Here is a 288,358-nt window from a genome sequence, read left to right on the forward strand (position 1 = left end):
TATTAAAGACTAAAAAATATTTTTTTTTTAGCAGTCGTAATATCATAATAAACACAACAAAAAATAAAGTTGCAATTTTAGGAAATTTAAGTTGTAGGTATAAGTTAGAATTTATGATAATAAAATGGAAATATTATGAGAATAAAGACATAGTATTAAGAGGAAATAAATTACATGAAGAAAGTTGGATATTTTGTCAAATAATAATAATAATAAGCTGAGACGCAGGTTGTTTTTCCTGAAATATAACATGTTGTAAACAAATATAACACATGTTTCAGCATCTCTACATGGAAAATGTAAAAGTGGCCCCCACATCATTTGCTTTTTCAGTATGCGGCCTTCGGTGGAAAGAGTTTCGACACCCCGGTCTAGAGATTTCTTAATTTTTACAGCAGATACCCTTTGTAGAGCTATTTTTACTACTCAGTATTGCTGCTTTTCCATTGCACCTTGGCATTTGCATCCATACAGTACATACAGTTCCTTGCCCATTGCTCCCTTTCAGCAGCACTGATACAATTTTCATTGTCTCCCTCACACATATCGTCAATACTAATTAGAGATCCTCTCATATTTTATTCATTTATATGTTTGCCGACCTTCCGATGGGCTCTTGCACCTGCCTGGAAGAAACAAAGCTGTCCATCACAGGTTGTTAGTCGGGTTTACTCCATGAGCACACATTTGCATTGTGTGCCACATCATTTTAGAGAGACCGATCTACAGTATGGGAACACAATTGGGGTGGGGACGGAGGAGATAAATGTGCCAATAAGATCGTAGCTATTCACCGTCTTTCCCTTTAGGACAGCCTCAAATTAGCGCCGCAGCTGGAGCATTATTTGCTACTCTTTGGCAATATGCTCTTGATGTTGATGCTACTATTTATGCTCTCTCGCCTGCAGCCGCTCAGCCCTCCTGGGAAATTGAGCTGCTATATTACGAACATAATGGTCGATTGTCTCACTGCTGGCCCTGTAATAGCGGCATTCATTATTACATGCAATTGTTTAACCAATAGGCCGATGACGCTTTCACTGCCTCATTTGGGATCAGCCACAATGGAGCATTTTAACCCAAATTTCTCCCGCTGCATTCTTTAATGGCTCAGTAGAACATTACAGGATGTTTGGTGTATCATGAAATAGTGGTGTATTTGCCTGTGTCCTGTTGAATCTTTCCCCCCAAAAGCTTTGCTTTATTAAAAAGCCATCAGCGTGGGACGGCTTCATCGCACGCGTTCATCCACGAATTGCACTGTCCAACCAGTCAGAAGATCTGCTTAAATGCATGTTATATTTCATACAGAGTAGAGGTTTATTTGGGGAAATGTATGCGTGTCTCTGTGTGGAGTTTGCATGTTCTCCCCGTGCGTGCGTGCGTGCGTGGGTGGGTTTTCTCCGGGTACTGCGGTTTCTTCCCACCTTCAAAAACATGCACGTTAGGTTAATTGGAGACTGTAAATTGTCCATAGGTATGAATATGAGTGTGAATGCTTGTTTGTCTATATGTGCCCTGCCATTGGCTGGCGACCGGTCCAGGGTGTACCCCGCCTCTCGCCCGAAGTCAGCTGGGATAGGCTCTAGCGTACCCCTGCGACTCTAGTGAGGCTAAGCGGCATAGAATATATATACATACAGTATATATTTAATACAGAGTAGTGATTCAGTCTGAGTACAGTGAAACCTTGGTTAGCGTGTTTTCCGGTTCACGTCAAAAATTTAAGCCAGAACGTTGCCTCGGTTTACATGCATTTTCCGGTTAGCGTACAATATGGTGCGCGTCTTGTCGTGTTATTAATACACTGCGTGAGTCTAACTGTATTTTTGAGCACAAAACGTCCTTGCTAGCAGCTGGGAAACAGGTTGCCCGTCTACGACGTCATCATAGCCTGCTAACTAACACAGTTACACCACAAAGTCTCACAAATGTCAACACAAAACACGTTTTTTATAGTTTTACGTGCGTAAAGAAATTCTATAAACATAAAATATTCTATAAACTTGCTGCCACATCATGTCTTTGGCAACAATCACGTCTTCAATGACGGTAAAAGAAACCTTACATGTTCATTTATTCCTTTCATTCGTCATTTATTTGTATTTTTATTCATTTTGAATTATTTTCTGCACGTAAAACTGTAATTGTAAAACTATAAAAACTGGTTATTTGAATTTACATTTCCTATGGGAAAAATTGATTAGGTTTAGAGTGTTTCAGCTACAGTTGGACCTTCTGGAACAGATGAATGATGCTAACCAAGGTTCAACTGTGATTAATACAGATTGGCGACCCAATTGGTGAAATGAATGTGTTTACATTAGAGTAATGTTATTGCCTGCCTGAGAAAAGTATATAAAGTGTACGGTGAGGAGTTTTACAGCCTTAAAACGTACAATAATATATAATAACATATAACAATTGTCAAAAAATGTTGGCAAAGTTGGCAACTTGCGGATTTCACTTATTCCGGGCTACTTTGGGAAACTGTCCCCTGCGATAAGCGAGGGAACACTGTATTTGTATTTTAATTTATTTAGCCATTTTTATGCATGAAAATGCTTCATTTAGACAAAAAAAATTGCTTAAATGTGCATATTTCAGACTAATAATAGGCTGAATTCAACCATGAAACTGCATGATTTAATAATAAATATATTTTTGAAAAACCGTGAGAGTGAAGCCGCGAAATTTGAATCCCAAAGTGGCAAGGGACGGTTATAATACAGATTGGTGATTAATATTTGCTTAATTGGTGTTTTACACCAATGTGGGGGGCAATGTCTCTCGTCTCGCTGCCAAACCTTCTTGTCCTTTCTCTGTTATGTGAGGCAGCACCTTAAGATGCTAAAAACAACTCACCGAGCATGACTGGCGAATGTGTTTTTGTCATTTGCTTTGAGAAAGATCATGCCGTGCAGCACGTTTCCGCCATAATGCAAACACAACCAGGAAATAAAATGTGAGCAATCTTGTTCCTGTCAAGTTTTATAGATGTTTTTTTTTTTTTTCTAAAGTTGGAAATAAAGTGGGAGTAGACAAAACAGAACATTTGTGTGCCACAAAACAGTGAAGCCGGTGTTTTGCTCGACTGTGTGGTGCAGTCGTCAAGCTGTGCAGCCTCTGTTTGGGATGTCAGACGTGTCGTGCATCCCGCGGAGGCCCCAAAGGCCAAGAAGGGAGATGTGCTGAAGCATATAGGAACACCAGATCAAGTTGGTCATAAGAACGTACATAAGTTCATGCACGTTCTGCTGACCTGACATGCAAGGTTTTTTTTTCTTAATTGAAGATTACTGGCTGCTGCCAAACAAACGTGTGTCCGATTGTTTCTCCCCTCGCCTGATGAGATCCAGCAAATCAATACATGCGTTTGGAAAATGGAAATTGTTGCCGGTTTTGCGGCTGCTCTCAGACCCCGAGTTGCACCTTCTGGCATGGCAGCGGGCAGAGGGGGGTGCTTCGGCAAAAGCCAGATAAGAGTGTACGTTTGTTATCGGCTCCATAATGAGAAATCAAACGGATTCCTCCGCTCACCGCCAAACATATTGGGCGGTGTTTAATTGTGCTCGCCAGCTGAAACCTTCTCAGCTTTTGAGGTTTCATTAGTCATCAGAGAAATACAGCTGCTCCAATCCGCTTATCAATGTGTGTCTGGGCCACGTTTCCATGGCAACTATGTTTACTGCCCCACAGCCTTCTAAAAATGGTTCCATGGTGATAACGCGGCGCGGAGGGGAAAGCGGCGCTACGATGTGACAGCCGGCGGCAATGATTGACACATTAGCAAGCGAAAGTAAAAGGTGGTCGTGCGTGTTGTCGTCATTAAAGGAAAGTATTTTAGATAAACATTACAGGTTGTGTTAGTCAACCTGCGAGGGTGCCAATATGTTGTAAAATAAGGATGTCTCACTCTGCACACTTGTTCACCTCTCGGGGTGATGCTGCATCTGTTGAGTGCCAGTTAGATTGCAAATCAGATGCAAATGAGAAAGTTGAAGTCGTGGCAAGAAAGGCTTACAATGCAGTCCGAAAAGCACATGTTTTTTGTTCTGTAGTCTTGCTTGATTTGATTTCACACTTCCTTTTCGAAACATTCCACAGGGAATAACGGAAACTGAAATCATCAGTTGCAAGGCCAACCTGTAGACAAGTATAAAAGTGCACACAACTGCATGTAACTGTACACAAGCGTTAAAATAGGTTTTTATAAAAAACTACAGCACATGCAAGGAAAATTAAAATAAAACAACTCACCATTTGATGACAAGTAATAAATAAATAAAGTAAATAAATGGGTCTAAGAAGTAGCCAAAGTGCATTAGTTTGTTTTTTGTTTTTTTTGGTTAACCTCTTAATGAGCAAACTCTATTAACATGAAAAAAAAAATCAACAGGAGTCAGTGCCTCACTAGTTCATAGAAACCCGCTTTATGACCTTTTAAATACAATTTTTCGCATTATTAGAGACCTCTAGACAATTAATAACACCCCTATACGCCCCCCACACTCATGTTACTTAATATATTAGACATAAGTAAATAAGCCATGTAAGACAGCTTGTCGTGGGTTACTGCAGCCCATGTTTTTATTAGGGATTATTGTGCCTGTTGTGAGATAATTCAAACCTGCAATAAAAGCCTGTTGTTCCAGCAGTCAAGTCTGGTACTTGTGTGTCTCACCGAACATTACTGACACCTACTGTCCAGTGTAGAATACTACAAATCATCCACAGTGTTTTTGAATGTGTCTTCTGAATGCCTTATATTGTCTATGTATTTCACTTCATTTAGCCATTTTTATGCTTGAAAACGCCACAAAGTGGGGAGGGACGAATGTACAGTAAACTTGAACAACAAATTGTGTACTCACCATTCATTTTGAAGAAGTGTGATGCAGCGCCCGCAGCCAGGAAAGAGATGCATGCGTCCCGCTTTTGGCAGCCTGCTATGTTCCATTTGCTCTTCTCTAACTATAATCACACTTTTCTCAATACTGGTACTCTTCTCCCCCTGGGAACACAAAAAAAGTAAATGCTTAACCTTCATCAGAGATGGCTGTGCTCAAATATCATGTGACATTTCACACAGAAATGGTTTGACCTCTGAGTTTAGCGTGACTTTAGGGGTGTTTTTTTTTAAAGTCTGTTTCAATCAACCAATTTTTGTTCTAATTTTGAGGTTCCCCTGTATTGATTTACTGTAAATACTGGAATTATAGCCATGATGTTCATTTACATAAACTGCAAAGAGGATGAAATGTTTCATTGATTTATCTAAAAACTTATTTGATGTCCCAATTTTATTTATTAACTTCAAGTAGTGACTTGCAGTGCATGAGAAAGTGGAAGGGAAACGGTAGCTGTCCGATCACATGGCCATTTCTTTTAAAGCATATTGCACAACACACCAGCAACAGAACCAATGTTGTAATAGTGCTGCAGTTCAAATTTCACGGCTTCACTCTATCGTGGTTTTTCAAAAAATGTATGACTAAATCATGCTGTTTCGTGGTTGAATACGGCCGAGTGTTAGTAAAAAAAAAAGCATATTTATGCAAAAGTTACCATTTTTGTCTAAATTAAGCATTTTCAAGCACAAAACTGGTTAATGAGCTAAATTAGAAATATAAGGCATTTAAGGCGTGATGCTGTGTAGTATTCTACGTTGGCCACTAGATGTCAGTAATGTAACTGTACTGTTTGGTGAGGCACACGAGCATCAGACTGGATCGCTGGAGCAACAGCCTTTTATTGCAGGTTTGAACGATCTCACAACAGCCACGATAATAACACAGTGATCGTAATAATAATAATGTAATAATAACACGGGCCACTGTTGCAAAAACTCAACTCTGAACCCCCAACGCCACATTCGGAACACATGTATTGGAACACACACAAGCATGACTTTTATTTATGTCTCATTTACTTATTTACTTATTTATGTCTACTATACAGTATTGGGTAATAGGAGTGTAAAGGTGACTATAGGGGTGATATTTCATGTCCAGAGGGCTCTAATAATGTTAAAAACTGTATTTAGAAGTATACAGGTTTTCTATGCTCTAACTACACAAATATTTGATTTATCCATCCATCCATTTTCTATACCGCTTCTAGGGTCGAGGGGGCATGCTGGAGCCTATCCCAGTTGACTTCGGGTACACCCTGGACTGGTCGCCAGCCAATCGCAGGGCACATATAGACAAACAACCATTCACACTCACATTCATACCTATGGACAATTTAGAATCGCCAATTAACCTCACCTGCATGTTTTTGGAATGTGGGAGGAAGCCGGAGTACCCGGAGAAAACCCACAAGGAGAACATGCAAACTCCACAGAAATGCCCAAGGGAGAATCGAAGCCAGGTCTTCCCGATCTCCAGGCTGTTACTGTGTTGGCCAACGTGCTAACCACTCGACCACCGTGCGGCCCTATTTGATTTATAAATAAGGAATAAGACTTCATGAAAATTCAGGAATCACTCTACGGCAAATGTAACACGCGTGAGTTTCAAACCAACAGCTGCATTGCACCATTTTAAAGCGCACACAGAGGTAGATAACGCTGATAAAGGTGCTCAACACTCACGATACTTCAAATGCAGCTACTGCCATCTTGTGACGTTAATAAAAAGTATCAGGAGTTTCGCCCGTCAGCGTTTTTTTAGCCGGTGCTAATTAGAGATTCCAGTGATTATTTGCGTTTGTACACCAGGCACCCGGGGACTATAATAAGTTGACTAGAGTCATTAATTGGAACATCCACGGTAAATCAATTTCACTTGTCCAAAAAAAAGATCAAATACATTCCAGTGATATTTTCAGCATTTGACATGAGTCATCAACTCTGCCATCAGTAGGAACACTTCAATGTGATTGGACGAACGCTTGGGTCTGTCCAAACGCAAACATGGGAGCAATTTTACGAGACACCGTTTCTCGCTGGAGTTTGATGTCTCATGATTTAACGACAGTGCGTCAGGATAACCCACATAGCACTGGTGACAGAAGGCAAACGTAACCAGTGAAGACGTGGGGTGCGTCCAGCTAAGAGTCCTTCAGAACACATCAGCACTGATTACTAATCCTTAGCATGTAGGTGGTATCTAACTTCGCCTAACGCACCTCTCCTTTATAGACAATACTCTGTCTTCTATGGACAGGCGGTCCTCTTTACATGCGCTTCCATTTTGACAGGCTGCATGCTAATCACTTTTGTGAAGCCATGTTTGTGCAAGCACACCATCTCTTTCCTGTGTCTTGTCACAGAGATGATGAGAGGATACGGCCGGCCCTCGTTAGACGACTATCCAAACACACTGCCACATTAGGCTTGGAAAAAAAAAATCAACATACATTAATATTCAAAACAAACGTCTGAGTAGGAGATTAATTTCCCCAAATGTGTGTGTGTGTTTTTTAAGGGGACTAAGCCGTTCTTAAATGGTCTATTCACATCCTCTCAAAAAAGGGAGAAAGCTGATGTAAACGTCCATCTTGCATCATTTTTTGACGGCCACACAACTCCAGAGAGAAAGCTCAGTGAGGCGTGCACACAAGCTGGAAATAGATAAATAGCCAGCTCGAGCCAACACAAAGTAGACACTGGCCGGGGAAAACTGAGCTACAGATGCAGGCGATCACCCAGGAAACAACGGGGGAGGCGACAAAAAGGCCGACATCCCACAGGATGCAACCAAAGGCAATGTTTTAAGTGACATTTTTTGAGCTGTTATGCAAGTGTATGGAGAGGTTAACCATTGCAGAAGAAAACTACAATACAGTAAAATTATTCACCCTAATTGTTGCAATTAATACGTGTAGCTTTGAATTTGTGACACCTGACTTGAAAATATAAGACAAACAAAACTCTTTTTCAATACCCGTTTTTGTAAGGGAACATATTTTTAAAGACAAAAATCATGTTTTCAATATCAGTGAAATAACTGGTGGATAAGGCTGCGTAGGTTCTCCGTCATCTAGGTCCTGGTAGTACGCAAACGTTCAACTGAGGCAAATGAACTCTTCTTCTCGGTTGACGAGGTTTCACCTTTAATCCAAAAGGCTTCTTCAGTTCTAATTTTTGAAGTGTGGAGTCTTCCTCTCTGATGGGTGTGTCCCCTGAGGGTGGTCACAATATGTTTGTCGTTGTAGATGTTACCCGCCGTGGCTGGTGAACGACAGTCCTGCTTAACAATAGTTTGTTTGCCTACCTGGTGGAAAAACAGCACACTAGTGGCCAGACTTTCCGCGGAATGAGACAATCTTTGGGGGAGATACACAGACTTCCTCCTCTGTTTCGAGAGGGCCTTTCTAGTTTGACGCAAATGGCTTCGTTCACACCTCTTTCAAACCAGCGATCTTCTGCATCCAGAATGTAAGAAACTACTCTCCTATGTTGTGTCGCGTGTGCTTAAGGCAGGGGTCGGCAACCCGCGGCTCTTCAGACTCCTTTTGTGGCTGCCTTTGCAATGCTCGGATTTTTTTTTAACACCCGAGTGGGGAAAAATGTGCATTTTTGAAGAGAGTTAAAAATATCCGACGTTCTGTAAGACTGTGATTGCATCATGCCTGAGTTCTGACAGGTGATTGGATGAGCACGAGGAAGGGCGGGGGTGTCAGTGTTTGCCTGCCTGCATTCGTTGAGACATGACAGAGATGTCTTTTCCCCCAGCGGTAAGCTAACCATTAATATATCCTCCCAAAAAAGAAACATCTCAGAAGAAAAGAGTGTTTCATTCTGCACAGACAGATTCCTTGTCCAATGATGCTAGCTTACCTGTAAGCTTGCTATGTGGGGAGAAACAACAAATAATGTTCAAAGACATTTTCAAAACAAGCACCCATTTTCTGAAAAGTAGTCATTTGTTGCAAAGTGCACATGGGGAGCTCGAACCGGCGACCACGTACTGTAAGTCTACTGAAAGATACAGTAGTGAGGTCGAGCAGCGTTAGCCAGCGAGCTAAAAGGAACAGGCTGTCAAGTCGAGGCATCAGGTTGTGAGTTTTAACCAACGTACTATCACAAACATACTAGTTGGCATCCGTTGTGCACGCACGCCGTACGTATGTTCGTTGTATTCTGTTGTTGTAACAGGTAACTTTAAGAAAGATGAACACTTTTAAAGGTTTATAAGCTGTTATGTTTTGCAGCCCCAGACTATTTTCTTCAGTGGCTGAGGGAGCAAAATGGCTCTTCTGATAGTAAAGATTGGCAACTCCTGATACAAGGGTTCGTTCTGATGGCTGGCAGTTGGGGTTGGGATTACTGGCTGGCTGGGAATCGAACCCGCACCATCTGCATGAGAGGCAGCAGCAAACATCATTACACTCCCAGGACATTAGGCACACTGTATAGATAACACTAAATAGTGGGAGTATTTTGTTTACTTGAATTCAGAGTTGAACAGCTACAGAACTTTCGACATCAGAGGTGCAACAATTTGTGTTTAGGTAACCCTAAATTCTGTTTTGTTTTGGTATTTTGTAGTGAGCTGCTTTGACAGTCCCACTAAATAGCTCCAGAAACATTAAGTGGAGTGACTGGGCATCAGTCCAGTGGAGCAGTCGGCTAACTCCCACTGATGGAGGGAGGGCTGTGATTGACAGGTGAGTTTTAGCATAGATCCTCAGCCTGGGGAGGAACATGGTCCAAGGAGAAGAATCCTGGTGAGCATTTAGGTAGGCTCACTCAACCGTGCTTCTCTCCGAATTGATGCGCTCAAATGTCGGGGGCACGTGTCGACACATACGAGCCTCGGAATAGCTTGCTTGCGCAATGACAGAGGGATTATGATAATTGTGTTGTGGCACAAGAGAATTGACAAAAATCCCTCCCTTCTGTTCAAGAATCCACTCATTAAAGCCTTTGGATTCGTCTAGCAGGCATGTTGGCAGCCAATCGAAAGAGCTCCCGGCAGCAAGTTATTCTGCTGTATCTTTGCAAGGCCTGGGATCGGCCCCCATGAGTGGAATTAGAGTGGCGAGAGAGCGGAATAAAGACACAAGGAATCGATGGAGCAACGCAATATTCCCATGTCCCCGGTCCAGCGCACCGGAACGTCAGGATGGGAATGTACCGCGTGTCAGCTTCCAGGTGAGCTTTCCGGCCAGGAGACGGAGAATGACAACAACCAAGCCAGATGACGGCGAAGGAGCTGTCAGTGGCTTAAAGCAAGCTTCCCAAATGCCATCAATGTGCAACAAACACTGTAAATTCTTTTGAAGGATGCAAATTATTTGGAGGCATCGTCTTATAGTTATCATTTGTGCGGAAAATCCACTTTACAACAATAAACCTTTAATCCCACGCACAATAACAAAACAAAATTTGGGCGTGTGGGATGCTTTAAAATAGCTGTGCCTGTTAAGAGGCTGTAATTTTCATAGCTGTGTGAAAACTGTCGGATAAATGACAATTCTTTTCTCTTTTTTCCCAGACAGGGACGTTACTTCTCCCCTTAATGATGCACACATTTGACTTTTCCTCCTTTAATTGCGTGACCCACCTGGCCCAAAGTTTCCCCCTTATTAAACTAATGGCCATTGGTGGCATTAAAATGACACCAAAAGCCACCATTGGTTGTCATTACAGAAGCAGCTGGGAGAAAATGTGAAAAGTAGAAAAGGTTATGGTTATTTCTGCCACAGATCAGTCGCATAAATCGTGAGGATAAGCTGGCTCATCAGGACACATTATGCAAGTAAACTTTGTTTTAAAAGCAAAAATATATTGTATGTCCAAGTACAATCTTGTGCAAAAAGTCTGAGGTCAAACCATTACTCAGCAGAAATCACTGACACACATAAACAGTGGCAGTATTGAGGCTTTCATTCTCCTGATGTTCTGATGTGAAGCAGTGTTGCTCTGATTGCTCGGTTGGTAAAAGTGTTTATTCCCCTGTCGTTTGGCAGTTGCGCCAGTCAATCGGTTAGTTGTGTTAGTCCGTTGATCGGTCAATCAGTCCAATATTTTGTTTGTCGTCTGGTTGTTAAGTCGATCAATTAGTCAGGTCAGTCAGTCAATTCTTTCTTTTGCTGTTACAACATCACCCAGTTGGAGTTGGAGTCAGTTAGTGGTCAGTCGAGTCCACTGTTTTGTTCTTACTTAGTTGCTTAGTTAATTTGTCAATCAGTTGGGTTGTTCGGTCAGTTCACTTGTTTGTTTGTTGTTAGGTCAGTCAATCTACTTGCCCACTTGTCGTCTAGTTTGTTTGTTGTGAGTTAGTCAGTTGGTTAGTCAATCAGTCCACTCGTTCCTTTGTGACCTGAATGCTAGTTAGTTAAATAGTTAATTGGTTTCTTATTGGTTGGTTATTCGTAGGATAATAAGAAGTTGGTCGGTCCGTGCGCTCATTTGTTTGCACGTTGTTCATTCATTCGCTGGTCAGTTAGTTGGATGGTCGGTTGTGGTCCACTTGCTTGTTTGTTGCCTCATGGTTAGTGAATTTATCAACTAATATTTCAGTCAGTTGGTCAGTCAGGCCACTGGGTTGTTTGTTTGACAGCTCTTTAGCTTGTTAGTGAATGTATTGGTCAGTCGGTTGGTCGGTCAGTCCGTCTACTCGCTTATTTGTGGCCTGGTCTTCAGTTAGTTTATTAATTTGTTAATTTATTGGTCATCTTGTTGGTCGGTCAGTCAGTCTACTTGTTTGCATTGCGCTTTGTTAGTTGGTCAGTCAGTTTGTGAGATAATTTGTTCGTCTGTCAGTCACTCCAGTCAATCATTTGTCATCTGGCTGTCAGCCAGTCAGTTGTCAGTCTAGTTAGCAGAGAGAATGAAGGAATGTGTAGAATGAAGGAATTAAGTCCAATGGAAGTCATTAGGATTAGCCGGACGGTACTCTACAGTCTATTGTGACTCAAACAGCGACATTACGTGTTCTCCAATTCCTGTAACAAAAAATGGTAGCTTATTTTTGTTTGTCTGTCTGTTTATTCGGCTGCAGGTTACTTTCGTAAATGCAGTACATAAGACATAAAGATTAGAAGGATGGTAATATTTGGATAGGTGAAATCCATTACTCAATCTACATTTATGTCCAAATTTAATGGGGCATTGAACAGCACATGTGACACCCTGCCACAAAGTTTTATGAAATTTAGTTGTGTAGCGGACTAGCAAACAAACCAACCCACAATGGGCGACCAAAACAACACCTCTCGCTCTTAGCGGATGTAATAAATCTAAGCCGTTCGCACGGTTCATGAATATTTCATTGTAGGCATTCATAGTTTAACATGCTTTAAGACTCCTTCTGACACATCCACAAATATACGAGCCTGCACACAAAAAAATGAACCATATAAGCATGCTGCATATCAGCCACCATGCAATGCAATGTGACAATGGTGACCTCAGCATTAAAAGAGGAGAATTGTCCGCCGGCTCTTAAAGGCCAAGATGATCAGGAAGCTGGTCAGTAACCGAGCACCAGACCAATATGGCCCCGAGTGTGACACAGTGTGACGCATCGGGACTACACACACACACACACACACACACACAAGAGCGAGCCCATAGTCCTCCTTGAAAGTTAATGGAACACTTTTTTAGCACTGTATGCTTCTACAACACATGCAGAAATGAGTCACCTTGCAGCTTACTCCCACACTGTCAGGACCAAGTCACAGCATTCTATTGCATACAGTAGCCCCTTTTGCACGCCCTGGGTTAGGGGTAGGTTTTCCCCATGATGCGGTCCTGTGTGAACGGCACCGACACAGAAGGAGGGATCATATTTACCCTGCAATTTTCCAGCTTTGAAGGCAGTATCAGAGCCCTAGCGGGATGGCGCATGTGAGAAATGATATCACAATAGAATGTGTGACGTTTAACACCTCACACTGACTTTCCCTGCTGTTGTGTTGGAAGCAATTGTTGATGACCAGCAAGTATTATATTTGCCATAACAGACGCTGACGTTGATGTTGTAACGCATCTAATTATCTCACTGAAGGGAGAAACGCCAAATCTACTATTACAGTAATCCTTTGTTGATCACAGTTAATTGGGTCTAGACCTGACCAACACAAGTGAATTGCCACAAAGTGGGATTCCTTATTTATAAATTGAATATTTTCATAGTTGGCGTACAGAAAACCTGTTTACGACCTTCGAAATATGGTTTTTAACACTATTAGAGCCCTCTATACATGAACCAACACACCGATAGTTCCCTTTACACTTTTATTACACAATACAGTAGAGGTAATAAGAGTGAATACGCCATTTAAGATGTAAATAAGACTCATACTCGTGTGTGTTGCTATAAATGTGTTCCCTAGGGGAGGAGCGTGAGTGGCAGACAGGAAGTGACGTTGGGGGTTCAGAATTGAGTTTCAGCTCGCTGTGCGTTACAGTGTTTTTATTAGGGATTATTGTGCCTGTTGTGATATCATTGCAACCTGCAATAAAAGCCTGTTGTTCCAGCGATCAAGGATGGTGCTTGTGTGTTTCACCGAACATTAGAGTACCATTACTGACACCTAGTGACTAGTCAGCGTCTTTGGATGTGTCTGCTGAATGCCTCATACTTGTATTTTAGCTCATTTAGTCGATTTTATGCTTGAAAATGTTTAATTTGGGAAAAAAGTGTAAAATTGGCTTATATATACACATATGTTTTGACTAATAATAGGCCGTATTGAACCACGGAACAGCATGAGTTATTAACTAATATATTTTGTATGTCACATATTTTGAAAAACCATGATAGAGTGAAGACATGAAATTCAAACCTCGAAGTGACGAGAGACGACTGTAACCCTGGAATGCTGTGTAAAAGATAGCTCCAAAAATATGGAGCCTGGTGCACATTTTTTGGGGAATAAAGCTTTCGTGTTTGCAGTCCACAGCTTCACAAAGTTCTTTGTCCACAAAAAAGATGCTCCATAGTTGTCCTGAAGAGGGAACAAAACAGTAAGTGGGAAAGAAGCGAACTGACATGTTGCTCAGTCATCCTGATCATGAATTATTACCGATTGTCCCCGACTATCGTGACACTGAAACACAAAATAACAAAAGTATTTGGGCACTTGGAGTGTTTCAGTACTTTGTGCAAATTTCTCGAAGTTCTAATTATTATTTTACCATGTACTTCTTTCTGGAGCAGGTGTCAGAAAAAGCAAGTGAAGCGCAGGGTTAAACCTTTCATGCTGGCTGATGAGGCCTTGCGAGATGCACTGACTTCATACATTATGACACAACAAAATTGAAAGCATATTTTTAACATGCTGCATGTTTTTTCTGAAAGTGTTGGTCCAATTCCAAATGTAACTCAAATTTGAGTCTGCATTTGAGTCTCATCTGTTTTGACAAGAAGTTGCGAGCCCCTTGTCACTTGTTAACAAAACGTTTTTGTAATTTGACATTAGATTGCAGTTAACTTCTTCTTACACTCAACAGTTTCACGGTTACAGTTAAAGATGTTGAGGTTAGAAGATGACTTTTATAACACTCTCCTCATCCATCATTAAATTTAAGACTGTGTTTTATTACTGCCATGTTTGACTATTAATAAAAGGGGTTAACTTCTTTTTACATTCGCATGATTTTAAAAAAAATGTCCCTAATAATCTGTTCCAGAGTCAAACATGGCCATCATATAACTGTATTAGTTTATTTTCATTATTATTGGATCTGAATGGGAATAAGTGTTAAACTGACTAGAAATTGGAGCAGCCAGGAGCAGACAGGATTGCGTCTGAGACTTTTGCGGACATGACACAGTATAATCCCTATAAGTGGACGTTTCGCTGTAGCGACATGGAGACACCTTCCGCCCCGCGCAGCCTTGCAGAATATCTCCTCCTCCTTGTCTGTCAGTCACATCTCATCTTGTCTCGCTTGGAAGAGGCCAACCTTTGCAGCATCTCCAATCATATGCCTGGAAATCTGTTTCCAGGGTAACAGGGGTACCAAATACTCTCCATCCAACAGCCTCTCACTGGTGCACCCTTTGTTTACACTTCTGAGGGTGGGTGGGGGTGGGGGGTGGTCCACACAATTAAAGGCTGACCAACTATGAAAAAGGTTTAAATATAATATCCAGTAATGAATCCGGTATTGTCATATTAATATAGACTGTATTGTGAAATACTCCACAGTAAATTACATTTCCACACGAGGACAAAGATGCACGCAAGACCCACTTAAAATATGCATAATAGCGAAGCAATCACCCTAAAATGTGACACACACCGGATGTCCTCCCTATCAAAATGCAAATGACACATTATTCAAAAGTGACACATCTTATTATGTAACACGCGCCGCTGTATTACAGATTACCTTCCGCGTGTCTTTAAATTGGAACCCAACGCACGTCCTTCACTTGTGCGCCTGCGCGTAAAAAGACCAAAAAGCTCTCCAAGCGTCCAAAGGCGTTGCTCACCTCTTCCTCCACCGTGGCTGCTCCTCCAACCTCCTCCTATTCTTCCAAGAAGATGGAGAGTGGGATTCATTTTTTCTTTTTGAGTTTGTAGGTTTTTTAATTCACCTTCGCCGTCCCTTTTCCTTTGTGCACCGTTTGTGTGCGTGTTGGGTTTTTTTAAGAGTTGGGCTGCAACTAAAGTATGTTGTGGAATGTGCCACACAGAAGCTTGCGGGAGGATATGTCTTTTTGGGTGACCACTGATAGATGGAAGAAGTGAAAGTAAAAAAGTGAGCGCAAACAGCCAACAGCGCCCGGAATGCGTCGCTCCTTCGTGATGATTTTGGGAGCTTTGCTTGCGTATTTCATGGAGACGAACAACTTCAGGTGCGTACACATACACACACCTGCCATCATTCGGGGGTTTGAATCTCATCATTTGGATGGACTAAGTGAGGCACATCAGCTTGATATCACACCGTGCGTAATGCGCTTTAACGCACAATCCCACCCACCCACATCATAATATAATATAGGAGCAGCGTGTTTGTGTTGTGACTCATTCCCGTCGGCGTGCATGTGTTGCAGGCTTGTGGACGCCAAGGAGCACGACCCCAGGTCCTCCTCCAGCATGTCTCCATCGGACTTTCTGGACTCACTCATGGGTCGAACGTCCGGGTACGACGCGCGAATACGACCCAATTTTAAAGGTGTGAGTTCAACCGTGTATTATACTCCTTTATTTGAAAAATGCTCCCCGCCCCCCCAAAAAATATATATATAAACTGATATATTGTAAAGTGATTGGCGTCTGGAGATTGCGAAGACGTTGACCTATCGCACACTTCTGTCTTGTAATTCCATTATGCACCTCATTAGGTACGCTTGCACAATCTAATCATCTCCAATTGAGAGATGCTTAAACTGAAAACATGCTTTTAAAAAGATAATAATACCCTGTCAGCGAGGTTTTCATTTAACAATACGTTTATTATAGTGGTTGTAGTTTGCAGTGGTGTGCAATTGTTGAACTTCACACCCTATGATGTTAAAATATCGTATAGGACCTTGCAAAAAGGTAAGTCCATTTTAAGAAAAACACCGTCATATAACAACATGTTATTTACAGTGGTTTTAGTTTGCTTACAGATATGTTATGAATCCACCTGTATAGTATAACCTATCAGGTATAGTTAAAATAAATAATTGAACAATATTGTAGTAGCGCAAGAGTAAATGTTGCTTTTTCGGCATATTACAAAAACAGCAGTGCAGTTCTAAAGCGCTGTAATAACAAATACATGGTCAAATTAATATCACATTGCGCAGGTGTGCCTAATGAAGTGTCCACAACCTCCCATCCCAACATTGCTTCACCCCCGCCCCAACACACACACACAAACACACACACACACACACACCATTCCATTTTCACATGTACAAATAAATAAAAAAGAACAGGGTGTGTAAATACCACAGTCCATCCGAAGGTCTTTATAAGTGCTCGCAGCAGGCATGAGGGTGTCACCCTGACAGGTCCAAGTGATGGATGATGCCCCCGTGGCAAGGCTGCAGGCCTCCTGTGTGTTGTGGTGCTGTATGTGGGGATTCTGCAAACACACAAACAGCATCTGTCAGTGGATAACATAAGGAGAGGCCTGGCCCGCTATAAGATGGCTCAGGTGGGCCCGGATGAGGGCTGTTTTTTTCTTTTCAGGGGGTGGAGGGGTTTGCTGTTGTTGGTGTCAAGTGGAGTGGCAGGAGGTGAGCTTACTTACCATGTATTAGTCATCACCGGTTATTGGGAAGGAGAGTTAGGACCACACTGAAAGAAAAAAAAAAACATACAAGTCTAAATTATTATTTCAATTTTTATTAGGATAGAGTGGTAATTTTATGAGGAAAAAAGTCCTAATCTGAGAAAAAGTTTTTGCAGTAATCCCTCGTTTATCACAGTTAATTCCACGGTTAGTTCCAGATCCGACCATGATAGGTGAACTTCCACAAAGTAGGATTCCTTATTTATAAATGTCATATTTTCGTAGAGCGTAGAGAACCTGTTTATGATCTTCTAAATACGATTTATAACATTATCAGAGCCCTCTAGACATGAACTAACACCCCTATAGTCACCTTAACATTAGTATTACCCAACATAATAGACATAATATGACGAAATAAGGCATTTAAGACATAAATAAGACTTGTGCTCATGTGAGTTGCTGTAAGTGTGTTCCGGTGCTACAAGACCTAAGTGGGGGGGCCGGCTCTGGTGTCCAGACTTGAGTTTTGTTGTTCCGTTGATCAAGTCTGGTGCTTGTGTGTCTCACCGAACATTACAATAACATTACTGACACATGGTGACCAGTGTAGAATGCTACATATCCTAGCAATGTCTTTGAATGCGTCTTCTGAATGCCTTATATTTGTATTTTACTTCATTTAGCCATTTGTATGCTTGAAATGCAAAATGTTGGCAAAAATATGTAAGATTTGCTTAAATATGGATATTTTGGATTCATGATAGGCTGTATTCAACCACAAAACAGCATCATTTATTCATTTTTGAAATTGTAAACAATGAAATTTGAACCACAAAGTGGTGAGGGGTTACTGTGTATGACTAAGGAAAAAAAATTAATATCTTCTATTGTTTATAGAAATTCACAAGAATAAAAATGCAATATAACAAAAAACTTGTTCATAAAAATATTCATAAAATTACAGGGGAAAGCATGTAATTTTTAAAGAATATTATTACATTATTGGAATATTTTTAATATATTTATAATATTAATATTTTATATATTTTATAATATTAATATTTTAATATGAATTTGTAATGTTACATTAGAGAATTAAATAGTAATATTACTTGTAAAACTTGTAATTTTACAAGAAACAGTCATAATACGACCAACGGAAAAAACGCACATCATTTTACAAGAATAAAGTTCTCAAATTAAAAAAAAAAGACTTAATTTTATTAGAATATATTCCCGGGAAAAAATTTTTATTTTTATGAGAAAAAGTTCTTCAAAAACAATTAATTTTGTCAATTTTACAAAAATAAATACATTACAGGGATTTAAAAATTATATTTTTATGATAATAAAATCAGAATTTTGGCAGAATAAGGTTGTCATACTGTATTACAAGAAAAAGCAGTCATTTTACCAAAAAGTAATAATATTGACAAGGAATTTTTTTTTATTTTTATGAGAATTAAATCGTTATATTGCATAAATAAGGTCATAATACTACAAGAAAAAGTCTCAGTTGTTGAACATAAAGTCATAATATTATAAGCAGAATGAATAATTTTACAAAAGAACTTTTATTATTACAGGAGAAAATATCTTACATTTATAGTAAGTATAGTCAAAATATACAAAAAAAATATGAGAATCGGGGAGAACACTTCATAATATTTAGATTAAAAACTTTTATAAGAAGTTACAGTTACATTTTTGTGTTGGAAATTTTACACGAATAAAGTCACAATTTGCAAAATGAATGTCAAAAATATTACAATTCATGTCAAATTAAAACATCAAAAAAGCTAAATTTTACAACCTTTTTTTAAATTTTTTTTTTTAGTGTGACTCTAGAACTCCTTCACAAGTTTTATACCCCTTTTCTTATTTTGGTGAAATCTTTGCTGTTGTCACGTCTCCATCACATCCAATCCGGCTAATTCAGCTTTAAAAAAACAAAACAGTAAGCACTCTTGCTCATCACACCTTGACGAATGTATTGCGCTACCGCAGGATGACCTAGATTTTTCCTTTTGCTGACATTGTTGCGAGCTGTTTCCACTTTTATTTTTCTGTTAGTCAGCTGACAACAAAGCGAGGCAAATATTAATACAGAGCCCGATGCAATATTGATGAAGAAAGCAGAGGGAAAAGGGCAACGGCGAAGGCTGACAACTCCACTTTTGACACATGCAGGGTGAATGCTTGTGGCGACTTGAAATGGCAAACCCTTACATGCCTAGTGAGGAGATTGTTTTTGTGGAAAGTGATCCGATTTGAGACTGAAACTCTAAAACGTTGAGGGCAAGTGGACGAACTTTGCTTGGTATTCATAAAACAAACGAGGCCACATCTAATAAAAGATCTATATCGAAAATTCTGCCTATTGATTGGCTGTAAAAGTCTGCTATGATGCAAAATTGACTTTTTAATGATGCTCCAACAGAAATGTGTCCCTAGAGCCTGTTTATCACAACCAGGCATGAGAAAAATCAATCATCTCCCTCACTTGTTTGCTCCTCTTTGGAGAGAAGAGGCACTCAAACGTTCGCTGAAATTGTGGCTTTTCGTGACGTCATGAATGAAGAACCTTCCTCATGAACATGACGCCGCCTCTTTAATTAAAGTGAGAGGGTTGATGAAATTATAATGCATCAACTGTCCGACTAGGTGGAGCAAGTGCAGGCTAATCATGCTTTCATCCACTTGCCCAATCCCCAATATGTCTAATGGGATACATCGCTGTCATCTTCAACCACAACCAGGCATTTTAGTTATCTCAGTAAAGACAAACTTTGAGATACAGGTCTACAGTAAATCCAACGTGTACCCATGAATCAATGCAGCCCAGCAGGAAGTAAACCAGCACATCCAAACGTCATTGTCATTCCATCCCACAGGTCCCCCCGTAAACGTTACATGCAATATTTTTATCAACAGTTTTGGCTCAGTCACAGAGGCTACCATGGTGAGTCCTTTGGCATTTTGGCTGCTTTTCTGTGCAAACGTGTGAATGTGCTGTCTTGTCCCTCAACCTGCAGGTCCGCCTGTTAATGTTAGCTGCAACATATTTATCAACAGCTTTGGTTCTATAGCAGAAACTACAATGGTGAGTTGAGGGAATGACTGAATTAATCACCATCATGCTTCTTTGTTGTTGTTTTTTTTAATCATTTTATTAGAAAAGCAAATACAGCCGAATCTCTTAAGATTTTTTCAGGTTTTTTTTTTTTGCAATAATTCCTAACGCATCACACAGGAAGTTACTTGCATGTGCAAGTGTAAAAAATAAGTTAGAATGAGACGTGTGAGACACCTTCATTATTACATTTACGATGCTTTTATGGTTTTACTTGTACTTGAACACAATTAACCAATTTTTTACACTTACACTGGTGTGGAATAGTGTTTTCCCCCATGTTTTGCATGTTTGTTACGCTTAAATGTCAATGACAACACAACTGAACACAGCATGCAGTTTTTAAATGAAACTTTTTATTGTTAAGGGAGAAAAAAATCCAAACCTACATGGCCCTGTGTGAAAAAGTGATTGCCCCCCTGTTAAAACATAACTGAGACTAATTGAGATCTATCAGTCTGGAAAAGGTTATAAAGCCATTTCTAAAGTTTTGGGGCGAAATGGCGAAAACATGGAAGAGTGGTGAACCTTCCCAGGAGTGGCCGGCCAACCAAAGTGACCCCAAGAGCACAGCGACAACTCATCCAAGAGGTCACAAAAAAACCCACAACAAGATCCAAAGAACTGCAGGCCTCACTTGCCTCAGTTAAAGTCAGTGTTCATGACTCAAAACACTGGGCAAAAATTCTAAGACAAAAACCACGGTTGAACAAAAAGAACATTAAGGTTTGTCTCAATTTTGCCAGAAAACATTTTGATGATCCCCAACACCTTTGGGAAAATACTCTGTGGTCTGACAAGAAGTTTTTGGAAGGTGTGTGTCCTGTTACATCTGGCGTAAAAGTAGCGGCGCATTTCAGAAAAAGCACGTCATACCAACAGTAAAATATGGTGGTGGTAGTGTGATGGTGTTGGGCTATTTTGCTGCTTCTGGACCTGGAAGACTTCCTGTGATAAATAGAACCATGAATTCTGCTGTCGACCAAAAAATCCTGGCCATCTGTTGGTGACCTCAAGCTGAAACCAACTTGGGTTCTGCAGCAGGACAATGATCCAAAACACACCAGCAAGTCCACCTCTGAATGGTTGAAGAAAAACAAAATGAAGACTTTGGAGTGGCCTAGTCAAAGTCCTGACCTGAATCCTATTGAGATGCTGTGGCATGACCTTAAAAAGGTGCTTCATGCTGGAAAACCCTCCAATGTGGCTGAATTACAACAATTCTGCAAAGATGAGTGGGCCAAAATTCCTCCACAGCGCTGTAAGAGACTCATTGTAAGTTATTGCAAACACTTCATTGCAGTTGTTGCTGCTAAGGGGGCCCAACCAGTTATCAGGTTTAGGGGACAATCACTTAGTCACACAGGGTCATGTACTGTAGGTTTGGATTTTTTTCTCCTTAATGATAAAAACTTTTATTTAAAAACTGCATTTTGTGTTCCGTTCTGTTGTCATTCAGTAATATTTAACAACATTTAAGTGTGACAAACATGCATAAAAAAGAAGTCAGGAAGGAGGCAAACACTTTTTCACACCACTGTATACGATGGGTAAATGTTAAAATCACCAGTACAAACCTGAGCAGTTCCACTGTGCTAAGATTTTTTTTTTTTTGCCATCAAGAGAGTCTATTGGCAGATCATGTGGAGAATGTAAATGAAACATTTTGCTTTCAGCTCTCACTTTTTTATATTAATCCATGTTAATAATTCATACAGTAAATCCCAGCTGGTAAATCAGCTCTAGTCCAGCCAATAACGACAGGGGGTGGCTGAAGCTTCCGAAAGCGCTGATATGCTAAAATATCCCGCTGCTAAGGGGATAAAAATACAAAAACAAAACCCTGCAAGACTGCGCTGCAACGCAACCATCAAAGGCTTCATAATAGCTGATAATCACCACTTAGATCGTGGAATAGAGGATGTTAATTTGCGCACGGGCTGGCAATTACATGGATTTACACACGGGTGTAAACATACGGAGGCGCCAACATGCTGATGAAATGTCAAACAAAATAAGAGCTTGTCATGGCGGGTGACACATGGATTGCTCCGAGCAGCTCGCCGTATCTAATAAACACATCATTTGCTCTCCATTATGGCTCCTGCATGATTGCAGTTAATGAGAAAAGTTGGTGCGCCGCCACTTTATAATAGGCAACATATTCAATATTTGCCTAACGCTACTACATGGTGCAGATTCATTTGCATTTCTCACTCACTGTGTAATTTATCACCGGTTTACATTATAGGGCTGCTTGTGTTTGTTATTCATGTTGTGATTGAATGTTAGCATGACTTTGTTTCTTGCTTTCTTGATACCAAGAATCAAGAAAACATACTTTGTTGTAGTCTCCTGCGATGCAACACATACTACTGGTGTCTACAGACCATTTTTATGACAGTATAGAAACAACTACGTGAAATGAAACGCGGATCAACTTCAGAGTAGTCAGTGCTATACATCTTGCATGGCAGTACCACTTCACAATCCTCTGAAAATGACTTAACGCTCGGCCATTATTGTCTAAATAGCTGGCAACAACAGCAAGCACCAGGATAATTGTGTCAGGCACGGTGGCGGTAGCATCACGGTCTGGGGCTGCATGACGGCTACACCGGCATTGAGGGCGCTGCCGTTTGCTGAAGGAAACGTGAAGTCCAACACGTACGGTGACATTGTGAAGCAGAGCGCGATCCCCTCCCTCGGGAAACTGGGCTGCATGACAGTTTTCCAACATGAGCCCAAACACACCTCCAAGATGACGTGTGCTGTGCACAATTTGGACATGTTCACTGTGAGGTGTGCTCACTTGTGTTGCCGGCTATTTACACAATAACGGCTGTGTGTTGACTTACTGTTAGTGGACAGTACATACTGTATATAGTCAGTAATCCCTCATTTGTTCGTGATCAGCTGGTTCCAGACCTGACCGTGATAAGTGATTTTCCGCAAAGTAGGATTCCTCATTTATCAATGGAATATTTGTGTAGTTAGAGCCTAGAAAACCTGTTTACCGTCTTCTAAATGCGGTTTTTACACATTATTAGAGCCCTCTAGACATAAAGTAACACCCCTATAGCCACCTTACACTCATATTACCCAATATAGTACACATAATGACAGAAAATAAGCCATTTAAGACATAAGTAAGACTCTTGTTGCTATAAATACTGTATGTTCCTATGGGAGAAGAGTGGGTGGCGGTCAGGAAGTGATGTCGGGGCTTCAGAATTGTGCTTTAGCTTTGCGTGTATTACAGCCGCAACAGGAGCACGTGTTTCCAGTAGAGATTATTGTGCTTGTTGTGAGCTAATTCAAACCTGCAATAAAAGCCTGTTCTTCCGGCGATCAAATCTGGTGCTTGTGTGTCTCACTGAACATTACAGTAATTACTGACACCTCGTGACCAATTTAACATCTTTGAATGCCTTATTGTATTTTAGTTCATTTAACAATTTTTATGTTTGAAAATGCTTATTTGATGAAAAATATACATAACAGCTTAAATATGCATATGTTTTGACTAATAATAGGCAGTACTCAGCCACAAAACAGCATAATTCATATATTTTTTTCAAAAACATGATGAGTGAATCTGCAAAAATCGTTTATGCAACTTAAATGATTTTCTATAGTACTGTTCCTTGAGAAGATACTGTATATTTATGTGAGGTTACTCACTTTTATGAGATACTGTAGGTAATTGAGGTCAAACATCATACGAATAGGTACATTTTTTTTTGGTCAGTGCCATATTTGACACAAATACCTTCAACTTGCCCACAGAACAAAGCTATTGATTTTAAAGGATATCTTACCGTCGAAAGCAAAGGTAGTCAAAGTTGAACATCAGCAGAAGGTACGATGCTTCTTCAGAGGTGTATTGGGCACAGTATTAACAGATCCTTAAAATTCCATGCATCATTAGTCAATGTTGATTTTAACTGATACCTGCGTCAAAATGGCCCGTGCATCTGATCGTCACATTCAGGCATGTCTTCCCCTGTCAAAGAACCAGAACCGCATTCGATTTCAGTCGGTAGTCAATACAAATTGAGCTTCAAAACTGCAGAACTAATTCATCTTGATCAACACAATAACCCTACTGACTTGGAATAACACTAGGCATCCAAGGTTAAAAGTCATACAAATAGACGGCGAGATCAATTCCCAGCCAATTTCACCAATGAACGCATCGCGGGGACTACACATTGTTCTGTTATGTTTTCCAGTAATGTAGCAGCTTTTTTAATGCAATTTCTACACTACAAAAGAGGAGATATTGTATTAAAAAAACAATGCTTTGTGTCACCAGTGTGTGCTGTCTCACAAGCCCAATCACTGCGCCACAAAATATGCAAAGCCGCCTGTTCGTGTCTGCAGGATTACAGAGTGAATATCTTCCTGCGGCAGAAGTGGAATGACCCCCGTTTGGCGTACAGCAAATACCCCGACTCCTCCCTGGACTTGGACCCATCCATGTTGGACTCCATATGGAAGCCCGACCTCTTCTTTGCCAACGAGAAGGGCGCCAACTTCCACGATGTCACCACGGACAACAAGCTGTTGAGGATCTTCAAGAATGGGAATGTCCTCTACAGTATTAGGTGAGTGGACAAAAATACATATGTTTTTTTTGGGGTTTCTTTAAATTAGGAGCAAGATGCAGGGGATGGTGCTGTGATGGTACACTTGTGAAATAACCACATTGCCTCGAATATAAGCTGGTACCCCTAGGGGAAAAAAAAGTCTGAAGAAAGGTCGTTTTATATTTGAGGTCTAGAAATATGCAAACCAACACGCGGGGCCAAACGACTTCTCCCCATGTGAGTCCGAGCTTTTCTCCGTGTCACTCACACAGCAGTAAAAGAAATTTACGGGAATTCAAACCTGATTAAAAATGTAAATTTTTATAAAAATTAAAAAACAACAACAAGAAAACTAAATAAAACAACAGCAAAAATCGAAAAAAAACGCACATTTTATGAGCATAAAATAATTAAGAGAAAAAAGTTGTACTCTTATGAGAAAAAAGTCTTAATATTATGAGAATAAAGTCATCATGAGGGAAAAAAAAACACTTTAGAAGCATAAAGTTGAAATATAAATGAAATAGTTTGTTTTAAAGTAGGAAAATTCTGAGAAACAAGCAAAACAAAGAAGAAATTTGAAGTTTTTGGAAAATTCAGTTGGGACAAAGTTATATTATGATGAGAATAAAGTCAAAATATTATGGGAATACAGTCAAAATATTTAGAAAAAAATGTGTGGGAAGAACGTTGAAATATTTGTAAAATGAAAAAAAGGAAAAATGGGCAAGAAATATTTTTTGTCACCTATAACCAGTGGCGGTTCTCGCTATGGGCCATATGGGCATCCTCTTGGGGGCGCCGCCTCATGGGGGAAAGTTAGGAAGTCCAGTTAGGATGTGAGCAGATGGACGCCCTCTATGGATGGACGCAGGATACTCGCACCCCCACATGTCATGTATAACAGCAATGTATAACTTCATATAGTTACAAAAAATATATTTTTAAGGAGAAACTACAGTAGTTGTGTAAATTTGTGTGGGTGTGTGTGAGTGTGTGCGTCTGGGGCGGGAGGTGGGGGCGCTACAGAGCCGGTCCGCCCAGGGCATCGTTCAAGCCAGCAGAACCGTCACTGCCTATAACACAAAGCTTTAAAGATAGAAATAACTTCTTAGCTATACAGTACTGTATATAACTGCTTGGGTTGGTTTACACAATGGAAACTATAACTGGCTCCCGCATCCTTCGATTTTTCAGGATGCGGCCCTTGGTGGAAAAAGTTAGTGCATTGTCGTTTGTAGTACAGTAATACAGTACATAGAGGAACCAAAAGGTAAAGACTACTGGAGTTTTTAGTATGTAGCCTACCTATGACATTTTTTTCCCCCATAAAACTAATTAAAAGTACAGGTTTACTTTACTTAAGCTTTCAGTAAAAAGTCAATACTATCACATATCTTCCTGGACATCAGGACTTCAAGGTGGTCAGCAGACAGTTTAAATTAGATGTGATCCCATTGTGATTGTTCCTTTGACATCCTCTAATTCATGCATGTAGATTTTTAATAAAAGAGTGGAGCGCATGGTAATCTCTGGGTCTTCTTGTTCGAAGGATCAAAAGATAAAAACGGGAAGTCATGCTGGGATTTGAGTTTGCCGGACTTTGTGGACTTTCTGAAAAGAGTCCGAAGCTGGATTGGGAACTTTAATTAAAGCCAAACAGCTGAGAGTCGAGGGGAAAAAAAACAGCACATGTATGAAAATATTTCATTCCATTTCAATATAACTTACATCGGGAGCAGAATTCAATTTTCTCCGAGCCGAAAGAGTTTCAGTCTATTAGTGAGGCTGCTCGGGGGGGCTGAGTGGTGCTCAGGTGTGGACGCCAAGAGATGAAAGCTGGTTAGCCTCTATCGCCGCTCACCGTCGGGCACCTGAATGCATCGGCGAGACAATAAGTTGCAGTAATGAAAGTGTGATTGGAAGCCACTGAAGTGAATCCTTGGTGATGTATCTCAGCGGAGTGCGCGGGAGACACAAGAAGAAGAAGAGAGAGTGTGTCACACTTTACCTCAGTCTCTTTTCCAGCATGTGCACCTATTCATTTGTTGTGTGTCATAGATTGACTCTCATCCTGTCCTGCCCGATGGATCTGAAGAACTTTCCCATGGACGTCCAGACTTGTACGATGCAACTGGAGAGTTGTAAGCACAGACTTTGTCTTGCATGAACAATGTGCTGGATGATGGCATCAGAATCACGGCGAGAGACTTAAAATGAGATTTTTTTTCTCTCTCTGCAGTCGGCTATACCATGAACGACCTGATCTTCGAGTGGCTGGAGAAGGGCGCCGTGCAGGTGTCAGACGGTCTGACACTGCCTCAGTTCATCATGAGGGAGGAGAAGGAGCTGGGCTACTGCACCAAACACTACAACACCGGTAAGAGGATGCAATATGTCACACGCACACATCACATTTCCTAGCATCTGAAACCTTTATTTCTGAACAGGCAAATTCACCTGCATTGAGGTGAAATTCCATCTGGAGCGTCAGATGGGCTACTATCTGATCCAGATGTACATCCCCTCCCTCCTCATTGTCATCCTCTCATGGGTGTCTTTTTGGATCAACATGGATGCTGCTCCTGCCAGAGTGGCACTGGGTATCACCACAGTGCTCACCATGACCACACAAAGCTCCGGCTCTCGAGCTTCTCTTCCAAAGGTAAGAGGAAGCATCGGAGCGCTACGGATGCGTGCAGAAACTCTGCATCGTATTGGCACCAGCGCTGACGGAAACGGTCCTAACCGGACCTATTAGTGCCTCATTTTGGTGCTATATTATTGCAGACTCAGCCACCTGCAACAAATGCTTGAAGGCGCAAGTAACGTCTTACAAGTAAAGCAACATCCCGACAAAGGCACCTTTGTTGTCAACCTTAACACACCAACAGCAGTGCTCAGTTCTCACAAAGCACGCACATACCGCCGTAGCGCTCCAAAACGGCAACACAACAATTTGTCATTATTCACCTATCACGGTCACGGTGAGCGAGGTGCATTCACTAACAGCGGCATTCTGAACGTCGACATGACAACACAAGCAGGTTGTGTGCATTCTCTCTATTGCTGGCTTTTTTTGCTGTGATAATTATGACAATTAGTTGTGAATTTTATTTCATAGCGTTGAATTTCTGACAGTTATCATTTTATTTGTATTATTGAAGTGTTTAAATCACTATTCTGTTCAACTTGCTGGTCAGAAAATGTGTATTATTTTCCTCTTTTAGAGACCGGTTCAGACACCTTTTAAGCACAGGCCACGTTTCAAAAGAACTGATTTGGCACCGGTATCGGATAATATGTAGACAATACAGAGCCTTACGGACTGCTGCTACATACAGTAACCCTCGTTTAGCGGGGTTAATTGGTTCCAGACCCAAATGTGATAAGTGGATTTCTGTGAAGTTCCTTATTTACAAATTTAATATTTTCGTAAGAGCGTAGAAAGCCTGTTTACGATCGTCTAAATACGGTTTTTAACATAATTAGTGCACTGTAGAAATAAAGTAACACCCCTATAGTCAACTTTACACTCCTATTACCTAGTATAGTAGACAGTAGACAGTATAGTAGTCTTTGAATGCGTCTGAATGCCTTATATCCATACAGTGGTTTGTTTAGCCATTTTTATGCTTGAAAAGGCTTAATTTAAGCAACATTACATAACATTTGCTTAACTATGCATATTTTTTTACTAATAATAGGCCGTATATGAAAAACAGCATGACTTATTAAGATATTTTTTAAATCGATAATAGAGTGAAGCCGCGAAATTTGAAGCGGTGGTAGTGGAGGAGGGATTACTGTACTGCATAATAGTGTACTGACCCAAGTATATCACAATATAAGACGAGCAATATTTTTCAAGACCTGTTTTCGGAAAAATAGGTTTAAGACAAATTTAAAGACCAAAAAAAGTCAAAATGAATCTTTTCAATACCACCGCCGCCACCACCATTTTAGCATCAGAACTCCTCCTCTGTAGTCTGCTATCTTCCTAACAACCTTTGAGACACTTTTTTCCAGGTCACAGGTGTGTGGGAGTGACAGGAAGAACACCAGGACGGTAGTTTACTGTTTATTGGATTAATATAGCAAGGGAATGCTGTGCTATACTATTAAAAAACACTTTTTAACAATACTGTTAATGAATTCCATTGAATAGAATATGCCCTAAACATTTGAAAATATCTGCAAATCGTAACATGGTTCTGGCAAAAGGTAGTAGGGGAGACTGGGGACGGTTGCAACAAGCCTTATTTGTCTAATCAGTAACATGCTAGAGTGATGACACTCATACTGCACATGCTCAGTTAGACCCTCTGCTCGCCAAGAAGAAAGCGGCCATATTGCGCATCTGGTCCAGCTTCTATCAAGACAAAGTTGTTTTGGAGGTATGAAAGTAGCTTTTTTCACGAGCTGTATTTTTGTCATACTATTCTAATATTTTGTATGAATTACTCCAAACCTACCTGGTTTGAATCACTGTTTTGTTGACTCTTCAGCAACATTGCTTACATTTGTCAATGTCACTGTGGCTAGTTAGCACATGGTGTTTTGTCGTGACGGTTGCCACTGTCCCCATGCTAATATCAAAATAGACCACACTAGGCTCAATTAATATATTTTACTGCTCATGATGGGCAGAATAGGGAATCTTAATACAAAATTAATGCTAATGATAAACAAGATAATAAAAAATCTGAACAAAGGAAGGCAAAAAAAAGAATACAAGAACATCAAACCACAAAGAAAAGTGTAAAGAAAACAAAAAAAAAAAGAAAAGAGAAGAATCAGACTCTGAAGAGGAAGAAGATGTCTGTTTTTTTTCTGTGAGTTAGCAGAAATGTTCTGGGTTCTGCAGAAGTGTTCAGAAGCTGCTGGAATAGTTCACAAGACAGCAGATTTGTTGGGGAAGAGGCGAGTGTTGCAGTTTTATTTTTGAAGCATTCGTGTGCCTTTAACAAAACTTAAAAATCAAACTTTATATTCACTGGAGTTTTAAAACAATGTGAATTTTGTTCACTAAAACTGTTCACTGTTTGTTCACATGTTTAATTAATGTTTTTTGCACTCCAAATTATTCTATGTTTGGGAAGTTTTTATAGCTTCCGTAACATTTGCACATCGACTCAAAGTAGGCCTATGTTTTACACAAACTAAACTTATTAAATACTTTAATATTGTATACTGTGGTTATTTAAACAAAAAGCATACAATTTTGGTGAAGTTTAATGTTTTTTGATATGTTGCAACCGTCCCTGATTGGTGTTGCAACTGTCCCCAGGTTTGGGGTCAGTTGCAACGTCTGAATTGTTTTATTCAAATAAATATTGTGATTGATACCTTATATGTAGCCATCTTTAAATGGTATGGCTATTTAGCAGACAGATGTAGGTTTACTATGTAAAGATTTGGTGTGCCTAGTCTGAATAATCTCTGAGTAATTGAAAGTAATGTAAAAAGTGTTGCAACTGTCCCCAGTCTCCCCTATATGACCATTTTTGTGCCGTGTGACTCCTGATGTTGCTGGAAAATAGTCCACTCTACTGAATGCAGCGTAACGCCGAACATTTTGTTTAATTTCCAAATACTGGATCAACCTGAATATCATATAGTTTTGCCGAGAATAAAGTAAAAAAAAAAAAAAGACAGGTCGTCTTATATTCAGGGTCTAGACTGCAGGTGTCACACTCAACACCAGGGGGCCAGATTCGTGCCGCCGTATCGTTTGATGTGGCCTGAGAAAGCGTGGAAATTACGCCAAAAAATTACATCAAAGACAATATATTTTTACATTATTTCATTTGGATTAATTATTATGATTATTTAATTATGTTTTATTTTGTTTGTTATATATGTGTGTAGATATTTATTTATTGATTGATTTACATAAAAAATTAGGTCACAGATTTTTTTTTTTAAATAGTAAAGAATTAGTAAGAAACTGTTCTTGCGAAATGTATTTGTTTTGTCAATTTTAACAGAACATTTGCAGTGCATGCAAGTGGACTTTCTTTTTTGTTGTCAAACCCCATTCAACAGAATTATACAATAGTTAGATTCTCGAATTTCTGCTTGGCACCTTGACTTCTGATTTCAATGCAAGTAAACAGATAATGTAAGAAAATAATCAAATGTGCAATAATATCATGAGACGATTACGTGCGTATACATTTATATGATTTCACAGTTACAGGCTACACTCTGAGGGCAACTATAACTGTGTGGCCCACGGTAAAAACGAGTTTGACGCCCGTGGTCTAGACATTCACACATGCAAACCAGCAGGGGGCACAAAACCTTTTCTGCCCAAGCAAGTTGGAGCAGTGTCATCCAACAACAAAGTTGCTTGATATTCTTTTTATTGCAATCTACCAGTTATTTCACTGATAGTGAAAAACATTACTTAAAAAAATAGTTTTGTCATTCGGTTGGCTTAAAAGACATTTTTCTACAAACGTTTAGAAAAAGAGGGGTGCTATATTCGGGTTGATGCAGTAACACTGCTGAAAATGTTATCACTTGGGGAGAAACATTTAGTCTTCGTAAAGGTAAATAATGCAGACTTGTATTTGTTCTGGCGACGTTTTTGTGTTATAAACTTAACACCTACTCCTACTGTATGTACAGTATGTGTGATGCCCCCCCCACTAGAGCACCCTGACTTGTTGTTTGTCTTACCTAGTAAGAAAGCAGTGTGATTTGCATCTTATCCAGAATGTAATGAGGTCTCTAAAGACACATGCCCCAATTCCAAGTTTCATTGAAACTGGGACATTTTTGCAAAAAACTCCTCACATTCCAGAATCGTATAAATGTGTGTTATTCATAAAAATGCATTACGATAATATTGTAGTTCTTCTTGGTTTTTATGTAAAACGACCACCAGAAAGATAAAATTGGGTTCTTCAGCATAATTTGAGAACCGAAGGCTTTTGGATTGAACAACCAAGACAAAGACCAGTATTTGATTTGTCATTTGTGGATTACCTGGGTGACAGAGAGTCCACACAGTGTAATTATATACCATCCGAGTCTAAGCCAGTGACATGTTTGCCTTCGTAAGACTTTTGGCTGTGATCGTATTTATCTTTAGCTACAGCAATCTTGAGCATATGGAATTCTTCCAATTATCAGTTCACAAAAGAAGTTATTGCAGGTTTAAAAAAGAAGCTAAGGAGAATTAATCCCCAAAGTACTTGCGGCAACCTGTGCAGGTCCGACCAACTACAGTACTTCTCAAAGCCCCTTTGTACTTTTTTGGAGGTAACCGTGTGGTGTTTAGTGCTGCGAGATCACAGTGTTTTATTGTAGACTGAATTGAAAGGAACAAGCCTTTAAACTAGAGTCCTTTCAAAGACAGTCTTGTGGACATGACTAATCCATCGCTGAGTTCTAAGAAGGCCTGCAAAAAGACCGCTCCAGGTATCGTGGTAAATTGCTGCGCACATATTGAAGATACTTGAGAGTTTGATGTTGGCAATCAATCCAAGTATTTGCATGCGCGGAGACAGCCTATATCGACATGTCTCGAACATAAAAGACGCAAATAAGGTGATGAATGTTTAAAATCAGGCTTCTGAGAGGCCGCCGCTCGTGGAAACAATAAGTCGGTCCGCTCGGGTGCCCTCATAAAGCTGAGATGTTGTGTTCCACATGCTAATCGGCAGGCGCAGAAGAGCCGAGGTCATCCTCGGTGAGCAGCTTTTATCTTCCTCGCCGATGATGACAAGCTGATATCGCTATCGAACCGTGGCTCTTCTTTTGTTTGTAGCTGAGGTGGTTATTATTTCCCCAGCTTAGGTTTACGGTCATGTAAACACTGCAGTTCAGATTCATTTATTAGGAAACACATCTGATATGATTTATTTAGCAACTTGCACCATTATTTTTATGCTCAACACACAAGGTGCACTTGAGCCACAGGCTGACGGGATGAAAATGTAATGCAAATGTTACCTGTCGCCCACAGGTCTCTTACGTGAAAGCCATTGATATCTGGATGGCGGTGTGTCTGCTCTTCGTATTTGCTGCATTGCTCGAATACGCTGGGGTAAATTTCGTCTCCAGGCAACAGAAAGAGTTCCTCCGCTTGAGGCGAAGACAAAGGAAGAATCACAAGGTAGACTTTTATAGCACCTTCCTGTTTACATCAAGTTTTCAGAGGCACAGTGGTGGCGTGACAGTCACAACAATAGCTCAACTTTGGATGGCTAGCTACTAGAGATGAGCGAGTACACCACTATCTGTATCTGTATCTGTTCACCCATCCAAATGATCTGTATCTGTACTCAGCGGGCGTGGTTTAACCACAAACGGGTGGGTCTTAAATCAATACATAATTTTAAGTCTGAAATTGACATGGATTGATCAGAAGTTGCTATATTTATTGTTTATTATTCAGCTATATGTGTACTGTGTATGTGATCTGTAAGACTTTATTATTTCATTATTTTTTATTGATCTGTGTGAAGTTGGTGATTCATGCAAACATCCAGTGATGGCAAACAGGCAAATAACCTGCCAGCCTTGTTCACTATAGTTTCCTCAAAAGCACCGCGTTGAGTACTACGAGCAAAGTTTTCCAACAGACTTTATATCACCAGCCAAATTAAAAAAGCTGACGGGGGAAAAAAAAAAAAAAAGACGGGCAGTGAACGACGCAACACGGGTTGTTTACAGCTCTGTTTTGTCAAATGCACCGCGTACGAAATGAACCAAGTAACTTTAGATACAAGTTGAGCGACACAGACTCAACTGAGCTAGGAAACTGAGATACAAGACGCAATTTCATACTTTAGAAATCGAAATGCACAGTATGTGTTCAAAGAGGTCATGTTTTGTAGTAGGGATGGGTGTGATGATGAACTGATTGTTTTTACATTTCCAAATTTGGTGGAATTGATTATTGATCAATCACATCTTGAAGTTGGCTGCAGAGGCGCTGTTAAATCAGTCAACTGGTTTGCTGTCCAAAGTACAATAACATGATTTACTGTATAGCTAGGAGTTTTCCATACATTTACTCCGGGCAACAATCCTCTGCTCGATACACCGGCATTCCAACGGGAGTTCAGGATCAGTTCAGAGATTCTCCCGTCTCGTTGTGCACAGCATAAGTGAAATTTCGTCAAATGTCAACTATAATAATTTCTGTGATTCCCAGTAGAAGTTAACATCTGAGCGCCGATATGTCCACATGTGTTTTGGTCTTTTTTCAGGATGAAGACATGCGTGACGGCCGTTTTAATTTTGCTGGCTACAGTGTGAATCAGTGTCTGCCAACAAAAGACGGCTCAGCTGTTAAGAACGCCGCTCCGGCCCCGAACCCTCAGCAGTTGGTCCCAAAAGACACGGATATCATGAAGAAGAAGTTTGTGGACCGGGCTAAGAGGATAGACACAATCTCTCGAGCTGCCTTCCCTCTGGCCTTCCTCATCTTTAACGTCTTCTACTGGATCACCTACAAGATCGTCAGGCACGAGGACATCCACAAAAACTAACGAGTCACAGGGTCAATCTTCTTGTTTCTCAGACTGAGATAAGACAGTAGAGGATCAATGCCAACTGGTGTTCTTTCAGGGATCATGTCCGAGGATGTTCACAGTGTGGACGTTCTGTAGTAGTGCTGCAATCATTGTCAGAGGAATACGGGGAAAAACTCAAAAGTTTTAGTAGCATTCTGGTTACAGCGGACCAAATCTTTTTTCTAACCCATCTTGCCTTGAGGTCTGAGGAACAAAGCAACTATTTATAATCGTACGGTAGCTTAGTAAGAGCCTCTAGGACTGTAAGGAGACGTTTCTTATCAAGGGGTTTGTTTTATATTGTACTACTGTCAACAACACTTCCTTTTAACACAAGACAGAGCTGGAACTATGTAATATATACAGGAAGAACATGCATCTAACACTGAAGAATCTTTTAATGTAATGGGGACTAACTAGCCCGAAACCATTTTGAGTTTTGAAATACTGAAGCCTGGTTGTTTATGTCAAAATGGTTTGCTTGAGAAAAGCACATTTTGTGTTCTTCCCAGTTGCAGGGTTAATAATTCCCTATTAACCAGTCAACAGACTACAATGCCTCCAGCTGCACCCTTTAGGTACCATACCCATTCGGGTACCAACTTCACTGGCAAGGGGGCTAACTTAACTTTTGATACTGACAATGCAAAAAAAAAACAATCCTATTGAACTTTATTGCTTGGTGAAAACGGGATTTTTGTTGTTTCCATCGCTGGCAACCATTCACTCTGCTCGTTTGTTTTATCATACAATGCCGCATTAGTGCAACTTTCCTGACTTTGTGGATGGATTATTTTTTGTCACACTGTTTATTTCTATAGTGAAAGGTGGCAGTAATCATCGATAACAGGTGGGAGGAACAGTCACATTAATTATGACCCGTATGACACGTCTACACTGCGTGCATGTGCTCAGGAGTGAGCATACCTTTGGTTTCGTGGATTATTGTGAGCATTTCTTTATTTCCATTATGTAAGATGGCGGGTATTATTAATAAGAGGAGGGAGGCGGGGTCACATTGACGTGCTTGTGCGTGTACTCACCTTGAATTTCCATATGAATTCCATTTGGGGTCCACATATTTTGAAAGTCATGAAAAGTTGATTTCATCATATAAAACAGGGTTCCCCAAATTTAAGGATCGGGACCCGTTTTAGGGGACACTTGCTTGTCAAACGGCTTTCTGACTCTTGTCAGTTGTGTTCTTCATCATCACTCACAGCAGTGCCACATCATGAGGAGCATATGTGTTTTTTGTAAGAAGCAATCATTTTTCTAGTCTGGTTCTTGAGCTGAAAAACTTTGGGAAGCCCTGACATAACTGACAAATATTTTACATTTGAAAGAGTTTTGAGTGTGTTTAAATGTATCATAGTCCACGTAAATAAATCCTTCTCTTGTAGAATTTAAAACTTCTTTTTGCTGACCTATTTATCTTACTGGAGGAACGCTCACATTTAATTATCTTTGTGTATACTTCTCTCGCCGTTGCTGTGGACCTTTGACATGCCGCCGGTTGGTGACAGCAGATAGTCGGCAGGAAGACGAGGCTGAACCTGCCTAACATTCATGCTATAGAACCGGTAATGGACCTGAAGAACTTTCACTTTGAATGCTATTAATGAATACGTTTATTTATCAGCCTGCACATCAATAAAATTGACTGCACCGTGTTTGCTTCATTTACTCCCACCTCATATAAGGTCAACTCGTCCTTATACATTTATGAATACAGCTAGACTTTATATTGCTTTTCTTTCATATACTATAACGTTTAGTCTCCGTTATGAGAGAATCTATTCTGGCCCGATTACAGGTCAGATAAAAGTCTCATCCCAGCGAGGTGATGACACTGGCCATGGATGGCTGCGTGGCCTGGGGTAATGTGGATATTATCTGACAGTGGGTTTCCCCAATGCATGATAATGACGGACCTTCACATTGTGCTGGCTCAAGTACCACAACCAATGGGGAGAAAATCTCTGTGTGTGCCTGCATAAACACCACAGGAACAATTTGATGTAAAAGAGTCATAAATATGTTGTTATTGTGCGCTTGGCCGAAAGCCACATGTACACAACATATCACGCATAATGAGACAGCAGCTCTTTAGATGCAGATTAACATCTTATAATAAATACACAAACCGGGATTTGTGCATAACAAGCAAAATGAACCAGTTTAGTACGTAAATACGCAACGCTGCATGAGTCATCCAGCCTGAATCACGAGGATTGTAAACTAATCAATACCACTAATCTTCACATAGAACTCCCATCAATTTCAGCCCTGCTAACAGTCCATTAATAACGTTTGAAAAGGCAAATGACAGCGTATGAAAGAAAAATGACTTGCAGTTTAGAACTGCGCTCGGGATCGAAACAACTTTTCCATCGTTTAATTGAGGTGTGGGGATGGCTTTGTGAGTGCTGAGAGGCGAGAAATGAGAGTTGCCATGGCAACTGCACCCAATCAGGCCAGAGTGTGAGAAACAGCAAATCGTTCTAGGGTGCCAGTACATTATTTAAGCCAAAGGTTTTACGCGCTACATTATAAACAAAGTAATACATGCGACATGATTTACTCAATTGCAGAGAGTGCCAGGCTTTTACTTGAAGGAGGAGTCTATTTGAATAAATTATTTCATTGTATGATTTTTATTTTAATCATTTCACCCAACACATCTCTTTTTGAGCTTTACATTTTTAACAGTAATATTACATTTTTTTCCTATTTTGTATGGCGCTTTAAGATGCACTTTCAAGTACAGTAATCCCTCGTTTATCACGATTAACTGTTTCCAGATCCAATCGTTTTGCGAAGTAGAATCTCTTATTTATAAATTGAATATTTTTGCAGTTAGAGCATAGAAAACCTGTTTACGACCTTCTAAATACATTTTTTTTAACCATCATTAGTGCTCTCTACACATGATATAGTCACCTTTACACTCGTAATAACCAAAATAGTACACAGAATATCAGAAAATAAGACATTTAAGAGGCGGCTGAGTGACAGGTGGACAGGAAGTGACGTCGTGGGTTACGGCCGCAACAGCAGCCTGTGATTTTATGAGATTTTTATTAAGGATTATTGCTCCTGTTGTGAGATACCAAGATATTGCAAACCAGCAATAAAAGCCTGTTGTTCTGGCGAACGAGTCTGGTGCCTGTGTGTCTCACCAAACAGTACAGTAACATTACTGACACCTAGTGACCAGTGTACTGTAGACTACGACATAGAATTCACAGCGTCTTTGAATGCGTCTTCTGAATGCCCTATAATTTTATTTTAGTTCATTTAGCCATTTTTGTGCTTGAAAATGCTTTATTTAGGCAAAAAAATACATCAAATTTGCTTCAAAATGCACATTTTCTTTTGACAGATAATAGCATTTAACCACTAAAGCGTATGATTTCTTATTATATTTTTGAAAAACCGTGATAAGAGTGAAGCTGCGAAATTCGTGAGTGGGCATTGGGAGTGGGTAGCCGACAGGAAGTGACATCAGTGGTTCAGAATTGACTTTCAGCTCGCTGTGGGCTACCGCCGCAACAGTAGCCCATCTTTTTATGCGGGATTATTGTGCCAGTTGTGAGATAATTCAAGCCTGCAATAAATGCCTGTGGTTCTTTCTTGAATTCAATAGTGTTTCTCACTTTTCTTTATTGTTTCTTTAAATTGTTGGCACTCGCAATTTTCTTTGGCCCCATGGTGTGTTATTTAGCAGTCACGCTCAATAAAAAAAACACACAGACAATGAGGCACCAACATGGAGGGTGCTTTGTCGGGCACTTGATTCGGTGGAATGATACAGTACAGGGCAAATGGATTAGTGCACAAAAACCGAGGCACATTTTTGGAGAAAAATTCCATTGGAAACTGAAATGGGGCGTTGACTAGATTTTTTTTCCCCATTAAAATCTCTAACAAGTCATGTTACAGTATTTTGCCGCTCCCTTGTGTAATTTCCAGCTAAATATACACATTAGACAAATAGATTTGTATCTTTAACTACAATAAACGTGCATGACACATACACAAGACTACTGTAAAGGCTTACATTAGATTGTGCTAATAAAGTGTCAATGTGGAAAAAATATTATAAGTGAGGCTTGGACAAAAAAAAAGTTCATATTTGTTCAGTCCCCTCTGGGTCGAAAGCAACAAGAACCATTTTGTGAAACATTGCTTGCCAGGTCAATCTGTTAGACATCTTGTGCATCCAAGAGTCGCCTGACTTCACTTGTGGCATTTTAACAGCCAGCATCATCGGTGGAAACAACTGAAGCGTGAGGTGAAAGGACTGGTAAAAGCTTTCCTATGTGCTATCACTGCCACATCTCGCGCTTCGGGGTGAAATTAGAGAACATCTACAGAGAGCGGTGCTTCTCAGGACACATAACGTCAGGAGGGATGTGAGCGCAGCTCAGCCTCGTGTCGAAATAAAGCGATTGACACCTTGGAGGTGGGGGTGTCACGAGACACTCCGTTCACAAGACGAGACTGGCAATGGGTCTACGAGAACGAGACCAGATTTTAACATTACTTTAAAAAAACAAAACAACAACATATATATATATGACAATATATTGCAATCTACTAATTTAATTTCTACTGCGTTACACACTTTTGCACTCTGTGTGAATGTTAGCGGCCCCGCCTCCACCCACCGAGACAGAGACTGTATGACTGACCAGGTTGGGATTTGGAGATGGGATGCAACAACCGAGGGTAACCAAAACGCCATCACTGTACAAGGCAATATTTTTATTAATTCATGGAGATAACGTTCTCCACGTCTCCATGAGCGCTGCTAAATCCCCATCAAGCTGAACTTCAGACAGCTTTTGGATAAGCATTCGGTACCTACTCACATCCACTAGGGGGTTTAAAGTCCGCCTACTCCTCTCCACATCCCGTTGCCAGGCCAATCGGCACCTCTGGAGCCCCTCCAGCGAGTCTGTCTCAGGGGTCTCTTCGGGCCCAGTCATCCTCTCATCATCTCTTTCCTGCTCAGCACATTGCGGCAATGACACAAACTCATGCAGCAATGCCACTTCCTTTTCCAAAGTCACAGAAAATATCTGCTGTGGCCACTCTCCTCTTGCATCCTTGACGGGCTGGATGGTGGAGGACACTGGAAGGTAGCCTAGCAGGGAGTCCAGAAGCTGGAGCATCTGTAAGTGGCTGCAGAAGACCAACAAAGCCCGTATGTGAAGATCACTGTATCCTAGAAGACTTCTTTTAAATCATTTAATTTGACCCACATTGCCCTAATGTGGTCCAGCAGACACTAAAAACAATATGAGTGACCATAAACTCCATGTCCCACAAAGCATCTTGATTTTGTGAATTGTGCAAGTGGAGTCAATCCTGCACCCAATTTAAGGCCTTACAGGTGCTGACTGCAGCCCGGTAAGCATCAGATGTCATCTGCAAGGGAAGAGTTTCAAAAACAAAAAACTTTAAAGGCCACGTCTCCTTCAACGCTGCAAAATTGCCAGTTGGACTTTGCAGTGGAAAATGGCACGTTGACATTTTTCAACTGGCCTTAAGATTTTGATCAGGAGTTTATAGTGTATTTTTTTAAATGCTGATATGACCCAAGATAAAATGGAGTTTGACATCTTTGTGCAAAAATATTGATCAAAGTTTGTTGACTACTCTCTTGCTAAGTCTCACCTTTGCTAGATTTATATGTGCATAAGTGCTGCTTGCCTGAGTGTTCTGTTATGGCACTAGAAATGCGTCCTTCTCACCTGGAGTGGATCGTCAGTTCCCCCTGGAAAGGGCTGATGTGATGCCAGCGCAGCAGCGAGACAGCAGATGGTCCTTGAGAAGCCAACAGTCGATGCTGAGGGCTCACTTCTATCCTCTTACAGCCCACTCTCCTCTGCAGCCAGTCGTCAATATCACCGAAGCTGTGATCGGGAGAGTCTACGCGGAAAACCCAGTGATCCAACACCGCCAACAGACACAGCAGGTCTTCCTGAGCCTCATCTGTAATAAGGTAATGGTTAAAATTGAGGAGTAATATTTGTCAGGGGCGCTGAGACAATTCCAAGGGCCCTGGCAAATAGGCAATTATTAAAAAATAAACCTTTGGGTGGATTGTCTTTTTTTGCCTTTATTGTGCGAAACAATGGTTTGTGTTTGTCTCCAACTTTCATCACTATTAGAACTGTCAACTGTGTTTTATTGATGACTGGCAACGTTTAAATTGTACACTACTTTATTTACCAAGCACATCTCCCTTTAAACCAGGGGTCACCAACGTGGTGCCCCGTCTTAATTTCCTTCAGGTTTTCAGTTAATAATGTGAGAACACTAGATAGAAAAGTATTCTGAAACATAAAACGTGAGCTGTGGATACCAGCATTTTGTGAATGTTTTGGTAAAACAAGCATATTTGATCTGTTTGGGTTAAAATAAGGTATGAAAATCATTTCTACAAAAATGAGTAGCTCGTGGCCATTTTCATTTTCTAAAAGTAGCTCTCCCAAGAAAAAACGTTGGTGACCCCTGCTTTAAACAGTGTGTATACCAGTGCACAGTGTGCTATTCTGTGATCATTTGTCATTATAGAAAAGCAAATACACTAAGTCCCCAACTAACGAACACAATTGGTTCCAGACGACCGTTCTTAAGTCGAATTGTTCTTCAGTAGGGGAAAAGGTAATATTACCAATGATATAGGTACTACATGTACGTGTATACATATACAGTATATGTGTATGTATGTAAATATGAGTTTGGATGTAGTAGTAATATTAAACGAGGATAATTAATGAAAAAACAATAATAAAAATGATATAATAATACGTAATGATAAATGTTATTTACCTTTGAAGAGGAGTGGTCAAGCATACGTCGTTGTGGTGGTGGAGGAGATATTGAAAGGACAAATCGTCGTCATCGTTAGACTCTTCTAAAAGAGGTAGTGTTCTGTGGGTGGTGTAGAATTAAGCAGGCCTATTAACTCTTCATAACTTTAATCACAAGCTGTGCCGGGTTGCATCGTACAGCTGCAACTTAGCTTTTCTTCACGTCTCCTCCCCCTGGTCTTCATCGCCTGTTGGTCCCATTAGCAGTGTCCCAGAGCCCTCTACTGGTCAACCATGTGAAATATGAACTTAAATATAAATAAATATGGACTTATAAGGCAAAACACATGAAAATATAGACCAGTCGGCTTGTGTTCGTATCTCTGAATGTTCGCTAGTCGGATGTTCGTAAATTGGGGACTTAGTGTATTCTTTGACCCTTTGGTGAGCTACTCAAAATCAGCTGGTGAGATAGGAGACCCCTGTGACAGTATCACCATCACAACAGAAAAATAGTATTTTGAGGAAAAGACATAATTAGTATAATAACAACAAGTAAAGTTGTTATAAGTTGTTAAGAACGTGATATCCACTTGTGGCTTCCCCGTGGGACAAAAATGAGCTCCAAACTAACCACATTGCTTGTTTGTTCTAAAAACAAAATGTCAATGAAGTCACATTTGGAGTCCGACGACGAGAGGGTAGCTAGATTAGTCAAAGAGCAATATGTTTGGTATGGGAGTGATCAAACACGCTGGCATGGATTGGCGTAGCCTGTGTCAAGCTCAGTACGAGACACGTCATTTTGTTGGCAACCCTACGTGACACAGCAGACATGTAGGATTTGCCTCGGTTTTTGTGATCGGCTTTGAAAGGCGTTTATTGGCATACGTCGATCACGTGTTTTTTCTTTCTTTTTTGAAATCGAACGATATTGATTGGCGGCCAATCGATCGGAGCATCGTCTGTTCTTGAGAAGAAACACACGTTCCATTTTTTTTTTTTACATGTATTTACATCTCATAAGATAATAAATACATGATATATTATATTATCATATGGTACAGTAAAGTACTCCTTTGAAGAAATGCCATGTAAACTCTACTTACCTGTTTTAAGCTCGGGGTTTTTCAGCAGTCGAGCTTTGAAATCTTGGTGGATGTCTACAGTAACTTGACCACAATGCAGGACAGGTGGTGTCGAGACGCTGGCGAGGCCAAGGGAATCGTCCTGTGTCGGGGCGTAATGGAGCATGACATTGCACTTGACACAGCCAGAGTTCAGCAAAGGTGGCAGCCTGGTCACGGCAGTCACGGCGAGTCTGGCTGTGTTGAGATCATTTGGGCCGCTTGCGTCGTGCCGCTTGCTTCTTTTGGCTGCCGGCTCTGGGAAGGTGGAGGTCGAGGAGGTGGCGGGAGAGGGGCCGAGCACGGGGAGCCACAACACTTGGCTTTGGGTCTGGATGACTGCGGGCGGTGAGCTCTGGCTCGCCTCTGTCAGGACGGATAAGCTCGTACCGACCGCTGGTCTGGAACAAAAATAGCACATCACTGAGGACCACACATCATAGGGACAGTAGCACAGATGTATGTGTGTTTACAAATGCAAGTGGGTGATTAACGGCTATATTCCAGATGGTGAGAATACATCAAAAATTCAATAGACACCTGAGGCAATAGGTATTTTTTTCTCCACATGTGCTGGAACAGGTGGTGGAAGGAGGTGTCCGATCGCTGCAATCTTGCTCTCGCAAAGTATCAGGTTGGTTGAGGGAACAACGATGTTGCCATGACAACCGCCTAACTACCCAGCATGTGGCTCAAATTCACATAAGGCTGAGGGCAATAAAAAGGCTGGAATAACACTTGGGAAAACGTGTTTTTGTGTGTTGTAAATTATGTCAGACACACCAGCACTTTCATCGCTTTGTAAAGGCAGACATTGGAGCGCTTTAGTGTACCTAACATTGAGGCCAGTCAGAGTATACTGTATGAACTTACACAGAGCTCTGGGCCGCAAGTATCACTCCCACAACCAACCGGTCCTCGACAATACGATGCCACAGCTTGTCAACTTGAGGTCTGCAGGACACCGCTGGCATGACTTGGGTCTTGTCATCCAAGTCCTCGTCCTTTGACTCGTCATCACTCTCCCACAGAGCGATGAGACCTTCCTGGACAGAAAGACGATGATGACTAATGACAAGTGTGTGACAGTGCTGATAGTCATTGCAGTTTTGGAGTTTGGATGTCGACAAAAGAGAATTCAAGCACACAAGTGGCGACTTTTGCATTTAAAAGCAAGAATCAACGTATGCTGTAGTGTTGTTTCAGAGAAGAATTGGTTTCATCTTTGCCCTCGGTGCCTGAGGCAGCGTCACAAACACTGGCTGTCATCTCATTGTTTCCATTCTGACGATTTATCAACTTGAGTGACAAGTGCCAGCAAATCATATGACTTAAGGCGTAGGAAGGAGGGCGGGACTCAAACCTCACTGATTTAAGCATTACAGTATGCTGTACAGCAGTGGTTCCCAAACTTGCTTACCCCTTCAGATATTTGACCTGAAACCATGTACGACCTCCTCCTGGACACTTAAAAAACATAAACCTTTTTGTCTGAATCGGTTAATTAATTTAATAGAAATTCCTGGTCAAAATATTTGTATTTAGCAAGCTTACATTTTGATAAAGTTTCACATGAGCACTGATAAATAGATAAGTAATCATCCTACATATCTTTTATTCCAGTTTGAGTGGCATCCTTCTGTTTGAATGGGCTGAATTTTTTTGTCCACCCACGATGGCTATGGTTTATGTCTGCATATTAATTTAATACCAAATTGAAGAAGAAAGTTTAACAATCATGATGAAGCAGTATCCGAAGTACAAAAATACACATAACTAACAATAACCCCACCCACAGTGACAGATTTTCACTGGCTGCACCGCGTGAGGATGAAATCTTCAAGATTAAACACTCTTAATGCCCCCAAAAAAATCATCCAACTTACTTATTTGTTCATATATAATGCACAGGGAATGAACAACTTCATGCACTTTCTCCTTTCTGCTCCGTTCTTGCGCCGTGACGTGTTCAGCCGCACTCGTAATTATGAATGTTAGGTACTAATTGTTTTTCATTTTTATTCACGCACCCCCATGACAATTGGTGTACCCCTGGGGATGCGCGTACCCCACTTTGGGAACCTAGGCAAGACCAAAAGTGAAAATACACATTTCAGCAACCATTTTTAATACAGTCCATCTTTTCAAGAGACAGAGAGAGTGTACAATGAATTTGTAATGTAAAAATATGATATGTGGTAAATATTTATTATTTACCGCAGAACCTTGCTTGGCGTCATTAATTCCTTCCAGAAAGTCAGACTCTAACCGAAACGTACTCTAATCTCGAATCCATTTTTCCGATAATAAACAATGTACCGTAATTTCCTGTGTATAAGCCGCTATTTTTTTGTTTGAACCCTGCGGCTTATACAGTCATATAGCTAATAGCTAAAAGAACTAAAGTTCCCATGATGCTCTGAGTGCAGCTTCAGGAAGGACTGAATTGGACGAGTGAAGTGGACACTAATATGACATTTTGAAGTCTTATGCAGCGATCGTGTTTTAACAAATCTTAAGTAAGTTTGATCAAGTGTAGAATTACTACAACTTCTGTTTGGACTGCGGCAGCTGTTGAACTCAGATGGAAAAAAAGGCATCTCACGTCTCATCATCGGAGCTAACGAGTGGCACTGGTACAGTAGCATTGCAAGGTTTATAGTGTACAAGTAGCTTTCTTTACAGTGTGTCAAAAAATCCATGTCTCCATCAGGTTTTGAAAGGCTGGACTACCGCGTGATGAAGAGGACAGCTCAAGCTAAAGAGCTAATTTGCCTCGAGACGAAAGTGACATCAAGAGCAACAACGGAAGAGAGAGAAAGAGACTGACAAAGTGTGTGACAAAGGAATTTTGAGGCTGTTCAACTCTGACACTGAAGAAGATGACTTCAATGGTTGCACTTACCAGCAGGAGAATGAAGACGGCGATGAATGACTTTTCTGGTAGGCTACTGTTTAACTAGCTGTGTTACAAGCACTGTTCGCCGCTGTTTGGAAAAAATACATTTATTTAATCAAAACTTTAAAAAAATCAATCTTTCTGTGTACTACATATCCCATGTTATGATGTGGACACCTGCGGCTTATAGATTTAGTGGGTGCGGCTTATACATCGCTCTAGAGTCTGGAAATTAGAGTAAATCCAATTGATTAGTTCCAAAAATGTTAACACAAAGCACGTTTTTATCGTTTTACAATTATAGTTTTACTTGCAGAAAACAATTCAAAATACAACATGCTTAAAATGGCAAAATTGTGATATAAATTGTCGATATCTAAAAACATGGTAACCGGGGCGTACACTAACCGAGGTTCGACAGTATATGGCTTTATTTATATGCTCAACATTGAACAGATTGCTACAAAAACACTAATTATAAAATACAAAAAGAAAGACCCATCTCAATTAGACAAAAGTTCCAGTGTAATTGTGTGTATTATCTGTAAATTTCCAACTCTTTACAGTGAGACAAACAATGTCAACCAAGCATTACACAACCACAATATAAAGCCAAATGAATCAAACTAAACAAAAAAGCAGCATCCAGGTAACAGTTTTCAAAGTCCTTAGTCGCAACTGTAGCAACTTTTCTCACACACTCTCTCGTCTCTCCCTCTCGTGTTCATGTGCTGACTGTGCAATGTGTGTAACCCTCCCTCACCCTTCTGCTTAGCAAGAAACGAGCCGTCTCCTTCATTTCAAAGAAGTGCTCAAAGAAGTGAATGGTGGTGGTAGCATCATGGGCTGGGGCTGCACAAGTGCTGCTGGCACTGGGAAATAGTAATTCATTGGTGGAGTGGGGTCTACTCACTTTTGTGAGATTGCAATGAGGAAGTTGCAATTTGCAGCTAAATAAACACAACAGTATTACCTGTTCAGGCTGTGTGAGACATGGCTCTCGATGGTGGACGACGTCACTGAGTGCTCGCACCGACTGCTGTACAACTCTTTCTTTTACTCTCACTTCTCCTTGAAGCTCTTGCAGCACGCTCAGTCCACTCTGTGTAATGACAGTCACATGGCAGGGGAAGTCAAAAGGCATGGCACAGTGAAAATTTGTTAAGACGCATCATATTTTTTTTCCAAATCAAATACGACTTAATGAGAAGTCACAACAAAAAAAATAAGAGGTTAGTGATGCAACTTCAGCACGGTAATATGTTGCACATCACCTGCAGTCTGGATTCTAAAGCCTGAATCGTGAGGAGGTGGTTCTCTGGCGGAGCAGCCGTCTTCGCTGTTGCTTCCTTTTGCTCACCATGCTAAAATTGCAGTATTTTCACATTACTTGAGAAGCACACTGAATATTAGTTTTTACAGCTTTGTTTACAGCATTCTAAATGATCTTGGTCCTACTATCCTTGTTTATGTCACTTGCTATCACTTTAAGAACCTTTTCAAACTCTACAGGTGGGTCGCTAATAGCCTTTCGGAACAAAACTTGGTATGGTTTGGCTCACTACAGCACAGTTTGGAACCATGAAGTAAACAGCAGATAACCATGGAGGATATTCCGTATTTAGTGTGTTTAAGATTCGGCCTTCCTCCCTTTCCATTGCTGTTGCTGGGCGGAAGTGATGATTCTATGATGACCAATAAACATAGCGCTCGAATAAAAGGTTTCCCTTACCGAATAAGAGACCCCACATAGGTCCGTGATGATGAAACGCTCCAGTGGTTGTCCCCCTTCATCCATAAAAACTAACAGTATCTGTTCTGTGCCACATCCAAGAAAATCGTCCACATGCACGGAGCTCACTTCTGACCATTGCGCTGCTACCTGAAAAGAACAATTCAATAATGTTGAGACATGTCACCATTAAATACGAAAAAGTGTGAATGCTGCGAAGTGGAGACTATGGAGTATAGTACAGGTAAGCTCACATTATCATCTGGGTTTAATTTGTTATTTTTAGCATGAATGTACCCCCAAATGTTACAATGGTGCAGCAACAGCAATTTTGCTCAGCCATTGAACAACCAGCAGCAAAACTGGCGCTTCTGCACTCTTGGAACCCTGGCGGGCCAGGTATGAGAAATATTCAGTAGTATTACAAATACCACCTAGTCAGCCAGGGTTTTATAAAGAGTACCGGTTAGTACCTATTTTTGCCAATGGAAAAGTAGGTACAATGAAGGATGAAAAAGGGGATTCTGCTGTGTTTCTTCATTCAATCAATACTGCACATGTGACCATTTTGTAATCTATATCTCGACAACATTATGTTCAATAAGAAAGAGATAAGACTACTAAGAAGTTACCTTGCTATAAGGAAGGACTATATGAATGATTTGTACACAGCATATTATACAAACCGCCAGGCTTCGTGCAAACATGCACCCTCATGGCTGTGAAACTGGTCAATGATGCTAATTGGAACATTCACCTTGAACCTCTCATTATACATACCTGCAATGTGTCCTTCCTGACGGCGCACACATGCCCATGGCAAAAAGACACAACAAAGATGAGTCCATTCCTTCCCGTGTCGACCGCCTGAATATCTTCAGGTTGCTGGAATGGGAGCTGGCATGTGTCTTTCACCATGCCATCCTCCAGGTAAAGAAGCTGGTGATTGGAGGTGGCTGCAACCGCAGTGCAATGTAATGCAGTGTAATCTCCTGCTTGGTGAGCTGACAGCACATAGATGCACTTAGTGATGCTGATGTAAGGGTGAGGTAGAATCATGGCGCCATTGAAGGAGCGGCCAGTCTCCAGCAAGTAGCCAATGGTCTGCTTAGTGGGGGACTGTCCCAGTATGAACGCTTGTCCTCCATGAAGTGGAAGCTCACCAACAAGACAGTGGGACAGCTGGAGGGCCACCCGCTTGACCCCTCCTGCGTCCGCCCTGGATGTATGAAACACAGCATCAGCGTGTGTCCACAGCACGGTTGGACCCTTGAGGATGCAAACATCTCCATTCAGGTGGTGAGGCAGCTGGAACTCGATGCAAGGCTCCAGTCTGTTTGACCCACTCACTGTGAACAAACTGTACAGGAAAACGTCTGCTTTCTTGTTCTTTTTAGCCACAAGGACACACGGAGTTGCTGTCCTCCGTTGAACATCTACGACGTAGTTACACTTCAATGAGGAGTCCACACGAGAAGCGTCTTTGTGACTAATGACAAAAGCTCCCTCATCTGCCTTTACAAACACGTCTTGTTGGAAAGAAAAGCTGCGGAATGTCAGCTCGCTTTTCTTGTTGTCACTTGCGGTGGTAGCGTAATTAAATGTGATTATCTTACCACAGAATGACAGACGATTAGAAGTTGACGTAGCACCCCTCATTGTGAGTAGTCTAGAGTCCTTACAATTAGGGAAATAACTATATATTAGCTGCTTTAACATCAACAATATTATAGACTTTTAAGGGAGTTTTACCGAAATGTGTTGTTTTGACACTCGAATGCGCGCGCCAACACGGAAGTAGGAGCGTGACGTTGTTAAAATGCATTGTGGGAGTTGACAATGTAAACAGCGGTGTCTTGACAGGCTTAAGCTAACAGGTTTAGCTTACAACGCCTATCTTAAACGCACAGGCCAGGGGAAAGTTCGATTCACAGCCGTTTTGTTTTTATATTAAAAACAAATGCCACACCCCTTTCTTCTCGGAACAACATAGCGAAGAGGAGTGGCCAAAGACTGGAACCAAAATGGCTTCGACGGGGCGTCAGTTTCCTACATGGCAGTGATTCGCCTAAACAGCAGCTAGCGGGCTAACGATCAGAGGGGAAGGAGACGCCGTGACAGTTGAATATGGCTGGACTTGAGCAGCAGCAAGGAGAGCAGGTATTTATTATTATTATTATTATTGTTACAGTTAATTATAGTTACTGTTGTGCTTTGCTTTTAAACTTATGTAAACTCTTGTGACAGGGCATTGAGGCGAAAATTGAGGAGACGAGAGAGAGGTTCAAGAACGAATTCCTCCAAGGTAGAGAGTGATTGTGGTTTAAGACCTCACCTGGCACTTTTGCACGGCGTTATACTTATTCATACACGTAAATGTTCTATTGTACGCACCGATATACAAACTTGAGTACCCACTTGGTTTTGTCATGTTGATAACATCATGACCTAATGCTTAAGGTTAGATAAGCCCCAACAGATAACCAGCTAATGGTGGCTGTGCATTGCCCTTACATATTACATTAACAACTTAATGACAACAAATAATTCTGTGCAGATCACTCATATTCTGTGCAGATCACTCATATTGTATACTTTAAAAGTGTCTTAACATGGCATGTTTATTTGTATTGTCTCTCCCAGATTCAGCAGACAAATATGACTCAAGAGATGTGGACAGACTGCACAAGGACAATTCCATGGTGGAAGGCTACCTGATGTGGCGGCTTTACGTTGTGGACGATGCCTTGAAAATGATAGATGAGAGTTTTCAATGGAGAAAGGAATATGGCGTGAATGGTGAGGGGTCACATAAAAAAATATAGCATCATGGATTGATCTCTGCACACAAATGTTTTTTTATGTCAGCACGGCAGCCTATGCAAGTGCTCAATAGCAAGTGCTTCCTGTCAATCGGGCTGTTGACATCGCCTTACTTAGTGGTTGGCCGATCAGCGCCTCATCCTCATACCAGCGCCTTTCTCAATGCCTCTCAGGGTTGAGCCCATACAGAGTGCTATTGTGTGATAAATGCCATGAATTGGCTGACAACAATACTCACTGTTTAAATATCCTAAGCATTTTCTTTACTCTGGCTGGCTAGTCTGTGATTCAGAAAATGCAATTTATCAGACAGTTGTTTTAAGGAAATGCGATTAGAGATCTGTGTCACCGAAGATGGAGGTTGTTCCTTTTTTCGCGTTGTTTTACCATGAAATCTAGCTCTATTGCAAGCCTGGGTAACATTCTCACAATGAAGGCAACTTGTCAGACTGGTTTTTAGGTTGGTTTTTTTGTGGTTAAATTAGGCTCCTAAAGAGTATGTTATGATCACAAGAGAATGACATTTCATGGTGCACACTTTTTATGCAATCCTCATTTGTGGAGCAATTATCTACATATCTTGTTTTTCCCCTCAGACGTCACTGAGAGCAGCATTCCCAAGTGGATGTTTGAGACCGGCGCGGTCTACCTCCATGGATACGACAAAGAGGGCAACAAGCTCTGTATGCACATTTTCTATGTTGCTTATGCTAGCCTCTTTCACACAGCAATGATGCCAAATAGCCACCTGAGAAGCATTTATCTCCATGTGCCTTTTAAGTTAAATGGAACAGTGCAAGCTTTGATACAGTAACCCACATTTTTGTTGGACCTGTTTGTTGGGAAACAATTGGTTTCAACAAAACAGGGTGGGAGAAATGTGTATTGAGTGTGAAGCGATACTCTACACCAGGTGTGTGCAAAATGCGTCCCAGGCTTGTTTTTTTTTCCATTGACCCGCGTCACAATCTAAAAATATAATTTAACAAGAAAACAAAATTCAGCAGTAATTTTACAAGAATAAAGTCAAAATATTTACAGAAAAAAATGTAATTAATGAGAAAAAGTCATCATTTTACGAGAATAATGTAATATAATGACAAATAAAGTTAGCATAAAGTTGAAATATTAAAGAATGAAGATGTTATTTTTTTTAACTCGTAAGATTAGTTTGGTTTAATTTTATTTGAACATGCATGCAGGTTACAATGGAAAACATCTCATGAATCATTTTACAGTTCCACATGTCTAAAAGGAGTGGGAAGAAGCAAAGCTTATTTAATCCTACCCCCCATTTGTTCCACATCTTTACTGTACATATTATTCACGTCCCGTATTGCATACAATATTATTCCACAAGATTATGAGAACCCAAACTAAGTTGTAATGTTTGGAAAATTAGGTTGCGGAAAAAGTTATAATGTTAGAATAAATTTAAAATATTATGGGAATAAAGTCATAATTACAAGGAGAACATTTGCAAGAACACAGATGAAATACTTGGAAAATGTAAAAGAAAACAACACGATTGGGGTAGAAAAAAATAGCATACATTTTTTAAATATGGTATAATATTATGGGAAAGAAGTTCAAATATCAAAACGAAATTTACAATTATTTAAAATGAAAGTTGAAATATATGGACCACTTGGCAGCAAAAATGGGCGGGGGAGCAAAGACTGAAGTTTGTACTATAATACACTTTTTCACCTATATCACAAAGATTAAATGCAGTTTATCCTTGAAATGTATATAAGTTCTTATCATATCTACATGTGTTGTAGCCCTTGCATCCTTTCATTTTTCAGTATGTGGCCCTCTGTGGAAAAAGTTTGGACACCCCTGCCCTACACACAAGCGGTGTCCTTCCCTGTTACGCCTCAAATACTGGCAAATTACCGGGTCAACGTTGTCCACCCCATTCTCTATCTGCGCCTTGCATACAGAACAACGAGGCAGAAAAAAGCTATCTTTTGTAGGAAGTGTGAAAGGGGCTACTCTTCATCCTTTCTCTGACCAATCAGGTCAAGTAATTGTATTACATGCAAATAATTTGTCTCCTTTCACTGTTTACAGTCTGGTTTAAAGTGAAGCTACACGTCAAGGATTCGAAAACCATCATAGACAAGAAGAAGTATGTGGCTTTCTGGCTGGAACGATACGTCAAGAAGGAACCTGGGATGCCCCTGACGGTTGTGTTTGACATGTCAGAGTCTGGCCTCAGCAATATAGTAAGTCAAAACATGTTTCTTGCAAAGTCTCAAGTTATCGTCTTATTTCTGTGGGCTCTCAGGGACTGATGCTCTTCAGTGGTTTTACTCTTTGGAGATTAAAATAACCTTTAAATCCCGCTGGTCTTTTCGAGGGGTTTGTCTAATCCGTGGACTCTCAGTGTCACAGACGTGAGCTCCCTCTTGCAGCTCTGGAGAAAACCAACGGGTTAAACACATAAACCAACGTGAGGAAGACGCATACAAAAAAGAAAAAACACAACCATGCAACATGCATATAAAGCGAGGAGGTTAGAAAATCCGAGCCTGCGCGCTATTCAGTATGATCTCGTTAGGGCTTGTGGAGCGCGTCGCCTGCATAGCAATGAGGATTCCTGCCAATTACAGAGCCCAGTCAGGGCGTAGGGCCTGCCTCTATTGATAAAGTGCATGATGATTGCAGTCAACATGAAACGCTGTGCTGAACAGCCATCACAGACACTTTGATAGTTGATTAATTATTACATTGTGCATTCTTTACAATATCAGAAGATGGCGACACTCATGTAATAAGTGACCAATTTTCCCTCATATAGTGAGGGAGGGGGGACACTTCATTACTTAACTGTGAAGAGTAGAAGGTATTTATTTGAAGTGAGCCGCCATTTGTGGAAGTATAATGAAAATGTTATGATAGGGCTACACCGAAAAGATAACTTGGAGGTAGCAGTTAAAACAAACAAAACAGCCATAAAGTTATAATATGATGGAAAACATGTAATCTTATGAGAATAAATTCATAATATTAATACATATATACACTATATATTGTAAAATCAACTTTTTATTTTAATATTACATTGTGACATCACAGCTTTATTCTCACAGTATCATTTTTAGTCAAATACTATTTGTGGAACAGTAGCTGGCAATGTCAATATTTAGGAAAAATAACAATTTACCAGAGTGTTCAGTGCTTGGCATTGGATTATGTACACTTGCTGCACAATGTGATGAGATTCAAGAGATATGTGCTGCTCACATTGTCTCAATAATTCTGAAATCCTATTTCATCTTTGTACAGTATGCGCACATTTTTGTGGATCACATTACATCTCGCAGGTGTAATATAGTGGAGGGAGGGTGTATAAATATGTAATAGTTCTATATTTTTATTGCCAACCATCCATCATTAGCTTGCACAGTGTCCAGCAAAAATACAGTGATGTTGAAAAGTGTCATTTTGTTGCAGGACATGGACTTTGTCAAGTATGTTGTAAATTGCTTCAAAGTATATTATCCTAAGTTGCTATGTAAGTAAAAGCTCGGACACTTACACATTTGTTGCTTTAACATTGAAGTCAAATTCACAATACCTCGTGTGTGCTTTCAGCCAAGATGATCATCGTGGAGATGCCGTGGATCATGAACGGTGGGAGAGAGTCGGCCCCATTCTCTGTGTCTTTTCCCAAGTCCCATCTTAATGTACAGTGCTTGGTTCTCTCTCATGTAGCGGCATGGAAGATCGTGAAGTCCTGGTTGGGGCCGGAGGCCATCAGCAAGCTCAAGTTCGCATCCAGATCGGAAATCCAGTCATTTATCGACGCAGAGTACCTGCCCCCTCACATGGGTGGAATGGTACGTTGTTGTCATCTTACTGCTACTAGGCCGAGTTCCGCCACAATTGTTGGCAAAATGCACACTTTATGTGCACGCGTCTAGCTTTATTATTTTTACAAAGGTACATCTCTTGAATTGCATCTCAGTAGATTGTGTGGCTGCACCTCATGATGTGGTCCATAAATGAATGAATGTGATAAGATTCATTAGATGCTCAAGTCTGGCCATTGTCGTGCATTGATACAAGCTCCCTGGGTCCATTTTAGGATCCGTTCAGGTACAGCTACCCTCCTCTCCCCGACGACGACTTCCAGACGCCCATCAGCGACAACGGACCCATCGTCAGCGAGGACGAGATTGAGAGCAAGGAGGGCGAGCTAGAGAGCAAAGATGGCCTCGAGTCCAGCTTCAACTCAACCGAGGTTGCCGTCAAGCCCAAAAAGGTAAAGGTTCTTCTGTTTTGTTTCCAGAATGTGTAACAGCCTGGTTCGGCCCCAGCTCTATATGATTGTTGGTCTCACAGGGAATGATTACAAGGAGGCTCAACTTTCTGCTGTCACATATTCAATGTTCACCTCAGCATGACTACTCTTTGGAGATGACTGTGAATTAAGAGGCAGAGTAATGTTCGGATTTGGAAGCTGGTAGGTGACTTCTAACATGGTTGGCTTCCTTGCATCATCTCACACGCATCCTTGTTTGAGCCAGTCACGTGTATGATGGAAGATGTCCTCTTAGGGTTGGATGGTCTAGCTTGAAAACTTTGACAACCGCTGCCACCTACTCACTGGTCGCACCGTACTCTTGTTGCACTCTTGACTGCAGACCGTTTCTCACATTCTACTCCCGCCACACATAAAGATCTAACCGCCAGCGTTGGAATCGAATCAATTTAGTTTCTTTTGCAGCTTGCTGTGTGCAAAATAAGCCTGCATGGAATCGATGCCCTGCAGCATGTTCATCACCATCAAACAGCCGTTTGATGATCTATTTGCTATGGGGTTAATGTGACGCTGTGTCGACTTGGGCTTGACCCACATTTGTATGAGGCTGCATCTAAACAGAACTACGGGACACTGAAACCTCAGCTACCTACCAATCCGCAGCAAACTAAACAAACAAGACCTGTCGTTTTGAATACATACCACATTGGTCATGCACAGCAGACAAATGACAAAAGACAAAAAACAGAGAGCAATGCAAATCAGCAAGTCATTAGCCTCTTGTAAAATCAAAGTATGTTTTGTATGTAGGCTTTAAAAGATGAACATGAGGTTGCCTTCATGGCTTACGCTAAAAAGAGCTATAGTTTTCTAGCAGCTCAAAAGTCTTAGGAAGAGGTTCCATCTGTGTTAAAGTTCATTTTAGTAGGCTGTTGCAGGTACTAGAATAACTGGACAGTTCTGTGCACCATGGCATGGATAGGCTCAAGTAAACCTTGATCCAGGTGTAGTCAGCTTTGAAAACGGTGTGACGTCATACCAGGCCATCAAGATATATTGCTGATATACTGAACTTCACCATTCATCTCAGTGGAAATAAGAAATCGGGTACGCTTTTGTTGAGTTGAAAATGTTTGAGCTTGACAAAATGCAGTGCATTGATTGGTTTCAACCAAGCCATACAGTTCAGACCAGCAAGGCAGTGGGTCTATTTGCCATTGGTGCTTTTTGCAGCCTCCACAAGCCTACCAAAAGTGTAGCACCTCCAGCCAAGGGACACTGACAAGTGGGATGTTTTAGGAAGGATGTTTTAGAAATGCTTGCCATACCAAACATGAACGAACCATGCAGTACTGCTTGGTGGAAACTGGGCTTGTTTGTGTGCACCTTTTCCTTGGGTCACCATTGTTGTACCGTCCACTGATTGGTGGAGACTCACTCCAGAATGAGTGATTGATATTATGACTGACAGGATTCTAAGCAGGAATATCAGCATTCTCCCGTCCTCAATTTGTCATTACACACTAGGGTTTAGCATCATGAGCATACCACGGTAAGCTGAACTGTACTTGTTGGAAATGTGTCATAAGGAGAAAGCACTTCATTCAATCCTCTCGCCTGTGCTGTGGATGTCTTATGTTCTCCTATATACTGTACCAGCCTGCCTGAAGGAGCTCTCGCCTCCACCTTCCATTTCTTCAAGACAAGGTCTTGGTTCCTTGGTGACTCAATGGCACTCATGGAAGCTAATTGCCTCTCTTTCTGTTTTGAAAAAAGGGCTGGAGGTGGTGAGGCAGTGTAGGATCACTGCACCCACACACGGCGCTCATTCTCTGGAAGATTTCTGCAGGTGTGCTCGGTGTGAGCGCACCTCCCTGATTCCCTACAATTGACGGCGTCTTGGATGTCACATTTCAATTTGACCCTCTACATTTTAGCGAGGACCCTATAACCCATCCATCCATTTTCTTTACCGCTCCTATGACATTTCTGTTTTTAATTGATGAATGCTAATGGATCGTTAGCATGCTTTTTTTTTTTATTTGGTTTTTGCACCAAAAGACATTACTTTCAACCAGTACTGTAGATCCTCTCAAACATTTCATTTATAAGTTTTCAACCTCAACCTTCCCCTGCAAGTATGAAATGAATTACTGTTTTAAAACAGTAGACCAAGTCATCACAGTGCAGCACTAAATCTAACCCACATCCCTCTGAGGCAACGCACTAACGCCCTCTGTGCCTCATCTCCAACACTATTATATACGTAGTACCAGTCTGACGAGCGCTTATCCTGGAGTGACTCCTGCCTTGTGTCTTATCAAAATGTACTGTAGCAGTGAGATGATTCACTTTACCAGCATTTCAGCCTACATCCTGCAAGCATTTCAAGCACTCCTATCTAGCACATCATCTCCTCTTTTAATGGTTCTTTTAATTTATATCCATTTTATGTGCCTTTCAATGAATCAATTTACTAAAATAAAATTTATTAAACATTTAATTTCATGTTTTAAAAGAACTGTAATCATTTGTATTGTATTTACAAATATAGAAGTGCCTTAGATTAGGGTTTTGCCAAAATAGGTCAGAAAACATATTTTTCAAGGTTGTCAGATACATTTTTATTTTATTGATCATGACAAAATGCTTTTTTGATTCATGTTCATTGTAAAATCAAATAATTTGTGTTTTTTTGTTATGAGTTATGTCAATGTTCTAAGAATGTAAACACTTGGGCGACTCCTTAGATGATCCTAATACTTCATTTGAATCATCTGTTTCACTTTCTATCATGTGATACATTCATCCACTCATTTCACTTCCTGTTTTGTGTCAAGTTTGCACTTTACAATGATGACTAATAAATGGAGATGTTGTAGCAGCTGATTATCTCAATTTCTTCATTCTGCCACGTGCATAACAGCAGTAAACTTCATCTGGCAATAATGACACACTTCCGCTGTGAGTCACTCACTTTCCCATCACATGCAGGGTCGGATTACCTTTGCTTCCCCATCCCAACCAACCACGTGAACACAAAACACAGCCAACCCACCCACCCCCACCTGCCTTTTCTGTCACTGCAAGCATGTTCAGAATCAACATCCTGTCTCGGTCTTGTGGTTTGCCTCAGGATGATTTAGGTCAAAGTGTATGAGATTTCAAGTCAGTAGGTTCATCTTCGTTCTGCGTTCTCAAATTGACATGCTGATTGTTGAACAGTGCTTCCCCTGATTGGGAACAAGGGTCAGGGGGGGGCCTCCAGGGGATTTTTTTTTTTTTTTGAAGGACATGAAATAATAATACTGGCACTGTTATTACTCTTCATTACCTGATAAGACAGCACGTATTGAACATTGCTATATGGCAAGGTTTTTGACTCTCTAATTAAGTATACTCATGTCCTTTCAGGTGAATTTCATCGAGGACCATTTGAGGACAGAGGACAACGAGAAAGCAGAGAGCCGAACCAAAGGGGTCAGGAAACCTTTGACCACGTTTAAAGGTGTCCTGTTGGACATCAGGTAACATCTATTAGCTTGTATTTAAAGCATGTACAGTGCATTCTCAAATCAAATTTAAATTCTCAAATCAAAAATAAGGGCCTCTGCTCTTATCGACAACAATTAATTGCCGGTGTGCCATCCCCTTTAACTAATAACCAGCACTCTTCAACGTCTGTTGGGCTGCTAGTTGGCTGTAGGTAGCTTTTACTATGACTACCGCGCTGTAGACAGCTCAACCACAACACACACCACCTGCAGGCAGAGCAGATATGGCGTCTGCAAAGCTGTCATTCACAGTGGAGTTTCAAGAGAACTTGTAAAAGTTGTGTGAAAAATTGAATCAAAAAATGCAAAAAAAAAAATTGCGGTTTATTTACAAATATATTAATAGGTAATATTACAGTCCCTCACTACATCGCACGTCAAACATCGCTCCCTCGGTGTATCGCTGTTTTTCAAAAATTAATAAATGATCACTGTTTTGTGGTTGACTATGGCCTATTATTTGTCAAAAAATATTGAAAGACAAGTTAATTGTAGCATTGTGGTCACGAGGTGTCAGTAATGTTACATTGATGAGACATAGATGGCATTATCTTAACAATGCATGGAGTCAGCCATGGCATGTCTGACATGATAGAGTGGGGGAAAAAAAAGTTCTCCTTAAAGGGATAGTTGGGATTTTTTGACATGAAGTTTGTATGACATCCCCATCCCCAGTGTACTACACCAACAGTGACTTACCACTCCAATTGGTCCCACGAGTCCAGTTCTGGTCGGAGAGCCTTGCTGAGGAACATAGTTCTGCTTAGTTGCTGGGTCATTTAAGTAAAGAGTTTGCATTCTCAGAACAATATGCGTTCAAAAGAGTAATACATACAGTGTATTTATATTCCTCAGCACGGTTCTCCGACCTGAACTGGACTCACGGGACCAATTGGGGGGATAAGTCACTGTTGCTGGACTACACTGCTGATGGGTCATACAAACTTCATGTCAAAAAATCCGAACTATCCCTTTAAGTTTTTGGCTTGTTACTTTGTCCTTCTTCCACACTTTGAACCCCTTTCTTAAGTTTAGAGTAAATAAATTGGAGGCTAAATAGTTATGTCCACAGTCCAAGTCATAGACAGGTTTTCTATGATCTATTTATTCATATTAAATTCATATTAAATTCATATTAAATATTGGCTTTGCGCAAATTCACTTATCACCGTTGGGTCTGGAATCAATTAACCGCGATAAACGAGGGACGACTGTATTACGAAACTACATGTTTACCATCAAATGCCTTACTTTTAATGAGGCCTGGCACTCTCTGCAGTTGACAAACTCTCCCACCCGCTATATGAGGGAATTAATTTTATTGCTTTTATTGTTTCACTAAGTCTACAAAATGGTTAAAGAATGTATCGCATGCTCGTGCTGATAAAATCACATTCCAAGAGCCTGACGCACTCAAAACGAACATGTTCAGAGACGTCTATTCCCAACACCTCATCAAGACCGACTTTCTACCAAAAATAACTGCGCCTCGCTGCCTCTCGGTAGCCAGCTCCTACACTTCCTGCCACTTAAAGCAAGACATCCTCTGGATGAATGTGCGCAGGAGAGCAGCATGCCAAATCTCCAAAACAAGTGTTGCGCATATCGACCAAGATGTTCTTTTTACATTTTGTCGCCGAGCCCGACTGACACGTTTGTACCTTTTTAAACAGCTTAATTGATCAGTCCGCACGTGGGCGAGAATTAAGGGGCGCCAAAGGGCGATCAATTGTTCATTGAGTCGAAAGGAGTTGCCGTTGTTAATTATTAACAGAAGTCATCGATCGCTCGCTGTAGGCACACCGCCCCACCCTCGCTCCAGTCCAACCTCCCAAGCTAAAGTAGTGTGCCTACAAGACAAGACAACTGACAGTGGTTGTTATTTGGAGCGTGTTTGTTGGAAGAGACATGTGAAAGTCTGCAGGCAAGAAGAGCTTTTCTTCCTGTCACTCACACACACCAGTCACAGAGACCCATTCAAAAAATAAAATTTGAGCAAGTTACCAAACGAGAGGAGGCGTTATGATGCTGATTTTAAGATCTTGATCAATGAAGCAAAGTCATCAAGAAAGATAGTATTTATTTTGTCTTTGGTTTTGTGTAGAAAAAAAAGGTGTGCTTTAACTCTCAGGGTTGTCTTTATTTTTTACTTACTGCAGGTGTCCCATTACTTTTGTTGACAAAAGCCGTGTATTTCAAAAGTGCAATAACCCCCCCATTGATGTGTGTTTGTCAGCGCATAGCCACATATGAGGACTCTTGACAGCTCAAGGCTGCACATTATGCCAGTAAACACACTGAAATGAGCCTTAAACGCAACTATGTTTCTGAGCGGTGTTAGTTTTTAATTCAAGGCCAGGGGCTGCCCAGGAGAGAGGAGCACGGGGATGGCGGGGTGCTTTGATCGCCTGTTTCGCCGAAGCTTTGCTCAGCTCAGAGGCCCTCTCTTGAGCTCCAGCTAGCGCGTTACTGTGGGCAAATAACGCTCCACCAAGACATGAAAAAGAAGAAAATACATACAGCAAGGCTTAAAAAGCTTCAAATGATAATGCATTTGCTTGCTTTTATTTTCCCTGTAGAATACAGCAAGTGTTTTATAGCCATATGTGCCTGTTTATGAGATAATGAGAACGGGGGCGTTTTGTCACAGATTTTCCCAGATGAGCTCTTTCCTGTCTCCATCTGATAATAGTTTCTAACTTCTGTAAGAGCCTCTTCAGTAGCTGATGAAAAAGTAAGCCTGAAGAAGAGTTCAGAATGACCTGACATAAAATTCCTGAAAATTTCCGATAGGAAAAATATCAGAAACTGCTTTCAGTATGATGAAGTACAATTCTACACCACTGGAAACTACAGCCTACAAAATAATAAACATACAGTACAACATTTACGCTTAAACACTATGAAAGCCATTTTTACCCTGGAAAATCACGGAATTAGAAATAATCCAAGGTCAAATCAGTACGTTTACATGCACTAAAGAAACTAATTATTGCATGAATTCGATTGAAACCAGCTTTTTAAAACGTACAGTCATGGAAAAAATGATTAGATCACCCTTGTTTCTTCATTTTCTTGATCCATTTTAATGCCTGATACAACTGAATGTACCTTTTTGTAGCAATGACAACAACAATGGCTCAAGCGTTTATTTTTTTTGGCAGTACAATGCTATAGCTATTCATGTAAGAACTGAAGTAATTATGGTTATTATCAAGAAAACCATGGAAGTTGCTCGATATCAGCTCTTAAATTCAACTCTTATGAGCTATATTTGTTATCATCATTATATTTGTCCACACAAATGTACGTTTTATTTGTAGCAGGAATTAAAATGGATCAATAAACCGAAGAAACAAGGGGGGTCTAATCATTTTTTCCATGACTGTATGAGTAACGAGCCAGCCAGTGTGAAACAGGCGGTTTACATATGAAACAGGTTTAGATATGTAAACAGCTTTCTTAGATGGTGTTTGACTTTTTAAGGATCAGATTGGCATACCTAGATTATGCGATTGGAAACCAGTTCCCACTTGCATGTATACGCTACTGTCGATGGATCATTGGAGCCAGCGCTGTGCGCTCGTGCCAATCCCCACGGCGGGATATAGCCTGGAAGCGGTCAGTAATGTTAGATTGATGAAACAATAGCCACCGCAGGAAGTACTGGGGAATAATGTGACCCCCAATGCTAACGTCTGAGTCTATGTTATGTTGCATTTATGTCTCAAATGGCTTATTTTCTGTTTTATGTCTACAATATTGGGTAATGCGAGTGTAAATTTTATGTCTATAACACTCGTATTTAGACGGTCGTAAACAGGTTTTCTGTGCTCTATGAAAATATTCAATTTATAAATAAGGGATTCTACTTCGCGGAAATTCACGTATCACGGTCCGGCCTGGAACCAGTTAACTGCGATAAACACGGGACAACTGTATTTACGTTGTATTGTTTTACCTGTATACCTTTCAGTTGTGAACCAGTTAGTTGAGTTTCACTTGTACCGACACCGCATTCTTCACATGCACACACCCACATTCACTGAGTGTTGTTGTGGTAACATCAGTGCGTGAATGACAGTGTGCTGGTAATACGGCAATGTTGACTTAGCATGGCGGTGCTGAAAGGAGCTCTGCTTTATCATATGTCAACTTATCTTGAGTTCACCTCTCCTGAACCATCTCCCAGCAGAGCTTACAGGCAGCAAAGGGGTTAAAGATTTCCTATGCAGTCCAAGATACTGCTTCACAATTTGAATAATTATTATTTTTTGTACCCTCTGAAGCCCTGCAGAGGAGCTGAGTTTTGGTTCTGGAGACACTGAGAAGAAAAGCCTCGTTATCCTGAGCAATGTGACCAAAAACCCCCTGGCCTTTAAGGTGAGTGCATGCCACTTGCAGATTATTCATGTTAGAAATAAATTAACTTATTTAAAGCAAATATTTATAGCAGACATTCACAAGAAGCAAAAAGTCGTGGTTCTAATGGAGGTTCCTCTACACTACAGGTCCGGACCACGGCGCCTGAGAAGTATAGAGTGAAGCCCAGCAGTAGCACATGTGAACCCGGCGGCTCGATCGATATAGTGGTGTCCTTGCATGGAGGTACTTGTTTTATTTAGTTCACTGGAGAATGCTCGACATGATCGAATCAGTTGCCCTTCTAAAGTGGCTGGCATTTACGTTCCGTGAACACAAGTTCTGCTTAAGTGAGGACATCTTCACCCTACTCCCTCCTTACCTCAAGGCTTCATCAGACTTTAGTGTTGTTTTGATTGACAGGCACACCGTGGCTTACTGTTTTTTTCTTAAAGGTGTCATTTTTTGCAGGTTCTCAGGCGTCCCCCCAGGATCGGTTCTTGGTGATGGCTGCTGAGATGGACAATGCAGGATCTCAAGAACTGGCGCAATTTTGGAAAGAATTACCAAAGGCTAAGATTATGGAGCACAGGTGCAGCATATACCTTGTCTGTGGTCACACGTCTACGATTCACATCCGGGTAAGCTCATGAGAAGGTCTTCCTCCGGGTAGGTTGCGCTGCCATGTTGTGGAGAGCGCTAAACCAGCAGTGAGCTCTCTGAAGGACGGTGCAGCCGAGACTGGAAGCAGCAAGGACATAAACACAGCGGTAATTTTAAAGCACTTACCTCATGTTATGTTGCATTTATGCTGACTAGTCACAACATTAGGTATACCAATCGTGGGTAAACGCAATAGGAAATAATGAACATTTATTCTGTTACCATCGTACAAATGCAAAAAGAACTAACTGTTAATTGTAGAAGAATAAAAGTTATCCTTAACTTTAAGATGACACAGAGATGGAAATTGCTGCTTATGCCTGCGTGGTGAGCTGCGTCACATAAAGACTGCACACTGCTAACTTTCCAAGGTATATTTCATTTGTTTTTTTTTTATTATTGTCACAATTGTCACATTAAGATCAGTCTCAGGTCCTACGGTTATTATCACACTGTCCTCTTTGCCATCACTGGTAGACTTATGTGGTGGCGATACAAAAATTCCCCCAAAAGACAACGAAAAAGCAGGTTACCCCTTGAGATGTTAAGTGGACGTCCGATATATGCGGACGTCTGGCGTTGTGACTTGAAGCTTATTTTGTCTAAAAATATTGGTCAAATTGTGTGACTTAGAGGTTCCATTCCTCTATAAAGAGTCCTCACAATATGATGCCAGCTGCAACCACAATAATAAACACGTTATTAAATGAATGTCAATCAAACCTGAGCATTGTTATTATCTTACAAAAGGGCAGAATATTTGATACAACTCCTGTATTGAGTCTCATTGGATTGTGCCCCTGTGTACCTAATGTTGTGATGGCCACTTCTTTTTCTATAAGTCTGACAGACATTGCAATTGCAAATTTGTATTTTCATAGCACGTTCCAAAGATAGGCCCCAAGGCTCAAGATGACCACTTAGTAAGTGAATGCCTTTTTCCCCATTCAGGGAGCTAAAAGGTTTCTTACAGCAGATTTTCTTCTCCCCACTGGCGTTCAGCCTTTAGCTTAGCGTGTGGGCAAGTGAGGCGATGTGACTGATTCCCCCCGCTCCAAATGTCTTTTTAAATATCTCCCTAATTGATTTTAGAGATCAATCTCAGGGCAGACTGGAAGCTGGATAAACTCAGTTAAAATTGACCTCCATACTGTACATGTTATGTCTTGTTTGTGTACGCAATTTGACCTGTTTCATTTGTGGAATTTGGATGAAATACACAAACTGGGGGGAAAAACCCAAACTGGCCTCTCCAGTCCAGGTTGCCTTACTTTTCCAATCTTTATGCTAAGCTCAATGCTAGCCAGCTTTACTAACTAACATGACTTTTTATACGTTAAGGAGTGTGACGCTACCAGTGCAACCTCTGAAATTGTTTTTGAAATAGAAATCTGTTCCGGGGTCAAACTGTGGCATCATTAAACCTCCATTAGCTCTAGACAAGGTTTGAAAAAAAAAAAAGTTAAGCCATTTTTAATAAAACAAAAATAAAGTAAAACTACTCACGCTGACAGGTACTCTGTAATGTACGACACAGTATTAGGGCCACATTGGAAGGAAAAAAAATCTGAGATTGAGAGAATAAAGTCGTAAATTTATGAGAAAAAAAGGCATAATATGACGTTTGCCCAAGGCCAAAGGTCGTATAAGTCCCCCCTTTTCATAGCTATCTGTGGCAATGCCTGTTTTGACAGAGTATTAAAATAATCTGAGATTGAGAATAAAGAGACACTTTGAGAAAAAACTCCTAATATTACGAGAATAAAGACGTAAATTTATGAGAAAAAAAATTAAATTTATGTCACAGGCATTACCGGAGACAGCTATGACAAGGGGGTGACACTTATGTGACCTTCGGCCTTGATCATGTGGTGGGGGCAGGGAAAGGAAGGCGGAAGTGAGAAGGGCTAGACACTACTCTGTTTTGCTGCCACGTTATAAATAAAAGCTCGCCTGAAGCGAGAGGAGTGTCCTTCCTTTCTGAAGAACTATGCTCTATTTTCCCTCTGACACGTATGACTCGTAATGTTACAACTTTATTCTTGTACATTTACGACTTTGTGCTCGTAAATTTAAGCCTTTTTTATTGTAAATTTATGACTTTATTTTTCTAATATTATGACTTTTTTTCTCGTAAATGTACAACTTTTTTCTCAAAAATGTATGACTTTTTTTCTCATAGATTTATGACTTTTTTTCTTGTAAATGTACGACTTCATTCTCAAAATCATTTTTTTTTTTCCAATATGGCCCTAATGCTCCGTCGTAGTAATGTATGGAGCCCCCTAGGGGACATGGGGGAAAATACTTTTGATGGGTTAAAACAAAATAAAAAATTTGTGAGGTTTTTGCGAGATCTCGACAGGGAGTCATGCTCGAAGTGCTTCCACCATCATTTCTCAGATTCAGTGGCCGTTATCAGCTGTTAATGGTGACACTTTGATCAGGAATGACATTAGATACTATAACGTTTAGGAGGTCCAAAGTTCAACCTGTGATTAAAATGCAGCTGCGTCAACATCAGCTAGTTGCGGATGTTTGCGTTGAATCTTCAAATTAAGAGCAGCACATTCCTTGAGTTTCTGACGTGACAATTTTTTACGTTTAGGACAAGCAGCGCACACAAGTGAAAGAGTCCCGGATGTTAGTATTTTATTTTTGAAAAGCGAGACGAACATCCATCACGGATCTTGAAACGTGTTCCTGTAGTTACAATATGACGTTATACCTCCACAATTGTGCAGTAAGGGATGTGCAAATGCTGAAGATGGAAATTAAATGATGCATTTCCAGACGATTTTTCGCTATGTGGAGGCAAGCTGTTACCGGAAGTGTGTCCTGTAGCTTCACATAGTTTAAGAAGTTTTGTATGTAATGTACTGAATCAGCGAATTTTAATATTTGTGATTTTAAAAATAATTGATTTGTATGTTCTTTATACGCGCCATTTTGGATTATCCTCACTGATCTTTTTTGTAGTACATTTAGCGAGTGAAGATTGCTTTTATAGTTATTACCCCATATCTCCACACGATAAGTTAGATATGGTAATACCAGAAAACAGTAAAGAGTGATGTTTGATCAAGAAAAAAAATTGCTTTATTCAATATTGTAGTATTTCGTGCCACCTTATGTTGTATATTTTTGATGTGAGATTTCCAGCTCATTTTTTCATCTGTTATGATCCTCAGAAATTTATTTTTGTTCACCCTTTTAATGTCCACTCTGTCTATTTGTATTTGGTCGTACATGTCCTTTCTGCTATCCATGATTATGGTCCCGACAGTGCATCTCTTGTTCATGGACCAAGTTTTTAATTCATTTATGAGAGCACATACGTAACCACGAGACGGCAGAAATCGGTACGGCGTAAACTGAAGACAACCTATAATTGGAAGTAATGTGCCGCTGTGCCTCAGGCATGTCATTTTGTTTTATTCTTTTTAGCTGTCACACAAGTGTAAAAAGAAGTTCAGCTCTGGTAATATTACTGGAAAACGTGTACTTATAAGGAGTGACAAAGCGTGTAGTGATGCTGCAGTCTTAAGTCCTTAAAGTGTCACAAAAAGCCAAAGTTTGAAGTTAATCCTTTGTAGCTCGCTTGGAGGTATACGTTTAGAGGCTATATTTTTCCAGACTTCGGAAACCTCATGGGTGTTATAGACTTTAGAGGTTCTATTGTGTTCTTTATTCTTCATGTGCCTGAGCGCCATCCTTCCTCGAGCTTAAGTCCAGGTTTTCCTAAATCCACTAATTGAGTTTCTGTCCCGGCAGCTCATGCGATTGATGGCCAGCAACTCCAGGCTGGAGCAAAACGTCAACACGTGTCTGTGGGTCCAGAAGGTTCTTGTTGGCTTGGTTTTGAGTCTAGTCATGCTGAACCTGTACTGCATCCATTTGCTGGCTACGTCGCAGCAGCCATCTTGACCTGACGCCCTGCAAAGAAGAAGAGTCTGCCACCTGAGGGGACATTGCCCCTCCCTTTGTCTCTCTGTTGCCATGGCGAGAGGAGTAGCTCCAAATTATGGGGGTATGACACTTTTAACAGCCTCACAGCATTTTTTTATGCTGAGCATTATTATAAAAAAATATTTATTGCAAAATAATGTGTAGGAGAGGTTTATTTTTGTGAGCATATCGTACAATATTTTATAAGATATTCTACTGCAGATATTAAAATAAAATTGTCAGAAAAACAAATTTTGTTCAGGCGCTCTCTTGAAGAAGAAGCACATTCAGCCGCCTGTGTCTAATTGAAAACACGGTTATGTTGGAGCCGAAGCTCTCCACACCGAGAGCGAGGAGCCACAGGAGATCTCTGTGTCTCCATTTCTTTTAATTAGCTAACACCGGCCCACTAAATATACACAAGTAATTAGTACACACGCACACACACACACACACACACTTCCTTGTAGCCTATTGACTATCCACGATATCTATAACAAGATCCAAGCAATCAGGACACGAGGAGCGATCACAGTTTGGTTTATAAGCATGTAGTGCGGTGTTGTGCTATCCAAACACGCTCCAGTGATGATTGCAATGATTCAGGCAATAATGACAAACTGATGCAATGTTGATTACAAGGTTGTTGGGGGACCTGTGTTGTCTAACCTACTTTAGTCTAACCTACTTTAGTTTCAACTCTTCAGATGGTTCTTTTGTTTCACGGCATTCTTCCAACTTTTCTGCACGTAACACCTGCTTCGGGTGCGTTTTAGACCATTTGGGTGGTAAATATCTTCGAAAGTTAGTAGAGGTTGGTTCTCTAGAGAGTAAGTGTGCGCTAAGTGCACATTGCGTGCAACACCAACGAGATGAAGGTGGAGCGGAGCGGGAGTGACACCGTCATTTTTCCCCAGACGCATTTATCACCACATGATATGTTCCTACATCACTAATTCTACACTTTGTCATTCTCCGGGCAGCTCTAGGAGCCACAAGCTACTCAATTAAATTGATTTTACATCACATCAAAACATGCTTCAATGTTAGGTTGACCTCCAGCCCACATGCAGTCTGTGAAGACGTGCTCATTTAGTCCAAACTGGGAAAGGGGATCAATACAAAATGAATGAGTGCAGTGCTGGAGTGGATGAAATGTTGTTTTTGAAGAAAGATGAAGTACTTTATACCCCCCCCCATTTTTAGAGGTCTCTAAAAATGTTAAAAGCCGTATTTTGAAGGTTTTTTATGCTCTTAACTACGCAAATGTTGGTTTTATAAAGAAGGAATCCTACTTTGCGAAGATTCACTTATCACTGTTGGGTTTGGAACCAATTACAGTAACCGCAATAAGTGAGGAATTACTCTGTAAAGACTATATTCTAATGTAGTAAAAATTGTGTACCTCTTATAAACATAAAAATGCTGGCTTTTACAGGCGGTGTGAAAAGTGGTGTTAGCCCTGTTTTCCCCAAGGCACCATACCCTGTCCCATGCTTCCTTAGAAGGGTCACTAAAAAACTACCTGAAGGCTGTAATTGAACCGGTATTTATCCGCTTGTGCCGTTTATACAGAATAGCGACCTGAAAGAAGGCAGAAACATCCTGACTTTTTACTGGCAGTGTGAAAGGTAGGTTTGGCTTTGGTATTCCTCAAGGCACCCTACCCGGTCCCCTGAAGTATCACTCACAAAACTGCCTCAGAGCTGTAACAGTAGAGCTGACATTTGTTTGCTTGTGCTTTTTATACAGAACCCAGTGAAGTGGGATATTGCAGCAAGTGCGTGCTCTTTCACACAGTGACACAGCATCAAGGCACAATATTTGGGGGGTGACTTGTTCCAACCATTCTGTGTCTGTGCCATTTATGAAAAACAGTGAGGGCTTTTATAGGCAGTGTAAAAGCGGCTATCGAGAGCTGTTTCTAATAGTCTGATGACCTTGTTTAGTGACATGTATATAATAAAAACAATAGTAGCTATTGTTGCGACCACTGTGTAGTCATTGAAGACCTTAAAAACACAAAACAGCAGTAATGTTGCAACCAGTTCATTTTATATTTGGTGGGGATAAAAATTAAATAAAATATATCCAATCAGTCTGTTGTATTTCACAAATTTTGATGCCATAGTTTTACTTTTTTTTTTGTTGTTGTTGTTTTTTTAAACCCCTGTCCTGTCATAGTTTTACATGAAAATACAGCTTTTGGATTAAAGTACAGTACTTAACTCATTCAATCCCAGCCATTTTTTAAAAGACAACCCCTTCAGTACCGGCCATTTTACATGATTTTAACTGATCTTTCAGGGTACACAGAATATTGTGTTCTATGGCTATATAAACATGGAACCTACCAAAAGACTTTGTTTCTACCTTTTTCCATTCTTTAGTAATCAGCAGTAGAACATAGTTTCAGGAAAATATCAGTACCCGACTAAAAAGGGAGAAAACCAGCTTTTTGTAAAAAGATACATTTCAAGCATAACTTTCACTTTGACACTTTTTTTGTTTTGCTTTTGTGACAGCTCAAATATCTAAGCAACTACTTGTATACCATAACATAAACAACACAAAAAGGGTTGTTTACATCAAAATAACAATTTATTTACAAATATAACACCATGAACTACTTACAATTTTCACATTTGGAACTGAACTGTGTGCACGCGTTTGGCTGCATGCATTAAAATTTCCCTACAATGCGTAACCTTCTACACCAGGGTTCTTCAATTAAAACTGAGTAAGGTCTGTTTATGAGGTTGTTTTTCACAGCGAAGGTCCAAACCTTTATTGTGCCTTAAATTGCGTCCAACAGACGATCTGATATAAATATCAAATGTAATGAAACCCGGCACATCACCCTACAAGTAATTACGCCCGCAAATTGCCGCTGCGATCGGTCTGCGAGAATGATTATATGTAATTATGTTTCCCATTCAATTGATCAAGGGTCCGGACCCAGGACCGCCATTTGGTGACGGCTGTTTACACGCTACACTCCTCCACGTTCTTCCACTTCCTCCTTTCTGTCATGTATGTTTTTTCCATTCCCATTCAGATGCGGCGCTCTTATCAAATGCACTTCTGCCACCTTCTGGCTGCTTCGATCGCTTAAAACTGCTCAAAGGGTGACATCCATTAGTGTGCAGTCGCGTCATCACCTCTTTTTGCTTCTCGTGCAAAAAAAAACAAAACGTAAAAGACGTATAACTATGTCTTTGGGAGTGGGCGTTTGGGTTTATACAGATGCATAAATACGTCTTTGGTATTGAATGAGTTAAAGGTTGCTGTCGAACTCTCTTGCTTAACAATTTAGGTGCGCGGGTCACCTTCCTCATTCCGTTCTCTTTGAGGTGAACCTGAGTGACTTCTATCTATCCCAGGATGCACTACTTTACGTTGTCAAGTTTGGTCAGAAAAAGAATATACAGCAAAAGAGAAAGAATATTGAATATGTTAAGGAGGGAATCAACAAGGTGAAATGAAAGCAGTGGAGAAACTAAGCGTGTGCCAACTCATGAATACACAATTTTTGGCTGAGGACCGACGTTGACCTTCACCAGACTTTCCCTGCTTTGACTTTGACTAGAAAACACACTTCTCTTTTCCAGTTTGCTCTTGAGAATCAAGTTAGTCTGCAGAGGCTCCGCTCAGTGAAATCAGCTTCAAATATTATGTAAGCACTCCCTCTGTTGGCAGAGTAGAGGACTGCACCTCTCTCTGGTGTGACAGGTGGAGAAGATAGTGTTTGAGTTCTGTGGGAAGGTGAAGGTCAAAAATCCTAACCAGTCTCTCCTTGCCTAAAGTCCTCCTGATGTGCAGGCGGCACAGCTGCATCAGCGGGGGCACTCCTAAGGGTGGGCGGATCCATGACAAACATTATTATTATTATTGTTATTATTAGCCAAGATGAGACTTCATGGGGCTACGAGGTGACTTTTTAAGAAGTACCTCCACTTTGCTTGAGCAGCCTCTCTACCACACTGTTGGGGGGCGCCAGGTCCAGAGGCTGTTTGCCCTCCAGGTTCCGCAGGGAGGCGTCCGCCCCGTGGCTGAGCAGGACCGACACCATGTCTGGACTGGACAGACGAGCAGCGATGTGCAGGGGTGAGTCACCTGAACCACGACTGTTTGCACTAGCACCTAAAATGGAGTCAGACCACAACATTAGGTACACGTGTACAATGAGATCTGACATGACAGCTGTATCAGAATCATGTCGTTACAAATATAATGTTCATTTTTTGATTGACATGCTCCTTTAACACAACGTTATGGTGGTTTTCAGTGTTGTTGAATTGCACTGCATTATCCTGAGAGCTGCCTCTTAATATTTTGGTATGGTAAAGACAGGATGCGGACAACAGGGACATCACAGTCATTGTTGAGTGTATTTATATGTTTATTGTTGTTTTTTCATTTATTTGTTTTAGGAAATTCATTGATGGAATTGATTCATTTTTAATTACACACATTTACTGATTTACTTTTTTAATTTTTTTTTTTTTTTTTTTTTATTTACCGGTCGATCTACGTTCCTACCCTCACCTCTGGTCATGCACCATACGTAGTGACCGAAAGGACAAGATCACGGGTACAAGAGGCCGAAATGAGTTTCATCCGTAGGGTGGCTGGGCTCTCCCTTAGAGATAAGGCCAGAAGCACTGTCATCCGGGAGAAACCCCGTATTGAGAGGAGCCAGATGAGGTGGCTCGGGCATCTGGTAAGGATGCCTCCCGGACGCCTCCCTGGGGAGTTATTTCCATATTATGACTTTTTTGTCATCATTTCTGATAGTATTCCAACTTTCTCATGAAATGAAAGCTTTTCTCCTGCAGTATTGCAGCTTTTATTCCTGTAATGTCACGATTGATTTATTTTAACATTTCAACTTTTTACTTTAAGGATTACCATTTAATTTTGTAATAGTTTAGTTAAATTTATATTCAATTTCAACTTTTTCCTCATAAAATTGTGATTTTTTTTTTCATGTTTTTTCTTGTAACACTAATGATTTTTTTTTTTACATTAAAACAACTTTATTCTGCTAATAGTACTGTTTTATTTGCACGTAATTAAAACAGAAAATCATAAAATGATGCCTTTTTCTTGCAGCATTAAAACCTTTTTATTTGGAGATGATGTTTCACTGCGGGCTGTGCTTAATTTTATTTTTACAGAATGCTACAGATCGTACATGGCCCCTGTGCCAGCATTTGGACACCCATCCTCTCTTTGATGAGTTATTAGTGAAAAAGGATTCTTGCCAAGATGAAGCAGTTTCTTCACAGTAGTCAGCTGCTGATTGGAGCACGCCACATGGAGGGGGGCGCCTGAGTCGTCGACGTTATGATCCAGGTCAGCGCCGTGCTCGGCGAGGGACTGGATGCATTCCGGGTAACCTTGAACCAGCACAACAAGGTACTTGCATTATGTCGCCCTCTACGTGTTGGAATGGTTTAAAGATTAGCCATGTGCAGGAACGTGACCTCCGACCTTTGCCTGCAGCCATGTGCATCGGGGAGCTGCACCGGGTGCTCCCCAACGTGCTCGCTCCATGCTGAAGGAGCAGCGATACGCAGGTCACATGACCCCGGGCGCAAGCTTCCGACAGTGCCGTTTGTCCGTTTAACGTCACACTGTTGACCTGACAAGTTGATGATTGTTATTACATTTCCAATACATTCACTCATATTACCAAAATGTGTGTTAATGAGTGACGGAGTAGTGGAGGATCTCCATGTGTTGGGTTAACTTCTTACCAACGTGCAGCACACAACACAACAGGACACGTTGCAATGAATGACAATATCTTACTAACATCAGCACCATTTTGCAGCAGAAGCTTAGCGCAGGCTGCATGGCCCCGCATACACGCGCCGTGGAGGGGGGTGACGTGGTCCAGTGTGCTCAAGTTCACACGTGCACCCTGCAATCGACACACGACGTACATGAAACATGCATGCTGCATAGGAAGCAGACGCAACATGACAGGCACAGTTCCTGGTACCTTTTAAGGCACCTTTCGGCGGGCTGCAGCACAAAGTTGCATTTGTAGAGGAAAAAGTCATGAAAAGTTTTCAATATTTGTACTTTTATCTGGCAAATATAATGACTTAATTCTGGTAATATTACGATATAAATATTTCTAAATTACTTTTTTCCTCCTATTTAAGTACAGTATGTCTTGTAATATTACAGTTTTATCCAGTAAAACTAAAACTTACTTCTTAAACAATGGCAACTATTTCCTCCACGTTTGGACTATTTTCTTGCAATATTACAACTTTATCCACAAAATATTATGCCTTTATACTTGTAGTAAATTCAATTAGGTCTTTTTTTTCCCTCATTCTAATACATTTTCTTGCATTACTGCAAATTTATTGTTGCAAAATGTCTTTTTTTGGTCATAGCATAACTTTTTATTATTATTCCTTATTAAGTCTTCTTTTTTTTTGTAAAAGTGCTGTTTTTGCCATATTACAACTGTTTTTGTGTCAGTAATTATTTTTGTTTCTCATTAAATTAAGACATTTTTTCTAGAATTGTTTGACTTTTTTCTTTCATTATCACAACTTTATTTTCTTGTAACATTTATGTAATTTACTTGAATTTACATATTTTTTTCCATAAAATTAGGACATTTTTATTACAGCACAGTTAATACTATTGTAAAATATAGAATTGTCCTTGCACTATTATATTATCTTCTTGTAATAATATGATAAGCATGTAATATTCTCAAAATGCCATTATTATTTTTTTTTTGTTGCAATATTTCATTCTCATAATATTCATTTTAATTATAATTAAATATATATATATATATCAGATTTTTGCTGGGAATATTCCAAACTTTTTTTTATATATATATTTCCCAAATTGAGTGTGTAAAAATGAGTAACTCTAACCCTAACCTTCTGAACCTAACCCAACCCTAACCCCTGTAAACAAGTTTTTTCCATAACTACTGTAATTTGATTGCAGTATTACAACTTTCTCATAATATTCTGCTTGTTTTTTCTATGCATGCACTGTTAGCTCTCTGGCAATGTCAAACCACTGAGCCAGTCTCTTTGATAGAGTTTTTGCCTTGGATCTCTGTTTTGTGCAAACTACAGCTACATTGTCGCTACTGTAAGTTGGTGACCTCAGTTGACCTTTAACAACCTCAGAGACATCTTAGGTTGTAGTGCTGCATGCATGCATGCGATTGTTGGTCATGTGTCGACGGTTCAAGCGAAGTGTTAGATACCTGAGCAATGAGCCTCTGCAGGTTAAGGACGCGTCCGTTAAATGCAGCATCGTGAATCGGAGCCCAGTCTGCTTCGACGTCTGTGTGGACAATACACAACCATTCAAATATGCAGCATCTTATTGTGTGTATGTGTGTGTGTATGTGTGTGTCACTCACCACTCATCAGAGGATTGGAGAAGAAAGCAGCAGCTCCACTTTGACTGCCCGGCGGTGTCTCTCCACGTCCGCCTGACATAATTTGTCCTTGCCACTAAACTTGTTTTTCTGCTCTTTTCCTGTCTCTCTTCTGTATTCCAGTGTCAAAGTGGAAGCATGCCTGAAATACATCTGGTCTTCATTTTGTTCTCTCTCTGTGTGTGTGTGTGTGTGTTTGTGGCAGCTCGCTCAGCACTGTGATGTCATTTCCTCTTTAGAGCAGCAATTTGCCCTCCAGGAAGCAAGCTGCCTCAATGTTGTGGGTGTGTCTTAGCCAACGCAGCCTTGCTAAACAGGTTGGAATTTTTGACATTTGACACCAAAGATGTGTTTAGAAAACTTTAGTGGCCTTTAAAAGAAAACAAAAAGTTGAAACATACAAGCAGAGTGAAAACTAACATTCTACACACTCATTCTTGAAATGGAGCTCCAAGTGCAGTAGCCTTTTATGTTTTATCATTTATTTGTACTATTTTACAATTGGTGGGTTTTGTATTGTTTTTACAAAGGACTATTAAGGTCACATTGAAATAATAAATAGTCATTTTACTGGCATTCAGATGAAATATTAAAAAATACATTAGTAATTTTAATTGGAATTTAGGAAAAATATTACAAGAATAAATGAGTCATTTTACAAGAATAATGTTGCAATTATAGAATGAAATAAGTTGTAATTTACTCAAATAAAGCTCAGATATTCCGAGAATAAAGTGCTGTGTTGTTTTTGAGAAAAAGGTTGTAATGACAGCAGCACCAGAATATTACAGCAATAAAGCTGGCAATTTAGGAAAATAGTATTGTAATTTTACAGTATATGTATATATATAAAATAGCAGAATATTACAAAAACAAAGTTGTCATTTTAGGAAAAAAAAGAAATGATCATGCAAGGAAAAAGTCATAGTTCAGGAGGACAAAATGCACAATTCATAGATGAAGTAATTTCAGGAAAATAAAGTTGTTATATTAAGAGAAGAACAGCTGTTGATATATGACAACAATGTCGGATTGTCACAAGATAAAGGACTAAAGATAAAGGACAGGATAACGATAAAGGATCATTTGATGACAAAAACATAGGACAAGAAAGTTGAAAGTTTAACAGAATAAGGTTAGAATTTTAAGAGAACATTTTAGGATATAAAAAATAATCACTGTACCAGAAAATAATGTTTGAGAATAAAGTTGCGTGAAAATTAATATTATAAGAAAATAAGCTACATTTATTTAACGTTTCAAGAAAAAGTTTGTTGTTTATATTTTATTATTTGAAACATTTATAATATTTTTTTAATATGTATTATTGTTCCGAAATTCTGAAATTTAATGACAACTAGTGGACACTTGTCTATAAAGACAATGACATAACAGAGGGCCTGGTGTGGAGCCTTGTGGAACACCAGTGTTAACCAATGAACCCAGATCTGAAATAAGGGGTCTTTGGTCTCCAGCTCCTTGGAACGCCGTTAAATTAAATACAAAGTAAATCAAATTAAAGTCACCTGTGATGATGCCTCTACCAGCTCCCTGCTGTATTTTGGAGTATTCCATGTAGCCGGAGCTCTTTATCGTAAACAGACAAGTGAGAGAGGAGTGTTCCAAACAATCGAAGCATAAAATCAACAGCATGGTGCATCGCTCAGCAACTCTAAACACAGACTGAAGTTCACCATTGCTCTTATCAAGGGCTGGTCACATGACAGCGAGACGAATAAGCTGCATATATGATCCCATTGTCCACAAATGTCACTATATTTATACTCAATTAGAAATATAACAACAATGCACGTACTCATGTCTTCAGGCCAAACAGTCTTTGGGGTCATTTTTGGGTATTTGACTGGGACGTCAATAATGAAAATACTGCAAATGAATCAATTGTAGTGAAGCATATTTGTGTAATTGCTTTTCAATACTGTATTGCAGTATAGTGATTATTTTTATATCACATGGGGTCGGCTAAATTACACTCTGCAACCGTAGGTGGCATCAATTGCACTGCTGCATTTATAGCTTACGAAAAGGGGGGCAAATAAAGGTCAAAATGCAGGTCTGACTATTCTATTATGGAAAGGGTCCCGTTCAATAATATCCTACAAAACTTGTGACTGTATAGACACAGTGAATAACTTCAATAACCAACTTAAATAATCAACAACCAATTTAATAATACATAATTTAATCGATTTGTTTAATGTATATTTTAATATTTATTAAATATTTTATATATTAGTTTAAAGGCCATTAAATAAATCAAAAGGGAATTAAATACAGAAATCAGCATTGTAATAATTAAGAAATAGGTTGAATAAAATTATGTCATATTGAATATCATAATTAAAATATGTTATATAAAATGTATGATTTAGCATGTGATTTATTTTTAAATTCAAATATTTTACAAATAAGAAGAATGAACTAAAATGCCATTAAATAAATTAAAACGGACATTAAAAAAAATATATATATATATATAAATCAGTAATGAAAGTAATAATAAAAAAAATCAAATTGCTTCAGATGTTTTATTTTTTTCAAAATTTGTTTACAATTACTACTATGACTACTTTTACGACTATTATTACAACTAATTATAATAATGGCAATAATAAAATAAAAAGCCATAAAATAGCCATTTAATAGCCATTAAATAGATGTTGGTCATGAACAAAATTAACAAATAATTTTGATAGTATTATTTCAGATTGTATTATAATTATTTTCATTGTTATATTTATTACGTAATGCACACATGAATATACCATTTTGCATTCCAATCATTCCATTCCATTCCATTCCATTCCATTTTCCTCCGCTTATCCGGGTCCGGGTCGCGGGGGCAGCAGTCTCAGTAGGGAAGCCCAGACTTCCCGGTCCCCGACCACCTCCTCCAGCTCCACCGGGAGGACACCGAGGCGTTCCCAGGCCAGCTGTGAGACATAATCCCTCCAGCGTGTCCTAGGTCTTCCCCGGGGCCCCCATTCCAATCATTACATGTACATTTTAATGGTCTGTTTAATTGGCTTGCAATGTTTTTATATTTAAAATATTAATGTCAAAAAAGTCTCAATCATAATGAATTAAGAATAATAATAATTATATGATCAATTTGAATGAATGAATCTTTCTGAGCCTGATCATCTTCGTAAAAGAATATTTTCGATCCTGCTCTTAGACTGTGGTGTACCTAATATTATGTCCAGTGCATGGTCCAGATACTGTAGATGGAAAAAGTCAAGTCACAGCCCCCCCCCCCCCATCATCTACAGTGCTATTGCAGTGCAACTACTGTTGCTGGGGATTAAATAGAAGCACATGATGGGCCCATGTGATTTCTCAGGGAATTGGGCTAAGCACGCTCACTTATTTCCTGCCCCTTTTTTCCCGTCCTTTCTTCCTTCTGTTCGGAGCGAGCAGCCCGGCTGGGTGTGTGGTGTGCACAGTGCGTCATGGCATCCCCTCGTTTGGAGACCTTCTGCTGCTCGAACCGGGACTCGGCGACCGACTTGGTGGTGACTTTCCAGCCGGTTCTGTTCGGAGCGCTGACGGTGGGCAGCGCAGCCCTGAGCCTGGTCTTCACCGTCCTGCAGATCCTGCCCAAGAGGAAAGGCTACAGGAGACTGGGACAGTACCCTCTGCCCAGACCTGCATCCTCCTCACGGATACTGTTCATCATCACCCTGTGTGATATCATGGGATGTGCAGGTAGGGCTTCTGTGCGTTTACATTGCTCTGCAATGTCATGTAGTTTTTAACCCTTTAGTGGCTTCTACTTTGGACTCTTTAACTACTTTTGGAGAATGATCTGAAGTGGACATTACATTAGGTACACCTGCACAATCCAATACAAAAGCTGTATGATAACATCTGCTCAGTTTATTAATTTAACGATATGCTTGAAGTCTGCAGTTGTACTGCTGCATCATGCATCATTTTGACAACCTTACTGAGCTCACTTCGAATTGCAACCTCTGTTATAACCGAGATACGACAAACCACACCATAAATGTCAGCTTTACAGATACCACGTCTGTCTGCTCTGGTGGCCGAGTGGTTAGCATGTTGGCCACACAGTCAGGAGATCGGGAAGATCTGGGTTTGAATCTCCGTTGGGCATCTCTGTGTGGCGTTTGCATGTTCTCCCTGTGCGTGGGTTTTGTCCACATTCCAAAATTGAACATTCCAAATTGAACATTCCATAATTCTCCATAATTGGAGACTCTAAATTTGTCCACAGGTATGAATGTGAGTGTGAAAGGTTGTGTGTCTCTATGTGCCCTGCGATTGGCTGGCGACCGGTCCAGGGTGTACCCCGCCTCTCGCCCGAAGTCAGCTGGGATAGGCTCCAGCATACCCCCGCTCAGCATAGCCCCGCTAATTAGGATAAGCGGCATAGAAAATGGATGGATGGACGTCTGCTCTGCAGAAAGTGTGGGTTATGAATCACAACAAATTGTGGAAATCAGATGTGGTAGCCAATGTTATTATTATGTTATTATCACTTATTTGAGGTGCGGTGTTTATTTATTAACGTAGATGACAGACCACACAATGGCAAAGGTAGCATTGTAGGGAAATTTTAACACACGCGCACACACACACACGTACACACACATTGTTCAGTTCCAAATGTGAAAATTGTAAGTAGTTCATGGTGTTATATTTGTAAATGCATTGTTATTTTGATGTAAAATAACCCTTTTTTGTGTTGTTTATGTTGTGGTATAGTTGTTTAGACATTTGACTTGCCACAAAAGCATAAAGAATTTGTGTCCAAGTGAAAGTTATGCTTGAAATGTATCTTTTCACAAAAAGATACCCTTTTGTAGTCAGGAACTGATATTTTCCAGAAACTTACCTATGTTCTGCTGCTAATCACTAAAGAACCGAAAAAGGTAGAAACAAACTGTTTTTTTATTATGAAAGACAGGAGTCTAATCTTTCTTTTGGCAGGTTCCATGTTTATATACCGGTAGCCATAAAACACATTATTCTGTGTGCCTTGAAAGATCAGTGAAAATCGTCTAAAATGGCCGGTAGTGAACGGGTTGGGTTGTCTTGAAAAATGGCTGGGATTGAATGAGTTAAAAAAGATAATATATAAATAGATATATATATGATTTTTCATTATTTGTGAGGAAATATGCTCATTATACAGCATGTCTTGCATTATTGCATGAAGTAACTTCTACTTGAACTATGATGTAACACTACAGGCTGCAGAAGGCCATGACCCAGCACACTTAACCTTCGTTAGGCTGATTAACTTTTGTTTGAAATTCATCTGTCTGGTTAACAACCAATAACCTTCTATGTGTTCCTCCTCTAGGCATCATTTTGAGGTCATCTCTGTGGATTGGTCTACCCAGCACCGTGGAGCAGATCTCAGAGGCCAACAGCACCAACGTCTGGCCGGATGTCTTCTGCCTGGGCAGTGCCGTACGCGTCACAGCACGTCTGTTTGCAAAGATGTAGACTAAGCCTCGCTGCATTGACGATGTCGTTTGCACGTGCTTGCAGATGTGGATCCAGTTGTTCTACAGCGCTTCTTTCTGGTGGACCTTCTGTTATGCCGTAGATGTCTTCCTGGTGGTGAAGACGTCCGCAGGGATCAGGTGACGCAAAAACAGCCTCTATTCCAGTCTACACAAGCGAATAACCGCTGGGGTCTCTAATTAGCGCCATCGGCATTAACAGCTGTGGCTATAGGCAACCTCCTGATGATTTTTGAGCAACTTCGTAGAGCTGCATTTGAAGTACCATGACTGGTCAGCATCAAACAGCTTTGTCTACCCCTGCATGCACTATAAAATGCGTGAAACTCATGCGTGTTACACTTGCTGTATTGTTGTTTACAATGAACTCATCAGCGCTATTAATTATCAATACTCCTTACCACTATTACAACATTGGTTCTGTTGCTGATGTGTTGTGTTCATAAACGACCATGGGATTGCGATTAGAGCCTTTACAATGGTTAAAGTGGCCGCCTTTGCAAGACGTTACGATGTTGAGTTGAAATACAATACAGACACGGGTGACCAGTCCAGAGTGTATCCCGCCCTGGGATAAGCTCCGGCCCCTGCTCTGACCCAGAATTGGATTTGTTCGACATATAAATGGAGGCATATACATTTTTTTCCATTGATGTTCTTGTGAAAACATTTACAAACAAATAAAGACTAGCAGAAGTGGAATGGCACCGAGCCTCCAGTCCTGTAGGTGGCAGTAATGCTGCTGTAACCTGCATGATTTGCTTTTGTCCTGCTGGTGCCGCATCGTAACAAACCCCAATGCAAGTGGACTGTAACAGAGAATAGTGAAACAACACCCTTATCCTGATCTGCACCAAAATGTATCAAGTTGCTGCTTTTTGGCCTTTGTGCCACTCCAGTGAAGGTGATTCCAGCCTTGTAGTATACTTGGGGCTAACACGAGCACGTCTGATCTGATCAAATGTGTCCCGAGGACAAAGGCATGTGCTGGGGTCTCATGACTCGCTCTGTCCTCCTTTATGCTCAGCACCATTATCCTCTACCACATGATCACTTGGGGTCTGGCTTTGCTGCTATGTGTGGAAGGCGTGGCCATGCTCTACTACCCCTCCATCTCCAAGTAAGTCTCTTCTGCTACGCAGCGTCACTAAGGCTGTTAAGTGCTATTGTTGATAGATACAGTAAGTTCTATCGGGGGACACACACTTTTTTTATAGCAGCAGGTCCATATTTTCCTTACATTTCCACTTCCTGCATGTCACACTGTCCCCATACTTTTGTACATAAAATAACAACAGTTGTGTTGGGTATGAAGATGAAGCTTTTCGAAGGGACAGACGTATGTTTTTTTTAAATACATAATTAAAAATAATGATTTTTTTAAAGCAATACAAAATAATATACTGTTTTGTGTTTGAAAAAGGCCTATTATTAGTCGAAAATAGGCACATTTAAGCCAATTTTATGTTTTTTTTTTTCGCTAAATTAAGCATTTTATAGCATAAAAATGGCTTAATAAACTAAAATACAAATTTAAAGGACACATTTAAAGACGATGTGATATGTAGTCTACAGTGGTCACAGCAGGGACCACTGTGGGATAAATAAAGTACATACATACATACAGTCAGTAATGTTACATTGATGAGACAATAGCCAATGCAGGAACTACTGTCCAGGAACCGCAAATTAAAAAGGATCAACAACAAGGAATGTCTTACTTTCTCTTATTATGTCTGCTATATTGGTAATACACGTGTAAAGGTAACTATAGGGGTGTTCTTTCATGTCTGGAGAGCTCTAATAATGTTAAAAACCGCCATAATATTCTCCACTGGTCACTAGGTGTCAGTAATGTTACTGCAATGTTCAGTGAAACAAACACACACCAGACCGGAACAGCGGGACTCGCTTATCACCAATTCACCGTGATAAATGAGGTCACGACTGCATTGTATTAAGTTGCAATGGGGAACCTCTCCACCACGTTTTGGATTTCAAAACTAATATAAGACGTTGCAGGGTCAAAATCTTATACAAGTGTAAAAAGAAGTTAAAACAAAAATTAATAAACCAGTTATTAGGTTTGGGGGAAATCACTTTTTCCAGTTATATTTTTTTCCTTTAAAAACTGCATTTTGTGTTCAGTTGTGTTGTCACTGACTAATATTTAAATTTGTTTGATGATCTGAAACATTTAAGTGTGACAAACATCCAAAACAATAAGAAATCAGGAAGGGGGCCAACACTTTTTCACACCACTGTAGCTGTAACTAACCCCGACCCTACAAGATATCAAAGTGGCCCTTGCATCATTCCATTTTTCAGTATGTGACCCTCGGGGGAAGAAGTTTGGACACCCCTGTCCTAGCACATATGAAAACATGGATATTTTTGTGTATGTCCAGCTGTGAACAAGGTTTTCAGCATGCCATTCCTCACTACGTCACCACGTACGCGCCCATGCTGCTGGTCCTGGTGGCCAACCCCATCTTCTTCAACAGGACAACATCAGCGGGTCAGTTCCTAGAATGAAGTCTTCTCAGAAAGGCCCACATGTGGGCACAATTAAGCTACTGGATCTTATTTTCCATTCAGTGACGTCGCTGCTGAAAGGACGCCAAGGGATCTACACAGAAAACGAGAGGCGACTGGCCAGCGCCATAAAAATACGCTTCTTTAAAATTATGCTGGTGTTTATCATCTGGTAGGTTCCTTTTACATTCAATGTCATATCTTTAGTAAAGTACCTAAGCACCTAATGAAGTGTCCTGCTTGGGACTCTCACGTGAGAGGTCAAGTGTGACGTCTTCATGCTTCCATGCTTTAGATAATGTGAGAACAATCACAAGCTGCGTGTTTGATGTTCCAGTTTTGTTGCTGTGATGTTTCAGCTGGCTTCCCAACATCATCAATGAGAGCCTCCTCTTCTACCTGGAGATGCAGGTGGACGTTGGGGACAGCAGTCTGAGGAATATCCGCAACACTGCTCTCATCACGTGGTTTATCATGGTAAAATATCTTTTTGGAAACATCATATTTGCTCATATAGTGGATTACAGAGGATTTTTTTTTACTCAACTGCCGGGAGTAGCAGGCGTGTTTTCGGGGTAAAACTTCCATTTTTGTGCAAATGAATAATTCTGTTTAACTTCTTGTTATTTGTCCCACATTAAATCAATCAAACAGCAGCACTTGCTCTTGAAACTCCGCCCTAAGCTTAAGCTTTGTAGATGCCGAGTCTGTTTAGGTCATGCTAAAGATGCGTACTGCGAGAAATGATGGTGTCAGTCACAGTCAAGGTAATTACATCACACCTGCTTTTTTCACCCTAATACAGTAATCCCTCGTTTACCGCAGTTCATTGGTTCCAGACCCGACCATGATAAGGGAATTTCCTCAAAGTGGAATTCCTTAAAACAAACATTTTTGTAGTTAGCGCATAGAAAATGACCTTCTAAGGATGTTTATTAACATTATTAGAGCTCTCTACACATGAGACAACACCCCTATAGTCACCTTTCCACTTGTATTACCAATACAGGAGACATAATAAGAGAAAATAAGATAAATAACTTGCGCTGAATGTATTGCGTTGCTAGGGGAGTTGAGTGGCGGGCACCACTATTTGAGGATAGCCCCCCCACTGTTGTTTGTTTCTTCTCTATCAGGGGATCTTGAACCCCATGCAGGCCTTCCTCAACACTCTGGCCTTCCACGGCTGGACCGGCTTCGATGTTGACCTGAGCCTGCAAGGGAGGAGGGAGCTGGCCTGGGAGTCTGCTTCCACCTCGGTGGCCAATGGTGGGGGCCACAACGCCATGGTGGGCACGGCCCTGCTCTACCAGAGTCACGTCCAGGAGGCCAAGAAAAATATGAACGGCAACGGACAGCCGCAGTCGGACGCCATCAGCGTCCTCTCAGAAGGTAATTGGCCTCACGGTGGCGCCGATAACTCACCGGTGTATCAGGGCTGGTGATACAGGATGATAACAGACTGATTGAAACGTAGACTTTTTTGTTGTATTTCATTTTTCCCACACAATACCTCTCGCTGATCAAACTGCTGCTTTATTCCCTTTCACGCAGCACTCAGGCCGTATGATCCATTTGTAAAATGCTACAGTACATTCCTACTTATTCGTGGGTCGCCATTCGCTCCCCCACTCTGCTTCAAGTTGTAAACGCAGCCGTCCCTCGCTACGTCGTGCTTCGAATTTTGCGGCTTCGCTCTCACGGTTTTTCATAAATATATTAATGAATGCTGTTTTGTGGTTGGATACGGCCGATTATTACTAAAAAATATAAGTATATTTAAGCTAATTTTACATATTTTTTACCTAAATTAAGCATTTTCTTGCATAAAAATGGCTAGATGAAGTAAACTAGAAATATAAGACGTGCAGAAGATGCATTCCAAGATGTTAATGGAGTAGGGATGTCTCCAGCCACATGTTTTGGCTTCTGATCCAACGCGTTTTTTGTTTTTATAGTGTTGCCAATCCAATCCCATATCAATGTTTTTAAATAATAAGCTTTCGTTACAAACATAAATTTCCATCCATCCATTTTCTATGTCCCTTATCCTCATTATGGTCGCAGGAGTATGCTGGAGCCTATCCCAGCTGACTTGGGGCGATAGGCAGGGCACCAAACATGAATTTGTGGAATTGAATATGGTTATGAAAACAGCTCTTCAAATCATGAACAATAATGCAGGCAAAGCATGGTTGGATGTCTTCATGACACAGCATGACCAACAATACTGATTGGCTTTTGTAACAAACCTCCGTGAGTCAGGTCCCTAATCCAATAAAAGTCCATCCAATAAAAGGTCAAATAGGAAAAAATGGGCGTGCAAAATATTTTTCGGGTAGGCCTAATCATTTAGAATATATGATTTTTTTTTTTTAACAAACGCTCTTCAACGCTATAGTAATTTATTGACGGTCCCGAGTGTAAACAGCCAGCAGTTAGAGCGCCACGTCCCGTGCGAGCTCCTCGCACCATGACACAGCCGTCCGGGCGCCGTGAGGGGCGACTTCCGCTGTCGCTACGGAGCCCAATACTTAACGTCCAACGTGAAACTAACTTCAGCACGGTACACCGCCGACATGCCTGCATGGTGGTGTTGTGTTTTCTTTTTCATGCGGGTGGCGGGAGACGAGTGGCAACCAGCCTTGAAGCGCCTACCATGTTGGGTGTGGCCCACAGTTATGAACGTTACACGGAAACCGGATCGGCCGGATGTCGTGGCGGACGTCGATTTTATCCCATCTTCATATATTTATCCCAATCCTGAGGATCGAATTGGGACACTCCCAATATGTAGTATTCCACACTGGCCACTAGGTGTCAGTAATGTTACTGTAATGTTTGGTGAGACACACAAGCACCAGACTTGATCGCTGGAACAACAGGCTTTTATTGCAGGTTTGAATTATCTCACAACAGGCACAATAATTCCGAATAAAAACACGTTGTGGCCGTAACCCACGCCAAGGTAAACCTCCAACGTCACTTCCTGTCCATCCCTCACTCAGGTCACACAGGGGAACACATTTACGGTTACGCACACGAGCACAAGTTTTATTAATGTTTTAAATGGCTTATTTGCTGTTATTATGTCTGCTATATTGGGTAAGACGAGTGTAACTGACTACAGGGGTGTTATTTCATGTCTAGAGGGCTCACATAATGTTAAAAAAAACACATTTAGAAGGTCTTCATTTTGGCAAAAAATACATACATTTTTTTAACTATGCATATTTTTGGACTAATAGTAGGCCGCAGTGGAGCACAAAACAGCCACGATGATACTGTATTTTTGAAAAACCGTGACAGAGCGAAGCCGCAGAAGTCGAAGCGCGAAGTGGCGAGGGAATTCACACAACCTTTTCTAGCAGGAAGAGGCTTTGCCGAGATGTGATGTTGCGGAAGTGCATGTTTTGTAAGCACAGCACCGCATCATGTACGCCTGGAATTGTTCTTCATGTGTAAAACTATTGTGTAATATATTGAGACCAGCAAAAAATAGGCATTTTTAGGGTTTTTTTATGCCTGTGTCTATTAGGTGCCTTTTTTCACCATTTACTGGGGGGTGGAGGGAGTCCTTGGTCGTAATCCCCGCGAACTGCACGGATCTACCGTGTGCATTTTTTTTACCAGTGCTGTTGCTACCCCCTGCTGGACATAATGAGAATACAGCCAACGCTGTACAAATGAGTGTTTATATAAAATAAGGAATAATTCTATAAAAAGGCTTCATGAGGACATTTTCGTTAACGCAAAGCTGAGCTAAGCGGGTTGAACTGTTAACAAAAGTCACGTGTGTGTTTGTCTGAGCACCTGTATGGTATTTAGCAGGTCATCTCCCGGCCTACAGAGAATGACTTGGGACAGGGGGGGCGAAAGGGGAACGTTTTCATTATCACAAAAAATTATTCCTCTAATAAAAGTGAAAAATGGTGGAGGACTGTATTCAAGTTTATGAATGGTTTATTATCGGGGGACCATACCTTTTTTTTTTTTCATTTGGAAGAAGCTCGTGCCTTGGCAACAAAAATATAACAAATGAAGTTCATTGTGAATCATAGGGAATGATGTAAGAGGGCAGGATCATACCATTTTTTTAATCTGGAAGGGGTCTGTGACTTAAATTGTAAAAAGTATAAATAAATTCCTCTAACAAAAGTGAAAAACCAAATGCAGTGGCGTATTTGTGTCTTTTTGTGCTTTTTGTCCGCCCTTGTTGGCTCTGGGAAAATAAGACAAAAGGACCATACCATTTTTAAGTCTGGGGCAGGGGGGGAAACAAGTTATATTGTGTTACCCGCCTGTAACTGTGAAACCATAGGAATGTATCACTCTGTGATATTATTACACACCTGATTATTATCATTTTCTTTTGGTATTGTTTTACCAACCCAGCAGAAATTTGCATAATTGTAATTATAATTCCATTTAAACAAAACAAAACAACAACAAAAACAAGAAACTCAAATTGCATGCAGGAAATACATCACACTTAGCATGGATTTTAATAAACTATTTACTTAATTTTTATTATTTACTTAATATAAATATATTTTAAAAGTACTAATAAATAATGCAATTGAAATAGAAATAGAAATGTTTTAAAAGCATACAAAAAATAACAAAATAGTGAAAAAGATAAGTGTCTTTTTGTTTTTTTAAATAATTTCTTATTTAATGCAATATAAATATATTAAAAAGGGTACAAATAATAACATGAAAATACATCTAAAATATGTTTTTAAAATAATACTAAAGGTAATTTTATAAATTAAATACAACTGTTTTGAAAAGGGTACAAATAAGAAAATGAAAATACATCTAAAAATGTTTTAAAATAATACTAAAAATAAGTGTCTTTTTGACATTATTTCAATACGTCATATTATTATTCATATTATTTCAAGGCTTTCGTGAGCCAAATAAAATGACACAGCGGGCCGAATCTGGCCCCCATTACCTGTTGTTACCTCGTGTTTGACACCTGATTTTGAAAGCATCCCGGACGCCGTCATTCGCGTCATTCGTCCGTCCGTTTCTGTCAGTCAAAAGACTTCATTTGGAAGCAGTTTGTGGCAACATGACAAAACAAAGTCAGAGAGCAAAAGTGACAAATGGTGGCGTGACTTCCTGGATCGTGAACTAAGACACCAACCGACAAACAAGCAAACATAAAGCACTCTGACAAAATGGTACAGTCCAGTCACGCTCCATTGTTCCCTATGAATCAGGTACTCACGTACGTACCTTTTGTGCTTGGTGGCGGAACAGCAGTACAACACAGTAGATGTCCTCTCTTGCTCCTCCAGCCTTTTGTCCCAAGCTTCTTATTTCCTGTTTGCATAGCGTGCAGACATGTGATTGTTATTGCAGTGGCTCATGATGAAGACCACTATTATTATTATTATTATTGTTGTTATTATTATTTAGAATATAGAGCAGATGATCGGATCCATTCCAGTGGAGCGAAGCGTCCAATAGATGATCACGAGCCTTGCAATCGCATGCAAAGATATAATACAGTATTTAAAAAAAGCAGTAGAACATTCAATGTGAGTTTAACACTGAAATATTCTATAGACTTACAGTATTTCCCCCCATTTTTATTCAATTAAATACATGACAATATTACTAAAAAAACATCAAATAAAATATTTGAAAGTACCACAATTTTATGTATTTTTTTAATTTATCTAATATAATAAATAATAAATATAATAAATGTATCTCTCTCTCTCTATATATATACATATATATAAAATTACAAATATCTGGCGTTTCTGAGTACCACTAGATCAGAGGTGTCCAAAGTGCGGACCGAGGGCCATTTTTGGCCCCTGGCACATTACAAAAATATAATTTAGCAAGAAAACTAAAACAAAACAGCAAAAATGGAAAAATCTACAGTAACTTTACAAGACTAAAGTAAAAAAAAAAAAAAGAATAATGTTGCAATATTATGTGTAAAAAAATATTTTAATTTATAAAGTTGAAATATTAAAGAGAGACATTTCTTTAAGTTGTAAAAACAAAACAACAAATAAAGTAGCAATTTTTCAGAAATGAGGTTGCAGAAAAAGCCCAGATTACAAGAAGTTGATGAAAAACAGCATTTTACAAGTCATTTTACAAGAATGTGTCAAAAATATCAAGAGAAAAAAGTTATTTGTATTCTAACTCGGGGAAAAAGGCCCAGTTTTACGAGAATAAACTCATAATATTATGAGGAAAAAGAATGTCATTTTTCTAGCGTAGATTTGAAATATTTTTTTAAAGTATGAGAAACAAGCAAAAATAAATAAAGTTGTATTTTTGGAAAATAGGTTGGGGGGGAAAGTTATATTATTGGAATAAAGTCCAAATATTATGGGAATAAAATCATAATATTTTGAGAAGAAAATGTACAAAGATTATTTAGGAAGAAATTTGAAATATTTGGAAAATTTAAAAAACAAAACAGCAAAAAGAAAAAAAGAGCAAAGAGTTCACACTAATAACAGCTATCACATAGAATAGATAAAGCACCAGATACTGACTGGTTTTCAGACCACCCCATCTTGGAGTGGCCTTTTATTGTGGCCAGCCTAAGGCACACCTGAGCAATAATCATGCAGTCTGATCACCATCTTGATATACCACACCTGTGAGGTAGATGAATTATTTAATAGGCCTTTTGTGTACAGTATTCCCTCGTTTATCGCGGTTAATCACTCGACCGTGATAACTGAATTTCCACGAAGTAGGATTCCTTATTTAAAAATGGAATCGTTTCATAGTTAGAGCATAGAAAACCTGTTTCCAACCTTCTAAATAGAGGTTTTAACATTATTAGAGCCCTCTGGACATTAAATAACACCCCTACAGTCACATCTACAGTCGTATTACGCAATATAATAGACATAATAAGAGTAAAAGACGACATAATATAAACTCACACATGTTCTGGTTTGTGGAAAGTACAACCTGCGATGGCTATTGTCTCATCAATGTGACATTACTGATACCTGGTGATCACAGCATGTCTTTCAGTGCGTTTTCTGAATGCCTTATATTTGTATTTTAGTTCATGTAGCCAATTTTATGCTTGAAAATGCTTAATGCAGGAAAATTACTTACATTTTGATTAAATATTCATATTATTTGAGTAATAATAAGCCAAAATCAACCATGAAACAGCAGTTTTCAGGTGAAAACGGCAAGGTATTTTATCGTTTCAGCCTCTCATCCACATGTGAACGTTCCGGGTGACCCGAAATGGTATTTTTTGAAAACGGCGGTGTTATGGGCTGGCAAATCCGCCACAATTTAAAAACGGTGACGTCACCGCCCCGTGACCAGAAGTAGCTTTGACGGCAAGCCAACTTTAAATGTGAATATTTCGAGTGTCATGACTCACTGCAGCATTTTCTTGTCTTGACGTGTAATTCTACTCTGTCGTACGTCTAGAGGAGCCCTGAGAAGCTGAAGACTACGGATTTATGAGCGTCCGTTCGCCCGTCTTCTGTGGTTTGGTGTGTCACATGGTTCCGTCCACGTATCTGTTCACAGCGCCACGCGTAGGCGTGCCTTGTGTATTACATTGTTTTCACTCAGTTATCCGTTCCCGTCTGGATGCAACTATTTACTAATCCTGCGCAGCATGGACGCGACTTTTATTCAACCCGCCAAAATCCCAAGAACATTCCCATGTGGACAGGGAGTGTTTTTCACTGCTTTTTCCACGAGTTGAGTATTTCCATGCAAATAGAGGACCGTTTGTTCCCCATGTTGCATCATCATGTCGATGCACAGCAGCTTCAAATTCCCTCGCTTCCCGCCACAACATATTCCAAGAATACTGTATATACACCGTACATAAAAATGGCTAATCCTCCCATGTTTGTCTTGTTAGGTTCAGAATCTAGCACAGTTGACATCCACATATCCAGCGAGCTACCAGACTATGGCAATGTAGACGCTGATGGAGAATCCTTGGGGACGTCAGGGAGGCACTAGCCAGCATCCAATGGCACGACGCCACTTTGCTGGTAACGACCTGCAGATGTCTCGACTTGCTGTCACACAATATGGATTCCATCATCTTGTGTAAGATTAGCATCTTTTCTAGTTTGTTTTGTTTTAGCTACATGACTGCACTCCCTTCTGTCCATGGTGTCTTTTTGCACAAATTAGATGAAATAAATTTAAAAATGAAATAGCAGACCTCTTTTTTACATGGTGATAAGTCTTTTGTACAGATTTGTCACTTCAATGTTTCAGCTCATCAAACACATTTAAATATTTGTCAACAACACAACTGAACACAAAATGCAGTTTTTAAATGAAACTTTTATTATTAAAAGGGAGGGGGAAAAAAAGCACCCTAATCCTAATAACAGGTTGGGCCATCCTTAGCAGCAACAAATGCAATCAAGCGTTTGTGATGACTCGTCCCACTCATCTTTGCAGAATTGTTGTCATTCAGCCACACTGGAGGGTTTTCCAGCATGAAGCACCTTTTTAAGGTCATGCCACAGCATCTCAATAGGATCCAGGTCAGGACTTTGATTAGGCCACTCCAAAGTCTTCATTTTGTTTTTCTTCAGCCAATCAGAAGTGTGTTTTAGATCTTGCTGGTGTGTTTTGGATCATTGTCCTGCTGCAGAACCCAAGTTGGTTTCAGCTTGAGGTCACCAACAGATGGCCGGACATTCTCCTTCAGGATTTTTTGGTAGACAACAGAATTCATGGATCCATTTATCACAGGAAGTCTTCCAGGTCCTGAAGCAGCAAAACAGCCCCAGACCATCACACTACCACCACCATATTCTACTGTTGCTATGATGTTCTTTTTCTGAAATGCGGCGTTACTTTTACACCAGATGTAACGAGACACACACCCTCCGGAGAAGTTCAACTTTTGTCTTGTCAGACCACACGGTATTTTCCCAAAGGTCTTGGGGATCATCAAAATGTTTTCTGGCAAAATTGAGACGACCCTTAATGATCTTTTTGTTCAGCAGTGGTTTTGGTCTTGGAACTCTGCCATGCAGGCCGTTTTTGTCCAGTGTCTTTCTTATGGTGGAGTCATGAACACTGACCTTAACTGAGGCAAGTGAGGTCTGTAGGATGTTCTTGTGGGGTCTTTTGTGACCTGTTGGATGAGTTGTCGCTGCGCTCTTGGGGTCATTTTGGTTGGCCGGTCCCTCCTGGGAAGGTTCATATTTCATAAACATATTTCAACTTTATGCTTCTAAAAATATTTCCCTGCTCTTATTACAACTTTATTGTTGTAAAATGTCTTTTTTCTTAAAAGATTAACACTTTTATTGTAACTTTATTACAACTTGTAAAATTACTGCTCATTTTTTATCTTTAATAGAACTGTATTTTTAGAATGAATGTGCCATAAAATATGAAATCAGCTGCAGGCTTCACTTTGGACACCCCTGATTAAGGGGCACATAAATAACATTACAAAAATATACAGAAATGTGATAAAACAACAAAAAAAAGAACATAATCATAGATCGTTGTTATATAATCATTAAAATTAAGTCATTACCAGAAAAGTCATGACTTTTTGGAAATGATAACTTTTCTACTCATTCTATTTTGTGTATTACAAGAAAATGTGTAAAATGAAGGAAAGTAATTGTGTGAAAATAAATGAATAAATAAAAATAACAAAATGTCATATGAAAATTGTAATTGCAATATTACAAGAAAAAAATTAAATGAAATCCGAATAGTCATATTACTAGAAAAAAAAAAGAATATTCTCGACATTTTTCAGAATAAAATTGTAATAATATAAGGAAAACTATTATTTGAATGAATTAATTCACTCCTCATGATATTACAAATGTATTCATGTGGCACGATGGTTTATAGCGCGAGGACACTTTGACTTTCCGCTGTGAAAGAATAGGTCTAAAAAATAAAAATAAAAAATAAAAAAAATCACACAATTGAAAGCAAAGGTGTTCTGATATCAAAATAGAGTGATTTATTTGAGACACTGAATGACTTGAATGTTTTATCTTGAAACAGGTGACCACACCCTGGACCAGGGTGAGTGAGCGATAGTAATAAGTAGCTGTCACAGCGTTTCATCCACAATGGCCACCAAACCCACAGCCCAATTCTCAGTCTGACACAGACAATAATGGCTCTGAAAAAGTCAGAAGAACGATGAACCACCCACTGACATCCAATTGTGACGTGTACATTTAAAAAAAACAACAAGATAAGGAAGGGGGTCAAGAGTAATACCAATGTTGGCCCTTCGCTTCCAGCAAAATGTTAACTTTTGCTGAAGCCACTGTGAGGACAAAAAAAAAAAAAAGAGCACTTCATGTTGTAGCGCAAGTGGACTGGAAAGAAAAAAAGGGGTGACTCTCATTGGACGACTGCTGCTCCACCAAAAGTGATCAGCTGGCAGCATCAGACGCCATCTGGATTGTTCAGAAGAATGACCGGCGAGGGGGGGCGGGGGGTGGATGTGGTCATGCTAAACCTCCGTAGCTGTGATGCTCGCATTTGTGTTGATCCCACCCCCCACAGGCAACATGAAGTTAAAAAAAAAAAAGAGCGAGTGAGCGACTGATACGTTTGTGCCGTGACTGGAAAAAACATTTTGTTAAAAAGGAGGCCTCGCCACGGCCCGTCACCAAAGACGCGACAGCTCTGTGAGCCCCTACCGTGACGTCGATAAGGTGTACTGTATATAAACATATATACACAGTATATAAGTCTGTGTATTAATCTAATTTACATATCTTTACATTCTTTACATTTACATCCAAAAAAGGGCAAAAAAATCTCTGTAAACCACACTTTTTTTTACATGTTTTTTCCAATTGGTGAGAGAACTGGGCCGGTTTGGGAAGTTTTTTTTTTTTTGGTGGACTCGTGTTAAAAAGTGCAGCCACCTTTTATCGGCGTAGAGGGGGAGGTGGGCGGGGTCTTAAAACAAGCCATCCTCCATCATCGCAAGTCTCCACAGAATTCTTCCGTGATTTGCTGCCTTTTTGGCGTGTGTCTCTGTAACGCATCCGTCCTTCCAAACAGCTGGACCGCAGAGGCCCGCGGGGAGGGAGGGGGAAGGGGGAGGGAAAAACGCAGCACTTCCTCATTAGAAACCTCGTAAAGCGGCACCCACGGGGAAGTTGGAGTCAGTCCAGTCTTGTGGATGTCTTCCCTGGCTTCCTGTCGGTCTCACAGGGTGCCTTACGTCTGCCAGCTATAAGGTGCACCGCCTCCCCCCCTCATGGTGGTTCGCTCCTCTTGTCTGTGAGGGTTTTTTTTTTTCCTTTGTTGGACTCTGCCCTACCTGCCACGCCCCCTCCCGGGAGCAATGAGAGTGTGTTTGCTGATGTCTAAAGAAGGCAGTTTGCTGCACATTCCAGGATTCGCCGTTCAAAGTCTGCTATTTTCGGAGATCGAGAACACATACCTGCAGGGGGAATGGATTGGCTCAGGTTAATAAAGGCTGCACCATTTTTACCTTACCTTTTAGTGTTGGGTACTTTTTTTATTTGACATGGAAGCAGAAATTGATGGATATACACTTGGGACCAAAGCACATTCAAACCCGGGGGGCGGCTGTCAATGCACCACCATTCAGTTAACATGGAGGTGCTACGCTGTCAAGGGTATCATGAAGGTTTAGAGCTGAATATACAAGCCAGATATCTGAAAAAAATAGCTGAATGTGATGGAGTGCATGCGTACGCTCTTAGGAAGAAAAGACTTTTCTCACGATGTCACTGAGGTTGACTTCCTTCCTTCCTTCCTTCCTTCCTTCCTTCCTTCCTTCCTTCCTTCCTTCCTTCCTTCCTTCCTACGTTGACGCAATCGGCCAATAAAAACGGAATCTACCATCTCGCGGAAAAACTGACATAAAGTGAATGGAATGGACGTTGGTGTGGGGAAGTATTTCAATCATGGTGAATGTCATCACAAACACTACCCGCCCCCTCCTCAACTTCACTTCATGTCAAAAGGGCGACCTGAAACACCGGCAAAAGTTGGCCAAAAAAACACCAAAATTTAGAAACTCCTCTCTTATGTGGCGTGAATGTAAGCTAACAGGATTAGCGTAGTTTAACAGAACATGCTAGCGCAGCTGTGTGTGTGTGTGTGTGACTCAGGTTGTCTAATGCAAACGAGCATTTTACGATGCCCGCTGACGCTGTGCAAGTTCTGAGTGAAATAAGAAGGAGAGGCAAGTTGATTCTTGCTCCCGGCTAGTCTTAACCGTCAGACATTCTGAACACACACAGCACACTTCCGGCCTTCAAAATAAGAGCGCTGTTCGCCACATACTGTGTAATTGTGGAAACAAAATAAGGGTGTCAGTAACACAATTGGAATTGCATTGGTGACGACGTCTTCCTTAACCACAAGCACGGGCATTACAGTTAGCCAAGCTGCATCTGTTTATGAAATACTGGGCAAAATTAGCTAAAGATGTAGTGCATCAATAAATGTAAGGAATTTTGCATTTAATTAACTGACATTTTATGTACTCTCACAAACGTACACACTCTATGCTGGTCAAATACGTGTAAAAGTTTTAAAAAAACAAACAAAGCCGGGGGGGGTTGGTATTTGGGGAAAAAACATTTCATAGAGTCCTTGGTTGGGTCCAGAGTTAACATTTAACAAGTAGTGATTAACTTATCTTTACACTAACACATTTAACAATGTTTCATTACTATTTAGAAATGGCTGTACAGTTTATTAAATGTGTTATGATGATGACAGTTTAACACTGGAAGTGATTATTTGGAGCTAGACCCCTTCCCTTAGTTTGAATTAATCACCCCATCTAAACATTTTGGACAATTGAACACTTCCAACATTGTGGGAACAGCTTGGAGAAGATAAGATTATATAAGAGCATGTTTGAAGGAGTTTGGCGTGGAAGAACTTGGCTAAAGATTTTCCTCAAAAACTTTCAGAGGTGGTACTCTCTCAGGTCCAACATCAGTGACCTCCGACCTCACAAATGGACAAAAATCCCACTCCAGCAGCATGTACAAAGTCTTCCTAGAAGGGTGCTTCATGTAGGTGTACTGCCCAATGTAGTACTGGTATGTACTGTATATAGTAGTATGCAGTATAACTGAAGCAGATGTTGAGAATGTGCACTAGCTTACCGAGCCGTCTGATGCACTGGCCCCGACTTTGTCTCCAGTGCTGTTCCAGCACACTTCAAATATTCCACCAGTTCCCCTGTAGCTGTGCACCAAAGCCCCAGTCTGAGGGAAAAAAAACCTTGAACAATGTTGTTCTTTTTGGTCTCCTCTGTGATTGATAGTGATGTCAGAGACTTACTGTTGTGTTCCAAATGTGAACACACTTGTCAAAGGAGCCGCTGGCGAGGTGCTTGCCATCCGGGCTGAAGGCCACGCTGTAGACGGGCTCTTGGTGCTTGGTCAGCGTGTGGATGCACACCCCTCGCTCCACGTCCCACAGCCGCACTGTCGAGTCAAACGATGCGCTGGAGGAGGAGGCATGGGAAAATAATTAAGACTTAAATCCAGAGCTGCCGCGGTCCTTTTCCTGTGCAGTGCAAAATGTTGCTGAAAATGAGGAAGTCGCAACAGAGCAGTGCTGACTTTGACAGTTTTATTCCCCGTGTGAGTTACAGGCACACACGCTGGCTTGTCAGTACATTCCTGGCAGCTGGAAGAGGACGCGTAACACACATGCGTGCACATGTGGGTCGGGGTGCAGAGCCGTGGGTCAGCGACTGCTCAAACGCAGACTGCTTTATATACAAGCAGCGTACGAGCGCTAACGCACCTGGCCAGCATGATGTTGGAGTTGGGATTGCTTGTGCCGGGCCCGGTCGGGCTCCACTTGATAGTGTAGATCTCTTTACTGTGAGCCTGCAGGTCATGGACGCACGATTCCTGCTTCATACTCCAGATCTGGAACGGGGGCAAAAGCAGCAGACCTGAATAAAAAGGCCCCCTCTGGTGTCTGGGTTCTTTAAATCCCAAGCACCGCTCTCACCTTTAAGGTCATGTCGTCTGAGCAGGAGGCGAGTAGCATTCCCGACGGATCCCACTTAATGGCGTTAACTTCATTCTGCAAACGAACCGTGAGGTTCTTTAGCAGGCTCCCCAAAGGATGATATAAGAGGCGTGCTAGGGAATGACGCATTTTACCGTGTGACCCTGGAAAGTTTTCAGTGGCCGGTCGCTTCCTAGACGACATACGTGGATGCACATGTCCGTGCTGCAGGAGGCAAAGGTGGTGTTGTTCTGCCAGTCAACATCCAGCGCCGGAGCTGTGGGATGTTGGAAAGGACACCGTGCTCAATTAAAGTGCTTATTGCGTCTTTTGTAGTATATATGAGAACACACTTTACCTGAGTGGAAGGGGAACTGCTGCTTTGCTTCTCCTGTGTGCGCGTCCCAAATGATTGTCGTCTGGAAAAATCAAGTTTGGCGTGTCAAAAAACGGAGATGTAAAATAGTTCTACCACTTAAATGGATTTACACTATCGCGAGTACAACCCTTGCATTTAATCAACTCTTTTTATGACAATACAGTAGATCCCCGATATTCGAGAAAAAACAAATACGTCTACTATTTTTGACGTGCTAATCAAGCCTGGTTATGCTGCCACAGCTCGGTGTCACCGTACGTGCGTGAAATTTGCTGTGCAGTATGACGGTGATGAAAACATTGCACGAGCTGACGCTTTAAACTTTTACAAACAGTGCTTCAGATTTCCTTCCTTCATTCACTCCGTAATGGCGACTTATGGCAGCAAAAGGTTTTCTTTCATTTAAGAAATTCAGAAGTTCCTTCTCCTGAAGCATCACTTTTTTCTGGCGCTCCGTTCGTGTGGATGTGGCGCCACCAGCAGGAAATAGAAGGTAAGGTGTTAGGGAAGTGTGCATGCCTTGTGTTTGTTTGATGACCCTCTGTTCTTTAGTGCTGTGTGGCTGAGTGCTTACTAGTAAATAAGAGAGCGCTTCCTTAAAGTCAGTTGGAGTTTGCCTCTTTACATTTCCAACGCAACTCAAGCTCACCACAGTCCGCATTACTGTATACACTTGTGGTGTACTCATCTATGCTGAAATTGTATGCTTTATTTCACATTATAAGTTAGTATCGACTTCGGGCAAAATGAGATGGGGTGTCTGCAAAAAAAAGGCCTATTTTAGGAGACAAAAAGCACAAATGGGTGCATTTTTCCAAAAATGTTTTGATACATTTGTGGGGTTGTCAATGCTGAATTTCAAATATGCAGGGATCCACGTTACTATGAAAATTAAACTTGGATATATGTACTTTTGAGCAGTAAGTATACAGCAGTATAGATTCACTATCCCCTGAAAATAACAGCTACACAATCCCCAAATTGTGTCCAAAGTGTGAATATTAAGCGTAAGACCCATTGTGATCTAGCACTGCCCTTAAACCTCTTGGACGTGGAATTCACCAGAGCTGCACAGGTTCTTTATGGAACCATCCTCCACTCCTCCATGATGACATCATGGGTGGGTGCCGGTGTTGACACCTTGCACTCTTTTACCTTCCTGTCGCTTGAGGATGCCCCACAGGTGCTCAAATGGGTTCAGGGATGGAGGAGACATATTTACACATACTAATTATACTCCATCGCCTTTATCTTCACCTTTCTCAGCAAGACACTTGACGTCTTGCAGATGTGTTTGGGCTCCTTCTGTTGGGAAATGGTCATGCGGCCTAGTCTCCCAAGTGAGGGGATAATGCTCTGCTTCATAATGTCACAGTACTAGTACATGTTGGAATTCATGTTTTCCACAATGAACCACAGCTCCTCAGTGCCTGCAGCACTCATGACTATGTTGACTCATTTTCAGTGGATAGTAAACCTCTACTGCTATACAAGCCGTGCGCTGATTACTCTAAAGTATATCCTTATATCGTACGTCCCTTGAGAAGAATTACTGTAATAAAACGGTAGCTGAAATGTGCAATACTTCTGTGCATACATACAGCATGTTCATTGACAAGCGTAGTTTGCATGGTAGTTTTACGGACACCAGAAAAACGATGTTTAGGATTTCACACCTACTACAAGACAAACAGCACCAGTGAATACCTTATCTACGCCAGCACTGAGAATGGAGTTCCCCTTCTTGTTCCACTTGAGTGCAAATATGGGCCCCTTGTGCTGTCCCAAGGTGCTTGCCAGATTTCCTAATGGTTGAGAGCCATATCGCGTCATTCCCAATAACGTTCCCCCAAATTACTAGCAGAACTGAAATGGCGCAGTGATGGTGGACATACCGTCTTTTGTCCATATCCTGGCGAAGCCGTCGTACGAGCCTGTCGCCAGGAGTGTGCCGTCGCTCTGTTGGAGGGAAAAATGTTTAGACACATTGCAGATGAGGAGGACGAGGTGACCAGATGTGTATGAAGGAGCCGCAACCTACATTCCAGTCTAGTGAGGTGACGTCTTTGTTGCTGGGGACATCCTGCCCACCTTCTCGAATACAGTGACGCAGCACCAGCTGGGTGGAATTGGAGTTGTTGTTCTCGTTGAGGTTCCAGATTCTGGCGGTGGAGTCCCCCGAACTGAGCAGAATATGACAAAGTACATGAAGATAGGCTCAAAAGATTGATGGGATTGATGATGTCAACAGCCTTAGCAGCTTTATCCGCTTAGACCAAGTTCAGCTACATAGTCACACACACACACACACACACACACACACACACACACACACACACACACACACACACACACACACACACACACACACACACACACACACACACACACAGGCCTTAACACCTTACCCTGATGCCAGCAGATCACTGACGGGGTTCCAGGCACAGATGAACACTTCCGACTCATGACCTCGCAGCACTGTGGCTTTGCTGGCTGGTATCTCCACATCGACATCCATCTCCATGGATTCACAATGGTTATCTGGCAGCACAGACATGCATCATCACACAGAGCAAAAGGAATATGATGTGTTTTTACAGGAAAAAACAGAGTACTGTGAAGGCTTTAACCTTAAGAACATGCGAGGTATTTCAAGACAGTAAGGCCTCGCTCACATAAACTTCCGACTGCTGCCGACACCTTGAAATAAAATCCCCCTAAGCCATGTTGACACAAACATCCTCTCCCTGACTTTTTTTCCCCAAGCGCTACACCTGATCCACACCTCTCAAGTTTCATCAACACATCAAGCTGTGAAGCGCCTACAACAGCGCGTTATTTGGAGAGCGCAGTCTTCACCTTTTTTATTTGAAGTGGAGGGACTGTCGATGCAACACAGCATCCCCTCAAAAGACAGACAAGGAAGTATACGGCTTTTGCCTGCCTCAGTACTGAATCGAGGATATGTTTGTATTCACTGCGCATTAAAATAAAGAAGAAGAGATAATCAACCAAGCGGTACAGTGCCATGATACTGTAAGAAGTGACAGTTCTAAAGCTGTACTAAACCTGTCGAAATATAGGACTGGATATTTTGGGGTCCGGGTACAACGCAACCAAGTACAGTACTGAAAAGGAGAAAATGATAGAAACATGGCTTTGGTATGGCCTTTCAGTGTATTCAACTTACTCATGTTGTGGGTGCCGTTCTCCTCCCCGTTGACGGTGGCGTCACCGTTCTTTGGCGCGTTGGACTGGTTGCCAGAGGTGGAGGCCGCCATGGTGCATGCGGCCTGCTGCTGGGCCAACTTGTCGCGGAAGGCCTGCTGCCGCGTCTGCACCACATCGGGCATCACCGCGTCGATGAGCGACAGCGACTCGATCGGCCGGCCATCGAAGACCGTGCCGTCCTGCCGGGGGAGTTGTTCAACACTTCAGCAAGGCTATGGTCTTCTATTGCTAACATTCTGTACTATAAAAAGACTGAAAACCTTATGAATATAAATGAAAAATGAATGTGATATGTTACATAATGAAGACATCATCGGCATGTGTGCCAGCTGTCACCTCATTGATGCTAATCTCTGCCTCCACATACTGGAGCCCTTTCTGCAGGATGGAGATGAGGGCTGCAGGGGGCACTAATGTTCCATTAATGTTGGATTGGCTGATGTGGCTCTCAATGCCAAAGGTGAACGCTGAGTGAGAGAAACCTGAAACCCCAAAAAAATGTATCAGTCACATTCCTTGCGGCCCAAATTGCATAATGCGTATGACATTTGAGAGTCATTTCTACTGTGAATGTCTATGGACTTCAGCACATCTAATAGCTTTTAACTGGCTTTTGTCATATTAGGACTAAAATGGTTCCCCTCCTGCTGCTTTATTTGACCATCTTTAATTCTCATAGCTTCTTAAAATGGTTCTACTACTGTACTCTGTTTTCTACTACTTCTTATATAACAGACTAATGAGGAGCTTTTATTGTCAAGAGTTTATGACAAATTGCATTTTATATGGCCCCTGACTGTCACAGCTGTGCTCTTCACACCAAGACTAGTCAACAGTTAAGGGCACGCCTTGAAGCCGGCGGTGTCGCTGGGACACGTCTGTGGAAACCCACAAAATCAATGGAAAAAGCTCATAATAACACACAGCAGCATTGATTCCAAACATTAAGATTGAAATCTATACAGCAATCCCTCGCCACCTCGCGGCTTTGCGTTTTTTTTCAAAAATATAATAATGAATAAATCATGTTGTTTTGTGGTTGACGTAAAGTTCTCACACCTGCAGTCACAAGTAACACACCAATATGCATGCCAAGCCAGTAGGTGGCGAAGACCCCTGCACACAAAGGGGGAATAAGTCAAACATGGATCTCTACTGTGTTGCCTGTGCAACAAATACATCGCATGGTGGTGCTGTTATTAAACCCCAAAGTTTGACCCCAAAATTTGCAAAGTTCTCTCACAGATCAAGGCGCTCTGCAGAACACCCACTGTAACTTCAGGGTGTTTAAGGCAAATCACCAGAAAATGTTGTACACACGTTTAGGGGACACGCACATGTCTGTAAAATTTGAGTAAGATCAGTCAAAAAAGGAGCGCCACTAATCAGAACATCTGTGCAGGGGCATGAGTAACTAACAGTCCATAAGTCATTGACCATTTGCGTAATGATTATAAAACTTTGAGGATATATGGCTATGGTTTAATTTATTTCGAACGTTCACACAGTTTACACTGAATGCTTACAATTCGCAATTCCACATCCGAAAAGGAGTAGGAATCTTATTTAATCCTACCCTTGCAGCGATGATATCAAATGTTATTGAATATAATCATTCTAACTGCATGGTTATTTGTGGGTTTTGTCCTCCATTTTCCTTTGTTGTCATAGTAATATGATATTTACTATATATCCACATCGTTGATATCTTTGACAGCAATCACTCTTGCTTCTACTGGTCCTATACATGTATTGCATGTATGCTAGCAAGTCTTTAAAAGCACAACCCGTAGGGGGCACCACAAATGTAATTTACTCCATGGGGTGCCCTAATTTTTTCCCCTCCAGTTGTGCATGGCTTAGCTTACTTTTTATTTATTTATTTATTTATTTATTTGCATCATTCAGACAGAAACAAACAGCCAAAATGACACCAGTGTATGCATTTTCAGTTGAGTGTTGGGACCAACCTGATTCTTGGAGGTATCTGTAGACCAAGAAGTTCACTTCGTCACTGGTAATACTCATTTTAGCCCAAAGAAACAGGAGGGTCTGCTGGAAGGCTCGGCTCACTCCTGGGAAGAGAGCGAGCAAACAAAAATAGAAGCAAGATTAACATTTAGGTCTCTGCTCTCACATCAGTGCAACAATGCGCATGTTTATCTTTTTTACAGAAACGGCATGATTGTCAACGTTCTGCCAGATGAACATCGCATGCATGCAAAGTTCATCATAACAATCGCTTGATTCACGCCTGGTGACACCATGACGATTTCTAGCACAATTACAGCATCAACAGAAAATTAATCATCAATTATTACGCTGTGTTTTTCAAACGCTTAGAAACAAAATAACTTCTCAATATAAACAGGTCATTGACACAGCATGTGCGCTGTGCTGAAAGGTCGAGCCAAACTGAACTGAGGTGACATGAATACTATGGCATATAAATTATTTTTTTCATCGTTTGGCTGGTCCTGCTTGTAGCCAAGTGTGACTTATTTATCATATATACTGTATATATACACTGTATAAATCAAATGATTATGATTATCATTTTCCTATGCATTTTAAAATAGCAAAGAGTACATTTGGAATACAGGAAGTGAACAGATGTATTGCAATTGATGGGAAACGGATGGGGGGGGGGATAGGATTAGGTAAGCTTTGCTTCTTCCTACTCCTTTTTAGACATTTTGAACAGTGAATTTTACTATGTGATGTATTCCAATGTAACTCGCATGCATGTTCAAAATAAATTAAACCATTACTATGAAATATGCCCATTTTTACTGTATTTTATTGAAGGAAAGTAAGTGACAGGATTTTATATATTTGTATGTATTAACAGCACCAAATTAACTTCAAATTTAAATCAAGAGATGGCACACGTATGAAAATCTATTTACCTAACACTGGTTTCTTTAATAGCAGAATATATGAATTGGATCCAGGTTTATTATGAGCAATGAGGAGTGGCGTTCAGAGAAACCACGTCAATTATGTTGCTATCACATGTTTTGAGTGAATTTTCTGGGATTTCCGAACACACTTAAATGCAGCAAATTGTACTTCCGCATTAGGAGTTACACGGTGAGTGATAAGAATATCCACTTATTGATTTTCTTTGCATTTCTGTTGATTTAGACCACCCATACACACGTAACAAAGACGTTGATGTGATGTTCGAGGTATAAGTGAACACGTCTCGCGGTCTGCCTCGTGACAATGAGGAAGTGTTGTTCCAATTAATGGAGTAGAGGCATGTTTGTTTGGAGTTGGAGATACATATATGGTGTTGGATTGCACTGCTGTTTATGTGTTCAGGTAAGAATAAAGTTATTAAAGAGCGTCAGACACTATGTGACTCTATGGGGAGCTACACTGTGCCGCCGTCTGTTGTCATAGAAAGTCGTGGTTTGCAATGATGCGTGTGCGTTAATTACGCTAAAAAATGTAACGTAATTAAAAGGGGTGTAACAATACATGTATCTGTATCGATCCTTTCGATACACGTGTACCGAACCGTGACCCCTGTATCCAACGATAGGCAGTTTCATATTTATTTGGTCAACTTCTGACGGCGCTCTGTGCTGTAAGCTCTGGCTCTACTACTCTGGCTTAGGTTACATTGTCAAGCAAACAAGTCACAGAGCTCCGCCTCATACATTTATACCATGCTGAAAATGATGAAAAATGAGAAAAATTTGAAAAATGTTGGCAATTTCAAATAAATTCAAATAAAAATAGGCAAAGTAATTTTTTTTGTGTTGAAAAAAATATCGAACAATTAAAGTAGGGTGGCGGTTCAGGTTTTGGCTACACCTCAAGGCTACACTTCAAGGCTACAATAATTCATTTACTCAAGCTTGTTATGAAACAGTCTGGGACGCAACTTGAATGCTACAGAGCATACATTCTGTTACTGAATACTTTCTAATGCGGTTCTGCTTTTGCTGGAGACTGAGTGTCTGTAAGTAATGTGCAACTATAATTATATGCTACATATGTGCATTGACAAATAAGTGTTGTTTAATGAGGACACTATGTCTAGCTTGGAGATTGTAGCTGCTGTGTCAGCAACTGACTAAATACACTTGTATGATTTTCAGTCAGCATTTGAGAATGCAAAAATGAAGTTTTGGTGTTAAAATACATGTGAAGTGTTTCTGCTCACCGGGATACGTCCTGGTGTCATGTCATGTATTAAAAGTGTCTTATTGGAGAACATTCTGACATTTATTAAACAGGTAACGTTTCATTTTATCCATATACTTAAAAAAAGAGAGCCATTTCAACTTTTGTAGGTTTAGCTTGGTTCCTTGTTGGTGTAAACATTGCCCCCTCCCTCCGGCTTAGTCTTCCTCTGTTGTGAATTTAATGTCGTTAGGCGGGAGACATGAAGATTCATGTCATGACAACATAGACATTACATGAACATACATGTGTGCTGTGTCACGTAGGGCTGACAACACCCATACTGAGCAGACAAGGAACGCACTTTGTCCCATATTGCTGCGAGAATTCAAGATTCAAGAGTTTTATTGTCATATGCATAGTAAAACAGGCAGTTATACTATGCAATGAAATTCTTATTCTGTTCATTCTCCCAAGAAAAGAAAGAAAACACAAGAAAAGAATAAGATCAACACTAGCCTGTAAAACCTAAATGGTTTCGGTTTGACAGCCTGACACAGGCTACGCCAAATCAAAGCCAGCGTGTTTGATCACTCCCTTGGCAAACCTACTGGTGTTCAACCTCTCGCATTTTTCTTTACACGCTTTGCCTAGCTGTTTACGGCCGCAGCGAGCTAGCTAGCTAGCTAGCTAGAATTACCCGCCGAGTTGCTCGTCTTCGGACTCCAAATGTGACTTTTTACCACAATGTCATTTTGGTTTTTAAAAACAAAAAAAACAAGCAATGCGGTTAGTTTGGAGCTCATTTTTCTCTCACGGGGTAGTAGATATTACGTCCATCGGCTATGTAGGAACTTTTTGAAGTGTTTCAAGTGTTTTATGTCTTGTCCTCCAAGCACTATTTGTGTGTTGTTGTTTAATGAACACTACCCATTTGCCAGGGGCCCTTGGCATTGTCTAATGGCAAATGGCGGCCATGGACAATAGCGCTCATCATAAATAAATTTAAAAATGTACAGTTAATCCATGCGATCGGTATCGGTTGATCTCACTCATGTATGATCGGTATTCGAATCAGCAGCACAAAACCCTGATCGGAGCATCCCTAGTTGAAACATGTTTGGTTTTCCACACAGATGCAAGTGGCGCCACCTATGACTCAGTAAACCATAGAGGAGGTCTAAAAGAACCCTGAAGGGCAGCAAATGCTAGGACACTGCTTACACTAGAAAGAATAAATGAAACATTCACAACTGTCCAACTCATACATGGCCTGCAAGGTTTTTCATTTCTCAATATTTCAGCTTTTCTTGTTGGGCAAGTGGCTCTGGAATTGTTTGTACTATTAGCACACAAGCAGGTTGGTATAAAAATGGAGACAGGTGGGGAAAAAGATAACGGCATGCCCCGAATGAGTCATGAACTCTTGCTTTATTCTTTTCACTTTAAAATAGAGACATAAAAAGGGCCTAATGAGGATTCAAAGAGGAATAAATGTTGCATTAGGTATGAAGCTTGTATGGCTGTCCAACGTGCACTGCAAAACACAGCCCCTGGCCACTCTAACTCCCCTTTGGTAACATAGCAACAAGAGCGATGGAGCAAAATACAGAAAACAGTCTTGTCCCAATTACCAAAGGGTGCAGAGCTAGAGGGGGTGAACATGCTGCTCAAAAGGAATTATTCACTTTCACCTTGGTATAATCTTTGTTATGGGAGTTTACCTTTATGCACCGCAGAAGACATTTGAGGAAAAACTATTATCTCTCCATGGCAAAAGTGAAGCTATTAAAAAAGGTAGTGCTTGATTACTTAAGTCCCACCAAATGCTAAACAGAATCCAGCAGCTTTAGTAAGACGTTATTACAACACGTACTGCTTTCGTTTCTTTTTCCCACCACCAAGATTCTCATCACTTACGTGGAAAACTGAATTCAAAAGGCAAAGTCCCACTGCTCTCTTCCGCATGGAAATGAAAACACTTGAGTTTGTGAGCCTCAGCCACTGTGTCCTGATTTGACCACACAGCCCATTAGCTTACACTTGAGGGGGTTAGCCTTGTGGAGCCAGGCCACAACAACAACAGCAACAACAACAACAACATACCAAACTGCACACTTAATTCTCAGCAAGCCTGGAGGGGGTTTAAGTCCCACTAGGGGGAGGGGGAAGGGGCATCAGCATCAATCAGATGGGCGATGATGTGTTACTACAGCTACTACCTGGGCCTCCATATCTGACAAAATGCTTGAAGGTTTTTCCACACTGAAGTGGACTATGAAAGGCACTCTCGTAGGTTGTCAGTTCTGATTTGAACTAAAAAAAAAAAAAAAAAAAAAAAAACATACACATCAGTTCACAGCAGCTTTTAAAGATATTTTTAGCATCTTTAAAAGTACCACCAAGCACTTTTACACCTTTTGCATGCATGTCAAAATTTCATAGCTATTAAAAAAAAATAGCTCGATTATTAGGATTATTACTAAGATTAAGATGATTAATATTAGATTTTATAGTGCTTCACAATGAAGTGAAACCATTATTCATTCACTCCTCACTCGCACACTGGTATCACTTGTAACACTACATCTGTAGTCACAGCTGCTGACGGAAACGTGGCTGCCCATTCGCTCTTACGGCCAACCGACCACCACCAAACATTCACATTCATACACCAGTGCAGGCAGCACTGGAGGTAAGGTGGATGAAGTGTCTTGCCCAGGGACACAACAGTGACTGGGTGGAGGGAGTGAGGATCGAACCGCCAATCTTCCAACATGTGCATGCATTACTATTCAGTTAAACTTGGACGTCACAAAATTCTGTAAAAATATAAACGGCATTGGTGAATACAAAATGTGTAAGTTTCCCTTTTTTAAGTGACCGTTCAGGCACCGTTTAAGCACTGGCACCATTTCAAAAGTACCGATTTGGCACAGGTATTGGATAATATATAAACGATACCCAACCCTACCAGTGATGCATCATCACCTCATTTGTGGCAGAGAATATGCAGTGTATATTCCTCACTGCTCATTAAACAGCTGGGGCACAACCTACTGGTTATAAATGCTATCTTAATACAATGATTCGGGAACACCATTGTCTGCCGTTCTAGGCTGAAGCTCAAACCAAACAGCATCAACGTTCTGAGTGAAAGGCAAGACAAGCTACAGCATCAGCGTGGCACCAGGTACTGTTGACAACACACCAACCTTGCGTTTTGAAAATGCTTCATGTACAGAAGACGTCAAACTGATTCCCATTTCTAAACAAAATTGTATTAAATTTATGAAATGTGTATTTATTAAATTATATTATTTTCAATTTATAAATGACTGAAAACATAATATGCATGCATGGCCAGTAGTTGGCGTTGTCACTTAAAAAAAGAAACATTACACATGACTGCAAATGAAAACATAGGTTAGCAACATTAGAGCTAGGGTAATAAACATAGCATTATCAGCACATATAAAACTACAGTGTTATGTTGTACCACGGCATCGGTGGCCGGTCGTGGAGGTATGCTGGAGCCTATCCCAGCTGACTTCGGGCGAGAGAGGGGGGGTACACCCTGGACTGGTGGCCAGCCAATCGCAGGGCACATATAGACAACCATTCACACTCACATTCATACCTATGGACAATTTAGAATCGCCAATTAACCTAACATGCATGTTTTTGGAATGTGGAAGGAAACCGGCGTGCCCGGAGAAAACCCCCCCACACACACGGGGAGAACATGCAAACTCCACACAGAGATGCCCAAGGAGAGACTCGAAACCAGGTTGTCCCGATCTCCTGACTGTGTGGCCAACATGCTAACCACTCGGCCACAGTGTAGAATACTATATATCATTCACAGTATCTTTCAATGCATCTTGTGAATGCCTTATTTTTAGATTTTAGTTCATTTATCTATTTTTATGCCTGAAAATGCTGAATTTAGGCAAAAAAATATGTAAAATATGGTTCAATATGCATTTTTTTGTTTTACTAATAATAGGCCACATTCACCCACGAAACAGCATGATTTATTACCGGTAATTAACATTTTGGAAGAAACGTGATAGAGTGAATTTGAGGGACGACTGTACAACCAATCACACAGCTTTAACAGTCCACATCACCACAGCTCAAACTTATTTTTGGAGGTGAGGTGCATGCCACACTCCGCACAGACACTGAACTAAAAACTGGCAAAATGCAACAAAAAGCATACCTAGAGAGCAGCGATGCAAAAGGCGTGCAATGTTTCAATGTGTGTTTAAATGTCATCTGTTTTGGTTCTTGTGGTTATGGTGCTCCTCAGAGGCACAGAAGGAAAAAAAAATCACCATTGTGATGGCTTGTTCTGACCACTATTTAAAAACAAACTTTCCCCGATGCAGTAAATTACTTTTAATTCATGCATTGCATGTCAGTGACGTGTAAACAGATGTAAATGGGCATTCCACTCTTACTTTAATGTATGAAGTATGATTAAGGGTGTTGGTTGTGGATGTTTTTCTCACTCACTAAAATACTCTATATTGAGAGGCAGACAATACTTTTGTTATCTGATGATGAAATACAGACGCAGGATTTGCATCTATTGCATTTCAATGTAATTGTGAATACAAAAAGGTTTTGCTGTTAAAATGCAGCAGTTTGCTACATTTCCACCCAATGGGAATTTGCTCTGACGTCCATATTCAGTGAGCCCTCGTTTATTGCGGTTAATCTGTTCCAGACCGACCATGATAAGTTAAATTCCGCAAAGTAGTATATTCCTTATTTATAAATGGAATATTTTTGTAGTAAATAGGGGTGTCATGAGACTGGGTCTACGAGAACGAGATGAGAGGAGATTTTAACTTTACTTTGAACAAAAATACAATGAAAAAATACAAAAAGTATATGATAATATTTTGCAATCTAATTTAATTTGTCCTACATTACACTCTTCTGCACTCTGTGTGTATGCAACCGGCCCCGCCTCCACCCACTGAGACAATGACTTAAAAAAGAGCTCACTCCGTTCATGCCTTTGTTCCATGGAACAAACACATCAAGGTGCTGAAACCAATGCAGTGAATCCTCTTCCTGTCTATGTGGAGGGGAGAGGCGAGGAAAACAGACACGCATGCACGTGGCAATGTATTGATGCCGGCAAAATGATCAAGTTCATTTTCATTTATTGTGTGTTTAATTAATTAATTTATTATTGTCCCAGGCCTAGCCACCATGAGATTTTTTTTTCTGAACAAGAAATTACATTATCACATTTTAATCTCGCAAGATATTGCGACACAAGATGTTGTGCCACCCCTAGTAGTTAGAGCATAGATAACCTGTTTGCCATCTTCTAAATAAGGGTTTTCACATTATCAGAGCCCTCTAGACATGAAATAACACCTCCATAGTCACCTTTACTGTACTGGGTAATACATAATAATAAGACATAATAAGATCAAATAAGACATAATATAGACTCACACGTTAGCATTGGGAGAGTTGCTTGTTGTTCCAGTTTCTGGATACTAGTACACCCTGCTGAGGCTATTGCCTCATCAATGTAACGCAATGTAATATTACTGACAAATGGTGATCAGTGTAGAAAACTACACAGCACAATGTGTCTTTCATTGCGGTTTCTGAATGTCTTATATTTCTATTTTAATTCATGTAGCCATTTACATGCTTGAAAATGCTTAATTTAGGCCAAAACACATCCGATTTGCTTAAATATGTATATTTTTCACTAATAATAATAGGCTGTAGTCAACCACAAAACAGAGATAATTTTTAAAATTAATATATTTTGAAAAACATGATAGAGTTAGGCCGTGAACTTTAAAGCGTGATGTGGCGAGGGATGATTGTACTTTAAAAAACTATTTACTTATTTCAGCGTCACTCGCTTTCATTTGTCTCTTTGTTGTTGTAAACATTGTCCACGCTCCCTCTGGGTTCCTCCTCTTCTCCTGTTAACGATGTTAGAGCAGCACCATGGCCCTCCACGAAGACTGGCACATGCGTAGAAAGCTCCCTCCGATCGCTCCATCAAAGCGTATAACCAAATAACCGAATTTATGCAGTAATTGTTTTTCTTTAGTGCATGTAAACATACCAACTGTGCCAAACTGTGAAATTAGCTACACTCATCATGGGAATGCTGCTATTAAAAATACTTTTCCGCATTCTGGTACTGTTTAGTGCGCCTGTCTGCCCTACTTTTTTTTTTGGGCCTGTTGACAAACCTGTTCAACAACGACATACAGTCTCTTAAGCGCTCTCGTCTTATGCTCGCATGTAGTCACCGAGCCATCCCTTCCAGCGCAGTCGTGAACCTTTTAAAGTTGTTTGTGCGTTTGGGTTCAGTACATACCATGCAGTTCTCTAATGAAACAGTAGGGGCAGTGTGTTCTGCTGGGTGTCAACTTAACTATTATCAACTGTTATTGCGAATTGATGCGTGTTCGCAAAAGGTGGGCTGCACGTCCTTTGAACGAGTCGTGTGCACACCAGAAATTTATGTACTAAAAGCCAGCCATACACAGTCCATTAGTACGTGATGTTGATTGTGTGGCGCAGATTAACCATATAATAAAGCAAATGAGGCAAAATGGAGTGCACTACTTCAACCAGCAGAGGCACTGTCGATTCAGTCTTGAGTAGCTATGGGAAGTCCACGTACATCCATGCTTAAATACAACACTCGTGTTGTTGAAAGAGTTCTGAAGGACTCTACCATCCCATTAAAAATAACGCTAAAGAAACAACACTAAAATAAGTGTGTCAAATGCTCACCCCTAGAATTTATGATTGACTACTTAAAACGATCAGTGGGCATGTAGAATAGCTCATCATGTCTGCGAGGCACTGATGACGTTAAGAGCAGGACATCCTGTGCACGCCGCTCAAAATAAACAGATGGCATGCAGCTGCACGCCACAAAAACAAAGCTGGTGTAGACAAATATGTGGTGTTCCATGGATGAGCCCAGCGCGTTTTAAGCGCAACTGTAGATTTCCCATCCCCCACCTCCTTTTGTGAATTTTGTACAGAAAGACGAGGCATGAAGATGCAAGAAGAGGTTGAGTAAAATGAGCTATTTAAAAAGCTTGGCAATGCTCTACAGCGACTTTTTTAGCTGAGAGCCGGGAAATTCAGTTGTATGCAAAGACGTGTTTTGCACCGAGCTTCGACAATGCTGTATTTGGAACATTTGCCTAAAAATACACACCGTCAGTCCCTAAAATGTCCAAAGCTGTCCAGTCTCATAACAACAAAATGTAGACGTGCTGATCAGGACAACATGAGGTGCTACTGTTCAGAACTGTACAACTCACATAAAATCATTTGAATATAAAAGGCTTTAAACAAAAATGACATGTGGATTTGAACGTAAAAAAACAAAAACAAAGGAGAAATCATAAGTACATAAGCAGCACATGCAGGTCTGAGAAAAGAATGCTGTTGAAAACCAGCATACCAGGGACCCCATTTTCTCGTGAACAGTCACCTCCTGACAGATGTGCAAACAAGACCTGGAAACAGCAGCCATTTTCTCTTGAACTGCTCTGCTGAGTAAAACCCGCCTTTGAAGCTTCTGGTTGGGCTGCAGTCTTGAGCGGGGGAGGGGAAGCGCCAGGGAGCGTGGGGGAGGGGAAGCAGAAGCCAGAGAGAGGGAGTAATGGTGGAATGGGGGCAGGGTGATAAATAATGATCCTAAAAACAGGTAATCACAACAACAATTTGTGCACTTCATACCTCGTTTCTTTTCCTGTGATGCACTCCCGTCACGGCTTCAAATCCACACTCAAAACCCACCCGTTCAAGATTGCATACTCACTATAACTGCTTCTACATTGTCCTTCATTTGTTTGTTACATGCAGACTTTATACTTGATAGTTTTATCAGTATCTTGGAAAATGTCGTTGAGTTTCTATAAAGGGAGCTTATGAATTAAATGTATTATTATTATTATTATTATTATTATTGTCATTATTATTATATCTGAAAACATTTGATTTTATATCCAAAAGAAAACCCACTGGATGAAAAACATTTCACTATTTGAGGGCTGCAAATTCGGAACCACTCGTGTTACAAATTTCTGTTGTGCTTTTCCTTATCCATCTGTCGCTCTCTCATTGAGTCACCCAGTGCCAGCAACCAATGTAGGTCAGCAAATTACCCACCAGTTAACATTCCTTTAAGTCAAGAACGATAATGAAATCACCTGCTGATGATCAGTTGCAAAGCTACCAATCTCTCACCCTATTTTAGGGGGTTTCACAAAATGTGTCTGAGTGACACTGACACCGCAAGAAGGCCCAACAATCTGCCTGTCACACAAATTACGGTGATCCGAGATCCTGTTGATCGATCGACCTGCAGTGAAAAAACGGGGCTTAGATAAGCGCTTTCTCTTTTAATAAATAACCACATATGCCACCAATGCGTATGGGCGTATCTGTTCTCCCTGCTCAATAAATGGGGGATGGTGACAAACAACAAGGATCCCTGAAAGGATTCATCACGGAATCCTTGAGCCGCGTGGGAGCATCTTCGCAAACTCCCACTTTGCCTCTACTGGAGTTGCTTGATAATCTACAAATAAGAAAGAAACCAAACAACAACAGCCTGGTACTGTTCACATATACAACTGGGATTTGAATTCCATATATTAAAATTTTCCAGCTTTGGAGGTGGGACAGCGACCTGTGTGAAAGGCGATAGTGGTAAACTGAGGTGGGGTTGTGAAGTTTAACACCCCAGACTCACTTCTCTCGTCCTGTTGTGTTGCAAGCAATTGCTGTTGTTTGGCACACTGTTTGTCTGATGTCATCATGCATCTACTCTCCGTCACCGGAAACCTTGACAATGGAAAAGCAATAAAACAGTGCATCATCCCAAACTCAACCAGTGCCTTGGATTACGGATTGATCTGCACATTGCCACAAATTGGGAGTCTGTGGTTCGAACGACTGTATTGATTGCTTTAAAACCACTAACTAAATGTCCCCCACCTGCTGACGATTAGTGCAGTGTTTCCCACATATTAATTTATCCGTGGCGACCCACCACAGACATATTTGGACCGCCACAGAATAGATTTGGCGCGACCTGTTTGGCTTTGCTTATATACATGTAACTTTGCATCATGCATTTAGTCAATAATCAATACAAGCGAAGTATTCACCGTGGCAGGGGAGATCCAGATATCCATGGCACCTCCACAAGCCCGGGGAGTGTGTATTCCCACCACCTTGGAAGGCGAGGTGTGGAAGCGTGCAGAAAACCTCCACAAGCATGCAGCTAACTAGCGGGAGTCATAACTAGCGATAGAAAGGTGTCTCCCGCAATCTTATTCGTCTCTCCTACAGCACAAACGTCATGGACAATTATGCAAATTAGACTGATATCATCTACCCCACCCCCACAAATAGATTGCAGTCCTGTGGGAAACACTGTCATGTCACAGAAGATCATGCTATTTGCTGAAAGGACTGGCTGGGAAAAGAAGCCTGCTGAAAAGTGATAACAGAGCAAATTCAAACACGACACAGGTTCCTCTGATGAATGATATGCTTGTAAACATGGCTATAGCACGGTCTCAAAGAAAAAGCCCCAACTGGCACCATCAGGCACATCAAATTCTGTGGGGAAAAACTGGCCTCAGCAAAGGAGCGGTACCACACCACCGCAGCACTATACACGTTTTGTCTGGTGCTAGTGCTATCAAGGCTTTGAATTTCCTTTATTAAGACTCCCATCTAAACTGTTGTTTCCTATGAACAACAAACCTGTGACATTTCATAGCCAAAATTATGTTGCGTATGATAGATACATGTATCCTATAGCAAATTATTTCCTTATGTCCCATAACGGGATTACCCAGACTGTTTCAGTTCAACACCCAAATGAGAAAAATTGGTTCCTACTTGAGATCCATAAAAAAACAATCATGTACATCGAAACCCCGCAAATCTGCCATTCATCATTCACGGCCCCACAAATTTGTGGATTTTTGGTTGAAAAAAGTTTTTTTCCCCCTCCAAAATAGTCTTTGTCATTCCCCATAAATCGGTAAAAATCTTTAAAAATCTAACACTTTTAGAAAGCCCACAATTTTTTACATGTCTTTATGCTTCACTGACTATGCTCTTTGTCAAGCGTTGAGACTTCGCACTTTATTCGGCGTTCCTTGACTGCACCACAGTTGTGTGCTGTGAGAGGCAACAGTTTGTTTGGCTAAGGAAGCGCGAGCTTCGACAGTTAATTTAGCCTAAAAACTTGGATTATGTAGACGCGGCTTGGAGAAACGCCTTCGATAGGCTGCTAGCCTCAACCGCTAGCCTTGCTAAGTGAAAGGCGATATACCATGACGCCAATTCCATCTGTTCATCACTCATATGACATTATCATTCCTTTGTGGTGAGAACCTATACGTTTTATACTTTAAATGCTTTTAATAATGTGTGAGGCACTATCTCACAATGTTAAAGAATCCTTTAAAACATTTCCTGGCTCCAGACAGTGATCCGGATCACTCCCAAAATTCAAGCAGTTCTTCCATATCGCATTTCTGACAAATTCTGAAAATTTCATCCAAATCCATACAGAACTTTTCAAGTTATTTTGTACACAAACAAACAGACAAACACGAGCAAAAACATAATCTTCGCGCTGCGCTTGGAGGTAATTACAATGAACGCAGCCCACGCAAAAAGCGGGGCGCTAAACAAATAACGTGTTCTGCCTGAGAATGCCAGAGAATGCCAAAAGCCAACCCATCAACCAGCATATTAGTGTTTTCACAATTTCATTGGCTATGCAATGTGTCAGTCATCATTAAGATTCAATGTAATTGGCCTGACCTACCTACACTGTAGAGGGGCTGGTACATTTTTGCGCACAAAAGTTCAAAAGCACAAAAAGTTCGGAGTTTAAAATGTTGTCTATTGGTTCGAGTGAGGTGCCAATCAAGTTCACAGTTTGGAGATCATTTGGTAGTGTGAAGTGGCTAATGTATCCATGTTAGTAAGTAAGTCAAATGTATTTATATAGCACCTTTCACAGACAAAGTAAATCACAAAGTGCTGCACAATCATGTAAAAAATATGTTAACCAAATTTATGATCAAAATGTGGAAAATACTGTATTTACATACATGTTTGTATGTTAGTATGTCTTCATACATGTTTGTATGTCTTTATACCTGTAAGGCTTGATGTGGACCGTTTAAGTGGACTGCATTTACTGGATCATTGTCAACATAACAGGACCATTTTTGTCTGAGGGTTATTTGTAGTTGGAATACTGACGCTTCAAAAGGCGAGTCGCAGTTGGTTTCATGTTTGTGGCTGGTCTAACGTAAGCGTTTCCCAGGTGCCTGCAGTTGTAAGTATATCCAGGAATGGTGCATATCAGTCAATTGGCAGCAAAATAATCTTTCCGATGATGTTTAACGCCTTGGTGTTCAAATAGACGGCGGAGTAAAACCCAGGTTTCATCATGAAACTAGACTGTCTGGTGTTGAAACTGTTAAAAAAACAAAAATATTACTTTGTAGTTTTAAACATATTTGTTTAGTTTTTCATGTATTTCACTCATTTTGCTAGTGCATGGTCATTTATGAAAATTTTACAATTACGTGATCACGTGACATGCCTCCTCCCCCCTAAGCCCACCTCGCCACAAATAGATTGCAGTGAAAATCAAAAAGGCTTTTGATTTTTTAATTGTGTGCCTGATTGATGATCATAATTTACATTACAGCAGTTCACTGACAATCTGGCCCTGATCAAAATTGACAGTAGGGCTGAGAATCTCAGCGCACCTCGCAATACAATCAGATATGCAATACATGGCTCACGATAACGATAACATCTCGATCTGTGTTTATAGCGTTCAAACAAAAACACAACTTTAATTCATTCTGCATACCGCTTGTCTTTACACACTTAGGGCCCTCAGTAAAATAAAATAAAAATCTGTTTTATTTTTCCTAAATTTTGTTTTATTTGTTCCCAAATTCCATTTGATTTTTTTTAGAATTCCATTTTTTACCCTTTACACTTATTTTATCAGCGTAAAATGTGTGCTTTTTGGGTTAGTGAATAAAATATCCATTCAATTAAATGCAAAAATCCTTACATTTATTGATGCAATACATCATTGGCCACTTTTACCTCGTAATTGAGAAATGAAAGCAGCCTGGCTAACTTTTCTAATGAGATGTCAACCTCTGCACACATTGCTACAAAATCTTCAACCAACTGTAATGCCCATGCTTGTGATTAAGGAAGCTGTCACCAATGTAATTCCTATCATGTTACCCTTATTTTGTTTACACAGTTAGACAAGATGCGGTGAAAAAGTGCTCTTATTTTGAAAGCCGGAAAGTGTTGTGAATGTGTCTTGAGGGCTAAGACGAGCTGGGTGCAAGAATAAACGAGCCTCTTGTCTTTTTAACTCAGAACCTGCACATTGTTAGCGGGAACTGTAAAACGCTCGCTTACATTAAAGCGGTAAAACACAACACTCATCCAAGCCTGGGTCGCACACACACAGCTGCGCTAGTATGCTCTGCTAAACTAAGCTAATACCGCTAACTTCCATTCACGCTCCATAAGAGAGGACTTTACAAGTTTTTTTGCCGCCGTTTTGACATGTTTAGTTCGGGAGGGGGCGGGTTAGAGTTTGTGATGAGATCCCGCCACGATTGTGCGGTCCGCTGAGGAAATACTGAAATGTCACGATGACATCATTTCATTTACATTATTTCACTTTGAGAGATTCCGAGTTTAACAGTGAATTCCTTTTCTATTGGCCAATTCTGCGATTCCATCCACGATTCCGTGAATGCGGAAATCATAGGTCCCTTCATACTACAAATTCCTGATCTAGCTTTTTCCCATCCACACAATAAAAGCCATAATGGGTCCATACTTTAATAGATTTAAGCAATACCGATACATCTTTCAAATTTATCTTCAAGCTGGAGTCCGCCATATTCGCACCATTGTTTGGTTTAATTTCCTTCTTCTGACTTTGGCCCAATTTTACACCACTCTCACAAGGAGCACCCCGAACATGTTGTAATATCTGTGACTTTGATTGTGCACCTTTAAAAGGACTGGTGAGGGACGTGTGACATCAGCGAGCATGATGGGAGTTAGCTGTGTTAGCTCAGGCTTGGGAGTCTGCGTGTGAAGTGACCGGGCGTGTTGTGGCCGACAGCAGCTCCTGGGTGAATGTTATCACTGCATGTTGCATTACCGCGTTAATAAAGCGCATCGACGGTTGTGTCTCTCCTCCTCCTCATTATAACAGTGACTTGAGTCAGAAGGAATGATGAAAGACGCGTTGGTGAGAGCATATCAATAATGGTATCCTAAGGTTAAACATTGTAATAGTTCGCCATATCACTATATCATCACACTTCTAATTGATAGGGTGCATTTGGGGGTTTTTGGGAAATCCTGCCCTATGACCATCTAATGGAGATCATTATCACCAAGCAGTCACCGCGTATAGCGTTCTCACTCAATATCAGCCTCATTCTTTCGTCATGCATCTGATTTAGCTATCAAGACTGTAAACAATTTACAGCAGGCAATGTCTTTCTTCTTTCTTCCCCTATCTTACCTACTATCCAAATAGCCTGATATGGATGTTGCTGTGAGTGCACAGGGAAGCAGCTCAGGCAGGCCTGCATGCAATTGTGTGGGGGTGGGTGGCAAAGAATATAATGTGTGTGGAGGACACAGAGAGCGCCTCAGTGCAGCACATGTATACTGTATATAATCTTATGTCCTGGTGCTCTACCGATACAAAGACAGCAGACATTCATTCACATCCTAATATGGTAGCTCTTATTGCTGCATGTAAACATGGGCATGATAGTGGAGGACATACTGGAATTGTATATATGGCGGCTTCAAATCTAGGCCAGAGTGAGACGATGTGAGACAAGTTCTTTATGATGTGTGATGTGACAGAGGACAATCGTACATTTGCGGTACAATGCAAACATGTATAGAGAAAAGAGTGCAGCGGCTGTAATGATGCAATTCTGACAACTGACAGGATGTGAAACATTTTCAAAAGATACAGTGTATATATATATATACATACATAGTTCAAATAAATATCTTATTAAGCATGCTACACATTCAAATGCAGCCATGTCTTTTGTTAGTACATGTATAGCACCAAGTGAAAAAGAAGATGACAAATACTGTTGGGAATAGGTGGCAGTCGTCAACACAAAAGCTTCAGCCGAGCCATTTTTGAGCCATTATTTTATGTTCCAGCATCGTGAGGACTGCACAAACAAGCTGTAAACACGGTGACACACACACACACACACACACACACACACACACACACACACACACACACACACACAGAGCAGTGTGGGCAACACAAATGTTGCTATGACAACCGGAAGATCTCGCTTCTCTGTCAACAGCTGCTCATGCCACCCGAAACAGCCCCCACACTCCTCGCGCTTCCCTTCCAATCCAACTCCGGGGTCAAACAGGCGAGGCAGAGGGAACTGCAATACTCATCTTCATTCTGAGCCAGCCTTTGCCTCCTATGTGTACTGTACGAAGCAACGCCCACTACATCTCCCTTTTAGTGCATGTGACTGTACAAATGCAGCAGAACTTTCTAATTCCGACTTGCAACTCCCATCACAGGAAGACAGATTTCAGTGGAAACATACATGTGATAACCACAACCATTACAATATTAACAGGATTTATTCTATCTCACCATTTAACATTGGTACAATGATTGAATGATGTATCACAGGTGACGTTTACACAAGGAAATCTAGTGAACAGAATTTTTTTTGGTTTTACACCCACAAGGGACAATGAAAACATGACAGTAAACACTGTAAAATACATGCCACGCTATTTGTGGTGATAGCATTTATACAGCAAATAAAAGACACAACCGCTTGCTCACCTGGACAAAACTACCTAAACAAAGATTCCACAAAATTGATGGATCAGAGCCCATCGCAGTCAATCAGGCATTTATTTGCTGGTGTCTTTTACACAGAACACGGTGAAGTGGAACATTGCCGCAACTCTGTGCGCTTTCACACAGCAACATGACACCGAACAACAGAATTCAATAAGTAGATGTGCGACGAAACCAGCGTCAGAACCTCAGAAGGTGGAAAATTACGAGGACAACATTGGGATGTGATGCAGATGCTTGCATCAGCCTGGTAAATGGAGTTACATCACAGCGGCTCAACACTGCGGAGTCGACCAACAAAGTCAACAAAAAGAAATGTGACGCAACAAACAAAAAGCAACAATGGATGGCATCAAGCATTTTGTCATTTCCTGTTGGCATGCAGCTGTTCATAAAATGCAGATAAGCGGTTTGAGAAAAGGTGTGTTTTGTGTTCTTCACATTCCAATCAAGCTGTCATACAAAGGTTATTCTCTGTGAACCAATCATGGAACTGCAGCACCCCAACGAATTGGAGACAAAAAGCAATACATAGATAGATACTTTAAATAAATGTGTTACATTTTGGTACGTGTTACAACTATTGACTATGGAACTGTAAAACATTTGACCATACTAAACTGTACTGCTTGGTGAAACTGAGTTGGTGGCTTCAGTAAATAAAAAGCATGCTCCACTGGGTTGAGGTTAGGCCAGCCCACACGCTTTCATTGATGTTTCTCGCGGAGCTCATGGGCTGCTTAGCTTGAGACATTATTCACCCGTATAGTGAAGCCCCATACGTTTTGCATCATTTGCCTTAGCCAGAGCAGATAGCAAAGCCCAGTAGACTTCCATTCTGCTACTTCTATCCACCGTCACGTCATTAATAAACACCAGAAAGTCAGCCACATTGGCAGCTGGAGATGCTCATGTCATAACAGCATATGCCATGTTTGACAGATGTGGTGGTATGGTTTGGAGTGTAACACCCCCCCCCCCCGGGTAAGCATTATCAGATTTACTTCCCGTCAATGACTAATCTAGTGTTTCTATATAATGATTTGACCATTATAATAAACACAAAGTATTTACTGTGTATCAAGAAAGACTGCATGATTACAGATAATCGTTGACCTGTTCTTAAACAGCCTGTGCTTTTTTAAAATTTTATTTTATAAAAAGAAGTCAAATGTCATGCATGGCTTTGGTCTTTACTTAGATATTGTAGATTTTACTCTGAAATACTGGTGGGGTGTGATATGATATTGCCACAGGTTGAAAGAAAACTAATATGGGTGTCCCGATCAGATATCGATACAGATGGAGTATCGGGTTATATCGGCCAAATCCTTAATATTGACACTCCAATACGAGCAGTCGATACCAGACTCCGCCCCAGCACGTCATGGCCAGAGAACGCCCACATGATAACAACAACATTGTTTGCTAAAGTGTTTCGCAAAGAGTAGGAGTGATGTCGGCCATGTGGCAGTATTTTTCGTTAAACTCCAAAAAAATGTCGCAGCTGAGTGCAAAACTTGTCATGCACAATGTCAGGTTTAAACGCTTACTTGAGCACCTTGAACCTCGCTATATTTTGCCAAGATGCCACAACACTGGCTAAAACTATACCCCACATGCTTAAGAAGTAAATGGGTCAATTTTTCTCAACCTACTGTTGCAGACTCTTGTTCGCTGTTTGAGTCACATCACTTGATCAAACATTTTTTAACATTCCACGCTACAAAATAAGTAATAAAAGTGTGTATGATTTGTGCTGATATCGGATCAATATCAAACCATATTCACGGCTGCGATATCGACATCGTATTGGAAGTGGAAAAGTTGTATCGAACACGCCTAAAAACAATCATGCAACAACTGAAAACCATCCATGATACATCATTGGATTTATGGGCTTGAAGAGGGGTCTTTTTCTCTAATATTAAAATAAACATTACCGTTATGTTGTACGTATACTAGGGATGACACAAGACACTCAGTTCACACTTGAATTTCTACTACGTCACATTCTTCTGAAGTCTGTGTGTATGCTACCACCTGCCCTGCCTCCACCCACAGAGGCAAAGAGACTGTACGACTGACAAAAGGGCTCACTCTGTTCATGCCGTTGTTCTATAGAACAAACCAATGCACAAAGTGAACACTATTCCTGCCTATTTGGCTGCAAGAGACAAGGAAAAGAGACAAGCATGCACATGGCAACATATCGAGGCCGGCAAAATTATCAAGTTTTCTCTTTCTTTCTTTCATTTATTGTGTGATTGATTAATTTATTTATTATTGTCCCTGGCATTGTGCCCAAATCTTTAATCTCAAGAGACCTTGTGACACTTCAAGTTTCATAACACTCAGCATTGTTAAATAGTTTGAAGGCAAATTTAGCCAGTTGTTTCTGCGTTCGAATGACAATTATCGCCCAAAAATGTACATGATCTAATGTTGCTGTTGCACTTGTTTAAAAAAAAAAAAAAAAAAGTAATGCTGATCAGCTCCATTCTTGGTGGTGTTGTAATTGTACGTGCTTTGATGAAACAAAATGAACCGAGCGGCGAGTAGCAGCAAAAGACAGAGACATAATCATTGAGAGCCTACAGTACATTGATATTTTACTTATCAATACTACACCATTATTATTATTATACTCATCCCTTCTGTAAAGAAAAACACGCCAGAAGCAAGTGTACCCCTTTCAAAAGCAACACCTTCTAAAAGCACTTCATGTTTCAGCAGATCGACAATTTCTTATGATCTCTTATGATCGCTGTCAGTTAACAGTAAATTTTAGGGAAAATTACAGGTTTCTTGGTTTAAGTTTGCCTCAGATCATTATATTTACAGGCTTCTGCATGTGGAGTTGAATAGGTTTTCGCCCTGAGACAGTAACTAAAGATTTTTTAAAAATTGGATTGGTGTAGCTATTCTATGGCTTCTAAACAAATGCCTACAACAATGCCTAAATAATGCCGCCCAGCGTGTTAATTAATATACCATTCAAGAACATATATTTGACAACTCTGTGTTGTGTTGAGCTTCTCTTGTCGTGTTCTATTCTGGGTGTCCTTTTCCATGCAGATGCTGACCCAGCGCTGCAGCCAACTTAACAGCAGCATAATAGTCTGTCACACCCTTCAGCCAGTATGTTTACATGCACTAAAAAACAAGTTATTGCATGAATTTGGTTGAAACCAGCTTTTTAAAACGCATGTAAACACCTTAATTAGATTGTGTTAACCCTTTAGGCGCCAGAGTTCTTTTCAGTTTTGACATTACTATTCCAAAAGGATGTAGCTTGAAAATGGATAAAGGCACACTGTAAATTGCAAAAATTATCAGTATGAACCAAACTTTGTGATGGGAGTAAATTTAATCATCTAATGTGCATATTATGATGTCACCAGACACCAGAATTTGTCAGGTCCCTGTCTCCATGATACGGGCTCATTAACAGGGTCATCACAATGTCTGGTCCACTTGTGATGCTCTTCCTCATCTCTCAACCAAATCCAGCCATCATCATCGTCATTTACAGCAGGATCTTTAACACCACTGCTGCCTCAACGGCTGTTATTACTGCTATTACATAGATAGAAAGTCTGTCTATCATGCCTGTGAATATTGTCATTCACCCAGGTCGTTGTATTCTCAGGTCATATCTATTAGTAGTGTATTTTTTGCCGAGGAGTCTCCCGCGGATCGTACTGCGAATTCCGCTATTTGACATTTCTACTACTGCCCCTCCCTCCGTTACCGGCGTTTTGACAACCCACCACGTCCCCTCCTGCCTCCCCGAACACGGTTTAGCAAAGCGTCGGCTCAAGAATGCTGCGTGTGGACTGTCATGCTGAGCCGACTCGCTTCCGCACGCAAAAGGGGCTTCAAAGTCTACATTAACTGATAAACTTTGCATAGAAACGCCCACAAATGTTGCTCAGATTGAAGTTACAGTTGTCCACAATCTCCTGGTGTAAAGTATTAACTACATGAGGTACCATATTTTCAGAAATGGCTTGTTAAATTCAGCAATGTTGTTTGTAGAAATTTTGACGCTTAAGGGCTATGACTTTTATAGATTGGATTAACAGATCTAGATTATACAAGTACCATTGCAGGTACTGTATACTCTACCATCCATCAATCATCGGAGCCGGTACTCTGCACATGCACCAGTCTTTGCGTCGGAAGTGGGTCCTATTCAATTCACAACAGAGGCAGACACTACTTTCAACATGTCATCTGCAAGCTCCAGAGCCATAGTGGATCTAATGTGTACCAATGTTAAAGCGTACAGCACATGCCGCATGTACTGAGCTGTTAATTCATATCACCGTTCGTTGTTACCGATTTGCAACTAGCAGCAAAGATGCCTTGTTTTTTATGTGATGTAACAGGTACAGTAAACCGGAAAAGCCAAACATTTACCCGGACTGAAAGATGAAAGGAGCACCATCTAGTGTTACGGAAAATTATAAAAAATAGTGTAACACAGGGGCTTCACATACCGTACATGTGAAAATGGAAGAGACAGATTTATTTGAAGAACCCGTCTAACATACACAACATTCACACTGCAGGCTATGACGCCCAATTCAGATTTTTTTATGGTTTGTGGACTTGTAAATGTGAACATAGTGTGTCCGGGAGCACAAAATACGAGGTCACACGTGTCTACGGATGTAAACATGGTCCCAGTCCTGACATATTTGTGGCAATTGCAAGGATTTTGTGCAACTGAATTATATCCACCGGGTATGTTTTATTATTTTCTGAACCAAATTATTTCACGTAGGAGATTAAGAAGCAAGAGGGAAAGACTTTTGACTATGGCAGTTTGTGGGGAACTTGCAACGTTGTGTTCTGGGGAGCGTGTAAACAAGTAAACAAAATGGCAACCGGAAGGTACGTCGCCCATCTATGATGTAATCAGCGGTTGACTCAAACATGTTAACACAAAACAAATTTTTACAGTTGTAGTTTTTTTACAGTTGCATAAAACAATTCTAAATTCATATACATAAATGATGAGTGAAAGGGCTAAATGAACATTTAAAGTTCCTTTTACCTTCACTGAAGACTACTGCTCCCAAAAACACAATGTGGCAGCGAGACCCCGCGGACATCATCTTGTCCTGTTTTGTCATGAGCACTTGCAACTTTCTTTGGCTCCATTTTGTGTTATTGAGAGTGATACACACTGTTGAATTCAAGAAACAACTCATGTCAAAACAAGAAGGTGGTGGTGGTTGATTTCGCTGTCACATGTATCTTTGGGGACAGCACGTCAAGAATCACGTCTTCAATGAAGGTAAAAATAACCTTACATTTTCATGTATCCCTTTCATTCATATGTATTTATATACATTTAAATTGTTTTCTGAATGTCAAACTATAATTGCAAAACTATAAAACGTGTTTTGTGTTAACATTTTTGGCTTTCCGGAAGGGATTAATTGGATTTACATTAGGCCTGTCACAATAATCGATTAATTGAACGATAAAAAAACAAAACAAGTTGGTCATTTTGCTGGCCTCGATAAATTGACATGTGCATTCATGTTTGTTTTCCTCTCTCTTTACCACACAGTCTAGATGACAAGAGGGTTCACTCTGCACATTGGTGAAGGTAGTTTCATGTTGGAAGTTTGATATTGGGCTCCGTAGCAACAGCGGTAGTTCCCCCTCACTGTGCCCGCACTGCTCTCTCATGGTGCGAGGAGCTCGCACGGGAAGAGTTTGTAGTAATATTTCCCCAGCGGACCGTTCATTTCAATAAGGCTATTACAATTGCATCTGCAATTTCATTTAAAAGCTCTTGACATTCCAATTGCAATATTAAATACTCTTGAGAAATTAAAGTTTATTCCTTTTGATATGATGTACTCACATTATTATGCCATATAATTACTTTTAAAAAGTGTCCCAAAAATGTTGTCAATAATATCAATTATCGACGTTAATTTGTCGGACAATTATCGCCCAGCAAAATTTGTTATCATACCAGGCCTAATTTACATGATTTCTTGTGGGATAAAAATTATTCGGTTAGCATCCGTTTCGGTTAGAGTCTGAACTTCTGGAACAAATTAACGACGCTAACCAAGGTTACACTGTACAGGTCACATATGAGCAAAAAAAAAAATCATAATAGACCTGCATTGTGACCGTAGCTTTAGTGGATGTAAACATAGGGAGTGTGTGTGCTGATTTTAAAAGTGCACTGTGGCATAATCAGAGTGCAAAATTCCTGGTCAGTGTAAAAAGGACTTTGAGTTATAGACTGCGACAAAGCTCTGCTAGTAAAAACAAAAGAAATTCATATAAAAGGGGGCTGGCAAAAGTAAACGTGCAAATGTTAAAAGTCAATCTGGAATTCAGTCCTTGGAAAAAAAATTATTATTGTTATTATTTTTTGTTTTTTACAACACCTTCAATGCAACACTGTTTCCACTCCCTTGGAAGCACCCGGTGTCAAACGTTGCACAAGAAATAATTTGAGATCAGAAGTGTCAAACATAATCCACAGTTTTTAACAGTCATCTGCTGAGAATTATCCGCACTCTTGCCTCAGTCACGAGGTGCACAGCCACTAAAAAGCTTGCAAAATGACTACTCATTTGGGAAACAAAACACATAAAAATAACGTGGCAGCCGCAGTACAAGATTAACATTTACTTCAAAGATTCTGCTTTTCCCCCCCCAATAAGACTTTTACATTTACAAACTCGTAATTGAGATGTCCATTTTCTATACCGCTGAAGCCTATTCCAGCTGACGGGGAAATGTCACCGTGAACAACGACAACTAGTAACTGAGTCGGACCACAGTAAATTAACCGTTCAAAGCAAGTAACAGGGTGTAGTAACAGATCTTCAAATACTGTGCATGGGATGTTACGTACATTTGATCAGCACATCGCTCCACCATTTCCTGTGAGTGGGTACAATTTCAGTTAATACATCAACAAGCTTAATCATATTTTCATTGTGTGAATGCTGAGCGGTTTACAGAAATGCACTTGTGCAATAAAAATTGTCACATATTAGTCTGTATTTACAATAAATGACCTATCATGAAGATAGTGCTTTCACAACAGTAACCCCATTGCATCACAGTGTACTGGTCATGTTACCCAACCACAATTCCCTGCGATAGTCCCTGCAAAATTCTAAACTACTTCCTCATTTTGCATCAAAGCCTTCTCTCCATTAGCAGCTACTCCCCTGCATTGTACCACTCCATTTAACCGCTGCCTCTCCAGCCATCAACTATGCCAATTTACTTAATAGCTCGCATAACTGTCTTGGCATCCCTGCTACAAGCTCATAACTGGTTCAATTCTTACTTTGCTAATACATATTTAAGTGATTGTTTGAGTAATCATGAGTCAGCTCTCCGTTGTGAAGTCCTTCACGGGTCTGCCCTTGGGCCAGTTCTCTCCAGGACTTTTGTCAGGCGGTGCCGTTTTTTGGCATTGCGCCGATGATATAATGTGATTGTCTTAGCGGGGGTGTGGTGCTAACACCATAGCAGCTTTAATAAGCCTTGGCGTTTTACAAGGCATACACTATTTTTTAAAGACATGTTCAACAATGAGTTATTCGCTGTTGCTTGTTCACTACAATTCAAAAATTAACCCCAACACTGAAACTTATGGTGTAGGACTATTTACCACAAAGTTACATCTCATCATCAACTGCGCTCCAACTGCTTACTCTCACTTTCTTCCACTTAGATCAGTTTAACTGGCTTTACATAGTTAGCAAAGCACGTTTCAGAAATACTTCTTAGGGGCATTCCACATGCTGCAGAATACACTACAAGAGCCTGCTGATTACATGTTGTACAAAAGCACACCATGCCTTTGCCCTAGTTACATTTCAGCTTACTCAACTCATTTCTTAGTCCACAAATCTTTCCCATTCTTACAAACCTCTTCCTTGTATCGTTCTACCGCTCGCAATTGAAAATAAGCTGTGCTCGGACCTCGACTGTTGACTTGTGGATCATCACAGACTTCTTTGGACATATTCAGGGACTGTATTTAGCATAAAACTTTTAAAAAACACTGTAGTTTTGGCCGTTCCATAAGATTTTGGTGTCTGAAAACATTGGAAACGGCTCTCAAAGTGGATCCTGTGCTACAATTTCTGTGTAAACGTTGTGGGCATTCACTGGTACATTGCAAACAAAACAATAAACTCAGTGCTGTAGTGTCTATATTTATTAAGCTCCTCTAGCAAAGTTCATATAAAATACACAAGGGATGCCACGATTAGTACTGGCCGATTTCCGTAAAAAAAACATGTGATCGACATACGCCGATAAATGCCTTTCAAAGCCTATCATCGGCATATGGTGGCGACATGACAATTCATGTCATGACAACACAAACATGACATGAATGTGAATCTGTTTGACAGCTTGCCACAGGCCACACCAATCGATGCCAGCATGTTTGATCACTCTCTTGGCAAACCTCTCTTGCATCTTTCTTTACACGCTTTACCTAGCTGGGCACGGCCGCAGCTAACTAGCTAGTAGCTAATATTATCTGCCTAGCTCCCCGTCTTCGGACTCCAAATGTGACTTTTTACGTTTTTAAAACAAACAAGCAACGTGGTTAGTTGGAAGCTCCTGATCGGAGCATCGGTAAACTACACAGCTAATATGTCGAATGTACAAAATACAGTCTCCATTCACACATACGCATTGAAGGCCATACAAAAACCATTCAGTTCGACAAGACTAGAAGCTAATGCACATACTGTACTGCTAGATGTAGATGTATCTAAAAGCCACTGATGGCATACTCATACTAGGCCCATCGTACCGTGTCATGGGCACCTTCACACCTAACGTTTGGCACGTTTGCCTAGTGTGAGCGCAGTGATCAGCACCCCTGAACCATGGCACACTTTCCCTCCTGTGGCATGATTGGAAGAGGTAATCTAGGGCCCGACACGATTCCGTGCGCAATGTAGTAGAGTCATAGAATGACTGTAATGCTGTTGCTTCATGCAGGTTAATGATAACCGACAGAATTCATCATAAAAATAAAAATGCAAAGACTCAAAATGATCCAAAAGTCAAACCCACAGCACACTCGCTCACACACAACTATATTCAGGTGGGTAATAAAGATGTGGTATTTAAATAATCCAGTTGCTACTCTTGCGAGTACTTAATGACCTTCCAACATAGAAATAATTAGAACGACTCGAAATAAGACTAAAAATAATCCACAAAGTCAGGGAAAATCAGAATATGGCAGAAAATACTGAAATATTGGCAGTAAAATATCAGATTAGAAGTTATGGGACAAGCAAACATGGGCAAGCAGGGGCCAATTGCGGCCAAATGCAGCACAGCACAAATACCGTAGTGTGAATACGCTCCCCCCCAAAAATCCCTTCCTAATCTACCGTATTTCCTCATTTGTGGCTTTTTGGGGGGGGGGGGGGGGGGCTGTATTTGCCAGATAGCAAGAAAAGTCGCTGAAAACTTGTTTACACCCAGCAAGACTCCAAACATTCATCTGACGTACTGTAAAGGTGCCTCCATAGGTGCTGCTGTTTGGATTAGCAACAGAAAAGCTAACTCTTCAATGTCAGTGTTTGAACAATAACGTCTATGAATTGAGAATACAGTTGCTAACAAAGCGGATATTTGAGGGAGGCATTTATATTTGTTTGAAGTGGATGACATACGTGCAGACTAATTGGGACATCGCGTCCAATAGCAGGAAGGGAAATACAGTGTATTCCTTTTTTCTAAAAGTTGCAACCAGGGTGGAACAGTTGATCAAAAACAGAAGTTTCCAACCTTCTACATTTGTCACCACAAAGCCTGGATATCTCCATCCCACTAACCTCAACCACTTCCTACAGGGGCTTTTTATTTACATTTCTTCTACACGGAATGTACCCCAGGTAACAGACTGCTCAAAGACGATAAACAACAAGCACACTAAATCACAAATAAGTGTAAATATCTAATAATTACAGGATCAAACTGGCCAGTACTTGTATGGACGTTATTCCAGAGCAACCACAGGCTCTGCCAGTTGGCTGGAGTCTAATGCACACTGCATGTCTCTTTTGGAGGGAGACACTGCCCCCCCCGCCCCCAACCCCAACCCCATCATGGTCTATCATGAGTAAATATTGCAACAAAAATATTTGGACAGCTTGATTCAGGCGTTACAGCAGCAGAGGGTCGTCGACTGGCTGTCTCAGGGATTTCCTTGCCCTACTTTTGCACAGGATATGATTCTGTTTGGAACACGAAGACCTTTAAAATGAAATATGGATTTGCTGCTGTCTCTTAGGTGCATTGGCTCAAAGTCCATCTCATCATGTTTGAATGGCTTGACAAAATGACAAGTGGCTACAGTCAATTGGATGAATGAATAAGGACTCTTAGCATATCGTTTTATGTAATACCGTACATCACTGAAACCAAGCAATAACTATCATCTCAAGACATGTAACCCAGGTATGGGAATTTCCAGTGCAACACCAAAACAATTCCAAGTCTACCATTTCCAGTCAAGAAATGACCATAAATGAGAGGCATTAAAGACTTTCTGGGTACACACTAACATATTTAGTGAATGGGAACATTAAAGCAATTGGAAGGGGGTCATAAAATACTATTGTTCCTTTTAATGGCTGGCACTAAAACTGTTTCTTAAAATGACTGCAATTACGGGGTCACAGCAAATGCTCAACTTTGGAGGGTAAAATAGTCCACACGATGGTTAAGTAGGCCAGTGATAGGAAACCAGCATCACACCGTTTCCACGGTTCTAATGCAATGCAAACTAAGACGGTAAGTTTCGGATTCGTTGTTAAACGGCCACCAGAACCAGTGGGCCTTTGATTGGGTGAACTATTCCACCCGTTAGTGACTGCTACTGGTAAACAAAATACATTAACTATTATATTAGGGGTTAAATTAGATTGTATTTTGTCCTGTGAATCCAAACTATGGGTCTAACTTTTGGAATATTTATCACCTCAGAAGGTATTTACTGTGTATGTGCATATTGTAACTCTGGAATACCTATTAAAAGGATCAACTTTTACATGTCGGTGTATAAGAGATAAGAATTTTTGTTGTTGTTGAAATGGTACCTCTTATGTGTTTACATACTGTACCATCATATAGAAACATACAGATGTAACATTAGATATACTGTATTTAATAGTATCTGCACATACTAGATGTTTTAACTATGAAATACAGATTAAGATCTGCTCCTAATATCAAAGCCTACATAGTGATGTTTTTGTTGAAATGATATTATCAGTGTTTACATACAGCCATTAACGGGGTGTAACATTAGATATCTACACATAGTAACATGACGCGTAACATATAGTACAGTTGAATGGCCTTCCCTTCCCCCACTCGACCTAAAGTCTGCATGGCAATATAAACATGTATCTCGTTTCAAATGTAAATAGCACTACTTTAGATTAGTGGGGGCTGTGCTTCTAAGACAGTGTAGTTACACTTTGGCAAAATAACCTAAAAAAAGCTCTTATCTAACACAATTCCCATGGTTCTAATGCATTGCAAGTAGATCCACTCTTAGGTGTTGGTGTAAAAGTGGTTAAAATATAGAAGCCCACATTGTAGTGTTGTTATAGTATACATAGTATAGCATACAGTGTCATGGACCTATAGTACAGCCGGGTCGGGTCTCCTTCCCCTCCCCCACTCAACTGCTTCCTAAAGTCTGCATGGCAATATAAACATTCATCATATTCCCAATGTAAGTAAACCAAAAAAACTAGCACTAGTTTAGCGTAGTGGAGGGTTATAGCATTGTGCTTTTAAGCTAGTGTGCTGTTTGTCAACATAACCTTAAAATACTCTTAAAACTTATTTTTGTGCTAAAGAGGCTATCATAAATAAAAAATGTAAACGTCTCCATAAGAAAACACATACAATCACAGAGGTAAATATGGTTGAATAAGTCTTCAAATGAAGGGAATTAAAAGGGGACAGACAGGAATTTGAACACACGTGTGGAGTCAATGGGGCTATGAGCCGGTAGCCCCCTATCACCACCACACACACAACAAACACACGCACGTTTAGCAGCATAATAAGCATTTCTCTCTCACCATACACAACAGCAAATGTTAGTAAACGCAGGAACTTTACCTTTTTATATTATCAGAGTGAACTGGTTGTGTCCGCCGCCACCGCCTCTTCCTCTTCCACAAGGAGATCCTCCAACTTCAACAAGCTAGCGACGACTTTCCTCCCATTTTACCCAGCGTCATATTTCAAAATTCCGACCTCTGCTTTTGGTATATTCACTGGCCCTCTTTGTACAGTTGGAAGGAAGGAGACGGGGAAATTGGGAAATAATAATAATACAAGCCGAGTTAGTGCGTCGCTGACTGCGGGCTACTATGGAGGAGTTCACCGTTCACTGAGGACAGTGGAAGAGACAGCAGCAGCAAGCAGGCGCTGTGAACGCCAGTGGTGGAGAGACCTTCGACTACAACATGGAGAGGGAGAGAGAGCGCTAGAGAAGGTGGGGGAAGGGAAGTTGCTGCTGCTGACTGACCTTAAACCTGAATATTGAACACACACATATAGAGCCACGTACTGTATATATGGCTAGTTAATTAAATATGTCTGCCATTTTGGACCTCTGGTAGCCCCCTCAGCGGCCATGTTTGACTGTCTTCGTTGATTGTGCTGTTAAACAAGCCACTACACGATGTAGGTCTCCTAAATAGACGCCATAAAGAGATCGTGAGGTTTGTAACATTCATTGCTTTAAAATGTCGGCGTTTGTATTTGTTTTGAGTGTTTAAAGCTAAAGTAGCATGGCTTCATGCTATACAGTCGAGCCATTTTAGCAAGGCCTCAAGGCAGCTTCCCCTCCCCCCACTCGTGGCTCTTTTTCGCCTGCCTGGTCAACCCGCTGCTTGATGAATTCTCCTTTCGCCTTGCCCAGTCATTCACATTTGGAAAGTAAATAACAAGTTGACATCATTACGGCTCTACACTAGTGTGACACATTCCTTTGCCTACCGTAATCACCACACTCTATGCGCAACAGCTTTAGCCCTTCTTTCTCTCACATTTTCATTGTGTAGTACACTGGAGAATGCATTTTCTGGAGAAGTTGCGTGTGAATACTTAAGAATTGAAGCTGCGCTTAATAAATATCTTGTCTAAGAAAATTTTATAATGTGAATAGCTAACATACCCTAAATGAGCTGAACAGAGGCTGTAATGGATTGATTTGATTTGAGCAATGTGGAAATTTTAAGAATTCTCGTGTTGAATAGAGGGATTTGTGTTGTGGAATTACAAAAAATTGGAAATAATAGAAAATTGGTTAGCCTGAATGAGCTGGATGTTTTGGTGCGGGAATTGTTTGAATCGGTTTAGAAATGCAGATGTAGTGTGAATTGTCATGTTACGGCAAATGTGACGTTATGGGAAAACTGTTATCCAGAATGTCCCGAATGAGCATAATGGCATCTGTTAAGAAATGCGCAAGCAGTAAGAAATATGCTTAATAGGGAATTTGTGTTGACATGGCAAAACATGGCATTACCGAAAACTGGGAATTTTTTGAACATATTTTAGTTAAATTGTTAGCCCAAAGGTCCTGAATAAATTTTGACATTGGAATGGTTTGAATCATGCCTCTTTTAGTTTTCCTATCGCAAGCATATTGGAAAAAAATACTAAATGCCAACAATTCAAATTGCTTGATGTACAGTATTCCATCTTAATCAAGTAAGTACAGTAGCTGCATAGTTCAACTAGGATGGGTAATTTTAGTACCCTTGATTATTCAATACAAGTTATAAATACAAACACTCAAACCTGTTCATTTTCTCAAGTTGTGTTCTGCCCACTCTCGAAAATGCTGTGGGCTTGGCAGTGTGCCGTGCAGGACACCAGTTGCTTGATCTACTCTACAGGCAGAGATCATATTCTTTACATGCATTGTCATTTCAATCCAGAAAGTTATCACATGAAAAAAACAAAAACATTATAGTAATCCCTTGTTTACCGAGGTTAATTGGTTCCAGACCCGAAGTAGCATTCCTTATTTATAAATGGAATATTTCCGTTGTTAGAGCATGGAAAATCTGTTTACTACTTACTTTATTTCTAAATAAGTTCTTTTTTAACAGCATTAGAGCCTTCTAAACTTGAAATAACACCCCCATCGTCACCTTTACACTTGTATTACCCAATATAGTAGACATAATAACAGAAAATAAGCCGTTTAAGACATAAATAAGCCTCATGCTCTTGTGTGTTGCGGTAATTGTGTTCTGGTGGTGAGGACAGGAAGTGATGTCAGTGTTCAGAGTTGAGTTTTATCTTGGCACGCGTTACGGTCGCATTCAGCAGCCCATGTTAGAGATTATATTGTCTGTTATGAGATAATTCACACTTGCAATAAAAGCCTGATGTTCCAGCAATCAAGTCTGGTGCTTGTGTGTATCACAGAACATTACTGGTAACATTACTGACACCTACTGACCAGTGTAGAATACTACATATCATCCCCACTTCATTGAATGCGTCTTCTGAATGCCTTGTATTTGTATTTACGCTAATTTAGCCATTTTATATTTGAACATGCAGAATTAAGGCAAAAAACACGTAAAATTGCTTAAATATGTAATTTTTTTTACTAATAACAGGCCATATTCAACCACGAAACAGCATGATTTGTTAATATATTTTTGAAAAACCGTGATACTGTGAAGGTGCGAAATTTGAAGCGCGACGTGGCGAGGGACGACAGTATGTCAACTTGAGTAGGAGTGGAACACTTTACTCCTTATTGTTTGTGCTGAGCCACAGGCAGTTCTGGCACACACAAAATATGAGATGGCAGCCATGGTGACAACACAAGCTAAGACCTACAGCGACACAGCTTGGCATTCAACTGAAGAGCTTTACTGTGTGTCACACATTCTTAAACGGAAATGACACATTTTTTTTCTATGTTTATGTACATGAAAGGACTAACAAAAGACTAACAATGAATTTGTTTTGCTCTTAGTACTACCCACTGACCTCCTGTTTCCGGCATGCAAGCTCATTGATGCCTATTGAAGAGCTACACGCTGTCTTTTTAACATTAAGGTTGGTGCAAAAGTGTTAAGATGAAAGGAAAACAGAAGGGACAGGTTTGAGTACCAATAACACTGGACACAGTATGCAGTCACCAGATTTTTCCATCACACCAGTCACTTCATTAAGTACACATGCACTTTATGTTTGTTTTTTGTTTTTTTCACAATTGAAAATATTTCAGTTATTTATTAGTAGAAAGAATACCTGCAAGACAAATTTTGAAATGTAATAAAAATGTATTACATTACATTAATTACATGGAATACTATATTTGTTTTGTTGAAATATAATTACATTTGATTCAGTTACATTCAATCAGAGCTACATTACAAAAAGTCACATTGCCATGTCTCGCCCAACACACAAACAAAAGTAAATAAAAGTTTGTTTGTGGATGATTGGGATGATTTCAAATATGTTACTGTGGTGCCCCAGGACTGTTTATTGTTTTAATTCAGTGAATTGCTTGGTAAAAATGTTTTTTTAATAAATACATTTGTATTATTATATAGCCTTTCCATTTGTTTTAAATAAAATTAAACCAATTTGAACAAAATAATGCGTACTGTATATTAAATACAAGGCTCACTTTAAAATGTAAAATGTGCTTTTAAGTTTTAGGACATTCATTATAATACATATTTTTTTCTTGAGTTTAAATAAAATTACATTTGATTCAATAAAATTAAGAATTCACAAATTTTGTAGAATTATGTGTTCCACTTGTTAATTCAGAAATCAAACTCAATTACTATATATGTATTATTTACCTAGATTAAATATAAACAAACTAAATGAAATAAAGTAATGATTTTTGTATCGCAACTGATTATTTTTTTAATAATGAAAAAATATTTTAATCATCAATAAAAAAGATCTATATTCAGTATCTATATTAAATGCAATGTAATTGATTTTTCAAATCCTATTACATTAATTATGATATGTATACAGCGTTACCTCGCGGATTCACTGTTTCGCAGATTTTTTTTGTGTTTTGTGTTTTGTGTTTTTTTGTGTTTCTTTTTTTTTTTACAGTTTATGAACGCTGTTACAGGCCGACCCTGGCCCTTTAAGAAGAATTGCATTGTGGGCAGGTGAGTGTCTATCTCTTCCCTCTTGTGTCTGTCTGCACCGCCCATTATTTTCTGCGTCCTGATTGGCTGTAGACCATTGTCAATCAATCTCCTTCGTGCCGTCCTGCCATGTCTCCTGTGTCATCGCTAGCTTGCTAGCTTGTTAATGAATCTTTGGTTCGTCTGCAGCAGTATGTTTTAACAAGGATACAAAAGTGCTACAGTAGAGCGGAACGGCGCCAGGACGAAAAGGCATGGTGACAGGAGTGAAATATGCGTGGGGGACAATCATTTCTTCTGTTCATCATTCGAACGAAGGTTTGAGCTTTTGAGTGTTTAAAAAAGAGAGAAATGTCAGAAAATGTTATTACCTGTCTGAGAAAAGGGTATAAAGTGCACGGTGAGGGGTTTTACAGCCTTAAAACACATATAATAATTGTAATAAAATGAAGTTGGCTACTTCGCGGATTTCACTTATTGCGAGCTATTTTGGGACCCTATCCCTACCCTATCTAAAAGCGGGAACACTGTATATTCATTTTATTAAATCAAATTTGTTTACATCACATTAATAATAATTCCTCCAAAATAATAGGGTTTGTTGTATCATGTAGTTTCTCTAAGTTTGTCCATTTTCTGTGAGTGGCATTTGTAGTCGTATTACAATTAGAGCTGAATTACTAAAAATGACATTTGTTTCTCGCTCAACACTCAAATAATAGCACATCCCTCCATGACTGCACTGTACTGTCTGATTGTGAAATAGAGGACAATGTTTTTTACAGCTCTTATTCTGGGGCAAATGGACCTGTGGAAAACACTTCCAATGTTTGTTTAAGTAAATGAAACATTAGCTAATTGCCATGTGTCACATGAACCAATGGATGCCTCATTTTACATCATCATGATCTTGTTATAACATAAGCTTTTTGCAGCCATCAATCCTGAATTGTCAGCCTGATTGGCACGCATGACTTCTCCAAATCCCCAAATTTGTTCAAGAATTCATGCACTCCCTCCCCCCGAAGCAGCACTGTGCGCTTCTATTGGGTGGTTTACGGTAGGAGCACTTCCTGCCAGAGTAGGGCTGACCTAACAAAGAACAGGTTCAATGTGCCTCCCTTCCCCCCGCTGATGAAGGTCACATGACCTCTCTAGACAGCACTGAGTAGCAATGGTAATATGTAAGGGTGGGGGAAGGGTGCCTCTAGACAGTTATGGAGATATTAGGGCCCAGGAAGGCGTGGAGGTGGAGGTGGAGGTGGAAGTGGGGGTGGGGGAGGGGAGACAGGGAATATCCAGTATCTGTTGACATATTGGATTTAGTTCCTTCTATTTCCAGTGCAATGAGAGCAGCCTGTTCGAGATGATAGAAAATGAGGCTTGAGTGTTTATGTGGAGAGTGAGAAGAGTGAGCTTTGTGTACTCAGTGTACAACAGCTCCCCTCCCCCACTGCTGCCATCTCCACCGGCTAGACATGGTTTCTGTGGCGCACTGTTATGTCATAGCGCGCACGCTTGTCTTCCAGACAAAGCAAAGCAAAAATAGACAGATTATTTGACATGAGACGATTAAAAAAAGATGTGCGGCAGTCCACAAATGCACACTCCTTACATACAGTACACTTTTGAATTTGGAATATTTCCCTTTAGGAGGAAGCCACATTCCTCCCCGTATCACGTACAACAAACACACCATAATCAAATTCCTTTGACAGTGCGGGGGGCAGGGGAAGAAGGCGGGAAAAAGCTGACAGATGTCAGAGATTCCAGGGTCGAGGACAGGGGTCAAGGGTTGGCGACCTGGCCATACAGCGTGCTCTCTGCCTCCCCCGCCCTTTTCCTCCCATCTCCAGTACAATGGAAACCAATGACTTTACAATGTTTTCTTCTTACAGTGACTTTCAAACCACTCTGTCTGAATTACCCCAGCACTTCGATTCTATGCTCTTCTTTATTTCTGTGAAGCTAAAACCAAACAAAAAGAATTCATTTCAAATACATGCAGTGGAAACCTCGAACGTAATGCTCCTGAAGTCGTACAGTTCTGAATTATTGAGAAGAATATGCCTCTAAAGTCGTGTTTTGCTGTTTACTGTATTTGGCTGTTTTGTTTTTTTAAGATGCTGCCACAAAAGGGTGCTGTCACAGAGATCTCACACAGAGATAGACGTCCTAATTTTTTCCACATGACTGTATGCATTTGTTTGTGTAAGCTAACTCTTCTACTGCTGAACTGTTGTGCACAAAAGGGTGGAATTTTGTCAAAAAAAATGAACCCCTGTTGTGTTGTGTTGTGTTAAGATACGATAAGATAAGATAAAGTATGCCTTTATGAGTCCCACAAGGGGAAATTTTAGGTTTGGATTAGCTTGAGATTTCTCACACAGCTCAATGCGTGCTATACAAAACACCCACTTTAGGGTGTTTAGCTGAATCATGACAAATTTTGGTACGCATCTGTAGGGGACGGACAAGTGCATGTGTGTAAAATTTAGATTACACTAGGTCCCCAACTTACGAACACCCGACTAGCGAACACTCACGGATACGAACACAAGCCGACTGGTCTATATTTTATTTTATTTTGCCTTGTAGTCAGTCGCTCAATCAGTATTTATACTGCTACTGTACATGCTTGACCAGTTGAGGGCACTGTGACACTGCTAATGCAGCCTTAGAGCAAATGAGACCAACAGAGGAAGAGTTAGACGCTGGGGAGATACAGTGTAAAGCTAAATGGAAAGCTAAATTGTACAACCCGGACAGAGCGTGTGATGAAAGTTTATGAAGAGTTAATAGGCCTGCTTAATTCTACACCACCCATTGAACACTACCTCTTTTAGAAGAGTCTAACGACGACGACTTGTCCTTTTTTTCAATATCTCCTCCTCCAACTCCTCCACAACGAAGTATGCTCGGCGACTCCTCTTCAAAGGTAAATAACATTTATCATTACGTATTATTATATCACTTTTATTATTGTTTTTTTCATTAATTATCCTCGTTTAATATTACTACTGCATCCAAACTCATATTTACATACATACGCATATATGTATATATGTATACACGTACATGTAGTACCTATATCATTGGTAATATTACCTTTTCCCCTACTTAAGAACGATTCAACATAAGAACGGTGTTGTTGAAAAAAATAGAAAACTTCTTTGCAAACATCTTTGCAGGGTCATGGACGGGAACTATAAGGTAATTGCCCATAAGTCATTGACCATTTGTAACTGTCATCAAAACATGTCATCAAAAATCATTACATGCTGGCATGTTTTCCAAAGCATTTTGACTACAAAAACAACAATAAAGCTGAAATAGACTGTTCATCAGCTGATCCAAAGTTTAAGAACATAGCTCAAAAAAACATAAACCCCTTTAAAATAGAAATACAATGTTTAAAAAAGGACTCTGTAATGAATAGTTGTGCCATTCTTGTTAATCACCTGGTTTGGGCATGCTAGATGCCAGTGTTTCCAGGAGGCTACTGCAAATGTTGTTCTAAATGGTGAAGATGGCTTCACGGAAAGCATCCACCGTCTAGAACTGATGTCCATTTTTGTAAACTTCTCTTTCCATCCATCCCCAAATGTTCTCAACTGGATTTAGATCAGCGGAACACACAGCATGGTCCAAAAGAGTGACATTATTCCTCTGGAAGAAGTCCTCTGTCAGGCGGGCATTGTGAACTGCAGCGTTGTCCTGTTGGAAAAAGTCAGTCATTACCACACAGATGAGGGCCTTCAGTCATGAGGAATGCCCCTTGCAACATCTCCACATAGCCATCAGTCGTTTGACGCCCCTGCACAACCTGAAGCTCCATTATTCCATTGAAGGATCATGATGGCGCCCCTTCCACTGTGCTGTGTGGGAAAACATCTCAGGCGGGATCTCCTTGTCATGCCACTAATGTTGGAAGCCATCAGGACTGTCAAGGTTATATTTTTTCCTATCAGAGAATAAAACTTTCTTCCATCTTTCAATGCCCCACGTTTGGTGCTCTCTAGCAAGTTCTAAGCAGGAAATTCTGTGGTGTTGAAGAAGACATTTTTTGGTCTTAAAACCCTTCTTGAACAGATGCTGCCTAATGGTGAGTGGACTGCACTCGGCACCAGTAAGAACCTTCATTTGGGCTCATGATCATCCTTTGTTTTGACGGACAGCCGGATCATCTGGCTTAAAAAGAGAAACCTTTTTTGCCTTTGTCATCAAGAGATCATGACAGTGAAATACCTGACAGAAAATGACATTGAATCCACATTTTTGCCAAGATGTTGGCTCTTAAATGCTGTGGTCTTCAACTTTTGATCAGCTGATGAACAGCCTGTTTCTATTTACTGGTTGTTTGCAATAAATTGCTTACTCAAAAATGTTTTTTGTCTCACTCCCATTACTTCTTTTTTTCATGTTGTAGTTCTACTTAGAACCTCCTTAAGATCCAACAGTGCAAATTCTTGCAAACTTTCAACTTGTCTAAAAAATTTGATCAGGAGTGTATAATATTAAATGTTACTTGAACAGTGCCTGCATAGATGTTGAATGTTTTTGTGATGTGACAGTTGGACTCTGGAACAGATCATTTCTATTTCCAGTATTTTCTTTGTGGGGGAAAAAAATTCCATAGGAAATATGAACAAAATTGAGGTCAGTGGGCGTTCTGGAGCAGACTGACTGTAGAAGTTCCACTGTAAATGACATTGACATAAATCAAAGTAGGTAATTTCTTCTTAATTTCTTCCTTAAGAGATGTATGAGAGGATTACTGCCACTTTAGCACATGTAAATATGAAACGGAAGCACTGAGCACAGCTCAAGGTGAAAAATTATGTAGACTTAAATGTGACCGTCTGTCGCCTGTTCAGCACTAATGAACACATGACAACTACACTGACTGTGGATCATGTGATCTCTTAAAATGCTACTAATTCCAAGACACGTTTACAGTAGGTTCAAAGCTGTCGATGCTGCATGGTGTTTATGCAGCCTAAACATTACAGCCTGGTTTCCATGGAGACCATTGTCTGAGTCACAACCTCAATATGTTCCTGCTCTCAAATTAAATTTTTTTTTTTTTTTTTATGAATTCAATAGTTTAACCTGATTATGACATTGTGATACACGCCCAGATTTTCCTTAGTCTTTGTGTCACTGCTCATTAGCCTCCACAGAAATCAGGTTACTCTATTCCCCAGGATGGGGGCGTAAATAAAAAAACAAAAGAAAAAAGAATGGCCCACTGTGTGTGATGTTGAGTTGGGAGTCATCCTTTGGTGACACTGTATATGGAGAGGGATAGTGAGGGGGGGGATGGGTGCTGTGCACAGTGCAGTGGGTGCATGCTTTGTCAGGGCGCCATAGTGCTGTGTAATAGGCCTGCACTTAGCCAGACAACAAGTACAGCATTGTGACACGTCAGTCAAACACAATCGCCCTGTACTGACCTCAAGGGTCAAGCGATGACTGGTCCAACATGGCCACCACGCGACTGGACTGTAACAACGGCAAAGAGGGTTATGTGTATGTGTGACAAAAAAATGAGGAAGTCAGTGAGTCCCTATTTAATCACAATATAACTCATTTCAGTTGAAGAAATATGACAATAATGTAAGGGGTGTGCAAAAAAAAAAGGTGTTAAAATATACAGTGCAGTATTAAAATGCGTCCTATTTTCCATAAGAATTGTGTGCTTCAAACGACAGAAAAAAGAAATCACACCGTTACATTTCCATTGTTGGGTTTTAATGCTGGATCATCCCCTGGAAAATATATGTGTGTATGTTTAGACACAGCGCGAGAGAGAGAGAGTGCATGCGTGTGTGGCATCAATGTCCGGGGTCACAGTGCCATCTCGTGGCCTAACACGGTACTGTTTTGGTTTTGAAGCGGCCAATGTATACAGTAATATGATACACTGCTATTCAACTAAATTGTTCCGGGGCCACATTTTAGAAACCTAAGTACCTTTCGCTATTATTCTTTATTTTTTTGTATGATGACAATAATGGAAGGCTTTGTAACATCTATTTGAACTTTTACTTCCCAAAATGTGAGTTAGGTCATAAATTAAGACGAAGAAGCCCTATATTTATGCTGGTCAAAGCTCTTCCTTGTGACGGGAGTGCTGTGCTGTTTTTCAGGACCAACTGCAAAAAGGCTATTCAAAGATCCTCTATATGACAGGAGCTCTCTGGTGTTTTACGTACCTACTGAAAAAATACAAGCCACATATCTGTATGTCAGGAGAGTTCTTCTGTTTTTTTGTTTTTTTTTAGGAATTAATGCATAAAGGATGTAAGGATCTATGATGCTGTAAAAACTATAGCCAAATATTCTCTAAATGACAGGAGTTCTTTGCTGTTTTTAAGTGCCTGTTGCAGAAACACTACGTAGTCAACAATCCTCCATATGACAGGAGCGCTCTGCTGTTTTTAAGGATCTGCTGCAAACCCGCTATTCATAGATCCTCTATATCAGGAGTGCCACGGAGCGCCGAGACACTGCAGATTTTCTTTCCAGCCGGTCACTAAAGCAGGTGATTTTAATTACCTCCACCCCTCCTTCAATTTGAGCAAAGGAGCTCATCAATTAAATCACCTGTTGGAGAAACCTGCAGCATCTCGGCCCTCCATTGACACACGTGCTCTATATGATAGGAGCTTTATGCTGTTTTTAGGAATCTGCTGCCAAAATGTTGTAAAGTTTTGAACTGGACTCACAGGCCATTCTGATGTCTTTTGAGGTCTGGATTTGGCCCACGGTTCACCAGATGAATTGGTATACTGTATATGTGCAGTGTTCTTCTATATAAACACCAGGCCACCTTGTAAAATGGTGCTTCAATAATATGTGAGAAAATACAAAGAATATGTCATCATTTGACTTGATAACCACTGCGGGACACTCAACTATCAGTCGACTATCACTGTGTACATTTAAGCCACAATGTAAGTTCACCACGGGGGTGTCCAAACTTTCTCCACTGATGGCCACATATTGAAAAATGAAAGGGTACAAGGGCCATTTTTTCTATTTTGTCGTATGCTAGGAAGCTTTGTGATATAGGTGGAGGATATGAACTTCGGTCTTTGCTCTTTTTTTCCTCAATTTTTGCTGTTGTTTTGTGATTTTCAAATATATCAACTTTCTTCTTAATGAAGCTACTATTTAGCTTAGTTGGGACTCTGCTAGTCACCTCGTTATTGTTTGCTGTCGTGTGGATTTGTTGCATTTGCCGTGGATGTTTCCCGCCTGCCTGCTTGCTTATTGCATTTTGGTGAGCGGTTTGCTGGCCTCTATAGCCAGGCGTGGCCCCTCTTTTTCCCTGCATTAAAAGACTTGATTGATTGCAACTGCACAATGTCCTTGAATCCTGGGGTGGCGCGACATGATATAATAGCGGAACATGACAATTCCCATATTATTATAACTTTTTCCCCAACCTATTTTCCCAAAAATTACAACTTCATGTTGTTTGTTTCACATAATATAACTTCAAAAATTGTTTCTTTAATATTTCAACTCTATGCTACTAAAACAACATAATGTTTCCTCCATATTACGAGTTTATCTCGTAAAATTGCAACGTTTTCTCTCAATATATTGACTTTATTCTCGCAAAATTGCAGCTTTTTAAAAAATGTCTGCTGTTTTTTTCCTCCCTATTTTTCAACTATTTAAACTTTCTTCTTGTATATTTTCCTCTCATAATTATGACTTTATTGCCACAACATTTTGACTTTATACTCAGAACATTATTAACTTTTCCCATGACCTAATTTTCCAAAAATTACAACTTCATTTGTTGTTTTGTTTTTCATAGTACTGTATTTACTGTATTACGACTTTTGAAAAATAACATCTTTCTTTGACATTTCAACTTTTCTATGAAAATTACATTTTTCCTCTTATGTTATTCTCTTAAAATTACAACTTTTTTTTCTCCTTTTTGACTTTCTTGTGAAATTATTGCTGATTTTTCAATTTTGCAGTATTTTCTTTTCTAGTTTTCTTGTTAAATTCTATTTTTAGAATGTGCTGCGGGCCAATAAAAAAAGCAGCAGTGGGCTGCAAATGGCCCCCGGGCTGCAATTTGGACACCACTGGTTTAGCACTAAAGTGTGGAGTTTTTAGAAAATGTAAAAACCAGCTAAAGACGCCATCATTTCACAACACCACAGTGTTATCCTACATGGAAAAATAAGGACATTTTGGAGTTCTTTTTGCAGGAAACGTTAGCAGGAGTGGGGGGCAAAAAAAAAAAAAAAAAAGAAGAGTTGAATGGACAAAAGAGCAGCTGTCCGGGCACACAGCCTATCTAAAGAAGTGAAAATGAGACACAATATTTGGATAATTCCGGGACACATCCCGACACGGTCACGGTTCACCTGAAAACATAGCAGAGCGCAGCATTAGAAACATGAGTGACTTAAAGAAGGACAGCAAATGGACTAGATCTGTGTTTATAATGGAGTCTGACACTTTCTCAATGATGCGACTCTCTGTGGCAGCCATGTTAAACAACAGGACCGCTTGAGGGATTAACTGAACACATTTGCGGCATTTATCTCAAATATACTACTGGAACAGGATACACATTATACTGCGAAACAGCTTAAAGATTGAACACAATCAATGGAAATAGAATTCATGAGTTCAATCAATCCTAAACCTGTCATTCAAATGTAAAAATAAGTCAAATTAATGTCTCGATATTCAGTGGCAGTTTTAGATGTGGGCCATATGCCTCTATAATGTAAACAAGGAAGTGAGGATGTGAGTGCGCCATTCAGCGACACATTTGAATTGGAATTAGCATGATTGCAACATTGCGGAATCCCGGAGGCGGTGGTGATTTCTGGCATGTGCATTACCTATGAGCGCACAGGGCTACATCGATGAAGGGGCAGCATGCACCCCCGCCAGAAAAAAAGAAATTGCACAGTGAAGCCTTTTTGAGTCAGTGAAGGTCTATGTTGATCTGTGTGCGGAATTAGCACCTCCCTGTGGCTGCGTCGACTATGTGATGAGCACAGAGAATGCGGCGCCCACGGGGCGGAGGGGCACTCACAGGGCGCCATTGAAGCTACAACTGCTCATGCCTCTATTCAATTAACCCCAGAAAAAAAATCAGCAAATTTGAGGAGTTGCAAATGCCGAATTAATTGCAAATATGTGGGGACCCACTGTCTACTATCTCATTTGTGCCATATGAATTGATACAAAAGTCTAAATGCCAAAAAGTCCCCTGGTGACCTAGAAAAGCTAATAACTACTAATAAGCGCCGGATGTTTACGGACCAAAATTAAGTTTTTAATTCATTTATGGGAGCGTGTTCGTAACGAGGGCCGCACGGTGGTCTAGTGGTTAATATGTTGGCCAACACAGTAACAGTCTGGAGATCGGGAAGACCTGGGTTCGATTCTCCCTTGGACATTTCTGTGTGGAGTTTGCATGTTCTCCCTGTGCGTGTGTGGGTTTTCTCTGGGTACTCCGGTTTCCTCCCACATCCAAAAACATGCAGCTTAGGTTAATTGGCGACTCTGAATTGTCCATAGGTATGAATGTGAGTGTGAATAGTTGTTTGTCTGTATGTGCCCTGCGAAACCGAAGTCAGCTGGGATAGGCTCCAGCATGCCCCTGCGACCCTAAAGAGGAGAAGCGGTATAGTGGATGGATGGATGGTGTTCGTAACCACGAAACTCATGCCAACATGTACTGTATCCTGTAGTATTTTGTGGTTATGTATTATGCTGACATTTTATACTTTATGAGCACAAATTTTAACCCACTTGATGAGGTCTCTGCAAAAAAACTGCCTATTTTTGGAGAGAAAAACTAGAAATGAGCATGTTTTTCCAAAAAAAAGTAATGAAAAAAAATCTGTGAATTTGGGTAGTTGCGAATGCTGAATTAATTGCGAATATGTGGGGCACCACTGTCTACTATCTCATTTCTGTCATATGAATTGATACAATGGTCTAAATGCCAAAAAGACAGTCCCCTGGCGGTCTACAAATAACTACAGGGTCTCTCATAAGCAGAGAGTATGCTGGACAGATGCTGCATTTAAAGTATCACGAATGATCAGCATCCAGCAGCTTTATCTATATCTGCATGCGCTTTAAAAAGTCCTTGCTCTGTTGTGAAACACATGCATGTTACACTTGCAGTACTGTTGTTTACGATGAGCCCATCAGTGAGTGGCATTGCTTGCTTCTTACCGCTATTACAACAGTGGTTCTGTTGCTGCTGTGTTTAAGAATAACCACAACAAACTTTCTCATGCACTCTCAATCAGTATTAAACAATGAACTTGTTATATAAGATAAGGTTTATTTTCTCTTTACGGTCAAATTCCAAATTGTACAAAGCCAGAGGTGTTGGACTTTGCAGGTTCCACTGTATAATGTTTTATGGCTTGACAGAAAGGGGAAAAACCAGTCAGCCCAATAACACATAAATATGTCTTCTATGTGTCTTGGCTTTTCCCAGCTTGGCATGTGATGAAAGCTCTACAAGTGAAAACTTTGTAGTTGTCAGAAATGGATCTTTTAATTTAGTGTCAGGCGGACGATTAGCCTAAAGCGCCTTTTTCACAATCGAAATCACTCGCATGGTTGGAAGTGTTTCTTTTTTTGTTTTTGTTTTTTAGACGCAATATAATGCCAATGCTATCAAGTGCATTGTGGACACGTGCTTTGGTGGTAGTCTTTGAACCTTTCTTTCACTTATGTGCAAGCAAGCACTGGCCTGTTCTATGGAGCAAATGCATGATGGGAGATTAGATCTGTTATGTCACACATGCACACATTGTTATTGGATATAGATGTTTTACACGACTGCACATCCCCGCTATTCATTCCATGAGTTTTGGTGTGAGTCGGATTTTATACCTGAATGAACACTTAAGTCACTCACACTGTACACAGAACACATGAAGGACAGCCTTCTCCTGAATCAACATAAGGCTCAGTGGGATATTAATTCTGTTCTTCCCGGCCAAAAGCACGAGCAACCTTTCAATCCATTTTGTTATTTCTGTCGCTTTTATAGGAGCAGATCCTTTAACATGTTCAAGGCTACAATCTTTATCCTTTAAGATGGTGGCAACAGTTGAACAGTTAAGACCAAAAGTGCATCCAATATGTGTTTCTCCTCTCTCAAGAGCTGTATGATGTTCATTTTCACTTCCATGTTGATGGCTTTTCTTTTCCTTGGCGCATTTTCACCAGAAGAGCCTTCCTTACACTTGGGAGGCCTAATGAAGTGCAAAAAGCGATGTTGTCCAATCTGTGCATGAGGCATACACTGCATCTTTGCAGCTTGCAGCACGTGCTGTAACTAGTTCTCGAGCGAGTCAAGTGTGGGGACCAAAATTAAGGTTTTAATTAATTTATGGGAGCGTGTTCGTAACCACGAACCGTAACACGCAACGCCACAACCCGATGACCACGTGCAGCGACTTAGGGCGGCAAAAGGTTTTCCTCACTGTAATCCAGAAGTTCAACCTTCTTCTTCAGCATTACCTTTTTCTGGCGCCTGGGTTTCTTTCCAAAGTCCTAAGAAGGCGCAGGACGTTTCGGCGGCATCGCCGGGCATAAACACGAAAACTCACAGCAAAAACAACCACTTTGACCACTTGCAAATGAATGAGAGATGTCCCGCTTGTACGCTGGATGCTCCTTGCCTGTGGATGTGGTGCCACCAGCAGGAAGTACAAGCTACAAACGAAAGCGCTGAGCCGTTCAAACCTCATACCAACATGTACTGTATGCTGGTTATGAGATGACTCCCCTGCGGATTTGGGGAGTTGCCAATGCTGAATTAATTGGGAATAGGTGGGTGATCTGTCATATGAATTGATACAAAGGTATAAAGGTATGGCTGTCACAAATAGTGCGTTAACAGCGGTAACTCATATATTTCATTAATTACGTTAAATGTTTTAGCGTAATTAACGCACGCGCATCATGGCAAGCCACGGCTCTCTATTATGATGACAGATGGTGGCGCAGTGTAGCTCCCCACAGAGTCACACAGTGTCTGATGTTCTTTTAGAACTCTATTCTGACCTGAAGATATCAGCAATCCTCAACTCCAAACAAACACATCTCTACTCCATTCATTGTAACAACTCTGTCTCACCGCGAGGTGCGTTCACGGACACTCCAAAATAATATGGGTGGTCTAAATCAACAGAAATGCAATGAAAATCATTAAGTGGATATTGTCATCACTCACTGTGTAACTCCTAATGCGGAAGTAGAGTTTGCTGCATTTAAGTGTGCTCGGAAATCCCAGAAAATTCACTCAAAACGTGATTTCAACTTAAATGACGTGGCGTCTTTGAAAGCCACTCCTCATTGCTCATAATTCAAGTCTGATTCAAATATTCTGCTACAGTATTAAAGAAGCCAGAGTTAGGTAAATAGATTTTCAGACATGTGTGCCATCTCTTAACTTTTAAGTTGATTTGGCACTGTTAATACATACAAACATATATAATCCTGCCCCGTCATTTATCTTTCTTTCAATAAAATAGAGTAAAAGTGGGCATATTTTAGACATAATAATAGTAATAGTAATGGTTGAATTGATTTTGAACATGCATACAAGTTACATTGGAATACATCACATAGTACAATTCACTGTTCTACATGTCCAAAAAGGAGTAGGAAGAAGCAAAGCTTATTTAATCCCCTCCAAGAGATCCAGTGTGGCACAAAAAACTGACCTTGTGAAACTTGTACCTATTTGGTATTGGCACATGCAGGTTAGGGTTAAGGTTAGGGGGTCTACTCTAACGCGCCAAAAAAACCCACATTATGCTGTGTATTTACATCATATGCAAGCCAATGTATACTGTATGATCATGCAATCAAATTGTTAGCATACGTCATGTAATTGTGCTGTGATGTTTGCACTAATATGGAATATGGTTTATGCTTGGGTCAAAGGTCATCATGCCGTCTTCCTGACGGCCCATGCAGGCAATGGCGTGGAGGGTCTGGGCGGGCCCACTGTCTGGAGGAGCCCTGAGGACCGCACACAGACAGTAAGTTTCCTTCACTGTGCACACTATAAACCCCCCACAGCACACATGGCTGTAATAAGGCAACAAATTAAGCCATTATGCTGCTTTTAAGGTACACACACATCCGTGTTTAAATAGTTTAAAGACTAGCGAGATATTTCTCTCTCCAAAGTTCCACTGTTTGCTCTGGACCACCAGGGAAATGGGCGTCCCATCATGAAAGATTTCTGGGATACATTGGCTTACTGTATGTACATTTATTGGCTTTTTTTTTAATGAATGACAATCTTGGCTTTGTGGGAGATTTTGTAATATTGCAGCTTTATTCTCTTGAATGTCATTTTTGTCCTATAAAATAACTCACTTTCGTAAAATGTCATATTTGTTCTAATTACAAATTTATTCTTGTAAGCCTACCTTATTATGACCTTCCTCTCATAATATTATGACTTCATTCTCATAATATTAGAGCATTGTTTTCATCATCCAGGCCACAGTGAGCCGCTTTCTTGCAATATTACAACTTACCGTACGTCTGACTTTTTTGTTGTTAATTGCTCTTTTATTATCGTAATATCACGTTATTTTGACATCATTTTCATAACACTACAACTACTTGTAATATTACTTTCACTATATTTTGTCATAAAAGTCTGGGAAATTAAGAGATTGCAACTTTGCTAATATAATACTACAACATCATTCTATTGAATAAAAATGCCATAATTAACTTTTTGTTATAATACATCTATTTTTATAATAATAATATGAATAATTATTTTCATTATATTACGCTTTTATTCTCATTAAATTACTCCCTTTCTCGTAACACTTTTCTAGGGCTGCAGCTACTATCCTCTTAGTCGATTAAGTTTTGATGAAACGAGTAATCAGTTAGGCCCTAGATCAGGGGTCGGCGACCTTTACAATCAAAAGTTCCTTTTTGTCTCCTCTTCCAGGAAAGAAAAATAGTAATGATAAAAATAGTCATCTTTTTGTTAATTGTACCTGTTACAACAACAGAATTCAACTAACAGAAGTGCAGAGTGAATGTGCAGGCCTACTTTGTAATAATATTTGCGTAAAATTCAAACAAAATGCAGCCAACTTTAACATAAAAAGCCCTCCATTTGCCTACTGGGGCCTCCTGCCCTTGACTGTCTTTGCAGAGAGAGGCATTTGTTTCTTTTTCTGAATCATTTCCTCTTTATGTTTTTCATTCGGAGAATATATGCTCTATTTTTATGAACGATTCTTGAATGTACAGTGGTGCCTTGGTTAGCGTCATTAATCTGTTCCAGGAGGTCCACACAAACCGAAATGGGCTCTAACCAAAGCAAATTTTCCCATTGAAAATAATGTAAATCCAACACATTTTATAGACAATAATTATAGATTTACATGCTGAAAGTGAAATAAATAATTACAAATGACAACTGAATGAACAACTGAACATTTAACATCACAACAGACTCACTCGTTGCAGGCGTTTTCTGTGTAGATCCAGCAGCCTCATGCTGACAACAGGTTAGCTCCGGCTAGCTTCTACGAGCCGTTTCGATTTGCCTAAAACACAAAGATAATAGGTCTGCTTTCATTGATGACTAAGGAATTTTTTTTAAAGAATCACAAAAATCAAAGGATATTTACATTTTAAAATGAAAAAAATTATGAATCGAAGACCAAAATAGTTGACGATTAATTGGATAATTGATTAATCATCAATTAATTGTTGCAGATCTACTAATTTTGCAATATTATGACTATTCTCACAATATTCCAACTTAATTTTAGAATATTACAAATGTTGTGTTACCATTGCAACTTATCCTTACAACGTATACTCGTAATATTGGAACACTTTTTTCCCCCCAAGTAACTTGGTTGTTGTAAAATACTTCTCGTAATAATGCAGCTTTGTTTTAGTTATTTTATCACTTCATTCTGGCAATATTATGACTTTATTCTCAGAAAACACAACTCTTTCTCATTACGTAACTACATTTAATTGTGTAGAATTAAATTCTCATCATGTGGGTTTTTTTCCTCGTAACAGTATGGCTGTTTTTTCACTTTTAGTTGCGGAAACACTTGTTTGCTTGTGTTTGTGAGCATTTTCCCCATCTTTGAATGTCTTGTTGCCAAGCAAGGGGTCAAAGTGTTTATTGAGCAGGATGGCAAGCTAATTAATGATGGGGTGTGTTTCACTCCCACTATAAAAGTTCATTGAAATAATAGGGCTCGCTCAGGGAAGTTCTCCGTCGACTGACAAAAGCTGGAGTGTCTTGTAAACTTTCTAATAAACAAACAGGATTTCCAGTTTTTCCAACTTGTTCTCTCCATACCGTAGGCAATGAAACGGTGCCAGAAGTCGGGAGTCCATCTTGAGGAATTTTAATCAGGAATGGGTTTTTAATAGTTTTCCATGTGCAATTGTTTTTTCCAAGCTACTGTTAAAGTGAGAGACACATAAAAAGAGAGGAGGAGAGGGTTTCCCTGGGAAAGCCATATGTGAACTGACTTAACCTGCAAAAAACGCTAACGGCGCTTCGTCTTCTTTGTGGTGTCATCAGTAGATGGCAGTAGGGGTCACCTGTCTGACGACCTGAGCAGCACTCCACGAGAAGGCATGGCAAACACTGGGAAGTGGACACAGGAGAAACTGTGCACATATTGCAAAACAAAAAACAAACAAAAAACCCTCATCCACGCATTTGCTCTTATTGTAATATATAAGTACATATATTTTAGAAAGTCATTATATTCTGCAAACATAATTGTGCTCTTAAAGTGAATGGCAAAAAAACACAACATTTTATAATATTAGGAGTCTTTTCTTGTAACATTAAGGTTTTTGTTGTTGTTGTTAAAATGACCACTTCTTTTCTCATAATGACTTTATTGTTATTAACTCATTACTTATTTACTCTTGTAATATTCGGACTTTCCTCTTACATCTCATGTTATGTCTTTATTCTTGTAAAATAAAAGCTTTTTGCTTATAATATATACTTTTCTTGGAATATTATCATTTTTTCTTGTAATATTATTTTTTTCTCGCAATATTAGAATTTTTTCCTCATAATATTATGACTTTGAACATTTTTTCTTGTAATATTCCAACTTTGTACTCACATCACAATTTTTTTTTCTCATAATACTACACTTTTTCCTCTGATGATATCACATTATGCCTTTTTTTCTCATAATAGTACTTCTTTCTTACCTTTATTCATGCGATTCTGGCTAATAGGTCTTCACCTTCTGGCAATATTACATATCATAAATATGACTTTATACTTTGTAAATTATTCATACCGTATGATTCTATTCTCACGATATTACAACTTTTTTCTGTAATATCACTTTATTCTTGTAATATTAATTTTTTTCATATTACTTTTTTCTCACAATATTATAATGTTATTCTTGCAATATTATGCATTTTTTTCATATATGACCTTTTTTTGTAATTTTACAACTTTATTCTCATATCACTTTTTTCGTCATTAGATTGCAACTTTTTTCATACTAAGATTGGCTTCTCTTAATATTGCAATTTACTTGTAATATTACCTCTATTCTTGTAATACTGATCCCATAATAATGTGCCCTTTTTCTTTTATTATTACAACTTTATTGGTGTTATTTTATTTTATTTTTTGGTGAACAGCAACATTTTTTTGTTTTATTAAGGTTTATTTGGGTTTATTCTTGACATCTTACTTTATTCTTAATTTTCTTGCTTTTATTGTGTCCTATGTAATGTGTCACTGTGAAACAGGTGATCGTCTTGACTGTGATGTATAGTATGTAAGTACATAAGTGGCACATGCTGCTAAGAGTGTACACTGTGCATGAGTCCACCTGCCTGACGCTTCTCTCGCCTGTCAGTCATGCACCACCTTCCAATCAGAGTCCACGCTATGCAGTGACTCCACCCCTTTCCCGCCCTCCCCTCCCGGTCGTATAATTGAAGTTTCTCTTTTAGTTTCCCGGCTCATAGCCTGCTCTTCAGTATTGCGCGATACGCGGAGGGATTAAAAACACAGGCGGCCAACAGCGAGCGGATCTGGGAGCGGAGCACCACCACAATGTTCGCCGGGAGGTTGAGGGCGTGCGCGGCCCTGTGCGTGTTGTGGATTACGGCGTTGACGAGCACGCGGAGCGGCGTGTGTGCGAGGAGGCAAGAGGACTCGTTCTCCACCGCCAGTGTTTACCGAGCACGGTGCGCCTCTCGGTGCCTCAGCCTGCACATCACTCGCATCTCCGCCTTCTTCAAGCACTCGCAGGTACGCAGCAGTGCTCACTCGTGGGTCAAACAAAACACCATTTTATTCATTTGCACACTTGCATGCATGGGGGCACATGCAAACTTGTCACTTTACAGCATTTCTTAATCTGATGGGTGCTTTTAGATTAAGCCACTTTCCATCGAATTTACTTTTATTTTTGCTGGCAATGCATTTGATGGTGTCCCCTTTTTTTGGAATAGGTGTCACAAAAAATAAAATAAAAAGCCAAAACTCAGCATTATCCTAAAATACAACGCAACATGCTGGCGTCTCACGTGTCTTTTGCAGTCGGTCTTGCGAAAAGCCAAAGAAAAAGCAAAAGAATTTGTGTGGCACGATACCGTCTGGCTTAACGGCCTCCAACCTTTTGGAAGTGTTGCAAAAAGAGTGATATGATGGCATCGCACATTTTTTGAGAATAAATGTCGCAGGTATGCCAGAGAAAAAGCAACAAACCCGTGCTTTTGTAAAAGACGCTGACAGGCCATTGTTCCGTCATTTGCAATAAGTGGCGAAAAAAGCAACAAAAAAAGCATTTTTGTGACGTACGCTTTCACACAACATGCTGGAGTCTCAGATGATGGTGTTCAATCTTTTGGTATAAAGCCCCTCACCAAAAAGCAAGCAAATCCACACGTTTCTAAAATACGCTGATGGTTTCACGCGATATGCTGGCGTCTTTGTGTGACGGAGTCCTACCTTTTTCAATAAAAGTGGCAAAAAGTCAAAGAAAAAGCAAAAAAGGTGCACTCCTGTGAGGTCTGCTGGTGGTTTTGCGCGACATGCTGGAGTCGCAGATGATGGTGTCCCAAAGCCCAAACAAAAGCACATAATGGCCTCCTTTCTTTCGGAATAAATGTCACAAAAACGTGGCCTCAGCAAAAGCAAACCAATCAGAGCTTTTGTAAAATAAGCTGATGGTTTCGTCCAATATGGATGAGGGCCGCCCATTTTTTTGGAATAACTGTTCCAAAAAAGCTAAAGCAAACAAAGGGGAGCTTTTGTAAAACACAATGATGGTTTTGCGTGACATGCTGGTGTCTCGTGTGATAGTGTCCCATCTTTTGGAATACGTCCCGCAAAAACCCAAAGAATAAGCAAAAAAAAATGCACTGATGGTTTTGCGCAACATGATGGCCTCCTATCTTCTGGAACAAGCGTGGTAAAAATGGTAAAGAAAAAGCAACAATATCTGAGCCGTCGTGGAATATGCTGATGGTTTCTTGCGACATGCGGAACGTCCCATCTTTTGCAATAACTGTTGAAGTATCTTGCGTGATCGCGTCCCATCTTTTGGAATAAGTGTTGAGAAAAGCCAAAGAAAAAAAACAACAATCCACATTTTTGTAAAATACTCTTTTGTTTTTGCACGGCATGTTGGCGTTTAGCACGATGGCGCCCAGGCTTTTCATATAGTGTCTCAAAAAAGCGTGCGATTTCACGGAAATTTTAACTTTGCTCTGAAATTGCTTTACTCCTATTTTGAACTTATAGTCCTGTGCAAATGTCTTAGGTCACCATTGGTGTTTTGGACAATTATTACTCATTCTTGGAATTCTTCTAAGAGATGGCGGTAACACATAAAAATAACCAATCCTAATATTTATTTGTGTTGTTTGGATGAAAAGAAAACCTGTTGAGATCCATGTTTTTCATTGGACATCCACAACAGTACATGCAACCCTGATCAATGTCACTGCTGACTGTGTGACGACGTGTCCTGCTATTTACTGGAAAGAAGCTCATAAATGATGAGCCTCTCCTTGTCCGTTCATAGGGAGATGCTGTCACTCGTATGGCGCAAAGTAGCTGCATTGTGTGCATGAGTCAGTGTGTGGAGTCAGAAGTTGTTTTTCACCCTCCAGTGGACTCACTGTTCTCTCCCAGAAGGCCAGCAAAGAAAAGAAGCGTCCGCTGATCCTTTAGCTGTCTCTCTATCTGCTAGCTCGCCTCTTTTATACCCGTCCCCGATTTGCATTTGCAAGCCCTCGTCTCGCAAAGGAAGCCCCGGCATCATGGCGGACCTGGACGCATTTTGTAAACAGACCCAATTAATCAAGAGGTCACCCTTTGTCTCCTGTCACTTTGAAAGTGCTAATTGGACAAGTGGCACTGGTTGTAATACAGGGTAATATACACGTGAAGTGAAGAGAGTCGGAGAAACAAGCAGTGGTGCACATCCAGAGGACACTGTGTTTCTTATTAACGCGCAACTTGGCGAGAAATGTCCAGAATTTGTTCATGGCGTGTCCAAGTTTTTTTTATGGCTGCCTTGGGTTGCAAAGTTACGACATTGAATCAGCCACCAGCTGGATGAACGCTCCAATAGCTGATGAAGTATCCCCCCCACTTGCCGACTGCAAATATTCTACTGTGGATCCATTCCGCTACAGTGGTCCACCTCCATATTACTACGTGAAAATTTGAAACAAACCCAAGAAATAGAACTGTTGCATCATGAAAGTATCATTAACTGTACAGGCAATGATTTAGGCAACATTTTATCATTCTTAATTGTCACACAGTGTAATGAGATAGTTTCATGCAAATAGATGGCAGTCAAATTTGAAGTGCTGCAAAAAGCCAAAGAAAGAGCAAAAAAAAAAAAGAGTTATTTTTCATAAAATATGCTGAAGGTTTCGTGTGGCATGACGGTGTCCCAAGGAAAAAAAAAAAAGTATATATATATATATATATATATATATGTAAAATAAGCTCCTTTTTTTCTAGTTTTCTAGTTTCTAGTTTTCTTCGAATCTCCGTTGGGCATCTCTGTGTGGAGTTTGCATGTTCTCCCCGTGCGTGTGTGGGTTTTCTCCGGGTACTCCGGTTTCCTCCCGCATTCCAAAAACATGCATGTTAGGTTATTTGGCGACTCTAAATTGTCCACAGGTATGAATATGAGTGTTAATTGTCTCCGTATATGTGCTCTGCGATTGGCTGGCGACCAGTCTGCCTCCCGCCCGAAATTAGCTGGACCCCAGTGAGGACAAGCGGCATAGAAGATGGATGGATTTGGTGAACCAGTCCAGGGTGTACCCCGCTGGGATAAGTCAGCTGGGATAGGCTCCAGCATACCCGCCACGACCCGATACCAGCATAGAAAATGAAGGAATGAACGGATTTGCACAGCATAATGGCGTCTTACATGATGGCGTCCCATCATTGGGAATAAGTGTTGTAAAAAGCAAAGACATCTGCGCCTTTTCAGAAAGTAGACTGATGCTTTTGTATGACATCATGGTGTCTCATCATATGGGAGACATGTCACAAAAATCCCAGAAAAAGCAAAAAAAAGCTCTCTATATTGCATTTGTTCATAAATGAATTAATAAATGATTGATATTTCGTGGTAGACTATGATAAATACAAGTGATATGTAGCATTCTGGTCACTGCGTGGCAGTAATGATGCAAAACATTGAGACATTACCTTACACTACATTACCTTAACACAGAAATAAATTTGATGCTAACTGCCTAGCTCGCTAGCTTGCTAGCTAGCGGCCGTCTTGAGTCCCTACAGCATAGGAGTTGCACAATTGTGTAAACAATGAATAATAGGAGTGAAAAGGTGCAAAAAAGAGTAACTTGTGGTTTCGCGTTAAATGATGTGTAACAGTACCTGTCTGGCATGATCTTTTGGAATAAACGGCACAACAAATGGTTTTGTAAAAAGCACTTATGGTTTTGAGTTTCTCGTGAATAAATGTTGCAAAACAGCCAAAGAAAAAGCAAAAAAAAAAAAATCCAAAAATACTGCACTTTTGTAAAATACGCTGAAGGTTTTGCGCGATGGCATTTCTTCTTTTGGGATAAGTGTTGCCAAAGAAGAAGCAAAAAATTTGCACTTAATAAAATACATAAAATGAAATGGCTTTAAGTGACATGCTGGTGCATGATGAGTGAATGTTAGCAAGCAGCAACATTGTCCGATCTTTTGTGTGACATTAGAAGCACATTTTTCTTGACAGTGTTGGTAGAATTCTCAATTGTTCGCCTGTAGAGGCTCCACTGTATGCTCTTTGAATTGTCTTTTCATGGGTAGAAAAGGGAAGTGCAGTTTGGGACTGCGGTAGTGATGAGCAAAACCTGCTTGAGTGACTAAAAATAGAACGCCGTTGTTGATGATATGCAACTGTCTTGCGCACATTCCTTTCATGTGACAACGGTATGTGTTTGGGGGGCTGGGAGGAGGTCTGGTCAGCTGCAAAAACACATGCTCCCCCCCCACCCTCTGCCAAGAAATGCCATCAGCACACCTCGTAGGTATGCGGAGGATACAACAACGCAGGGGTCACCTTCTTGCTAAACGCTGGCGCCCAATCGCGCTAAATGCGATAAGCTCTAATGTAGTGTCGCCAGTCAGCACAAACTACAGGTGGAGCCGCTTCCCAACGGGCCGGATCTCATTACGGTAACAGGCGCGCAAGCGGCTCAGAGTTCCACGCTAATGACAAACCTCTTAATTTGGGGGTCATTGGATACAGGATAGGAACGCCTTAAATAGAGATGAAGTGCTTGGGACTTGGAGAGTCCAAGTGCTTTGTCTTAATATCACTGTTAATCTATGTAATGTGTCACTTGTTTTGCTTAAACTGAGAGCGGTGTAATTTAAAGATCTCTGAATCATCCCCCACTGCAATGACACTCACTGGATTTAACACTTGCAGATGTTCAGAAACCGTTTTTTAATGTGGCAAACTCTCAGTCTTGGTTTTAAATAAAGACTCGCTGCAGCAAGTTTGTAGACGATCGAGTGATGTCATAGCGGTTGCCAAAGCAGATTTATCTCTCCACTTTTTGGTGAGTTTGTCACCCCCGGTATAATCGACAGAGGGGGGGAACACCCGTCCATAAATATACGCTTCGGACACTTTGAAAAGTTGAGAGCGAGCTGGGAGGCACGTACAAGTTCAGTCTATCAGAAAGTGTCAGCCTTGTAGTGGATTATTTATGTAGAGACCAAAAATAAAAAACAAGGTGTGTCCTTATTACATTCAAAGCCATTAAAAATCTAACATTCTAAATTTAGTTTTATTTCTTAAAAAAAACACATAGGAACATACTATTAGTTTGTGCCTTTTATATAAAATGTGGAAATCAAACTCTGGCAGGGCTCATGTGTGGCGGAGTTTCATGGCTGAAGACAGCGGATGAATGGGGGTCTATGTCACTGGGCGCCCCCCCTTCCCTCTGTAAATGCTTTTAAAGCGTGACACTTGCGCCTGTAAATCTGAGACACCCTCAGCCACTTCAGTGGACAATGAGCCTTCGGTCCTGACTGGAGTCGTTTCTCCTAATGTCTTTCTCGTGTGGGATATGTGTGTTAGAATGGCACTCCACTGAAGACTAACTCATTTGGACACATTCATAGATACTCAACTTCTTTTTAACTCATTCAGTCCCAGCCATTTTCAGTACCGGCCATTTTCGATGATTTTGACTGATCTTTCAAGGCACACAGAATCTTGTGTTCTATGGCTATATAAACATGGAACCTACCAAAAGAAAGATCAGACTCTGAAGCAACCTTGGTATAACTTAAAGACTGAATTGATGAATATGGTCCCTTTCTCAAAAAGGCTTAAATGGACTTTAATTCAATTCTGTATGTAGCTTCTTCAGTATGACCAAGGACCAATTGATGATAGTCTTTGACTGTGTTCTGGAGCCACGGTCTGGAGCTTTTTATTTTGAGAACGGACGTTACTCGAAAAAAATTATGAAAGGATTTCAATTTAGCATATTTGGTGTGTCCAGGAGTAAACTGATATGCATGTTTTTAGCTTTAACACTGACATTACTCAATTGTGAAAGAGGAAAAATACTCAATCCCAAGCACAAATGTACATATTGTACTTTTGTTCCTGTGCTAAATACACTCCTGATCAAAATCTTAACACCTGTTGAAAAATTGGCATTTTGCACATTTGGATCTTAATGAGGGTTTAAGTAGAGCTACAATATGCAAAAGCAAGAAGGGGGAGTGAGACAAAAAGCATTTTGAAAAAGTTATTTATTGAAAACAACAATTAAACTGAAATAGGCTGTTTATCAGCTGATCAAAAGTTTAAGACCACGGGCTATAAAAGCCTAAATATGTTCAAAATTGTCATTTTCCGTCAGGCATTCTCACTGTCATGCCCTCCTGATAGCTAAAGCAAAGAAGCTTTCTCCTTTTGAATGTGGTTGGATTGTGGAGCTGCATAAGCAAGGCCTCTCGCAGCGTGCCATTGCTGCTGAGGTTGGGTGCAGTATATCAGTCATTCTAAATGTTGTGAAACATCCTGAGCATTATGGAACAAGAAAGTCAAGTGGTCGACCCAAGAAAATCACACCTGCGCTGAACCGGAGGATCCAATTGGCTGTCCATCAAGACACAGGGCGGTCTTCGACTCACATTAAGGCCCTTACTGGTGCCGAGTGCAGTGCAATAACCATCAGATGGCATCTGTGGGAAAAGGGTTTAAAAAACAAAAAAGGAATTCAAAGCCCTTGTCTCCTTCATCGTCTCCGCCATCTTCACCACTTGGAGCAATGTTCCCACTAGCCTCCTGGAAACAGTCACATCAAGCGTGCCCAAAACCCATTTTTGAAGTGATTAACAAGAACGGTGGAGCTACTCATGACTGAGTCCAACTGAGAATACTTTTTGTTCTGGTTTGGAGAGTTTTTGGTTATTTTTTGAGTGATGGTCTTAAACTTTTGATCAGCTGATAAACAGCCTATTTCAGTTTAATTGTTGTTTGCAATAAATTAGTTTTTCAACATGCTTTTTGTCTTTTGCATGTTGTAGCTCTACTTAAAAACTCATTAAGATCCAAATGTGCAAAATGCAAATTCTAGCAATTTTTCAACTGGTCTTAAGATTTTGATCAGGAGTGTATGTCAGTCTGGATCATTTTCTTAACATACCTTTTCTCAAAAATGCGTTAATATCTCTTAATTGGATTTTTTTAAGGCGTTTCCTTGATTCGACTGATTGACTTTTGATTATGTTTTTAACATTGTCGTTTCTCAAACAGTTGGGAATATATTTCAGTGAATTAGAAAGCGTTGCTCCAAAAGTTGTGAGGGAATTTCAGTGAAATTTGGAATGTAGCTTCTTTGATATGACTGATAAACTTAGGCTGAGCAGTGTGAATCTGGATATTTATATTTTGTTTTCAACATTGCCGTTACGAAAACAGAAATTTCAATGACATTTGGTATCTAGCTTCTTTGATTAACTTTGAATCATGTTCTGGATCTCGGCTAGTAGAGGCAAGAAAACAATACCATGAGATTTGTAGATTGTCTAGTTGGAAAGTAGAAGGTAGTTCAACCCCTCATGGAAGCCTGAATGTTTTGACCCTTTATTTAGCGTGCAGCATATGTGCCCTTAAGTGTGTTATTTTGGTGTTGCCTCAGGACTCCTGTGAAGACAAAAGACACACTAGACACCCATCTCTTTTGAAGTCTTTCTTGCTAAGAAAATGTAGTCCAACACCTACAAACATAAATCCTATTGAAATAACTGCCCTCCAACGTAAACTGAGATTCATTCCATCCGAACCGAAGGCCAAGGCAGGAACAAAAGACCACCGTTTTTCAAAAGGTAGAGATAAAAGAGGTTTTTGTCCGTGTTCCTCAGTTGTCTAGACAATGCAGCACGCCCCTGGCCACCTGCTCCAACTCCTCAGCAGACAAGCGCCACCGTGTACCTCTGTGATAAATGTCCTGTTTACACGACTCCGCCAGCGCTAGAAACAAAGCATTTACCACTGTCTGGGGCCCCCTCTCCTTGACCCCCAATCATAGCGGAGGATATCTGGAAAACATTCATTGGTCAGGGTCCTTGACAGTCCTCATCACTGCATAATGTTCAGACTGTGGAGGAATGTCATGGTGAGTCAGGGGGATGAAGTCCTGACCTATAATTATTCCCCGTTGGTCCCTGACATGGTGGGGTCATGCCTGGACAGCTGGGGCAACATCCTGCTGAGCTTCTCTGCTACAGGGATGCCGTCACTAAACAAAATTAGATCCTATGTGGGTCTGTAGATATGGGCATGTCAACGTTTTATTGATGGACGAGGGAAGCTGTCAGAAAAAAGCAGGATTGATGATTTAGGAAGTGGCGTAGACTCATGACAGCCTTAATAAATTACCCCAAGGCGATGCCTCCAGTGTACATGTCAAGGTCTTATTTACGGGTTGCCACCAACAGAGGATTTAGCCCCCTTGTATCGATCATTTCTCATAAGTTAGTGAGCACCACAGCGATTTAATCATCCCATACCACACAGAATGATGTACCAGCGAGGAATAATTCACTTTTTAATCAACGTTTGGCCAAACAGAATGTTTTATTACGCACAAAAAGGGCAGGAAACCTAGTGATGCACGCCCCGGCCAACTTGGCGCTCATCTTTACCACTCCTCTCCTCACCGCTTTCATTTTTCATCCTTATCTGCAGTTTTTTTGTGAAAGAGATTTCCAAAAGACATGGCCGTACAATCATGAATTCTTTTGAAGCCATTGGACCATTACCCTTGACGCCATAAGCTCAGCACTTACTGGCACTGGATGTCAAATTAAAACCCTTTAATGATAAGTTCCTTTCCAAAGGTCTCATGGGATTTTTCTTCTGGATTACATTGTGGGAAACGACTTTGAACTTGACATTGAACTTTAGCAGACTTTGTGCCTGCAGACCCCTCAAGTCTGGCTGGATTCACAGCCTCAGAACATCCACAAGTGAAGCTCGGATGCAGGCCATTAACCGAAATTATTACTTTGTGCTCCGGCTTCAATTTGCAATTTTTCATCACATTTTTATGGTCTATTCCGAGGTGTATCAAATAAGACGATAAGGTGAGGCTGGACTCAGGGATTTAATTTGAACAACGGGGATGGCTTACTGTAATATGGTAGGTGTCAGTCACGTGTTACATGTGACATTGGACCTGCAGTACATATATTCACACCTGACTCAACTTTGTTCTGTGTCACTGTCCTGCTGTCCTGTATAAACAGGGGGTCGAAGTCAACCTGGCAATTTTCCATCAGCGGTCGTATCAAAGCTGTAACAGAGGAGTGACACCACCTGCGTGTAATGGTATTCCAAAATGTTGGGAGTTGAGATGTAAAGTTTATCACCTTCCACCCTGTTGACAAGTATTTGATGCCTCATACCAGACATCCATATTTTGGAATAAGTGTTGCAAATAGGATCTTCGTAAAACATGCTAGAGCCGCAACAATTAATCCACAAATTGATTAATCCATTTTCCGATTAACCAACAACTACTTTGGCATTCGATTAATTGTTCTTTGATTTAAAAATGCATATATCCTCTGATTTCAGCCTTTCAAATGTGAATATTTTTAAATGCCCTAGTCATCCATGAAAGCAGACTTATTGTCTTTGTGTCTTGTGTGTTTTGTTTAGGCAAAACAAGATATTCACACCCAACAGTGATCGGCATTAAGGCCTCTTTTCCGATATGTTGCGGACCAAACCACTGTTAGTGTTTGGTTCATTTTGATTTAGTCTGTCTCGAGCCTAACTGGTTACTAGATTAATCCAAACAACAAGCTCCAGATTAATCGACTAAGAAAATAATCATTAGTTGCAGAAAAGTTGACGAAAATCATACAAATCCCAAGAAAAAAAGCCTCTGCTCACTTGAGGCAGCACAAAATGATGGCGTTTTGTGAGATAGCGTCCCATCTTTTGGAATAAATGTCCCAAAAGGCGGAAGAAAAAGCAACAAATATTCATTTCATTAAATACAGTGATGGTTTCGCACGACATGATGGTGTTTCTTGTGACGGCCTCCCATCTTTTAGAACACATGTTGGAAAAAAAACAAAAACACAATCTCATAAAGGCTGCTGATAGTTTGGTGCAACATGCTGAGGACTGATGCAGCTATTTTGCATAATCTCTTTGGTCCAGGCACAACAATAACTTAATCATGGAAAAAACTGGGTTAATGATATGTTCTGCTCATGCAACAGTGGGAATTAAGAAATGCATTTGCAACCTTCAGCAGTATGTTTATTATTGTTGTAGTTTGCAGCTGCACTGTTTGGTTATGTGGCTTGCAAATGTATTAGAAAGAAAGTAACAGGTTGGAGCAGCCCTCCTGTCATCATTTTTGGTCTGCCAGCACCAGAAATGCTGTACGTTTCAAGGCAGCGCTTTGAAAGCAGTGTTTTTGAAGAGATTAAACCTGCAAGTTAGGCTACCGAGAGATAAGAGGAGAGTCCGTACAAACATGCATTCATCAAGTGTCCACAAGCGTGACGTAAAGCCCTTGTTGCTCCCAATCTGCACTAATATCGATTCAACGTATATGTACAAATCCTCTTATGGGGTCTGTTTACCATCCAGCTCCGCTGCTCCCCGGGGGCTAAAAACATGTTTTTGACTCATAATTTTCCTTTTTCGTGGGCTACGTCAGCTGACCATTCAGTCCGAAGCCTTATACTCGCCAAAAGTGACAGCATCATTTCTCACAGTGATGGAAGTCAGGAAATGACCACTCGTCCCGGCCTTTTAACCCCCAGCGGTCCAGCTCTGCATATTTACACATACGCAGCGCAACATAGGGAGCAAATGTTTGCATGCTCAGAAGGTGGCACTTCCATGGCAATTAGGGGGAAATTGGCGGTATCTGCAGTCCTCGCAGGCGTGCTGACATCAGTTCCAGCCTCGGTGACCTCAGGGACGTCTGTTGAGAGATCAAACGAGCCCTCAGAAGAGCTGAGGTCACCGCGTTGTGCTGAAACTGACCAGAGGCTTGCCCTGCGGGAGCCTGGAGCGCTGACCCCACTTTCCTGCTTGAGTTACATACACTTAGAGCTCCTCTTTTGTGTGTGTGTGTGTGCGTGTGTGTGCGGCACTGGAGTCAATCACAGAAAAGGCTTCTGGCTTAAAGAATGTGTTAATTGTGACAGCAAGCGAGAAGGCAATTATTGTGAATGTATTTTAATCTTTTAATAACTCCATGCGGTGTGATGACAGGTGATATTTTTCTCCCCCCCCCCACAGAATAACGGATCCTTGGTGTGGTGCCAGAATCACAAGCAGTGCTCCAAGGTAATGTGGTTACACTTCTGTCATGAACGCAACGCATGCACGCCTCATTATCGGGGGATAATACAACATAAAGTGTAGGAGTCACGACAGGGCTCGTTGAGGCACGCCTGCAGGAATCACTCCCAGACATTTTGACGCAAAAATCTTCATCATTTAGACCCCGAAATCATTCCAACAGTTCATGCTGGGTTTTTCGGATTCTTGTTATTCGGAATGCATTGTGTTGCCTTACGTCCCCTCCCGCAGGGCTTGTTTGTGTTCCTTGCCCCCCGTCCCTAAGAAGTCTGATATAAAGCTGCTGTTGACAGCTCTCTTGAAAAGATGGTGCTGACAGGCTCCTCTGGATCTGTTGACAGGGCCCTCGGAGTTGTTAGACAGAGAATACTAAGAATGATATGCCAGCACAGCGTGGTCCAACTTATGAAATGTGAACAATGCCCACTATAGCTGTCAGAGCCTCGCATGTGCTCACAGACCGTGAAACCAGAATTCAATGCTGTTTGGCCACAAGGGCTCCAAATAAGGCGCGTTCAATGAGTACTGTTTTGTCGTTCTTCGGCTTTGAAAGCACGTGTGTATAAATAAATGTCTGCTGAGGGGCTGTGCATCGAGTATCTGTAACCGCAACAAAATCCCTGAACATCTATTTAGTAGGAAGTCATAAGAAAAGTAAGACTACGCAGCTGATGTCTGAGTTGGTGTGAATGTAGATGTTTTTAGCATTGGACATAATGGGAATTTATTACCTTGTTCCAGCATTAAACTTCACCTTCATGAGACCTCTATGAACTCTACAGAAAATATTTTAAGTTAATTAACATTTAATATTACCCTAACAGGCCCGAAGTCAGCTGGGAAAGGCTCCAACATGCCCCCGCAACCCTAAAGAGGAGAAGTGGTATAGAAAATGGATGGATGGATTATACCCTAACAGTTAATTAACTTTAGCTGTCATACAAGTAAAAATACGATCACGCCTGTTAACAGTCCATGTCAAAATGCTTACATGCTTTATCACACTTACAGTCACGGCCAAAAACATTGGCAGGCCATGCCTGTAGATGGTCAGTGACTTTTACGATCATACAGAGATCACTATCCTATGTCGCAGCATTTGTGCTTCTATGGTTGTCATCGTATTTTTCAATCACTGGTGCCGACGCATCATGAAAAAACAGAAAAAAAGCCATTGTGAGACGGAGTCGTCCCTTGTTACTTCGCGGTATGAAAATCGCTCCCTCGCTGTATTGTTTTTTTTCAAAAGTTAATTAATATATGATCACTCTTTCGTGGTTGACGATGGACTATTATTACTTATTTCTGCGTTGTCGTGTTTCATATGAACGTCTACAAAAAAATTCTAGTGGATCCTGTAAGTCCCCCTTTCCCTTGAAACAAATTTCCCTCCAACCCTCAGTGGCGTCTCTCCAAAGCATACATGCTGAGAATCGCAATAAATGACGCTAATTAACTGCAAATTCAGGAAAGGAACAGTGGCTGTGCTGCTTACTTAAACGTGGCCTCACAGCTGGTGACAGTGTTAATCACAGTCAGTGTCTTGTACCAACTTCCTGAAGAAAATGACCCCCTTTGTTAGACTCCTAAACACCCCCCCTTTTTAGAATCCCAAATGAGACTTCGTATTTGGCTTCTCATACAGCAGCTCTTTTGTACCGTGGCCACTCCACATGTACATTTGCAAACACATCTAGACATCATGAACATTACCTAGTGCAGTTGTCACACCAATAAAATCACTGCGTAAGTGGTCATTTACCAAAGAAAACCATGTTGGCTGACAGGCTCTTTAGCAATAATGTGCTTTTAGGACTTAAATCCTACTGCCACCCCCTGAGTACTTTAAAGTTAATAATGTAGACTCTGAAGAAGGCCAACCTCTTCTGCGCCGTGAAGCTTTATTCTCTCCTTTCCACTCCAATGGCCAATATCGACTCTTGGCACCCGAGGTTCCCCTCGTCATTCTGCAGTTTTGTGTTTGAAAGGGGCTTTTTTTGTGAGAGCAGCAAACCCAGAGAATGTCCCCCAAACTAAGCAATGTTGCAAACGCTCCACTAATGTTTTACCTCACTTGTGACTCTGTTGAAAGATCCCATATTTTATGATGTTTCGACAATTGTCCATTATCTAGCCTGGATGCTGGGATTCAGACAGTTTAAAAGTGTTTTTGGAGAGCCCGACTGAGAACACGCCGTTTTGTGTGTCTGAAGCTTTAATGCTATTGAATTGTGTTTGTCCACGCCTGTCACTGACGGCGTGTGTGGGTCCAATAAAGGCTATATTGTACTTTATCCACCTTTTACATACGACTGCACTTGTCCAACCTAATAGATGCCATATATCACATACAACTATCGATAATTGGAGTAACAATGAGGAGGAATAATTATTAAGGAGTGGGGCAGGAGGAACACTAACATAGCAACACTAGCATATCTATATGAGCTACAGCGCTAACATTACGCTCACATTTTAACAGCAACATCATGCTAGCTTAGCCTACTCACTGAAGAAAAGCAAAATGATCACATTTGCAGCTTGCTGATGGATAGTCGGCAGAGCTCCAGGCTTTATTTGAAGATGTGTAGCGAAGCCCGCTCTTTTCAAAATGTTTGCAACACTGTGAAGTGGTGGGGATGTGCACGTGAAGGAGGAGGTTTTTCTTTTATGAATTCATGAAAAACTTGGAACTTCAAAAGTGACCCATGAGCGCCTCTTCTTTCAAAAGTGGAGCAAACAAGTGAGGGATGTGATCGATTTTTTTAGACAAGCTTTCGGGACACTTGCTACAGTCACCCTTCACCACATTGCAGTTCGAATATCGTGTCCTCACTCTGTCACAGTTTTTCCAAAATGTATGAGTTAATAAATGATCGCTATGGCCTGTTGTTAGTAATAAAAAAAAAGCATATTTGAGCAAATTGTACGTCTTCTGGACTTAAATTAAGCCTTTCAAGCAAGAAGAAATACAGTAGAAATACAGTATCTGTGACTTGGTATGTGTGCCTTTAAGAAGCGCAGCCTGGGAAGTGTGACTTCAGCTAGCTAGAGTGGACCGTAGCTGAGTGCTAGCAGCAAGTTAGCAGTGTAGAGAGTGGCTGACAGCAACTCCTGTGTGAATGTTCACTGCATGTGTTCTCTGCTTGTTAATAAAGTGATTGAAGTGCATCGTGAGTCTCTTCTTAACCACAAACAGCGGCAGTAGAGTAGTATTCTAAACTGCTCGGTAGGTGTCAGTAACGTTACAATGATGAGACAATAGCCAACGCAGGAAGTACGCTGTCAATGCTAACGTGAGTCCATCTTATCCAATTTATGTCTAAGATGGCTTATTTTCTATTGTTATGTCTACTATATTAGGTAATACAAGTGTAAAGGTAACTTTAGGGGTGTTATTTCATGTCCACAGGGTTCTAATAATGGTAAAACCGTATTTAGAAGGTCATAAAAAGGTTTTCTGTGCTCTAACTACAAAAATATTAAATTTATTCATATTCAGTCCTACTTGAAATTCACTTATCGCGATTCGGTCTGGAACCAATTAAGCACATGTTACATAATAAGGAACTTAAACAACCAAATGCTGTCAAGCGCTCTACAAATGTTGGTTTAATGGATTTAATTGCATCCTCAGCCCTTCAGGATACAAGCCAGGTTTTCAGTCAGAGCCAGAAGTCAATATTTGTTAGCAAACAGCAGCACACTTCACGTCTACGTAAACAACTTAAGTGCCCAGTGAGGGCCTGCGTGCTATTGTGGCCCCGCTAACAATCGTGACAAACGGGACCATGCTGTACAGTGAATAGCTCCACAGCAGCTGATTAGCCTCTTCACTTCATGAAGAGCGCACAGTCAAACAGAGGGGACAAAGCCAGCTTCTCCCCTGGGGGACATGAGGTCCGCCTAGCCAGCAGTCACACAGAGTAGAGCAAATGTGAGGAAAGGTTGCCTAATAATTTAGACAAAGACACAGTGACCTCCCCGGTCCATCTGTCTGCGTTTTAGGAACTCAAAGCCTCCTGTTTCCATTCGGCTTGAGAAAGTCATCCCGGTCATCTCGCATGGAGCGTCCAGAGTCAGGCCGGCTCTCAGGGTTCCCTTTTGTCATGCTAATTAACCTGCTTGGCCTTTTTGCACAGCAGAGCGAGGTGGCATTTGGAGTCTTTATCATGCCGTCACACCGGACCATCAAGTCCATTGAGCAAGGAGACCGAAGTCTTTTCTGTGCGCTATTGTCTGACAACTGTTTAGAGACAACCAAAAACTCTGGGGTCTGCAGGGCATCGCCTCGAACATTAGACTCAAATGCCGACCACCCCTGTAGCTATACTACCAATGCAGGGTCAAGGGGGCCTGGAGCTGCTCCCAGCGGATATTTTTGACCAAAAATGCCTGAAAATTGTGTCGCTTTGGTCGTTTTTTTTCCCTCACCGTTTTAAGAGCTCACATGAAACATTACTAAAAACAGCCTTACAGTATGTAAACATTGCTATTGGACTGAGGCAACTCAACATGAAAAGCCCCTTTCGCACAGCCCAAAACTGATTTTTCCCTACTGATTCTGTGTCTGCGTGAATGGCACCAACGCGGAATGGCGAACAGGTAGTCGACCTGCTAATTTCCCAGGTTTGGAGGTAGAAACAGCTGCACAAGAGGTAGGACGACACCTGCCAGCATATTCACAATGCCATAGCAGGGCTCATGTCTCCTGGCCTGTTGTGCGGGAAGCAATTTCATACGTCACACTAGACTCTGGCACGGTCGTCATCATGCATTCAATTATCTAATGGCAGGATTCTGTGTGAAAGCACATAGTCACAGCAGTGCTCCGCTTCACTGGGTTCTGTGTGAAAGGCTAAGGCCACTAAATACGGGATCTTCTGTTATGGCTCTGTGTGAAGGAGACTAAAGTAGTCTGCATGCTGGCTCAAACTCAGGAAGGTGGGGTATAAAAGCACACGTGCAATCCCACTTCTTTCCCCAAGGAAGCCCGGGTCGTCAAAGTTGTATTTTTCTTATATAAAGAATATAGCCATAAAAAAAAAACATGTCGTATTGTTTCTCCGCTGAGACTGACCTCCGGGTTGAGTTATACAGTGTCGGCACGCAGAGAATTAAAACATCATTTGGTTATAACGTTGAGTTGTGTGGTATAATGACTTTACCGTGCCTTGCATTTTATTTACAATAACTCTGCAGAAGGGAAAGATTTGAGAAGAGAACATTGTCTGCTCTCGGCTTTCATGGATCCGTCACTTGTTCCACTTACCTTTTAAGATTCCCATGCCCGCTGAAGAATAGGAACGCGTCCTTGTGGCTCATAGAGCCGTTAGCTTAAATTTAGTATGATTCAGTACAAAATAATGTACCATGATTTGGAGAAAACTGAAATGTTTTTGTGTTACCTGCAAACTAGCATTGTTATATATTGTTATATTATTAAAATAAGGCAGAAACAATCACTTGATTATTTCTTTAAACAGTTGTTTCAGCTAGTTTGGCAGTTTAAAACAAAAATAAGTAAAAGTAAGTATTTGTAAAGTTCTTTATTTTTCTCAAGATGCCTAAAGTGTGTCCGTTGTGTAGCTTGCGGCGCTCGTGCTGCTAGAAAATGGCGTTTACGCTGTTGTACAACTTCTTACTAAAGTGTCGTGAGAAGATCTTTGAATGTCTTCGCAGGGCCTAAATTGAACAACAGCCTCTGGAATGCTACTGTGTCTCATTCAGGCTTGTCTCTAAAAGCCCACTATCCGACAACCCCCCACGTGTTCTCACGCCAAAATAAATAGGTTGAACTTTCCCATTGAGTGTTTTTTGAGAAGCTGTTTCTTCAATTATTAAGGGACAGCTTCTAAGAAAAACCGTGATCCTTGCAGCTTAAAAAGTGTTTCAAGCGCTGTTTAAGACGTTTGTGTGGTCAGCTTGTCGCTGGTGTTTGGTCGTATATCCCGCAACACGCTGCAAGGATGTGATAAAGAGGGTCCTGGCCAGTAGGCCACTGCCGCTTGCGACTGGGATTGTGAGGTGCACGACCAGACTTCAAAGCACCTTTTGGTCCAGTCCAGGCCAGACTTTGGGTGTCACCTTGCCGTGTCGGCCCATTACCACCAGACACCTTTGCAGCCTCTGGACCGGGAAGCCGACTTGACAAGCGGTGGCCCGTCAGAGACGTTTTCACTTATTGTTAATAGGACAGGGATTGATTGGTGTTTAAGGCTTAGTTGTTAGTGTGTGTGTGTGTGTGGGTGGCTGAGGAGTGTAAAAACGGGGCTGGTCAGTCCCAGCAGGAAGGAGCTGATCTGGACATGGTTGTTAAATTTCATTGGTCAAAGTGTGTGTGTGTGTGTGTGTGTGTGTGTGTGTGTGTGTGTGTGTGGGGAGGGATGGGGGGGGTCGCTTCATTGGTTGCTATCTGTGGAGCTCATTATTCACATGGTGGGTGGCAGAAAGTGGAAACCCCCCACAGCAAAAAAAACAACAAAAACGCAAAGACAAGGCCACAGGAGAGGAGGTGAAAAGGCTGCAAGGACTGGAGTTTAGACGTCTCCACCCGTTAGATCCCACATCTGAAGGCGGACCTGTCAGTCTGAGATGCCAGCATTCTGAGAAATCTTCCATGAAGGAAATTCATAAATCAAAGCAAAAACATGCTTGTGTTTTTTCTGACCCCCGATGGAGATAATCAACCTTTGGCACATGACCCGATCCCTCATATTTTCCAAGTCCAAAGGGATTTAGTTCCCTTGTAGGATTATTACAGCGAAAGCTCTGCTAAAATCCTCTTTGGACCCGTCGCCTAGACAATCTGCTGTCATCCCAGTGTTTATTCCTTTCCCGAGGACGTATATCGCCACACTTCTCAACACTTGCCATCCTTCCCAAGGTTCCCATTTGGGACACATATCCCCCCTCAACACCAAAAGGATGATCCTGCTGCTTTTTGTGTCCCGTATTATCATTACGCCACTGAATAGATGTGTTTGCCATAGGGAAGATTAGAATGCAAGGATCTTACAGCTGATGTGCTTAGCAGATGTGGGCTCATCGATTTATCCCAGCTGCAGCGCTTTCAGGATCATGGAAAACCACAACGTAAGTGTCAAAGACTCAGGAATCGACAGCTGTCTTGACCTCTGACTTGGGGTCGACTGTGAGCAGAGTGAAATACAGCCTCTCGTTCTTTGCAACTCTTCTTGAAGTCTTCATTCTCAGCTATTATAGTACAATAACATTCAACGGTCGTAACGTTTTAAACAAATGGAATGCATTGTAGCGCTCTCACAATGATCCCCAAGATGTTACAATATGAGGAGCCACTTCTGCAAGGAGCTGCTGCCGGGAACTCAGGAGGACAAGTAGGATTAGTGGATTCGAAGTGTTTCTGCGACTTGAATAAACACATGGAGATAGTGATGGAATGTGTCTGCAGTGTGGGATTAGGATGCACCCAACACCCCTCCTCCCCGCTTCTGCCTTCCCCTCATCCGGCAGCGTCTTACATGCTGTTGCTTCTGACCTCATTTCAGTTTAGATGACCAAGACAGACTGAGTGGTCACTTGTCGGTATGAATCGTTAGGGCTGCAATCTTTTCATTTCTTCTTTGGTGACACATTTTTCTAACTCGAATGATTTGGATGGCGGTTTTTACTTTTCACTTTTCATGCTGGCTTGGGATCAACACTGGAGATCTCCATTTGCTGGGTGTTGGGCCAGGAAGTACCTCAGTGCTACCTGCATGAAAGACAGTAAAGTGTACCTCTGCACAACCAATGCCCCCAGTCGAGTCCAAAACCATTGAGTATTGGGACTTACGGGATGTCCTCATTTTTTCACATGGCTGTAAATAAAATTTGTGGCGCCCCCTATGAGTTGTGCTCAAAATGCTGTCTTGCAAGAGGCAAGAGTTAGCCTACACAAGCAAATACGACATATTTCGCACACATTTTTTTCATGACTGTGAGGTTCTTCGCCTTACCAAGCCATTTTGGAAAATTGTACGATTCCAATATACTGGGGGGAAAAAAAGAAAGACTTACTGTATATGACAGATTGTATGATGCCTTTGATCTTATCAATGCTCTTCTGAATGGACAAAGATACACACTGTTGTAGCAAGTCTTTCCAGAAGAGTGGAAGATGTTCTATTTTCCTCCACGTTCATTTCCTGTCGGGGAAATGGGCATTCTGTGCATACTGTGTATCTGGTTTGCAGCCTGCCCAATCCTCAGCAGCCGCTCTGACAGTGATGCATTTATTTTGTTCTCCGTGTAGATAGAGCGAGTTCATTATCAGTGCTTTTGACAGCTGCAATAAATGGCTCTGGTGCTGGAGGAAGTGTTCCACGTTATCATTTTCATCTCTCACTCCCTTGCATCTATCATCAAAACATTTTTCCGCCTGGATCAGAGCGGGACTAGAGAGCTTCCCCCAAGCAGCGCAGACAGGGGTTTTGCCCTTCCCATGCCACGTCGCGGCCAAAGACCCACTGGCCTGTTTATCACCAATCTGACCTCATGTGATGGATACGTCCTGTCTAGTCTAATTGTCACAAAATGTAAACTGATCTTGCAGCGGGCCGATTAGCCAGGCTCTGGTTACGGCCACTGTATGTGGGCTCTTGTCGCTGATAGCAACATGAGGACCTGGAAGAGGAGGCGCCCAGGAGGTGTGTGGGTGAAACCTCAGACGAATTAAGTGAAGCGTCATTGCATTCTACGGCGGACAAAACGTCATTTGGGCCAAGCTGTGTGGGCTTTCTCGCTCATAAATAAGGCAGGGAACCTCTGATGGTGGGCTGAATGTATAATTCATGCACTGCCCCTCCTGCTCCTCCTCACTTTCTGCCAAGCTCTTCCCTCCTCAGCCTCTTTGTTGTCTGAATGTAAATTAATAATTAAAGCTCAAGCTTCAAAGAATTTCTATGATACCACCTGCTCGTCCGTTTTGCTCAACAAAACACAACGTTTTAAGGAGCCAAAACATTCCCCAGCTACAGTTGTGTTAGTGTTAGTCACTGTAAATATTGTGGAGTTACGACACCGGTAACAGCCGGGCCGTAATTCATTCGGCAATTTGGAGTAAATGCCATTAGTCATCAGAGAGGAAACTGGGAGCTGCCTCGGGATGAATGAATTTATTAAAATCCTAGTTATCTACATCTTGTATTGGTTATAAGCCATAAAGCACATCTGGTTTTGTGATGTCCAGGGTGACAAGTTTTCAACTCATTTCTATACAATGTGGATCTGAATCAGTGTACCTGAATATGTCACCTCTTTTCAAATACCTGATACAGCAAGTAACCCAAGTATTAGGCTTTGACTCGGAATGAGTGTTTGATGCAATTCCCTTTATCCATGGATCCATGATGGAGAATCAATGAATTGTTATTTTTCTAATATTATTAATGGCTTGAGAAAATCTCTGAATGTTCTGAGCTCTTGTTTCCATGCCAGTGTAGAATTGAGCAAAATAACGCTGTCTTTAGTTGTGCCATAAGTCTAAGTACGTATTTGCGGATGTGGTCGTGTTGTGCGTCTTTTGACGGTTGCGACTCAATCAACAGCGTCTCTGCTGGCTGCAGCCAAGTACTGCACCCTGTTTTGCCTCAATCAACTACGAATCACCAATCATTCCACACAATAAACAGAATTCTTAACAATCAAGTCTGATATAAGTGCTGATCGAATACTTAACTCCCACTGTTTGCCGTCTCTTTGCATTGGGTCCAACCAGACGCAGCTGATAGAACCACGGTACCAAAAAGCTTTGTTCTTGACTTTGGAATGCCCATTCTGCCCCCAACAGGTCTGCAGGGGATTAACACAGACATGCCATTACTTTTCAATCAATTGTGAAGTCAGTTCTATTCGAGTTGTTCAGCCTTGGTAGAGACCTGCACTCTATCGAGTGTCATACTAGTTATTTTTGTAAAGCTATTCTTTGATATAGAACGCACATGCGGGATGATATTGTGCAGGTGTCCCTAATAAAATGTCCACTCCTGCCCCTTGGAAAACACTCAACTAAGTGAGCTTTTGCATGTGGAGTTGCTAAGTCACATCTCAAGTCTGTTAATCATTTTTAGCCTACGTGATCCTTAACAGTGGCCACGCACACACGCACACACCTGTGCAGAGCGGAAAGTGCTGCTATCTCGTGGACCTTGGACGTAAGGCGAAGGAAATGGTGTCTAGACATTCTAACGGCGATATCGTCTGCCTGATTTACTCCCTCTCGTTTTACACTCCTTTGAAACTTTACAGCACTTGAGAGACATCCCGGAAAACCTTTTTTCTTAGTGCTTGATACGTTTCGGCCGCTTAACCTTGAGTGAGAGTCTCAGAGGGCTTCCACCGTAAAGGAAGATTTTGGATGCACAAAAACGCGGACTGACATTTCAGATTCTGTAGAGACGGCTTGAAGTGAGGCATGTGGCCTGTCGAGTGTGAAAGAGAAACCCAAAAACCACCAATGTGGCTTCTCTCAGTGAGAAATGGAACAAGTGACTGGCAGGCTGAGATTGGAGCTGCACAACTAAAACACTACTACTACCCTTGAAAAAGTCCCACATTGTACTATTTTTCAACAATTTTAAATAAGCCTCAGAGGTACCACAATTGTATGTTGTCCAAAATGTAGCCTTGTTGTTGCAATTTAGATCATTTAAAAGTGCTTTTTAGAAAGCCCTACTGGGACTCTACTGTTTTGTGCACATGACAATAAAACTCTCTTGAATCTTGTGTGCGATGCTAATGATGCCAATGAACAGTGTGTGTGTGACTCCAAGAATTGCGATTGTACACTTAATCCAGCATATACACTGTGACTCTTCACTTGTCCAACATAATACACGCCCTATATCACATACAAGTACGTAAGATTAAGGAGTGGGACAGGAGGACACAAACGTAAAACGCAGCGCAAGCATAGCCATGTGAACTACACTGCTATCATTATTGTCACCATTTTAACAGCAACATCATGCTAGGTTCGCCTGGTTGCAAGAAAAACAAAATGATCAAATTTACAGCTCCATCTGTAACAGGCTGATGGCAAAGCTCCAGGTTTCATTTTAAGATGTGTAGCAAAGCCTGTTTTATTTTTATAATAAAGTGGTCTTGCATACAAGGGATCAGTCATGTTTCGTGAGGTTCATGGCACAGGTTGCTCATTAAGAGGATAACAAGACAAGGAAAAGAATAATTCACTTGGGTTATTTTTTTGAAATACGTCTTAGTCCCATTTATGTATTTTTTTATTAGCTGAAAAACATTTATGGTCCACCTTTTGTATATGAAGTACATGCACCCTACCTTTCTTCCAGGAAAAGCTATGATACTTTGTTGTAAAAGTCTGATCACCTTCTAGTGAACTTGGGTATATAATCTTCCATCTTGGTAGTCAAATTCATTCATTCAGTCAGCAGAGCGTAAAATATATTGAATGAATTTGACTTGCTGCTGTCAAAAAAGACAAACAAAAAAATGCTGGCTTTTCCGCTTTATGGAAGGACTGCAGTGACAAGCACCATTGAGCCCACGCACACCCACACCCCTTCAGGATGAGGATGATACTGCGAGTGCCTCCCGTATGACACTGTTCTGTATTTTATCATCCAATTAGCAAGAATAGTGATGTCACACTTACATTAACGACATTACATGGGCTGCAGAGAGTCATGGTGTATAATAAATGCTTCTGCAACATTATTTGCAAACACAAACAAAAATGATCCAACTCATTGCACTCACTGAGTGCACTCAAAGGGTAGGCTGGGCTTGCACACTTTTGCGGCAGCCTCATCTTAGGTATATGCCCTGTAGTTGATCAGGGTATGTGCAAATTCAGTGTTTTTTATTTTAGAAAATGTTCAAAATGACTGGGATCATCCATTTATAATACACTTTAATGGACAAATATCAACATTTATTTGATGTTATCATTATCCGCTCTGCCTCACCTGCCTCCCCTGACCGCACATCACTGCATGGTTTTTCATTCACGTATTGTTAGCACAATGGTTTAGATTTTGTGAAAAGTACTAACAAAAGCAAAACAAATCAGAACTTAAGAAATTTAACACTGCGAACTGTTGCAAAGGTTTCCATTGACATGTTGATATTAAATGTCGCCCATACCAGAGAGCGACAGCAGTGCATGTGTCTAACATATCCTTCACATAATGTGCCTTGCTGTAGGGTAAAAAAAAAGCTGCATTCTGGCAAATGAAAAGGTCTTGGCCGTAGCTCTGAAAGATATATCACATGATATAAAAAAAACTCACTTTGCCCGCAAAAGCAACACGAGCCTGCGGTTGTCAAATGTATCTGTTTCTGGAGAGACCCTTGGAAACATTAATTTTCTCAACACAAGCTTAATGCCGATGGAAGGATGAAACTGCCGGGGGGGAAAAGATGAGTTTTAAAACTGTATTAGAGCGGACATGGCCTGAGAGGTTGATTGAAGGGCGGGCGAGTGAGGGCATGAAGGGTCTCGGTGACAGCCAAATAAAATTGAAATAGAGGGAGAAGTAAGTGGAGAAAGTGAACCTGGGAGCCTGCAGGCCATGAGCTCCAGGACAGGTCAATACATATGAGCTGTAGGAATAATTGCATGTGGACAGCGGAAGTGTAAAAACTGCAAAGGCAGCGGATAATAAATCAGTGGGATTAGAGGTGAGATGTATAACAATGAAGAGATGCAACGTACCAGCGGAGGTGACGTCAGAACTTTGTAAACATCAGCTGCGCTTGACACGGAACCACTTCCATTGAAATGGTTTTCTTGATGAATCACTTCTTGATGCAACTGAGGCACAATTAAGTGCACTGTTTGGCTGCAACCAGCAGAGGCGCTGTTGAGTCAGTCTCAACGAAAGAACATCGTGTCGTCAGCTGGGAAGTTGAGCCACAAAAACCTCAGCTATGGCACAACTTGTGCAGGCTGGAATTGCGCTGCAAAGTTCAACACTGGCATAGAAGAAGGAGTTCAGAACACTCGGAGAGATTCTCCTATCCCAGTGAAAATGGTAAAGTGCTCCTATTTAGGAAAATGTATTTTTGTAACATTTACATTTTTGCTTTTTTTCTATAACCCTTCATTCGTGATACATTGTAAGATGTTCTAAATTACAAATGACAATTTATGTGATCCTAGAGTCTGTTCATGGGCATCGAACATGAGAAAAATCAAACATCCCCCTTCATTTTTTGCTCCACTTGTGAGAGAAGACGCTCTCAAATGATCAATTTCGAAGTTCCGCAGGCTTTGCTCATCTTCAAATAAAGCCTGCCACTTCAGATGTGGGCGCTGGACGTTTGATCATTTTGCTTTTCTTCAATTAATAGGCTAATTTAGCAAGATGTTGCTGTTAAAATGTGAGCGTAATGTCACAAAGCTTTGCTTAATGTTTGTGTACTTAATGCTACCTTGTTGCATGTGATGCACGGCACACACACGTTGGACAAGTACAGAGTTGCAGTTGGGGTTCGATCTTGGTTTTTCCAAAATTAATTAATTAATTAATTAATGGTCCCTGTTTTGTGCTTGACTATGGACCATTTTTATTCAAAAAATATTGAAATACAAGTCATATGTAGTATTCTGGTCACTAGGCATCGGTCATGTTACACTGATGAGACATTACGTTACCTCAGTGGTTCTCAATTATCTTCTGTCATGCCCCCGCAGGGGACAGAAATGTCTTAGTATTTGTTCATTTATCTGTACGAGACAGACTGAACTCCAAACTGGAACCAGGAAAATGCAAAACAAATGGAGAGCTGTGAAGCATGCAAGCGTATCCAAGAGTCAATAGTGAAAAAATGTTCTCCCATTCCATGTGGAAGTGGTACATTTTTTTTTTTTACTCTGTACTTTGTCCTTCTTCCCCACTCCGTTTCAAACCCTTCAAGTTTAGAATAAATTCATTGGAGGCTAACTACTTAGCTCGGATGTTGCTATGCTTAAAGCTAGTTGCGCTATGTGGTGTAAACAAAGAATAATAATAAGTGTGACTATAGGGGTGTTAACTCATGTGAACAGGGCCCTAATAATGGTAAAAGTCATATTTAAAGGTCATAAACAGGTTTTCTATGCTCTAACTATGAAAATATTTCATTTTTTAATAATGAATTAAATTCAAATTGCAAATTCACTTACCGTGTTTGGGTATGGAACCAATCAACCGCGATAAACGAGAAACTACCGTACAGTCGTCCCTCGCTACATCACGCCCTCACTTTATCGCGGTTTTTCACAACGTAATTCATTCATAAATGCTCACTGTTTCGTGGTTGAATACGGCCTGTTATTTCTCAAAAATATGCATATTTAATTCAGCAAATTGTCTTATTCTTGGCCTGAATTAAGCATTTTCAAGCATAAAAATGGCTAAATGAACTCACAAAATTAACTGACATGCAAATAGAAGGCAGAAGAAGCATTCTAATTGTGAACGTAGTTCTGTATTCTACATTGGCCACTAGGTGTCGGTGTTTGGCGGGACAAGGGACAGACATGATTGCCAGAAAAGGCATTTATTAGGCAGCATCAAGGCTAGATTTTGGCCAACACACTTCCAGTACCTTATTGTGGGACCTCTAAGGCCTGGGTTCCCAAAGTAAGGTACACCAATTGTCAAGGGGGTACGTGTATGAAAATGAAAACTTGGCGTTTAACACAATTACGAGTGCACCTGAACACCTCGCGGTGCAAGCATAACAGAGCAGAAGGGAGACAGCATGCTGTTCATTGCCCTGTGAGCATCGTATGAACAAATATGTAAGTTTGATGATCATTTGTGCATTGAATCTTGAAGGTTTCATTTATATTGGTGTTCCAATCCCCCCACAGTCTCTGTGGGTGGGGATTCCCTCCAAAATGAGTCTTTATGGTTGGTTGTATGGATTTTTGTACTTTGCAGACTGCTTTATCATGATTGTTAAACTTTCCCCTTCAAAAAAAAATTCAAGCCATTCAAATAAAAGGATGCAAACATCAAACTGGAATAAAAGATACGGTATGTAGGTTGATTACTTATAAGCGCTCGTGTGAAACTTTATCAAAATGTGGCCATGCAAAATACACATTTTTGACCCGGAATTACTATAAAACTAATTAACCAATTAATTCTGTTCAATATTTCAAGTTAAGATAAAAAGGTTGATGTTTTTTAAGTAGGGGCGGGCGGTACATGGCTTCAGGTCAAACATCTGAAGGTACGTGACTGTAAGAAGTTTGGGAACCACTGCTCTAAGTCTTATTTAAAATGTAAAAATAATATAAAACCTCTGAATAAATAACAGTGAGTTAACTAATTAGTTTCCTCTGTTGTCGATCAAGGAAATACATGCCCATCACAAGTAGATGTGGCTTCATCAGTAGGAGTTCCATGCACAACAATTTCCCCTTCCGTGTGCCTTGTCCCTGCCTTGACAAAGTGAAGATAGGCTGTGCCACCGCCCCCATGAAATGCCCTTAAGCCCCCTCCCCTTAACCATTACCACAGCATTTTATTACAGCGTGAAATGGGGATTGGAAGACCACTGTGAAAGTTCCTGCTTAACCATGCAGAGTGTGTCACCACTGGGGAGGCAGATAAGAGGACAAAGGGGAAATCAGCCATACAACACATGCTTTTGTGAAGACTTAAATGCTCGAGCAGTGAGAAAACAACCCCAAGCTCTTGTTTACTTCCCAGATAAAATGTTTCTCTTTTTTTTTGAGAGCCAAATTTGTCCACAAATATGTTAACATCACACTGGATAATTAAACGCATTCCTCAGGCTATTCAGACAGATGGGTGATTTGCTTGAGGGACACCCATGCGGTGCCACCCAAAACCTCTACATACACCACCATGCAGTGGTCAGTCCAGGACATGAAATGATACTTTTAGTTCATTGAAGGATAGCTGACATTGGAGCTGAGGTATAATTCCTGTGTTTACTTAATGCAGTAAGTATTACGGGTGGGGAAAATAATCGATTCTTAGATGCATCGCGATGAGGACATTGGGTATTATTAATCAATTCATAAACACAACAGATATGAGAAACCACATAGCATGTTTCCATCGGAACCAGGAGGAAAAACAGCCAGCTGAAGTTGCTGCCAACCAGAGAACCATCGAGCAGGTGATAACTAATTTTCCACCCAATTCGGAAAAGTGTTTCTGCTTGAAACACTTTTATTGCGAAGGATCTGTGTCTGCATTCGGTTGTTGAGAAGCAGGGATTTTGTGAACCCATCGTAACGTTATTTCACTGACACTGCACTTGTGAATAAGGGCAGCCTAGTGTTTTTGGTTATTCATAATATACAGTACTGACGTCTACAAGTATTATTCTTATATGAGAGCCACTGGTACAGAAATCTATATTTTATATCAAAGCTGTTTTTGACTTGGCTATACAGCAAAGATATTATTTTGCCACAGATTCCATAATGGCAGATTTTTTTACGTTGGTTACTCAGAATATGCTGAAGTTTGTTCATTTTCTACATTTTATACTGCTACTGGTGCACTTTACTTTTCTTGCTGGTTCTGTGCAATAGGAAATATGTTGTTAGATGTACGCTTCCATCCATCCATTTTCTATGCCGCTTCTCCTCATTAGGGTCGCGGGGGCATGCTGGAGCCTACCCCAGCTGACTTCAGGCGACAGCCGGGGTACACCCTGGGCTGGTGGCCAGCCAATGGCAGGACACATATAGACAAACAACCATTCACACTCACATTCATACCTATGGACAATTTAGAGCTGCCAATTAACCTAACATGCATGTTTTTGGAATGTGGGAGGAAACCGGGGTACCTGGAGAAAACCCACGCATGCACGGGGAGAACATGCAAACTCCACACAGAGATGACCAAGACTGTGACTGTGTGGCCAACATGCTAACCACTAGACCACCGTGCGGCCTGATGTAAGCTTCCAGTTGTTAAAAAATAATGGAAGTAAATTAATATGTTTCATGTTTATTTTAACTGTGGATCGTTACAAATATGCTTTGTTTTAGTAGTACACAGTCAGCAAAAATAAATTATATATAGAAAAAAATTAGGCATGAAAAAATGGACTATATTGATCACAAAAAAAGATGCATGGAGATGCATCGTTAATCGTTGTAACATCGCATTGCAGGTCTCTGAATCGAATCAAATCGTGAGGTTGCCAGCGATTCCACCCCTAGTAAGTATACTTTAGTAAATCTACTAGTTAAATTGGGGCTTTGAGCACATGCTTCTGAAGACGAGCAAAGCCTGCAGCGATTAATGTTGTGGCACTTTTCCCAAACTTGCTTCTGGCATCGTTGCCATGGATTAGATTGCACATTGAACTGTGTAAACAGGAATCGGGGCACTTGATTGATGACAGCACCTTTTGTAATTATATGCAGCCTTTTCTATTTGCTTTGGCAGGACATCTCTCAGCGACGCTTGTCTCCTCTCCTTAAATGTCGGCCAGTGGGTGTGGACGGGGACAAACTCTGACAGATTGTGAAATTGAAGCACACCTTGGGGTGAAACTCATAAGCCACCCCTCACAAAATGTTTTTTTTTTTTTAATCTTTGTATAGTTTATATTCAGGTAGAAAAACCTCTTTGGCTTGTTACACCCCTTATATCCTGGAAAAAGCAAAAAACCTTAAAAGACTTTTTGAAAAATAAGCCCATCATGATAGGCCAGCTTAGGCTGATCATAACTGTAGATCATAAAACGCTGAAATAGTTCTTCTCTTTCTCTGCAGATTTGTGCAACTGTTTGGTCCAATGTCTAAGAAACCAGCATATCATGCACTACTGTGACTAAAGAATCATATTTCTGCTACAACAACGTCAAATAATGCTATTCCACAGGTCAAGCATGCAATAAGCTGTGATGTAAAACCAGCCAGCCAAACCACCACTATTTTTCTGCAGATTTGCATTGTTTGAGTCCAATGTTGAAGCAAGCAGCATATCATGCACTGTCACATTTGGAGAATTTTATTTTATCTGCTACAGTAACATCACGGTTGAGAAATAGCCTGTGTTTTATCCACTCCTTCTATATTTTGATCACATGATTTGATTTGTCCTCAGATTTCTGGCACATTGTGGATCAAAATCATTTCCAATTTTTTTAAATGGGCCCATCACGGCCAGCATAGCGTCTCGTGATCACGTGATGCCAGCATATAAATATTGATAACAAGCTGTCAGGACGGCTTCTCTATTTTTCTGCAGGTTGTAACTTATCTAATAACTTGAATAATGTATAAATCTTAATACCAAAATCAATGCACATGCATGAAGTGGGTATCTATGAAGTTGTTTGGTTTGATGCTGAACAGAAATATTATCGATTGGCCTTGGTTGAAGTCTGCGTTCAGTAATTTTGCCTCTCGTTTGGCATTTTGTCAGTCCAGAAATGAATAAATCAAGGGTATAGGATAGGTATTTGTGACTGGGAACAAATTGCTGATTCCAATTAGGCTTGTTCGGCCTTGTTTGACATTTTGCACTGAAGACTAAATGGAGAGGTAAAAAAAAAAAAAAAGGGACCAGGCTTGTGTTGCAATATCCTTAGAGCGCCGCTAATTCATGCTGCTTGGCACGCAAGCATGTCGAGGTAATGATGAATCTATTTTCACTTGTGTGGATGCGATTGTGGGGAAGCCAGAAAGAGATTCATCCTGAAGAAAAAAGCCAGAGGAATGCATTCAGTGGGTGCACACAAGACCTTTCAATGAGTAAAATGAGCCTGATCCTCAGGCTTACGTGCGTATGCTCAGTGATTTGTTGGAGGGATTTAGGGGCTTTACCATGTGTACGCCTTACCGGCAGAACGTCCTTAGGACGTCGCTGCTGCCCTTTATTGTTGCGACGTTTGCGAGATTGTGGCTACCTTCTGAACTCCTCCAAGGGGCGTCGCAGATTTAATGTCATGAGCTCACCGTTATTATAGATTGCAGATGATGATAAAACAGCAAAGGCACCCTGGGTCGGGAGCAACAACTCTTGGATGAAGCAACTTAGAAGTCATCGAAAAAGTTTGTGGTGAGACAGCAGTTTCTTCTGAAGCTCTCAAAGGTCATAACTGCCCCCCCCCCCCTTGGTCACAGCGCATGCATGACATCATCACGCCGATATATCTATATTGTGATGAGGTCGTTGGATAAAATCCCCCTCGCACCCACTATAGCTCCCAGCTGTGAAACACCCACCAGGCGACACCCACCAGGCGGGCCCGCAGAGACCAGGGTGCAGGGAAGCTGACAGGGGAGTGAAGTGGAACCGAGAGCTGGCAGGAAGGCAGGCAGGCGTGGGCTCGGCCCTGATTGCAGTATGTTCCTCCAGAAGCGAGATTTATGTTTCATCATCCGCCCGCGCTGCGCACTCCATAAAAAGCAAATAAACTTTTCACTGGCAATGGCAGGATAACGACAGAGCCGGCTAATGAGCGAATTAAAGGGTCATAAATAGAGCTCCGGCCCCCTCAATGAATTGTAAAATTTCTTACATCAACACTGGGTTTAATGTCCTCTCCGTACAGTAGGTGCCCTCATTCCACGCACTGTTCCGCACCTTACAAACATTGCATTCTTCTTGTGATTGCTTAGGCCTGGTTTGTTTCCTGTCTTTGAAAGCATTCAGCAATTACTGTTTTGTATATATTTTAGATGGTATTCCACTAGGGTTGGGTGATCGTTTTTATATATCGGTATAAATTCTTTCATTGATAAGAAAATGACTCATGCCAGTATAACTGATCATTTCAAATGGGAAAAGCAGAGTCGGTGATGTGTTTTCCCTGCGACTGCGCGCCATGGCGCACTGATGTATTGATGCATTGGCGCCTCACATGTACCAGGCATTCAGGGCCCGATGATTTCCACGGAATCGCAGACAGAGTCGCAGAATTGGCCAATAAAAACTGAACTATAGAATGGAAAAAAAGAAGTCGTAGCAAAGTACAATGGTAGCGTCTGTTACAATAGGATTGCCATGTAAAGGTTCCTTAGGTTGCAGAGGGCATGGTTTAACGGAGACATTAGTGTGTGTAATGATGATTATACTCGCTGCTGAAGTTCAAGTGAGCAAGTATACGGCTCTAACCGTTTGTAGTTTTTACGCACTAGAATGAAACAGCGTCCGCGTGGACCTTGCTCATCACCGTGTTCACCAACAAGTCTTCAATAAAGGTAAAAGTCATGTTAAATGCTCACTCATCCATTTCACTTGCCACTTATATATATTTCATGTTGTTGTTTTCTGTATGCAAAACACTCGTTTCTATAAAATGTGTTTTGTCTTCATTTTTCTGCGTGTATTATTTCTTGTGTTCGCACGTGTGGGTTTTTGTCTGACCTTTTGGAACGGATTAGTGACGAGAACAATATATTTTTGGGAGTTTTAATGCTCTGAGTTCCTGTTCCCATGCCACTGTATCATCAGTTGGTGATGACGTCAGTGTTGTCATCCATGAGGCCAAACAGTAAATAGTTTTATACAGCATGTCTCATTATCAGGAAAGACATTTCATCAGTGGCCGCATCAGGTGGGATATATACAATAGTGTTGCGTGTGAAACATCACACCTTTCACCCCTGTCATGGGTCTGATACGATCTGATAAGGCCAGTGTGAAAGGGGGCTGCTGTCTTTATGGGAGGGACTTGGCTCTCGACACCTCCCATATAAGTTCAGCTGTGGCTCAGGTAACTTAGCTCTAAGGCAGAGGTGTCCAAACTTTTTCCACCAGGGGCCACATACTGAAACATGAAAGGATGCAAGGGCCACTTTGCTATTTTGTAAAGCTATGCTAAGAAGTTATATACATTCAAGAAAAACTGCATCTCAGTGTTGTGATATCGGTGCACTATCACTATGAACGTCAGTCTTTGCTCTTTCTTTTCCTATTTTTGCTCTTTCTAAAATAAAGTCTCTCTTCTTAAATAATCTTCAGAAAATGTAATTAATAAATTACAACTTGATTTTGTTATGTTTCTCATAATATTGTAACTTTAAAAAATTTAATTTTTCTTGACTATTTCAATGTATGCTACTAAAATGACTATTTTTCTTCAGAATATTATGAGTTTATTCTCGTAAAAGTGTTTCTCGTTAGAATGCGACGTTTTTTCCGTAATATTTTGACTTTAGTTGTAACTTTTCAAAAATTACAATTACAACTTTATTAGTTCTTTGCTTGTTTTTCATATTCCGACTTTTTCTTTAATATTTCAACTTTAAGCAACTAAAATGATATTACTTTTCCTCATAATATCGCAACGTTATTCTCGCAAAATTACGACTTTCTCGTTAAATTACATCCATTTTCTATGCCGCTTATCCTCATTAGAGTTGTGGGGGTATGCTGGAGCCTATCCCAGCTGACTTCGGGTGAGAGGACTGGTGGCCAGCCAATGGCAGGGCTCATATAGACAAACAAGCATTCACACTCACATTCATACCTATGGACAATTTAGAGTCTCCAATGAAGCTAACATGCATGTTTTTGGATGTGGGAGGAAACCGGAGTACCCGGAGAAAACCCACACACACACGGAGAGAACATGCAGAGATGCCCAAGCGAAGATTTGAGCCCAGGTCTTCCCGATCTCCTGACTGTGTGGCCAACATGCTAACCACTCGGCCACTGTGCAGCCCGTTAAATTACATCTTCTTTTTTAATATTTTCACTTTAGACTTCATTGTGGTGATTTTTTGGGGGGGTTCTTGTTATAGTTTTAGAATGTGGCACAGGCCAATAAAAAAAACAAAACAGCCATGGGCTGCAAATGGTCCCCGGGCCGCAGTTTGGCCACCCCAGAGCTAAGGTTTATTGTTCTTTAACATTAAAGCAGTTTTCCTCAGTGACAAAACGTGATCTCTCGGTGGGTACAACACTGACATGTGCAACAGTTTTCTGGCGTTACCCGGCCGTGTTTCCACCACCCCTCTGCAAAATGATCACAGCATCCCGGATCAAGAATGTGTTGAAAAGTGCGCAACTATGTCGCGGTGTCACAGCGCTAAGACGAGGCATGTGCACAATGAGCGGCTTTGGCTCGGGTCGGTGCGGTTTTGGGCCTCTCCGGTTACTTCAGAGATGCAGTCTGGCACCACTGAGCGATTTCATGCCGACTCTCAGAGGCCAACACCCTCAGTACCAAAGACCCCCCCGCTCTCTCTTGCTCTCTCAGTCACATGTAGACCTCCTCCCCCTGAGGCTGCATGTGCCAGGTTCTATTGGCCGTGCACGTATGCACAGTCACTCTTATTGAATTTGATTCATTTGGGGTGAGCTGATGGATTAAACGCTTTTTTAACCAAATTGCTTCTTCTAAATTCTATCATCCTATTATGTTTGTCAAAATTGTACCTCACTCACGCCGATTTTATCCGACACTCGAGCCAAATGTTTTCAAAATGTGTTCCATGTGTTATTGTTTTTTTTTGTTTTTTTTTAAAGAAGGGAATCCCAAGAAGTTGAGAGCAAGTTGTTGTGTGAAGTAGGCGGTATAGAGGAGGAGTTTGCGACCGGTGCCAGACAGCATCAGGCCTGGACATGAAAATGAGGAGCAGGTGAAGTGGCAGCCTGCAGAGAATGAGGTGCAGACAGTGTGGGAGGGTGCTGGTGGTGGTGGGTTCATGCTGTTAAGGCATGAAGAAGGAATCTGTCAGGGGCCACATCAAGCAGAATCTAAACTGCAGGTAGATTACAAGAGACAGGGCGTGTCTGTCTGCTCATAATGCACCACACCTGAACCCGTGTTTGCTTTATGATGCAGATTGTTGAACTCTTTTCAAGGTATGCGGGGCATCTGTAGCAAAAAGAGGTGTGTGGCCTTTGTGATGAGGAAGCACTAAAGTGTGCAACTGCAGCACCTGATCTTTTGATGTAGTTGACACCTTTTTCTCCTTTTTTATTACAGTGCCTGGAGCCCTGCAAGGAATCCTGGGACCTGAAGGAAAACCAGTGCCAGGATTTATGTGAGGTATGTCCTTAGCGAGGGTATATTTGTATGAGTACACCACATCATTAAATACAGTGGAGCTCTGGAGGTCAGACTCTTCAGTTGTTTGGATTGCTCCCATTAAAAAACACATCCAGGGTCAAACTGTTGCCATCAATACTAAGTCACATTTTAACATTCTTAAGCCTCATACAAGTGTAAAAATAAGTTACCTGTTTGATGGACTGTTTATAAATAATAGTCATAAAATAGAAGGAATTTTATAAGCATTGCCCCCTCCCTGCTTGAAAAATCAAAGGATGGGAGAGGCTGTAATATATTTTCTTTGCTTATGTAAAAAGGCTAAAAAAGCATACAGTACATGTACATATTTAAAGTTATTAATATCAGCATTCAGGCATTTTCTCATTACATTATGCCATTTGCGCAATTCTGACAATTTTTTGTTTTTTGTTCTACAGTACAATGTGCCGCGGGCTAGTAAAAAACATGGGCCCTGGGCCACAATTCGGACACCCCTGCTGTTGTAGTTTTTTGTCAGGGTTGAGTATGCATCAGCTCTTGGTGTTTTGGGTGGGGTGATGTTGGGGGGCCTTGAGAGGCAGGGAGGACTTTCAATATTAGTGCAGACCTGCCAACATGTATGAATTTGTTGTACTCTGCATGCAATTTGACTGTCAAATATGCTTGTATCCGTCACTGCTCTACATTTTGTTGCATTTCGCTGGTTTTTAGTTCAGTCTGTACAGTCCAGTTAAATAAATAGATATTATCAGTTTCTCAATAGTATTCCAAATCGGGGGGGGTGGAGACTGAAAATAACTGAGAACCACTGAGGTAATGTAATGTAACGTAACGTAATGTAATGTAATGTAATGTAAGGTGATGTCTCATCAGTGTAACATTACTGACGCCTAGTGACCAGGATGCTACATATGACTTGTCTTCCAATGTTTTTGCACTAATAATAGGCCATAATTAACCACGAAACAGCGATCATTTAGTAATAATTAATTTTTGAAAAGCCGCAATAGAGCGAGGGAGCGAAGTTGGAAGCGCCAATGCGTGGCATGCACGAAAAGGCAGGTTTGCAGATGTAATTGACAAATGACTAAACACTACTACGGGGGTAAGTGAGCAGTATTCATTGCAATACAAGTGTAAAAAAAGCCACGGTAAAACATGAAACTCTCTACCTTAACTCGTAGTGTTCTTGCCTTACATCCGTCTTACCTTAACTATTGGAGGCCGCTCCCTTCTTTTGGAATGAGTGTCGCAACAAAGCCAAAGAAAAAGCACTGTCGCGAGTCAACCCTGATGACACTCAGTGACCTGAGCTCACATGAGGTACGCTTGTGACGTCTCGCGCAATATGCTGGCATCGTCCGTCTTGAAAAAGACAAGGCAAAGCCCGGAGGATGTCAGGCATGATGGAGGTGACTTCACAGGCATATTTCTACCTTAAATTGTGCTGGAGTTCCCAATTGTGCGACTTTAGAGTTTCCACTGTGATTGTGTTGTTTTGCTCTTGGGCTCCTGGGAAATGAGATTGAATTCATTTTGATGGTAAATGAAAATAAGTCTGATTTTGGTTTTGTTTTGTTTTTTTTCCCCTCCAGCCCCTCTTTCCCAAGAAGCATTACGAGTGTCTGACCAGCTGCGAGTTTCTCAAGTCAATCGAGGGCGTGAAGCAGGGCGACTGTCCCGCCCCGGAGAAGGCCAGTGGCTTTGCGGCGGCCTGCGTGGAGAGCTGCGAGGAGGATGGAGAGTGTTCGGCTGTCAAAAAGTGCTGCTCCAACGGGTGCGGCCACACCTGCCAGCTACCCAAGAACCTCTACAAAGGTAAAGGTGCACACTGATAAAATGATAAGATTCACTGCTGCCACGTCTGTAGAGGACTGGCGCATAGTTGGCAGAGATCCGTGCTTTGTTTTAAGCTGTGGAGCGAAGCCTGCTTTTTAACATACTATGCAGTAGATATCCTTCGAATGAGGAAGGAGGTTTTTCCTTTATGCTGTCATGAAAAGTCAGAACATGAAAAGCAACCGTTTGAACACCTCTTCGCTCAGACGTGACATCTTAAACCTGCATCAAGTCCACAAACTAACACCTGCTATTTCTATTTTCTTTCTTTCTTGGAACATGTGACTGGATGTAAGCTAACGCTGCACACAAAAGGATGAATGTTTGCCAAAACATGCACGCCTGCTGCGTGGCCGTGCTCGTGCTATTACATTTATCTGACAAATACACCACATGGTGGCGCTGTTGTTAAACCCCAAAGTTTGACCCTAAAAGTGGGATTGACATGACGTTTCTTACACAGCTCAATGCGCCCTACAAAACAGCCACTGTAACTTTGGGGTGTTTAGCCGAATCACTACAAAATTTGGCACACGCCTTTAGGGGACTGGCAAGCACATGTCTGTAAAATTTGAGCAAGATTGGTTAAAAAAACATGGCCGCCATCAAGCAACATCTCTTTGCAGGATTTAGCAACTAATTCCCCATAAGTCATTGACCAATAGTCTTATGAATGTAAAACTTTAAGGATATCTTTATTACATATATGCTAACATGTCTTCAAAGCGTTTTACCTGTAACCTGTAGATAGGGTGACCAGACGTCCCGTTTTCCCAGGACATGTCCTTTTTTCACATCCCATCCTGGTTAGGTCATTCTGGTTTTCCTAATTTTGCATTGGGTTGTTAACTTGAGTGGCATTAGGGCGCTCTTCTGCGTGTGATGTAATCCATGAGAGGCTGCCGTGTGGGCGGCTCTTTGAATTAGTGTGGTGACGCCTGCAGAGTTGAAGTCTCGTGTAACTGGGGATGCCATGCACAACAGCGGTTCAAAGTGCCAAGTTCTTGCGACGTTAGAGGGCACATTTTTCCTGAAAAGATTGGTTACATTCCAAAACTTCCCAAGCATTTGACCTCAGCTTCACGCGTCGCTCTGTTGTAGGGCTGCAACTAACGATCATTTTCTTAGCCGATTAGTCTGAAGCTTGTCGTTTCGATTAATTGAGTAATCCGTTTGCCCCGCTCCAGATGGACCAAATCAATAACACAAACAGCTAGTGGACTGGGCCGTAACATATCAGAAAAGAGGCAAAAATGTCATTCACTGTTTTCCAAAGTCAAAGCTGATGTGTGTGAATATCTTGTTTTGCCTAAAACACAACATAACAGGTCTGCTTTCATGGATGACAAAGGAAATGATTGAGTGAGAAGAAGTTCTTCTCCCAATCCGTGTGGAAGTGGTACGTTTTTGGCTTCTTTGTCATTCTTCCCCACTCTGTTTTTAACCCTTTCTTAAATTTTGAATACTGTAAATAAATTGGAGGCTAACAAGTTAACTCGCGGGCTTGCTAATGGTTAAATCCATGGCCGTCTCTTGTGTCCCTGCAGTGATCCCGTAGTCTGCGCATTACAGTTGAGCAATGTGGTGTATAAAAAGAATAACAGGAGTGTAAAGGTGACTTTAGGGCCGTTATTTCATGTCGACAGGGCTCTAATAATGGTAAAGATTATATTTAAAAAGCCATAAACAGCTTTTCAGGACATTCACTTTTCGCAGTGAGGTCTGGAACCAATTAACCGCGATAAACGAGGGATGACTGTATATTTACATTTTTAAATAAAAAATTAATCAAATACGAAAATAGCTGTTGGTTTGGATAATCTATTAACCATGGATTCATTGTTGCAGCTCTATTCTGTTTTTGCAAATCATTTTTGTACCTGTTTTTGAACGTTCTTCTTTTGGAATTATTCTTTGTTTACACCACATTGCTAATGCACAGGCTACGGGATCACTGCAGGGACACGAGACGGCCTCGGCTTTAGGCATAGCATGCAAGCGAGTAAACTAGTTAGCCTCCAATTTATTTATTCTAAACTTAAGAAAGGGTTTCAAACGGAGTGGGGAAGAAGGACAAAGTAAGAAACCAAAAACTTACCACTTCCTCACGGAATGGGAGGAGAACTTTTCCACTACCGTGTCAGACATGCCATGACTCTGCACTGACTCTGCAGTGTGAAGCTAATGTCATCTAATGTCACGTCTCATCAATGTTTTGTGTCATTAGCGATGCCTAGTGACCAGAATACTGCATATGACTTGTCTGTCAGTGTTTCTTCATGAATAATGGGCCATAGTCAACCACAAAACAGCGACCATTTTTAAATTAACTGATTTTTGGGAAAAAAACACGATCGCGTGAGCTAGCAATGTTCGAAGGGCCGACTGTATAACAATCCTCGATCCATACAGAGGAGGCATGCTATACATGTATTGAAGTAAACTTTGAGTATCATTTGAGTATATCATTGCTGGGTCGAGTGTCCTGGTTTTTGTTAATCAAAATATGGTCACCCCCACATAGCTGGCGCCACAAACGTCCTATTTGTGTTCACATGACTTTAGTTCTCCAGTAAAACAACTTAGTAGTGCTACTTACGTCGTCCATTGTGAGGGTGTCGAGTTGTTAAGTGAGGCAGGCGAGATGCTAACTGGACCACCGTCGTATCCGCTATCAGCACGTTGCTGTTGGTAGCTCCAGGCCAAAACAGACAGCAGCAGAGGATGAGTCCGCATCGATCTTTGAACCGCAGCTGCCACGGCCTGCTTTTAATCACACTGCAGTCACAGTGCGCCACAATCATGTCCTCACTGTGTTCAGTAATGAGAGGCAAGTGCACACAATCTGGAATGCGCGCTCGTGGTCGCAGATGGTGGAACAATCTCAAGAGAGAGACTCCATGGCAGATGTCATGCCTCCAAAAGGTGAACAGAATGTTAATGTGGAAAGATGAAAAGAGCCCTAACCTTGAAAACTCCAGTGACCCGGTCAATGAAAACCATCCAGTGTTTTCTTTTTTTCTGAGACCTTCACGAACAGCCGACTACTTGATCACTTTAGGGAGCGCGTGACAGCTTGCTGTTGCTGCTGCATTTATGCAGAATTACACAAACATTTTGGTGAAGGTTCCAGCGAAATTGCTCCTGCGGTCCTCTGTGTTAAAGGTCTAATTAGTTGCTCATGGTTTAAAGAGTATAATTGTTTCTATGTGTTCGCATAGCGTATGTTCTGGGTGCACTCGTTGCCGCGATGATCCATGATGCTGGAAGCCATTAGCAAACGCAAGCACAGTGAAATAGAGCATTTCCCCTCGTGAGATCACTCTCAGATGTGTCCAAATGTGCCTGAACATCTTGGGACCCCCGACTGGGCTTGCGATACAACAACATGCAGGCATCTCTTAAGGTGGTAATCACAAAGTAACTCACTGTATGATATCACAACAATACCACAATAAAGCAATTGCTGATCATCAGTATTGGGAAAAACACTGTTGCAACGAAAATGACTAAAATAATCACAAAAATAATTTGTTTGATGGATCCCTGTGGCCGATATTTGTTGCAAAGTCTGACACAAGTTTATTTGTCGTTTCGCAGTGTTGTCCTTTTACTCGGATGGAGACAGATGCTGGTGTATCAAATCCTGAGCGATAACGAGTATTTCAGGAAAAAAAAACCTTAGATTTACACCAAGGGTATGTACCAAATGTTGCAGTCATTCGGCTTAACACCCTAAAGTTACAGTGGGTGTTTCGTAGCACACATACAGCCGTGTGGGAAATTTCAAGTCAATCCAACTTAAGGGGACAGACCTAACAGCATTTTAATAGTATCCGAAAGCCCGGATTTTAGCATCATGACCCCTTGGTTTTAGCATGTTTTAATAAAAAATACAAAGAAAGAAAGAAGGAAAGAAAATGTAATATCAAAGCGGCCCCCGCATCCTTTCAATTGTTCTGTATGCGACCCTCGTTGGAAAAAGTTTGGACATCCTTGCTCTATTTTGATAGAAATGCAAATTGCTCTCTCTCTTATAAGCTTGCAAAATGGAGCATGAAATGTAGATGTCACAATGATTACATTTAATTAGCCTATCAGCCTTCCTTGGCCTATAGCAGGGCTTTTCCGCCACTGTCGTGATTAGCGCTGTTCTAATGACAGCGTGCAAGCTAGCGGTGAGAAATGATATTCCTGGTTTATAATTGCTGGCAGGATGAAGACATGAATGGACGCTTTCCTCTGGACGGCGCTCTGACAGCGGTTACGTCACGTTGCCTGGAGCAAGCATGCAGGCCATTGAAAAATGAACGCTGTGTGATTCTTGGAACGGGCCCGACTCGAAAGTTATCTTTGGAAGCTGCAAAAGTGAAAGAAAAGTGCATGTGATACCCTCCCACATCTTGCAGGAAGGAGAGAGGCAGCGAGCAGATGTGCGTTGGTGCGCTGGTGCGTATGTGCAAGTGCGGTTTGTGTGTCTGCACCAGGACTTGGGTGACTTTGTGGGAAGATGAGCTAAGACTGAGGGAAGGGAGGAATGCTGTGGTTACTTTGGCGCACATTGCGGTGCAGGAAATGTGACACGTCGCACACACAAACACACACAGTCATCGCGCCACAAGAGTTGTGAAACCGCAGTGCAACGACCCCCAGCTGTACACATGTAGAACATTGTTATCAGAGCGACAAAACAAAAGCACTGACTCCACATGCCTGTCTTTCTTCATCGTCCAGGATTTCACATGTTCATTCAATCGCTTTTATGAGGAGTTATAATTAGATAAAGTGCTCTGAGTCTTGATCATGTTGCTCACCAACAAGCCTTGCGGTAGCCTTGAGCGTGCCTTGGACAACAGAGGTCCAATATAACCTTCTAAAGTGCTTGACAACTTATTGACGACGTGCTCCGATCCCTATCTCATTATCAGTGAAGCCAGTGCTCCCATCTTCTACTCCCGTGCCTTAACTGCAGGAAATTCGGTCTTGGATGAGCACTGAGCAGACTCCCGCACTTAATAAACATCAGGTTAACTGTGACTGAATGTAAAGTGCAGTCATGCAAGCGAACTTCCATGCTTGCAACAACGTGGATCAGCGCAAAGCCGTGTCACAATGTGTCACAGGAGAGAGGAGAGGCTGTTGACCCAGTGAGCTCACGTCTCATTCTCAAATACCCGTGGTGCATTTCATGTATTTCTAAGTGTGTTTTGCGCAAATGAATAAAATGCCACATTAACTTCCAAACCGCTGTGGTCTTCCTTTGCTGCGCACCGTTAGGAGTCCCTCTGAAGCCCAGGAAAGAGCTGGTGTTTGCGGAGCTGTCCTCGGGTCAATTGGAGATCCGCTGGTCCTCCAAGTTCAACATATCAGTGGAGCCTGTCCTCTATGTGGTGCAGCGGCGCTGGAACTTTGGCATCCATCCCAGCGAGGATGACGCAACGGAGTGGCAGACAGTCGCACAGGTAGGAACATAAAACATGATGAATATGAAGCGGCTTTGCTTAGATGTGTCGTTACATTGAAACGGCATACATGCATTCAAAGCTGTGATGGGTAGTATTCTACTCTGGTCACTAGGTGTCAGTAATGTTACACTGATGAGACAAGTACGCTGTCCAGAAATAAACGACAAGGACTCTCAATGCTAACGTGCGAGTCTGTTGTCTTATTTCCTGTATGCCTAATATGTCATGTTTTCTGTTATTATGAAAAACTGACCCATTTCCTTCTTTATGCATGCGGGGTATAGTTTCATCCACAGTGTAGTGGCAGCTAGGTTCAATATAGCGAGGTTGGAGGTGCTCAATGAAGCGTTTCAAACCGACATGACTCACCACCGTCAGGGCTGGCTCTTTTCTGTTATAGCTTCTTTTCTGTTATAGCTAATGACATTTTGCCCTCCATATGCACGATGAGGTTCATCGTATTAAACTTCCCCAATTGTGTGCCACCGCAGAAAACTTGTGCATGACAAGTTTTGCACTCAGCTGCAACTTCTTTTTATTGCTACCCAGCTGACATGACTTTTGCTCCTTGCTACTTTGTTAGCATGCCAGCAAACACTGTTGTGATCACATGGGCTCCATCCGGTCGCTGCTGGATAGACGTGCTGGGGCGGAGTCTGTAATCATAGGGCCAGTATCGGAGATTTGAGATGCAGGCCATATAATCCGATATTGTTTTTTTTTTTGCTGGTATCGGCCCAGTATCAGTATCTGCCTACTATTGACACTTTTCCATTGGCATAAGGTACTACAAGGTACTATTTTTAGTTCCTGGCCAACAGGTGTTGAAATGTGCCAAGTCAATGTGACAGAATTCAGGTCTGTTTTCTTGGTGCCCCCAGTCTCCTCTTGAATAAAGTGAATGGATGAATAAATTGACAGTCATTGTAGAAAGTCTATTACACCTATTTTCAGTTCCTGCAGGAGTCGTAGCCAGGTGTCCCAATACTTAAGTCCATATAGTATGTCCCATAGCGTGCCACATGTTGCAGCTGTGAAAGTGCTACCCTGCGCTGAAAGACGGTTCCACACAGTTGCCCATTCCTCAAAGTCACGGCGTCTTTTTCAAGTTTTTTCTTTTTTTTTGTGAAGAGAAACACGGGGATGACTGATGTGGCAGCAAACTCAAACGGGGCCCTGACCCAGCGCGAACCCTGACCCCTGTGGTTTGCTCTCTCCCCATCTGTCCCTCAGACTGCCGAGGAGCGCGTCCAACTGGCCGACATCAGAGCCAGCAGATGGTACCAGTTCAGAGTCGCGGCGGTCAACGTGCACGGGACCCGCGGCTTCACTGCACCCAGCAAACACTTCCGCTCCACTAGAGGTGTGTAAGTCCATATGCATGCATGCGTGTGTGTGTGGCCTTACAGGCTAGAGTGTAAGTTCCTGTTTGACACCCGCTGACCTCCATTTGTTGTGCTGAAGACGCTGGAGCAGGTGGAGCTTTTGGGGGGCGTTGATTTACCTGCTCTTGCAAACATCCAGTGTTTGGTGCCGTTTGTTTGCAACACCACACTTTTAACTACTGTATTTGTTCCTTTTCTAAAATCTAGTTTGTAATGAGTTTCACTGACGCTGTCGGAGAGGTATTCAGTTTACCATATTGACTCAATTTTACTGTAATTATTCTCTATAAAATGGCTTTTTCGTTCATATTTTTGAGTGTCTGGAATGGATTAATTGGATTTCTGAACTGATTAATTGGTACTTCAAATGCAGCTACTGTCTTGTGGGGTTTAGAAAAACACCACACTACATCAGGAGGTTGCCTACAGCCACAACTGTTAATGGCAAGAGTGCTTTTGGACTCAGCGTTAATTAGATTCTCTGACAATTCTTTGGTTTTCCAACAATTGCAACTTTATTTTGTTTTGTTGTTTTGTTTCTCATAATACAACTTAATATGTTGTAAAATATGTCTTTTTCTTTAATATTTACATTCTGTGCTACTAAAATGATGTTATTTTTCCTCTTAAAATTCTGAATTTATTCCCTTAAAATTGCGACCTTCTTTTCTCGTTACAATATGACCTTTTTGCAATATGACTTTTTTCTCTTAATATTTTGACTTTATTCTCGAAACATAACTTTTTCCGCAACCTAATTTTTAAAAAATTACAACTTTATTCATTATTTTGTTTGTTTTTTACAATAGCATATGATAAAATGATAAATATTACGTTATTCTTGTAAAATTACAACATTTTTTTGTTAAATTACAACTTTTTTGTTTTAATATTTTTACTTTATTCTTCATTTTTGCTGTTGCTGTTTTTTTATTTTAAGTTTTCTTGTTAAATTATAATTTTAGAATGTGCCGGGGCCGCACCTTCGACACCCGTGTTCTACGCACTTCAGGATACGTGCCGGTCGATAGAATTGAGGTGAACATAAGCGCATTTATGGTATAGAGTGGCAACTCTAAATTTGGACCCCTCAATGGTTGTACAATTTGGAAAATAAGCCTCAAAAATCAATTTGAAACTCGCATTAAGTGTTATGTTAAATGCTACTTTAAACATTAAGTTGAAGGGCTGTCTAACAATATATAAATTTCACATCTTGTGGCCAGTAAGTTTACACCAAATTAGTCTTTACCTTGTTAGCGTGAATGTTTTCCCAATGAAGTAAACAAAGAATCACATTTGTAGCCTAGAGAACTTGAATAGGAGCAATTTGTGTTGAACAAAACCTTTCATTTCTGTGCAAGCAAATATTCAATTATGTCTTCACAGGAGGGGTTTCCCCCGCCCCTTGTCTTTACAGTCAAACATAAATGTAATATGTCTTAAATTAGTCAGGATATTACAGCTTCCAAATGAATGCAAGTGTTGTCCTTGCCTGCAGAGACGATGACGTCAACCCTTTTGGTGCTGTAGATCTTTGCTACAGATTGTGTGGCTCCCTTGTTGAATGACACTAAATAAGTTTGTTTGACATGTTGGCAGGGCTCTGCACGACACCATTTTAGATATAGATATTTTGTGTAGATTACTGTCTGCACTTTGTGGCATGTAGCTAAGTTGAACGACTATTCCTTTACGTAAGCTGCTTTGAAGGTTTGCTGTACCGCTGGGCCACGACTATGTTTCCTTTCCTTTCACGCAGACCGGCAAAAAAAAAGTCTGTAATATGCATGCAAGGCCTTTAGTTGCATATGTCACTTGCTTGCTTTTAGGGACAAAACTGTCTTTTGAATACATTTTGTAGGCATATCAATATGTTTAATGCTGCCTTTGGTAAGTAAGGCAACTCTGCAGTAAATGTGCCGATGTGAACACTTAACTTGCATTCCCATGTTCGCTGTTTTTACACACTACTTTTTCAGCATTTGGCTGGAGATGGTTACTTCTGGTGCTTTAAGTCACTACCACTTTGGGACCTCTTTTCAAATGATTACATTTTTAACCATTAATTGATAAATCCATGTCCATTAATTGATAAAAATGCAGTCAGTTGCATAGGGTGTAGATACCGGTGCCAAGCAGGTACTTTTGAAACTGTGCCGGTACTTAAAAAATGGAAAACATAGCAATTTTTCCCAAAAGCAATGCCTTTTTCTTTTAATGGAATTCTGTGACATGCAAGTTGAACAAAATTGGAATTGAAATGCTTCAACGATATGAAATTCAATATATGAAATTATATCAAAGTCATCAATATGAAATCAAATTCACAACAATTTCTTTTATCAGCGCAAAACCAGCAGCAATACAGAACAAGATTTTACACTATTTTCAGTGCACACATTCTGCACTATATGAGAAGAAATGAAAAAAAAAATGGAATGGAATGGAATTTTAATGACCGACACAAGAAATTATTAAGTCACTCACGCATATTTCACTGCTGTGACCGTGCCGTTTCGTCTGTAGCGTTTTTGTATCCTTGTTAAAACATATTGCTGCTGACGAACCCAAGATTCATTTACAAGCTAGCAAGCAAGCAAGCTAGCAATGACACAGGAGACATGGCAGGACGGCACGAAGGAGATTGATTGACAATGGTCTACAGCCAATCAGGACGCAGAAAACAATGGGCTGTGCAGACAGACGAGAGAGGGAAGAGATAGACACTCAACTTGCCACAACGCAATTGTTCTTAAAGGGCCATGGTCAACCTGTGACAGCGTTCATAAGCTGTAATAATAAAAAAAAGAAGCATAAAAGCGATTCCGCGAAAGGTGAATTGCAATAGAGTGAGGGAACACTGTGTAACAACAAAACAAAACCAAAAAAAAAATAATAATAATAATAGTAAAAATGGAAACATCTGCAGTAATTTTACAAGAATAAAGTCAAAATATGAAGAGAAAAAAGTTTGAATCTAACGAGAAAGTCGTAATTTTACGAGAATAACGTCACAATATTATTAGAAAAATAACGTCATTTTAGTAGCATGAATTGGAAATATCAAAGAGAGATGTTATGTTATGAAAGTCATAATATCATGAAAAACAAACAAAACAACAACAAACGTTCTACCTTGTAGAACATTACGTGGTGGAAAAAGTTTGAATGTTAGGAGGATAAAGTCTTAGTATGGGAATAAAGTCATAATTATGAGAAGGACATTTATAAGATGAAAGTTTAAATAGTTGAAAATTTTAAATATTCTAACAAGAAAAAAGGTCGCAATTTTACGAGAATAAACTTGTAATATTATGAGGAAAAACGATGTCATTAGGCCTTTAGGTGCAAGAAAAAATATGTTTTAAAAAAAGTGGTAATATTATGACAATCAAAGTTGTATTTTTGGGAAAATTAGATTGGGGAAAAATGTAATAATATTTTGGGAATAAAGTCATAATATTACGAGAAAAATCTACAAAGATTATTTGATGGAAAATAATTTTTTAAAAACCCAGCAAAAATGGGGAAAAAAAGAGCAAAGACCGAAGGTCATACAAATAATGCTTTTTCACCTTGATCACAAAGCTGAGATGCAGTCGTTTCTGGAAATATATAGAACTTCTTAGCATATCCACATGTGTCGCTTTACAAAATATCAAAGCGACCCTTGCATCCTTTCATTTTTCAGTATGTGGTCCTTGGTGGAAAAAGTTTGGACACCCCTGGGGTAGACGCTACAAGAGTAACTATGAAGAGTCACAAAATGAGGCACTGATATCGACTTAGTTTTTTGGTTTGTTTACTACCGTTTACGTCCGTACCGATTTGTGGTACGCATCCCTCCAATTGTGTGGAATTGCACGTTGTCTTGAAGCAACTGAAGCAAAATGGTGTGCGCTGCAGAGGCGCTGTTGATTCAGCTAATTTGTTGAGCTCGATCCAAACAGTACTCCACTGTGGAACAATTTGTCAGTTCTACACTGGCATGGAAACAGGAGTTCAGAACATTCAGATAGTGAGTCTCCCAAATAACATAAAAATAATATTTAAAAAAAAGGTACTGTACCTACGTCCACTCCTTAGACAGGCTCTTGACTTAAAACCTGTTCCACAGACAACAAACTATGTGTGTCGTCCGTGCGTGAGAGTGCTGACCCGCACTGTCAATCCTTCATCATGCATTTGCTCCCCAGAGAGTTTCTGGTTGGCTGTCTGACAGAGCGCGGCACCAGGTGGGAAAAGGATTCCGCTTCAGGGATTGAAAGTGATCCCCCAATCAGGCCAATCAGTGCCAGAACATTGATAGATTGATGGGGGCTGTCATGGATTTGATGAGTTCCGGGACATTCGGTCACAGCATCGTTATTTACATAGCGTGGCTGTATCATCTGATTGCAATTTTGCCCTGCTACACTTTGTTAGGGCAATTTGTAAAGAGGGGAAGGCTTATTTGTCTTGCGCCGCCAACGTCAGCTGGTATGCAGAGCCCGTGTGACCGCCCATGTGTGTTTTTGGACGGGGTTAAATATGTTGCAGGTGGGAGAGAATCAGAATCAGGCTTGTGATGTGAATAATTTTCTCATTATCCCACCGCTCTGGTGCCTGGCAAGTGGCCCTGCCTCTCTCTTCCTGCAGAAAGCTGACATCAGAAGCCAGCAGCAGCAGCGGCGCATTTTGTGCCAGCTTGTACTCCGCTCGCACATTATTCAGAGTGCTCGAATGGTCATGCCAAAGGCGAGCCGCGTGCATTTGTTGACCCCTGACACCTTCTTTTGGGTCCTGGTGGAACGCTGTCATAGCTGTGACATGACACCTGTCATAACATCTCACCGTGGCGTGTCAGTGGAGGACTAATCACTTTACATAGTGTCATACTGGTTCCCCTCCTCAGCTGAAGTGCAAACCCTCAAGTGGTGAAAGGCATTTTGGCCAGAAAGCTACTCCACCTTAAATTAGACTTAGAGGCCCTTCTTGTCTTAAATGTCTGCAGATGTGTGAGATTTGTCACCAGTGACAGCGTTATTTCTTTGTCTTCAGATCCATCCGCCCCTCCACGCCCAAGCAGTCTGCGTGTCACCAACGTGACGCAGGGAGATGAAGGACTGGTGACAGTTCGTCTCAATTGGACCTTGCCAGAGGAGCCCGACATCCCCATTCATCACTACAAAGTGTTCTGGAGCTGGACCGTCCCTACCAAGTCAATGGTTCCGTCCAAGAAGAGAAGGAGAAAGACCACCAACGGGGTAATGCTCCCTCCCATTTTCGTTTTCTTTCTTTCTGTCGTTTTCCGCTTTCCGACATTGTCTCAGCCTCCACTCCTCGGGATTCTCCACAGTTGCAAATATTCAGACTACATGCAAAGCCATCAATCACAAGCAGATTCTAATATTCTGTTTGTTGTTCCACAGACTGATTGAAGAACCCTTCACCCCAGTTATGCTTTGAAGGAAGACACATTAATTGTGATGCATTCCACAAAGATATAATATTGGGTCATTATTTACTTCAAGTAAAGGGGGTACCAGGCAGGCTAAAAATGCCAGAGGGTTTATTTATGTCTACTGGCAGCTATCCCTTTTGCTGCTCTGGAAAAATAAAAAAACATTATTGGTGTCAGTTCCTGCATCTGTGATGACATGTCATAATTTTATTCATACTAACAGAGTACAAATTATAAACAGATAATATTATTTTAAGACGCTGTGATTGGCATGTGCACTGTTTTGATAGCGCTAGTTAATAGAATGGAGACAGTAAAAGCAGAGGATGAATAGCTGTATGGTCATCTTCATTGATTAACTCTTAGTACATTTTGGTAAGAGATCATTTTGGGGTCTGTGCCAGAGGTCCAGTCCAAGGTGTGGCACAGGGAACACTCCACTCAGAGCATACAGTATATGGGGCCTCCCTGAAAAGTGTTCTTTCAGGAGTTTTCTGCTCAGCCCAGACTGGTTACTTGCTAGGAATTAAAAAACAATTCATTTTGCCTTTAAGATAACTGATGTTAGCTTAATGAGTCACAAAAATAGCCATCCATCACTCGATTTTCTAAACCACTTGTCCTCACTCGGGTCATGCTGGGGCCTATCCCAGCTGACTTCGGGCGAGAGGCGGGGCACACTGGTTACCAGCCAATCACAAGGCGCAGTCACACATTTGGAAAATTTGGAGTCTCTAATTCATCTAACGTGCGTATTTTTCATGGTATGAGCCGAAGTAGTTCAACAAAAACTCACACACACACACAGGGAGAACATGCAAAGTTCACACGGAGATGCCCAAACGTATATTTGAACCGGGCTCTCATGGATGTGCAGCCAAGATGCTAACCACTAGGCCACCTTGAAAAACATGTTCTTCTTATTTTTTCTCAAGCTGCTGCATCTCCCCTGAAGTCTTCTGGTCTATTCATTAGCTCTTTTTCTTCTAGCGTCCTATAAAAAAAAACCTCCGTCCTCTAAAGGCATCCTCTTCTCACGCTACAGCACATTTTCTCCAATTTTGAGCAGTGTCACTGTGGATGTTTTCATGCAGTTCAGCAAAGCCTAACTTATCGCTCATAATTTACAGCTTTGATACTGCATTGTATATGAAATCGGTCCTGAGACCAGTAAATGAGAACTATAAATCCTTGGCAATGTATAGTAGTATTTATTTTCTCTGACATCCATGCAGCCTGCAAAATGTGTGGCGAATTCTACACCTTCTGTCTACAACTACCGATCGGACTGCCAGCAACCCATTAACGAGTGAAATACATGGACAACATTGACTGCTATCACTGTAATTTGACTATAAAGTCTTCTAGATTCAATATAATGTAGTGAATCCTCAGTATCATAAATCTTATCTGTATATGCGTACAGAGCATACCTGTGAAAATCACTCAATCATTAGCAAAAAGACTACTTGTCTAGACAGTCCGCACACACCTGCGGAGAGTCTTCTCCTGAATTAGCTTTTTTAAATGAAGAGCAGATGTGGCACAGAGAGCAGAGACACCAGACACCATATTGACACATGTACTACTGCTTTCCACTTTGGCACCTTGGGGCTTTCAAAGCACCCTGCTGGCCGAAGAATGTCAAAACACGCATGGTCAATAACAAGAGCTCATCAAGGACTCACGCTGCTGATGGAATGCAAGGAGTCCAACTCGGGGGATGAAGCCCTGGGAGGCTGTGACAACATGGCTCCCTTGCTTCAAGCTCTGACAGCTATCTCCTCACCACGATACCTTCCTCAGCTCCACATGTGCTCTTCATAAGCAGGGCTTTCCCTCAGGCTTTGTTTGGCAGAGGCTAAGCTTGGTGCTGGGATGGTGACAAGCATTTTGAGAAGGAGCTTTAGTGACATTGTGCAAATGCCAACCTCTGAGATGTTTCTGTTGCTGCAGGCTCAGACATGGGTGGAGCTGGAGGCCCTGCAAGCAAACATCAGCTACACAGTGGAGCTGCAGGCTGTGACTTACTGGGGACAGGTGCGACTGAAGAGTGCCAAGGCCTTGCTGCAATTCAGCACCACCCAGAATTCCGAATCAGGTAAACACAAGCAAGTTGGATAATATTTACGCATTCCTTCAGCTGCCATTGTGTGTCCCTCCATCAAGTGACACTTGACATTTGTGTTTGTCCAGGAAAGTGGATAAACCACTCGACTTATTGTCATGCTTATATAACCAATATCTACAAAGATCAAATGCTAAATTATTCAGTACTTTGGAAGAAAGTATCACAGAGATAATGAAAGGTACTTACCTCTAAACCACTCAGACACACTGACAGTACGTCCAATCAGTGATTCTGATACAGTGATTGACATCTTTTGCTCATCCAAGGATGCACGAAGAATGACTAAAAAAAATGGGCAGTGACGGTTCACTCAGGTCCCAAAAAGTGGACACCCGTAACAATAACCAATCATGTTTTTACTTATATCATTTACTTTTACTTCAGCGTTTACCGGGGTGGTTTGGAGCTGAGTGTGAAGCTTCTGGGATGAGACTCAGCACCTCCAAACTTAAGGTCATGGTTTTCAGTCGGAAAAGGGTGGACTGCACCCTTCGGGTTGAGAGTGAGGTCTTGCCCCAGATGGAGGAGCTTAAGTATCTCGGCATATTGTTCACGAGTGAGGGAAGGTTGGAGCATGACATCGACAGGCGGATTGGCGCAGCATCTGCAGTAATGTGGTCGCTGTACCGGACTGTCGTGGTGAAGACAGAGCTGAGCTGGAAGGAAAAGCTCTCAATTTACCAGTCGATCAATGTTCCTACCCTCAGAGTAGAGCTGCTGCTCCTTCACATCGAGAGGAGCCAGTTGAGGTGGCTCGGGCATCTACTCTGGTTGCCTCCTGGACGCCTCCCTGGTGAGGTGTTCCAGGCATGCCCAGCCTGGAGGAGGACCCTGGGCATACACAGGACATGCTGAAGGGATCATGTCTCACAGCTGGCCTGGGAATGCCTTGAACTGGACAAGGCCGCTGCACCCATGACCCGAACCCGGATAAGCGGAAGAAAATGGATGGATGGATTTACTTTTAAACCACTATTGAAAATGTAGACCAACACTGGTAAAATGTGGTCAGAAGCTTAAGAAGCCAAGCAACTATACTTTGCACAAGCATCAATTTGTTACATTAAATGGCATTAAATGTAACATTACTCTAAAAGCTATACACTGAATAAGCTTGGTAACTGAAGCTCTGTGTGATAGTAACAAAAAAGCTGTTTTGCGATAGCTGGGCCATTTCGAAAGTAGCTATTAAGACAATTTTTGTTTGCATTCCGTAAGCACTAAATATAATATTACCATTAGTAGTCTGCCTTCTGCAGACACTAAGCCTCAGTGCTATGGGCATATACATTTTAAGCATAGAAGTTGGCTGTAATGCACAAGCCTCTAACCTTGGCACTGTTGGTACCCATCCAGCTACAGCACATTCATGCATAAAGAACATGTTGTAGCTGCTGGGATATTTTACAAGGAAACTCTTGTCTTTGTGTCGCCATGCTGCTGCCATGACACAGTCAGTGTTGTGTTTAAGCTGCAGAAGCAAACATTTCTCATTTCTCCTTCCTAGTAAAATCGGTGCACAAATCAAAGAAGGAGGAGATATCCCCCCCTGGACCGACATTGCCCAAGGCTAAGCGACCTTCTGGCCCTCTGGAGGTGGGCACACCTTTCTACCTGGATGGCCAGCTACAAGTTCGTGTCTACTGGAAGAACCGTGGAGGTACAACCAAATCTGTCTTGATTGATAGCTTTAATAAACTCCCATTAGCACCCTGGCCAAGCCATGAATGACGAATGCCATCGTAATGTGTTATGCTTGGCTCTCACCACCCAAACAATAGAAGAATCTTTCATAAGTCTGTTACCTGATTGTGAAAGTGGCCTAAATAAATCAATGTGTCTTTGTGTGGGTACTGTGAGCGGCGGGGAAATTGCAGTAAAACCCACACTTGGGCTGGCAGAGCACAGCCACTGTTTAGTAAAGAACAATAAACACTCCGAGCGGGAGCTGCGCAGTGGGATTTATTGACAGCTGCCTTTAATAGATCTTCGCTTCGGCAGTGAAGCGGTCTGAAGCTGATGTCACACAAAACGGGAAGGGATGCACAAGGGGGTTAAAGCATTTACTGTATAGGCATGCCTGTCCCAGCGGTGTCCATTCCCTAACTCTTCAGTTAATACCATGGTGGAAATATGGAAGCCTTGAAAGCAACGCTCGCGGGGTAACCTGTCAAGTTCCATTCGCTGGTCTATGTTCTGTTACTAATATATGTCAGGGGCCAAGCCAAACTCTACATCCCCGAGTCAAGAATGCAAAGCCTGGCTTGAGGGAAAGGCCTGGTGAGACACCAACTGCTGAATCAGAGAGAGAGGCGAGGAGATGGAATCGGCCCAAAAGCTGTTCGCGGGGTTGGCTTGGACTCAGCGTGCTGAGTGATGCTAACTGCGATCAATCATGGCCGGGGAATCACTGCGTTGGAGAACATTGTAAATCCTCTTCCAGGCTCCGTCTGCAGTGTACAGTATGTGCCGCTGCCATTCATTAGACTTGAGGGATGACCCGGTCTTTGGTTCTGGCAAGCCCAGTTTTACTACTGTAAACACAAAGATGGCCCTGGTAGTCGGGAGTCAGAGGACATCTGGTTTGTGTGACAGAGAAAATGAAGGGACAGGTTAACTGGACCATGATTAAACTCTCATTCATTGTGATCCAAAGCAGCTCCGGCCTCTGTGTTGTCTCCAGAACACCAAAGCAAACTGCACTGTATGCTTGATCAGATAATATATCGCTGTCTGCAACACGCAGACAAAAGGCAGTTGGATGGCGTCGACAGCGACAGTTCTGAGGTTCACTTCCACTCAAGATTCAGCAAATACTGCTGCTGTTCTCTACCTGATTTCCATGTCCCGTTTCTTGTTATACATGCCACCACCTCTCTCTGCCAGACACCGGTTAAGCATATCTTGTTTATTTTTCTCTCCTACTTCCTGGTAGCCTGTAATTCCTCTCTTCTGCTTCCAAAGAGCTCAGGGGCTCCAAGTGCCAGCGCTGCGTCTAAGCCTTCAAAGGGCCCCTTTTATCTCCCTGCCGCAACCCCGGCCCCCGCTGGAAGGCGAACGAAGCATTGCTCAATTATTAATCGGACAAGTTTTTGCACACATTCAAGAGACACAGTTGAATGAATAATGGATTTGGTAACATTAGAGGAGGGCCACACTGATGATGAGCTCATGAGAGGCAAGAGTGCGTTTAGGAGCGCTAATATGTCCCATTATGGCCATTCCGGCTGCACTGAGGAACTATACACTCCTATTTTTCAGCCTTTTGGGGTGCAAACTGACATTTAGCTGACTTGATAGCAAACAGCTGCAACGCCATCGCCCGCTGGACTGTGCATCTGTCCACTATTTACGCTGTTAGCTCTGCTTTAAGTCTCTACCAAGTCCCCAGGGAAATATCTGGAAAGATTTTTAGCTGCTAAACACTTCGCTCTGTTCACTAGCAAACTGCTAACTGTGTGTGTGTGTGTGTGTGTGTGTGTGTGTGTGTGTGTGTGTGTTGGTGCCAAATGGGCAGTGAAAAGTGGGCTTTTAGAGATTCTACTGAGAATGCAGCTGCAAAGAAAACAGAAGTGTGAACCAGAATAGCCTGGCAGCTGAAAAGAAAACAAAACAGCAGATTCTCTATAATTCTCTGTAGATCTATCAAACAAACTATCAACAATTAATTATCTGGGAGCAACTTTCGAAGTCAGTTAGATTAGGGCTTCTTTCAGAGTTTAAAAAAGAGCAACTCAAAAAGCGCAGGAAGCAAAATATAAGTAATCTTCATCATCTCATACTGGTAATGTATGAGATGGTAACTGGTAAATTTCATCATTTCAGCCTGCCTAATGAAATATCACATATGTTTAACGACATACTGTTAGACGAGGATAAGGAAGGATGGAGTTACTGCTTCATTTAGGGCCGGGCGATACATTTTTAAAATATTGATATTTCTTTTAAAAGGATAGTTTGGATTTTTTGACATGAAGCTGTATGACATCACCATCAGCACTGTAGTGCATCAACAGTGACTTACCACCACAATTGGTCCCGTCTGATCTGTGACGAGAAACATAGTAACACTTAGTTGCTGGGGCCGTTTAAGTAAGTGAGTTTGGATTCTCAAAACAATACTCGTTCAAAAGAGTAATACATTTGTAGCACAAAAATGCCTCTTCAAAAAAATCAGACCTCACAAATCGCTCGCCTTTCGATTTGTCTCCCGCCGTATCCCTGCGCAGTGTCGCCTGTGCATTCTTGTGTATGTGATGAAGACGCCCGCATCTTCTTCCGCTGTTGAACACACATGTAAACAAGATGGAGTCAGGAGCTTTTTGTGCTTGTGGTATTAGCTGAGGATTTGAGCATAGCTAAAGGTTGGTTATAAAGAAGATTGATGATAATATTTTACTTTTCTATATTTATTAAAAAAAGAAAATGAACTATTTTATTTTATTTTCAACATAAATATGAGTTTTGGTCTATATCGCCCAGCCCTAACTTCATTCATTCAATCTAACTTCTTGCTCTATGCCAATATTGTTATTGAGTAGTGGTGAAAACAACTTTTTCCCCACAGACAGAGACTTGTTTTTTTTTCCGGTCCGCTGCACAAAAACAGGAATGTTATAAAGAAGCGATAAAAATGCTTGCTGTTTTACATGCCAGTCCTAACCAAAAAACTGCAAAAACACCAACATGTTCTTTAACATGTATCTGTACACTTGTGCCCACCCTATGTTGCAGAGCCTGGCATGAACCGCTACCATGTGCAATGGATGCCCGAGTACTGCAACCACAATGAGACACGGGGACCAGAGAAATCCTCAACGCAGGTTAGTGCTCAGCATCTATGGAGCCTCATCAGCAGTTATGTGCTATGCAAAGCACGTGCTTCCTCTTTTGTTTGACGCCTAGCGAGGAACACAACTCCACTCAGTGAACCCGATGCCCATTTGCACTCGGCAAATCACTTGCTTTTGTTTTGAGTGTTCTGATTCAGTCTTGCGGTTAGGCGATCGGGGTGATGGCCAATAAAAGGCATTTACTAAAGCAAATTTTCCCAGAATGGGTGGCTGGTCATTGTGCCAGAATGCTGCGCTTCCACACCAGGCTTCTCTTTTAGGGAGCGTCTGGGGAGGTGGTGGTGGGGTGCTGTTTGGGCTCAGGCTGATACAGGATGGCAGAGGCCTGGCCAATCAACACATTCTTTGGAGAGTCCGAGTGCGGTTGCTAGGAAATATACATCCAGTTTATGTAGATGGCCGGGAAGGATTCCAGGCTTGTGCTTTCATGTGAGCGCAGCGCCTCATTCACTTTTAATCAAAGCTGTTTGGTATCAGAGAGAATGTACATGCCGGCTCTCAAGGGAGTGCCCATTAATGTAGAAACTCACATCCACATGCCAAGCGAAATTTCCTCAAAAAAGGGATAAGAGATTCATTTTTTTCTGCAACTGTTGCAAGTTTGAGGATGTGTTCACACGTAAGGATTTGGATGTCAAATTATGGGCTCACTTTACATAACACATCTGGTCCACTGTCTTCCTCTTTAACACCGGACCACAGGTTGTACAGTTGGGATGGATATTCTGTGAGAAACTGGATTTGTGTTTTGATGGGGGTACTAACAAGACAGTTTTAAAATGTATTTTAAAAGAGCTAGCGGTTCCTTTGTTTCATAGAGGGAGAGATGTCATATGACAACACTTGCAATGATTTTAACCAACTGTATTGCGTAAAACAGACATGAAGAACCAAGTGGTCCATCAAGCATTTCAGTTCACTTACCCGTGAACCTAATGAGGACGATCGGTATAGAAAATGGATGGCTGCATTAATGGATTTATCTATACTTTCCCCTGGTTCAGTGACTTCACATCTCATTTGTGGTATGTTTACATTACTTGGGTCCATGCAGCGTTCATATTCGACCCAAACTGCACCAGTTTGCAAGCATGCTGAGACCCACCTCTTCTTGCGGTCTCGGGCGGTGATCACCAGGGTCCAGATTAGGGTTCAGGGTTTTATGCTGCTGATTCAGATACGGCCGATACCGATCACATTGATTAACTGTAAGTTTTTCAATAAGGCTGGATACACTATGTGTTTATGTTCATTAAACAACACACAAGTAGTGTTTTGAGGAAAAGACGTAATTGGTATAATGACGAGAGAGTAAAGTTGTTAAATGACACTGGAAAAACTTAGTAGGTACCCCAAGGACGTGATATCCACTTTCCCGTGGGACAAAAACGAGTTCCGAGCTAACCGCATAGCTTGTTTGTTTTAAAAAAAATGTCACTGTGGTAAAAAGTCACATTTGGGGTCCAAAGACCAGAAGCTAAACAGATAACTCCTGTAGCTAGCTAGCGGCAGCCCAATGCAAAGTACAGCCAGTGACACATAGGCAAAGCGTGTAAACAAAGATGCAAGAATAATCGCTGGCATCGATTGGCGTAGCCTGTGTCAAGCTCAATACGAGACGCGTCATTTTGTTGGCAACCCTACGTGACCCAGCAGACATGTAGGATTTGCCGCCGCACGGCAGTCAGTTTTTGTGATCGGCTTTGAAAGGCCTTTATCTGCATACGCAATCACGTGTTTTTTTCTGGAAATTGGCCATTGATCGGTGGCCCATCGATCGGAGCATCTCTAATCCAGATCATAGCACTGACACTTGATGAAACGAACGCTCAGTACAGTGGAACCCACTTAAGTCGGTCCTGCTTGCCTGTGCCGATAACCCGTGTGTCGACTAACTCGTCATTGCTCACTTAAAGGAAAACTGCATTTTTGGGGGGGAATTTTGTCCATCATCCGCAATCTCTTTTGCCCTTTGTCTTTCTCTTTTCTGGGTGTTCTAAAGATATAAAAATAGATTAAAAAAAGAGGCCGCTAATTAATGCACGTAATCGGCCACACCCATTCCGCCTACAAAGCCCGCTATTACAACATCACCAAAAACCTCCAAGAAGGTTTTATGGTTTTATATACAGCACATGCTGTGACCATGTAGTAACAGGCAGATTCATGATAACGTGTAATACTTACAGTATTTTGCCGTACTTGGGTCATTTTAAGCATTCACATACCAACATAGAAACGCCTCCATCGAGCATTAACTTTTCCAAACTCAAAAATAAAAATACGGTAGCAGCTCCAATATGTGGTGTTAGCGTTTGGGAGTGGCCTGAGGCATTTTTGAGTGAGTGTGTGGTGAAGCTAGTCGCTCGCCGGCTACTAACATTGTTAATAACAATAATATTAACAATGTTGCTGTAGCTTGGTTAATATGCAGGTCACATTATGTAAATGGAGCATTTTTTTTGTGTTTTTTTCAGAACGCTTTATAGGCAGAATAGGTGGGCTGCAATAGTACTCGCCACAGGTGATTGGCGTTGAAAGGCATTTATCAGCATATGCCGATCACGTGATTTTTCACAGAAATCAGTTGATACTTATTGGTGGTCGATCGATCGGAGCATCCCTAGTATAAAATGTCATGAAAACTGAATCAAAAGAATCAAAATAAAAATGGCGAAAACAATGTCAGCAAATTGCCTTAGGTTAAAAAATGCTATTATTGCCCATTCTTACTTTATTATGTCTCTGGCAAAAGTCACAAGTAAATTTGCAATCAATGGTTAGTTATGGTTTCGATTTTGGACAACTGCTTACGTCGACATCAGTCAGCCAGTCCGAGAGGTGTTGACATAAACAGTTTGTTTTAACACAAACCTGTCAAATGTGAACACACCCTGGAAAAAGTGCTTTTTATTTGGCATGGTCTGTTAACACGTTTGGTCATTAAATCATCACAGTGATCAGAACAATAGCTGTTTCACCAAGTGGTTATTCAGCGAGGTTCTCTAACGTGAGCCATGTTCACGAGGGGCCTGAGCGGGGAATGTGATCCGCTTTGGCGCCGTGCATTTAATTATCTCTGAGGCTCCACGGGATCTGACCCCGGTGTCATGTCAAAGTCATCAGGACTGAATAATGTGTTTCTTGGCTCAGGAGAACTACATCAACCTCCCGGGCCTGTTGTTCTCCTGCAAGTACAAAGTCACGGTTCACATGCTCAAGTCCAAGAGACGCTCCAAGGAGGAGAGCACCACCTTCCTCACCCCATCCTGTGCTACCATCCGGAGCAAGACTCACAAACACATCCCCTGCCTCGGGGAGGGAGGCGAGTATTTAGACATTTGACCCGTGAAGGGCATGTGATTACTGTTGATATAGCAATTAAACACTGCAACATATTTAATCAGGGTAATGAAAAAAGTCCGTAAACTATCAAAACAATATCTCACCATTTTGGGATTCTTGCCACCAAAAAAGGAGTTTCTGATTGGGCCAAGAAATAGTCTGGCACGTAACACCATGCACAACTACGTGTTTGTTGAACAGATCTCAGTGGAGTGTATACCTCCTGCAAGGCCACTCTACCAAAGCATCTTCTCTAGTCATGATTAATGAAAGTTCAGCAACATGTGGATGCATATGCAAAATATATGCTAGGATAAGTCACGTCCTTGGTGGTGGCATTAGGATTTAAAGTGGGATTCCCACTTGGTGTTTTGCTTTACTGGGCTAAAATGGTCTCAATCTTATTGAATGCTTGGCAAGAAAGTGAACAAGTATTTTTATGTCTGTCTTCTAACAGCTGCAGGACTTCCCAAAGTCTTGGCAAAGCCTGAAAATCTGACAGCTACATTTTCCATCAGTGGGGGAAATATCACTGGCAGCTTCCTGTGGCGCGTTTCCCGGGTGGCGCCCCATCAGCGGATTACAGGCTTTCAAGTTACCTGGGCTGAGATCACCACTGAGAGTCGACAGAACAGCCTGCCCAACAGCATCATCTCCCAGTCCCAAATCCTGCCTCCGGTAAGTTTGCTCCACTGCTTTGTCACTTGACTGTTTTATTTCTGGAGGACATTCTGAGCTTTGGTTACCACGGTAACACTCTTCCCATTTCCCATCCCAGTACAGAATATTGGTAGGTGGTCAAATTGCAGTACTTAGGGGTTGATGTACGTCTTACAGACAATTAGGAATCCAATGTATGGGACACAACAATTATTCAAAGGGTGAGTTTCAGTCCTGTAGTCCACAAGGTGTACAAACCCCCCTATACCACTGTATATATAGTATTATGCATTTTCTTATACAATGCTGATGTTTCTGTGAACTAAAGCTCCATCTCTCATGTTTAATTTCTCAGTGTTTTTCCTCTGTGAGGGTGGTTTTAGGCGAAACACCCTGTGGCCATCTTTGCATGAATCTTATGCGCAGACAGACACCCTGGAAAGCTCTGAGACAGCGTTGTTCTCACATTCGCAATCGTTTCATCTGCTTTTGCGTCTTTTCCCCTTTCATCCTCCGTGAAAGCTCTGTAAAAAAGGCGCTTTTTGACATCATCTGCTCCATCAACAGCACGTTGCGCCTATCTGCGCCTCCCAGCCTCTGGAGCCCGACTATAAATAACGCCACCCACTGCACCCTTTATCAAGCCGGCTGCAGAGACGAGAGCGAGGCAGCCTTATGAAAGCCATTATTTGTTATTGTCTGAGTCTTGTGCAAAGATAAGTCCCCTGGTTTACAGCCCCATTTAAATGTAAAAGTTTCTCAAAGATTTCATCTGATTGCGTGTCTCTGTTCCCGCTCGGCAGGATCATAATTTGCTGGTCGTGTCCAACCTGCGGCCGTCCACTTACTACAGACTGGAGGTACAAGTAATAACAACTGGAGGGGAAGGTCCCGCAACTGTCAAGACTTTCCAGACTCCCAACATATTACCAGTCAGTCAGCACCGTAAGTATGAAGTCACTCTGGACATTGTTTTCAGTAGTGTCACTCACTGGTATTATCGGGATATTAAACAATTATCCAACATTGTCAGTCATAATCACAAGCACAGTCACAAAATGACTCACAAACACAATATGATTAAACCATTAACTGTGTAAGAGATCCTTAAAACACAATTCACCCTGTTGACAAAAAATGTCAGCTCCCTAAAAACTGCTGTAAAAATATCCTATGAATTGGTTCTGCTTCAAATGTGTCAACCTTTTAAAACTACTTCAGCATGAAATATACATATCAAATACAGCCGTCCCTCATTTACCGCGGTTAATTGGTTCCAGACTTGAATATTTTCGTAGTTATGGCATAGAAAACCTGTTTACAATCTTCTAAATATGTTTTTTAAACATTATTAGAGACCTCTAGACATGAAATAACAGTCATATAATCACCTTTACACTTGTATTACCTTATATAGTAGATATAATCAGAGAATATAAGACATATTAGTCATAAATAAAATAACAGACTCACACACATCTCAAGTATTAATACATTTTTGGTATTTAAACTCTTTAAAGGCCAGTGTATATATGCATAATACAAAAAACACTAGAGTGCTAATGTGAACACAATTCTGTTGGTTTACGAACACCATACTCAGACTACTGGTTCACAGTTCAGAGTTCATTAGGTAGCGTGAAGGGGCTAATGCATCCATGCTAACTGAATTTACAATCAACAAGGTGGAAAACACATCTGACCAAAAGCATGGTAATGTGTAGCAGCGGTTAGTGTCTCCTAATGGATGAAAAAGCCCAAACATACTCTGGCAGAACTGATGTCCTCAAACCCAGTGTGTGCAAAGCTCAAATTTTACTATCGCGCGGACTCTGCACGGGGCACTGGTGTCACACAAAACACTGCTCCGCATGTATTTTTCACGCTGAACCGTTTTTAATGTGACACCGATCGACAGCCTTCCTCTGTAAAGCGACGACCGGTGAGCGGTGACTCCCATCGTGCAGAAGTACAGTGGTTCTTGATTTCTTTTTTTTGTTTCAGATCATCGAACTAATTTAAATATTAGTCAATGACAACACAACTGAACATAAAATGCAGTTTTATGTTCTTGAAACTTTTTATTATCAGGGGAGAAAAAAAAATCCAAAGCTACATGGCCCTGTGTGAAAAAGTGATTGCCCCCTAAACCTAATAACTGGTTGGGCCCCCCTTAGCAGCAACAACTGCAATCAAGCGTTTGTGATAAGTTGCAATGAGTCTCTTACAGCGCTGGGGAGGAATTTTGTCCCACTCATCTTTGCAGAATTGTTGTCATTCAGCCACATTGGAGGGTTTTCCAGCGTGAAGCACTTTTTTAAGGTCATGCCACAGCATCTCAATAGGATTCAGGTCAGGACTTTGACTAGGCCACTCCAAAGTCTTCATTTTATTTTTCTTCAGCCATTCAAAGGTGGACTTGCTGGTGTGTTTTGGATCATTGTCCTGCTGCAGAACTCAAGTTGGTTTCAGCTTGTGGTCACAAACAGATGCCCAGACATTCTCCTTCAGGATTTTTTGGGAGACAGCAGAATTCATGGGTCCATTTATCATAACAAGTCTTCCAGGTCCTGAAGCAGCCAAACAGCCCCAGACCATCACACTACCACCACCATATTCTACTGTTGGTATGATGTTCTTTTTCTGAATTGCGGCGTTACTTTTACAGCAGATGTAATGGGGCACACATCTTCCAAAAAGTTCAACTTTTGTCTCGTCAGACCACAGAGTATTTTCTAGGGCTGCAACTAACGATTATTTTAATAAATCGATTCATTGGTCAATAATTTTTTCGATTCATTGCTGAATTGGATTTTTTTTTTAAATACATTTTTAATTTTGAACTCTTAGCAGCACTCCCTTTAAGAATGCATGAATGGACTTTTTCCCTCACAAAAATCATAGCAAAGATGGTGAGGAAGAGGAATTTCCCCAACACCGAAATTGAAGTACAGAAGTGTAAAAAATCAACTGACAAACATCACAAACACTCTACTGCAAATCAACGAGTCACTGGCACAGACTGCTAAATTGTATATCACCAATAAATAAGAAATAACAAATAAATAAACTTTAGGGGCAGACTTTGTGTTTGGCATCGTCTGCTGTGGGGGAGGGGCGGTGCTTTGTTTGGTGGTCAAATTGTGAAGCAAGTAGCAAGATGATATAGCCTGCGCTGGACAGGCATAGCCATAGCCATTTGTAGTTTGTGTTTGTTTTAATAATAAAAGGTTTCACATAAAAACTGCATTTTGTGTTCAGTTGTGTTGTCATTTACTAATATTTACATTTCTTTGTCTGTGTAGCTTCTCAGTCGTACAGGAGTTGTCCATCGAGGGAAAGGCTTCTTGAGACGTCATCTGTACTTCTGTGAAGAAGGTGTCGGACGTTTCACTCCTCATCCGAAGAGCTTCGTCAGCGAACTAATAAGTGCTGGTAGCCTAGGCCTTAAATACAGTAAGAGTGGGCGGAATTGGTGTGCCAACACCCTCCTCCTATTGGTTCCTTACACTAAGCCTGGGCGGAGTAGTGGTATAATCCTCTCCTGCTATTAACACCTCCGATAAAAGGGAAGTGTCGCTCCCTGAGTTGGGTATGAACGACTCTGATACTGGCTCGTTAGCATCTACCTGTATTGTTCTGGATCGGCCCTGGCTCTACCTCATTTGCAAGACTAAGAGCTGTGGGTTTTGGTCTCAGTAACCTGCTGAACACAGGGTCCAAATTAAACCTCAAACCACCATTCCGATTCAATGATGGGTTCTGTTGTTTGACAAAAATAGCTTCATTTACTTGTCTTTCAAACCATCTGTTTTCTTTGGCCAAAATCTTTACCTCGCTGTCCTCAAAAGAGTGATTGGTAGCTTTAAGGTGTAGATGTACTGCTGATTGAGGACCACTAGAATTGTCCCTGTGGTGTTGATAAAGCCTTTTTTGGAGCATTTGCTTAGTTTCCCCAATGTAGTGCTCTTTGCATTCCTCATCTTTACAGTGGATGGAATAGACCACATTGCTCTGTTTTTGGTTTGGAGCCTTGTCTTTAGGATGCACTAATTTTTGTCTCAGGGTATTTACTGGTTTGAAATAGGTAGGGATTTTGTGTTGCCATAAATAGGTAGGAATTTTGTGTTGCCATAACTAAGCAACTAAGGGAACTTATAGTCCCTTTTATCGGAGGTGTTAATAGCAGGAGAGGATTATACCACTACTCCGCCCAGGCTTAGTGTAAGGAACCAATAGGAGGAGGGTGTTGGCACACCAATTCCGCCCACTCTTACTGTATTTAAGGCCTAGGCTACCAGCACTTATTAGTTCGCTGACGAAGCTCTTCGGATGAGGAGCGAAACGTCCGACACCTTCTTCACAGAAGTACAGATGACGTCTCAAGAAGCCTTTCCCTCGATTTACATTTCTTTGATGATGTGAAACATTTAAGTGTGACAAACATGCAAAAAAATAAGAAATCAGGAAGGGGGCACACACTTTTTCACACCACTGTACACGATTTTTGTTGGACAGTGTGGGTATCATTACTGATGATTTTTGTTTTTTGTTTTCATAAGGGCCCAGACTCCGACAGCACCAGTCTCCTCACCAGAAACCATCAGTCGAGAGACACTGAGTCGCAAAGTCAGTCCGCCGCTCTTTCCCTCCCACCTGTCAGAGACTATCTGGAAAGAGTGTGGAACCGTGAACTGTCCCAGAACCGACCCCCTTCAATTCCCTCATGAAATAACGGTCCTCTTCTTTCAAGAGCCATAACCCCTCGGCTTTTCCTCCTGAACCTCTCTGACTCGCTGTGTCAGAATTGTGTACAGTTGATCTTTTATTGTTGTTTTATTATTTTACCACAAAGTCTACTGTTGTGCATTTGTTAGTACACATATGGAAGAAATACAGTTCCAAAATCTAGCAACATAGTAGGTTGAGATGATCACAGAGCACATCATGCAACATAAGTCACTGAAAAAACCATAAGTCTGTAAAAAAAAAAAAAAAAGAATTTACCATTTTCTGAGGAAGGTAAACGTGATCTATTTATTTTGACTGATGTCATTGTTGTCACATAGTATGTTGCATGTAGTACATTTGACAAGTATGTGCTTCAAATTGAGTGCTTGCAATGGTTTTGCATGACGACCATTCTGTTGGCATGAAAAAAAATCAAAATAAAATAAATTGTCCTATTTTTCTTGATATGTTAGCTATATTCCATTAACAGATTAACAAAGAACTATACTGGGAATACTATCTAATGTTTATTAATGAAATTATAACGTGTGGAAACGATGAATTGTACATCTTTCTTGGCTGTAGAAATGTTTGTGGTGGAACAGTCAGTGAATGTCTATATTTATTTATGTGTGTATTCCGGTTTGATTTGAATGTGCGTGGATGTGGATGTTGTGTGTGTTTTAGTCTCACTTTTTGTTTTTGGGAAGCAACGTAAATCTTGTAAAGACACTTTGTAAAAATGGAATTGTAAATACAGTCTTATGTTACATGTTATTTTTCCATGGTAGAAACTGTACAAACTCCGAAGTAATAAAATAATCCTTAACCAGATCCTCATTGCTGTTTGTTCAATCGGTAATGAATGAATGTGAGCGGTTAATAAACACACACCTCCTCGCTGCGCTGAGCTATTTGGCTGGTGCCCATGCTTATTTTGGCTGACAAACCCCCCACCACCGCGGCAGACTCCCCCCCCCCATACGGCCTATCCGCAGATGGGTCCGGGAGTTGAGGACATGCGCCCCACAAGTCCAAATAAACAGGTCATCCAACTGGACAACCCAAGTGGTGCAGTTAGCGCTGCAGAGGTCCCACCCCACCCACCTCATTTCGACAAAATGCTTCACTTCTCACAACAGCACTGAGTTTTAAAAGCAATAAATGCCTCCTACGCTCGTCCTCGTAAACCTGGAGTGTGGAAATGTTTGCAAAGAAAACTTGATTGGAATTGAGTCTTGGAGCATTAAAACCACTGCTTTGATACTTACAGTATGTATCTAACAGGCGTGAATGCAGAATGGTTGCCTTTTATAACATATACAGTATACAAGTATAATACAGTACACATCCAGGCAGTTCAAAGTGCTTTACAGACAATAAGGCAAATCAAATCATTCTATAAAACATTAAGTAATAATTGAAAGGAGTGACGATAAAATACTTTCAGTTGTTATATGCACAGCTAAATTGAGTGTTTTTAGCCTGGATTTTAATATTGTCAAAGTTGAGGCCTGTCTCACATTTTCTGGAAGACTGTTGCAGATTTTAGCAGCACAAACACAGCCCCACCGTGTTCAGTCCTGACTCTGGGCACCAGCAGGAGACCACTCCCTGAGGTTCTCAGAGCCTAGATCAGTGGTCCCCAGCCTTTTTTGACCCATGGACCGGCTTGTGTTCTCACAAATCTCCCGCAGACCGGAGGGTGTGGGGGGGTGGTTGTGGGTTGGGGTTTATAGCGTAAATTATAGCAATCAAATTGATCTTATCTCTGGAGTTTTTCCAGAGAGATGGAAAACATCAACATTACATCGTTGTTTGACATGTGCGGTAAAAGGCAGTGTGCTAGCATGAATTCACTTGAGACAAATGTGCACATTAGCACTCAATAAGTCATCAAAACTTACCTTTATGCATTCCTACATAGGATCAGCATTTAAGACCAAATATGAGGTGAAAGAAAAATGGTAAAAATACAGTAGTAGTCTATCTGTGGGGCGAGAGAAAGTTAGCGCACGCACAATGGACGTGCGTCAAGTGAGACGGATGTAACAGAGAGAATCCGGCCACTTTTCAAAATAAAACATCATGGAAATGATTTTTTCTTGCTGTGTGGCCCGGTACCAAATGGCCCACGGCCCGGGGGTTGGGGATCACTGGCCTAGATGGTTCATACGGCTTTAACGTGTCAGAGATGTACTTTAGCGCGAGATCATGAAATGGCTTGTGCCCAAGCAGTGCTGTTTTAAAGTCTTTCCTGATTCTAGTCAGGACTCGAGCAGCAGCATCCTGGATACCCTCAAGCACTGTGGATTATGTAGACACAACTTGGAGAAACGCCATCTCTAGCCTGCCGGTGCTAGCCTGACAACCAGGATAAAGGCTACACCGTGAATTCCGATTCCATCTGCTCATCAATCATCTTACATTATCATTCATTATACATTTTATACTTTAATAAATGTGTGAGGGATATTTTGGTCTTACACCTGGGTTGTGACACGAGCTAACTCTAGCAAGTAAAGACAGAAGAGTTCTGTGGATGAATCTAATCTTATAATTACAAGTCACTTTAATTGCAAATATTGATCCAAAATCAGTGGACAATGTCAACATTAAGCAGGAGGGTTTGGAGTGGGGGGCACATGTCAAAATATACATTTTTATTGATGTATAAATTACATTTGTTCATCATTCCCTGGTGGTCCTGGAACCCCGTGAAAAGTGTAATTGTGTTACTTTGTTATAGTTGTCCCTTGTTTATTGCTGTTAATTGGTTTCAGACCCAACCAACAGCAATAAGTGAATTTCTGCAACGTCAAATTCATTATGAATAAATGGAATATGTTTGTAGTTAGAGCATAGAAAACCTGTTTATTACTTTCTAAATATGTTTTTTACCATTAGTAGCGCCCTGTAAACATGAAATAACACACCTAGAGTCACCTTTACCTTCATATTTTTTTTTTTTTTTACACCAACATTATGCAACACTATAGTACAGGCGCAGGCTACAGGATCCCTGTAGGGACATAAGACACGGCCACCGCTCATAGCTTATATAGCAAGCGACCGACTTAACTAGTTAGCCTCCAATGTATTTGTTCTAAGCTTAATATAGTGTTTCAAACAAAGTGGGTAGGAAGAGCAACGTAAAAAGCCAAAAACATACCACTTCCACATGGAATGGGAGGAGCATACCCGCGACCCTAGTGAGGATAAGCGGCATAGAAGATGGATGGATGGATGGATTTTATGGAGATAATTATAGCTTTACATGCAAAAAACTATGCAAAATAACCATAAATATTACAACATACCTTTATTGAAGACTCTTGTTGATGAAGACGGCAAGCGAGGAAGCGAGAGGACGCCATCTTCTTACTTTGCGATGAGTTACTTCTTGAATTCAGTAGTGTTTCTCACCTTCTTTATCTAAGTCCTGGCACTTACAGGCTTCTTAGGCCCCATGGTGGATTACTCCAGCAGTCACACTTGATAAAAAACACCAACGTGTATGTTTGGGCACTGGATTCCGCAGAATGATACAGTGCACGGCAAACGGACTAGTTTGTTACGCCCAATAGTGCATGTTAACTAAGACAGCATATATAAAGTTTTGGTAAAAATTGTCTTTGAAAACTGAATCATACAAAAAATGGTTTGAGTGTATTGTTAAATTGTTCACAAATAAGTTTCTTGATTTTTTTTTTTGTTGCCCTAAAATGATTGGAATTGTGATGAAAAAACTGAAGAGCAAAATCACTCAATCATTCAATGATCTTGAAACATTTCAAGTAAAAATGGACCTGTGTGGTATTGAATCAATACCAACATTTGCAATATCGCACACCCCTTCGTAAACGACCACAATCTATCCCACTGGGCATCCGCAAATTGGTTATGTTACTCTTTATGCGCAGCACCATAAAGGTTACTCAACAAACAATTCAGGTTCACAATAATAAAATCAGTTCAAATTCTTTTTATGACATAAAACGTCATAACTTCATGAAAACAAAAGAAAAACACAAAATTGTTCAATTATGTTGTGATTTCAATGAAAACAAATTGAATGTGATAGAAATAGAAGTCTTACCTGAGCGCTGAGATGGGGATGTCCATGAATCCACATGTTCCCTGGTGGGAAACAATAAAGTGAAAAAGATATAAGAGTCCATAAGAGACATAAGACTTCAAGTCTTAATGCAGTTATTTCCCACAGTCAGTATGACGAATGGGAATGTGACTTGACCTATTAGATATAAGCAGCAAAAAAGACAAGTATGTTGCCCGGACAACCTGGATGGCCGCATTTCCCCTTTTGCCTGGAGCGCTTGAACACCCCTCACAAAAACAATTTGGACTCTTCAGGCCAAAGCACACTTTTCCATTTTGTGTCAGAAGACCTCGGATGAGCTCAGGGCTCACAGTCGTCGGCGGCGTTTGTGGATGCTGATGATTTATGGCCTTCGCTCTGGATGGTGGCGTCTTAGCTTACGTTTTTGTCGATACGGCAACAAACTATTTGAACTGACATCATTTTTCCAAGCGTGTTCCTGAGCCCAAGCAGTAATATCCTGTCTAGTTTTAATACAGTGCTGCCTGACAGACAGCAGAATATATATTGTTGATTTTCAGCATTTACCTGGGTTTTTTCATTGGTGAAACTCCTTTTGAGTTTATTAAACACAGTCACATAATAAAAAAAACAATAAACACAAAACTACATCAACTTCATACTCAGAAAAGATGCTTTCACCAGTCAAAAATGTAACCTTTTAGCTGCAGAATGCTTGTTTCGACCCGGTTGCTACAGCTATTGCTGCAATATTCCTGGTGTTGTTAACATAGTGCAGTACTGATTTCGCATTGTGCAGTCGCACTTCCATCTGCATAGTAAGTATTTTCTTTGCACTGAACAGACACCATGCACATCTGCATATACTGGATTGAACTCGGTGCGTATTGTGCAGTTGTCATTTACATATGCATATATAATTATTTATTTTGTAATGTACAGTCCCCACTGACATCTGCATATTTCCTAATGTGTAGCCGCCATTCACATCCGCATAAAAGCTACTTATTTTGTATTGTACAGCTCCTATTTACATCTGATTAGTATTTACTCATGTACAGTTGCCATTCACACACTGCTGATGCTAATTTTCACAGCCTGGTGTTAATATATGTATTTTATTGACATTGTATTGTGATATTCTGGATATATATTTTTCTATTTTCTGCTGTCCTCTAACAGCACCATTGTGGTTGTATAAACTACAAATGGAATAAAACAACACACTAGCTAAACTGCTATGTAGCCGGAATGCTACATGCTAAAAATGCCATTGTAACATAGACATTACAAAATAAAAGATAAATACAGTACTCACTGATACTGAAGCTTATTAGTAGACCAAATATCCCCCTTCTTTTTGTTAACAATTTCATTTTACTTAGTTGTATTTGTAGCCAAACATTTTTAATTAGCTTTGCGGCTAATGGCTTGTGCTAATAGTATAGCCAAGATATCACTGATACTTCGTTTTTTTCTCTAACTCAACATCTGATTGGTTAAAGGACCCGCCAGTCAGCTGTCGTCATCATTTAAAAAAAAAAAAGAATGAATGAGCCATCAGTCCTGCCTGACAACATAGCGCTCAAATCTAATTGGTTCTAAGAAACAGGAAGTTCGGGAGAGCTACAAATGTTGAAAATCAACTTTTGTGAGTATTTGAATCCATTTACAATGAATTTACTTAGATAAAACGCTTATTAGATTCACTGTGAATGCGTCAAGTGAAAACATGAGAGCACGTTTGGAAAAATAAGAATGAAGTTAAACAGTTTGAACATGAAATATAGTTATACTCAATTGACTGTGTCATGTCCCAACCTTTTGGTAATCAGCGTGTTTATATGACATGTAATGTAATCTGCTTTCTTTACACAACATTTCTCGTCAAGACGTGTGTATTTGAGCTCCATGGAGACGTCACTGTGCATCACTGCTCATGAACTAATAATTCAGGAATTCCCTAAAAACGAACTTTGATGTTTTAATTGGGAATGTTTAAGCATGATCCGACGAGGCCCACCACTACGTAGTATCACTCTTGTTTTGCCTTTGTTTTCGAATATTTCAGCAAAAACTGAGTTGAACAACACAAAAGCCGTCGGTAATCAATCCAAGTGACATTAATTAGACACATGTCCAAATATCATAACACCTCTGCCAAAGAGGACCTTTATTGCAGCCAAACGAAGCCTCAGAGGACGACACATTGCTACGATGAACTTAAACAGAATCCTTAGCAATCAGCTTGAAAATATCCAAACATGGCCGCCTCCTGTTGAGCCTTTCAGTTTCAATGTTCTTTATCTTCTCTAAACAGGGACAAGAGCTGAATATTATTCCACTGCCAGAAGCTTATTTTCCTGCATGGATGTGAGGGGTCATGTGGCCTGCAGTGGTTCGTGCCATGTATGAAAGGCCGGAGGCGTGTTTTTATTCATGTAGTATGTGGCCAGATGTTTGACGTCTCTTTTCATTATCGCTATCCGCAGGTAGCGACAAACGGATTTTCAGATCAAATATTCCTCTAAAGCCAATGTGCATTAGGGCGCGTGTACCACAAGAAGGATTCGTACTTGTTTTTATGTGTTTTTTGTTAGGACTGTCAGAAAAAGCGGCTTTACGGCGATAACTAATTTATTTCATGAATTAAGTAGAGATTGTTTAGTGTAATTCATGCATGCACATCATGGCTAGTCACACCTCTGTTATAACGGCGGATGGAAGCACAGTGTAGCGTCCCCACAGTCACACATGATAACTTTATTCAGACCTCAACACATCAACAGCAGTGCAATTCCATATCTGTGTCTCCAACTCACAAATACGTGTCTGGTCTATTCGGCCTCGGAACGACACTTCCTCATTCTCAGTAGATGACCGCGAGGTGCATTCAGGGACACTCGAAACATCCCGACACCGTCTTTATTACGCGTGCATGTGTGGTCTAAATAAACAGAAAACCAAATAAAAACAAAGTTGATATTCTTATCATTTACTAACGTAACTCTTACTGCGGAAGTACAATTTGATGCATTTAAGCTCGCTCGGAAATCTACACTCAAAACAAACATGCTGTCTTTGAACGCGACCCCACATTGCTCATAATAACGCAGCTAGTGTGATTCAAATGTTCTGCTACTATTAAAAAGAGGCACAAGGCAAATAGATTTTCAGACATATGTGTTATCCTTTAGCTTTATTTAAATTTTCAGCTCATTTGGAGCTGTTAAGCAAGCATTTCATGTCCGGTCTTTTGTATTTCTGTTCTTAAAATGCAGTAAAAAATGACCTACTCCACACATAGTTGTAAATGGTGATTAATCATGTTTATTCATCACCATGTTAATGTTAATGTTTAATAATTATTTATTAATCATGTTAATTAATTTGAAAACTCTGATTAATTTGAGTCAAAATCAAAGCCGGTGTGTGTGAGCGACAGGAAGAAAAGCTTTGACTTGTGGGGAGCAGTCATTTAGCGGCACTGGTTTGTTTTTATGTATGACTCTCTAGACTCCGAATATAAGACAAGCCTACTTTTTTTACTCTTAAATTCTGGTCAATAAAGTAAATCAGATACATTTACCACACTTTGTCTTTACCTCATTCAATACCAAAGACATAGTTCTACGTTTTTCTAAACCTGAACGCCCGATCCCAACGACGTATTTATACGTCTTATATGTTTGGGTTTTTTTGCACAAGAGGCAAAAAGAGGTGATGACGCAACTCCCCACTGATGGATTTCACAATTTGGCAGAATTGCATTTGATAAGAGCTCAGCAGAGATCGTGTGTACAGAAAAAACACACATGACAGGATGGAGGAAGTGAGAGAGTGAGTGTGCAAAAGGTTACGCATTGTAGGAAAATGTTAATGCATGCACACACACGCGCACATGCGTGCACACACACACACACACACACACACATAGTTCAGTTTTAAATGTGAAAATTGTAAATAGTTCATGGTGTTATGTATGTATCTTTTCACGAGAAGCTGTTTTGCTTCCTTTTCTAGTCGGGAACTGATATTTTCCAGAAGCATACCTACGTTCTCATCACTAAAGAACGGACAAAGGTAGAAGCAAACTTTTTTTTCTGATTAAAGACAGGAGTCTAATCTTTCTTTTGCGAGGTTCCATGTTTATATAGCCACAGAACACAATATTATGTGTGCCTTGAAAGATCAGTCAAAATCGCCCAAAATGGTCGGTACTGTTGGGGTTGTCTTGAAAAATAGCTGGGATTGAATGAGTTAAAGTCCCCCACAAACATGTTTAATCTGTAGGCAATGTACTTCGTGGTATGGTGTCTTTTTGAGACTTTCCTACAGTCTCTATTAGTCACATTAGTGAGAAATGATGTACTAGAAGAAAATACGGACATCTAAGTAAAGAAGAAAAAAGTTGTCGAAGCACATTAAACACACAAATAAATGAAATTATATAATATAAAAAGCTTTTCATTGTCTAATGAAACAAAGATTCAGCTAAGCATTTTATTAAAAACACGATAGTTTGAAGTTGTGTTTGACAATTGTGGCATATTTAGCCCAGAAAATATTGGTTGATCTCTGAATTGTACCTCTTTTTGAAGCGTTCAGCTTTGGAGGTTCTAATGTAATTGTTATGGATTAATTGCTAACTTGATGATATGGCAAGTACATCATTCCTATACCCATTAAGCTTAGTCTTTATGTTTTGCGGTGGTTAACTTCTTTTTACACTTGTGTGACAATCAAGAATGCTAAAAACTGTCATGCGTAAGATGCATACCTAGAACTTTCACACTATGCCTTGGTGATTCCAGGTCTTTTCAACTGTTTACATCTTAATAGTAAGAGTAGTTAACTTCTTTTTACACTTGAATGACCATTACAAATGTTAAAATGCGACTTAAAACATTGCCTGCACAGTAAATACAGGTTTTATGATGGCGGCAGTTTGAACGTGGAACAGATTAAGTCATATACCCATTAAGCTTTGTTTTTATGTTTTTCGCTGGTTAACTTCTTTTTACGCTTGTGTGACAGTTAAGAAAGAACAGTTAAATGTGACTTAAATCATTGGCTGTACATGTATTAATGATGTACAGGCTTTATGAGGGCAACAGAAGCACCCTGGAACAGATTGTATTGTGCTTCTATGCTTGACAGTGGTTAACTTCTTTTTCACCTAAGAGTGTTCCAGATTATTTCCATTCCCAATATTTCCTGGGCGTAAAGTTGTTTCCTTGAACGGATTGTGTTCAGCTTTTCTTAGGGATCTTGTCGTGTACACTTCTGATTACTTCTACTTGGTTGTCGCATGCTAATCCCGCTCTCTTTTCAAGGAGAAGGGCCAATATTTATTTATTTATTTATTTATTTATTTTAGTGCTAGCCAACCCTACACTGCTCCCTTCCACTGCTGTCACAGTCCCCCTCAAGCACACAACAAATACCATGGCCCTCAAGTGCAAAAACCTCAAAAACAGAAAAGGGCCTCCAGCCTCCTTTGAGGCATGTTGCAAGACGTCCAAGTCTGAGAAGTTCTCAGAAGTTGTAAAAGAAAGAAAGGAGGAGTTGGGAGTTTTAATGCAACAAGTCCATAATAGGTCAGTGAATGCTTTGTGTGTGATGTTAAAAGGCTTACACACTTTGCATGACATTACATTCCTATTGGGAAAGTCAGGTCGGGCATATGGCTTTCAAAATTAAACACATATTTCTGATTATTTGTTTGGCCAGCCGCTGCCTGTCCATTCAACCATCCATCCATCCTGCTTGTTTTGTAACGAAAACAGAGTGTGGTGTTTAAAAAAGGTACGCTGTTTCTGCCACACGTTTCCTCTGACCTCCCAGCAGCCATTTGTGGAGATTAGCATTGCAATGAGCCGTGCATCGCTCTTCGCCACGCTGTAGCGGACGACGACTGTAACCTCGCTCCTCACACAAGCGTAGCAGAGTCTTTAGTTAATATTTTGAGGTCATGCAAACTTAATATAACATTGGGTTGACTATGGCTTCACGAAAGAAGTTATGATTGCGTTCCATGTTATTTTCTTGATAGTTGAGGAGATTGTGATAAAATACTTTTTGCAACAGTTCACTTGTTGCATGAAAAAAAATCCTTATTTATTTAATCATTTTTTTGGGAGGGGGTTAACTATAAAACGGCAGAATATAGAATATTTGTTATAATACACATTTTATTGTTTCATATGTTATTTCAGTTGTCATTATTTATATGTGGAAAAGAATGGAAAAAAAATCAAAATGTAATAAATATATATTTGTTCAAATAAAAATCTCTTCCTCTGATGAAGGCCTTACTCTTAATAAACACTTGCTCGTCTCTGCAGTTGAGTAAATAATGTTATTTACATGATGTAATATGGTTTATATGATATATAGTAAATGATTTACATATAGTTTATAATCATATGAATTCATGTACAGTACGGCAATCCCCCTGTTTATAGCTGGGGGTGTCACACGATCTTGCAAGATTTTTTGCTCAGTAAAAAAACCTCTCGTGGGCACTAGGCCTGGGACGATAATAAATTCATCATTTAATCACGCAATAAATGAAAATGAACTTGATCATTTTGCCCGCCTCAATATATTGCCATGTGCATGCATGTCTGTTTTCCTCATCTCTCGCCTCCAAACAGGCAGAAAGAGGATTCACTCTGTGCATTGATTTCAGCACCTTGGCACGTTTGTTCCATAGAACGACGGCATGATCAGAGTGAGCCCTTTTGTCAGTCATACACTTTCTTTGTCTCGGTGGGTGGAGGCGGGGCGGGTAGCATACATTCAGAGTGTGGAAGAGTGTAACGTAGTAGAAATTAAATTAGTAGATTACAATACCGTATATTGCCGTTTTTCTTAAGAATAATGTTAAACTCTCGGCTCGGCTCGTTCTCGTAGACCCAATGTTGTGTATCGTCTCTTCTTGTGAACTGTGTCTTGTGACACGACTATTTATCGCGGTTAATTGGTTTACAGTTTCCAGCGATTTGTGAGGTTTGATTTTTTTTTTGAGGAGGCATTTTTGTGATGGAAATGTGTTACTCTTTTGAACACATATTGTTTTGAGAAGCCAAACTCTTGAGCGCAATTATGTTCCTCGTCACAGATCTCCGACAAGAACCGGAGTCACGAGACCAATTGGTGGGCGTAAGTCACTGTTGATGTAGTACACTGCTGATGGGGATGTCATACAATTTCAGGTCAAAAAATCCAAACTATCCCTGTAAAGCATTAAAAAAAAAAACTATTTACAACCTTCTAAATGTGATTTTCCACATTATCAGAGCCCTCCAGACATGAAATAACACCCCTATAGTCAACTTTACACCCACCTTACCCCACATAGTAGCCTTAATAACCGAAAATAAGCCATTCAATATGTAAATAAAACTTGTGTTGCTGTTCCGGTTCTAGGGGAGCTCAGTGGGGGGTGGACAGGAAGTGACGTAAGGGGTTCAGAGTTGAGTTTCATCACATAGAGCTCCAACAGTAGCCCGTGTTAGGGATTATTGTGCCTGTTGTGAGGTAATTCAAACCTGCAATAAAAGCCTGTTGTTCTGGCGATCAAGTCTGGTGCTTGTGTGTCTCACCCAACATTACAGTCACATTACTGACACCTAGTGACCAGTGTAGAATACTACATATCATCGCAACATCTTCGAATGCATCTTCTAAATGCCTTATATTTGTATTTTTGTTCATTTAGACGTTGTTTTGCTTGAAAAGGCTTAATTTAGGGGAAAAAATGAAAAATTTGCTTCAATATGCATTTTTTTTTACAAGTACTCAGCTGTATTCAATCACAAAACAGCATGATTTGTTAATTAATATATTTTAGAGAAACCGTGATAGAGTAATGCCATGAAATTCGAAGTGTAAAGTGGCGCGGGATTACAGTATATAATTTTGAAACCTTTTGGGGGTGGGGCGTTAATTCAGCAATAAAATAAATAAATCAAACAAAATCAAATAAATAAAAACAAAATCTCCCGGGTGGAGGTAACAATGCATGAAATGTAAGCTCTTATTTGCTGACTTCAGTGAAAAACGTGAGTCAACTATAATGATAATACCCCATTGATCTGTATACATTTGTGATTTAAAATCATTTTTGTCTTTATTTTTTTTTATCTGAAAATACTCAATACTCTATATTAACTCTATAATAACTTGGTTACAATACTCTATAATAACTTTAAATGACAACCCTGAATATAAGACAACAATGAAGTAACTACGAAAATAAAATTCAATAAAAAAGGATATCGTATTTCTTTGCTGCTTGACAGCTGTTTGATGACTCTTCGTCTTCATTGATCACCATTATCTTAAAATTAGCATCACAAATCCTCTTCCTGTCGTTTGCTAACTTGCTAAAAACCTTAGAGACACTTTGTTCCAGCGAGTCTCAGCTGCATTTCACTGGTGAGTGTGTGTGTGTGTGTGTGTGTGCGTGTGTGTGTGTGTGTGTGTGTGTGTGTGTGTGAGTGACAGGAAGAAAAGCTCTGACTTACCTGAGGAGAAGTCATTTGGTGCCACCTCTTGAAAAACCTCTAGACCCCAAATATAAGACGACTGCTCAGACTTTCTAGGAGAACAATACTCGGTCCAATACTCGGTCCAGTACAGTATAGGGGGGGTCATATGCAGGAGGCAAAGGTAGGTGTCTACTCTATTGAGTGACATTCTATTTCATTTTTTTTGATATGACACTGATCATAACCTGAATGATTTGGGTCTGTGATGTGACTCTCAGGTCATAAAGCAGTGCCAGACGTTCCCTGCAGATTACTACCACATGGACTCCATCCACTTTCAGTGTGATGAGATGGAATATATTGTCTGTGAGATTGATGAAAAATAACCGCAGTGTTATGACCCCCCCCCCCCCCACCCCCCACCAACCATCCATCCCTCCCCTCCTTCCCATTAGGGAAAGCAATGTACCTTTAATGCTGTGGTTGGGTGAGAAATCTGACCTTGCCCCGGGCGGTGGCGTGTTTCTGGTTAGGCTCTGGTGAGTGGGACCAGGCAGGAGGAGGGTGGGGGGCGGGTACAGATGAAAGGCGCTCTGTGTCGGGCCGCAAAAGATGTTCAGTCCAGGTCTAATCAAGACCAGAGAGAGTGCACGGGCCAACCTGAGAATACTCTGGGCTGACGAGCTCGGTGTGTTTTGTTGCTCAAAGACGCACTCGGTGATAAAATCAAGTGTGAAAAGCATTATGGTGTTTAAGTGGGAACACAGTTGGGAATTATGTGACATTCATTTGTGTAACTATGGTGGAACCACCACCAACTTTATTATACATACACCATACATTAAAATTAAAGGCTACAGGAGGCCACTTGGATACATTTTGTTCATTAAATATGCTAAAACCGATCCAGCGTAAGTCAATATATGCTCAACTATCTGCACATAACGTGGTGACAACGCAAATTATCGTAAAATCTAGTAAGAAATCCCATTCATAATGAATTCATTTTATTTTTAGAGTTAAAGAAAAGAGCTGTGGCTTTAAATGGCCCTGGTGCTGCACTTTGGACACTTCTGCCGTAAGGCGCTACCTTCAGAGTGCCACAAAAATAAGGTGGAACAATACACCTCTACGTACAGTTGCACATGCGAGACCACAAGTAGCTAATGAGACTTTACGCTAGTGAGCATCGGGTGATTTTAATCTGTGAATCTTTTCTTTGGCTGTGAAGCGGTTAACTTCTTTTTACACTTGCGTGGCAAGCAAGAACGTTAATACATGAGATGCATGACGTGAATCGGCGACGATATTCATCATTACATTACGTCTTCAAGTTTAAAATGTCTTACATCCTGTTGTTAACAGTGCTGAACTTATTTTTACACTTGTACGGCAGTTAAGTGTATGCACAGGAAGGTATAACTTGTATAACTTCTAAGGCCATTCTAGCCAATTTGGCAGATGATGACAGTAAGGGTGGGGGAAGCGCACTAGCAACAAGTGAATTGTGTCCACTATTCACGATACAAAGAATACATGCCCGAAAATATGCATGTAGAGGAAAATCATGAATGAATGAAACTACCTTTATTTGTGTGGACACGGCCTTGAAGGACAAGTTGTTTGTCATCTTGGTGTTGCATATGAGGACTATGATGTAATGACACGCAAGAGTCCAAGATAATATTACTTCCAGTACAAGTGTTATTTTACATAGACAGCTTGTTGGAGGTGTTGATTCTCTCTGGCGTTCCTAGTGTTGGACTGTGTTGCAGGGAAAAAAAGAGGTGTTTTGTGTTACGTGGGAGGCCCAGTGACACGCCATCCTGCTTCTATTGTGCAGGATTCTTGTAAAGGAAAAGTGGAGCAGTCATATACAATAAAAGTGGTGCTAAAAAGTGATCAAATGTATATATTTTTATTTCATGAGATCCAATACCAGAGCTGAATAAAAAAATATATAAAAATAATTCTCAATTTTCATTTAGTATGAATTTGATGTTGTCATTGTAGATGTTATGGCCATGCCGGCCATATAAGCCCCCACGCACTGCTGCAAAGCATAGTGTGTTTGTGTGGACAGTGAGAGTGGGCTTGTTACAGAGCAAATATTATTATTGCTCATACTTTCATACATTCACTTATTCTTTATACATTATTAATATTATCGTATCTTTTCTTCTTCTTGTTCTAATTTTCACTGTTTATTATTTTTGTTTATTGAAAATATTGTGGAAAAAAATCTTCGATGTATTTTGGTGTACTACTACTACTACTACGACTGCTACTACAACTAATACTAATAATATATTGACAAAATTATTATTACTATTTTTATTAGGACAAAATCTTTTTTTTTTTTTACCCACAGTGTTTTCAAGATATTTTCACGCTATTTTTTAAACCCTTTTCACACAATATTTTCAGCCTAATTACAATATTAATAGTACTACTAGTAGTATTACTATTACTATTACTACTGCTACTACTAATAATGTTTTGACTCCTTCCATTTCAGCCATCCATTTTTTATGCCACTTATCCTCACTCGGAGGAATGTTACAATTCCCGGAAGTAAGAAACGGTAAAATCTGACACTGTGTGTGCGCTCAATTAGGAAAGTCTGTGTGGACGTCGGCGAAAATGCTGCTTTTTCCTATGATATCGGGTGTATTTTCATTTGTGTACATGTTTATTAGGTTCTTCCTCTTCAATTTTGTATCGCATTTATTCGGAGTGTTGGACCACCTCGACTCATACGACGGCTTTGAATGTTAAGTCCAACTTTAAGCCTTTCAAACTCATGGATCGGCGCAAAGATAGAAGGTATTATTATCATATGCCGCATCAAATGCATAATAATTAATCGAGGGGGATCTGAAAGTGATTAATTAGGCCTGTCACAATTTGCTAGTATATATTGTTAATACACTACCAGTCAACACTTTGGACACACTTTGTCATTGAATAACATGAGGAAGTGTGAACAAACAACATTAAATTCAAATTTCACCTCAAGTGAAAGCTGCGTTAATTATTTATGGATTAAAATGATAAAATTCAAAAGGCACACTGTTTGAGAAAATACAGTAGAACGATGCCAGTGTTAGCAAACCATGCTAATGCTGTAGTTGCAGGGTTAGGTCAGTCGCCTAATCAATCACTGTCGAGTATAAAACATGTTGCATTCGCTGTGTTATGAGTTGCAGGATCTTCCTTTTAGGACCTCAGGTCAAAGGTAAGCAAGGGCTCCACTCCGTTTGTGTTTTCAAAGAAAACGTTACGAGAGAAGCCGTTATCCAAATCCCTTGTTTCCAAAGCAAACATCCGTCACCACAGGCGTACAAAGTGAGGTGATCCAGCCAGGAAAGTACCATCCATCTGGCTGCTAACTGTTTATAATCCCCCTCAGATTAGTGTTAATCCACTTAATGTGCTTTTCCTGAGGAATAAAAAGCACATCTTGACCTGTGTGACCTGCTCCTCATTAATGAAGCTAGGACGTTTCTCCAGTTATACTCGTCTCATTCCTTCCTGCAGTGGTGTGTTAAGTGTTACTCATAATTCAGCGATCACTACGTCAATTTTGGGCCTTTTGTGCTCTTTTTCATTGCAAGGCTGGTAGCGAAGCCTCAAAGGCAAAGTAAAGTTCAAAGGTCATCCTGTGCCCTGCAGGGGATGACCGGGGGTGCGAGGGCCAGCCTTAAAAAGCCGAGAGACAAGGGAAAGGAAAGGTCATGGGGTTGAGTTCACTTGGAATCCACAGTGGACTTTATCATCATCCATGTTTCCTGCCAGTTGAAGAAAGTATCCTTCGCGGGTGTATTGCACAGGAGGGACAGTGAACACATCTGCAAGTGTGAGCTCTAAAAGTTCATAAAAGAATGCACCTGCCATCCAAAAGGCTTGTAAAAAGAGGACAGCTTTCATGCGATGATGATTGCAGCATCTCATCTTCCAGTGGAGCTCATAAGAAATGTGCATGACGACTTCTCTGGAGAGTCTTTTTTTTTTTTTTTTTTTAGAAGTTCACAGATAAAAGTCGTTAACCTCAAAAACAAAACTCTATGCAGTCTCCATCTTGAGTGTGCTCTCAAAAGGAGCGCTTCTGCAGACTCCCAAAATAAAGAAGGCACAATTATGTTACAAATGTCACAGGAATACAGTATATGTACTGCATATAATAATAATAATAATAATAATCCAGTTTAGTTTAAGATTTAAACATGAACTCTCCCGAAGGAAATGATCAAAATAAATATCATAAATATTTACATTTGACATTTTTATGTCATTTTTAACTAGCAGTGTGCAACCCACTTTTGGGTCCTGACCCAGCAGTTGAGAATCACCGCCTTAGCATATATTGACCTACACTGGATTGGTTTTAGCATCTCGAATGCACAAAATGTGTCAAAGTAAGTCGTTTTATGTACTGTATGTATATGATCCCTGGTAGAAAACGTTGTCAGTAGGATGCAGTATGTGTGCAAGTAGCAGGTGTCCCCCTAATGTTGCGTCCAGTGGATATACACTGTATACCTGATCAAATTTGAAAGTGTTGTGTGTGTAAAAGAAGGCTAAGAGCTCATTTCCAGGCACCATTGATTGTAGGAGTGACGAACAGGCCAGTTGTGCCCGTGGCACTGGGAGGAATCTGGACATGTTTAAAGCACTAACTTTCATCTTTTTTCCTTTTTTTTCGTAATGCTGGTATGAAGATGAATGCCGACGCAGTGGGCATGTGGTTCCCATTAAACACAAACATGATGTCAAACACAGTGAGAGCGTGCACGGCTCTGGCGTTTGCCAGCGACAGCTCGCTGCTACACTTGATCATTTGGGAAGATTTCAGAATATTGAAAAAAAAACAAAAAAAACTATAAACTGTGAGTCACTGAACAGTTAAACTTTACACACTTAACCCCACCAGACCATAAATAGTAACCTTTGCAGATTGCAAGATCACCTGCTTTCATTTTTCATGTGAGTCATGCTGCTTGAAACATCCAAAAATGGAGGTGAGTAAGTGATGGAGGATTTACTTTCTATGTGCAATCTTTTCGCATTACTGCTATTCTCTTCTATTCGTTTTCAATGACTTCTGACACAGAGCTGAGGTCAAAATGTACGCGGTCTTACCAGTCATCTTCAAACTTTGAGGGACGATTACTCCATGTTAAAGGCACTGACACGGTCGTCTAAATAGCGGGTGTCAGTGGTCAAATGTACAGTATGTCACCAGTCAAAATGTGAATACCACTCTCCATCAGTCTTAGGGATGGCGATTGTTCCATGTCAAAGCAGGAATTTTATTCATTTTTACCCAAAACAAAAAGGCCAAAGGACAAATGTGCAATTGTACAGTATGTTATTAATTTATCAGTAATCTTTTTCAAACTTTGAGGGGCTGCTGTTCCATGTTGAACCAAGAATCCTACTCATTTTAAAGGAAAACTGCACTTTCTTTGGAATTTTGGAAAACCATCCACAATCCTTATGCGAGACATGAACATGCATCTTTGTCTTTTCTGTGCATTTTAAAGGTATAAAAACAGCTAAACAAGAGGCAGCTAAGAGTGCCTGCCTATAAAACCTTCTAAAAAAATACTATAATAAAAAAAACGCCAACAACGCTCCATTTACATAATGTGACCTGCACATTAACCAAGCTTCAGCGACATTATTATTATTTTGTTATTAACATTGTTAGGCCAAAGAACTACGTTACTGGCGTAGTGACACCACACCACACCAGCTAGCTACTAGCTGGCTAGCGACTAGCTCCACCACACACTTGCCCACAGCGCATCAGCATCGCACTCACAATGGTGTAGCGATAGGTGTAGCGTGCGCCCAGGAAGGAAGTTTCGGTCATGCTTAAAATGACCAAAATACTATTACATATTACATGTTATGATGAATATGCTACTGTATGCTAATTACTACATGGTTACAGCATGTATATAAAACCACAAAACCTTGGTGGAGATTTTTGGAGGTGTTTTAATAGAGACCTTTCTAGGCGGAATAGGTGTGTCCCATTAAGTGCATTTATTACCTGCCTCTTTTTAGCTGTTACAATACACACTACACGGTGGCCTAGTGGTTAGCATGTTGGCCACACTGGAGGAGATCGGGAAGATCTGGGTTCAAATCTTCGTTGGGCATCTCTGTGTGGAGTTTGCATGTTCTCTGCGTGGGTTTTCTCCGGGTACTCGGGCTTCCGCCCACATTCCAAAAACATGCATGTTAGGTTAATTGGTGACTCTAAATTGTCCATAAGTATAAATGTTTGTTATAAATATGTGCCCTGTGATTGGCTGGCGACCAGTCCAGGGTGTACCCCGCCTCTCGCCCAAAGTCAGCTGGGATAGGCTCCAGCATACCCGCGACCCAGTTAAGCCGCATTAAATTTCACTTTAAAAAAGGGCATGACATTTCATTTGTAAATTGAATTCATTTAAAATGTTAACATTTTTACATTTTTCAAGCTTTTTCCAACCCAAGTGATTGCTTCATGCGTGTCAAATCAAGTGCTCTATTTAGGGATGTCCGGATCCGATCTTCAGGTTTGGGATCGGCTGCCGATCAAGCGGTATTTTGAAGAGCTGCCAAAAATGTGGATCCATCCCTAGATCCATTTGTTTTGAAGTATGCCTGACACACAGTAGCAAAGTAGCTGGGATGTAAGGATTAATGTTAAGAGTGGTTAACTTATTTTTACACTTGTAACAGTAAAAAACCTTAAAACATTTCCTGAACAGTTGGGAAAGCAGCAGCCTAGACGATGTGAAGGGTTCATCCTAAGAGGTAAAAAAAAACAACAGCACGGTGGACTAGTGGTTTGCATGTTGAACGTACAGTCAGGAGGTTGAGGGTTGTTGCGTGGAGTTTGCATGGTTTCCTCCAGGTTCTCCAGATTCCGCCCACATTCCAAGAAACATGCATGTTAGGTTCTCTAAATTGTCAATAGGTATGAATGTGAGTGCGGATGGATGTTTGCCTATACATGTATGTGCCCTGCCATTGGCTGGCGACTACTCGAGGGTGTACCCCGCTTCTTGCCCAAAGTCAGATGGGATAGGCTCCAGCTTACCTGTGACCCTAAAGAGGTTAAGCGGTATAGAGCATGGATGGATGGGTGTAAACAAAGTGCCTAGTCCTTAAAATGCCTTACAAGACTCAATCATTATGAACTATCAGCTATTGCAAAACAGGTACTACAGTTTCCAGATATGTCTATATTTGATTTACCACATAAATAATGTGATAATTTGATATTTATGAAGACACTAAGCGTTTAAGAGAGATAAATCTTGTGGCTTGCTGTTAGCGCTGATGCTTCCTGGGTCGAAGTGAAGTAGTCTTAACACATGTAAATGTATTTAGCGTTCCACCTGCACAGCATGAATACACAAACACAAAGCAGAGCGGGGAACATCCCATCATAAATTCTGTGTGGCTTTTCAAAAATAAAAAGTTTTATAACATAAACGGTTCCGTTTGCGCGGAGGTGTTGAGTGGTTCGGAGATTTAAGCGAGCCTTGGGATCTCTGTGATTCCGAGCAGGCCACTGTGACCACGTAACACATGTTTATGATGCTCAAGAGGTGCAAGACATATGGTGTGCATGTCAAAAAACAACTGGGATGATTTCTTCTTTTTCCAAACTTTGGAAGGACATTAGCAGCTAATTATCTGATAGTTTTTGGTGGCAGTCTGCTTTTCATCGTGACATGAGGTCTTTGCCAAAAGTGAAATGTTATGTTTTCCTGTTTTGTTACACACAGTTGTTTATCTTATCACGAAAATCTGAGATATGCAATAACAGATACAATTTTTCCCTAGAAAAAAAGTCTGGATAAGGACAGGTCGTCTTATATTTGGGGTCTACAGATTTATACAAGCAAACCAACAGGTGGCACTTAAATGGCTTCTCCCCAAAGCATGTCAGAGCTTCTCTTCCTGTCACTCACTTGGAGAGATTCAAACGTGACAAAAAGTGCTCCAGGTGTTGTTAGCCAGTTAGTAAACAACATACGAGGCCTCATGATGCTAATTTTAGGATAATGTTGATCAATAAAGCAGAGTCATCAAACAACTGTCAAGCAGCTAGAAAATAGGATGTCCTTTTTTTGGTTGTTATAAAGACTCATTTTTGATTGATTTCACTTTGATTTTGTCTGAAAAAAACATTTTTCCATCAAAAAGAGGGTCTGACTTATATTCAGGGTCTTCTTATATTCGGGTCAGAATGGTATTACCTAAAATAAGTAATCATAAATGATCAATTTGACTTGCCAAAAACCAAAAAAGTGTTTTGGCAAGTAAAATGTTCTTGTTCTGTTGCCAGATTTTATTTTTATTTTATTTTTTTTACTTATTTTAAGAAATACCGTATTGACCTGAATGTAAGACGTCCCTGAAAATAAGACAGTCCTGCATTTCACACATCAAGCAAGCAAATTGGTAAGAAAGCCAGAAATCATATCTTGATAGTCAAAAAGAGTTATGTCAGACTTTGATTTCAGGGATGAAGTCTTGCTTGGATTTTAATCTTTGCAATGTTTTTTCAGTAGTGTGTGTAAACTGTGACTGCAGTTTGCATCATTTGCCTTTAATTGACCAATGTTTAAATACTCCACATCAGAGCATTTAACGAAACGCTGACTGTAATTTGGATTTAATCTGCAAAAACCACACCATTCCTTTCACATAGACGTAGCTCATCACGGGGAAATGACTGCTTAATTCATTTAATTAGCACTGAGCTACATACGTTTCCTCTCTAATTAAGTGACGCGCCAACATTTTCCCCCGCAAACTCATCCAAGCATTCGCAGTAAATAAAGCGACAAAGACAATGAAATCCTGCACAGATTGAAAGCAGCCCTCATAGCACTGCTGCTACAAGCCATGCCTCACATTTATGTCATCCCCTTTTTAAAATAGATCACAGTAATTTGATTAAAACGCATTGACGGCCTGGTGAGTTACTGTCAGCGTGCCAGAGGCCAAAGAGTGTTTTTGATTTCTCTCGAGAAGAATCCTTCACCTCCCCGGCGGTTCTTCCAATATGAGGCCAGCGTCTTTCATGTGCCGCCCTTAATGCATTACAGATTCCTTGTTTTTTTTTTTTTTTTTTTTTTTTTTTTTGCAGCTCCGGCAATATTTTACCATCATCGTTTTTTAGTGGCTCTTTGGATTGGCTTTCTGATGCTTTTACGTGGTGATTTATGTCTTTGGAAGACAGACTGCACAAAAACCTTGTACAAGAGAGAGAAACAGGCGACCCTGTGCATGGGAAAATGGTGCCTCATTAATGTTGCTCATGTTACACAAGACTGCAGGTGCATGAGGAAGCCGATAAGATCTTGCCAAACCATTGTATTTATTGTGAGAAGGTCGAAAAAGTAGAGTAAATGAGTAAACCTCTGTACGCTAGTATAATAGCATAGTATATTATGGCACTGTATGATAATAGAAGCCATAATGTTGTTGTTGTATTTAGAGGATCTGGAGCAAGAATCTGCGTCAATAAAAAAAAGTCATGGATTAAAACAGTGGTTAAATGTTTACTCCAGTCAAAGATCCTCTAGTCTATGTGACAGGTGCTGTTTTTAAGGTCGTACTGCAAAAATACAAGTCAAAGATCCTCTATATGATAGGAGAATTCTATAGTTTTTAAGGACCTACTGCAAAAAAAAGAGTCCAAGTTCATCTATTTGACACGAGTGCTGGAGCTTTTTTGCAGTGGACCCTTAAAAACAGTATTTAAAGATTGTCGATATAACAGCATCTACGACAAATATGCAAGTCAAAGATCCTCTACATGTAAAAAAACAAACATCGTCTATATGACGGCGCGTTCTGCTGTTTTTAACTTATTCAATCCCAGCCATTTTTCAAAAGGCAACCCCTTCAGTAACGTCTACTTTAGACAATTTTGATTGATTTTTCAAGGCACACAGAATATTGTGTTCTATGGCTATATAAACATGGAACCTACCAAAACAAAGATTAGTCTCCTGTCTTTCATTAGAAAAAAACGTTGGTTTTTACCTTTTTTCTGTTATTTAGTAATCAGCAAAAGAACATTAGTACGTTTCAGGAAAATATCAGTTCCTGACTAAAGAAGTGACAAAAACAGCATTTTGTGAAAAGATACATTTCAAGCATAACTTTCAATTTGACACAAATATTTTTTGCTTTTGTGACAGCTCAAATATCTAAACAACACAAAAAGGGGTTGTTTTTACGTCAAAATAATTATTTATTACAAATATAACACCATGAAGTATTTACAATTTTCACATTTGGAACTGAACTATGTGTGTGTGTGCGCACGTGTGTGTGTGTGTGCGGGTGCATACGTGAAAATTTCCCTACAATGCGTAACCTTCTGCACGCTACACTCCTCGCTCTCTCACTTCCTCCTTCCTGTCATTTGTGATTCTTCATGAGCTGTCATCAAGTACACTTCTGCCACCTTGTGGCTGTTGCTATAGCTTAAAAGTGCTCAGAAATATTAGTTCATTAGTGCAAAGTTGCATCATCACCTCTTTTTGCTACTCTCGCAAAAAAACGGAAACGATGCATAAATACGTTGTTGGGATCGGGCGTTCGGGTTTATAAAAACGTACAAATACGTCTTTGGTATTGAAAGAGCTAAGGATCTACAACACAAATAAGATAGTCAAAAATCCTCTGTATGATAGGAGCATGCTGCTGTTTTTAAGGACCTACTGCAAAAAAAAAGTCAAAGATCCTCTCTATGACAGAAGTGCTCCACTGTTGTTAAGGACATACTGCAAAAAAGCTAGTGGAAGATCCTCTATATGACAGGAGTGCTAAGCTGTTTTTAAGGACCTCCTGCAGAAACGCAAGTCAAAAATCTTCTATATGACAGAAGCGTACTATTGGTTTTTAAGGGCCTACTGCAAAAGAGTCAAAGCTCCTCTACAGTATATGACAGGAGTCATATACTGGGTCTCCTCTTTCTCATCCCCACAGGTCTCCTTGACTTGCCACAAAAAAGACAAAGACAAAGCAAAATCCTTTGATGCCTCAAATTCAATTAAACAAAATACATAGCATGGTGAGGCTATGAATGTATGCTCATTCATATCCATCTGTCTTACTGCTAAAGCCTGTCGTCCTTTCATGTTGTTTAGCTCATTTCCTGAGTGTAACATGATTCCAAAATTCCGAGATGTAACGATCAGCGATTGCGAACGCTTTGATGTGTCCCTTTTGTTTGGAAATGGAGATCTATTATAAATGGACATCAGACAAACAAACACATGGCTGGCTTCCCCAGGCGTCCTTGGAGGCTCTGACAAGAGACAATGCCTCAGCCATCATGAAAGGGAAGAACAAATCCAAGAGTCATGTGCTCTCACCAGATCCGCTGGCTTGGATTGGGTCGACAAAATACACATTTCCCAGCATCTGACTTGGAATTATTATGAAGCGCCACATAAATGGACACAAATCCACCATCTACTCTAATCCTGCGTTGACTTGTAAACAGTCTACCTCTCATATGACTTCACCTTGTAAACACTGGAGCACTTTTCAACCCATTATGCTTTCAAAATCTCCTTCCCTATAATCCTTAAATGTCACTCGATGGTTTTTCCTCTCCGGTACGGTTGATTTTCACGTGTTGAGTGCTGCTTTGAAAGATGATTTCATGCATGTGCGCTATCCAGACAGGCCTGGATCGCACCTCAACTCCTTGCACTTGCACTCCTTAAAAAATGAGCTGTTATGTACAGACTGCAAACACGCTAGTCCAAGTACCTCTGTGTGACAGGAGCGTTCTGCTGTCTTTAAGGACCCACTGTGAGATAGTGCTTTGAAGTTGAACACCTGACACTGACTTCTCCCAACCCCGTTGTATTGAAAAAGTTAGCCTAGCGTTTTTTTATTTATTTTTGTCAAGCTGCTGCACCTCCCCTGACGTTTTCTGGCGCCTCTGCCTCAGATAACTCCGGGCTTGCAAAAAAGCCAATTACAAAGCGAAATAATTTGATGCTGGCTGAACTGAGCACTAGCGAGATGCGATACGATCTTGAAAGATTCGCTTGACATTTTTGTGCATATTTTTCCTAAAAATTTGTGTCAGTTTCCGAATATGGAGGCTTCACTGTATAAACCGCTATGCTGGGTTCTGCAACAAACACAGGTGGCAATTACCAATTTTGCGGGATCTCTGCAGAGTTCTACTTTGACTGACTTTGACTTGTTGCAAAAAAATCCAAAAACAAAGCAACATTTTTGGATGCTGGCTGAACTGTGTTCCCTGAAGTGTGCTACAATTTTGCAAGATCTGATTATAGTCTCACATGATGATGATGATTTTATGTGTTTGTGAGACTTTTGACACATAATTTGGAGGCTTCGCTGTGTTTCTTTATAGTACCACAATTTTGCAAAAACTTGCAAAAAAGACAATGCAAGTGAGGCGATTACCCGATATAGTAGACATAATAAGAGAAAATAAGTAATTTATGACATAAATAAGACTGTTCCAGTCATAGAGAGGCTGAGTAAGGCACGGACAGGAAGTGACGTCGGGGTTCAGAGTTGAGTTTCAGCTTGGCCTGTCTTATGGCAGCTCCAGTAGCTTGTATTTTTATTAGGAATTATTGTGCCTGTGGTGAAATAATTCAAACCTGCAATAAAAACCTGTCTTTCGGCAGTCTGTTGCTTGTGTCTCTCATGAACATCTCTCGTGAATGCGTCTTCTGAATGCCTTATATAAAATGCTTAAATAAGGCAAAAAATACGTAACATTTGCTTAGATATCAATATTTTTGAAAAACCGTAATTGAGCGAAGCCGCATAATTCCAAGTGCGAAGTGGCAAGGGACGACTTCAGAGAGTCAAAAACACTCTTTAGTGTTTACCAAATGAAATGCCATTTTAACAATGTAACAACCTATTGAATTTGTCAAATAAAATGAATGCATATTGAATTGTTTTATTATTTTTATAAAATAAGACCAGTGTGACAGAGAGAGTGCTGTCATAGTATTCAGGACTGTAATCCACACATTTGTTGTGTGTTCTTACACCTGATTGGACTTTAACAAATGCATTAAATGAGGCAGATTCTGAAGGAAAATATGTTGGAATATGTCGGAATTTACATAATAACGATCACATTAGTTGAATACTTTGAATGGGGACACATTTTACTCAACACATTCACAGAAAATCTCAAGTATTTTCAAGTCATCTGACTAAAGTCTGAGTCTAGTCCCAAGTCATTGATGTGAAAGTCCAAGTCGAGTTTCAAGTCTTTGATAATATTGTCAATTCAAGTCCGAGGGCAAGTCATGTGACTCCAGTCCACACCTCTGGATCACTGTACACTTCATGACATTTTTTTCATACTACCACAATTCTGATGGATGAATTTCTTGCAAAAATTCCAGATTTCTGTCGTCATCCAAGGTACAGCTGGATAATACCTACATCCACTGTGAATAAGCATTATAAGAGTGATATCCAGACTTTTGATATCAAACAAATAACCATCAATGTTGGACAAAAATCCTAAACTTGTCCCCCTGTATGTTGCACAGGCGTCACATGAAAGCATCCAGAAGGGAATAATTACTTCACAACATGTGGAGATGAAGTATTTTACCATGTTCTGTCTCACAGTCAGTTGTTTCTCTTTATGTTGCGAGCCGTCTCCATCACCTTGAAGCATCATGCAACCTTCCCTCCATATCTACCCTCTAAAATTAGACCCCGTAAAACACTGCATCTCCTTTAATCCGCAGTGACACGGCCGTGCCCGCGTTCTCTCTCGTGTTGCAACATCAGGAATGCATTTTGTACCAATAGGGAGCATTTTTCGCTGCCTTTGTGCATTTTTCAGGAGACCCATTTGTCCTCCATATTTGTGAAACGTTGAGGATCTAATAAATCAGGACACGTTTTTTTGTGCCGATTATCATTAGCGGTGTGAAGTGTAGCCTTTGGGGAAGGTTTTTTTTCTTAAGATTTATGAGGTCAATCATAAGAAATAGTTTTATTTTCTATTTTGTGGTCACATCCTTTGGAAAAAGACAGGATCCAAGACGCAGGTTTTCATTAGAAATCAGACGCATTACTCAAGTGATTTGTTCTACGGCTGGAGAAAGCCTCAAACTACTCACCAATGAATGCTTGAGTCCTATCTGGTGCTGTATCTCGTCGAACTGCATCCAAACTGCTCGTAAAGTAGGAATTAGCATCATAACGACTGATATTTATGATGGCTACAGCTGCACAGAGTAACACTGAATTGGTGTTTAATGTTAAATAAAAAAGGCATGCGGGAAACTTGACGGTCATCCAAAATGTTAAAGCACTTTTAACAATCTATTAAAGTCATTCCAGTTATCATTAAGATTTAAAAGATTGTACCAATGGGACGTTTGCTACCACAAACATTTTGCACTGGATGTCATTCAGAATTTCACTTTCTGGTTCTGACAAGGGATGGGTGTAATCATGGATTAAAGCTTAGGAAATGTGTGTCTTGAAGCAACTGAGGCAAAATTGTGCAAAGTGCGCTACTTGGCTGCAACCGGGAGGGCACTGTTGATTCAGTCTCAACTAGTTTGCTGTCGAAAGATGTACAAGATGAAGTCCGCTACGTCCACGCTATGTTTCTCTGCTAAGGGTACAGCATGACTTCACAGCATTGAGAGGTGGGGAACGAGGTGGCCATGTACTGTCGAATCCTTGTGGCCTCAGCTAAAACACGTGGCTGGTCGTGGATGGGTGGCTTAGAATGACAATGACCCAAAACATACAGCCAAGTAAACAAAGGAGTAGTTCAAGAAGAAGCACATTTAGAACCTTGAGTTGCCTATTTAGTCTTTGGACTCTAATCCTGTAGAAAATCCGTGGAGGGAGCTGAAACGTCGAGGATTCGGCCAGTATTATCCAGACATTTTCTTCCACTTATACAGGGAAGCAGTGTCAATAGGGAAGCCCAGACTTCACGGTTCCACTGGATCGAGACTGAGTCACTCCCAGGCCAGCTATGAGACCTAATCCCTCCAGCGTGGCCTAGACCAACCCCAGGGCCTCCTCCTGGCAGGGCATGCCCGAAACACCACACCAGGGAGGCATCCGGACTAGATGCCCAAGCCAACTCAACTGGTTCCTTGCGATGTGAAAGAGCAGTTTATCTACTCTGAGCTCCTCACGGATGACCAACTTCTCTTAGGGTCTATACCAAGATCTCTTAGGGTGAGTCTAGTCACACTGCGAAACTTATTTCGGCCGCCTGTGTCAGTGATCTTGCTCTTTCTGTCACTACCGAAAGCACATGACCATAGGTGGGGGTAAGTACATAGATCCACTGGTAAATTGAGAGCATAAGAATTATGGCTATTATTTGTCAGTACTGTGACACCTCGGTTAGCATACGCCCCAGTTAGCATGTTTTTTGGCCAAAATTTTGCCTCAGTTTGCGAACATTTTCCACGTACAATATGGCACGCATCTTGTCATGTTATTAATACACTGCATGAGTCAAACTGTGTTGTTTTTTTTAAATCACAAAGCGTCCTTGTTAGCAGCCTCATGGCTTGCTAATGCATGTAAACAGGAAGCGGAAATCAGCTCCCTTGCTCATCTATGTCATCAGCGATTGACTGTAGCTGTTCAACTAACACAGTTACACCACAAGTCTCCAAAATGTTAACACAAAACACATTTTTATACTTGTACAATTCCAGTTCTACATGCATAAAACAATTTGAAATGCATATAAATGACGAATGAAAGGGACGAGTTAATTGAATACGACACAAGTTGAAAGACACAATGTGGTAGCGAGATCGATCACCTTCATGTTTTGTCTTGAGTTATTTCTTGAATTCTCTGGTGTTTCTCACCTTCTTTATCAAAATGCTGGCATTTACAACTGACTTTAGCCCCATTTTTTATTTTACAGCCGTGGAAAGCATAGACTTGAGGTGAGGAACACTATTACATTTAAGAAATAACTCATGGCAAACACAAAGGTGGTGTCCATGTTGATCTCGCTGCCACATCGTGTCTTTGGCAACAATCACGTCTTCAGGTACGGTGAAAGTAACCTGAAATGTTTATTTATCCTTTTCATTCGTCATCTATAAGCATTTTTAAACGTTTTCTGCTTGTAAAACTGTAACAATGTGTTTTGTGTTAACATTTTTGGCTTTCTGGAACGGATTAATTGGATTTACATTACATTTATATATTATCTTGAATATATCTGAAAATTGATTCAGTTTGAGTACATTTCAGTTAGAGTCAGATCTTCTGGAACGGATTAATGATGCTAACCAAGGTTCCACTGTACTTATTACCTCTAATTTATATTTTTTGTGGATTTTTATTTATATGTAAAGATAACTCTACCAAAAAAATCATGTCTTTGTAAGGGTGGAAGCTTACAAAATCAGCAGTGTATCAAATAATAATAACGCATTTGATTTTCTATAGTGCTTTTCAAGGCACCCAAAGCGCTTCACAATGAAGTGAACCCATTAGTCTTTCACACACTGGTGGTGGTCACTTCTGTAGCCACAGCCGCCCTTGGGTAGTCTGTAGTCTGCGGTTGCTAATTCACGCCTACGACCACCACCAAACATTCATACACCAGTGTGACTGGGTGGAGGGAGCGAGGATCGAACTGCCCACCTTCTGGTTTCTGGAGGACCTGTTCTACCTCCTGAACCACTGCCGTACCCAATACTGATCTCTCCCACTGTGCATCTTCAATCTATAACCTTTTCCTTCCCCAATCATCTTATATATCATTCAAAATCAAGTGGCTTTTTAGAATATTAAGATCAAACTCTCAATGCTCAGTAGGGAATTTATGCTATATTTTGCTCCGACAGTCAACTGAGGGAACAGAGCAGGGGAACAGTAGCTTCACCACATACTGTGCATACAGTCATATACATATACCGTATATATCAATGTTCATTTTACATGTACATCAACACACATAACATATGCCTTGCAACAAGCAAAGCATTTATCTTCTTTCTATTTTGGGCTCTTTCCACCAGGAATGGGCTGGCTCCGTAGCTGCAGACTTCATGAGTTCAAACATGACAAATCACTCGCGAGCGGCGAAAAAAGCCCAACGATCGAACGGCGAACACGCCAGAGAGTTTTATTATTATGATTTGATTGTTGTGCCGTCTCCAGGACTCCTCTAGCAAAACTCACACACTTGCTCAGTGATATCCATCATTCAAGTGTTTGTGGAAAGAAAGATGAGTTATCCTGTGTAGAAAAACTCACTTTTTTTTTTTTTTTTTTTTTTTTAGCAGGCCTTTATTTTCCCAGAATGGGCCGCAACCCAGATTGTCTCGGTGTTGTTTGGCAAAAGAGGAGTGGTAAAGTTTTTCTTTGCCTTTAAGCATCCCGCAAGAACACTGTGGAGCTACTCTTCACTCCTGCTAGCTGAAATTCAACACTGCTAGCGCACCAGCAACTCAAATGATCCAACTTGGGCTCTTTCATCAACTCTTCCGCTATCCTGTTCAGGCTCATGGGTGATCTGGTACACCCAGGACTGATAACCTGTCAATCAAACTGATGACACCAGAGAAAGACAACTATCCATGATTTTCTTTTGTATTTAATCTTTGCTGGTCAGAGGGTAGCTGAAGCCTATCCCAGTTGAAATTGGCAAAAGGTGGTACGCCCTAACTGACCGCCAGGTAATCACAGGGCTGACACTGGAGAAAGACAACCATCCATTCGTCCATTTTCTGTGACTTTTATGTTTTGCAGGCTCACAGGTGAGATGGAGCCTATCCCAGCTGGCTTTTAGGTGAGAGGTGGGGTATATCCTAGCCTGGTCACCTGTCAGTCACAGTGTTGACGCTATCGACAGATAACCATCCATCATCAATTTTCTATGGCATTTATCATTTGAAGGGTCACGGAGAAGGTGGAGCCTATTCCAGATGCATTTGGGCAAGAGGTGGGGCTGGAATAAGCTCCGGCTTCCCTTTTGATTTCACAATGGATAAGGTGATGAATGTACAGTATGTTCCTGGCGATCAGTTAGGGTGTAGCACCTCTTGCCCAATTTCAATTGGGATAGGCTTCAGCTTCCCTGTGATCCTGGAAAAGATAACCAGCATAGAAAATAGATAGGTGGTTGTCTTTCACTGGTGTCATTGCTGTGATCAGTCCAGGATTTACCACTGCTTGCCTAAAAGGCAGCTGGGATAGGTTTCAGCTCCCTCAACTGTGCGCATGCAAAGGATAAACACCATGGAACATGAAAAGGTGGTTGGTTGTTTCTTGGTTTAGCACTCTGAATGACATGTGATCGGTCCAGCGTCAACTAGGATAGGCTCCAGCCCCCATGAGACTATGCTAAGTATTTTTTTGCAGGCCTGCTTCAGTTGACACCTTTCAAGTGGGATTTGAAAGAACACACCACAGTACAGGTTGCGTGTTTCAAACGATGTGGCATTACACTGATTTTCTCTGCGAGGCGGCGAGGTAAAACCCGTACGAAATAGAGACATACTTCCACGTCTGCTGTCAGTCACGCCTCCGCTGCTCTTTATTTACCAAAAGAGTGAGCTGATGGGAAATTTGTCTTTTCATTTCCATGCATGTAAGCTTGTCCTTGGAAGCCAAACACACTCGGTGAGGTGGAGCAGGAATGTAGGAGGGATGGTAGCAGCGAGAGAGAACGCTGCGTTACTGTAATGAGAAGCAGACAGTTAGGAACTTTGAGCCGCCATTGTTTCCAACCCCGCAGGCTACAACGCTATGAATATGTAAATAGGGACGGGACTTCCTCCAAACATCCATCACAGTGTTCCTCTTATCTGTTCAATTAGAAGACTTTTAGATGTGGGATGTTTGACCAGCAGTTCAGACTGTGACGCCGCATGGCGATATTCCAACAATGTGGACGAATAAATGGACGAAGAAAGAGGAAAATACAGGACATTTTTCCCAGTGATGAAATCGAATTCCTTCGTCTTGAAACTTTCATTTCAGAGGGACTGTCTTTCAGGGAGTATTTCAATCTTTAAAAAGCAATAGAAGGATAAAATAAAAGTGGACTGGAAAATCATTAACGTCTTTCACGCAAAAGTTAGTTACGGCCGTCCCTCACCACATTACGGTTCGAGCATCGCTCCCTCACTCTATCGGGGTTTAAAAAAAAAAAGAATTAATTAATAAATTATCACTTTTGTGGTTGGTATGGCCCATTATTAGTCAAAAAGCATTTGTAAGCACGTCATATGTAGTATTCTGGTCACTATGTGCTAGTAATGACACAAAACACTGGTGAGACATGACATTACCCTACATTACCTTAACACTGCACGCAGTCATCCATGGCATGTCTGGCCTGATAGAGTGGAAAAAAGTTCTCCTCCCATTACGTGTGAAAGTGGTACATTTTTGGCTTCTTAATTTAAGTTAATTCCTCTCGTTTATACATTCACACACGCACTAATATACTCAGGAAACAGTTAGGCACCAAAAACAATGATTGGTTTTGTTTGGATTGTTTTTTGTACAATGTGATTGTGTTAACTGTGAATAAATGAGAGGAATTAACTTCAATTTCTTTGTAGAAACGTGCTTTATGAAAGTAAGTGCATTTGCTTGACCCATCCAATATGGCAGCGACGTTAACGTACCGCAGCAGTGGACAAACCCACTCGATGCGGCGTCTATCTATGTATATCAAGCTCGCGATGACACAGGAGACATGGCAGGACGGCATGAAGGAAATTGATTGGTTGCAGACCATTGTCAATCAATCAGGATGCAGAAAAAAATGGGCGGTGCAGACAGACGAGAGACACGCAACTTCCCACAATGCAATTTGTCTTAAAGGGCCAGGCTCGGCCTGTAACAGCGTTCATACGCTGTAATTAAAAAAAAAAAGAAGGTGAACCGCGATAGAGCGAGGGAACACCGTAAATCTAATTATTCAGCCAAAATATGAACAAAAATACATTTCACTTCATCACTTTTACCCTTATTGAAGACTCTCTATTGAAGAGGGAGGGAGGAGAGGATGGACACCAACAACTTGTCACCATCTTCACCTTCACCCATTTCACAACATTAGCTTCCTTGAGTTCTTCCTTCTTCGGCAAGATGGAACTTATTGGTGATGCGGAAAACTGACTAGTTTGTGTAGTTTGTGTTGTGCCTTAGAGCAGTGGTCCCCAACCTTTTTTGACCCACGGACCGGCTTGTGTTCCCACAAATCTCCCGCAGACCGGGTGGGGGGGTGGGTTTCGTACATTAAATCTATCTAATTTATCTTATTTATTTATTGTGTAAAACTAAGACATGAATAACATCAAATTAAAAACACAAAATGAATGCCGACCCACCATCCACCAGTTCAAGTTCCAGCCAAGTTTTTCCAGAAAGATGATTACATGGCTGTTTGATGTGTGTGGTAAAAGTCAGTACGCTAGCATGAATTCACTTGAGACAAATGTGCACATTAGCACTCAATAAGTCATCAAAACTTACCTTTATGCATTCCTACACATCGTATCAGCATTTGACACTAAATATGAGGTGAAAGAAAAATGGTAAAAATGCAGTAGTAGTCTATCTGTGCGGCGAGAGAAAGTTAGCACACGCACAATGGACATGCGTCAAGTGAGACGGATGTAACAGAGAGAATCCGGCCACTTTTCAAAATAAAACATAAAAAAATGAAATCATGGAAATTATTTTTTCTTTCTCTGCGGCCCGGTACCAAATGACCCAGGGGCTCGGTACCAAATGACCCACGGCTCGGGGGTTGGGGACCACCGCCTTAGAGGATACCTTCGTGTTGTGGCAACTAAGTACTGCGAGATTTGGTGTGAACCAAGATGGCTGAAAAAACAAGCAATGCTGGGAGTAGCCTGTCCACTTGCAATATCGTAAGAGTCAACGTACCAAAGGGTAAAATACAACCCAAAAATTTGTTTGCAGATTTTCATTGCGAACCAAATCAAAGGAAAACCGGGGTGTTTGAAAAGCGAGGTTTGACTGCATGTCTTTTAACAACATCATAATCCTCCTGTCATACAGAGAATGTTTTACTAGCGTGTAAACCCAACGGCATACATACACAGTATAAATATATCAGTCTACTTTTTAAAACCACTGCAGCATCAAGAACGCGAGTGTGTTTGACACTAACCTGTCTGCTGCTGCGAACATAAACCAGACCCGTCGGACACGAGTGCTATTCTTGGCCGTCCACGCAGGTCAGCGCTGAAAAACAAATCACGCATCAGTTGTTGGTTAATGCAGTGATTGCTTTTTGAAGTATGGATTGCGGCTTCCTGTTCATATTGTGAGAGAAAATAGTGGCTTTCTATACAAATTGCAATGTTTTTTGCTCAGCCTGAACACCTGCTGTTTCTCCCTTTCTTTTCGTTGAATTCAAAGCAGTTTTAGTGTCATGCTTTTTAACTAACAACCAAATGCGTCCAAAGGAACACATCCTTCATTTTCTGGAAGGTTTGCAGTTGTTTGTTAATGTGGTTTTATGAGTTTATATGCATTAATGAAGCTGCAAATCTGTTGTCACAGCCCTCCTGACGGTGCCGCTGAAATATTAACGTAGAGCGAAGCACGCTGATTAGAAAGTATCACAGTACGTCACTTTTTTGTGTGCATTCATTATTCAAGGGCAATAAAAGAGTAACAAAATTACGTAAAGTGACACAGGGAATGTGACGGGGCAATACATTTACCTTTAATTAGCAAAATGATGATTTTACTGACATTTTACTGACATACTTCACTGCAAACGTTGGTGCAAACGTTTCAAATAAGCCCATAAGTACACAATTACACAAAAGTGAGTGCAGTGGAACCTCGTTAAGCGTCATTAATCCATAAGGTCCACCAACCCCAGCTGAAATGTACGCTAACCGAGTCAATTTTTCCCTTAAGAAATGTTGTAAATCCAATTAAAATTTTAACACAAAACACATTTTTATAGTTTTACAATTGTAATTATATATATGCAGAAAACAATTCAAAATGCATCTAAATACATATAAATGCAGAATGAAATGGGTAAATGAATGTTTAAGGTTACTTTTGCCTTCATGACACCACCTTCCTGTTTTGCCATGAGTTATCCATCCATCCATTCATTTTCTATGCCGCTTATCCTCATTAGGGTCGTGGGGGTATGATGGAGCCTATCCCAGCTGACTTCGAGCGACAGGCGGGGTACACCCTGGACTGGTCGCCAGCCAGTCGCAGGGCACATATAGACAAACAACCATTCACACTCACATTCATACCTATGGACAATTTACAGTCGCCAATCAACCTAACATGCATGTTTTTGGAATGTGGGAGGAAACCGGAGTACCCGGGGGAAAACCCACACACGCACGGGAAGAACATGCAAACTCCACACAGAGATGCCCAAGCGGAGATTTTTTAATATTCGATAGTGTTTCTCACCTCAAGTCTCTGCTTTTCTTTTGATCACGGCTGCAAAATAACCCAAAATGGAGCCAAAGAAAGTTGCAAGCGCCAAAACACGAAGGCGGTGTACGTGGTGTGGTGATCTTGCTGCCGCATGTTTTTGTCGAACGATCACGTCTTAGGTAAAAGTAACATTCAATGTTCATTTGTGCCTTTCATTCTTCATTTATATGCATTAAAATTGTTTTATGCATGTAAAACTAGAATTGTCAAACTATAAAAATGTGTTTTGTGTTCACATTTTTGAGACTTGTGGCAAAGAACTACAAAGTCAACCGCTGATGACATCATAGATGGGCGACAGAGCTGGCTTCTGGTTCCTGTTTCCATGCATTAGCAAGCTCATAGGCTGCTAACAAGGATGTTTTGTGATAAAAATACATTAAGCACGCAGTTGGACTCACACAATGTATTAATAACACGACAAGACGCACACCATACAGTAGTCTAGGCTAACCGGAAAATGTACACAAGCCATGGCAAAAAATGTTCAACGCTGACCGAAAAACACGCTAACCGGGGCGTACGCTAACAGAAGGTCCACTGTATTTTATTACATTGTTTTACTTTATCAGGTTATATATTCAATAACTAGGACCAGTACCATAGAAATCAAGCATGGGTATACTTTAGAGTAGTTAGTGTAAGTGGCAGCTTGTATAGCATTATTGACGAATAACTTAAGGCTAACCAGGCTCATGCAGCTCACATTAGACGCCTACCAGCTTTGCAAAGTTACCTTGAGCGCTCGTCTAAGCCCGAGGCCGGAGCAGCTGACGATCATAAGATCACACTGTTATTTATTCTATACAAATGACTTGCACATGTCGAGCTCTGCCGCGCCCTTGGAGGTTAAGCCCTCATCGGAGCCCCGAAATGGGATGGAAACATGACAGTTGGCAGGGTAATAGATCGTCTTTCAGTGTTAGCTGCCGCTACATTGCTCACTACACCGCATCTTCCGTGTGTGTTGTCTCCCAGCGTGGTCCAGATGTGTTCCAGAGGTGCTAGCGGGTAATGTTTGGGCTTGTTCTTCACCTGTTTGCGATCACACCTTTAACGTCGCATTACAGTCAAAGCGGTAGGAACTCGACGGGGACGCCCTCACATGGCAAACAATTACATTCAATGTCATTGTGTGCGCTTTGAGCTCAAGGGGAGAAGGTGATGACTCGTGTTGTTTCCATATCAAAAGAGCGAGGCCTTGGTTTCAGGCTCGCTGCACATCAGTGGTGTGACTGATAAATGAGGAGAATGATTGGAGGAAATAGTCCTGTGGCGCTACAAGGCCGCTCCAGCTCAAGCTCCAGATGTCTTCTTGTTAAGTCGGCAGCGTCGGGACGCTTCGGGCTCGGTGCGAGACGTCGGCTCGGCCTGACACTATTGGCCTCCGCGACACCCAGTGTGAGAGCGAGATTAAATAACCTGCAGCAGCCGTCCACATTCATCACAAGCCTTGTAAATGTCAACGCAGGAACGCTTTGAGACATTCGCACAGGTGAAGCCAAGGAAAAATATCACACAAAGAGTCACCTGACCTGCTGGCCAAAGATCCTCTACTGTATTGCAGTGATTCCCAAACAGTCACAGTCGCATACGCTGTCAGGCTTTTGACCGGAAGCCATGTGCCCCCTACTCCTGCACACTTGAAAAACATTTTTAAAAAATTTAAATCACAATTAACTTGAAATATTGTATATAAATATATATAATATAAAAGTTTTTTGCCCATATCCGATGTGCGGATATTGTCCAACTCTCAATTTCCAATTCCGATATCAACCGATACCGATAACGATAGGTGTAACATACATAGATACTTTTTTTTGTTGTTGTTGCCGGCGCCGCCACGGTGGCTGCCTTTCAAAATATTAACAACTTATTATATACGTATTATTATTATTATGTATGTATGTATTATTATTATTTATGATGTACTATTAAAATTGAATTGTCTCATGGCTGTTTTTTAATTAGCCCTCAGCACATTCTAAAAATAGAATTTAACAAAAATAAAAACCATAAAAAACAACAGCAAAAATGGAAAAATCTGCAGTAATTTTACAAGAATAAAGTCAGAATATTAAGAGAAAAAAGTTGAAACATAACAAGACAAATTTGATGAGAATAATGTTGTAATATTATGAGGAAAAATAACGTCATTTTAGCAGCATAGCAAGTTGAAATATTAAAAGTTTTTTGGTAAAATCACACACACAACAAAAAACTAATAAAGATGTAATTTTAGGAAAATTTGGGAACATTTAGAATGTTTTGACAATAAAGTCATACTATTCTGGGAATAAAATCATAATTACGAGAGGAGAATGTTGAACTAGTTGGAAATTTAAAAAAAAAACATCAAAATGGAAAAAAACAACTGTAATTTTATAAGAATAAAGTAAAAATGTTATGAGAAAAAGTTGTATGTTAATTGGAAAAAGGTAACAATTTTACGAGCATTTAACTTGGAATAAAATCATGTAATTTTAGTAGCACAGCGTTAGGTTGCGTAAAAAGGTATAACATCATGGGAGTCAAGTCCAAATATCATGACAAGAAAGTCACAATATTATGAGAAAAAAAATTATGAGGATTATTTAAGAACAAAGTTGAAATATTTGGAAAATAAATTAAAAAAACAACAGTAGAAATGGTTTTAAAAAAAGACTTTTTCAACTATATCACAAAGCTAAGATGCATTTTTTTCTTGACATATATGTAACTTCTTCTCATATCTACATGTTTGGGTTTACAAAATATCAAAGTGGCCCATTCATCCGTTCATTTTTCAGTATGTGTCCCTCGGTGGAAAAACCCTTTTTCAAAATGAGCAATCAGGAATGTAAAAGTATCTCTCAAAAGTCACCTTGTTCTTACTCAGCAATGCATCTTAGAGGCGTGCTCGGCCTTCATATTATGTTGGAAAACCGACATACACTGAACCGCAGCTCCCCGGTGCCGGCAGCGCTCTTGCATCCCAGGAACATGACGCTAAACCACCGGGCTTGACTGTTGACATGATATACTGTAACTATCTTGTTGTGCACTTGTGTTACCAGAAATGTACACAATAATTGTTGTGTTTGTATTTATTTTCTGTGTAGAGTAAATATCCACTGCTATGCAAGCGTGAAGTTTATCACTTTTATCACACCGTGTTCTTGTTTCATCTCCCACTACCGCATGCACAAACAGCAATAGCAGCAGTGAGTTCAAAATAGACTGAGATGGCTAAATGGAAAAACATTTAGACAGTCACATAGATACATTGATACCAGATGTATACAATAGCACATTAGAGAATGTCAAGCGGCTTGAAGGTGCAGCCAAACAGATAATACCTCGCCAATGCGATCCATCCTGTCACCATGGCGACTTGGAGTGAAGACAGGATAGGTCTGAGCCTGGTGCAAACAACCAGACGAGGAGGAATGAATAGCGAGAGGAAAACAAAAAGACATGCTCACATCTTGGAGGCACATGTGCTGGCTGGACCACAAGCAAAGTTCGAGGGAGAGAGGTACATTTGTTATCGAAAAAACACAACAAAAAAACGTCTGCTTTATTCCCACAAAGCGTGCAGATGACAGTCAGAGGCCTTGACTTCATCCGAGACACCTTGTAGAGAGTTTACACTGGGACGCTAACAAGGCTACAGAGTGGATGAAGACTTGTAAAGTGGTGACAGGCTGCAAAAAGTGTGTTAACAATGTAATCCGTGGAGAAGAAAGATAAGGATGGAAGTCTCAGGACAGCACAGTTTAAACATGTCGCCCTGGTGGGAAAACGATTCAAATGAAGGAGATTTTTAGTTGACCTTAACGGTGTGTTCACACTTGCTGCGTTCGGTTCACTTCAAAGGAGAGCTGGTGCGTTTGCTGAGTTTGCTCTTTTCATCCAAACCCTGGTGTGCACCAAACAAGCGGACAGAGGCCGCTTGAGAGGCTGGTCTCGGTCTGCTTGCAAGTGAAGGCTGGTGCGGTTCTGTTCACTTGAGCTCACAGGCCAGAAACACGGGTCAGTGTTAAAATGACAACAATAAACACGCCGAAATGACAAATATGGAAGAGAAAATCAATTTTGTGAGTATGTTGAGCATTAATCTAAATGCAGTTGAGTGAGTTTGTTCCCTGACGCGATCTCTTTTCCCAGCAGCACAGACGCTTTGGTAAATCTCCATTGAAGCTGTAGTTTTAGCGGGCGGAAGCTCACAGCAAGAAAGCAAGACCGCGAATGGATGAACGGCAAAAAACGTCACTTCCTTGGGAAGCTGAGCTTCACTGGGGGTCTATGGAGCAGGGCGGCCCTCCCTTGATTTTCACTGACAGCAACCAGAGGAGTGAGAAGAGTTGGTTTTCCCCCCTTCCCACATGTGACGGTCAGAGCAGACGTGAAGTCTCTTTTTTGTCATTTTGTACATACTATATTGTAAGTAAACGACGTGTCCGCTCCTTGGTTCATTCAATCACATCACTGTTGTGGGAGGAGTCGCTTGGTAGTTAGGCCAGCCACGATGGCAGCACACAGCGTTGCTGAAATCATATTAAACGTATGTCACACCCCAATGAGCTTCCTCCGTTTCAAAGACCAGCAGCTGCCACTGATCCCTAATCACCTTAGAGAAGTGTTTGGTACTTTGGTACACAATAGTTTTGTGTTTGTTTGACCAAAGTATTATTTTGCAGTATTTTCCCATACATTGGGCATTTGGCTGTTGCTAAAACCCACACTTTCTTTCAGATTCTCACTGTGTTCCTTTGCACAGCAGCTATGCTACGGTCTTTCCAAGCAACCGATGCGGTTCACACTCGGCTGATGAGACACAGAAACCTGGTGTTTAAAAAAATGTTTCGCTCTCATGTGACACGTGAGAGCAAATATGTGTCATTCCTGGGAGTCTTCACGGTGAGCGTATATCAAAGTTCTTGTACTTGAGAGAATTTGCTACGCTACGCATTCAATTTACATGTGTTGAAAACCTCGGTGGCTCGCAGCCGGGCTACCATGAGCCGCAAAATGTGTATCATTCGCATATCAGAAGTGCGGCCTGATCGTTGCCATGTGCCTCCGAGCACAAGTTTTTGCAGTCCTTCAAGTTTCCATACTGATGCCAAACGAGCAACACATGACTTCATTTTAAGCATCTCCTAACTTGTATGACATGCAATTTATCATCACTCTTGAAAGCCCCCATGTAACTCTATTACCTATTACCGTTCTTTTACCGTATTGTGTCCTCAAAGTGTCCGCTATCCAACCCCAAAGTGTGTCATTCATACACACATGTATGTACTTACACATCATCGGGATATGGAAAATCCTTTTCGGCGCTGACCGAGCACATCTTTCAACCCCCTGGGCATCATAAATGCAGCATTTTCTTTGCACCGAAAGAAGGAACAAGTGCATACTTTACTTTGCAGTCTGTTGAAGTTTTCCTCACTATTTGTTGCAGTATACTGTACAGTGTCGTGTTTTGTATTTATTTGTGTAAGCGTCTACTCCTGAACCGCTACACACAAAACGTGAAAATTTGGCAAAATAAGCCTCCCTCGGCAGTGTGGCCCGTGCTGTTATGTTTCTGGCAAATACACCACATGGTGGCGCTATTATTAGACCGCAAAGTTTGATCCCCAAGAGTCGGATTGATTTGAAATTTTGTACACAGCAAAATCAAAACTTCATCTGTAACTTTAGGGTGTTTAGCTAAATCACAACATTTTGTGCACATGCAGGTGCACCCCCACCAGTAGGGGGGCCAGTAGGGGGCCCCCAACAGGCTGCCTCGGGCGCCAGGGCCACCACAGCCAGCAGCACCTCCAACTGCATTCATGTGTAATGTTAGCATACTAAACAAACAAATAACAAAACAAAAGAGAAAGCCATCTGAAAGCTAAATTCGTGTTATCCCCCCCCCCCCCTCCCCCACACTACAATGGACTGTTCCATGATGATGAAAGACTGGAATTTATGTGTGCCAGTCCAGTAGGCGGCGGTATGCACCTTTATGTTGGTTTGCCAATCGCCATTAAACATCGAAGATAAAGAAGTCGTGCGTTTGTGAGACGCTAAGTGTGAAGCTACATAAAATGAAGCGAACTTACCGGAGCGGATCCGAGAAGAGTAAACGGCGAGAGGACGCCAAACAACATATAGCCTCATTACCGAAGGGCTCAAGATTTTTTACGAAGTCGGTAGAAAAAAATGTAAACGAGCCGCCGCTAACTACCGCAGACTGTAAGCCGAGTTCCAGTCGGGTACCGGATGATGCCGAGTTTGGTGCCGTGAGCCCACAGTGTGTAGTTATGACTGTTGCCATGTGTTGTTTATTAATTGCTTTTGTTACACTGTAATTGTTCATCTTCACCCTCAATACATTCACACAGTCTCTTTCTGCTTCTCTCTGCAGCACATCTGGATTGTTTTTGTTCAAAAATAAATATCTGGCATTTTGACATCCACTGGTTTAAAATCTGAAACTTTATTCTCTTATTGTGTTCAGCCCGTATTCATTGCAAGGTTATCTATTGATAGATCCTTTGAGGCTGCCTTTCCTGCTTTTTTGTGTTAAAAGAACATATGAAGAGGGCCTCAAAATTGCTGAGTCCGCCACTGAGCACATGATTGCAAAATTTGAGCAAAATTGACTCCCGTAAAGCAAAACGTCTTTGCAGCGTAGCAAGTAAATAGTCCATAGGTCACTGACCAGCGTCTCATGACACTCATGAGCTACTGTAGCTGAGTTTGAGTAGCTTACCAAAAGGTCAAACAATATTTGCTTAATATTTTTATGACTGTTTAATTCAGACATTATGCCAAATTACCCCAAAATATCATGAAAATGATGACCACATTGTTTGGGTGGAGATCTGCTTTGTAAATAAAGTACTACTTCAATGTTACCAGTCATATAAATAAAACGCAAATAGCTCACCTCTCCTTTCCTTTTGTCAAAGTATCTGTAATTCTGATGCGATTTGGAGACCCCTGGTCTAATGGTTATAAAACTTTTTTGGATATCTGTATTACATGTACGCTGCTAGCGTTTTGAGGGCAATCCGTATCATTCTCGTGTGTATTATTTGAAGATGTTTCCTGTTTTTGTCTCTGTTGAATTCACTGATGAGTTCCGTGTTGTCCAACTGCCATGGCCTCTGTTACATCCTGTCTAGGTCTGGACCCCAGATGCAGAGGCGTGAGGCCGGAAAATTCTTTAATGGTAGTCACACAAAGTACAACAAATCCAACAAAGGAGAGAGCAGCAGGCACTGGCTGAGCTGTGTGTTGAGTTGGCAAAAAGCACCATGAAAACCTATCGTCATAAGTATACTACCAGAATATGCGACAACTACTAAATGTACAAAAAGTAGAAGAAGTCCAAGCGAGCGTCTCCTCCAGCCGCAGTAAGGACCTTTGAAAACAGACAACACAAAATGCAAGGAGGGGTAAACGTGACACGTAACAGCCTCAAAGCTATTTATAGAGCATCCTGTGGCGGAAACGCAAACAAAATCAGGGGGTGGTGTATCGAACTGTACCACTTGGGGGGAACATGGCTATTACGGTCGTCTCTCACCACTTGCAACTTCACCATATTTCAAAATACATTAATTAATAAATCATGCTGTTTTGTGGTTGACTATGGCCTATTGTTAGTCCAAAAATATGCATATTTAAGAAAATTTTACATTTTTTTGCCTAAATTAAGCATTTTCAGTCATAAAAATGCCTAAATTAATTAAAATACCAATATACAGGGTCAGGCAAAATGATCTGACACATTTGTAGGTTAAATAAAGTAAATAAAGTAAAGAAACAAGAAAGTGTTTTTATTTCGAAAAGTACATATAATGCCATTCTGTTTCACTATGTTTTAAAAACGAAATCAGTCAAATGGGATCCATTAGCGTCCACACACTCAGTGCAGATCCAGTAGCTGTGAAGTTGGTGACCATAACAAGATGGTGTTTGGAGCTGGTACGGGATCATGTCTACCAAGACTGAAGTGCAAACGGAACGCTCGTTGTGTTGCAGTTACAGATTCCTTTGTGTTGATAAACGTTTCCACAATGAAACCACGATGCTCACCAGTCCAATTCATGGCAGCAACTGAAAAAGAAACGAAAAACAATGGCATTATAAAGAAACAAAGCAAAATGGCATTATATGAAAAAAGTGGTATTATATGTACTTTTCGAAAATAAAAACACTTTCTTGTTTCTTTACTTTATTTGCCTTTTATTTAATCGACAAATGTAGGTTAAATAAAATGCCTGACCCTGTATAAAGCATTCAGAAGACAGTGAAAGACATTCAGCGACTTGATATGTGGTATTCCACACTAGGTCACTGGGTGTCAGACACACGAGACCTGATTGTCGGAACAACAGGCATTTATGGCGGGTTTGAATGATCTCACAATAAGCACAAATCCCTAATAAAAGCACAGGCTACTTTTGTGGCACCTAATCCACGCATAGCTGAAACGCAACTCTGAACCCCCAACGTCACTTCCTGTCCGTCCTGCACCGGAAAAAATTTACAGTAACACACACAAGCGCAAGTCTTATTTACGTCTTAAATGGCTTATTTCCTCATTATTATGTCTACTCGTTCATTCAGTCACTTTCCATGCCTCTCAGTCCTCATTAGGGTCCCAGGGGTATGCTGGTGCCTATCACAGCTGACTTTGGGCGAGAGGCGGGGTGCATTGCAGGGCGCATGTAGACAAACAACCATTCACACGCACATTCATACCATTCATACCTATGGACATGAATATGTAGAGTTGCCAATTAACCTAAACTGCATGTTTTTGGAATGTGGGAGGAAGCCGGAGAAAACCCACGCACGCACGGGGAAAGACATGCTAACTCCACACAAAGATGTCCAGTGGAGATTTGAACCCAGATCTTCCAGATCTCCTGATTTTTGGAGCAGTTTTTGTTATGGGGGCTGCAGGACAGATGCAGGAAGGAAACACCTGCGATGCCTCTCCACACGCTTTGGATGGATCATCCTGTCACTGATGGAGATCCTTAGTGCAGTGAGTGTGTGTTGGAGGGAGTGGGAGTTTTGGTCCATCATGGAGGACAGCTTAGCTGTCATCCTCCTCTTGCCCACCTCCTGCACCTGTTCCAGAGGACATCGCAGGACAGAACAGAGCTGGCCTTCTTTATCAGTTTGTTCAGCCCCTTCCTGTCAGCTGCTGTGATGCTGCTCTCCCAGCAGACCACACCATAGAAGATGGCAGAGACCACCACAGAGTCATAGAAGGTCTTCCGGAGCGCCCCCTGCACTCCAAAGGGCCTCAGCCTCCTGAGCAGATAGAGTCTTCTCCGACCTTTTTTGTAAAGTGCAGTTTTGCTGTCAGTCCAGTCCAGTTTATGGTTCAGATGAACACAGGTACTTATAAGATGTCACCATCTCAATGTCCTTTCCTCGGATGTTCCCTGGATGTTCACTGGTGGTTTCGCTGGCACCAGTTCACAAAGTCCTGAATGTGTTCTCTGTACGACCGGTCGTCCCCATCTGTGACGAGTCCAACGATGGCAGAGTCGTCAGAGAACTTCTGTTGGTGGCAGGAAGGTGACAGGTGGGAAACGTCAGCATTGTAGAGGGTGCCAACACCGTTCCCTGGGGGGCCCCTACACTGCAGATAACAGTCTCTGACACCCACTCCCAACTGTGGGCGGTTGGTGAGGTAGTCCACAACCCAGTACATGAGGTGATGGTCCACCCCTGAACGTTCCATAATAATATTACATTATGTCTACTATATCGGGTAATACATGTGTAAAGGTGACTATAGGGGTGTTATTTTCATGTTAAAAATTATATTTAGACGGTCGTAGGCAGGTTTTATATGCTCTAACTATGACACGGTTTGCTTTATAAATAAGGCATCCTACTTAGCAGAAATTCAATTATCACAGTCGGGTCAGGAACCAATTAACCGCGGTAAACAAGGGATTACTGCATAGTTAATGGGCAAAGGGATTGCATTCAACTCTCCAAATTATAGTTTTTGAAGCCGAAAAGGATGTTAACAATAGTGGTTTAAAAGAAAACAAAACCAAAAAAAATGTCTATTTTTCACAATTACAAATTAAATTGCAGAAAATATTTGTTTGACGTGAATAAAATAAGTACTGTTTATGGCTGTCACTCATCACGGTTGGTATTCACATTGTTGGTGTTACGATAGGCTACCAATTCAATGACAGCTATCACATCTGGCGTGTAATTAGGGCATGGTATCTATCAGAGAGGATATCACTGTACAGTTCCACTTGTATCCATAAACACCCACGGATCATTTCTTTGCACATTATCAGATTGTTCAACAACTCCTGAAGCATTTGAACCTTTTGGTGTACAGACGTCCCGATCATCTAAGGGTGCATTCACATTTGTCATGTTATTGTCGTGCTTCGGTGAAAACGAACCGTACCAGCACAGCAAACGCACCAGCGTTCCTTTTAACCGATCCAAACACGACAAGTGTGAACGTGGCCTTTAATGCGGTACCATGAATCCATTTACAGAACAAAGCAACTCTCCAGCTGGCCTCTCGCCACCTTTGGGGAAATCAGGCACTTTCTTTGAGTCTTTGAGTCTCTCCCCCTCCTGGAAGGATGTTTCTATGATCAGATCTGAAGTCACCTAATGTGCAATCCATCTGCTCTTGGCTCGTGTTGAGGAAATGAGCAGATTCCTAATCATCTGTACCTGAACTGACACCGGATTGATCAATCAGCAGCTTGTTTTTTGAGTTTTGGGTGAAAAAGGGTGAAAGGATATCAGCTGGCGCTTTCATTACAGTCAAATGTTATGAATCATCCAGGATCGTAAAATAAGAGTGGGATGGAAAAAATGCTTCTAGAGACACTAAAGTTTACGAGACGTCGCTCACACACTCTTTTTCCCCCAAATAGCTCCCCACCCCTCTCACATGTGATGGTGTGTGAATTTGGACGCCGTCTTTAACAGCGTGGCTATTTTTATTTTAACCTTTTGTGCTCCCTAACAGTGCCATTTCCAGCGACTTCTTCTAGGTAACTCGCTGGACTGTTCCTCAAAGGGCTATCCACACGGAAACGTTTTCAGGTCAAAGTATTTTATCGCTTTAGTCTCTCATCCACACGGAAACAGTGTTCTGGGTACCCTGAAATTGTACTGTATTTTTTTAAAATGGCTACATTCTCCTTATATTCTGTTGTCTTTATTCATTCCACTCAGTCTTAAGTCTATATGAGTCTTGTGTATTATATAGTTTTCACCCAGTGATCCGTTCAAGGCCTTCTTTTCTTCTCCACCCATCATTTTAATGAGTTGGTACAGTAAATCATTCGTCAGATTGATGACTTTCTCAGACATTAGCAAGTGCGCTGCCTTAGCTCTCGGCCACCCACACAGGATGTTGTTGCGCTAATTGCCTTATTTACTTCTGTTTTCAGACTTTATGTCATGTATTTTGATGCAGTCATCTTTGCCTTTGACAAAACTGGTCAAACTTACGACACCCCCCCGTCAGTGTTTCCTTCCTGGAGAGTGACGAAAACAGGCGCTTCAAAAGAGCATCCATGTCTCCATGTGTCTCTGTCGGGATGCTCCCATACCTTTCATAGACAGTGGAAACACGGTTAACGTAAGCGCTGGTTCGTTTTTTTTTTCGGTTAAACTGTACGCCAAAGTGTTGCCTCGGTTTGCGTACATTTTATGGTCAGCGTACAATATGTATGCTAACACACTGCAACTTTGTTCTTCATGTATTTTTTTATCACAAAGCGTCCTTGTTAGCAACTCGCTCATACATGAAAACAGGAAGCAGAAGTCAGCTCCGTTGCCCGCTTACCTTCATTGAAGACGTGATTATCGACAATGACACAGCAAGGTCAACATGGACGCAATCTTCATGTTTTAATATGAGTTATTTCTTGAATTCAATCCATTTCTCACGTTCCTTATCCACTTGCAACTTTTTTTGGCGTCATTTTAGGTTATTTTGCAGCCATGATTTAAAAAAAAAAAGAAAAAAGCAGAAACTTGACATGAGAAACACTATTGACACAAAGGTAGTGTCTGTGTTAATCTCCCTGGCAACAATCTCGTCTTCCAAAAAGAAAAAAGTAACCTTAAATGCTCATTTATCTCTTTCATTCATCATTTATTTGTATTTCTGTGCATTTCGAATTGTTGTCTGCATGTACAGTATAAGTGTAATTGTAAAACTGTTTGCGTTAACATTTTGGGCTTTCTGGAATAGATGCATTGGGCTTCCATTGATTCTTGTGGAAAAACCTGATTGAGTTAGAGTGCATTTCGGTTAGAGTCGGATCTTCTGGAACGGATTAATGACACTAACCAGTAACCAAGGTTCCACTGTATAACTAGTCTATAGTAGCGTATGTTGTTCTTTTATTCAACAAATTGTATAACCTTACCTTATTTACAGTACATGACAGCATGTCATTTCTGTCGCTACGTGGCCACGCAGTTACAATTTCACCTGCTCTCGATCGCGTGTGGCGGAGTGATAGCATTCAATAAATGACTCACCTTAATTCTGACTTTGTGGACAAATTTGGAGTCTCCCTTGTCCTTTATATTGCAAAAGCTTGTTACTAGGAGTGGATGGCAATACAGCTACGCTTGTGTGTGTGTGTGTGTGTGTGTGTGTGTGTGTGTGTGTGTGTGTGTGTGTGTGTGTGTGTGTACGCATGTTTAGAAAATGCTAAAGGAATGAAGAATGAAGGAAAAACGTCTTTTCTGATGGACATGATACGCACTCTGACCCACCCCTAGCTAGATGAGCCCACCTTGTGAATACGCCCACACTTTGTAAAACTGTGGGTTTTGTACACTAAAGTAAGTTTGATCAAATTGTTTTTCTTAAGCAAATAGGATAACCTAGCATGATGATGCTGTTAAAATGTCAGTGTAATGTTAGCACTGTGGCTCACATAGCTATGCCAGTGTTGCTAGCATTTGTGTCCTCCTGTCCCACTCCACCCACATGTTGTTGTATGCGATATATGGTATCTATTACACTGGACAACTGTAGAGTTACAGTACAGTGCAGCCTTTATGTAAAATGTGGATAAAATACACCATAGCACTTCTTGCCGCCTCAGGTGGACAGACACAGCTCATTAGCCGATAGACACACATAGCACTTTCAAACAGTCTAAATTCCACCATCAAGGCTAGATTTTGGACAACACACTTAAAACATCTGAGAATCACTGTATTTAAAATTGTTGAAAAAATATTATAATGTGGACCTTGAATATGGTAGAAGTCGCTCTCTGTGATTGCTTATTCTGTCTTGGCTGGAGGCCATTGGTTAATGTAGTAAAAAGATTAACAACCTTGGTCACGCAGTACATTCACACTAGATGGATGAGAGCATTTTATCAGAACATCTGTTCAGCCACCACAGTTGGCCAGTTGGAACTGCGGTCCGTTCGCACGACCAAATAAACTGTTTCTAGCACTGCACAGTGATTCGCTGTGGATCGTCGTCCAGCAATACCGCATAAAACAAAATCATTCTTATAAAGCTCTGCTGTCCCTGAGGCTTCATGCTGGGATTCTTATAAAGGGAATACTTAAAAAGCCCTTTAAGAGATCTGCGGCCTTCGGGTTAGGGTAACAGCTAATTGTTCCATCTGAGTTCTCGATGTAATCGTGATGAGCTCATGAATCAAGCATGTAACCTATGTATCCAGGTCCAATACATTCATAGAGCACGTGGCCTGTGATTTATGGCTGGACAGTGGCTTGAAAAAGGTGTTGGTTTCAATCAAACGCATGAGAGAACATCTGGAGAGCCTGTTAGAGGCAATTCCCAGTTTGATAGCAAGGGTGGGATAGCTCACAATCTGATGTTTGTGTGCATTTTATCTACATAATACTAATGATCCTCTGTTAAAGTGCCAGGTGAGCTTGCAAGAACCTTAAATGAGCCTATTCGATGTATCCTAATGTTTCCCAGATGTAGGGTACGCACTTGGGTCATGTTTGAAAGCAGCTCCTAATTAGAAAAATGGAAAAGGCCTCGATAAGACTCAACATCCATTCCGAAACCAGTGTGACACAAGTCATTCCCGTCCAGGATAATTGGGTGAGAGGGAAGTGTCGGCAGGGAGCGTCTGAACAAGGTACCACTGACTCCGCTCATCTTAGTAATAAGAGCACAGCGATGAAATACAACCCTGTCACTATTCATACTCCGACCCATTGATGCAACGATGACTAGCATGCGGTCTGCTTTTCATTTCACGGAATTACCTTCAGGAGGCTGGTAGACATCTCCCGAGTAGCTCTGTGGGTGTTCCCCCTCGTCCCCGCAGAGTTGTCTCATTAACACGGAGCCCAGCGGCTTTGGTGAAAGCTTCGCCGCATCTCTGTCCAGCTCAAGCGTCCAGCTTGGAAGCTGAAAATAATGACTTGCAAGCTACTTTGTGCACAGTCCCCCAGTTGCAGCGCCACTCACTGCCCAGGTTACAGCACCTCGCTCACAAATTCATTCAAGACGGAGACAAGAAACCAAGCACTGGAGTGAAACAAGTAGTACTGGTCTGATTTATGACTTTCAGCTTTTGTTTTGGATATAGCCCGCTATTTTGCTGTGAAACCCATGCCTAATTATGCACTCATCAACAGGGTGGCTATTTCCGTTAGCCCGCTTACGAGTTGAGGCGTCATGTCTCCTATCATGTGGCTCATCATATCATTTCAATTTCTTAGAGCCCATCATTGATTTCCGTGATGCAAGCTCACTGGTGCGGTTTGGGGGCGGGTTAGCCGTAGATGTGTCACCCATCAGGAGCTGTCAGCAGCTGTCAGAGGACAGGATCCAGACCCTCGGCCCCGGGGAGGCCAGGCCAGCCAGCTGTCACCTCTCAGACACATGGCTGAGACCATCCATCTGGCTGAGAGAGGCCCACCAAGGTGGTGGAAAGCCAGAATGACATGTAGACAGGAATACGCAAGTTGTATGTACACATAGACTCGTACTGTAAGCTAAGGTTAGTCAACTAACCCTAAACATTGGCCAAAGGTTGTCTCTATGACAGTACCGGTCTGTGTGGAACATCAATACTTTGCAATCGTCATTACTTTAAATTAGAATTAGAGCTACTTTTAAGGTTAGGAATAGGATGGAGTTTGGCAATTATTAATCCAAACACTTATCATAATTGTAAACCCAACTCCATCCTGTTCCTAACCTTAAAAGTAGCATATCTTTAACCCAGATCCTAATCTGACCATGTCCCAACACAAACATTTAAATGTTATTTTAACGCTAATCTTAACCCAAACCTGACCCCACTCCTAAACCAAACCCTAACTTTGTAAGGTAACCCTATCCAAACTGTAACTCAACTCTGTCCCTAACCTTAACTTTAACCCGTAACACTAACCCTAACCTCCAACACTAACCCTAAACCTATCCTCACACCAACCCTGTCCCTAACTCTATCCTTAACCCTAAATTAGCCCTGTCCTTAACCCTAACCCTAACCTAACCCTGTCCCGAAAGTTTCTAACCCAAATTCTAATCCTATTTTAACCCCTAGCCCAATTTGAACTTTAATTCTAAACCTAAACTCAACTTTAACGTTACATTGAAGTGCATGGCTGTCATATTTACGGTTCATATCGTCATGAACAGCATCTGTATAGGCACGAGACAAATGAGGTGTGACACACACAGCGTTAATTTGTTGTTTTTAAGGACCGACGGCAAAAACTCTGGTCAAAGATCCTTTATAAGGATCATCATAGAAATCTCCATTGGCAAAGACAGGAGAGTCAGCGAGCCTGTCACAAGATGCTCATGCCTCCTCCTCGGTCTTCTTGTTGTGATCCTCGAAATAAAATGCTCTATCTACCCCAGCCTGTTGAAATAAGAGGGGTCAGAGGAGATGCCAGACATATGGAGAGCATTTGGAGGTTGAAAACTCCACCACCCACACAACAGAGTACATGTTGTTTTGGTAACTTTTCACTTTCATGTACAGTAAATGGTGTCGTACCACTGTGTTTTGGCAACAGTGGATTCCCATGGAAATCCTAAAATATAATTATTGTTGTCATCCAGGAACTTTCAAGCTGACTGTTTTACAAAAAAAAAAGTAAAGCATTTATTGATTAAAATGTTAAATTCCGGCTATTTACCTGAACAGAAAAATGCTTTTCAAGGCCAAAGAAAGACACTCACTGATGATTGATACCAAACAAATGGTAGCGCTGATTACTAATGAGAAACAGGTACTGCTGCATGTGCAGCTGCATGTGGCGCCAAACAGGAAACATGACACCAAAATAAGAGCACAAAACAGGAAATGACGTGAAAACCAAAACAACAACTAAAGTTCAACATGAAATAAAGTGCTGGTTATGCGAGAGGGGTGCGAGGTGTCCTCCTTCAGTACGTCCAATCTAATATCCCACCTCAGGAACAATCACCCTAAGTCACGCGCAGCATTTTTGCAATTTTTCCATGACTTGTGTTGCATATTGGAGTATTTGTCTTACCGTATTTTACACAAACAGTGCTTATTTGTGAAATGCATCCAGTGTCACCACAGTAAAAGAAACATAACGTGTTCACTACACAGTATTAGCTTGAGGGAAGAGTTTCTGCTTATATCGGTATGTCGGTGGACAATATCAGATATCGGCTATTGGGAAGAAAGGCAATATTGAGCATCTCTACAGAAAGTACTTTTCCAATAAGCATATTTGTAACTAGAAGTCATGCAAAATCACGGTAAAAATACTGCATACATGCGCCTTTCTCGCATGTGGAAAATCGCAGATGCAACTGTTTACTAATCCGGCACAGCGTGGACGCAATTTTTTTTTCAACCCGCCCAAAAAAAAGTCACACTCAACACACACACATAATAACGTCATCAAAGCTCACCTCTATGCACACCGAGCGCCAGCATTTGGGAACAACGATGAGGTGAAATGGGAAACATACGTATTTGTGGCAACATCAAAGAAAATCCCACTTTGTCTCTGCACACACAACTACGGTGTGTTCAAGACCGCTGGGAATAAAAGCACCTGGAAACCTAATGAAACGAAATGACATATACATACAAAAACTATGGGCTTTCTAACAGCATATCTTTTTCCAAATAAAAGAATAGATTTTATTTCCAAAATGTATCATCATTTACATACAATTTGATGTGGTCATTTACGAAACTACTGTATTTTCAAAAACGTGCCTTTTTTTAATAATTGCTCCTGAACGTTTTCAGCGGTTCGGCCCTGCCCATGGGCCGGGCACCCCTGCTAATCTAAACCTCTATAAACAACTACTGTAACTAAGCAGAGTCAATTCGGTAAAAGAAAATACAAGGTCAGAGTTATCATTATATTTAGTTAGCATAAAGTAAGTAATCACGGTGTTTGATTTAACAACTGATATTGGTAGTGTACCATTTCGCAATATACAATACACAGTATCAGTATATGGAGCTCTGTTTTACTTGGTAAGAAAATGCATGGCATCGCCCATCACTAAGACACCTGCTTCAAATGAACGCCTGGTACTCTCCGCACCTGAATTCAGTATTCAAATACAGTTGCCTCTCAAGCTTAGCAGTGGAACTTGTAATTTTTGTGCGCTGTCAAAGAAAGCCCTGCATAAATTTAGAGCAACACTCTAACAAACACAGGAAGGTATTTCTCGTTGAGGTTAAGGTTGTGTTTGTTGTGAAAAACAACTGCGATCCACGAGGAATGTGATTGTACACAGAGGAAGGCAACACATACGGAGCAAGACAGCGGGAGATCAGTGACAGCACCGTTGGATGACATAACCCAGCGAGCTGCTCCCCTCTGGTGGTCTCGCCATCCACCCAAGTCCAAGTTGAAAGGAGTGAATTCTTGCTTGGATTGGCTTTAATCTTCCCACCAGACAATATACGAGTGTTTTTTTCCATCATGCCACGAGAGAATTTATTGCACGGGCCTCTGCAAGTGCATGGGCGAGGAGGGTAAGTCAGCGCGGCCCGCTGACAGGCAGCTTGTTCGAATAAAGAACTGACAAGCCTCTTATGTACGCAACTCAACTGCTGACACAAGACCATGACAACAGAAAACACAAAACAATTTGGCTCCCATTGATTCTCGGAAACGGACTGTCCATGGTGCTTAAAGAACAATTTGTAAAAGCAACAAAAATGATTGCTTCAAGCCTGAAAACCATGTTGGAATTCATGTTTTCCAACAATAAACCGCATCTCTCTAGTGCCGGCAGCACTCATGCAGAGCGCCCCCCCAGACCATGATGCGATCGCCACCATTATCATGGTGCTGGCTTGTGTTGTATGCTGTTAATACAGTAATGGTGTGTTGAGTCATTTTCAGTGGATAGGAAATCTATACTGCTGTACAAGTTGCACGCTGACTACTCTAACGTACAGTAGTGTGTTCACTTATGCCAGGGGTGTCCAAACTTTTGCCAGCGAGGGCCACATCCTGAAAAATGAAAGGGCCACCTTGATATTATACTTGTATAAAGCAACACATGTACTGTAAATACAGGATGCTAAGAAGTATACTGTATACAGTATTTACAGAAAAAGCTGCATCTCAGCTTTTTGATATAGGTAAAAAAAAAAGTGTATTATAAGTATGAACTTCGGCCTATGCTCTCTTTTCTCTCTTTTTTCCAGTTTTGCTGTTGCTGTTGTTTTTTTTTATTTTCCAAATATATTAAATAATCTTTGCACATTTTCATCTGATAATATTATGACTTTATTCTCATAGTATTAGAACTTTTTCCCTACCTAATTTCCAAAGATTTACAACTTTATTTTGTTTTGTGTGTTTCTCATAATATTATGACTTTTTTATTCATTTATTTATTTATATTTCAACTTTAAATGACTTAAATGACATTATTGTTCCTAATAATATTATGAGTTTATTCTCATAAAATTGTGACCTTTCTTGAGGCAGAATACAGATTTTTTCTTAATGTTTTGAATTTATTCTCAGAAAATTACAGCTGTTTTTTATTATTTATATTATTTCTGCTGTTGTTATTGTTTTTTAATTTTCCAAATGTGTAAACTTTTTGCTTGTAAATGTTCTTCTCGTAATTATGACCTTATTTCTATAAAATTTTGACCTTATGCCCATAATATTAGAATTTTTGCCCCTCCAACTTTATTTTGTTTTGTTTGTTTCTCCTAACGACTTTGCCTTTTCTTTAATATTTCAACTTTATGCTACTAAAATGTCGTTCTTGTCAAACTATTTCTCACTAAATGCTACTTTTTTCTTTTAATATTTTGACTTTATTCTTGTAAAAAAAAAAATACTGCTGATGCATCCAGTTTTGCTGTTATTGTCTCTTTTCCTTGTCTTATTAAATTATATTTTTAGTATATTCTGCTGGCCAATTAAAATAACACAGTTTGGACACCCCTTTCTTAAAACGAGAAGTGTGACTGTGAGACACAGCCAAGGCCACAAGCCTGAAAACCTGATTAAAGTACAACAAATAGCCTTTAAAAAGCTCAATATCTCATTTCAATAAACACAATACTTAAACATCCTAAATGATAGGCTTAAATGATAATAAAATAATAAAAGACGCTACGCTTTACAAACTGCTAGACAAACTGACTCGTTGTACTTCCTACTTCCTGTACAAACAGGAAGTGAACCAATCAGCCTACAAAATGGCATAAAACAAATTAGCTTTGGAAGGGAAAACGCAAACAAACAAATGAAGGACAGTGCCCAAGTTGAGTGACAACATTACAACATTAAAACGAGCAACAAGAAGATGTGATTGAAGAAGGTAACTGTTTCTTAAATGTTCAGTGCTAACAATGCTTACCTGCTAGCTAACGCTAGTTCAGAGTGGAGCTTTATTATACTCCAAGCATTGCTGACGCAACGCTTGTATTTTGTCCTGTTTATGTTGTGATGGTGTTCCTAGCTTAGCTGCTGTCTTGGTACATGCCAGCGATGTATCATAGTTAGTTTCACTCAATTTATAATGTAAGTTAGTACACAATGAGCTGGACATAAATATATAGTCATAAAAAATAAACAGCCAGGAAGTTGTTCTTGTGTGTTCTCCTGTTGTAATAATGAAAAAAAGACGAACATCAGTCTGCCATTTACTCCTATTATAAAACCCCAGTAATGACTTTCAACAGAGGGCCGTTATTGCCACAGAAAGGGATATTATTCCAGTATATACTTTCTCCACTATACCAATCCTTCCACATAATTACGTTGGGCGCTGTGCGTGTCGTGTCGCACGTTAGTGGGGCTCATGGAAGAACAGTATTCACTTGTTATTAATTGATTTGTCTCGGCTAACCCAAGTCTGGTCTCCCGAGGCTTCCTTAGAGCAGCAGTGCCAAGACTCTGCCCTTAAGTCTGCATAAAAATAAATGAGGAGTTAGGACCCCACGAGAGGGCAATTTAAAGGAGGCAGGATGCTAATCAAAATGGTATGAAATCGGTATGGAGGGTAGCCCATTTTTCTTGATTTGCTTCCCCTGTTTGTGCAACAAGGCCATGAAGGAGCGCCGCTATCGGAGGGGAAATGTACAGTACATGAAGACTAATTACTACATAGCTACTGTGTAGCCATGTGATGACGAGAGGCTAATAGCCATACTTACCTATCTAACAAAAGTAACATCACATTTCAGCAGCCATTTTTCCTCAAGGGGCAACAGACACAACAGTATGAATATACTTTAGAGTAGTCACTGTACATATTGTATAGCAGTATACTGTAGATTTACTGTCCTATGAAAATGACTCAACACATATTCATTATTGTCTAAATTGCTGGCAACACAAGTGAGTAAACCTCACAGTGTCCACCATTGTTATCTAGCACCGCCTTTAGCCTCTTGGGCATGGAATTCACCATTGCACAGGTTGTTGCTGGAATCCTCTTCCGCTCCTCCGTGACATGACATTTATGGTGGAGCTGATGGATGTTACGATACCTTCCTTCCCTTTGAGGATGCCCCACAGGTGCACAACTCAGTTAGGTCTGGAGGCGACATACTGTAATTAACCTTCAGGTTCCTCAGCAGTAACACGTTTCACCCTGGGCTAGCCATCCGCTCCACTGTTAAGGTTTGAGGTTCACCAGCATACAGTACATCTGCACAGCCAGTTGTCATCTTGGAGGTGTGTTTGCGCTCCTTATCGTCTTGGAAAAACTGCTCCACGATGTCACTGTACATGTTGGAATCCACGTTTCCCCCCAGTGAACCTCTACTCCCCCAGTGCCAGCAGCATGCATGCAGCTACTACCACCATACTTGACATACAGACCGGTGTTGGACAAAGCTGCGTTCTACTGAAGGAGTCCGTACGAGCCCTCCTGCTGGGTCTCAGTGGAACCACATTGTGACCCTCAACTGAAGAGCCACAAATAATTCAATCCTCCAATATTCCCTCGGTATTTGTTGTGACCACAGAAACATGATAGCGTTCATGCCGCGCTCATGCCCTGAACCCTCAGGTCAGGTGGTAGCAGATCACAGACTCCTCTGTGACTCCGGGGTTAAAGTAATCATGCGTGACTTTCCCCACGCGGGCGGGCCTTTCCCTGAGAATCTGCCGCGGCCTGTCAGGCAGCAGTGGGTGAACCTGCGTTATTTACATGTAGATGTCACTTTGTTGGCAGTACTACTACTTGTATCTCCAGTGGCGAAGTGCAGGTAAACTCCCTTTTAATCACCCAGGGGCATGATGAGGCTTGTTTGCATGTCAATTGCACCTATTTGTGTTTGCTCTTATGCGTTTATAAACTGAGGAATAGATTTTTAAACCTCTTAGATATAAGAGATTTGTTTTTAAAGACATTGCTGTTCTGGAACTAGAGCGTTTGTCATGACGACACGCAGATAAACACTGCCCCCTACTGACAAAAGAATATTCTTACAATTTTTTTGTTTTTTCTTTATAGTTTTTTCTGTAATTTTAACAATGTTTGCAGCTGCTAAAATTTATCAGAAACTATTTTGGTATTTGACTAATTATTTTTTTATGTACAAATGTAAATATCCGCTGATTACAACCTCTCAAATGTGAACATGTCCTGAATCATCCGTGAAAGCAGCCCCATTATCTTTGTGTTTTTAGGTAATACAAGATATTCACACGCAATTTTCCCATTGTTGATGATTTTCGGGGGGACTTTTGGGCCGATACAAACTGAGCTGCGGGCCGCACTTTGTACACGCCTGATCTAGGGTAAATGTGTCCAAACTCTTTCCAGCGAGGGCTGCATAGGGAATAGTCAATTTTGATACTTTTGTTTAGTAAAAAGGCTAAAAAAAAAAAAAAAAGTATACGTATTTAAAGACACAACTTTGTCTGAACTTTTTGTTATTGGTGATAAAGCCTATTATTAATTATTAATACCAACATTTCAGCTTTTGCTCCCTTTTCCCATTGTTGCTGTTTTTTTGGGTAGTGGGGGCGGGGTGTTTCAATTTCTACAGTAGGGCTCACCAACGTGGTGCCCGCAGGCACCAGGTAGCCCCCCACGACCACATGAGGTGCCCACCAGCCTGCTTTTCATTCAGGTTTTCAATTAATAATGAAAGAACAGTAGAAAGAAATGCATTGTGAAATACAAAATGTGAGTTGTGGACACCAGCATTTTGTTCATGTTCTGGTAAAACAAGCATATTCGCTTTGTTTGGGTTTAAAATAAGCTCTGAAAATAAATGTTACAAAAATGAGTAGCTCTTGGCCATTTTCATTTTGTAAAAGTAGCTCTCACAAGGAAAAACGTTGGTGACCCCTGCTCTACAGCATGCCGCAGGCCAATAGAAACCTAACTGCAGGGCCCCAAATGGACCCCGGGGCCACACCCCTAGTCTGGGGCATAACCGATTACTCAATTCATCGACAAAGACAAAAAACAACAAAAAACAAAGTTCACTGTCATATTTTTAGCATGGGACCAAAGGTTGCACAGGAGAGAACATAAGCGTAATGTAAGGAGCAGCTTCTGTGACATACTGTATATGACGTAACTCAAAAAATCCAAACCTGCTTAGTTGAATCAATTATGAAATTAACTACAGTACATATGACAACTATGTGAAAGAAATAAGCATGTCTTTATTCCATTCAGTGCATAAAATGTGTATTTTTTGTATCAAAAGCTTTACATTAGTCCATTATGACACTATTATTCCATCATGTATGAGTCTCTGCTCACAGATTAGCGCACAATTTGAAATGTCATATTTCTAGTGGTTATTTGTCTTACTATCACTCATACCGTGTTCACGATCGGCTCAGTTGGCTTGATGTGATCAAATCAACATTCCCCCCAAATACAAACTTGGTAAAAACAGTGTTTCCAGTGGCAAAATTAGCAATCTTGATTTGTTTTTCTTGGCGTGTCAGACAGAGAATCGTGAGAGGCGACGCCAGTCTCACTCTGAGCCTCATCTGCTGTCCCTTTGTCATCTTCGTGATCGGACTGTGTTTCATCCTCAGAGGCCGACGTGATCCTTTCCTGCTGGTCCTCGCCTCTGGTTGCCGTGCTTAAAACTGGTTCCTGTCCAGCGGCTGCTTCTTCTTCTGAACCTCTCTCGTCGTTGGAGGGCCTCTCACCTGCAGGTGAGTCACCTTCTTCGCTGGAGGTGAGCGGCTGAGATTCAGTGTTATCCTCAAGTTCAGGGGCAGTGTTCACGTCTGAGGTTGCCATGCTTAAAGCTGGTTCCTGCTCAGCTGCTGCTGTGGCGGCTGCTTCTTCTGAACCTTTCTCCTCGTTGGAGGGTCTCTCACCTGCAGGTGATTCACCTTCTTCCCTGGAGTTGAGCTGCTGAGATTCAGTGTTATCCTCAAGTTCAGGGGTAGTGTTCACATCTGAGGAGGCCAAAGGGGAACGAAGTGGATCAGTGGATGAAGCAGTGAGGCCAATAGCTGCGTCCGACTCCACTCCCTCATCCCCCGTCAACTCCTTGTTCGACCCTAAAACACATAAAACAGCAGCCTAAAAAACACAAGTCATAAAGCAGAAGTTAACAAGCTTTACCATTTGAAGCGCTTGAGTCCATCTGTTTTTCACCGCCCTGAGTCGGATCAATCCAATCGCTTGGAATCAAAGGGCGAAGCCTCTGATTGGATGGAAGCGTGGATGCGCCGCCCAGGAAGTAAGTGGTTTCATCGCCCTGGCTTGAGCCTGAAACTTGTGACATTGAAACAAAAGCCCGTCAGGAGGCCATCTTAGCCTGGATTCACACCACATGGTTCGAGTGACGTGATTTTGAAGGATCGTACCATCTGCTGCACTTTGACGTCTTTTAAAAACCCCTTTCTTTGTATTTTCAAAACACGCTGCAAGAACGAACAGACAATCAGCAAAGTCTTGCAAGTTTTTTGTGTAAAAAAGTCAGGCTAAAACAGCAAAGGTGATGGACATGAGTGTATTTTCTTCCTACCTGAACCTCGAAGTCTTTTGCGGAACACGCAGGCCAAAATGATGAGAAGAATGACAACAGCAAAAATGACAGAGATGATGACAGTGAGAAGAGCAGCTGATCTTTTGTCTGCACAGAAATGCAAAACTCATACCAACTTCTCGGTCAAAATGACACGCAAATAATGCAAAATCACCATTTGAATAGTTCAGTTTCAACTCCCACTTCTGGCAGAGCTCAAGGCTTTATTTTAAGATGTGTTGCTTTTTTTTTTTTTTTTACAAAGCTATCCCCCCCATGAAGTGGTGGATATATCTGTACAGTATACAGGGGATGTGTTCAGCTTGCTAGCGGTGCATCAGGGGCTTCATGATGTCATGGTAACGCGAAACTTCAAACAAGTTATTTTCCATATTTTTCCCATGTTTGGTGCTCACAAACAGGCTCTAAGGCCGCATACTGTAAAGTGGCTCCCAGCACACTGACGATTCAGCATTCACCGCCCCGCAAATTTGCAGGTTTTTGGTCGAAAAATGTATTTGTAAACATTTTTGCCCCTGAAATTTGGCAGTGTTTTTCCGCAGAAAAGACTTTTCATTCTGGAGGGTTCTGGAGCTGAATTTAATCTAAGAATTCATCACTTACTGCAAATGCTGATCCAAAATCAGAGGAGAACATCAATGTCAAGCTAGAAGAACACTTATGGGCGTCTCAATTACTCGTGATTTTCGCCATTTGCAGGTGGTCCCAGGACGTAACCCCATGAATGGCAGGGATCTACTGTATTAGTGTTCGAACATCATTAAAAAGTCAATGGGGGCCTTTAATCAATTTCTTTAAATGTGAATTTTTAAAGGGGTCGGAAAATCTTCCCTTAATTGACGTCATGTTGTACTTTGTGAAACAGCAATCTACTTGAGACCACATTGCCTTTGCGCCATTCTGTCAGTTGATTTGATTCTTTTTGATCGTAATTACCCAGGAAGCAGTCCTTAGCAGTGAATGAAGCCGTTTCATTGGTCAGAGGGTTGCTGACATCACAACGATAAACTTGATCATCATCTTCATTCCTGACAGTTATTGTTAAATTTGGTCCAGTCTGCTGGTTTCCACGTGAGCTCCACCTAAAGTCCAATAAATGAGGGTGTTTGGACTTTGTCGAGCACACGAGCTTCGCCTGCTTTGTGTCACTCATCTCACAGGATATGCTGGGTGTGGCTACTTTGTCTGGAAACAAACAGACAGAATACAATTATTGTTGATCGGAAACTGGACAAATCCAAAACAAGTCTCTAGTGGTAATGGTTTAGTTTATTCCAAACATGCTTAAAGTTACGCTGAAGTGCAAGTCTCAGCAGTTACTGACGGTCTCATACAGAAAGTTGGTGGATTTGTGTATTAAGCGCATCATACAATTAACATTTTCAGAACATCGTAGCTGAAAGGCATGTCGTTCTATAATCACCTTTGTCTTATATCTTTGGCATTGTGTTGTTGTTAGGCCCTGTCACGATAATCGATAAATCGAACGATAAAAAAAAAACAGGTTGATAATTATGACGCCCTTGATAAATTGACATGTGCATGTATGAGTGTGTTTCATCTGCTCGTCTCTCTGTGCCACACGGGCCGGATGACAAGAGGGTTCACTCTGCATCTGTCTGTGCGCATTGGTTTTATAGAGAAGTGAACAGAGAGAGTGGGCCCTCATTTCATTCAGCCTGTTATTGGAGGTGAGGCTTCGAGTGAGTAGATACAGAGGGTTTAGCAGTGAGCTTAGTAAGCGCTGTTCGGTTTTAAACACGATGAACACTGTGAGCGCATGAACACGGACGACCGACACGGACAGTTTTCTCAACTCGGATAAAAAAAAAAAAAAAAACTACCGATGAAGGTGCCTCGGGCAGCGGAGCCTTTTCCCGACAGACAACGCTTACTGAGGCGTTTGGTCGGCAAATATAACCAAAACGCTCTCACAAACATTGCAAAAACTGGCAACTTCTGTGTCAAGCTAATGTCTCACACAGGTACACCGTACACTATACGTGAGTACCATCTAGTGGTTCAAATGTGAAGAACACCTCATGACAATTTCCTGAAAAAATGATGTAAAAAAAAAAATGTTACCGATAAAATCGATTATCAACGATAATTTGTAGCACAATTATCGACCAGCAAAATTTATCGTGACAGACCTAGTTGTTGTACATAGCGGTTAGCAGGGATGGACATTTGAATTCATTCCTTTGATCGAGCATGGTGTACAAAATTATTTTTCAACACTTTTTAGTAAGTGTCAGAGGACTCCAATAGTGTAGTGGAAGTATGTTAGAGGTGCAACGGTACAGGTAACCCACGGCACGGTCCGTATCTCGGTATTTGGTGTATGGTTTCCGTACGTTTTTTTTGTGCGTAAAAGAGAACAACTTGATTATTTTGGAATGATTTTTAAAATGAAGCATGGAAATGAAATTGCAATCTACTGGCAAGTAATTAAGTAAACAAATGTAAAGAATAAAAATATTGATATAGTGTACAGAAGAATTTAAGGACGTGAGGCCACTTTGATATTATAGATGCTAAACCAATCCAATGTAGGTCAGCATAAGCCATATATCCTTTGTGTTGTAGGTGACAAAGCAACTTAGTCCCCTGGGCCGCACTTTGGACACCCCTGGTTTACAGTGTTTCTTTTTTGGAAGGTGCAAGTGCAACATTAAGAGTTTGAACAGGGTGGTGATTATTTTATTTTTAGTGAAGTTCCAATAGTGCTCATACTGAACAATGGCAGCACACTGCTTTCATCTTCGGCACTTATTTGTGTCCATGTACGGGCCTAAGTGTTCAAAAACAGGTGCACCGCACCATGACATCGGGGCCAGGAGGTGGTTGGCCCAGCAGGCATGTAGCTGAGGAGATTCGCGCATCGCCGACACATACAGGTAAGGTCACACGGCTTTTGTCGCCTATATTCTCCGATATATATACTCTATCGACAAATGCCTTGCCTTTTCTTCTGCTTTTAGGCAGACTGTCCCTCTCTTGAAATATGTACAGTGTGTGAAATGGGATATTAAGTTGCGGGGAGGGCTTTCCGCCAGCGCATGCGCGCACACAGTGCAAAATGTACTGCAAAACTACAGGACAGATTGTCCCATGCAGGGCAGGCCTCCCAAAAGTATATTGTCCGAAATACTTGGAACACACTTTGTGTGTCTGTAGCGTTAATGCTCACAAGCTGTGTTTCTACGTGACGACACAAACTGCTATTTAGTGCAAAAACACACGGATAGAAAGGTAAAGTTACCTATGAGCTCCCATGTATACTGTGAACGATGCACCTGCTTGTATACGTTCACTTCCAGTTCGTAGTCCCCGCTGTCTTCATATGTGGTGTCCTTGATGGTGAGTTGTGCAGAAGCCCAGTCCAGAGTGATCCTGTTCTCGTATGGACGGAACACAAACTCCTCCATGCCATCAAAAAATACCACTTTTTTGCCATCGTGTTTCCACAGAATCACATCAGGTTGTCCAAATATGGATGGCAACAAGTTTATCTCCTGACCCTGGAGGGCATATTTCACAACCTGTGTAGAAACTGAAAGAGGGGTAAATAATTAAATATGCAGGAAAAAAAACATAAATACAGGAAGACAACGTCGACATTGGACAGAGTCATAACAGACGATAAAATAAGCTGGAAATCTCACATCAGAGAGAAAAAAATACGACCACAGGAAAAAATTACATTTAAAACATCGCTATGCACGCGCGACGCAAACACATTTTTGGCATATCAGTAAAATTATGGAACAAATGGTGTGAGGAACTGAAGCTGTCCTAACATGAGCCAGTTTAGGATACATAATACGGTGCTGAGAACCACAGCGTCTGATACCATTTTTCCGCAGTTCATTTGTTATTATTTAATAAAAGGATTACCCAACAGTTCTGTCAGTTTTTACTTTTTACTGTTATTTATCATACGTATCATTATACATGCGTATGTTTCAGTCAGTTTTTAGTCTTTACGTCACTGAATATATCTACTAGTTCTACAATTACACGTTCTTTATTCTATCTTACCCTACTAAAACACGTTAAACTCGGGAAGTAACTGCTGAGACATTGAGAAGAGGTATAATTAAATACGCAGTTTTTTCCCCCACTCTTTTTCGACTGACATGTTGAGTTGTGCAAGTGTAAACATGTGATGTACTTAGTACTTACTTTGGTGAGCATGGTCGAAATAAACTAGGCCATTATCATGATGTTATCAATACTGTGAGGTAAATTAAGTGTCATAAATAGTAATTGTACACTAAACTAGTGTATTACTTTGGACCCCTTGCGTATTGGGATTTCGAAGGGGCGGGGCACCATTTAGGAAACACTTTACATGAAAAACACTTTAGTTCTCCATCCTACAAAACATGTTAAAATGCTGTTGTACTCCCTCTGTGGTTTTCAGGACCGTGTAAACTAGAGGAAAATAACTTACCTAAACCGAAAGTACACACAAAACAGACGAGGGCGTGCTGGTTAGCCATTGGTGCAAATCCCAATCAAACTTTCACCACTCTTACTAAAATGTTCGATTATAATACGTTTTCACTGAACTCCAATGGACAGATTAATAGGCTAAAGCACGCCTGCAAAACAGCTGAAATGTTGTTTAAAATGGTCCAGCCCAGGTAAAGCGACACCTGAGTTGCTGAGCAGTCGATTTTCACAATAACAGCTGTACCTTGGGGTGACCGTTAAAAAAAATGTCAAGTAGTAGTAAATAGGTAATGCAAATGTTAAAATGTTAACACAAGTTGAAGTACATCTTTCCTGTCTCGCGCCAGGGCGTTTTCATTTTTATTTGGCGTTTATCGCTAGTTTAGTGCCGTATGTATTTTAGTTTGGAAAGTCCGGAACTTCCTAGTGCCAGGGTGGGTGGTGTGATGGTAAAGTTGTGTGCAATGGGAGACATCCATTCATCCATTTTCTGTATCACTTGGCTATGTGAGACGAAACACCCAACGTGTTCAGAGAGCATTAAACTCACAAATTCGCCCTTTCATCGTTTAGAATCATAAATAAACACGTCTTTCAGTCAGCATTGTATGTTGGTAAAGCCAACCAGGTATTTTTTTTTTTTTTTAGTATGGTTGATAAACATTGCCCTCTACTGGCAAAATACTATTCTTACAGTTGTTGGCTCACTGGAGTCTGGCGCCAGACTTGATCGCTGGAACACCAGGCTTTTATAGCATGTTTGAATTATCTCACAATAGGCACAATAATCCCAAATAAAAACATGGGCTACTGTTGCAACACACACCAAGCTAAAACTCAACTGTGAACGCCACTGAACTCTATACTACTGGAAGGGGCGTCACGGCTGACCGCATGAAGCCATTGGTCGGCCATCTTGCTTCACCCCCCCCCAAAAAAAGCACGCACATCTTCACTACATTTATGGTTCGGTATAAAAAATTTACACGAATTAACAAAAATTACATTGAAACAGTAAATTTACTAGACCCAAATCTCAAAATTTCCCTCCAGCTTAAAGGTTTTTCCTACCTCTATGGTCTGACATTACAATGCATAACAACTCAATTTTAGTGTTCACAAGATATTTGTTATAAAGGATCTACGTAGTATCAAAGTGAAATGCAACACATAGCTTTAGAAGATGATCAGGAAAGTCAAATATTGTTGGAACTGTATTTTGTCGCAATCTAACAGTCTGGTCGGTCCTGTCGAAGTTCTCCTTGGTGAAATGACAGAGTTGCAATCTGGCTGCAGGAATCCACCTGTCTACCCATTGCTTTAGAAGTTGAGCGTTGCAGTGTGGAAATCTAAAAAAGGAGAATAAGGGGTCATTTACAACTACTTAGATGAAAAGATGCTTACAGATTTAAAGTATAAATTTTTTTTAACTATTTTTATTATTTATAAGCATTTACTTACCTATGAAATGTAAGTCCTGTATCGTGATTTTCACGAGTATCACGATTTGTGCAATTAATAGCAGCACAAGACGGCATCTCGAACTCCTCGTAGGCTTTCTTGTTTTGGGTGAAACAACATGGCGACTTCTATACTTCCGGTGCCGTCAGGCCTCCAATGCGCAGCAAGCGATCGGGGCCATTCCAGTAGTTGAGTTCAGTGGCGAACACCCAACATCACTTCCTGTCTGTCCTACCACTCACTTCCTCGAGGAAATATTTTATTTCTAGCAACAAGAGAAAGTCTTATTTACTCTTATGTCTACTAACAGTGTAAAAGGTGTTATTTCTTCTTTAGAGGGCTCTAATGTTTAAATAAAAAAAAAAAAATTCAGAAGGCTGTGAACAGGTTCTCGATGTTCAACTACAAAAATATTCCATTTATCAATATGAAGTCCTACTTTACGGAAACTCACTTGTCACTTAACGATAAACAAGGGATTACTGAACTCACCAGTGATGTCAATGTCTTCTCAGTCAGCCATTGTGGCCTTAACTTGGTAGCTTTGATCAGCCATTCAGAGGACGGGAAAATTCTGACATTATTGTAGGGGGGGCTGTGAGGTGAATCTAAACTCTGCCCCATTGCTGACAGTGTTTCTTGATTTTAAAAGGCCAGGGGTATCTCAGATTGCCATGGCAACACGTTGAAGCTAAAATCCGGTAGGACAAAAAAAATCTTAACCTACACATACACTACTGGAAACAGTGCAACCAAGGTGCACACGAATAAAGATAAACTGTTGGGAATAAATGAATACAGTTTCATGGAACAAATACTAGAATTTAAGTTGTAAATGTAGGTCAGTGTTTGATAGTGCTTTGACCGCGCACCACTGTCACATACGCATTTCATCCTCTACCCCTTACAAAATCCCTCCAAACGCCACCGACTTTCTGCCAAAACATTAAAATGATAGTGTTTTAAATGGGAATTCAAGAGGATTTTTAAATAATAAAAAAAAACAATGTCATGCATAAAAACACTTTAGGTAACATTGATAATATTAACTTTACATTCATTTACTCAAAGCTTACCTGCCTTGCTTCATCCTGATCCATTTGTTCTGTTGGGTTCCTCTTTCCTGTGGCCTAAAGGATAAATTGTCAAACCTGATGAATGGGATGTAGCAGGCAGGAGTGGAGACTCATCACCAACTCGCGATAACTGGGGTGAAGCTGAGGATAGTGGAGTCTGCATAGAGAAGGATGCTTCATCTCCAAATGCATCTTCCTCTACAAAACAGTACAAACTGTGAGGATTCCAATATGCGGAGTCACAGTATCCGTGTAAAAAAAGTTTTAAATAATGGTGTCCACACAGGGAAAGATACGAAACATGAGAATGAAGAAAAAAGTAAAAACAAAAAACACCTCCCGGACCTCGTCACGGGGAAAATAAAAAAAATATCAAGAACATTGCTAACATGGGAAAATAGCAGGGAAAAACGGAACGAAAAGAGCTGCACAAAAAGGTGGCAAGAAAACTAAAAACACTGCTGAATAATCAAGCAGGCACGAAAACAGAAAAACACTCACCGCAAATGGTGGTAACAGGATAGCAATGACAGAACTAGGCAGGAAATACAAGGACCAGAAAGTAGCTATGCACAGGGACAGGTGCTACGACGAGCAGGTGAGTAGTGAATATCTGGCAACAATCTGACAGTAGAGACGCGTCTGACTGCCGTATATAAAGGCCACTGGCTGCAGGTGTGAGTAATTAGGCTTTCAGCAGGCTCAGGAGGTGTACTGCAACAGATCACAGGCAGAGGGCAGAAAAGCAGTACACAGAACATGACACAAACCCTAATTAGTACTAAAATAAAACAAAAAATAATTTTAGGGAATTTTAACCTATGAAAAAGGGGCTAAAAATTTAATATCAAATGAAAAAAATACACAAAATTACAGTAGTAAATGAGGAACAAACCTACCTAACCACTACTCATTAGTTCACTAGTTTCTTAGTAACTACTCTAAATGTATGTGTTTTAGTTCCTCAGTAATTACTATGTTCATTAGTTCCTCATTAATGCTTCATTATATCCTCAGTTGCTACTGTAAAGTGATGTGCCTTAGCCATTAGTTCCTCATTAGTTCATCACTAACTACTGTATTTTTGTGTACCTTTATTGTAAAGTGAGACTGAAAATACATTTTTAGGCCTCAAAGATCATGATGATAATATCTCATTTGGACAAACCAGGGTACCTTTTGGGGTCCACACTGCCTGTGATATCTAAACAACCTCATGCATTTTCACATGTTTTCACATCCTTACCTGTCACTGAACTGTACTGAACAAAACACCTGACAAGCTCATCAAGGACATCTCCATCCACCTTTGAGAATAAGAATAAATTAAATAATATAAAAAAAAACTAAAAATAATAAAATAAATATACAGTTGCAGGGCTTATGCCTTGCTAAAAAAAATAAAAGGTATTACTTATCACATGAATGTTGAGACTTAAATGTTTGCTGTGAATCAAGAAGAATACAGATGCATCATTCTCAAAAAAAGTGTAGTTTACGTAAAACACATGCCTGACAATTAGTTTTAAGTTAAAGTAACAATTACATTTACCCAACCTTGACATCTTGTACAGCAGGGGTCTCAAAATCAATGTACCTGGGGGCCGCTGGAGGCAGAGTCTGGGTGAGGCTGGGCCGCATCAGGATTTCCTCAACAAAAGCTCTGATAAAAACATTCCAATGTTCTCAAATATCTTTATTTTTTAACACAAAATAAGATGAACAAAATCAAGAATAAGAAAATAAACCAACCAATCAGTAATAAATAAAATGTATTTATTACTGATTGGTTGCGAGTTAGCCATTAGCTCATTAAAAAGGAAGACAGTATAATGAAGATATAACGTAGCGTTCACTTACTTTGCCAAATGTTGCACAGGCAGTGCCAACTCAGCTCACAGCAACACTACATAGAAAATATAACTTAGCAAAAACACCAGCTAACATTAGCAAAGGTTTTGGGTGAAAACAGCTGCCTCAGTTTATTAGTCTTAAATATCACACCAAAGGCTAACGTTTTTTATGTGTAAGCATCCAGGTAGTTAGTTCTTCTATTTAAATGTTTACTTACCTACTGATGCAAAATGATTCCTAATTGTCAACTTCTTCCAGCTGCTTCTCATTTCAGCAACGTGAAGTGAGGGGTGGCGTCTAAAGGAAACGTGCGTGCGTGGAGCTTAAGACGCTTTAACACTGTTAGGTGTTAAATGGAGTGTGGAAGTGTTGCATGTCTTTATTGTGACATTAACAACATTTGAACATTTTCAACACTCCATTTTATCTACAACATTTTCATGATCCAGTGTTTAAGATTTTTAAGAAAATGCAGTGTTAGATCAACTCCAAATAGTGTAAGATTGACACTCCAACTTCAAGATTCACCAAAAAATGTTTATTTTACACCAATTACACAAAAAATTAACACTCCTCCATTTGCTGTGTAGTAGCCATTTACATTTTTTGGATAATCAAAAAGTCCAGGGAAGAAAGTCAAGTGTCATTTCATGCAGGCCTCGATGTATCGAATTGTTACACCCCTAATATACAGTAAATGCCCCTACAACGTAAATAATCCGTTCCGAGAATGTTTACATTTTAGGGTTTTTACTTCATACGAAGTGTAAAATACATGTAAATAGCCTAATCCGTTCCAAGATCTTGACAAACTCACCCCTTTGGCCCTTCAAAATATTGTTAATATATTAAGTCCACCAAATATGGTGGGAAAATATAAGAAAACGTTAGCATAAACATAGTAGAGTAACATTCCAATATAAAATAAGGTAATAAATCCGATTACTGTATATGAATAAAACTGAAAAACAAAAACAATCAACTGGTTTAAGGGCGACTACGAAGAGGAAGGGAGAAGCCTGTCTCTCACACAAACTCACGTACGCGCTGTATAAGTCAGCCAATGAGATGAGAGCGCAGGCGGTGCCCCGATAATCAGCCAATGAGATGAGAGCGCAGGCGGTGCCCTGATAATCAGCCAGCGAGAGCGTGAAGCGTCAGAAGGCGTCACCAAGTGTGCTCTGTTAGTCATGGAAAATGTTTCCCTCTCTGTCTCGCGCGCTATTCAAATGGAATTTCTGAACTTGCACCGACTTGACGCTTTACGTTATATGGAATTTCTTACGTAATACGATGCAGAAACTTTACATTCTTTATGTTCAGTGGAATTTACGTAAAAGGAGGTTTACGTTATGCGAGGTACTACTGTATGGTAAAGAGTGGTACACATGTATCTTTACTCTTTGCTGGTAGTCAAGTTGACATCCACCTAAGCTATGGAAAGGATGTAAGTGTGGCTTGGATATAAGTGTGGATGACTCAATAAGTCACCTTCATTTTTCAAATTTTCAAATAAAGATTTCTCCATAGTCTCGCCGGTGTTCTTGTCTGTGGAGGTCAAAGGGGAATGACGACCACACAAATCCACCCACTCCTCATCTAACTCCTGGTGGACTTTTGCAAAATGGTACGTGACTTCTGTCTTTGTGCCACGTCTGGCTTCGGTCAAGCTCTTGCTTCTTCTGATTCCTTCTCCTCGCTGGTGGGGGTTTACATTTGGAAGCAATGAGTTGTCTTCTTTCATCTTTTTCTCGGAAGTTTGTCCATAAATTTTCTTATCCTGACTGATATCAAGTTCGGTGGTGGTCATTTCTGTGGAGGTCAAAGGGAAATTAAGTGAAGCAGAGGAAGCGGTGAAGTTCTTGGATAAATCCACTGACTCCTCCTCATATAATTCTTGGTGGGCTTTCACAGAATGGTGTGGGACTTCTGTCTTTATGCCACGTCTGGCTTCTGTCAAGCTCTTGCTTCTTCTGATTCCTTCTCCTCGGCGGTGGATGTTTGCATTTAGACACAGTAAGTCGTCTTCTCTTTTCACATTTTCCCCAGAAGGTCCTTCATAAACCTGCTGATCCTGACTGATATCCTCAAGTTCAGTGGTCGTGTTCATGTCTGTGGAGGTCAAAGGGAAATTAAGTGAAGCAGAGGAAGCAGCGCAGTTCTTGGATGAATCCAGAAACTTCTCATATAATTCCTGGTGAGCTTTCACAGAATGGTGTGGGATTTCTGTCGCTCTGCCATGTCTGGCTTCGGTCAAGCTGTTGCTTCTTCTGATTCCTTCTCGGCGGTGGATGTTTGCATTTAGACTCGGTAAGTCATCTTCACTTTCCCCGTTTTCCGCAAAAGCTTCAATATTGATTTTCTGATTCTTGCTGACATCCTCAAGTTGAGTGGGAGTGTTTGCGGCTGTCGTCGAAGGGAAATGAAGTATGTTGAAGAAAGGAGCGAGTCTCGGGGCTGTATCAGGCTTCAACAGATTCGCAGCCAACTTGTTTTTAAACCCTACAACATCACATAAAAAAAAAGAAAACAAAAGTTAAAAGCAGTCTAAAACAGAAAAACAAGTCAGATCATAAAGCAGAATGAGAAGCGTAACAAATTTAAATCACCGTTGTGCTGTTCTTCTAAATTGTTGGACAGAACCATGGGTGTCAGTTTGGCTTCTGAAACATGACAACAAATCATTTCTAATTGATTCTAAACACGTTAGCTATAAAGGGAAAGTACCAACATGCCAGCGAGCCATTCAAAAACAGAAATAAGCCAAATAATGAATATGATTACTTGCTGATAATCAAGCCGATTGTGATTAAGTCAATATGACGATTTTACATGCTGCTCTCAAATCAGTGTTGATGGATCGTACCTTGTGTTGCATTTCTCTGTCTTTTCAAAACACTTGGTTTACAGTATTCTGTAAGAACAAAGAGAGAAAATGACCACACTTCTGTTTAAAATGTCTTGAAAACAAAAACTAATGTGTTGGAATGTGCAGGATATCAATGGATCATCATCAGTGTGGATTTCTGTGTTTTTTTGTCTTGTGTGCGTCATGTTTCATTTTCTTCTGCGTGTACCTGGATGTTTTCCACGACACACACAACCCAAAATGAATCCAAGAGCCAAGGACACAGTAATGAGTGCACATGCTGCTGCACAGATGGCAAGTAGATCATGTGATCTCTTATCTGCACAGAAACACAAAAGTCAAACTCATAGCAACCTCTCAGTGTACGTTAACATCAAGATAGCATTGAAATGATCTACAACCACCATTTGAACTTTTCACTTCCATCATTATTGATTATAATTACCCAGGAAGCAGTCCTTCACAGTGAATGAAGCCATTTCATTGGTCAGAGGGTTGCTGACATCACAACGATAAACTTGATCATCATCCTCATTCCTGACAGTTATTGGTAAATTTGGTCCAGTCTGCTGGTTTCCACGTGAGCTCCACGTAAAATGTAGCAAATGAGGGTGTTTGGACTCTGTAGCACAAAAGAGCGTCACCCGATTT

At 40.9% G+C, this 288,358-nt stretch overlaps 9 protein-coding genes and 1 long non-coding RNA gene across 32 annotated transcripts in view; 5 read left to right on the forward strand and 5 right to left on the reverse strand.

Moving 5' to 3' along the window:
- The first annotated feature begins 15,364 nt into the window (after positions 1-15,364).
- glra2 (glycine receptor, alpha 2) lies at positions 15,365-37,974 on the forward strand. Of its 7 annotated transcripts, none has more exons than XM_054787374.1 (9): positions 15,365-15,770; positions 15,972-16,093; positions 20,041-20,108; positions 24,666-24,889; positions 26,933-27,015; positions 27,114-27,251; positions 27,322-27,536; positions 32,850-32,999; positions 34,099-37,973. In XM_054787374.1, exons 1-9 carry the CDS (start codon positions 15,703-15,705, stop codon positions 34,378-34,380), a joined length of 1,350 nt encoding a protein of 449 aa, XP_054643349.1. In that variant the 5' UTR covers positions 15,365-15,702; the 3' UTR covers positions 34,381-37,973. The 7 variants fall into 7 exon arrangements, with proteins under 7 accessions (XP_054643349.1, XP_054643344.1, XP_054643345.1 ...); XM_054787373.1 differs by lacking the exon at positions 20,041-20,108 and adding an exon at positions 20,182-20,249 and having other exon boundaries at positions 15,703-15,770; positions 34,099-37,974; XM_054787371.1 differs by lacking the exon at positions 15,972-16,093 and adding an exon at positions 20,182-20,249 and having other exon boundaries at positions 15,757-15,770; positions 20,081-20,108.
- On the reverse strand, positions 36,088-48,761 carry fancb (FA complementation group B). The gene is made up of 8 exons (XM_054787365.1): positions 47,770-48,761; positions 46,990-47,139; positions 46,532-46,621; positions 46,231-46,359; positions 43,232-43,404; positions 42,341-42,759; positions 40,167-40,407; positions 36,088-39,594 (listed from the first exon to the last, which is right to left on the reverse strand). The coding sequence occupies exons 1-8, from the start codon at positions 48,706-48,708 to the stop codon at positions 39,183-39,185; spliced, it is 2,553 nt and encodes an 850-aa protein (XP_054643340.1). The 5' UTR covers positions 48,709-48,761; the 3' UTR covers positions 36,088-39,182.
- A 47-nt stretch (positions 48,762-48,808) lies between these two features.
- Positions 48,809-68,710, forward strand: mospd2 (motile sperm domain containing 2). Of its 4 annotated transcripts, XR_008572454.1 has the most exons (18): positions 48,809-49,149; positions 49,237-49,294; positions 49,633-49,788; positions 50,409-50,495; positions 51,889-52,043; positions 53,275-53,335; positions 53,416-53,454; positions 53,536-53,660; positions 53,909-54,085; positions 57,500-57,612; positions 61,929-62,022; positions 62,151-62,247; positions 62,473-62,593; positions 62,675-62,771; positions 63,546-63,587; positions 66,439-66,694; positions 68,188-68,243; positions 68,365-68,710. XR_008572454.1 is itself a non-coding variant. In XM_054787366.1 (16 exons), the coding sequence occupies exons 1-16, from the start codon at positions 49,117-49,119 to the stop codon at positions 66,589-66,591; spliced, it is 1,608 nt and encodes a 535-aa protein (XP_054643341.1). In that variant the 5' UTR covers positions 48,810-49,116; the 3' UTR covers positions 66,592-68,710. The 4 variants fall into 4 exon arrangements, 2 of the variants coding, with proteins under 2 accessions (XP_054643341.1, XP_054643342.1); XR_008572453.1 differs by having other exon boundaries at positions 48,810-49,149; positions 66,439-68,243; XM_054787366.1 differs by having other exon boundaries at positions 48,810-49,149; positions 66,439-68,710.
- Positions 66,794-74,630, reverse strand: LOC129187738 (ankyrin repeat and SOCS box protein 9-like). Its single transcript, XM_054787375.1, has 7 exons — positions 74,030-74,630; positions 73,871-73,950; positions 72,434-72,541; positions 72,109-72,259; positions 71,880-72,014; positions 70,564-70,755; positions 66,794-70,463 (listed from the first exon to the last, which is right to left on the reverse strand). Exons 1-7 carry the CDS (start codon positions 74,106-74,108, stop codon positions 70,285-70,287), a joined length of 924 nt encoding a protein of 307 aa, XP_054643350.1. The 5' UTR covers positions 74,109-74,630; the 3' UTR covers positions 66,794-70,284.
- A 2,829-nt stretch (positions 74,631-77,459) lies between these two features.
- Positions 77,460-90,293, forward strand: gpr143 (G protein-coupled receptor 143). The gene is made up of 9 exons (XM_054786561.1): positions 77,460-77,776; positions 79,401-79,510; positions 79,592-79,686; positions 80,594-80,686; positions 81,975-82,084; positions 82,165-82,273; positions 82,461-82,578; positions 83,238-83,493; positions 89,993-90,293. Exons 1-9 carry the CDS (start codon positions 77,521-77,523, stop codon positions 90,094-90,096), a joined length of 1,251 nt encoding a protein of 416 aa, XP_054642536.1. The 5' UTR covers positions 77,460-77,520; the 3' UTR covers positions 90,097-90,293.
- A 1,773-nt stretch (positions 90,294-92,066) lies between these two features.
- tbl1x (transducin beta like 1 X-linked) lies at positions 92,067-131,342 on the reverse strand. The gene is made up of 15 exons (XM_054786560.1): positions 131,028-131,342; positions 101,689-101,793; positions 100,055-100,200; positions 99,678-99,897; positions 98,896-99,028; positions 98,529-98,670; positions 98,383-98,446; positions 98,195-98,292; positions 96,467-96,527; positions 96,264-96,385; positions 96,109-96,183; positions 95,896-96,023; positions 95,425-95,590; positions 95,247-95,348; positions 92,067-93,538 (listed from the first exon to the last, which is right to left on the reverse strand). Exons 2-15 carry the CDS (start codon positions 101,744-101,746, stop codon positions 93,512-93,514), a joined length of 1,542 nt encoding a protein of 513 aa, XP_054642535.1. The 5' UTR covers positions 101,747-101,793; positions 131,028-131,342; the 3' UTR covers positions 92,067-93,511.
- On the forward strand, positions 130,998-151,065 carry LOC129187388 (uncharacterized). Of its 8 annotated transcripts, XR_008572409.1 has the most exons (8): positions 130,998-131,406; positions 133,918-135,088; positions 135,257-135,385; positions 137,191-137,278; positions 137,981-138,005; positions 138,259-138,280; positions 148,040-148,137; positions 150,690-151,065. It is a non-coding gene; the product is annotated as an uncharacterized LOC129187388 (long non-coding RNA). The 8 variants fall into 8 exon arrangements; XR_008572404.1 differs by having other exon boundaries at positions 137,191-138,005; XR_008572402.1 differs by lacking the exon at positions 137,191-137,278.
- A 1,044-nt stretch (positions 151,066-152,109) lies between these two features.
- On the forward strand, positions 152,110-217,199 carry LOC129187907 (anosmin-1). The gene is made up of 14 exons (XM_054787714.1): positions 152,110-152,408; positions 163,456-163,503; positions 186,451-186,513; positions 188,112-188,334; positions 193,633-193,817; positions 195,054-195,183; positions 200,249-200,454; positions 202,608-202,752; positions 204,290-204,442; positions 207,517-207,605; positions 210,789-210,960; positions 211,438-211,658; positions 212,444-212,585; positions 216,203-217,199. The coding sequence occupies exons 1-14, from the start codon at positions 152,211-152,213 to the stop codon at positions 216,259-216,261; spliced, it is 2,034 nt and encodes a 677-aa protein (XP_054643689.1). The 5' UTR covers positions 152,110-152,210; the 3' UTR covers positions 216,262-217,199.
- A 57,433-nt stretch (positions 217,200-274,632) lies between these two features.
- On the reverse strand, positions 274,633-285,141 carry LOC129187902 (uncharacterized). 6 transcript variants are annotated; one of them, XM_054787701.1, is made up of 12 exons: positions 285,056-285,141; positions 284,845-284,890; positions 284,582-284,647; positions 284,399-284,430; positions 283,486-284,291; positions 282,985-283,182; positions 279,252-279,542; positions 276,923-277,171; positions 275,966-276,073; positions 275,805-275,861; positions 275,560-275,712; positions 274,633-275,495 (listed from the first exon to the last, which is right to left on the reverse strand). In XM_054787701.1, exons 7-12 carry the CDS (start codon positions 279,415-279,417, stop codon positions 274,891-274,893), a joined length of 1,338 nt encoding a protein of 445 aa, XP_054643676.1. In that variant the 5' UTR covers positions 279,418-279,542; positions 282,985-283,182; positions 283,486-284,291; positions 284,399-284,430; positions 284,582-284,647; positions 284,845-284,890; positions 285,056-285,141; the 3' UTR covers positions 274,633-274,890. The 6 variants fall into 6 exon arrangements, with proteins under 6 accessions (XP_054643676.1, XP_054643675.1, XP_054643678.1 ...); XM_054787700.1 differs by having other exon boundaries at positions 282,985-284,291; XM_054787703.1 differs by lacking the exons at positions 284,399-284,430; positions 284,582-284,647; positions 284,845-284,890; positions 285,056-285,141 and having other exon boundaries at positions 284,231-284,268.
- Positions 285,142-285,296: 155 nt separating this feature from the next.
- The window catches only part of LOC129187901 (uncharacterized), an 8,437-nt gene continuing 5,375 nt past the window's right edge, over positions 285,297-288,358 (reverse strand). Inside the window, exons 3-7 of one of the 2 annotated variants that reach the window (XM_054787697.1) lie at positions 288,153-288,358; positions 287,916-288,026; positions 287,705-287,752; positions 287,448-287,462; positions 285,297-287,340 (exon numbers count right to left, since the gene is read on the reverse strand). The exon at positions 288,153-288,358 is cut by the window's right edge and continues 43 nt beyond it. In XM_054787697.1, the coding sequence (XP_054643672.1) occupies positions 286,268-287,340; positions 287,448-287,462; positions 287,705-287,752; positions 287,916-288,026; positions 288,153-288,358 (1,453 nt within the window). In that variant the 3' untranslated portion in view covers positions 285,297-286,267. Of the gene's footprint in view, positions 287,341-287,447; positions 287,502-287,704; positions 287,753-287,915; positions 288,027-288,152 lie in introns of both variants that reach the window. The other variant, XM_054787696.1, reaches the window with a different exon arrangement.

The sequence above is a fragment of the Dunckerocampus dactyliophorus genome, chromosome 9 (genome assembly GCF_027744805.1).
Source record: "Dunckerocampus dactyliophorus isolate RoL2022-P2 chromosome 9, RoL_Ddac_1.1, whole genome shotgun sequence".
Classification (NCBI taxonomy): Eukaryota; Metazoa; Chordata; class Actinopteri; order Syngnathiformes; family Syngnathidae; genus Dunckerocampus; species Dunckerocampus dactyliophorus.

What these genes read in the sequence shown, in the direction of transcription:
- LOC129187738 (XM_054787375.1), bottom strand. Translation starts at nt 74,108, where the DNA reads ATGTCAGGCGGACGTGGAGAGACACCGCCGGGCAGTCAAAGTGGAGCT. An exon ending in CTCCAATCCTCTGATGAGTG is followed by an intron (nt 73,951 to 74,029) that starts GTGAGTGACACA and finishes TTGTCCACACAG; the next exon opens with ACGTCGAAGCAGACTGGGCT. An exon ending in TGCTGCAAAATGGTGCTGAT is followed by an intron (nt 72,260 to 72,433) that starts GTTAGTAAGATA and finishes TCAACTTGTCAG; the next exon opens with GTCAACAGTGTGACGTTAAA.
- tbl1x (XM_054786560.1), bottom strand. Translation starts at nt 101,746, where the DNA reads ATGAGTATTACCAGTGACGAAGTGAACTTCTTGGTCTACAGATACCTC. An exon ending in TCAGTGCTGGCGTAGATAAG is followed by an intron (nt 96,528 to 98,194) that starts GTATTCACTGGT and finishes TGATTTTTCCAG; the next exon opens with ACGACAATCATTTGGGACGC. An exon ending in GCAGTTCCCCTTCCACTCAG is followed by an intron (nt 96,386 to 96,466) that starts GTAAAGTGTGTT and finishes AACATCCCACAG; the next exon opens with CTCCGGCGCTGGATGTTGAC.
- glra2 (XM_054787374.1), top strand. Translation starts at nt 15,703, where the DNA reads ATGCGTCGCTCCTTCGTGATGATTTTGGGAGCTTTGCTTGCGTATTTC. An exon ending in AATACGACCCAATTTTAAAG is followed by an intron (nt 16,094 to 20,040) that starts GTGTGAGTTCAA and finishes TCCATCCCACAG; the next exon opens with GTCCCCCCGTAAACGTTACA. An exon ending in TACGATGCAACTGGAGAGTT is followed by an intron (nt 27,016 to 27,113) that starts GTAAGCACAGAC and finishes CTCTCTCTGCAG; the next exon opens with TCGGCTATACCATGAACGAC.
- gpr143 (XM_054786561.1), top strand. Translation starts at nt 77,521, where the DNA reads ATGGCATCCCCTCGTTTGGAGACCTTCTGCTGCTCGAACCGGGACTCG. An exon ending in AAGACGTCCGCAGGGATCAG is followed by an intron (nt 79,687 to 80,593) that starts GTGACGCAAAAA and finishes CTTTATGCTCAG; the next exon opens with CACCATTATCCTCTACCACA. An exon ending in ATGCTGGTGTTTATCATCTG is followed by an intron (nt 82,274 to 82,460) that starts GTAGGTTCCTTT and finishes GTGATGTTTCAG; the next exon opens with CTGGCTTCCCAACATCATCA.
- mospd2 (XM_054787366.1), top strand. Translation starts at nt 49,117, where the DNA reads ATGGCTGGACTTGAGCAGCAGCAAGGAGAGCAG. An exon ending in CAAGAACGAATTCCTCCAAG is followed by an intron (nt 49,295 to 49,632) that starts GTAGAGAGTGAT and finishes TGTCTCTCCCAG; the next exon opens with ATTCAGCAGACAAATATGAC. An exon ending in GGTGTCCTGTTGGACATCAG is followed by an intron (nt 57,613 to 61,928) that starts GTAACATCTATT and finishes TACCCTCTGAAG; the next exon opens with CCCTGCAGAGGAGCTGAGTT.
- LOC129187907 (XM_054787714.1), top strand. Translation starts at nt 152,211, where the DNA reads ATGTTCGCCGGGAGGTTGAGGGCGTGCGCGGCCCTGTGCGTGTTGTGG. An exon ending in ACACTTCCGCTCCACTAGAG is followed by an intron (nt 195,184 to 200,248) that starts GTGTGTAAGTCC and finishes CTTTGTCTTCAG; the next exon opens with ATCCATCCGCCCCTCCACGC. An exon ending in CTACTGGAAGAACCGTGGAG is followed by an intron (nt 204,443 to 207,516) that starts GTACAACCAAAT and finishes CCTATGTTGCAG; the next exon opens with AGCCTGGCATGAACCGCTAC.
- LOC129187902 (XM_054787698.1), bottom strand. Translation starts at nt 280,494, where the DNA reads ATGGCTAACCAGCACGCCCTCGTCTGTTTTGTGTGTACTTTCGGTTTA. An exon ending in TGCTAAGGACTGCTTCCTGG is followed by an intron (nt 276,074 to 276,922) that starts GTAATTACGATC and finishes ATTTCTGTGCAG; the next exon opens with ACAAAAGATCAGCTGCTCTT. An exon ending in ACGTCAAAGTGCAGCAGATG is followed by an intron (nt 275,713 to 275,804) that starts GTACGATCCTTC and finishes CAATGTCACAAG; the next exon opens with TTTCAGGCTCAAGCCAGGGC.
- fancb (XM_054787365.1), bottom strand. Translation starts at nt 48,708, where the DNA reads ATGTTAAAGCAGCTAATATATAGTTATTTCCCTAATTGTAAGGACTCT. An exon ending in TATGTGGGGTCTCTTATTCG is followed by an intron (nt 46,622 to 46,989) that starts GTAAGGGAAACC and finishes CTGCAATTTTAG; the next exon opens with CATGGTGAGCAAAAGGAAGC. An exon ending in GTCTCACACAGCCTGAACAG is followed by an intron (nt 43,405 to 46,230) that starts GTAATACTGTTG and finishes CTTTCTGTCCAG; the next exon opens with GAAGGTCTCATCGCTCTGTG.